The sequence below is a fragment of the Sturnus vulgaris genome, chromosome 21 (genome assembly GCF_052056855.1).
Source record: "Sturnus vulgaris isolate bStuVul1 chromosome 21, bStuVul1.hap1, whole genome shotgun sequence".
Lineage (NCBI taxonomy): Eukaryota > Metazoa > Chordata > Aves > Passeriformes > Sturnidae > Sturnus > Sturnus vulgaris.
The window spans coordinates 9808230-10046665 of record NC_142263.1 but is presented as its reverse complement, the minus strand read 5'-3'; the positions used below and the strand labels follow the sequence as shown (position 1 = coordinate 10046665).

Genomic DNA, 238436 nt, shown 5'->3' with positions numbered 1-238436 from the left:
GGATGGAGCAGCTCTGCTGGGAGGAAAGGCTGGGAGAGCTGGGATTGTTCAGCTGGAGAGGAGAAGCTTTGGGCTGAGCTCAGTGTGACCTTGCAGGACCTGAAGGAGCTGCAGGAAAGATGGAGAGAGACTTTGGACAAGGGATGGAGGGACAGGACACAGGGAATGGCTTCCACTGCCAGAGGGCAGGGATGGGTGGGATATTGGGCAGGAATTGTTCCTGTGAGGGTGGGCAGGCCCTGGCACAGGGTGCCCAGAGCAGCTGTGGCTGCCCCTGGATCCCTGGCAGTGCCCAAGGCCAGGCTGGACACTGGGGCTTGGAGCAGCCTGGGACAGTGGGAGGTGTCCCTGCCATGGCAGGGGTGGAATGGGATGAGCTTTAAGGTCCCTTCCACCCCAAACTTTTCTGGGACTCTGTGACCCTCAGGCTGCCTTTGTTTCTATGATCTCACCCACTCCATTCTGGCTCTTTCCTCATTAACATCTCTAGGAAGTATTTGCTAATGCAAATCCAGAGGCAGTAATTTATTTGGGCCAAGCCAGTTAATCCTGGCAAGGCTCTCCCTTGTAAGTATAGACCAATATCATCTTGTTTTAATTGCTTCTTTCAGTGTTCCTCAACAAATCAAAAACATTTTAATTAAAAAATTCACCAAGAGTATCTTCCAGATCTTTTCCCATTTGTTCTTCTTCCTACCAAAATTATCAGGACAATTGTGAAGTTCTAAAGAAAGTAATTACAGCAGATGTTGATCTCTGCTGTAGCACCAGGCTTGCTGAATGCTGCACATCAGTCCCCTGACTTCTACTTTTTTGCAGCTTTGTGAAACAGAAATTTCCATCCTTGCTCTTCCCTCAGAAATGAGGCTGTGTAGGAGCTGGGATGATTTCATTCCAGCTTTCAGCCAGCTGCTAAGGCTTGGGGAAATTTGGAGGGGAAAAGGGGGAAGAAAAGAGGAGATACAATTAAGGAACTGCCAGGGATACAGGGATTTGGGTAAGGGATGGCTGACAGGTATTTTATTTTACTCTAATATCATTCCTAGACAGAAAGGCCCTGCTCCACCATCACCTCCCCAAAAGGGAAGATGATAAATCCATTGGAAGTGGCAGTATCAGGCTGAGGATGCCAAGTGCCACACCTGGCACACTGCAATAAATCTCTTTTAACCCTAATTACTGCCTAAATTTTCCCTTGCCCATAATGACCTGTTTGGGATAAGCTGTCAGAAATAACTGCCCACACAATGACAGACAGCTGAGATGATCACAGAGTGTCACTGCAGACAGGAATTAAATGCAAGTGTCAGCATATGGCCCACAACCTGCAGCAGGATGCTGGTGGTCTAGGAAAGCCAATTTTCAGCATCCTCAGACTGCTCAGGGCTTCAGAAGGAGTGCGTTTCAATTGAAGGAGCAGTGTCCCCCACCCACAGGGCAAGAAAAAAATCATCCATTTGTTGGAGGCAAATGCCTCTAGGTCTGAGCTAAAATTATAAACACAAAGGGATAAAACTGGAAGTTTTCTGGGAGTTAAAGTTGTGCACAAGCTCCAGCTCTTCTTTCTCTATATCATGAGTTTCACAAAAAATTCAGGTCTATATCTCCAGCCCATCAGTTCTCAGCCTCTGTTGTGCTGAAGTCACCGAGCTGGACCTGCCAGGGAGGTCTCTGTGCACTGGAGACTTCGGGCACAACCCCAGCAGGTGCAGGAATGGGTCCAGACTGGTCTGCATTGGCAGGGACCTCAAAGCCCATCCAGTGCCACCCCTGCCATGGCAGGGACACCTCCCACTGTCCCAGGCTGCTCCAAGCCCCAGTGTCCAACCTGGCCTTGGGCACTGCCAGGGATCCAGGGGCAGCCACAGCTGCTCTGGGCACCCTGTGCCAGCCCTGCCCACGCTCACAGGGAACAATTCCTGCCCAATATCCCACCCATCCCTGCCCTCTGGCAGTGGAAGCCATTCCCTGTGTCCTGTCATCACAGCTGGGACAGCAGCAGCTGATCCCTGCAGGGCTGAATTTCACACACAAGGGTGTAGGGCAAGAGCAAAAATTGTGCAAATACCAGCACTGGGGGTGCTGCAAACACCCAGCACTGGGGTGTCTCTGCAGCTGGGGTCACGCCCCTGGAGTGAGGGGTGGCATGGACAAGGCTCCATTCATATCTCCACTCCTGGCACTGCTCCAGGGGCAGAGCAGAGATCCCAGGGGCACCTCAGCCCCAATGAGAACACAATGTCCCCGAGCCACCTCCAGATCCAACAAGTTCCAGCCCACAGAGTAAAGCACCAGAACCTCCTTGAAATGAAAGATGTCACCTGGAGGGCTGAGAGCATCCAGCCTGGTACGAGCAGTGCTGGTGTAAGAGGGGTAATCACTGCATGTGAGGCAGGAAAAATCTCAAGTGATTGCTGTTTGCAGAGGCTGATTAAACAGAAATTAAACTCATCTGCATGTTCAGTGAGAAATGTGAGTGGAATAGCAAAAGCATCCTTCCCACTGGCCTTTGGGATGCTCATCCCTGGCCTGGCATGGGCCTGGCCTGCAGGTGGCACACACATGGAGCTGTGGAGCTTCCAGGCTGGAAGTCTGGGTGTCCTGGGTTACAGTGTAAAGATGTGCCCAAAGTTTGTATTCTGTCCCCATGTATTAACCCAGCTGGGGCAGTGATCCTGATCTCTGTGCAGATATCCTCTGCTAATGGGCCATGTGTTAACCCAGCTGGGGCAGTGTTCTTTATCTTTCCACAGCCCATCCTCCCTCCAGGAGATCTCTCCTGTTCATGGCCATGCAGTCCCAGGGCAGGGCTGATCAAATTCCATCATCCCATTGGGAGATGCTCCAGCCAGGGGAGGAGCCAAACATTTCCTACCCAGATCAAAGGTGAGATTTGGAACAGCAGAGCAGCCTTTTCCCACTGGATCCCAGAGGACAAGAGCTCCCAGACCTTCCTACAGGATCACTGCTGCAACAAGAACACTTCACTGGACTGCTACCACCACCCTGATTAGAGGGGTGTCAGGTTGGATTCTGACTCTGGCAGTGCTTTTCTTTTATACTATTACGTGTATTTTATTTTTTTTTTTCCTATTAAATTGTATTTCTGACTTGGAGTCTTTCACTGGTTTTGCTTTCAAACCAGCACACACCAGCAGCTTTGGCATCTGCAGATTGTTGAAATTAAACTTCCAGAGAGGTGATTTCAGGTAGAGAATGAACAAGGAATTCATCAGCCTCAGGTTGCTCATGGGGAGGACATAGTTCCCTGTTTGCCACATTCCAGCACCTGCTGCTCATCTTCACTGCACTCAGCTTCCCCAAGCACTTCTCCAGCTTGGGATGGAACAGAACAGAACAGAACAGTTCTGTTTATTTCAGCTGAAATGACCTGCAATGATCATGATCAGTTCAGCTCTGAGCACTTCAGGGCTGACCAAAAGTTAAAGCAGGTTTTCAAGGGCAATTTCCAAATTCTTCCTAAACATTGACCAGCCTGGGGCACCGAGCACATGTCTGAGAAGATCAGGTGATCAGCCTGTCCCAGTGTCTGAGCACCCTTCTGGTACAGAAATGCTTCCTCAGGTTCCTGGCAATGCCCTGAAGTTATCAGCCAGACCACAACTATGAATTCTCCAAGCACCCTGGCTCTCATTAAGAAGAGATTTCTTCATCTTCTCCCCCCCCCACCCCCCATACGAGGGGACAGAGCCTCATTTCTAAATCTGAATTATCATCCAGAGCCCCCTGGGCTGGCACCATGTCCTGCCACCGTCTGTGCCTGGGAGCAGCAGGGACCTCCCTGGTGCAGGAGGGATGGGAGCAGCTCGGAGCATCCTGCACGTGGGAGGTGTCTGCAAAACCTGGGGGATTCTCCTGCCTTGCTCAGGTTGGGTCTGGTGGCCTAGGGCTGGAACCAAGCCCCAAGCTCTGGGGAGGGACAACTGGTTTCCTGAATTCAGTGGTCAGGAATGGCAATCACAGCACACCAGGTACTTCATTATCAGGATGCCAGGATACAGCACCATCACAGACCCAGGACACAGAATTTTTTCTCACCATTTCTGAGGAGCCTTTTTGAGCACAAGCAGGAGCCTGGAAGTGCTGTGAACAGACGGATGCAGGAAGATGCGTGAAGAACCCAGTGACCAAAGCCCTGGGATCTGAGGGAGAAGGGATGTTGTTTCCTACCACATTGTGTGAGCTCCCACTGTGCTGGTACCAATTTTAGTGTCTTCTCTCACTTTGAACCGGAGAGAACCTGAAAGCCTGAAAAATACTGCAAATGGGGATTGCTTCTTATGGTGAGAGAAATCTCCACGTACCAGGAACAGGCTCCAGCTTAGGACCTGTCAACACAGACCTGCCAAAATTAAATCTACTTGAAAGTGCATAACACATACTTTAATCCTGAAGATCTACAACATTCTGCTTGGAATATTTATTATTTCTTATACTCCATTTCAGAGAGGATTTTAAAAATCAATTAACTCCTGTCCTATTCACGTGGAAAGTGATCACAGAGTTCACTCCCTCTTGGAAAAATTAACCTTACAAGTATTTTAAAATTATTGTCCCCTATAAGGCAGAAAACCAAGCAGTTCAGGGGGGAACAGGGAAGAAATGAGAGGGACAAGACCGGGATAAAACAGGAAAAAATGTTGAGGACATGGATTTGCTTCTGCTGGTCTCCGTAATAGAAAGATGTGATACATCAGGGGTGCTACAAAGTATTGGCATTTCTTGGGAAAGCAGTTTCAGTGCTGCCATGATAAACTGCTCAAACTATTCAGGATATGTCAGGCAGGAAGCTGGAGTTCAGTTCATAATTGCAATTATTGCAGCATTTTCAAACGAATCAGAGCCAACATCCATGAATAAAGACTCCTTTATGGAGAAGCTGGAGAAGATAAAACCATTTCAGGCAATCAAGGAATGGGAAGGAGCCTCTAGTGAAACATCATCTCCTTTAACAGCCTTGCTGTACTACAGCACTTCTGAGAAGAGCAGCAGCAAAGGCAGAAGGCAAAGCTGAGGCACCTCCCCTGGCAGAACCAGGGTCCCAAAAATCCCCTCAGGCATCAGCACCTGGGGATTCTCTCCTAAGAGCTCCTGGTTGCCATCCAGGGGATTTCTCCAGAGAAGCTGGTGCCCAGCAGGAGCTCACGTGTGGGATGGCAGTGGGAGGATGTGAGGCTTGCTGAGCCCCAGAGGTCACTGTCCCCTCCACGGTGTGACACAGGGGCTGCTGGTGCTGTGCCAGGGCACATCCAAACCCCCCAAAGGGAGAGGTGCTCAAAGGGAGGGAGAACACGCCCTGTTCTCCTGTGAGACCAAGGGGCAGGGTTTGGCAAGGGGCAGGGGAACTCAGCAGGTCAGTGTGTGGCTGTGCAGGCAGTGCTGGAGGTTTGGGCTTCCAGCACCAGGGATCTGCCCTGGAGCAGCTGGATCTGCTGGGATTGATGGCATCCACCTGACCTCCTACCAGGGGCAAAACCAGGGCTGGTGTGGGACTCAGGAGGGGCAGGGAAATCCCTGCCCAGCAGCCTCTGACAGCAGCTCCAGTGGCCTCCTCCCTGGCACAGCAGCTGCTGGAACCCTGATGGCTGCAGAGGTGATTTTCCCTCTGCTTCCCTGCCTTGCCAGGCCATGCCAGGCATTCCTGAGGGGCTGTGGAAGCTCTGGCTGGGCAGGACCGAGCAAGAGGCACCTCAGGTGTGTGTCCCTGTGTCCACACAGACTCTGAGTGTTCTCCAGGGAATCTGTGAAGATTCTGCTTATCCCAGCCCCTGCCCAGGGCCTTGGCACCGCACACCTGGACACGCTGGGCACTCAGGGACAGTGCTCTGTTGTCACTGGGAGTTTGGCACACCTGGACACGCTGGGCACTCAGGGACAGTGCTCTGTTGTCACTGGGAGTTGACCACTAGGAAATCACCACCCCCACCTGCCCATCACTGCTGGGAAATGGCTCTTTGGAGTCAAGGTCCTCTCACACAGCAGCCAGTGATGTGCCCTGGCCCTTAACAGCTCTCTTCCCTCTCAGGTCACTCACACAGCTTCAGCTTCGAGGGGGGTTCACTGTCCCACCCCTCATGTCCTCCTGTGCTCCTGCAGGAAGAACCAGAGCTGGTTCCATGGCCTGTGCTTGGGCTTCCCTTCCCTCCACCTGGGCCAGCAGAGGAGCCATCTCCTGGTTCTGTGGCTGCTGCCTGGGAGGGATGAGGGAGTACCCAGAGCTTCTTCTCCATTTTGGAGCCAGGAGAATGCCATCTCTGTGGCTGGGGTGTCCATCTGTGGCTAACACAGGGCTACCAATGCAGGGGTGCTTTGAGCCACCCTCCTCCACGTGGCCATTGTGCCCTCACACCTCCCAGTCTTCCCAGAGCCTTTCAGTCCAGCCTGTCTCCCTGCACTGGTAGGGGGAAGAAGGGAGAGGCTGGGGGAAAAAAAAATGTGTTTTTAAGGGTTTCTCATTATCCTGCTCTGATTTTGCTAGTTATAAATTCACTTTGTATCTCTAAGTCAAGCCTGTTTTACCCTTGGAGGTTTTTTTCTCTGGGTCCTCATCTCCACTCATGAACCATTCAGTAAATTTTCTCTCCTCTATCCAGCTGTAGCACAGCAGGGGGAGTGAGTGGATGTCGTGGGTGACAGGCCAGGGTCAAACGGTGCCAGGAGCCTGGAACAGAGACTCACATTTCCCCTGGACACTGCCTGCCCTCCTTTCTGGGACACTCCCGGCCCTCTGGGAGCTGGACTCTGGGGGTGGTTCTGGGATAGTCCTGTGGATGGTTCTGGGATAGTTCTGTGGATAGTTTTCTCTATATTTCTGGGGATAATTCTGTTGATATTTTGTCTATAGTTCTGTGGATAGCTCTGTAGATAGTTTTGTCTATGATTCTGTGGATAGTTTTGTCTGTAGTTTTATCTGTAGTTTTGTCTGCAGTTTTGTCTGCAGTTTCCCTGCAGTGCTGCTTTTGAGTAACCACTGGCTTTGGAGGTGTCTGAGTTGGGGATAGGGCAGAGGCTCCTGGCTGCTCGACTGCCCTGGAGTTGGGGACATTTTGCACTGGAGCTGATGCTCTGCTGGGCTCTGGTTGCACTGCTCGTTTATCCAAGGCTCCCCTGCTGCTCCGTGCCCCTGCCTTGGGGCAGCTGCGGTCACTTGTCCCTCCCCAGAGCTGTGCTGAGCCCTGAGGATCCCAACTCCTCCTTGTCCCTCAGCTCTGGCAGGGCTGGGCCCTTGCTCAGACCCTGTCCTGCTCCTCGGGCTCTGCTGGCCCCTCTGGAGCAGGATTTGTCCGGATGGCAGCAGGGAAAGCTCCAGCAGGGACGTGGGGCTGGAGCGGGGAGTGCTGAGGGCAGCAGGAGGGAGGAAATGCAGAAGATCCCCGCGAGGACAGAGATCTGGACGTGGTTTCTGATGATTCACAGGAGATCTCCACGAGCACAGCATCCATGGGTGCTGCTCCTCGGTTCATTTTTCAGGGTTCAAGGGAGCCCCTGAGGGCCCTGTCCAGGCAGAAGGGTGGGGATGATGGCTTTTGCTTGGTGGGCTGGCTGTGCTCTGGTCCTTGTGCCAGCCTGGGCTCGTGTCCCCGTGGGGACAGCTCTGAAGGGCCCCAGCAGGTCCTGCTGTCCCTGCAGCCCATGCTGAGTGCTGGGGCAGGAACTCCACACCAGGGAGTAGCAGAAATCCCTTACAAACAGAAATAACTCTGTTTGTTATTGCTGCAATTCCACCACTGCCACCCTTCCAAAGGAGTATTAACTATTTTTAATCTTAGCTTAGGAGACACTGACATCCTGATGCCCTCACAATAACTGATAGAGACATCCTTCACACCCTGGCAGAGGGAGCTCAGTGCTGCTTGTACTCTTACCCCTTTCTCTGGGTTTGACTGGGAAGATTTGTGATGGAATTGTTGAGAATGCCCCCGGCTGAGCCGAGCTTCCAGCAGCAGGTAGAGCTAAAACCCAGTGTTAATAAAAATCAATGAAGCATCCTCACAAGGCAAACAGTTTCCCTTTATAGCTCACAGCCTCCTCACACTGATAGAAGATGACAATCCCCAGATGTGGCAACATCAGCTGAGGGCAGCTCCAAAAAGCTGCCAGTTCAACACATCCCTTTCCAGTTCCCACTAACTTATTTATACGTTTTTTAATGCTTTTGGGACACCTTATCTCACTGGCTACACAAATCCCCTTCTGTCTGCATCATATCTAAGTGTGAAATAATGCATTATTAAAGTCACTGTGACCCTGAGGACAGAGGAGCCCTTCCAGCCACAGTGACCTCATTAATGAAGATCCTTTGTATCAAAAGGGTCCAGCTTTGCAAAGATCTGGTTGTATGGCAAAGAAATCCTGGGATCACAGCATCCTCCTAGCATTCCAAACATGGCCTGCTCCAAGACATGATCTCACCACAAGGTTTTAGTGCCTCTGGCTGAGACAATGGTGCTCTCTGTATCCCAGGGAATCACTCCTTCCCTGGCATGCTGAGGTAGGCTCAGGAGCAGAGCTGGCTGCTCCCACTCTGTCCTAATCCAAACCAGGAGCACTCTGCTGCCTTCCCGAGCCACTGCTCAGCAGGAGGGGTCTGCCTGCCTGCTGCCTCTGGAAAAACAGATGAGGAATTGCTTTTCCTTGGCATTTGCAGCAGGAGAAGTGTCCAGCCACGAGCACCTGGCAGGCCACCACAGCCCCAGAGGTTGGTGGGCACAGAACTGACACAGTCCCTGATTTATTCCAACCACAGCACTAAATGTCTTTCCTTCCAGGTTTTATCCTAACCATGGTTACCCTGGAGCAGTCAGTGGTTTTTGACAGTGGCAGTGAGACACTGGCAGTGCTAATTAGCAACTTAATGAGCTGTTCATCCAGGCAGTGCCCTACACTCCCCTGATCCAGGATGACAAGCTCAGGTGGAGCATCCAAACTGCCCCCATCCCCTCCTCTCCACCTGAAGGAAAAAGTGCTTGGAAAACTTCATGATTCTTCCCAGCCTGTGTGAACCCGTGAGTGTCACAAACACCAGGAGAAACATCCCTGTTTAACCAACAGCTCAGTCCTCCCCACTCACCCTCATCCCTCTGGCAGAGTTGACATCCACCAGGAGATTCTGAGACCCCATTTTGGGGGGGATCTCCATTTATCTTCCACTATACCCAAACACTTTTTTTCCCCCAGAAATCTGAATCAGATTTCACAACCTGGTACAAGCCATGTTGAGCCAAGTTCTTATTTCCACAAGTCTTTCACTGGAGCAGAGGCAGAGCTGACCTAAGCATAAATAAAGAATTGCTGGTCACTCTGAGTCCCACAAACTCCTAGTATCATTTCCCTTTGCAAGAGTGAATGAGTGTAAACAGCACAGTCTCTGTCTCTTCTGGAGCAGGAGAACATCACATTCCTCTTATTTGGTTTGGTTTTCCTATTGCTCTCTGCATATAGAAGAGCTGCTTTAATTAATGTAAGCTTATTATGAAATTAGAGCACCGATATAATTAAAGCATTGATTAAAAGCCAATAAAACAAGCAGCTCAAGCTCTTTTGAAAGAGGAGCAGTATGAATCCTTCTTGATTAAATATTATAGCTCAGTCAATATTTAACCATTCCATTGTATTGACTTAATTTCTCCATCGAGCTGGGAATAAGCATCCCTTGGGACCTAATTATGGCAGGTTTGCTTCCCCTGTTGTTCTGAGTTTGTGGGCTTGTTTGGTTTATTTTGATATTTCTGAAACTCCTGACAGAGCAGATCTTCCATTCTGGGGAACCACACTCCATGGAGATAATTCATGGGTAATGAATAGTTCTGATAATTGTGTTTATCTTTGGAAATTAACTCCAAGAAATCCATTCCATCCATGAGAACTAGTCCTACCTCCTTCAGCTGGCTCCCAGAATGAGGTTGTTAATGGACTTGGCAGCCAGGTCAAGCCCTGCCCCACATCTCTTGAAGGTCCCTCTGGGGTTTAGTGGAGACATTTCCTTCCCTCCTTTCCACATCCATCCACAGAAACAATGGAGCAATAGCCAGAGCAACCTTCAGCTCCTCAATTCCTCCATCTCCCTCCATTTCAGAACTGACTCCCTAAAATGACATTTCCTTCTTCATTACCACTGCAAAACTAAAACCCCACACGTGGGGCCAGGCTGTGCCCAGAGCCCTGCCCCAAGCAGCCCCAGGGATGGGGGAGTGCAGGACAGCCCAGCCCCTGGAGCTGCTGCAGGATGCAGATCCCCCAGAGCACAGCTGGATTCCACCTGCCCTCTGCCACACCCAGGACACCTTGGGGACGTGGATTAGAGGTGGCTTTGGCAGGGCTGGGTTCACAGCTGGACTTGAGGGAGTCTGAGGTCTTTTCCAGCTTTACTGATTCCATGGTTTTATGAGGCAATGTCGGTGTGATCCAGCACTTTCTGTGCTCTCCCCACCTGAAGCAACATCTGGGAACACCAGAAATCCTGGAAAGTCCACAGCCCCAGACTCCCTGAAACTGTGTGGGGTGAAGAGAAACCTGTTCAGGCTGTCAGACATTCCTAAAGCTTCCCAGTGCTCTGGGATGCAGGATGGATATTCTGGAAGAACAAAGGTTCCATTTCAGATCTTTGCAGCCTGTTTGCTCTGAAGAAGCAGCACGACTTCATTTGCCTTTTCTTTTCCTCCTGTTATATTCCCCAGTTCTTTTTCCTTAGGGAAATAGAACAGTTCTGAGGAAGCACCACAGATGAAAGAGCAGGAGGAGGTTTTCTAGCCCTTGATTTTTTTTAGTTCAGCATTAGTCTTGGATCTGTAATTGGGCCTTCAGGAATGTCTGATCTCCCCAGGTGTGCAGGGCCAACCCCTCCCAAAGCAAAGCTCACCTCACATACAAATATGTGCTTTTCCATCAGGGACCTGGAGATCCCAGAGACAATCCAGGGTTCTGGCACCACCCAGATGCAGTCTTGTCTATCTGTTAGGCCTGACAGGGCTGCACAGCTCAGAGCAGGGCTTTTACAGTGCCTGTCCTCAAATTAACCCAGGGTGAAGTGTGGGAACTGATGATTTGTCCCACTTGGTCAGCACAGCTCCTCCAGCTCTGAAAAAGCTGGGACACTTAGAGAATCATGGAATAGTTGGATTGCAGGGACCTCAATACCCATCCAGTGCCACCCCTGCCATGGCAGGGACACCTCCCACTGTCCCAGGCTGCTCCAGCCCCAATGTCCAGCCTGGCCTTGGGCACTGCCAGGGATCCAGGGGCAGCCACAGCTGCTCTGGGCACCCTGTGCCAGGGCCTGCCCACCCTCACAGGAACAATTCCTGCCCAATATCCCACCCATCCCTGCCCTCTGGCAGTGGAAGCCATTCCCTGTGTCCTGTCCCTCCATCCCTTGTCCCCAGTCCCTCTCCTTGTCTCCTGGAGCCCCTCTATGCCCTGGAAGGGGCTCTGAGCTCTCCCTGGAGCCTTCTCCTCTCCAGGTGAGCACCCCCAACTCTCCCAGGCTGGCTCAGAGCAGAGGGGTTTGTTTGGCCACCTCCCAGTGCCCTGATAGGAATCACCACCCCTGGACACAAGGCAGCCTCTGGGAGGGTTGGGCAGAATTTGGTTTTACCTTCCCAGGCTCAGCACAGAGTGGACACACAACGAGCTCTGAGCTGGGCTTAACTGAGAAAAGCTAAACCTCACCATTTTTTTCTGCTCAGCAACAGAACAGGAATGTCACCACTTCAGTTTCAGGGAAGGTGCTGGAGCAGCTGAAAGTTAAAAATGCAAATCAAAGCCCAAAAGAGCTCTGAGCTTGCAGCAGACGTGCCACAGTGTGGCATTTGCAGCATGGCAGCAAGAATGTGCTGGCACGTGTGTGCGAGGTGGTAAAAAAAGAGTGAAGCTAGGCATGACTTAGAGGGAAAAAAATGCCCAAAATCCAAAAAACAGGAGTTTATTCAGGGATTATCAACGTGACTGCCTTCATCAAGTGATGGAGCAGCTGAAAGCACAGAAAGCAGGTTCTGGAAATGAGGAAAAAAAACCAGTTTATGACACCTAGTGGTAAGAGGAGATGCCCCCCTGTGTGGAGCTCTGGCTGTGCCAGTCATGGCCGATTCCAGAGCAGGTTCACTGCACTCCCCCTGCACTCCTGACAATAATCTGTGTGAAAAGTGTGAGCCTTTCTGGGCAGGTCTGTCAAAGGCAGGGCTTTACATGCAATGGCTGAGTGATTCCAATTCCAGGCTGGGCAGGGAGAGCAGCCCTTTGTGTGGGCTGATATCACACCAACAACAGTGCAGAGCTCCCAGCTTTTATCACAGCCCTCGGAGCTGCTCTCTCAGAAATGATCACTGCCTGCATCCTTTGCTGCTTTGGAAAATGGCCAAGACACGGAGAAAAAAGAGCCCCAGCATGTCAAGTGAGCAGGATCAATGAAAAAAAGGATGGGGGCACCTCCAGAGGCTCTGGGACATCCCAGAGCACACAATTCCTGCTGTGGCTGTGCTCTTCTCTGATTGCAGCACGAAGAGATGGCACCTTTGGCAAAAACATCCCTTTTGTACCCTTTATTCCCACCTTGTCCTCCAAATAGCCAATTCCTGAGATTCTTTCTGATCCCCTGGGACCATAGCAGGCTGTCAATGCAGGATGCAGGATAATCTCAGCTTTTTTGAGTCATGCAGTGCTGCTCTCCATGGAAGAGCTGCCTCAGCCCTGCAGGAGCCTGGGACCAGAAGAAATCCCATGGAGCTGGACAGGCTTTGTCCATAGGAAAGGGCTCTGCCCAGCAGGGCCTCATCCCCTGCCAGATTCCCTCAGAAGGGGCTGGCATGGAATTGAGGAATGGTTTGGGATGGAAGGGACCATAAGGATGATCCCATCCCATCCCATCCCATCCCACCCCATCCCATCCCATCCCATCCCACCCCTGCCATGGCAGGGACACCTCCCACTGTCCAGGCTGCTCCAACCCCAATGTCCAGCCTGGCCTTGGGCACTGCCAGGGATCCAGGGGCAGCCACAGCTGCTCTGGGCACCCTGTGCCAGCCCTGCCCACCCTCACAGGGAACAATTCCTGCCCAATATCCCACCTAACCCACACTCTGTAAATTTGAGGCCATTCCCTGTGTCCTGTCCCTTGTCCCCAGTCCCTCTCCAGCTCTCCTGGAGCTCCTTTATGCCCTGGAGTCAATGTGTGTTTTCCTTCAGGAATCCAGTCCAGTCTGGGCTCTTCTTTAACAACCACCACCTAAATCCAGCTTTGTCTCTGTCCCCTCCCTGCCCTCAGGCTGTCACCCCTCCCTGCCCCCAGGACCTTTGGAGGCTGAGCACTGCTTCCCACAGAATCCAGCAGGGACTGGCAGAGATCTGTGGGGTCTGAAAGTGAAAACCCCTCACCCAAAGGGGCTCCTGCCCCTCAGGAGCTGAGGGCAGAGTTTTTGGCTAATGATGGCCTCCATGCCCATGGAATCACCGTGCTGGGGTGGCCAGCACCTTCTCCAGCCCAGGAGACCCGGGCTGAATTCCCAGCTCAGTCTGCTCTTGCTGTGACTGACATTGAGAGAGCAAAGAGGGCAGGTGGCTCCATATCCTGGGCACCAGGGAGCCACGAAGCCAAGGAAAACCCAGAGAAGGGGGAGAGGTGAGGAAAAGGGGGAGGGAGATATTGCAGTGCACTCCTGGACCCCTGAGAGCACCATGGTGAGGTTAAAATGCCACTGCTGCCCCCAGTCCTCAGCACAAACCACACCACCCCCAGCTCTGAGTGTCCAGGTGGATTAATGAGGATCAGGCCAGGACAATATCAGTGTTTACCTGGACTTAACTCTGTCTCTCAAGGCCTCTGAAAGCAATTCTTTCAACTGCTCAAGTATTGATTGGAAAGGTCTGGAACGAATTCACTGCTACAAACCCTCTCTAAAGAGTTCCCAAACTCAAAGATCTGCAAAAATCCTGAGTTTCTGCTTCAGACTCACAAGCCAATATCTTTAGGAGCCAGGGGAGTGTGGAGATGCCAGGGAGAGGACAAGGTGACCCATCCACAGCCCTTGGCACAGAGGGATTTTCTCAATTGCCATTTGCACCAGGGCAGGTTGGGGCTGGATGTGAGGAAAAATTTCTTCAGTTTCTGGGGGAAAGAAAACAACAAGTGCCCCAGCACAGGAAAGACATGGGTGTGTTGGAATGGATCCAGAGAAGGCCATGGAGAAGCCCCAGGAGCTGGAGCCCCTCTGGAGCCAGGCTGGGAGAGCTGGGGGTGTTCAGGATAGAGATGAGAAGGTTTTGGAGGGACCCCAGAGCCCCTGCCGGGGCATAAAGGAGCTCCAGGAGAGCTGGAGAGGGACTGGGGACAAGGGATGGAGGGACAGGACACAGGGAATGGCTCCCACTGCCAGAGGGCAGGGATGGATGGGATATTGGGCAGGAATTGTTCCTGTGAGGGTGGGCAGGGCTGGCACAGGGTGCCCAGAGCAGCTGTGGCTGCCCCTGGATCCCTGGCAGTGCCCAAGGCCAGGCTGGACATTGGGGCTGGAGCAGCCTGGGACAGTGGAAGGTGTCCCTGCCATGGCAGGGGTGGGATGGGATGAGCTCTAAGGTCACTCCAACCCAAACCATCCCAGGATCCTGTGCTAACAGGAATGTCCTAATGGGGTTGTGGGCACACAATGAGCCCCCTTGGCTGGGAAAGGTGAAAAAGCTGAAATTTTGACATTTGATCCCAGCCACTGGAGACACCCCGACCTCACCACAGCTGCCTTGGTGCATCCCATTCCTTAAAAATTTGGTTTTCCCCAACTTTGGCTCTTCCCTTGAAGAGTTCCTAGACAGTGCTGGGAGCACCTCAGCTTTCCCACACCTGCTGGGAAAGTTGGGGATCTCAGCCCAAGGATCCAAACCCAGCAGCCAGGGATGTGCTGGGAGTCTCATCTGTGAGAGGACGGGACCTTTCCTCCCCAGCTCCAGCGTCGGTGCTTCCAGCCTTGCTCCTGGATGCATTTTCCAAGTGGATGTTTTCTCCTTCGGTTCCTGGGGACCTCTCGTGGTGGGAAGTAAAAACACATTTATTTGGGAAGGACAGGTGAGGTCCCAGCTGAATGAACGGCTCTAAAGAAACTTTGGGATCACAAACCAGGGGAGAAGATATTCCCAGACAGAGCAGCTGCCCCTGCCCTTGCAAAGCTGCAAACACCCACCTGTGCCAGGTGAGATCCCTGCAGGTTCCAGGGGATCCAGAGGATGACTCCTGGTTTTACAGCACAAATTCACAACCCTGGAAGCTGCAGGGGTGCCAGGCCAGCCGTGCCATGCTTGGAAGTCACCATGAAACCATTGGAATTGGATTCTGATGGTATTTCCTTGCAGGAGCCTCCCTGGAGGAGCAGAGTCTGTGGTTGTGCACAGCTGGAATTCTTTGTGCTCCTTGGTGGTGTTTCAACCCTCCAGTCCCATAAATCTGGCTCTGCTGGATGTTTAATTTGAGGCTTTTTTCAGTGAGGAAGACCTGAGCTGTCAGTGAGTGGGGGCTGTTCCACCACTCCTCCTGCAGTTCCTGAGGCTGGAATGTTGTTGGTGACATCAGCCCTGAGACCTCAGATAGGGCAGGTGCTTCCCACAGGCACCAGGAGGGCAGGCTGGACATTAGGAGGAATTTCTTCCTGGAAAGGGTGGTCAGCTCTGGAAGGGGCTGCTCATGGAAAGGTTCTTCCCCCAGAGGGTGCTGGCACTGCCCAGGCTCCCCAGGGAATGGGCACGGCCCCCAGGCCAGAGCTGCAGGAGCTGCCAGGGATGCCCAGGGTGGGATTGTTGGGGTGTCTGTGCAGGGCTGGGAGCTGGGCTGGGTGATCCCTGGGGGTCCCTTCCCACTCTGGTTATTCTGTGCTTCTGTGATCTACAAGGACTTTCTTACTATGAAAAAATTCCCATGTGATTTTTTTTTTTTTTTTAATGGACGCTCCTGCTCAGCACCTCCAGGAGCCCAGGATAGCTCAGGTTGGAGATTGCACTTCCCATGTCCCTGGAATTGTCCACCCTGGCCCCAAGGGGGTCCCAGCACTGGGAGGTGCTGCTGAAAGCAAAACCCCTCTGCAGCATCCCTGCAAATCCTTCAAGCTGCTCCAAGACCCCTCCCTGCCATTCAAAACTTTCAAAGTGAAGCTCCAAGACCCCTCCCCACCCCAGCCCCTCTCTCATTCCCAAGGGCTGGATAATTAACACACCATGGATTGCCTGCAGTGCCTCTCCCAGAGGCTTTGGGACCACCCTGCTCCTGGGAATCTGGCCTTTCCTTGGGAGAAGGCAGAGCCCAGCCCAGGACACCCCATCCTTCAGCCTGTCCCCCACACTGAGCAGGGATCTGGCATGAGCTGCACAGGAAATCCAGCTTTTCCTGGGGCTTGTGACAGGATCATCCCTCTGGGTGCTCCAGAGGTGTCTGGTTTGGGAATTCCAGGCCTTTTGCCCCAGGTACTCTTTCCAAAGGGCAGATTTACAATACCTCTCTTCTTGTTCTTCCTTCTGAGTTCCCTTTCTCACTTTTTGAAGCCCTCCCTGTCAATTGTGGTGTGCAGAGATGCCTCTAATAAAGGGTTGCCAAGTAGTTCAGGTGGAGCCCTGGAGGTTCACAGGATTTCCATGTTGGAAAACTCAGGAATTCCCAGTGCTGATGCTTTTGCTGCTCACACAGCCCTGGGTCGTGTCTGGCTGCCCCGGATTCCTGTTTTCTCCAGACACTTCCAGCCCTGGCTCTTGACCCTCCCCTGTCCCTCGTGTCCCCCCGCTGAGTTCTCCAGAGGTCAGGCTTTCCTCCTCCCCTGTTATTCCAGACTTTGATAGACAGGACATGGAGCTGTTGGAGCAAGTCCTGAGCAAGCCATGAGGATGCTCCAAGTGTGCTCTGGAGCCAGGCTGGGAGAGCTGGGGGTGCTCACCTGGGGAAGAGAAGGCTCCAGGGAGAGCTCAGAACCCCTGCCAGGGACTAAAGGGGGTTCATAAAAAAGAGAGAATGGGACTTTTTACATGGGCAGATACTGACAGGACAGAGGGGAACAGATCTAAACTAAAAAAGAAGAGATTTAAATTAGATATTGGGAAGGAATTGGGGCAGGGAAGGCCCTGGCACAGGTGCAGGAGCTGCACCCTGAGGGTGCCTGGGCACAGCCTCCACCTCTGTGCCCGTCTCCAGCTGGGTGAATAGAAAGCATTTTTAAATTTAAACGTTTAGGGAAGCCTGGGCTCAGCCTGCCCGGGAAAAGCTTCACCCGAAGCCACACTCTCAGGAGGGGCTGCTCTGGGGGGAGCCTTTCACAGCCTCATCCAAAAGCCGGTTTTGGCCCCATTTGGGATTTGCCAGCCCCATAGAGATGTCCTGGACTTTGCCACCCCCCTGTGACAGCCCTGCAGATCTGCCAGGCTGTTTGGTTTTCAGGCACAAGGTGGCACTGGGGGAGCAGCTTTCCTTTCCCTTTCCCTTTCCCTTTCCCTTTCCCTTTCCCTTTCCCTTTCCCTTTCCCTTCCCTGTGCCTCATCCCTGCCCAGCACAGCCCAGCCAGGGCAGGCCCCCGGTGCCTCCCATCCTTAAATCCCAAATCCCAGCCCACAGGTTCACCCTCCGTGCAGGGAATGGTTCCTGTCAGTCCCGTGGCCTTCAGACCCTGCTCTGGAGAGTGTCACCCCACAGACAAGGACATGTGTCCAGCCAGACATGTCCTGCCAGTGCCACCCTGGGTACTAAACCCATCCCTGCCAGTGCCACCCTGGGTACCAAACCCACCACACTGCTCCCCTGAGCTCTCCCAGGGCACTGGGCATGGGGCACTGATTTATTTTCTCCCTCCAAGGGAGATGGGAGTGCTCTGAGCACAGTCCTGGCACACGGGGACAAGGCCCTCCTTGGCTGGCACCAGAGTCCCCGGCCAAGGGGCATCAACACCTGCCCAGGGCCACCTGGGAGGGGAACCAGCTCTGGGGCACACAGGACAAGGGGCAGGGATGGGGACACTCCCGAGCCTCACTGCAGAGGGGACAGGGAGTGGCTTTGTGGTGACACCAGTGCCCTGTGGCACCTCCCAGGTGAGAGTTTGGCAGAGGTGAGGGCTGTCGTGGGAATATGAAGCACAGCAGGTATTTAGAGATCCCTGCGGCTCAAAGGCATCCAGAGCAAGGGGAAAAGCCCAAACCCAGCAGGGAATAAAGGGCCCAGCCTCCTCCCTGGCTGTCCGGGGGCTCCAGCAGGGGAAGGTGAACACACTGCACACACGCAGCTCCTTGGGGTCCAGGACCATTCCCAAACCATTCCCAGCCCCCACCCCTCCCCTCAGGTGCTGCAGCTCCATCACTCCCAGCCCAGGAGCAGCCGCCCAGCTCGGGGCACTCAGGGTCTGTCCTGATAAACACCCGGGGCTGGGGCAGGCAGGGAAGCTGGGAAACAACAGCCATGAACCATTTCAAACACTGCAGAGAGGAGCACGAGCCTCCCAGGCAGTTTTCCAGCCCAGTGGTTTCAACAAGCTCTTGGTGTGTTTACACACAAATAACAATAATTAAACCAAACCAAACAGAACCATGGGTGCTCCCACCACATCACAACCACGAAAATAAAACCCTCTGGAAAACAATCACACCTTTTCCGTGCTGTTCAGAGTCTCACACGAGTGCAGGCATTGAGTGAGACATTCCAGGATGTTTACACAGGTTACACATTACACAGGTTAAGATCCCACTTATCCAAGGAACAGGCTCCCCAGGGAATGGGCACTGCCAGAGCTGCAGGAGCTGCCAGGGATGCCCAGGGTGGGATTGTTGGGGTGTCTGTGCAGGGCCAGGGGCTGGGCTGGGTGATCCCTGGGGGTCCCTTCCAGGCTATTCCAGGAAAACTTCATCCCTCCTGCACAGGATGGGAGCAGGAGGAGTTTTGGCTCCAGAGCCCTGGGCATGGCTGGGTCTCCTCGAGGAACAGGAGCAGCATTTTTGACTGGATGTGTCCCAGTGCAGTTCCACAGCAAAATCACAGAGAAATGGGGGAGTGGATTACTTTCCATAATTTCCCACACAAACCTGAGGGGTAGGAGAAATCCCTTCTTAAAACATGAAAAGCTGGTTGATCACAAGGTTTTAAGGTTTAGGGGCTCAGGAAATAACTATGTTTCACCTCCTGCCTCTTCCTGGGGAGGTTTGGAGCACTATGGGACCCCCATTCCATAGGCTCTCAGATATTAAGGAACATTTTAAGCAGCATTTTCCCCTCCTCACCCTACAACTCCAACTGTTCTGTAATTCCTGCCGTACTGAGAAGTGAATCCCCCTTCTCTGCCTGCCACTGTGGCACCCCTGGAAAAGGTACTTGGTGCTGGTGGGGATCAGTGAGGGCTGGGAGAAGATTCCAGGCTGCATTCCCAGCTCGCAGGTGCTCCCTGGCAGGACTGGGAGCAGCCAGCTCCGCACGCAGCCCCCAGCACGCTCCTCACGCTCTGTTTTTGGAATGTGCATCTCAGGAAAATCATGTTTTGCCTCGGCCGCTGTTGTCAGCGCTCCTTCTGCTCCCAGAGAGCAGCTGATTAATCTGCGATCTCGGAGCTGTTAGATATCCATCAAAGGCCTGAGGAGAGGGCCCGCGCTATTGGAACAGTTTAACCACTGATGGCATTATAATTATCTCGCTATCAACTGCAACAAAGCAGCTCGGCAGGAGCGGCTCCGCTTCAACACAGGAGGTCAAGGGAATTATCCGAGCAGGGAAGTGAACGGAGAGCGTGACCTGGCGCCGTGGATTGCCCGTAATTAATGGCATTAATGATTTATAGCGGGGCCGAGCTCTTGTCAGGCCACTGGGTCACACACTCAGCTGGACGGGCCCTGCTGTCCCTTCCCAGAGGATTTGGGCTGGGGGAAGCCTCTGCACCAAACGTAGAGGGCTCCTGGCTCCAGGGGTCGTGGATTTATTTCACACTTGTTGGAATGAAATTCCTCCCTGTGAGGGCGGTGAGGGGATGGGATGGATTTCCCGGAGCAGCTGTGGCTGCCCCTGGATCCCTGGCAGTGCCCAAGGCCAGGCTGGACATTGGGACACTGGAAGTTGTCCCTGCCATGGCAGGGGTGGCACTGGATGGGATTTGAGGTCCCTTCCATCCCAAACCATTCTGGGATTCTGGGATTCCATGATGACCAGAGGGTTCTGCTGATTTGGGACTGGGAAACAGAGAACTGTGGCTTGATCTGTTCTGGATCAGAAGAAACAACACAGGAAATAAGAACAGAAGGAAAAAATCCATCCAGCCTCCCTGCCAGGTCTGGGGAAGGGAGAAAGGCTCGGGTTTGCCATTTCAGCAGGAAGATTCAGCCTGGACATTGTCCTGGTTTAGGACAAATTTGGGAGGAAATCTCTGAATGGGATCCCTCTAGGAAACACATTCAAGCAGTTCCTCCCCCAGCTGGTGCAGGAAAATATTTCCTTGGTGAAAAGTGGAAAAACCTGTTTATTTAACAGGCAGAGCAATTCCCAGCACAAAAATGAATGACACTAAACAGCAGAACCCCTCTCTGCTCCCAAGAGGTGACAAATTCAGCAGAGTCCCTTCCGTGGGTTCAGCCCAGCTCACTCAGGCTGTTCTCATCCCTCCAGAGCTGGGAAATGTCCCAGCCCAGGTGAGCCACAGGTGTGAGCTCCTGCTGCTCCTCTGGGGTTTCAAACAGTTCCAAGAAAAAGGAAAAAACACCAAAAACCACAGTCCAGGGAACTTCTCTGCCTCAGGTAACCAAAAACCAACCAAGAGCCAAGGAGAGCTGTGTGCTGCTGTGCACTGCAGACAGCACAGGCTGTGTGAAGGATGGGGGGAGCCAGGGCAGTCTGTGATAACAAACTCTGCACCTCTGCTCTCCCCCTTCACTCCTGGAACCAGTGTTAAAGCTGCAGAGCTCAATATCCAACACCAACAGAACAGACAACTGGGGATACAGGCATCACAAAGTCACCCCAGGACAGACACACAAACCCCGTTTTTGCCAGGGAGGACAGGGGTGCCTGAGGAAGCAGTTCAGGAGCAGATGGGATGAAAATCCCCCAGGAAGGGGCTGTGTTTGGCCACCCTGGGGACAGAGCAGCTGCCCAGCACCCCCCAGCTCAGCCCCAGTGCTGCTGGTGGCCATGGCTGGTGGCCCTTCCCAGTTCCCTGGGCTGGGGCAGGCACCTTCCTCTGGCCAAAGCCAGACCCATCCCAGCGGGAGCAGCCCAGGGATGAGCCCAGGGCTCCTCTCACCAAATCTGGCCCTGATGCCTTCATTTCCCTTTCTTGGCTCCCCTTTTCCTGCCCCACATCTCCTGGTTTTTCCCCTGGAAGTCCCACCACCCCAGGGCACCTGGGCAGACATTCAGACATTTCTTCTGCTCTCATTCAGCTCAACAAGGGCAGCACCAAGACCAGGAGAGGATTTTGGTGGGTTTTTTTGTTGGTGTTTTTTTTTTCCTTATTAGAAAAAGTTACAATCCTGGCCTGAAGCAAAGCCAGGTTCCTGAGATCCACTTTGTCCCATCTCATTCCTTTCCCCCCTGGATCTCCATGGGTGATCCAGACCCTCTCAGGCTCATCCCACCACCTCACAGAGACCTGTCCCAAACACCAGAGATTTCTGATGCTTGAAACCAGGATCCACCCACTGTCTTCTCCTAGGCATGGCAGGGAGGTCTTGGAACCTGGAAAATCCAAAATCCATGGCTTTGGCCATGGCATCCCCAACTTCCAGCCTGTGCCAAGGCACTGGAGCAGGATGGGCACCAGTTGCTGTCACAAGTTGTGCTGATGTCTCCTTCTTAGCAATAAAAAGAGAAAAAAATAAAGATTTGGATTTTAGGCACTTGGGTTAAAATTTAAGTAAGGAAACACAGGCTGGTTTCCCACCCGAAATGAGAACTCGGGGAGGAAAGAAGGAGGTGAGGATTCCAAACACAAAGACCAAAACCATCAGGAGAGAGAACCAGAATTAGGGGAAAACAAATCAAGAGGAAAAGAAGAAGAGAGATGAAACAGGAAGGAATAAGAGAGAGTGAAAAAAAAAAATCCAAAGTGAAAATAAGCAATCAAAAGGAATAACAAAGGAAAAAGAGCAAACAAAGGAAAACACAGAGAATAAAGGAGCAAGAGGGGACAGGGACGGAGCAAACTCCTGCAGAGAACAAAGAGGGGACGTGAGGCAGCTCAAGACACAAAACTGAGACAAGACAGCACTGAAGACAAAGGGAAAGAGGAACAAAAATAGCACCGAAGTGGAAACATGAAGGGAGTGAAGGTCCCTGGGAGCTGACACGGGGCAGGGGACAAAGCTGAGCTCGAGGCTGAGCCCAGAGCATCCACAGCTCCAGAGCTGCCTCGGCACCCCAGCACAGCCCCGGGCTGGGGAGGGCACGGGAGGGGACACAGGGGACAGCAGAGCCCGGCTGGGGCTGGACAGGGGACAGCTCTGCCCCAGCCACCCTCCGAGGGGGAGCAGCCTCAGGTGCAAGAAACGGCACAAGGAGCCCTGCATCCCATAATGATCCCTGCATCCCATAATGATCCCTGCATCCCATAACGATCCCTGCATCCCATAATGATCCCTGCATCCCATAATGATCCCTGCATCCCATAACGATCCCTGCATCCCACAGTGATCCCTTCTGAGAGCAATGCAGGATTTATCTTTCCAAACAAGCTGTGGATCTGCTGGTGGATAAAACCAGCACTGAGAGATAAAAGAAACAATGGGAAGGATTCCACTGATTGATGAATGGAAAAAGATATTTGCCTTTACAAACAAACTGTAAGTTTGCTGATCAATGAAATTGGATATTGAAAGATGAAAGAAGCAATGGGGGAAAAACCATGAATTCTATAAGAATTAAAAATTAAAAGGGAGGGTTGTACATTAGAGGGGAATCAGTGTATCAGGTGTTTGGGAAGTCTGTGCCTCACAAGTACCTCAGCCATGGGGAAAGAGAGAGGGAAATGTGGATGGGAAATTGGGATAAAAAGGGAGGCTGTGTCCTCCAAAAATTTGAGAAATCCTAGGGAAATGTCCCATGGCCTCTCTCTTTATTCGAATAAAGTAAAAGGTCTCCTCTGTCTCCTTTTTGGACATAAACCTCTGGTGTTTGTTTGATCAATTTTCCTAACACTCCTTTCCATAATGAGCCCTCCTTTCCATAACAATCCACAGTGATCCATCCCTCCCTTCCCTGAGCTGTGCTGTCCTGCCCCTCCTCCCTGTGGGCTCCCACTGTGAGTTTGGGGTCCAGCTGGCTCCAAAGCAGCTGTGCCAGGGCCAAGGGCAGCACTGGAGCTGCTGCCACCTCTGGGGTAGCACCTCCCAGAAAGGGAAAACATCGCTGTGGGAGCGACATGGGTGGGGGTGGGACCCAGCCCAGCAGTGATAAGGGCAGGGCAGGAGTTCCCCCAAGATCCCATGGAGCAGCTGGGCCCCTCAGCCCCTGGAGCTGCAGAGGGGAGTGGAGACCCCTGGCAGCCCCTGGAGAGCCCCTCTGGAGCACGGGGGGTGTCCCAGGGGAAGCTGCTCCCCCCTGGAGCTCCTTCAGGAGCTGTGGCCCATGGGGGGTCCACGCTGAAGGACTTTATCCTGTGAGAGGGACCCCAGGGTGGCTCAGGGGTGTGAGCAAGGATCCACAGGCAAAGTGTGATGGACCAGCCCCCATCCCACCCCATCCCATCCCATCCCATCCCACCCCACCCCACCCCACCCCACCCCACCCCACCCCACCCCATCCCATCCCATCCCATCCCATCCCATCCCATCCCATCCCATCCCATCCCATCCCATCCCATCCCATCCCATCCCATCCCATCCCATCCCATCCCATCCCCATCCCATCCCATCCCATCCCCATCCCATCCCATCCCATCCCATCCCATCCCATCCCATCCCATCCCATCCCATCCCCCTGCACTGCCTGGAATGACAGAGCTGGGAATGACTGAGTGAAGGTGAGCCTGGCCAACAAGGTTATTTGGGTTTGCCTCTTACTACCCACCCCATTTGTAATTGTGATTAATCAAATTATTGTTCCCCAAATCAGTATCCTGCCCATGATGGTGCCTGGTGAGTGCCCTCTCCCACTCCAGGAGCTTTGCCAGGTGGTTTTCTCCCCCTGCCATGCTATGGAGGGTGGCTGGGAGCAGCTGGGTGCCAAGGCCATGCCCACCACAGCTCTCCCAGCTCAGCCTCAGGAGCTCCTGCACTGCCAAGGATCCCTGGGCTCTGCCTTGCACCCCGAGCTGCATTCCTGGGCCAGTTTTCCAAGGATGAGGCTTCAGGCACTTCCTCCAGGGTGGGGAACCCTGCAGGAAACCACTCAGCTCCTTGTGGGAGCTTGGGAGGCTGGAAGGATCCTTGTGGTGGCTCTTCCTCTCAAAATTCCACCTGCTGCCACTGGATTGGTGCTGGGTGCAGTTGTGCAGCTCAGCCCAGCCCCGTGTTCTCCTCTGGATCATTTCCCCCAGGCTTGGATTTCCAAGAGCACAATCAGAAATTAATTCCTGCCTGAGCTCTTGCCCATAACAATAAAATCTGGAATTACAACAGTCAGGAAAGACATTTGGAGAGCCCTTACCCCTCATGCCTCCAAGCCACCAGATGGGGCTAAAATAAGAATTCCTCCTGTGGAAAGCTCCCAGGGTTATCCCATCTCTCTCCCTGTTCTGTGCCTTCTGTTGGAGGAACAACTCTTGGCCCAGAGGATCAGGGTGGCTGCTCCAGATAGTGAGGCCTGAATGGCTTCAAAAGGAATATTTGGCACTGCAGGAGCCCCTCAGCTTGTTCCTTTCCCACTGCCCTGAGCACAGCCAAGCTCAGCTCCAAGTGGGACCCAAAGCACCTGGGCCAAATTCCCAGCTGGGGTTTGCAGGAGTGACCCAAACCAGCAGGAAATGGCACTGACCCTGTTCCCTGCCATAAATGCCCACCTGAGCCCTTCCTGGGATGAGATGGGCAGTGTTGGCACACTCATCCCCTGGGGTGTGACAGGACCTGCCTGCTCCTGGCAGGATTCCCTGGGTGGCTGGAGGTTGCTGGGCTCTGAAACTCCTCATTTCTGCTGGATTTTATTTGGTTTGGTTTTGTTGCCATCAAAAGGCACAGGTGACATTCCCAAACCAGCAATGTCAACTTCCCTGAACTCCTGAGACAGCTCAAGAGCTCCCCTGGCTCCAGGGGATTCTGTGGCTCCTGTCTGCAGGAAAACTTAAAGCCATCATTAATTTTTTTGATTTATAAGAACAATGATTCCAGGAACTACCTGGCCCCAACACTCAGGATCAGCCACCCCACAAGGTCTTGGCCTTGCAGTAAAATGAGCTCAGCCTCCCACATTTCTCAGCTGGAAGAGTTAATTTCTGTCCCTAAAGTAGTGCAAAGTCTTTCTGATGTTTAAAGGATCATTTAAGTTGGCAGTGCCAGGGGAGAGGCCTCAATCCTTCATCCCAGTGTCCTTGGAAATCCAGCTGAGACTCCTAATGGCCACAGATGCTTTTCCCAGTCCCAAGCCAAGCAAGGATGGCTTCCCATGTGTGAAGAGGAGCTGCAGAGCTCCCAGTGCCTCGTTCCAGCCTGCAGTGCTCAGCTCCATGGCCATTAGCCCTGGATCAGTGCCCAGATTGCTCCGTGCCCAAGCAGAGGCTTTGCCATTGGGAGTCCATGGATTCAACTTTCAGCTCAGAAATGAGAGTTTAGTGTCATTTGAGGGTTTAGGGAGAACCTTCTGGAAGTTCTGCTCTCTGTCCTGGGCAGAGCAAGAGTCCCTGTGGCCTCCAGAGGGTCGTGGTCAATGGCTCAGAGTCCTGCTGGACATCAGTGACCAGTGGTGTCCTCAGGGTCACTTTGGGGCCACTGGTATTTAAATATCTTCATCAATGACACACGAAGGGACCAAGGGCACCCTCAGCAGGTGACACCAAGCTGGGAGTGCAGTGACACCCCTACAGGACAGGGCCAGCCAGAGGGACCTGGACAGCTCCAGAATTGGCCCTTGGGAATCTCAGGAGGTTTAACAAGGCCAAGTTCAAGTTGGAGCAGGCCCCAGGATCAATCCAGGCTGGGATGAGCAGCTGGAGCAGCTCTGGGAGAAGGCCCTGGGGTTGCTGTGGGTGACACTGGACATGGCCCAACCCAGGATCCCCAGCCCTGGGCTGATCCCAGGGTGGGCACAGGGGAGGGATTGGGATTCTGCCCCTGTGCTCAGGTGAGACCCCACCTGCAGAGCTGCCCCAGCCCTGGCCCAGCACAGCAAGGACCTGGAGCTGCTGGAGAGATGCAGAGGAGGCTCCAGGATGAGCAGAGGATGGAGCAGCTCTGCTGGGAGGAAAGGCTGGCAGAGCTGGGATTGTTCAGCTGGAGAGGAGAAGCTTTGGGCTGAGCTCAGTGTGACCTTGCAGGACCTGAAGGAGCTGCAGGAAAGATGGAGAGAGACTTTGGACAAGGGATGGAGGGACAGGACACAGGGAATGGCTCCCACTGCCAGAGGGCAGGGATGGATGGGATATTGGGCAGGAATTGTTCCTGTGAGGGTGGGCAGGCCCTGGCACAGGGTGCCCAGAGCAGCTGTGGCTGCCCCTGGATCCCTGGCAGTGCCCAAGGCCAGGCTGGACACTGGGGCTTGGAGCAGCCTGGGACAGTGGAAAGGCACTGGATGGGCTTTAAAGTCTCCCCAACCCAGGCTGTTCTGGGATTCCATGATTCTGTCTGCTCTGAAGCAGACTGAGCAGTTTTCCAACATGGATCTTGCCCCTGGGAAAGCCCTGAGGGTGTAAAATGCTCCCCACAAGGGCTCAGGTTTCCATCCTGTGCCATCCTGCAAGAGCCCTGTGGTTCCAAAGCCCAGCAGGGCTGGAGGTGCCCCCTGCCCAGGTGACCCTCACCTGGGTGTCCTCACCTGTGCCCCAGCTCAGGGAGGAGCTGCTGCTCCCTTTGGTTCCACGGGGCCCCCACAGAAACCCTTCCCTCCCACCCAGGAAAGCACCAGCCTGGTGTTCAGGAGAACACGGATGGAAGGATGGGTTCAAGGAGTGCCCCGAGCTCCAGGGGACGTTCAGGAACGTTTGGGGACACCCAGCCTGGGCTCAGGAATGCAAATGATGCTTCATTGACCACATGACATCTCTTTCCAGAGTGTAACTGTTATCCTGGGGAATGGCAGCAGCAGGGATGCAATGGGAGTTCTTCTGTGCCCACCATCTCTCTTGATCTTCATTTCCATTTCTTTTAAAAATGCAAGTTTCATTAAAACAGCAGCACTTTTCTATTAAATGAGTAAGGGAGAGGAATGACTGCCTCTGTATCTCAGCAGCAGAGAATCTTTTGAAAATCACTCAAGAGGCAAGGCTCAAATCAGATATTTAATAAGACTAACTTGGAGATCACTTCTTAAAGCAATTAACAGATGATTAGAGATAAGCGAGATGCAACAACGAGACCCAGATCTCAGACAGATTTCTCCGGGGTGGGGGTGCAGCCCCGGGGTCACCCTGCAGTCACAAACGGTGTCAGGACAGAATAGCAGAGGAAATTCCCACTTTTTTATTTCAGCCTGATTTTGCTCCTGACCGTTTCCAGTGGTTTGGAAGCTGCAGCTGGAGCAGGGAGAAGGGACCAACACCTCCCTGGGGATCTGCCCCAGCTGAGGGTCCTGGAGCCCAGGGTTCATCTCCACCTTCCTTGTGCTCAGTCAGGGGCTGCTGTTCCTTCTGGAGCACGAAGGAAAGGCAGGTCTGAGCCTGAACATTCCAAAGGGTCCCAGAGCTCAGCAGCAGCAGGATCCTCATGGCCCGGGTGTCCTGTGCCACTTGGCACGGGGACAGGGACAGGCAGGGACCGGGACAGAGCCAGCCCTCCTGGCCAGGGGCTCAGCACAGGCAGGATGGAGCCAGGGAGCAGCCACACAGCACATCCAGTCCTGCTGCAGGAGCACAGGAGCGCTGGGCCACCTCGCCCCACCACTGTGACATGTGACAAAAGCCATCTGCTGCCACCCTGGGCACTGGCAGGGCTCGAGCTGGGCTGAATGACAGCACAGGCGACATCCAGGGCCTGTCTGGCTGCTTATCCTGACCCACACAGGCTCCCCCCTCCAATGTCTGCTGTGTTTAAGGGCGTTTTACCAGCTGGACCAGAGCTGTGGGGTCTCAAAGCCCTCAGGGTTTCCTGGAGTCACCAGGAAATTGCTTCTCTTAGAAGGCAGCAACAAAGGCAAGGGGAGCTGGCTCATGCATCCACAGACTTGTGGTCATATCGGGTTTGGAAGTGCTCAAATTTATTACACAAGAGATGATGCAACAGCGAAAAAGAGAGCAAAATTCTACATTGACTCTCTACTCTGCAAGTCAGGACAACGAAGAGGTTTTACTTCATTAAGGAAGGCAGGGGAAAAATCAGAGACAGCCCCAGTGGTTGAGGGAGCCTTGTAAAGCCTAAATGAATAATCAGTCCTAGGTGATGCTCGTTGCTGTAGAAGGAACAATGAAATAGATCTGCTTCTGTTCAATAAATTACTAAAACATCAGTTATAAACCTGCTGCATGGCATTGGAAATTCAGCTCGTTCAACATCCAGGGAGCTTCATCCTGATGCAAATGGAAGACAGGCATGAGTGCTCTGCAGCAAAGGACTCTGTGCACATCCCAGCTTGGGAAACATATTTACACATACATCTCATATATTAATCTATTTTAGTGTACCCTAGCCAGAGGGCAGCCACAAAGAGGATTATTGTGGGAGAAGGACAGGAGATGGGCTGGTTTCTCCTCCCTGCTGAGCAGAGCCTGTGTCCATCCACGTGCAGCAATTCTGCAGGATCGTGTTTCCCTTTTCCAGGCAGCCACAAGTCAGGATCCTGAGCAGAGGTCTCCCAGGTGGATTTGGTAGCCAAGATTTGGTAGCCAGGATTACTGTGAGCCAAAAATAAATTAGCTGAGATCCCTCCACCAGCCTGAAGTGACTTCAGGGCCAAGAATCTCAGCCAAGCTGCCATTTGTTGGTGCCTTGGCCTCCCTCCCTCTCCTCCACAGCTCAGGAAGAGCTGCAGTGACTCTGGGGGGACCTTGGCCAGGCCTGACCAGGCAGGACAGGGGTGCTGAAACCTCAGAGAACATTCCTGCTGTCACCCAGAAGGGCAGGCAGACACCCCAGGTCATTCCCAAGGGGAACCCTTTGGGCTCTCCAGAGGGAGGTGCTGGTTTGGCCAGCAGTGTGTGGGTGATGGGGAGGGGGGCAAGGGGAGGTCAGGGGGTTTATTCCATTGCATTTTTTTGGGTAACTTCTGTGATTAAGGGTTAGAAAGATGCCTGGGAGCTGCTGGGCTGTTTTGCTTCTCCAAAACTCAGGGAAGGGGCTGCTGGATGCAGGGGCAGGAAAGGGAACAGGGAACAAGGACCCAGCAAAACACCATGTCCTTCAAACTCAGCTCCTTTGGGGCTTGGAAACCTTTTCCTCTCCCAAGCTGCCCAGTTTCCACACTTGCCAGGCAGGTCTGTGCAGGGTGGTGGTGCAAACCTCCCCAGCCCTTTGGGAGAGCTTGGAGTTGTGTGGGAAAGCAGAAATTCCCTGTCAGTAAAAGCTCCCAGACTGCCCCAGCTCATGACAGCCACTCCAGCAGGGAATGTGGCACCTCTTGGAGTGCTGGCCAGGGGGAAGAGCAGTTCTGAGCCAGCTCCACACAGCTGGGATCAGCTGGGGGAGACTCACAAATGGGAAAAGTAAAGCCACAAACGCCCATCTCCCCCAGGTCCTCTCCTAGGAACACGAATAAAGCTCTGGTTGATGTTCCATCCTTTCCAAAGGAGTCCACGTGGATCAGTCCTCGGCAGCCGTGGCTCAAGTCAGACTCCCCTGACTCTTTCAGCCTCTACTTGATGAAGTTTTTAATTGTCCACCTCTGCCCTGTGCAGCTGCGAAGGATGAGGTCAATGCCAGCCATGCCCCTGTTCTCCACCTCCAGGCACCGGCCTGTCCCCTTGTTCAGGATGGCTCCGTTCTGCAGGCACAGAAGATGGGAAAAGATGGAAAAATGAAAATATTAATTGCCTGGGAAGCAAACCAGGACCAGGAGGGCAGCCCTGGGCACTCAGCTGGGTGGGAATGCAATTCAAACAATAAAATAATTCCCCGAATAAATGGAATGAGCACCCCTTGTCCCTGACAGCACCCAAAGGACACCTGTAACCTTTAAATCCCACAGCTGCTGGGAAGTGGGACACTTCTGTAAAAGCTGTATTATTTATATTCTACTTTGGGACAAAAGATCAGACATAACCAGATCCACCTTTCTGCTACCAGAGAGGAAACCTTTGATTAGAAATTGTCCTGAAATGCTGCCCTGATCCCTCTTCACCTCCTCCCTCTGCCCCAGCACCTGGAATTTACTGTCCCATGGCACCGTCTCCCCTTTGTCCCACCCCACCCCACGGGCTGTGTCCCACGCAGGGTTTGGGAGGCAGAGGAGCCCCCCGGGGCAGCCCCAGACACACCTGGATGAAGTTCCAGCGTTTGTGGAGGCTGCTCTTGACCTTGTCACAGTCCAGCAGCTGCGGGAAGCGGCTCTTGCCCGTGTCCACCAGGCAGCGCGTGTCGGGCAGCAGCGTGGTGGTGCCCAGGGCCCCCAGGTGCAGGAAGCCCTCCTTGGTGTACCGGGCCAGCTGGGGACAGGGGGACAGCAGGGACACCTCAGAGCACTGGCACAGAGCGACAGAGGAAAGGACAACACAGAGCCCCCGGAAAAATTCTGTGGGGATGCAGCGGGGAAGCAGAGATGGAAGGGACAAATCCCAACTTTCTCCAGCCTTTTATCCCTATTTGGGTTTGTTTTTTTCAGATGCAGGTGAACAACTAAGACACAATATCTTAGGCTGCAATACAGGATGTGACAGCAGTTTGTATTCTGTCCCCATGTGTTAACCCAGCTGGGGCAGTGATCCTGATCTCTGTGCAGATATCCTCTGCTAATGGGCCATGTGTTAACCCAGCTGGGGCAGTGTTCTTTCCACAGCCCATCCTCCCTCCAGGAGATCTCTCCTGTTCATGGCCATGCAGTCCCAGGGCAGGGCTGATCAAATTCCATCATCCCATTGGGAGATGCTCCAGCCAGGGGCAGGAGCCAAACATTTCCTACCCAGATCAAAGCTGAGATTTGGAACAGCAGAGCAGCCTTTTCCCACTGGATCCCAGAGGACAAGAGCTCCCAGACCTTCCTACAGGATCACTGCTTCAACAAGAACACTTCACTGGACTGCTACCACCACCCTGATTAGAGAGGTGTCAGGTTGGATTCTGACTCTGGCAGTGCTTTTCTTTTCTCCTAATGCATGTAATTTTTTTTTCCTATTAAATTGTATTTCTGATGTGGAGTCTCTTACTGGTTTTGCTTTCAAACCAATACACACAGGAAGGAGTAGGAAGAATTCCAAGCCTTAAACCCCTCCTGGAGCAGACTCCTGCAGCCTCCTGGAATGCTGTGGGATGGGGCAATGGATGGTATTCCCTGCATTCCAGCTGGCTGGCTGGTCCTGCTGGCCCAGCTCCTGGCGTGCTGGGTGAGCCAGCCTTGGCTGGGCTGGTGCCCCTGCGTGCCTGGCACAGCCCCCAGGGCTCCAACCAGGCCCAGAACTGGAATGGGAGCCTGGATCTGCCCCACAGCTCAGCCCTTGGGAAAGGCTCAGGATTGCAGTTACCCCCCCATTCCCATGGGATCCAGCTGCCCACAGCTCCCAGGGACTGCCCAGAACTCCCAGGGGATGCAGGATTGATCCTCTGGGATGGAGCAGCAGGCAGGGATAATGCCCTTGGGGACATGGGCATACAAAGGACTCCTCCATTTCAAAGAATGCCACCAAAATCTTTCCCTAAACACATTTAAATTCTGGAGTGAGGAGAAAGGAATGCCAGTGTCCTGCCTTTCATAGTTCAAGGGAAAGATCTCCACAGCTGCTTATTTAAATTATGAATCAGGCCATTATCCAGCAGACAAATAAGGAGGATTCAGCACATTAATTAACTGAGCATATCTGTGACCCAGATGCCAGGGAAGAGGCAGTTAATCCCAGTGGGTGTTTGGGTTATCTGGGCTGTAATAATTAAACACTGGAAATCAAGTTAAAACAATGTAACAGAGTTGGACTGCAGCTCACAACCCCAGGTCCAGTCAGGGCCCGGCTCCCTTGGGCTGGGCCTGGCTCTGCTCCCAGGTAATGCTGGAGTTACCCCTGGAGTGAAAATGTGAAATCAAATCAGGCCCTGAGCTCCTCACAATTCCCTGATGTTCATTGGCCAGGTGTTCCCCACAGGAGGGGTCAGGAGCAGCTCAAACCTTGATCACAGAATCATGGAAAGGTTTGGGTTGGAAGGGACATTAAAGCCCATCCAGTGCCACCCCTGCCCTGGCAGGGACACCTTCCACTGTCCCAGGCTGCTCCAAGCCCCAGTGTCCAGCCTGGCCTTGGGCACTGCCAGGGATCCAGGGGCAGCCACAGCTGCTCTGGGGGTAAAGCTGCCCCATCATCATCCTCCCTGGGCAGGATGTGCCTTTCTGTCTCCAGAGGCTTTTGCAAGACAGAATCACAAAATCACAGAATCACAGAATATCCTGAGTGGGAAGGGACCCCCAGGGATCACCCAGCTCAGCTCCCAGCCCTGCACAGACACCCTAACAATCCCACCCTGGGCATCCCTGGCAGCTCCTGCAGCTCTGGCCTGGGGGCCGTGCCCATTCCCTGGGGAGCCTGGGCAGTGCCCAGCACCCTCTGGGGGAAGAACCTTTCCCTAAAATCCAGCCTGAGCCTGCCCTGGCCCAGCTCCAGCTGTCCCCTGGGTCCTGTCCCTGTCACACAGAGCAGAGATCAGAGCTGCCCCTCCTTTCCCATCATGAGGACGATGTACCCGTGATGAGTCTCGCCTCAGTCTCCTCCAGCTGAACATTCCAAGTGCCCTCAGCTGCTCCTCAAATGCTTCTCCTCAAGACCCTTCCCCATCCTGTGGCCTCCTCTGGATGTGTTGATGAGCCAAGCCTTGAGCCCCACCGTGCTCTCAGCCTGGCAGAGGGGTTCCAACCATGCAGCTCATCTGAACTGGCACCTGAGCACCAAACTGAGAGCAGAGGAAGGACATGGAGGACATGGAGGTGGTGGAGCCAGGTCAGAGGAGGAGCTTGAAGGTCAGGGATTGGAATCTATGGAGCCAGGCTGGGAAAGCTGGGCTTGTGCACTTGGACAAGAGGAGGTTGTGTGGAGACCTCAGAGCACCTTCCAGGCTCTGGGGGGGTTCCAGAGGAGCCAGAGAGGGACCCTGCATCTGGAACTGGAGTGACAGGGCAGGGGGAATGGGGTCAGACTGATGGAAAGCAGGTTTAAATGGGATCCTGTGAGGGTGGGCAGGCCCTGGCACAGGGTGCCCAGAGCAGCTGTGGCTGCCCCTGGATCCCTGGCAGTGCCCAAGGCCAGGCTGGACACTGGGGCTTGGAGCAACCTGGGACAGTGGAAGGTGACCCTGACATGGCAGGGGTGGCACTGGATGGGCTCTAAGGTCCCTCCAATCCAGACCATCCCATGATTCTCTGATGACACTTCTTGTCTTGCAGGAAGGAAAAGTTGCATAAAGGCAAAGACAAAACAGAGACAGACTAACCCTGGCTGTCACAGAGGCAGAAATGACCCAGATGTTCCAAATGGGCAGTGCCAGTGCCCTGCCATCCCCTGTCCCCTCTGGGAAGGAGCGTGCCAGACTCTCCCCGTTGAGATGGCTTTGGCAGCCTGTCCCCACACAGCTGGCCCAGTGGCCACAGGGCACCAGGATCTCTGCTCTGACATGTTATTGCCCAATGTGCTGGGAAAAGTAACTAGAGCACAAATACAATCCTTGTCTGGGAAGGGAGAGGGGCAGGGCTGTGGGGACGAGCTGCAAAACCAACAGGGATGTGAGGCAGGAAATGCATCTGGCAGAGTGAGATCTGTGCGGGAAACAGAGGGGAAAGGTTGGGCCAGCACAGAGCCTGAGCCCCTCACCAAACACAGCACGGCCTCAGCAGCAGCAACTGCAGCCCCCAGGCCAAATCTGAGGGGGATTATCCCCAAAAGATCCCATCTAACTCCTGAGTGCAAGTCCCAGCATGCTCCTAGGACATTAATGGGATTTTCTCCTTTCGGGATGTCTGTAGAGAATCACAGGATGGTTTGGCAGGAAAAGAGGCTTTAAGGATCATCTTATTCCACCCCCTCCCACTGTCCCAGGCTGCTCCAAGCCCTGCCCAGCCTGGCCTTGGGCACTGCCAGGGATCCAGGGGCAGCCACAGCTGCTCTGGGCACCCTGTGCCAGCCCTGCCCACCCTCACAGGAACAATTCCTGCCCAATATCCCACCCATCCCTGCCCTCTGGCAGTGGGAGCCATTCCCTGTGTCCTGTCCCTCCATCCCTTGTTCCCAGTCCCTCTCCAGCTCTCCTGGAGCCCCTTCAGGCTCTGGAAGTGGCTCTGAGCTCTCCCTGGAGCCTTTCCTTGCCCAGGTGAGCACCCCCAGCTCTCCCAGCCTCTCCTCACAGGAGAGGTTAATTCCAAGCTTTAATTCCTCTTTTGTTCTTTTGCTCCTCTCCAGAGGGAGCTGGGGCCCCAACCCAGCCTGGGACAGGACAAGAAACAATGGAAGGACCAAGACAAAGGACCAAAGGAAAATAGTCTAAAACTACTCCCAAGCCAAGCATTTCAAAGTGGTTCAAACTGATGAGGTTTTTAACCCCTTCATCAGGTTGAGTGGCCCAAAGCCACATCCCCTGCCAGAGGCACTGACTGACACCAGCCCCTGGAACATCCTTCCATAAAACCTCATCCAGGAAACTGCACCTGGCCATGCTCCCACCTTCAGCTGTCCCTGGGAGGAATCCCAGGATCTCTGGGGCTGGAAAATCCCTCCCAGACCATGGAGTCCAAGCTGTGCCTGATCCTCACCCTGTCCCCAGCCCAGAGGACTGAGTGCCACATCCAGCCCTTCCTTGGGCACCTCCAGGGGCGGAGATTCCCTTTCAGTGAGAAATTTCCTCCCATATCCAATCTAAGCCTCCCCTGGCCCAGCCTGAGGCCGTTCCCTCTCCTCCTGTCCCTGTTCCCTGGAGCACAGCCCGACCCCCCCGGCTGTCCCCTCCTGTCAGGGAGTTGTGCAGAGCCACAAGGGCCCCCCTGAGCCTCCTTTTCTCCAGGCTGAGCCCCTTCCCAGCTCCCTCAGCTGCCCGAGGGCTGGGGCTGATCCCCCCTGGCAAAGCTGCCCCTCCAATCCATCTCCTGTGACTGTGATTTCTGGCTGGCTGCATCTCAGGGATGGCAGAAAGTTAATTAGACATCCCAGCACCTGGGAAATAAAAGCCTTGATGACCTTCATTGACTCTATTGGAAAATAATTTCGGGTTGTTTAGCTTCCCTTCTGCTCTGAGCAGACCATCAATTAGCAGCCATCAGTAAAATGTTCAGAATTTGCCTTTTACCACGATTTAATCTGATTAAAGGGTGCTGTTTCGTCACCCCTGCTCCTTCCGTGTCCCCCATGAGCTCAGTATTGATGGCTTTGTCCTCAACTTCTGCTGCTTAAATGGGCAAAACATATTTTATCCTATAATTAAATGAAATGCTCTGCTGGGTGAACATTATCTTAAGTTTTATAGCATTATAGTGCTTTCTATCACCTTAATATATCACCATAGCTGTGTCACTGCAATGAGCTATCGCTGCATTATTAGTGTAATACATCATTACAGCAAGGTGCTTCCATGAGGGATTGCCTCAAAGATGAAGCCATCAAGCAGGAAAAAAAATCCATCAGCAGCCTCAACATAATTACAGGATAAAAGGATGATGATGGAATCTCATAATGATTTGACCTGGAAGTGAATGGAAGCAGGGAGAACAGAAGGCTGAAGGGAAAAGAAGAGAAAAATCTCCAAAATTTTACTCAGTGAGGGATGAGTGAGTAAAGGCAAGATGTCATCTGCATTCAGAGCCACCACCCTGAACTGCATCCAGGCTGAGCTTAAACCCACGGGCAGGCACAGGAGAGAGCAGAAACTGGGGACAGGACACGAGGCCCTGAATGGCACAAATCCCTCCTGGCAGATCCAGCACTGCCTCTCTCCCAGCTGGGCTGGGACCCACAGGCACAGGGACGGGTGGGACTGGATTCAGGAAGAGGAAGGGCTTCCAAGGAAATCCCACCAGCCCTGGTGTGGCAGGGAACAGGAGCCAGGGCCCCACTGTCCTGGGGATGTGACAGTGACAGTGCCAGCAGGAGCCCACACCTTCCCCTCCCTCATTCCTGCCAAGGCTGGCAGTGAAGTCATTTCTTTATTCTGAAACAAAGAATGTCTGGGATGTCAAAATGTCTGGGATGGGCCCCAGGATCAAGGAGAGAAAGGGGGATTTTAGGACACCACGTGTGCTCTGGGATGTGAGCAACTCAAAATGAGCTCAACAATTCCTTGTGGGGTTTCATACACATACAAATAAACAAAATTGTAATATATATATATATATACAAAGCAGAGTTTCCATTACTTCTAATTCCAGTCCCAGCCATAAATTACAACCTGCAGCCCAGTTAATTAAACAGTTGTAGGGAAAGTCCAATTTCCTTCATGGTGCCACAAAGGCCATTCCCAAGCTTCTGCACTCACTGATAGCTGCTTAAAACCAGCATTTTCCAGGAGTTTCACTAATTGGATGTATCATGAAACAAAGGAACAGCCAAGAACTGGCTCTCAGCTGAAGAGGGAAGGGACAATGTGGAGAGGGAAGATCAGGAAGGATGAAATGGGCAAGCTCCAGGCAGCCAGCAAAATCTGACTTCTGAACATCAGGTAGGGAAAGAAAACATTGTTAAGATGAATCCCAATAACACTGAGGAAAAAATAAATAAGCTGTTCTCAACCATCCATCCTAAAGCCCAGGGTCAGCAGCCAATGTCAGCCCAATCCAGTTTCTCACACAATAATGCACTTAAAGGCTCACATTTCCAGCCACAAAGTGCAAAAGGCACTTGGTGCCATTTAAGAGAAAAATGGGGTGTTTGAGCAAGGGCAGGTTCTGTTTAGCAGGGACTCCATCAGCCCCAGGGACTGATCTCTGTTTAAGGCAGGGGTAACCCAAAGTGGGATTTTCTCCACCCCACAGCTGGTTCCCAGCTCCCCAAGTTCCCCCTCGGGCTCAGATGAACTCTGGGATCAGTCCAGGGTGACTCTGGAGTGAGAACAGGATTTTTATGCTTTTCCATTCCTTGAACTGTACAATTCTTTTAGCTGAAAATGAACCTCCTTGAGCCTGCTGGGCCCCAGATGTTCCAAAACTTTTGGAGAGGCAAAATGAGTGCTGGAAAACAAATTCCAGCTAAGCTGAAATGGCTCATTACCACAGCACTAATTGTTTTCTTCTCCCCATTAGTCTGGGTTTATTCTGCTGGGTGGAAGAGAAGTAATCCCACAAGGGGCTGGGCTGGAAGGGACCTTAAAGATCACCTTACTCCAACCTTCCACTATCCCAGGTGCTCCAGCTCCCATCCAGCCTGGACTGGGGAAGGAAATACTCAGATTGTGTCCATGATTATTGTTATTTAACTTTGTCTGGAAAATTTTACTTTAAATTACAAATTTCAGGTTTGTTAGTTTTTTTGGTTTTTTTTTTTTTTTGGGTTTCAAATTGCAAAAATCTCAACTTTTCAACGTTTCCAAATTACAAATATTTCCAATTTCTTTCAAGGCTTTTCCTTGCAGCTCTGGCAGGATTCCGGGAATCCAGAGGAGGAGCAGCTGGGGAAACTCCCGAGGTGTTTTTAACCCTGGAGAGCGAAGGCACAGCCACAATGCACAGCCCCAGGCTGTCCCCTGTCCCCTGTGGTGGCACCTGGCCGTGGCAGTGCCAGCTCACCTGTGGGCCCCAGCCATGGCACGGGTACAGAATTGCTGTGTGGTTCTCCTGCGGGCCCTGGTCCAGGCACACGTCCTTGGCTTTGTTGTTCCGCAGCTGGCAGGGAAAAAATGGGCAGAGTTCAGGGACAGAAGGGGCAGAGTTACAGCAGAAAAAGGGCAGAGCTGTGGCACAAAAAATGGCAGAGTTGTGGCAGAAAAAGGGGCAGAATTATGGCACAAAATTAGCAGTGTTATAACACAAAAGGGGCAGAGTTACAGCAGAAAAAGGGCAGAGTTATGGCACAAAAAGGGGCAGAATTATGGTAGAAAAGTGGCAGAGTTAGGCACAAAATGGAGTGGAATTATGGCAGAAAAAAGGAAGAATTATGGCACAAAAGTAGAGTTATGGCATAAAAGGGCAGAGTTATGGGAGAAAAGGGGCAGAATTAAGGTATAATAGGGCAGAATTATGGCAGAAAAATAGAATTATGGCACAAAAGGGCAGAGTTATGGTAGAAAAAGGGCAGAGTTAAGGCACAAAGGGGGCAGAGTTAAGGTATAAAAGGGGCAGAGTTATGGCAGAAAAAGGGCAGAGTTATGGCACAAAAATAGAGTTAAAGCATAAAAGGGCAGAATTAAGGTATAAAAGGGCAGAATTATGGCAGAAAAATAGAATTATGGCATAAAAGGGCAGAGTTAAGGGACAAAAGGGGCACAGTTAAGGCACAAAAAGGGGCAGAGTTAAGGTATAAAAGGGGAAGAGTTAAGGTATGAAAGGGCAGAGTTAAGGCCCTCTCTTATCAGAGACAAGCACCAAACTGATGCTCAGTTTCCTCTCCACCCTCTCTACCTCTCAGTGCTGTAACATCAGGAATAATCAGGCAAAGAAAACTTTCAGAGCACTAAACCTTCCTTTAAACCCAGGGCTAATGATGAGTGGTTTTGTGTAATAATCCCCATTCCAAGGAGCAATGTCCCTGGCTGTGTTTGGTCATGGGTGCTGGGGATAAACCCAGGTTTAGGCTGCCAGAAGCCTCAAATCAATGCAGAACCCCTCAGATTTCAGTGAAAGCTCAAAGTGCTCAACAAGGCAGGGAGAAAAGCCCAACTCAAACAAGGATCACCTTGGAATCATCACATCCTTGGTCCAGCTGGGCTTTTTTCCAACCCAAACCATTCTGAAATTTCATTTTCTATGAAAATAGATTTTTTTTGGGAGGTTTTAGCTTGAAGTAACTTTCATAACAAATCTTTCCTAAAATGAATAACCCATCTGGAGTGCCCAGGCTTCAAGGAGCCTACTCCAAGTGCCTCTACTCCATCAATTCCATTGCAGCAGAGTATTTGTTATTAGTTCCCATAAATGACTCTTTCTATATCCCCAGAATGGTTTCAAAGCCAGCAGAGATTGAATTAAGTCCCCTTTTTTTATCTTGTCCTTAAGCTGTTGTGACAAGGCACTGAATCCTCCCGAGACCTTGTCAGGAATTAGGCTGAGTTTAAGTCACAGGGTTTTAGAAGATGCCTGTGTATTAAAAATACAAACACAGCTGCTTAATCCGTGGAATCAATGGGAAATATGGATAATTTCAGTCAATTCACTAAATGATGTATTAACATCTTTTACTTTATACAGTCTTCAACATCAGCAGAAAATCCCCAAACTGGTTTTTAGAAGAAACTGGGAGCAGATTTATACAAATGTAGATAATTACACAGGAAAAGGTCAGTTTTCATTCAGACTCCTCTCCTTTGAGGCTGTTTCTCATCAGGGATTATAAATATTAGCAGGCTGAGTTAAGGGACTAAATTACCTCTCCATAAGCAATGGTGTTGTTGTATCTCCTCATTTCTGGATAAACATGGTCCAGGTACCACTGGAAATTTTTACACTTCAGGCTTTTCCTCAAGGCTTTCCTTTCAGAAACATCCCCAATGTCAATTCCTGGATTCTGAAAAACAACAGGAGGACATCAGTGAATGGTCACACTTCCAAAAAAATGGTAAAATGAAAGTATTTCACTGAGCTTTGAGATCCTTTCCAAACTGCCTGGGAAGTGCCCATGGTTGAGTAGTTCCAGGAATTCTTGGATGTGTGTCCAGGGCTGAAATCATCAGAAGAAGATGCCATGGCAAGAGGGGGACACCAACTTCTCTGTCGGGTTTTGAGGGCCCCCTTCATGGGCTGATGCTGGACAGGCTTTGGTCCTCGGGGATAATTTAAAAAAGAGGAGCCAAAGGGAGAGGAAAAGATTTGGAGGAAAGTTGGGAAGTGCAGTGAAACAGTGGGGAGTCTTCTCTCAATTCCCTTGGGTTTGGATCCATCTGACAAAGATTGATCTGTATTTTTGAACAAGGTCTTTTTAAAAGATTTCTCCTCCTGCTTGGGTTCTGAGGCACAGGACCTCCAGGAGAATTTAACAGCAAGTGGATATCAGGATTTAAAAGATGGAAATGCAAACCCTGGCTGGGCACTGAGCACCAAAACCTTCCCTGACCTCACTGAGACACAACCCAGAGGAAGGGAGGGGCAAAAGGTGTAAAATAAATGAGAAAAGAATGAAGGAAAGAGAGAAAGGTTTAAGATTCAAATAACAGCAGAGGCAGACAGCTGAGAATAAAGGAAAAAAATTGCATGAGAAGAAAAGTTGAGGCTGAACCTCAGCAAAACCTCTTGGCAATTTGGGCAATTCCAGGGTGGAATGGTCTCCCTGGAGACAGGGCAGAACCCCACTGTTCCTGCAGACAAGAACCTGAGAAAACCCCTGCAGGAGCTGGGAGCAGGGCTGGAGAGCTGCCCCCCTTCATTCCACCATGGGATCTGGGGAGCTGATGCAGCAGGGAAGCCAAAGGCAGGCACACAGCAGCCCCTTTGCCTGCCTGTGCCTGGGCTCCCACTCTGCTTCAGATCCTGCTCTTGTCTTTCCCAGCAATCATTACACACAACTGGGAAAGCAATTTTCCATTACAGCGCTTGTAATGATCTCCTAATGAATTATTCACTCTGCTTGAGAAGAGACACCCGTTTCAGTGTGCCCCTGCTAGCTGAGAGGTAAAAAAAAAAAAAGGTCCAGTGGAGACAGGCTGAGATCTGAGTGGGTGAGGTGGGGCTCAGAGCAGTCAGGCAGCACCTGGGATGGGCAGGGCAGGGCTCTGCCTTGGCATCACAAAAGAATCCAGTAAAATCCATAAAACCTCCCCCATCCAACAAGGCTTCCCTCAAATTAAATCTTGACTTGATTGGGAAAAGACCTGCATAAAAAACTCAAATGGATTCTGGGGAAGCCAGACCTATTGGGAAGACCTACATAAAAATCTCAAGTTGATTTTGGGTCCCCCAGGCCTGTTCCCACCCCCAGTGCTGATCCATATGATGCTGCCTTTTCCAAGCTCGACAGGATGGATTTTAATCCTTTCTGCAATGCTCCAAAGCTGTTCCTGAGCAAGAGGGTGGTGCCTCACCTCTAAAAGAGAATCAGCCCAAGGATCAGGACTTCTGATCCCTGCCCATGAGCATTTGGATCTTGAAGTCTCGTTTTTAAGATCCCCCAAATTCCCTCTCCCAGCCCCTGGAGTGGTGCCTGTCACAGCCAGAGCCCTCCTGCAGCTCCCTGGGAAAGCAGCTTTTCCTTCCATCTCTATTCCTTTATTTCCTGGTATTTTTGTACCACCTGGCCCTGGATCCCCCCACGCCCAGGACCACAAACCTGCAGCTCCTGGCCCTTCCCAGGCTGTTCCCTAACTGAGCAAAAAGCTGTGACTGCCGTGGCTCCAAATGCCAGCAGCTCTCCCCAGATGTCACCTTTCCTCAGAAAGCTGCAGCAGCAGCAGCTCCGATTTTTGTGTTTTCCTGTTTTTCCAGAGGCCTGGAGCAGACATCAACTGGGGATGCTCCCTCAGCTGCACCAGGACTCAGTAGCTCTTTGAGCCTTAGCCAAGATGGAATATTTTGTGTTCATTTTTAGCACCCAGGGGTGGCTGGAAATAACTGCACCCAGGGGGGCTGGACACTTGTGTCACCAGTCTGACCTCTCAGTGAAACTGGGCAGCGCCCAGTGCTCCTTCACCTGCCCATCCCACCCATGGCCCAGGAGCACCAGTGTCCCCCCATGCCCACCCCCAGCTCTGCCCTGGCAGTGCCAGCAGCAGGAATGGGGTGTGGATCCTGCCAGGGCTGCGTTTGGAGCCAGGAACCAGGAGATGCTCTTGGCTTCTGAGATCAGACACAACCTGCAGGGAGGGCAGAGCTCCAGCCTTGGACCTTCAGAAATTCCTCCTGGAGCCGTGGAGCTTTCCCAGAAGTGCAGGGAGTGATGGCTTGCAGGATGTGTCCCTGCAAATGTCACCTGGACCTGCTGGTGGCACCTCCTGGTTTTCCAAAGATTCTCCAAGCTGTGACATGGCAGGATTTACACCACAATTAATGCTTCAGATCCAAGAAAACCTGACCATTTCTGGGCAGAAATCAAAGGAACCACCAACGCTCTTTAAGGAGGTTTCAGACGAAGGGGATCCTCTTCTATGAGCCACCAACCTCCAATCCTTTACCTTTAAACCTTCCAGCACTGGGAAAACAAACAGCCCCAACCCCTGGGCCACACATCCCTGGGAGTGTCCCTGAGCTGGGAGCCCGAGCTGGGCTGGATGTGACACAGGAAGAAACCCGAGGCACTAAGGACTGACATCAATAATCTTCAGCCAAGGAGCCTGCAGGCAGACTCCACCCGCAGAGCAGTGTCAGGACAGCCCCTCACGCTGGGGAAACACTCAGGGGGAAATAACACCCCAGCCCAGCTTTCACTTAGAGCCACTGACTGATCCCAGCCTGGATATTAGGGCTGGTGGCTCCACTGAACTCGGTGATTTTATGCAGAAACAAAATCTGACCCGATTGTTTGGGAATTAAAAAACTTTAATACTGGAAAATAACAAACTGCAATCCGAACAGTTTGTACTGAACAAACTGGGAAAGATGGTCCAGGGAGAGACTAGAGGGAAAAATGGCAAAAAGCAAGTGTTAGGGCATGGCAGGGGTATTTATAAACTTGGAGGAGGGGAGGAATTAGGGCAGAGTTTAGGGAGGGGATCCAATAGGGAAGGGCAATTAGGAATATTAAAATTATCGCAGCAAAAAGGAACCTATGATAACAAGGGAAGCAGAGAACTTTCTGGCAATGATCAACATGCTGGAACTGGAGGATTCTGGGGGTGATTTTTTACTCACCCCTATCGAAGGGATCTCCCACGGCCTTAAGCCATGATCCTCTACCCTTTTACTGGAGCTAACCCCAACAAACCACACTAAAAAAGGCTGTGGGAGCAGCAGGAACCCCTCCAAAGCCTGCAGCTTCTGGAGCCTCTCCCTCAAAGCTGCGGGAGCTCTGCGGGGGCAGCGAGCCTGGGGCTGAGGCTGTGCTTAGGGACACTGAGCGCTGCATAATTCGGGTTTTTAGCGGGCAGTGAGCACGGGGCGGGCTGTACCTCCAGGGGCAGGTTCCAGGCGATGTAGACGTGCCACTTGTAGTCGTCCATCCAGACCTCGGCCACGCGCAGCGCGTTGCGCTTGGTGTAGAAGCCGATGTTGTTGTTGTAGGGCTTCTTCTTGCGCTCGATGTGAGCCACCCTGGAGCACGGCAGCACCTCCATGCTGCCCCCACACAGCCACACCTGCGTTGTAAATGAGAGACAAAAGTCTCGATATTCAGCAAAATTTAGATTGCTTTATTTGATAGACAAAGAGCAAGCAGCGTGCTGGGGAACGTGAGGGGTCACCACCCACTCCACGCTCCACTCAACCTTGGTTTGCAGCCTCTTCTTATAGTGTGGTTCCTTGTTGTACACAAATTCACAAAGCCTTTGGGTGATAATCAGTCACAGCCATCCGGTCCTTGTAGAGAAGCACCAGAGAAGTTCTGGGAGTCTGGTTTTTGGGATAGGCAGCATTGATCAGACAAAGGCAGGAAGGGCTTTTTGGGAAATCCGATTTTGCAAGCTGGCAGCCGATACAACTTATTTGAAAAACATAACATATTATAATGTAACATAATACAACATAATGTAACATAACAAGGTGATTTTAAACAGAATTATTTAATCATATAATTTCCTTTATCTGGTGTCCATGCTTCACTTCAGAGCTTAGTATTCTGGTTTATGCAAACCCCAATGCTTTTGTGATTAACACGAATCTTTTATCAATTGTCACACCTGCAACACAGCACAGCTCCCTCAGCACGGCAGCCAGGGGCAGAGCCCAGACCTGGGCTGGCTCTTTAAAGGGATGCTTATTGTATGCAGATGATACAGCAATTTATTTATTATTTCAAATGCTCTTTATTGTATCCACGTGATGCAGAAATTTATTTATTATTTAAAATGCTGTTTATTGTATCCAAATACAGCAGTTCATGGGTCCTGGGTGACAGAGCCCAGCCCACAGCTTTTCCAGCATCAGCTGTGGGTTTGCCTGAAGTCACTCTAGTTCTGCTTACAATGCATTCTATACTTTTCATTGCAGAGCATCTTAAAACATGACAACCAATCGATACCTTCACTATTACTTACAGCCTATCATAAATACTAACATTACCATATTCATGTTACTATTCTCCAATCACAAAAGCTTAGTATGTTACAATTTAAGCTAGAAGTTGTTTTTCAGTTTTCTTACAGTGGAAAATTTTGAGACCTTTCTTTCTACTTGCAACATTGTCTTTCTTGTTTGCCTGTGACATATTTTTGCTTGGTAAGAACATCTTTTGTTTGAAGTGGATTCATCCTTTGCTCTGAATCATAAAAACCTCTTCCAACTCACTTTACCCTTGACTTCTTAGTTACCCAGTCAGACTGGCTCAGCAATTCTTTTCTTCTATATCAAAACTTGCTATTATTTCTATTCCTTCTTCAGATTCTACATTCAAAGATCTTTCTGTTACACACACACATCTGTGAGACCTTCCTGTCAAATCCTTCTCCTTCCCAACAGGACGGAGTTCTGAGGATCCCAGGTTATCCCAGCATTGTTTCTCCAACTGACACAGCCAGATGTGGCCTCTGCCCAGCACTGGGACACTCAGGGAGCATTTGTGGGCTTGGAACTGCAGGATTTTTATGTCCCTTCCAACCCAAACCCCTCCTGGATTAACCTGTGCCCAAAGCTTTAGAGGGATCAGGTCTGTTCCTCACGGGGTGAACAGTGCTGCATTTCCTCCCAAATAAAAAGCATTAATGACTGGAATAGTTCAAACTATTCCAAGATCCCCTCCTGCAGAAGGGATGAGTCAGTGAAGCATATGGCAGGGACAGATTTCTCCCACTTGAAAACATTTGTTCATTATTGTTCTTTCATGTGCTGCTTCAAATTCCCTTAAATCACAGTTTGCAAGTTAATAAAATCTTGCAAGATCCTCTTTAGATCTCACACACAGGGGATTTGCAGAAGACTTGCCATACCTGCCTTCTTCCCTGCCTGTTTGTCATCAGCAAGAAGTTATTTACCTTCCAGACAGGACTCCAGCCCTGGGCAATCCTTCCAAAGCCACACTCCAGAGCAGGCTGCTCTGCATTATCCTTTTGCACAGTTATTGTTATCCCAGCCTTTCTGGGATCCCTTCCAGGCTCACCACCTTTCCTCCCACCTGTGGGCCCGAATTTTTATGGACTCTGCTCGATTCCAGCAGCACCAGGAGTCCCTGCGTGCGTGGAGCAGTGCCTGGTGTCACCTCCCAGGGGTGGCTTTGGCCCCTCCAGGGTGGGGCACATGCCCAGGGGACAGCAGAGAGGGGACAGAGGGGACAGAGGGGACAGAGGGGACAGAGGGGACACCTTCCCTCACGACTCCTCACACTGCTCCCACCTGGATTGCTGCACAACATCACAAACACTGAGCTGTTGCAGCAGCTGCTGCATAAACATGCAGGAAAATCCCACTGCACTCCTGCTCTGCCATCTGACCTTTCAGAACACTTGAAAGACAATTTCCTGCTCCCAGAGGGGATTCAGGGCTGGTGTCCCAGAGAGGGACCTGCCTGTCCCTGCCTGTCCCTCCCCTCCTCTTCCCACCCCAGGTCACTCAAGGTCTGCCACAGGTCACAGGCAAAGCAAATCAGAGCTGAACTGAGCAACCCCAGAGAAAAACAGAGATATTTTTAAAGGAATATTCCTAAGGCAGAATATGTGTTTCTTTCCTGCTCAGTTCTTTAATTTCTCAACATCTTGGTGCAATAGAGGAATGAGCTCTGCCCTTAGGTGCTCCCAAGGCTGCTGGGTTCAGCCACTACAGTGAATACATCTTCCAGTCCAGAGTGATCCCCAGCATCTCCTGGTTTTGTACTTTTGGAGATTTGTTAGGTTTCGTCCTGATTTAAAATCAGAATAATTATTTTGAAAGTACTAAAACCATAATTAACATGATTTTCCAGCAGCCTGCCCCGAGTTACACTATTGCACTGTTACCTTTCTGTGCTCCAGTTAAATAATTCATGTCAGCTTCCTTCAATTTCAGGAATATCTGTACAACCACCTGGGAATCCCCACACTGGAATAACCTGGGTGTGGCAGAGAGCTGGGCACTGCCTGGGTGCACATCCACAGCCTGGTCCAGAGAGATCAATACAAACTTAATTCAGGAATTAGCCAAGGAAAGACCATACATCTTCCTCCTAAACAGAGCCTGAACTGTCATTATAAATTTTTAAAACTCTTGTTTTTATAACGTATTTGTAAATATTTCTTCTGGGAACAACAGAGCAAAGAGAGCCATGACCCAGGAATGGCCAAGTCCCACTGGAATCTCTGTCCCAGGAAGGAGTTGCTTGTTCCTACGTGGCCCCACAAGGAATTTGTGCCCCTCCTGCACCCAAAATGCAGGTGAGGAGGTGCACAGGGAGCTGCAACCCACGTGAATCCCCCCCAGCTGTGGAGCTGTGCCTGCCCCACAAGCTCAGAGTGAGCCCCCAGCCCTGACCACGGCTCAAGGGCACAGAATTCCTTCTCCTGGTGCCCACAGGACACAGCCAGAGGAGCCCAGTGGATCCCAACCCTCCCAGTACAAGGGCAGGCACCTGCCCTTATGTCCCAGCCCTGACTTCACCCCATGGCACCCAGCCTGGAGGGCAGGAGGGTCCTTGGGAACCTTTTGTGTCCCAGCTGAGCAGCCACTGATCCCAGCAAAGCCCTTGAACACACAGAGCACCTTCCTGCTAAGGAATCCTATTGGATTTTTCATGGACTCACAGAATACCAGAATGGTTTGGGTTGGAAAGGACCTCAAAGCCCATCCAGTGCCACCCCTGCCATGGCAGGGACACCTCCCACTGTCCCAGGCTGCTCCAGCCCCAATGTCCAACCTGGCCTTGGGCACTGCCAGGGATCCAGGGGCAGCCACAGCTGCTCTGGGCACCCTGTGCCAGCCCTGCCCACCCTCACAGGAACAATTCCTGCCCAATATCCCATCCATCCCTGCCCTCTGGCAGTGGGAGCCATTCCCTGTGTCCTGTCCCTCCATCCCTCGGAAATTGTCCCTCTCACACAAAGCCATGCTCAGAGGCTCAGGGTACAGTAACTCAGCAGGTTAAATATGATCAGCAAGTCTCCAGTTTTCCCTGTTTTCTGACATTCCCATTCCCACACAACAATTAAATTGCCACTCATTTACCCATGAAGTGATACAGAACTAAAAATAGACCCACTCCCATCAGAAAATGAGGGTGAGTCAATAACATCTCCATCAATCCACACACAGGAGGAATCAAACCCATGGGAAATGCTGGGGTTTATAAATAACCAGTTAACATCAAACTCTAGTGAAGGAATCCCAGAGAAACAAACAGAAAACAAATCCATCACCCAGAGACCTTTGATGTGTTTTGCAGAAAGCTGCTGGGGAATAGACTTATAATTCTTTTCCAAGGAAAATGTGACTGTCCTAAGGATTGAGCCTGGAAAAGCAGTGACTTGTCTTGGGGAATGAAATGTCCAAGCACAGCCAACACTGCACTGCTAAATCTGCTTTGCAGGAGCTTTGGCACATGAGAGGAGGAGGGAAGGGAGACCTTCTGTCTTAGGCTGCAATACAGGATGTGCCCAAAGTTTGTATTCTGTCCCCATGTGTTAACCCAGCTGGGGCAGTGATCCTGATCTCTGTGCAGATATCCTCTGCTAATGGGCCATGTGTTAACCCAGCTGGGGCAGTGTTCTTTATCTTTCCACAGCCCATCCTCCCTCCAGGAGATCTCTCCTGTTCATGGCCATGCAGTCCCAGGGCAGGGCTGATCAAATTCCATCATCCCATTGGGAGATGCTCCAGCCAGGGGCAGGAACCAAACATTTCCTACCCAGATCAAAGGTGAGATTTGGAACAGCAGAGCAGCCTTTTCCCACTGGATCCCAGAGGAAAACCAGAGCCTTGCACATCATCCCTGGAGCTTTGGAGGAAAACTGCACCTTGTGCAGGAGCCCTGCTCCAGCAGAACCACATCTGTCACTGCAGGAGGATGCAGCCACCATGGAATGGCACTGCACCAACCCTGACTGACTGACGGGGGCAGCTTGGATTCTGACTCTGGCAGTGTTTTGGGTTTGTTCTCTGTAATACTGGATTTCTATTTTAATTTTCCTAGTAAAGAACTGTTATTCCTATTCCCATATCTTTGCCTGAGAGCCCCTTAACTTCAGAATTATAATAATTTGGAGGGAGGGGGTTTACATTTTCCATTTCAAAGAGAGGCTCCTGCCTTTCTTGGCAGACACCTGTCTGTCAAACCAGGACACCTTCTTATTTTCTACCTGAAAGGAGTTTGCAGACAGGTGGGGGTTGGTCTCTTCTCCCAGCTGACAAGGGACAGGACAAGAAGGAAAGGCTGCAGCTTGTGCCAGGGGAGGCTTAGGGTGGATATTGGGAACATTTCTTCCCTGAAAGGGTTGTCAGCTATTGGAACAGGCTGCCCAGGGCAGGGTTGCAATCACCATCCCTGAAGTCAGTGTCCTTGAAAATGTTCAAAAACCACATGGATGTGGCACCTGGGGACAGGCTTAGTGGTGGCCTTGGCAGTGCTGGGGACTCAGCACTCAGAGGCCTTCTCCAAATTCCTGTTTCCCTGTGGGAGACAGACTTTGGTTATCACGAGGTCTCTTGTGACAGGCTGTGCTCCAGGGATGGGATGAGCCAGCTCTGGTTCCCCATCACCCTTTGGAAGCACAGCCAGAGGAGCTGTGGGTGTGTGAGAGCCTTGGTGGCACCTCAGAGCCTACCCAGAGCCAGCCCAGGCTGGCACAGGGCTGAGCTCAGGCAGACACAGGGCTCAGCTCAGGCTGGCACAGGGCTGAGCTCAGGCAGGCACAGGGCTGAGCTCAGGCAGGCACAGGGCACAGCCCAGGCTGGCACAGGGCTCAGCCCAGGCTGGCACAGGGCTGAGCTCAGGCAGACACAGGGCTCAGCTCAGGCTGGCACAGGGCTGAGCTCAGGCAGGCACAGGGCTGAGCTCAGGCAGGCACAGGGCACAGCCCAGGCTGGCACAGGGCTCAGCCCAGGCTGGCACAGGGCTGAGCTCAGGCTGGCACAGGGCTCAGCCCAGGCTGGCACAGGGCACAGCCCAGGCTGGCACAGGGCTCAGCAGTGCTGCTGTGGGGCAGCAGAGCCCAGGGGAGGCTCCCTGGGCACGGGGAGCTCTCAACAGCAGCTCCTGTGCCAGCACACCCCAGGCTCGGCTGCAAGGGGAAATGGCTTTTCCAGTGCTCTAGCAGAGCTGGGGGGGCTCACCTGGAGAGGAGAAGGCTCTGGAGAGACCTTAAAGCTCCTCCCAGGGCCTGAAGGACTCCAGGAGGACTGGAGAGGGACAAGGGATGGAGGGGCTGGACGCAGGGAATGGCTTAAAAATGACAGAGGGCAGGGCTGGATGGGATCTGGAGAAGGAATTCCTGGCTGTGAAGGTGGGGACAGTGGCACAGGGTGCCCAGAGAACAGTGGGGACAGTGCCCATCCTGGGTCCTGGCTGCAGCATGGTGTGACATCCATGACGAGCACTGACAGCTCCCATGAAACCCTGAGCCTGTATTTGCTCAGAGCTTGGCTGAATTTTACCTACTCAGACTGAAATCTATCCTGGACGAGCTGGAGCTCTGCAGTTAATGCAAAGAGACAACATCTAATGGTGTCAGGACGTGTCTGCAGGGGAAACTTTGAATCTCTCAATGCATTGTGACAGAAGGAAATGGGGGAAAACCCTTCCCCAACTTTCATTCCACCCACTCCAGGCTTTTCAGCTGATAACTTCATTTCTAAGGTGATTAGCAGCCCCCTGCCTTAATTAGCCATAGATTTCCCATTTAGCAGCTTTGCCTTATCTTTGCTCCCGTTCTCCTTTGAAAAGTAACTTCCAAAGTTAAGGGGAAAACACAATTACCAGGGCAGCTGAAATAATTCAGAATCTACCAGAACAAAGGGCTAAAATAATCAAACTGAGAAACAGCAGAAAAGGCAAAGAAAGAAGAATTCGTCCTGTAAAGTTCTGAGAGACTTTATCTCTCCAAATCACTGCTTTTGTGGGAACAAACAACATGCACAGCCTCATTCCCAGCATTCCCATCCTTCCTGCTCCCACCTGGGCCCTGCCCCATCCCACTCCCCACAGGACACCAGGGGAGCAGGTCCCCAAGCCAAGCTCGTGCTGCCAGGAATGGGATGGAGAAGTTGCTCCCCCAAACCTCTGTGCTCCCTGGGTTTCCCTGGCACAAGGCTTGTGGAGACCCCCCTATCCCAGCCAGCCTGGCCAAGCCCAGCTTTGGGAGATAAACACCTCCCCATCACCAGCTGGTGGCCCTTTATGGGTGACAATCCCATTCCAGAACCCTCACACCCAGCAGGCTGGCTGTGCCTGGATGTATTTATATAGAGATTTCACAGCTATATAGATACTTTATATATATAATTATATTATAGAATTATGTTACATAATATCTACATTATAGATAGATGCCATATAGATATTTTCATGGATGTATTTATATAGCTAAAATATTTATATAGGGTGTTGGATTCTAAACCTTCACTGGAGTGCTCCTGCAGGCTCTGGAGTGCCACTGTCTCCCGTCACCATCCCAGCAGAAGCTCAGCAGTGGAATCACACGAAGGGGAGCTGAGAAATCACCCACAGAGGGGAACAAAGGGAGGGAAATCAGCTGCCTTTGGGAACTCTGGAACTCTTGATCTCTGCAGGTGGATGAGCACTCTGGGAAGAGGAAGATCTGGATTTCCACAGATCACATCAGGCCTGGGGGAGTGATCCAAAGCAGTGACTGTGCCACCTCTGGGGCTCAGCAAGATCACACCCAGCCCCACATCCAGGCCAGGGGATGCAAAAGCATTTCCAGGCACAAGGACCAAACCCTGTGGCACAGCCCTGGCAGAGGGGCAGCCCTGGATGGACCCACCCCAGCATCCTGCTGGGAATCCCTGCACAGCTCCACCCTGAACAACTGAGGAATTATCCTGGAGACCTGCAGGGAGAAGTCAAGGAGTCCACGTCCTGCAGTTGGAACAGGACAAGGAATTTCTCTGCTGCACCTGTAGATTTCCTTCCTCTGTCCTGAGGCCCCAGAAGACCTTTCTGGGAGGATCAGAAGCAGCCAGATCAGCCCCAGTATCCATGGGCCATCTCCCTAAAATGGGATTTTCCAAAAGACCTGCCCTTCCCAGCCCACTTCCATTCCAGCAGAGAATCGAAGTTGGAGAGGAGGGGGGTTAGAACCCATTTAAAAAACTTAATTCTTTTTCTTCTTTGGCTCTCCTTTTCTCCTGTTTTGTTTTTATCATGGATCATACAGATGATACACTTTGGACAGGTTCCTGTCTATCTTGTGCCAGACCAGTAACAGAAATGTCCAAATTGTCCAGTGTCCCAAAGTCCAACCTTTCCTAAATTAATTCCTTTTGTAATGGCAACTAAAAATGCCAAAGGAGAGTGGAATCAGAGGCACTCCACAACCCCTAACCAGCAGCAGAAATAGGTAATAACCACTTTCCATCCTTAAGCAACATAAACAGTTGAATATCTGACATATTGAGAGGTCAGAATAAAGCAAGATTCCATGCAGAGCAGGGATTCTCCAGCAGAAGCATTCCCACACAGTGCAGTGGAGTTTGCTCAGACTGGAGCCTTTTCCAAGGAAAAATCTGTGCTGTGCTTCTCCAACAAATGCAACCCAACCTGCTCTAAGCAGAGCATCACTGCTGGCTGCAAAAGGGATTGATCTGACCTTATCACCCAATAGGATCCATCAGAATCTTGGTGGGAAGCTGCATTTCAAAGATTCCAGTCCCAAAGCACAGCATGGGGAGGATGCCCAATGTCCACATGCCCTTGGCTTGGGAAAGCTGCTGCAAAACTGCATTTCACTTCCCAGTGCATCAGGAGTGATTCCTGAACTTCTGCAACATGAAACCACAGCACCCACAGCCACTGCAGCTTTGTCATTTTGGTGCTCCAAAAGTTTGGGGTTTTTTTTTAAAAAAAGAGGAGAAGAATATTTTTAAATCCCATCTTGGAGAGACACTCTGCTCTCCCAGCTGAGCTGCCAGGCTGGGCTGGAGCTGGAGCCCAGCTCTGCCTCCTGAGCCCCCATCTGGCTGAGAGCACATCCCTGCTGAGCACTGAGCTCCAGAGAGGTTGGGAACTATCGTGGAACAAATCTGGGTCTTCCTAATGAGTTTAGAGCTGAAATTCCTCAGTGCTCTGATGTTATCTGCTCAGCCTTGGCAGCATGACAAGGACCTGATTATGTTGTAATAGCATAATGCAAAGATTATTATAGACTCATAAAAGACAAGTGCCTCAAAACCAGCATCCACAATACCTGGAGGCCCTGCACAAGGAGCTGAACATGCTGGGCTTTGTGCACTCCTAGCACAGAAATTACCTGCAGGATCTGACCCTGATCTGCTTGGAGGTTGCTCTTTTTTTATTATTTTATTGCCAGTAATGTACCAAAAGCATCTTGATCTCATTTTCCTATTACCATTTCTGTCAGAGCTGTAAAAATAAACCAGCATAAATAGCTCCCCAGGATTTTGATCTATTTTTTATGCACAAAAAGCCTTTGGAGGAGATGATCCACAGCCCGTTCTTCAGCCTAACAGGATTCCATGTGGGGAGTGGCAGGAGGAGGGGGGAAGGTGCCAGGGAACATTGGAACCACGAGAGGTGGCTCTGAAACAGAATTATTGATGCAATAATAGAGAGAGGCAGGTGAGGGATGGAGCAGCTCCTGAGCTGACAGCACCCAGCTCCATGGAGCTGCTTCCAGAGTCCAGCACATCCCCAGTGCTCTGTGATCTGTAATTACAGATATTCCCAGCATTCCTGATGGGAAGGTGCTGGGAGGGAGCCAAGCTCCTCCATGGATGTTCCTGCATGGGTCTGACTGGCTGTGACTCTGCCCATCCTGCTGGAAAACTGCTCCAGGGATTTGTCAACAGAGCAGCTCCTGAGTTTAGAGCAGGAAAATGCAGAGGGAGGGAGAGAGGCACGGTCTGGGTGTGGGGATTGAGTGATGTGATGTGAGCAGGGACACACAGGGACACACAGGAGGTATTTTACTCCCTGTCTGTGCTCAAAGCCACATTCATGATGTTTCCTAAGCTTGTCCCACTCCTGCCATGGCAGGGACACCTTCCACTGTCCCAGGCTGCTCCAGCCCCAATGTCCAGCCTGGCCTTGGGCACTGCCAGGGATCCAGGGGCAGCCACAGCTGCTCTGGGCACCCTGTGCCAGGGCCTGCCCACCCTCACAGGAACAATTCCTGCCCAATATCCCATCCATCCCTGCCCTCTGGCAGTGGGAGCCATTCCCTGTGTCCTGTCCCTCCATCCCTTGTCCAAAGTCTCTCTCCATCTTTCCTGCAGCTCCTTCAGGTCCTGCAAGGTCACACTGAGCTCAGCCCAAAGCTTCTCCTCTCCAGCTGAACAATCCCAGCTCTGCCAGCCTTTCCTCCCAGCAGAGCTGCTCCATCCTCTGCTCATCCTGGAGCCTTCTCTGCATCTCTCCAGCAGCTCCAGGTCCTGCCTGTGCTGGGAACCCTGGATTTGGACATTGTGAATCCCATTGCTGCATTTCAGCTGCTCGTGGGTCAAACAGGAGGGGATGCCCAGAGCTGATGCTCAGGGGAGTCAGAGGGAGGCAGCACCAAACCTGCTTTTGTGTCTTGCCAAGCCCAGGGACACTGCAGTGCCACCAGCTGTCCCTGCAGTGATGCCCAGGCAAGGCCAGCAGGATTTGGGAACCCTCACTAGAGAGGGGCACCAGGATGTGCCCATTTCTGCAGGACAGATCCTGCCAGGGCTGTTCTGCCACTGCCCAGCTGCAGCATGGAAATGTCCAGCCAAGCTCCAAACCAGATGGTTGGAGATCAGGAGCTCTGCCACAATTTTGCCACTCTCTCCACCATCTGCTCGTTTTCCCTGGCAGAGTTAAAATCCCCTCTCCAGTAGAGCCATCATGTCCTCGGAAATAATGAACACTTTGCAAGCAGGGAAGTTTAGAGTATGGAAATTTAAAGCCTGAGTTATCTCTGTGGCTCTGGATGTCCCATCAGCAAACTCCCTGATAAGTGACTGTCACAGAGCTCCCAAAAAGGGAAAATTCCTGTAAATCCCCGGAAAAGCCCTGAGGTTAATGACCTCCTGACTGCTGCTCCTCCCATCCTGGTGGCACCAGCAGCTCCTTCAAGTGTGGCCAGCTCCTGAAACATCTCCCACCAGGACACAGCAGCCTCTGAGATGGAGTTCTGATGGGAAATTTGGGGGCAGCACTCAGGGTGATGATGTCCTTGGAATACTGCAAGACCTTGGTGGCCATCTGGACTTTCATCCCCAGGTGTTCCCAGAGCGAATGCCCAGGGCCTGTGTTCACTGTGAGATGTTGGTTTAACAAAACCCACAGCATTTCCTTGCTGGAGACAAACTTTAGGCAAGTGGCCACTGATTCCTGAGCCCCTGAACTTCTCACAGCATCCAAAAATGCAACTTTTGCACCAGCACAGCCAGGGAACAGTCCAGAGACAGATTTGGAAAGGCTGGAAGCAAGAATGTATCTGATTCAAAATGATTTTTTTTCCTCCTGTTCTGCACAGAACTGATCAAAACCATAGGTGAGTCCTATTTGTATTACTAATGGTGTTAACACTCAATCTAATCTGGGTCTAAGCCTTGTTTGCATGTTAATTCCAGCATCACAACTCCCAGTGTCTTTCCCAGCGTTCCAGCCTCTCTTGTCTAAGCAGAGCAGGCACAGCTTTGTGCTGACCCCAGAAAGGGCCTGGGGGGCTGTGGTGGATCCCCAGCACGTTCAGGTGTTACCTCCCCCACTTCAATGTGTGCTGGTGGCATGAAAATGCAAATGGATCTTGGTCAATTCGTCCCCTTCTTGATCTGCAGTGAGTTTATGTGTTTGCATTATTTATCACAATTCAAGAATCACAGACCTTAAGAAAACAAGCCCAGATTTTCTGGCAGAGCAGCTCATGGGCCCTCCCTGAGCAAAACCCCCACCCCAGCCAAGGCAGGCAGAACACATTTGAAATTGCAGTTTGGGATGACCCAACCGGGGGACAAGAGCACCTTTGGTCCCAGCTCCATGAGGACATCAGAGGTGACAGCAGAGCCACCCCTGCACAGCCACAGCCACCTCTGTCACCTCTGCCACCTCTGTTACCTCTGCCACCCCCCTGCACAGCCACAGCCACCTCTGCCACCTCTCTCACCCCCCTGCACAGCCACAGCCACCTCTGCCACCTCTCTCACCTCCCTGCACAGCCACCACTGCCACCTCTGCCACCTCTCTCACCCCCCTGCACAGCCACCTCTGCCACCTCTGCCACCTCTGTCACCTGCAGCTGGCCCAGTCCCACTCACGTGTCCCCAGCTGACAGGGAAGGGCTGGCTGAGCTGATCCTGGCACAGCTGAGCCAGTGCTGGGGCTTGGCCAGCCTTGAGCTGGAAGGGGACCCCAGACCTCCCTTCCAGCCTGAATTATCCCAAAATTCCTGTAAAGAGCTGCCTGACACGGATGTGTGGAGGTCCCAGTGAGGACACTGCTGGGTCTGGGGAGGGAAGGTGTGAAATCCTGTCTTGGTTCCTCCCCTGAGCAGGTGACAAGTTCTTTCTGTGCTGTTTAACTTTGTCCCCTCCTCTTCCAGCCCCTGACTGAGGCAGTCAGGAGCACAGAGCTGGCACAGCACGGGGCTGGCTCCTGCTGCATCCCAGTCTCAAGGTACTGCAAGAGCAGGAATTTTTCTTTTAGGGTCATTTTAAACTTCAATGCCTATTGCAGAGTTTTCCAGATGTTCTCATCTCCATCTCCACCTCCTGTGAATTATCCCAGTTGAGCAGATGCCACCAGGGGATTACTGTGCACATGTAAGAACTCTTTAATTTCCCTCTTCCCAAACACTGTGAAGTAACTCCTGGACAGTCAGTGCCCACAGGTGTGGAGTGAAAACCTGGTCTGGGATGTTTTCCATGTTCCTTAGGGCACGGAGGAGATGGGATCACCCATTGGGTGATGCTGAGATGGATCAGGAGACAAATTTCTTTTGGTCACGTAGCAAACAGCACACAAGGACCTGAACTGTGCCTGGGGTCTTGAAGAACAAAGGTTGGTGACAAGCTGGAGGCTTTTAAAGCTCAACCTCTACTTTTCTCAATCAAAGACTTCCAATAAAGTTCTACCAGAGGAGCTGAATCAGGAGAGCTGAGCAGCACAGGCACTCTGCCAAGTGTGGAGGGATAAACCTTAAGGAATCCTGACAGGCAATAAAAGCCCTGTTTTCCTGAGCAGTCGAATCCCTGGAGTGAATTAAACTGTGCTGGATATTGGTGCAAACAGTCATTTCTGCACGGGCTGCATCCCGAGGCTTTGGATCAAAGCAAACCAAACCACCTCTGCAGGGGTCATGGCCTTGGCTCATTGATTTATTTACAACATTTAGGACCTGAGATTACTTATTTTGTGTGAAACGTACAGAACAGGGACTGTGGGAAAGGCAGACAGGAAAACTTTCCTGCATTTATCTGACAGGATTCTGTTTACTCCTTGGATACTGCTGGGCATTCCCTCACTCTGTTCTGCATTAAAGTCTCCCTAAATATCAAATAAATTTTAAGAATTTCAGTTCAAAGTCCACATCTTCATAGTCATTATTTAAGGTCACCCAACATCCATTTGTTTCTATTTCCATAATACAATTTTTAAAAATAATTAATGTATCCCTCAACAAATAATAATAAACAAATATAAATTAATATAAATAATAAATAAACACCCCTCTGCAGAATAACAATGCCCTGACTCCCTGGAAAGGCCCTGCCAGCCCAGTTAGCAGCACTGGGTAATTTCAAAATTACATTTTAATAACAGCAGCCCAGTCCTTATCTTTTCCCTGCTTCCTCTTGTCCTTGATCTCCTAATTAGGGATAAGAGCAGTGGAAGTGATCCAGCCCCACCATGCAGCCAGATTTTACCCAAATTGTTATTACAGGGCCATAAAAGAGCTCCTATGGAATTCTTTTTCCCAAGGGAGCCTGTTGATAAAAACAGTGACTGTGTCCATTGATTTCTCTGTGTGCATTCACAGGAGCTCACACACTCAGAGATTTGATTCTAACAGAAGGAAACCTTTGCCATTCCCTGGAGAAGAGCCTCAGCCCCTCCCAGCAAGAAGAGGAAAATGATTATTCTGTAATCAGACATTTCCAGGAAGATCATTCTTAGAGCTTGTCACACATCCTGCCGTGCACTCCGTGTCCTGGGGAAAGCCAATTCCTCCAGCCCTTCCCTTCCCTTCCCTTCCCTTCCCTTCCCTTCCCTTCCCTTCCCTTCCCTTCCCTTCCCTTCCCTTCCCTTCCCTTCCCTTCCCTTCCCTTCCCTTCCCTTCCCTTCCCTTCCCTTCCCTTCCCTTCCCTTCCCTTCCCTTCCCTTCCCTTCCCTTCCCTTCCCTTCCCTTCCCTTTCCCCAGTTCCAGCACTGGGGAGGGCAGAGGGGCAGGAGGGAAGGAAGTCGGGCTGCTGAGGAGGAGAATTGCTCTCCCTTCCTTCAATCTGAGCCAGAGAACAGCGGGTCCAGGGAAAAACATGGATTCCTCACCAGGGATTCCTCACCAGGGATTCCTCACCAGGGATTCCTCACCCAGGGGATTCAAGGCAGGCTGGACGGGGTTTGGAGCACCCTGGGATAGTGGAAGTGTCCCTGCCCATGGCAGCAGGTGGAACAAGGCGATTTTCAGGTCCCTCTCAACCCAAACCAGCCTGGGATTCTGAGATTCTCCCCCATCAGCAGCTCTCTGTGCCCAGCAGTCCTGGAGAGCCGCTGAGGGGTGGGCAGTGAGCTGCCTGGGAAGAGAGATTCCAGAGGAAGAACTAATGGGGAAAAATGGACAAGCAGAAGCCCCCTGGGTGTGGGTGGAGCTGTACAGCACCCCTGGCACAGCATCCCTGTACAGCACCCCTGGCACAGCACCCCTGGCACAGAACCCCTGGTACAGAACTCCTGGTACAGAACTCCTGGTACAGAACTCCTGGTACAGCATCCCTGCACAGAACCCCTGGTACAGAACCCCTGGAACAGAACCCCTGGAACAGCACCCCTGGCACAGAACCCCTGGCACAGAACCCCTGGTACCCCAGCCCTGGCACAGCCCCCAGGGCTCCTGGGCTGTCTGGGCAGGCTCTGCCTCCCCACTGAACTCACACAAGGAGTCCCCAGCCCATCTGCAGGACTTTGGTGACACCAACGCCCAGAGGCAACAAGTGCTGGGTTCTGGACCGGGACACAAAGCCAGCAGGGCACTGCTGCTCCCCCAGGGCTCCTGGCATCTCCAGCGAGGGGACCTGGGACAGCCTTCCAGGGACAGCAGCCAGGACTGATTGTCCCAGCCCTGGGGACAGAGTGGCTTTGCCAGCAGATGTGATGTCATCTGAAAGCAGCGATTCTAAAGCCCTTTGTGGTGTCACCCACCCACCTGGCCAAGCTCCTGGAGCAAACCTGTTCAGAGTTTTCTCCATGTGAGCCCCATGGAGGGGACATTCCTGCCTGGACTCACATTTTGGAAGTCACCTGGTACCTGCTGGGGATGGGTAGGCTGGGTGGGGATCTCTGATGGGCTTTTGTGAGGCACCGAGGGAGGACAAGATCAAGGCCCAGAAGAGCCTCCAGCCCCGGGGGATGGGTGGGTGGGTGCTCTGCACACCCCAGCCTATTCCAGCTCTGCACCAGCAGAAAGGCTGTGGGAAAAGGAGAATACCAGGGCCAGACTGTGCCCTGTTATTTTGGTCTGAGACGCTGGAAGAGGTGGGAACTCCTGATGTCCCTGTCCCCAGTTTAATTGATTCTGCCATGTTGGTCAGCTGTATATCTTGGATATCTTGTGTATTGGAAATCCCTTCCAATATAAATGGCTTGGGATTCCCTAAGGAATAACGAAATGAAAAATGAAGCCTCAGGTCCTTCCAAACAGGAGGATGGTGGTCACCCATCCCCTTCCAGATTCTGCTCATCTCAGGGAGAATTTCATCCTGCTCTGAGCCCCCCCCCAAGCTTTGCTCCTGTCTCTCCCAAGCACTCCCAGTCACTCACACGTCTGGAGGTGACTTTCATTAAATTGAGATTAAAAAGACTTTCTTCACAGAAAAAGTCATAAATGGAAAATGTCTCATTTCAGCTTTTTCCTCCAAATCCAAGCCTTGCCATTCAAGGGCACCCAGCATTAATAACTTCCCTGCTGAAGCAGCTCCTTCTGTTTGAGGCCCCAAAACCCAGAGGGTGGCACAGGACACAGATTTGCAGCCACGTGTGCTCAGACCCCAGGGAAGGGCTGGAGCTGGGCCAGGGCAGGGTCAGGCTGGATTTTAGGGAAAGGTTCTTCCCCCAGAGGGTGCTGGCACTGCCCAGGCTCCCCAGGGAATGGGCACGGCCCCGAGGCTGCCAGAGCTGCAGGAGCTGCCAGGGATGCCCAGGGTGGGATTGTTGGGGTGTCTGGGCTGGATCCATCATCCCTGGGGGTCCCTTCCCACTCAGGAGATTCCATGATCCTATGACTTGATCTGTGAGACCCCACTGCACCCTGAAAACAAAGGACATGAACATCTCTGCTCATCTCACACTTTTCCCTGCCAGGGATTTGCTGTGAATTCAGTCTGCCCGTGTCTGAAAAACAGAGATGAGTCAAAAGCATCTAAAAACTTTATCTTTAAAAATCTGGACTGTGGTGATTCCAGGGAAATTCTGCCAAAAAAGAAATGGAGCATTTCAGTAGAACGGATGGAGCCTCATTTAGAGCTCATCAGAATGGAGTGTGTCTGCATTTCTGGGTTTGCATGAAGTTCAAAACTCTCAATAATTGATAATAAAAGTGAAATGGAGCAAAATTTTGGATTTAGTGCAACCAAACATCCTCATCAACTCTACATTTCTGAACTTCAGCTTTGGAAACTTTTCAGGGTTTTTTTTTGAAATGCATTTGCAAACCCAAATAGAAATGATGAGTTTTGGAAAGCAGAATGTAGGAAGTGAACAAGGCAGAAGAAAAGGGACAATGAGCAGTGCTGTGGCCTCAGGTCACACCAAAATTATGACTCATTGCTTGCTCATTTGTTTAGATTTCAACACTAATTGTTATTAGTCTCTAATTCATCAGCATCCCTGGACTTGGCACGAGTGTAAAGTAACAAATATAGAAATTTCCTGTGAACACACAAAACCAAAAGAGAAGGAAACAAAGCAGAAAATCAGAAGATCCCACTTTGATTGCTCTCAGATTTATCCCTAAATTTTTGGAGAAAGTGCTCATTGCTGCAGCCTCGGGGATGATTTTGGTGCATCCTTTTGCTCCTGCAAAGTCACACAGGAAAACAACTTCTCCAACACTGCTCACATTTTGCAAGTCATGCCAGCATGTTAAGGTTATTTTATTTTATTTATTTGATTTTATTTTCCCTGTGAGTCACAAGGCAGCCTTAAAGTCACTGCAGGACTTAAAGCAATGAAAAGCCTTCAACCAAATTCCCTTTAAAACGAGACCTGGGCCACGTTCTGGCTCCACTTCAAATTACACTTGGAAAGTGTGAGCCAAGCCCCTGAAGGCAAATGGAAACACTTCCATGCACTCCAAAGGCCTGGGCACAATCCCAGCCCCTGGACTCAGCAGTGCCAATGCCATCACAGCCCCCACCAGGGCTGGCACTCCTGGCACACAGCGCTGGCAAAACTTTTTGTTCCATTAAAAAGCTGCAGTCAAGTGCAAAAGGAGCTGCTCCTCCAAGGCTCCAGAGCTGGAAACCCCTCTCAGCTTTTCACTGGTTTAACTGGAAGCTGTTCATTGCCCTCCCCTGGAAAGCAGCTCTGCCAAGCACAGTTATCCACACCCTGCAGGTGCAGGGATAAATCCTATCTGGAACTCACATCTTCCTCACTGCCACACACAGCTCAGGCAGGGCCAGCATGGGGTTCTCCTGCTCCTCCCTGGAATTTCGGGGTGTTCCAAGCCTTCTGAGGGTACAGACTCCTTCCCACCACCCAATGGCTCCCCTGAGATTTTAATGAAGGGTTTCTTGTGAAAGCTCCAGGACAGAGGTTTCCCTGCTGTGGAGCAGAGGGATGGGCACAGCTGGAGCTGAGCCAGGGGAGCTGAATTTGTGTTTCCAGCCCAGCTTAGAGCCCACAGAGCTGCTGGAAAAGAAAGGCTCAGGTGTGGTGTCCCCAGAGCTCCCCACCCCAGGGGAGCAGGGCACAGGTACAACACACACAGCTCCTGGATCAGTGTTCAGTGATAATGGGGCTTTGTGTGTGCTCAGCAGGCATTTAATAACTCACCTTGTTCTCATTTGCTCAGCGCTGTCTGTCATGGTTTGGGTGCTTTTAAACATTTTCAGAGCTATTTAGAATTACTCATCCTTCTGCAGCATGAAATGAGAATCTGAGCTCCAACTGCTGGGACAGAGCTTGTCACTGATGGGTTTCATCTCCTCTAATTACTGCTGAGACAGATGTCTCCAGCACAGAGCCGTGACTCAGCTTCCCAGGGACCCACACTCCCCGTGCTCCAGAAAAAAACAGCAAGAAAAACTTCTCCTTGTGCTTCTCACTGCCAGAGGGCAGGGATGGGTGGGATATTTGACAGGAATTGTTCCCTGTGAGGGTGGGCAGGCCCTGGCACAGGGTGCCCAGAGCAGCTGTGGCTGCCCCTGGATCCCTGGCAGTGCCCAAGGCCAGGTTGGACACTGGGGCTTGGAGCAGCCTGGGACAGTGGGAGGTGTCCCTGCCATGGATGGGCTTTGAGGTCCTTTCAGCCCAAAGGAATTCAGGATTCCTTGAGGATGTTTGGGGCTGATCTTCTGCCTAAACCCCAGCCTTGTCCTGGGCTTTATGCTGGCCAGGAGTCCAAGCCCAGCCCAGCCAACCCACCAGGTACCAGGAACTCCATTTCCATGAAAATACAATCTGGAAATTCCTTTTCATCCTCTCCAGTCCCAGATAAGGCACCAGAGCAGAACAGAGGCACAGGCACTGCTCTCCTGGAGCTTGTCCAGTCTGCCACTGCAGTGATTTGCTGCAGTGAACCACACCAGCAATGAACCCTCCATGGTGGCAGTCAGCCTCACACCAGCTGATTTAACTTCTCCCCAGCTCCACACATGCAGGACAGAGCCAGGACTCCACTCCACCTGCCTTAAAACCAGACTTTGCTGGGTCCCACACGTGCTGTGCAAAGCACAGCAATCCTTGGTGCTGCCAATGGCATCGTGTGATGGTGGCACAGGGACTTGGACTTAGTCCCAGACCTGTAAAATCCCGTAAAATGAACTAATAGCAGCTGTTAAACAAATGTGGGATTCAAAGGCAGGCATTAATTTCTGTATTGTCAGAGGTCACAGCCCACACCATCTGCAATCCACAATTAAGGGGTGTTCAACTCCCTCCAAAAGGCAGCAACAATTACTCAGGACAATGGAACTGTGGTTGCTGTTTTTCTCAAAGTGCTTTGCTTTGCCCAAACCCCATTGTTGTATTTCATTTTCACACTCGTAGTGTTTCCCTTTTCTGCGTTTCCTAAATGAAAACCAAACCTCAGAGTTTTCACACCCCAAAAAAGGAAAAGAAAGCTGAAAACCATTATTTTTCTCATTTTCCCTTCCTGCTTTGGAGAGAAACTTTAGCAGCCAGAGGGCAGGGATGGGTGGGATATTGGGCAGGAATTGTTCCTGTGAGGGTGGGCAGGCCCTGGCACAGGGTGCCCAGAGCAGCTGTGGCTGCCCCTGGATCCCTGGCAGTGCCCAAGGCCAGGCTGGACACTGGGGCTGGGAGCAGCCTGGGACAGTGGGAGGTGTCCCTGCCATGGCAGGGGTGGCACTGGGTGAGCTCTAAAGTCCCTCCAACCCAAACCTGTCTCTCCACTTGTACCCCTCCCACCCCACAGACAGCCCAGCTGTGGGGCCAGACACAGAGAGATTCCCAGAGATGAACACATCCACACATGGGATTGTTTAGGAAGGATTTAGGTTTGGTCCCCCCCACTCCTGGATGGCTGGAGACACTCCTGGGAGTGACTGGTGGAAGCAGCATTTTTTAAGCCTAAGGCAATGCCTATCAAAATCAATACAAAATTCCTACAAACCTCACCAGACACTGAATAAGGACTAAAATATTCAGTCACCACCAAGAAGCTCAAGCTGCACTTAAGTCCTTATTAAGCAGAATAAACAGATTAACAAAAAAAAAAAATTAAAATGAAAAGCTTTTGTCTTTGCTGTCTGGACACATGCACAGAGTGAGTGAAGATGTGAGACCTGTCCTGTGCAGGACCATCCTGGGAGGGGGGAGGGAGCAGGAGAGGCAAACTCCTCCAAAGCAGGGATTTGTTGGAACAGGTTTTAAGCCAGGCTCACCTGGTTTGCCTTGGCTGTGCACAGGGAAGGCCCCTGGTCCCTGCTGGTCTCCCTGCTGTGGAGCTGAGCCCAGGGGAGCACCCAGCTCCCTCCTGCTCTAATTAGGTCAATTAGGACTAAACAGCTAATTTCTACACAACTCTGTTTCAACAGATGCCACAGCAGAGACTCTGCCTGCCATAAACACAGAGAACTGAGCTGTGAATGCAGGCCCAGGGCTGTCCTGCCCTGCTGGGACCTGCAGGAACAACCCCAGACTGCACAGACACAGTGACTGTGACAACCAGTGACAGTCACAGTGACAGCCACAGTGACAATCACAGACACAGTGACAGTGACAATCAGTGACAGTCACAGTGACAGCCATGGTGACAGCCACAGTGACAATCACAATGACAGTCACAGTGACAGCCACACTGACAATCACAGACAGTGACAGTAACAATCACAGACACAGTCACAGTGACAATCAGTGACAATCACAGTGACAATCAGTGACAATCACAGTAACAATCACAGACACAGTCACAGTGACAGCCACAGTGACAGCCACAGTGACAATCACATTGACAGTCACAGTAACAGTGACAGTGACAATCACAGTGACAATCACAGTCACAGTCACAGTGACAGCCACACTGCCACAGCCACTGCTGGCCGAACAATTCCAGCTTTCTGAGCTCATCTACACCATAACATCAAATCAAACCCATCAAACAGCAGGAAACCTGCAGGGAAACAGGAAGAAAACATCTTTGGAAAGTCAGCTGGTGACTCACTGGAGGAGTGCAAGGACTGGTGAGAACTGGGACGCTGAGATTTAAAAAGCAGAATAATGAGTCCCAAATCTCAGAGGCTGAGCTGGGAATCCATGATTCACATGACTGGGGGGTTCCCTCAGGCAGCACCCACTGACACCCCTGAGAAGGGCAGGTCCAGGGACCACTGGGCACATCCTGAGACTTTCCATGACAAGAGCCATCAAAATGGAGGAGGAATCAAAAATCCAGAGCTGGGCAGATCAAATCCTGCAGTCTCTGATCAGCCTCATGTGATTTCACTCTGACTCTTAAATCTGTTAGCTTCAACCCACGGTAAAAAGACACATTCCAAGGAAAGGCACATTCTTACAGGGCTCTGCTCTGCCATCTGCAAATCATTATTCCTCCTTCATAAAAATAACTAAGTGCAAAGGGCTACAAGAGGAGAAAGAAATTCCTCAGCTCTTTCCAACAAGAATTTTTACCAGCAGCCAAAAAGGAGGAGGAAAGACCTGGGTGCAGTGTGTGCACTTCTAAAGCTGAGGGAAAAGGGGAGCAGAAAAGGAGCAGAAAAGTCTGCATGAGTACAACACTCATGGAGTGGAGTGGATCAGAGAAATCACAGAAATGGGGAGAAAGCCTTCCCTGTGAGGGTGGGCAGGGCTGGCACAGGGTGCCCAGAGCAGCTGTGGCTGCCCCTGGATCCCTGGCAGTGCCCAAGGCCAGGCTGGAGCAGCCTGGGACAGTGGAAGGTGTCCCTGCCCAAACAAGGTGGATTTTAAAATCCTTTCCAATCCAAACCATTCTGGGGTGCCGCTGACACAGCTCCAACCACAGCAGAAGGAAAGAGCCAGCAGAGCCAACTCGAGGGGTGTCTGCCCCCCACCCCGTGCCCAGGCTGGCAGGACCATTCGTGTCTTTGGCTTCATCCTGTCCTGGGAATGAGGGGGAGAAGCCTGGCCCAAAGCAAGCAGCTGTTCAGCTGCTATCTCATGATCTTTTAGATGAATATTTTTTCCTTTCCAATGTGAGTCATGAGACTGGAACGAGTGAGATTGTAAAATTTAAAAAGTTATCAGCTCTCCATCACTGGAAACATAAAACTCCTTTTCTCTCCAGTGACAATTAACAAGGAGCAACAGCAGATAAACTGGAGCTGGCTGCTTCCATCCTCACCTAATCTTCAAATAACTTAACCCCCCCAGAACTGCTGCTCCTTATCTGCAGCACAGTCCTTGCAGATGAGGCTGTCTCCACAAGAAGGATAAGGATGTACAGGTAAAAAGCAGATAAAGAGATGGGGGAGAAATGCTTGGCAGGCTAAAAAATAGGCCAAAATCTACAGAGCTATTGGTGAGAAGCAGCACAGGAGGAGAGATGAGAGGGAACAGAGGAACTCCTGGAGCTGGGATTATGAAGGTGCCATGAACAGCCTGAGTTCCTGGGAGTCCTGTGGGAATATGGAATTAGCAGCTACAGCAGAGAGGGTTTGCAGGTCAAATCTCAGCTCCATGTAGATGTCCAGCCCTCTGGGAATCTGGGCTTCTCCAGCAGCAGCCCCATGCTTTCCCTGCTCTTCCTCCACCTCAGACTGACCCACTGCAGGTTTTGTTGTTGCCCTCCAGGTCTTCCACCAGATTCAGGTCCAGGTGGGCTTTGGTTTTCCCAGTCCCACCCTCACACACCTGGATCGTGTCTGGATTCTCCCTGAGGGATCTGACTCTGCTTTCACCTTTGGAATGTTTGGGGTTTTTTATATGCCAGGAGCTCTTTTCTTCACCCACACAGACTCCTGCCACCTCTCCCTGACTTCCTGCATGTTCCAATGAGCTACGGGCAGATGATCCTGGAAAATGGAAAATCAGCCCATCCACCTGGACCTCGCTTCAGTTTGTGTTCTTTATTTCAAAGAAAAGTCAATATAAAGTAACTCAGAGCTTGTCCCAGTCCTTTTGGATCTCCTTCCTGAGCTGAGAAGTCCCAGCAAGCTCTACCAAAGCTGCACTTAGATATCACACTGCTAAACTACTAGAGATGAGACATCACAGAGAGATGATTTGGGCTTTGTTTTTCTTGAGCAAAAAAGTGCTGGAAGCAATTTTACCTCCCTTTTATCCAAACCTGAAACATATTATTGAGCTCTCTAGATTCCATTAAGGCATCAAAGCTGTGTTCCACACCATGGTTCTTTCAAAAAAAAAAAAATTCCAAACTCCGAAGTCTGCTTTCAGCTTGAACTGTCAAAATATTTTCCAGATGCAGCGCAGGTACACACTGAGAGCTGCCAGTCATCCCCAATGTCTTCCCTGGAAAGGACAATTTTACCTTCCTGCTTGCTAAGTTTTTAATTCCTTTTGTGGGCACACTTCATGCTAAGTTTCTGTGAAAGGTAAGTAAACAAGCTGGGATTTGCACAGGACACCCACGGACGTGTGTGAGAGACACCAGAGCAGACACAGCACTGCTGCTCCCAGGGACAGCCAGGACAGCAACAAACCCCAGCACGGCTGGGGGTTCTCAGCAGGGACCAGGACAGCGTTAAAATCTTTGCTGGTACCCCTCAGTGCCAAAAAAAATCTGGTTTAATTGGATTTAATGGTCACCACGAGCCTCTCCTGTTTGCACTGGCTGCTGTGTTTCCCTTTCCAGTGTCAGTCTCTGCTCTGATCCCACTTTCTGCTTCCAGCTTTCCCCTGCTCCTGGCTGCTCCCACATGGGGCTCTTTCCTGCCACTGTGCCCCAAACAGCCCCAGATGAACAGACCACAGCAATCAGAAAAGTGTTTGATAATCCAGCCCAGCTCTGCTGAACTGCTGGCAATTCCACATCCTCCAAGAGCTTCTTCTGCCTTTTGGATGGGGATTCTGAGTCAGACTGAGACCACTTCTGAACAATTCCATCCCTTTGACAGCTTTTATATGAAAAAAACAGGGAATTGTGACATCCCCCTCAAGATCCACCTGAAGCCAGGAAACCTGAGCCCAACTCAGTGACAAAATTTCAGGATTATTAAAGCTGTTGAAGAGAGGAGCTGTTCCCACCAGGATCAGCCACGTTCACCAGGCTGGCAGCAGATTCATGGAATCAGAGAAACTTCGAGTGCTGTGGGATGGAAGGGACCTTACAGCTCATCCAGTTCCAGCAGGGACACCTCCCAGTAGGGATGGAAAGGTGGATGATGGACATCAGGGACCCAGGCCAGAAGGGACTGTGTCACCTTGAAGAGAAGCATTTCCTCTCTGCTGCAGTGAAAAGTGACATTTGCTCAGGATGGTGGTGCTGGGTACCCCATTCCCACCCCGCTGGCTCCAGGCACATCCCTGGATCTGCTCCAGATCTGAGGGCACAGTGGGATCACAACAGGATCACAATGGGATCACAACAGGATCACAATGGGATCACAATGGGATCACAACAGGATCACAATGGGATCACAATGAGATAACAATAGGATCACAATGGGATCACAACAGGATCATAAAAGGATCACAATGAGATCACAATGGGATCATGAAGGGGTCACAATAGGATCACAATGGGGTCACAATGGGATCATGAAAGGATCACAATAGGATCAGAATGGGATCACAAAAGGATAACAATGAGATAACAATGGGATCACAATGGGATGACAATGGGATCACAACAGGATCATAAAGGGATCACAATGGGATCACAATGGGATCACAACACTTGGCTGCCCCAACCCAAACACTGCACTGTGCTCTCCAAACAAAGGCCCTGCAGCCAATTCCCGATGCCTCTTTTACAAACTGATTAATTAGCTTAATGAGGAGTTAGTGCATAATGAATGGGCAGCCCATGAAGCAGCCCCGGGCTGTGCCTGGCCCAGCACAGGCTCCAGCCACCCCAGCCCCCTGCAAACTCACACAGCCAAAACCTCCAGGCTTTCACCTCTGGGGGATTGACTTTTGTTTCTTGCCCTGCCGAGGCTTCCCAGCTATTTGAACAGCAGCTCAAGCCTATTTTGTCACATTTAAAACTTTTCTTGTTCAAAAGTGTAGGACTTTGTGATGTGGTTCCATGGTTCAGGTTGGACTTAAACATTGGAGGTCTTTTCCAACCTTAATGATTCCGTGATTCCCTTTAACATCAGTTTGATAACAACATGAATATTTACCAGTAAATGGCAAACAGGCAAGAATACCCCCAGAGCTGCTCCCACCATGGCACAGCCAGGGCTGTGATGGCTTTTGGTGCAGCACTGGCTACTGAGTCCTTCAAAAAACCCTCATTTTCAACAAAGCTCAAAGCTCAGACCCATGAAAATACACCCAAGGTCCTTATGAATTATAAGCTGTTTCTTTATCCCTTAAACTCACCAAATCAGGATATTCTGAGATTCCATTCAGGGTAACACTGATTTTTATTCTTGGAATTAGTGGCCATTCACTGGGAGCTGGAATTGCAGAGCATTGTGGCCAAATATATTCTCTGCTGCACAAAAAGGCACAAAAAAAGATTCCTTATTCTCATTTTAAAGATGAGGAATCAAAGTATAAAATAGTTGTTCAGAGTTCCAGAAGGAACCTGGAACAGCCAGGCCACAACTCCAGTGCTGGTTTGTGCAAAGGACTGACCTTTCCAGTGCCCAGGAAATAGGTGAAATATTACATTTGCTGCAGAATAAGTAAGGATGGGAGGAATTCGGGAGGGGGGGGAAAAGAAAAAAAATTTTTGCTTATTTTATTTTGCTCTTTGCTTATTTATAGCCCCAGTCTGTGCTGCTGAAGACTCAGTGCCTGCTCACACCCAGGAGACTGCACAGAACCACGGCCAGATGGGCAAATTCCCCACAAAAGGCTCAGAAGGGACGTGGAAATGGATCTTTTTTCCCAATCAGGAAGCTCAAACTGACAACATTCACTTTGCAGAAAAGTAATTTTGCAGCTTTGAGCCCTGCTTTGCAGCAAAGATGGTGAAATTCATGAAATCCCTGGAATGAATGCAAGCCTGGACCTGGCCAGGATGTTAAACCTGAATCTCATCAGGCAGGAGAAAAGGCTGGGGTTCAATTCAGCCTCTGAATTTATCACAGCTCTGAACAGGAGGGAATCAGGAAACAATACATTATGCTGCTTCAGCATTTCTGGCTTCAGCCTCCCAAATTTCAGCCTTTTCAGCTGCTGTAAGGCTTGGTCCATGGAATCTTCATCCTCAAAGAAATTCCTGCTATTTAAATCAGTCGCTAATGCTGCCACCATTTCTCTCTCCCAAAAACCAATCAGCCCTGACTTTTACAAGGAAGTTAATATATATATAATAATATCTGTGATAATATTTATACCCAATATACAAGCACTGATGTATAATCCTGCTGCTGCAGGGCTGCCCAACCCCTCCTGTGTGATACCATCAGCCTCTGCTCCCCAGCATCCCCATGGTCCCCTGCACGCAGGAATTCAATTAAAGCACTGAAAGGCAGCTTCTCCCAGCACTGTGCCCAGACAGGCACAGCAATTCCTGCCACAATTAACCAGGCTGAGAAAACAAAATGAAATCTGAGAGCAGCCCTCATTCTCTATTGACTAAAATTCATACTCTGCTTTCAGATAAAGGCCACTGTCAATCTCCTCGTGTCAGAGCCACTGGGAGGGAACCAAGGGTAGGAAATGCTGGAGCTGCTTTTCAAACCAGGGGAAGCTTCAAAGTGACAGGAGAGAGGAACAGAGAGGCTGTGGGAAGCAGAGTGATGGGAGGTTACAGGGGCCCTGAGGAAAAATGGGATTATCTCAACAACCTTGAGGACAAACCCCTTCATTGTGATGGGGGGAGATGCCTGCAATTTTTTTCCTTTTGCTTTTGAAACCCCTGCTCTTCAGCCATTTAAATCCTCTTTCCTGTCTTGCTTGTCATGTTGTCCTCTTCTCCAGCCATTCTGACTTCAGTACAGACTCGGGACACACATTCCTGATTTCAGTGGGAGCACTGTGGTCCCCCACTGCCACTGCTGGGACAAACCCTGTCCTGTCCTCTCCTATTCGAGCTGCCAGCACTTAAAATTCACCAACTGTGATATTAAGAGAAAAGGTAAAGCAGAGACAGGGCTTATTTATTAATCCTGCTGCTTCACTTATGAGACATCACCAGAGCCAAGGCTGCCCATCAGAATGTCCTTTATTGCAGTGGCTTTTTTATAATGTGAAATGTTGATCATAATCACATTTATAATGTGAAATTTTTATTATAATCACATTTCTAATGTGAGATGTTAAGTTAAACATTTCACCCAGATCACAAAACTGATTGTATTTGGTGTTTCTAAGCATTGTTAAAGTCTGGTGAGCCCCTTCTCCCTTTTCTCTGCCTTGCTGATACTGAGATGCTAAACTCTGAAGCATCCACAGTGTCCCAAGCTAAAACTTTAAACATGTAAAATCCACTGCCACATGGAATTTCATTCAAATTTATGAAACTGCCTGGAAATAGAGATCTTGAAATGGCTGTTCCCAGAAAACCCCAGCTCGGACAGGAGCTCTTCCTCTGCACTGGGGCAGTCACTGACAAGGCCCCACATCTCACATATGCCATATTTATCATATGGGGTGTATGGATTTGCACAGCCTCCTCTCTCCTGCCATGCTCCACAGGGATTCCTCCAGGCTCCTTCCATGGCCTCAGCACACCAAGGACTGACTCAGCCTTGTCTCTTGGCCACGTGCCAGGGCAAGTTTGCCTTGAAAGAGCTGCACCAGGGGTAGAAGTTCAGTCCCAGAGATGTGATGAAACAGCTGTGATATCACCCAGCCAACAGCTGTCCTTTCTGAACAGCCGTCCCAGGACTTTTCTTGGGCAAAGAGCAGACCACAAGATGTTGAGGGCACCCTTAGAAAGGAACACTGAATGCTGAAGGTGACAAAAGCCTGGGGAAGTCCTCAGAGTCTGTAGAAGAGCCACATTTAGCAAAAATGATAAAATATGATGCAACATTTCCCCTCCCTGTCATCCTGAAAACAGAGCTGATAAAGGATGTTGGATACAGATGTGATTTCATCCAACAGGACAAACCCTTAGGACAAGTTGGCTGGAGGGAGACAAGGGCAGTGTGAGGCCAAAGCCCTGAGCCAGTTTTTCTTTACTCTTTCTAAGGAACAAAATGTGAGCCCTGTGGGCTCAGCCCTGCTCTGGTCTGCTGTGCAGGAGGGAGGGAAGGAGAGGAAGAAGAAGAGGAAGAAAAAGATGAAGAAGATGGTGAAGAAGAGGGTGAATGAGGCACTTTCTGAACAAAAGGCAGGCCAGGAAAGCAGAGGAGCAGCAGCACAGCCAGAGCTGGAGCAGCACTCCTGCACTCATGGGAAGAGCAAACTCAGGCACAGTCACCAACCCCACCAGGGATGTGGCTGGATCCCTGGCAGTGCCCAAGGCCAGGCTGGACATTGGGGCTGGAGCAGCCTGGGACAGTGGGAGGTGTCCCTGCCCATGGCAGGGGTGGCACTGGATGAGCTTTAAGGTCCCTCCCAACCCAAACGAGTCTGTGATCACAAACTACTGAAGCAGCAAACCCAACCCCAGCCCTGCAAGGAGAGCTCACCCACATGTGGCTTCAGGGACATTGGACAGCTGGGACTTGAATCACCAAAACCTGAGCTGGGTCACCTAAACCCCTTCCTTGGTCACCCCTCCAGGACCCTCCTGCCACTTCAGACATGATCCCAGAATCCCAGGACCACTGGGGCTGGCAAAGCCCTTCAGCCCATCCAGTCCAAGCTGTGCCTGATCCCCACCTTGTCCCCAGCCCAGAGCACTGAGTGCCACATCCAGGTGACACCTCCAGGGATGGGCACCCCAAACCTCCCTGGGCAGTTCCAATCCCTGACCCCCCTTCCCATGGGGAAATTCCTGCTGGTGTCCACCCTGACCTCCCCTGGCCCAGCCTGAGGCCGTTCCCTCTCCTCCTGTCCCTGTTCCCTGGAGCACAGCCCGACCCCCCCGGCTGTCCCCTCCTGTCAGGGAGTTGTGCAGAGCCACAAGGGCCCCTCTGAGCCTCCTTTTCTCCAGGCTGAGCCCCTTCCCAGCTCCCTCAGGTGCTCCCCAGAGTCAGCACTGAATGATGGGAGCTCAGTGGGCTACAGAAGGTCAGGCTGGGGGGGTCCCACATCTCCAGGCCCTCCTGAAGGGTCCCCCACGAGCCCCAGTGACCACAGCCAGCCATGGCCCTGCTGATGGTTTGTACCTCACCATGGCTGTGGTGGGCTGGAAGATTTTTATTCCATGCCAAACCCAAGGATTTCCACCACAAAACCAGAGCTGGCTGCGTCTCCTCTGCAGCAGCTTCCAGCCATCCAAGAGCCCCCAGTTTAGGCCACATCTTTCCTTTGCTCCTCTGCACTCTGCACAAGCTCAGTGGTCCAACAGGATGTGCCTGTTCTCCTGGCAAAAACAAGCCTGGGAGTCAACAGGAGTTCAGATCCATAACAACAAAATTATGGAAAAAATTGGAATAGAAAGAGCCAGAAGATTTCTCCTTGGCTGCTGCTTGGGAAGGAATATATTCTCATAGCCAGCTCAGAGTCACAAGTCAATAATTTTCTGTACTGGTTTAAACTCCATAAAGATCACGAGCAGCAATTGCACGGCACAAACATTTCAGCTCTTCCCGTGGATTCTTTTACATGAGGAAAAATAGAAAATAATTGCTTCAATAAAAGTCTTTAAGGAAAACTAACTTGGAAAAACTGGGCAGTAGCAGGCAGTTAATGGCACCTTTTGTGTGTGCTGGGCAGGCTGCCCAAAATTCCCTTTCCTTTCCCTGATCAAGCAGGCAGCCATTCAAGTGTCCCCAAAGCCCAGCCACAGGGGTTGGGAAGTGATTAATCCTGCACCAGCTGCCCCCCTGCCATCCTTCATGTGTTTTTCCAGATAAAATTAGAAAACACTTCATTCCCCCTTTAATTTGCAGGATATTCACCTGCATTCCCAGCACTTATTACCACGTTCATGTCGGAATAACTTGGCTCCAGAGCCGAGGTGAAATTGAGTTTCCTTTCCCAGGCCATGCATTATATTTTAATTAATTCTGCTCATAGCTATTAGCACGGTGTCAGGCTGAGGCTTGGATGTAAACAGGAAACTCCAGGAAAGCCATTTCTGCAGGGCTATTCTCACAGGGAAACATTATCCCAGGTCCTGGGTTTGTGTGGAATTTGGGGACAGTGGGACTTGTCCAGGGTGGCTGATTGAGAAGCCAAAGCCACCAAAGCTGAAGGAAAACGTGGGGAAGGCTCTCCCAACTTTGCATTTGTGGCTTTTGCAGAGGAAATGAGAGCACAGAGCTGGGTGACACCTTCAGTTCATAATGGAAATTCCTCATCCTGCTGGAGCCAGGTATTCTATATCCATGAGGGCTTTTGGGGGCTGTTACATGGAAAAAGGAAATTTCATTACACTTGGAGCTGCTGGAAACTCTTTGGGAGGGAAGGGCAGGTGGATCCAGCCCCCTCTGCTCTGGTGGTGGGAAGCAGGGAAGGAGCACCAATAATTCCCTGCATCCTGAGCTGTGGAATCATTGGAATCATTACAAGGCATTCAAACAAGAGTTCCTAAAACACTCTTCTACATTTTCTTTCGAGGCAAGTAATTTATCAGCAGCACAGTTTTCCATCAGCTGTGTGAAACCAGTGAAAACATTCCCACAAGGAGAAAGTTCCAGGCTTTTTTTTCCCCAAGGAATTTTGCAGCCAATTCAGGGCAACACACAGAACCTGCACCACAACAGCTCTGCCTCCCTGTGCCTTCCTTCTCCTGAAACAGGAAAAACCCTTCATTTTCTAAACGTGGTTTCCATTTCATAGTCAGGAAAATAATATTCCAAGTGTCCTCTCTCCAGGGTAAAACCGTTTCACATAATTCCTGCAGCATCTGGTTTTGTTTCAGGAATTTTCTGTCTGGCAAATGTCACAATTGAGATGCAGGATGAGAACTAAAATGGGGATAAGAATTTGCAGTAGGTTAATTCTGACTTCTGGAAAGCTGCAGTAAGGTCCAGATGATCCTTTTGGACAGGGAATGTGACTTCTGCTGCCAGTGGTTTCCCCCTGAATTCAGCCCAAAGACACAAATACCTGGAAAAACTAAGAGCTTTAGAGTCCCTTTTTTCTACTGAGCCTTAAATAATTCTGCATTTCTATGCATGGCACAATCTATATTTGAACAAGACAAGTGGGAAAGCATATGAAATCCAGTGATTTGTAACCAAGGACTGAGAAAAAACAGATATTTTATGTGAGGTTTTAGTTTTTTACTGTCAAGGTGGCAGGGGGAGGGAATGCAAGTGAATTTATAACATGATCTTCCTTTAAATCCTTTCAAAAGAACCTAGATATAATCAGGGCTGAGCAAAATTTGGATAAGCAGCTTCCCAGCAGGGAAATAATATTTTTTGTGATAATGTTGGCCAGGAGAAAGTGGCTGTTTACTAGGACCTGGAGTTCTAGGAATACTGAGATTCTGGAATACTAGGACCTGGAATTCTTTCTAGGAGGATCTGGTCACAAAACTTCATCCAAAGTTGCAACAGCCTGAAGTTCTCCATCACTTCCACCCCAAATTTCCGGGATAACACATTCAGGGCCACAGAGGATTTGGTCACCAGAGATGAGGTTTTCCCTGATTTTCTGGACTCTGCAGCACCAGACTCCTGGAGCTTTGTCTGGGGAAGAGGATGCTCAATGCCAGCTTCTCTAAGGTTGGAAAAGCTCTCTAAGATCATCGAGTCCAGCCATTCCCAGCACTGCCAATGCCATCCCTGCCCCATGTCCCCAAGTGCCACATCCACAGGGCTGTTAAACCCCTCCAGGGATGGGGACTCCCTAAAATCCACCCTGACCTCCCCTGGCCCAGCCTGAGGCCGTTCCCTCTCCTCCTGTCCCTGTTCCCTGGAGCACAGCCCGACCCCCCCGGCTGTCCCCTCCTGTCAGGGAGTTGTGCAGAGCCACAAGGGCCCCCCTGAGCCTCCTTTTCTCCAGGCTGAGCCCCTTCCCAGCTCCCTCAGCCTCTCCTGGGGCTCCAGACCCTTCCCAGCTCTGTTCCCTTCCCTCCAGCCCCTCAGGGTCTGTCCTGTCCTGAGGGGCCCAGGACTGACCTCAGTGTCCACACGAATGCCCAGCAGAGGGGACAATCCCTGCCCTGCTCCTGCTGCCACCCTACAAAAGGCAGCCCCCTGTCAGGAGGTTTCTCTAGCTTCCTAATTTCCCCATCTGTTAATTAATTAAAATCGCAGGATGAATAATCCCTGGCTGCCTGAGCAGCGTTTGTCACCTCACTCCACGTGTGTCAGATCGCTGTGACTCTGGCAAAGGCCAGGATTGGGAATAATTCTGGGTGCCCTCCATGGAGCAGAGCCAGGCTGCTGCAGCTCGGGGGGGCTTACACTGCTTTAGTGTGAATCCAGAGCTTTAAACACAGCCACTTTTGATCTCCAATCAGAGGCAGAATAATAAAATAATCCACTAAAGATGGGAGCTCAGGAAGATGCAGGCACTAAAAGCATCCTTTGTTGGGAGGCTCAGCTGGCTCTGGACCAGAGAGCTCTGCCTGGAGATGGAGAAAGCAGTTAATTTGTTCTGCTGCTAAAACACAGATTAAAGTACAAGGCTAAAGCACAGTAAATAACATCATGTTCCTTATCAAAGCCAACTGAATGCTTGTATAAAACAAACAGAAACATTTTATAATTCAAGTGGAAAAGGGAAGGAGGTTAGGTTAGATTTGCACAGACAGACCCAGGCACAAGCTTTCTCAAAGGAATTTTCTCTCAGGAGAGGAGCAGTCCTGATGTGCCTTCACTCAGGACACACTCAGCTGTGGACATAATCCATCACCTGGAGCTCTTTTTTTTCCTTCAAGTAATTATTTGGAGTTTGCAGTGCATTAATTGAATGGGAGATCTCATCTGCACAGCATGCTGAAAGCTCACATTCCATCAGAAAACAGCAGCAGCTCTCCCGGGCTCTGGGATTTGCCTGACCCTGGCAGTGCTGGGGAAGGACAAGGGGTTGGTGTTTGTGGGCAGCCAGGGCAAGGCACCCACACCCCAGGAACTCCTTGAAGGTCCCTCCAAGCCCAACCACTCCAGAATTCTCTGGTAATAATGTAAGGATGTCATAGAAGCCAGGAGTGATCTGGGGATAAACCCAAGTGTGAATGACAGCATCCCTTAGTACTCGTGAATGCTTCACATCCCTTTCCAAGGCACTTCTCCCTAAGGAATGCTCCTCTTTCCTCCCAGACTGATGCAGACCCAAAGCCACCACTTTGCTTTTCATTCCAATCACCAGAGACACTTCGGGAGGTAACAAACTGAAAGGATTCTTGCCCTATGTATTTCCACAACAATAATTTCCTTTGCTCAATGCAAAAGCCTGTCATGAATATGTATTCCAGCAGCAGCCCTAAATCAGAGCTGAGGGTGAACACACAGCATATGCAGCTCCTCAATTAGAAATCTTCCCCGTGGAGATAAGGCAAACAGGAAAACACCAGGAGCCACCTTGTCCAGAGGAGCCAGGGGTTCAGGAAAGCCCTGTCCTGCCCATTTCCCAGTGCTAGGATCATTATACTTCCCTCTTGGAATTATTTTATAACGTACAGTGTTTGCCAGACCACGCAGTTCCAGCCATTCCCAGGTCACAGAGGTCACTGAGGCTCCTCCCCAGCAAAGCCCTCATTTGAGGTGGTTTGGTGATGCTCTCCTGGCACCTGGGTTAACAGAGTGATGTACAAAGGCACCAAAGGCTCTGTTCTCCTTCAAACTTTTCCAGGTTGGAGCAGTGCCAGAGAGGGAGATGATTTTTTCATGTCACTTTAAAATCAAGAGGCAATATTCATTATTGCAGCATATTTGATCTGGTGATAGGACTGATGAACTGGTGCAAACCACGTTCAGCCAGGGGGGATTTGACCCTGGTTTAACCTGCTGCAGCAGAGCTCTGGTTAGGGGTAGAAATGAGCCAAGACACTGACTCTTGTTTAATAACATGGAAAGGGTCCCAGTTTATTCTTCTTACAGATTAGCCATCCTAGTCACAAACTTTGACTGCAGTAAACTCCCACAGCAGACTTCCTTTGCACACTCTGACTGCACAGCCCCACTCAGGGTCTAACTGCAGCCCCAGCCTGACCTCACAGCAGCAAGCCTCTCCCATTTGGTCACTCCTCTTAAGTGCTTCTGCTTCCTCAGGGCTCCTCTACCTCCTCCAGGGCCTCTGCCTCCAAGATCCCCTGAGCAGCCACCCCACCCCTTTTATCACACTCATCAGTCTCAGCTGGGACCCATTAAAGGCAAGGCTATTCTTTGGTAATTAGTACAACTGGGACTTATCAGGGGTGAGGCCACCTAAAATCTCTTCTTCTACACCTACATAACCCACCCCTCACACCTGCTACAGACTGGGCAAACCCTGCCTGAAGGTCCAGCCTCACACACAGCTCTGGGAATTAAATCTCCTGTCACTGACACAACTCTCTCACCTGCAGCTCTCTGGCCTTTTCCCTCTCATTTCAGAGCACCTGCCCAAGCTGTGATTCTGAGCAGGGAGAGAAGGAGGCCAGGGGAGCCCCAGCATGGGGGTGGGGTGTCTGTACTGCAGGCAGCTGTGGGGACATGCATTAATTCCTTCACAAACCCATCCCAGCAGCCTCAAGAGCCTCACTGTCTTCTGGCCATCCCCAAAGCACCAGAAGCTCCAGGGACACAGTGAGAATGGAAAGCAGGCCCAGATCCTGGGAAATACAAACCTGGGAGGATAGATCCCAGGAAAACCTTGTAAACCACCAGGAGACCTCAGCAGGTGCCAAACCTGAGCTCAATCCCTGCTTGTGTTCAGATCACAGGTTTGGAAGGGACTCTGCTGTGAGTGGCAGCAGTGCCCAGTGTGATTGCTGTCACCAGCATCAATCCCACAGCCACGAGGAAGATCCAGCTCCACTGGGACTGCTGGTTTCCCTCCCACACCCACTCACTCCAAAGCAGATTACACAAAGTGATGGCACACTCAGGGAAAACACATCTCCAAATCCTCCACTAAACCCCCTCAGCCACGGGCAGCATTTGCTGCTTTGTGAGGGGCAGAGCCCCACATCTCCCAAAATCCTCGGGAGCAGATGGCCCTGGGTTACAATGCCCAAAGTTTGTATTCTGTCCCCATGTATTAACCCAGCTGGGGCAGTGATCCTGATCTCTGTGCAGATATCCTCTGCTAATGGGCCATGTGTTAACCCAGCTGGGGCAGTGTTCTTTATCTTTCCACAGCCCATCCTCCCTCCAGGAGATCTCTCCTGTTCATGGCCATGCAGTCCCAGGGCAGGGCTGATCAAATTCCATCATCCCATTGGGAGATGCTCCAGCCAGGGGCAGGAGCCAAACATTTCCTACCCAGATCAAAGCTGAGATTTGGAACAGCAGAGCAGCCTTTTCCCACTGGATCCCAGAGGATAAGAGCTCCCAGACCTTCCTACAGGATCACTGCTGCAACAAGAACACTTCACTGGACTGCTACCATCCCCTGATTAGAGGGGTGTCAGGTTGGATTCTGACTCTGTCAGTGGTTTTCTCTTGTACTACTGCATGTAATTTCTTTTTCTCTTTTTTTCCTATTAAATTGTATTTCTGACATGGAGTCTCTTACTGGTTTTGCTTTCAAACCAGCACAGAGAGCAAGGATCATTCACACAATTCTACTTACTGGAACATGGATACCATAAACAAGCAGAGTACCAGAACTCCCACAAGGATGAGCCCACTGGATCATACAGGACAGCCATGTGCCTGCCCCTCATTCTGCTGCCTGTTGAATCACACAGAGAGGGGAACAGCAGAGCAAAAAACCAAGAGGCTGGTGCTGGATGCCCTGGAAGTGATGCCCATTAACATGTCTGGATGCTCCTAGGATTTCCCATGCTTAGGGATAAGCTGTGCTCATCATCACTTCATCACCACTTATTTCACCATCAAACAGAAATAAACTTGGGTTCCTTGGTTCCTTAAATTCAGGAATATTCTACTCTGAGGATGTGCCAATAATACCAAAAATAACAATAATAATATATATCTTTAAATCCCAATGAAGATCCCAGGGCTCCATTTACCACATCCAGTTCCAAGGGAAAATTTCTACCTCTTGTGATGGTAACTAAGAGAAACAGGAAAATGCCAGACTAAAGACTGCCTTTTGATGCTTGCAACACTCATAAATCCAGGTGAGTTTACTCTATTTCATGTTTAAAGATTTCCTCTTAGCCAACACCAAGGAGTTGCCACTTTCTGCCTCCAAGGGAGTTCGTTATGGATCGATTCAAAGAGCAGGGGAGCAGAAAAATGGGCATTTTCTGGTAACTGTGCTGTTACCTGCTGCCCTGCACATGTTCATGGGGAAATAATAACATCTGCTTTAAGGTATGATCATGTAACTGCCAGGACTGCACCAGCAGCTCCCATGCAACGAGCAGGAAACACAAGGTGAAACATGGGGAGATGTGTTTGATATTTGTACATGCTCAGGAGAACATTTGCTGCCTTTAAATAGCAGTGCCTTCCAAAGGAACTGAGATAGAGCAGGGAAAGCAGATAGTGGATGGCAGTCTGGGAATGAGACCTTGGCAGGACAATCCCCAAGAGCTCAGAGCCAGAGCCCCTTCCCTGAACAGCTGAGGCCCCACAGAATATCCTGAGGTGGAAGGAAGCCCAAGGATCAATCCAGCTCCTGGTTCTGCACAGGCCAACTCAGGAATCACCCACCCAGGCTGGTGGGGCTTCAGAAAGCCAGAGTGTGAAATGACAACGCAGGGGTGTTCTGGGTGGCTCTGCCCGTGTTTAGGGGTGCTGCAGAGCACCCATGGCCACGTCTGGCTGCAGGGCAGAGCTGTCCCCCACTGCTGGCTCCAGCTCTGGTGACATCTCTGCTGCTCCAGAGGTTTCATGTGTCCCTGCTCAGGCTGTGCAGTTGTGTCTGTGCTGACCCCAACCCTGGGACAGGGACACAGCAGCTGCTCCACTGTGCCTCAAGCATCCTCAGTGCTTTTTCTTTCTCATTTTTAAAAGCAGCATTTCAATCACTCTTAGAAGAGAAACATCTTTTCTGAGGTGGGAAGTCAAAGCTGCTTTTCTTGGCAGTATAAATGTGTCCTGCAGTCACTTTTTTTATCTGAGCTCTGCTGTTGCATCGATTTTGTTCGTCTCCTTTCTAACCTGCTGTTCATGTGAAAGAACAAATCCTGGCAATAACAGCAGTGCCAGAAAAGCATTTTATAGAATCACAGAGTACCCTGAGCTGGAAGAGCCCCACAAGGACCATCCAGTCCAAGTGCTGACCCTACTCAGGACAGAGATTTGAGCTCTGCTCTGTCAGCTGCATGTCCCTGGCTCATCCAGCTGAAGAGCACATCCCTGCTGCCTCGGGGTCCCTGCCTCAGCTCTCAGCCCAGCCCAGGCTTTTATGGCCCAGCTAAACCTCCCTGAAGTGACTCAGTGGAAGTGCTGATGCACCAGCCTGGCTGCAAACACAGCACCCACAAAGGGAAACATCCCATCTCCCAGCACCTCTGTGAGAGAGCCACAAAGGAAGGGTCGAATGAGGAGCAACAGCAGGAAAAAAAATCAAATAGAAAAATCTGTAGCATCTGTCAATCCTGCCTTTTAACTGGCTCAGCTGGGCTGGCAGGGATGGCAGCCAGGAGCTGGAAGTCAGGCCCACTAATCTGATTAAGGGGTGATTAAAGGGCAGAGACTTGGAAAGGAAGGGGCTAAAGGGTTAACAAATCCCACACTCCTCACTGCAGAAGAGAGAACACTGTCTGCCTTGATGATGAAATGAGTGCAGTTTTGACAGATCTGGGGCTGCTGTGCTTAACCTCTCCTGCAAGGAGATTTTGAGCTGATTTGCTCTGTCAGAAGAAATCCTTCCCACTGCCAAGCACTTCTTCCATCTGAGGATTTAGCTGGCAGCAGGGAGCACAAACAACTTGGAAATCACTCGCTGTAAACTTGTGTGCATCTTCTGTGCTCTCTGGCCTTGCAGGAGCTGTCCTGTAACACACCAGAGCTGTGAAGTGAGGGGCAGGCAGAGGGAAAACAAGGACTGAGATCCATCTCTCCCAGGACTGAGATCCATCTCTCCTCACTATCCCCAGTGCTGGATCAGCCTCAGGCCTTGATCCAAATTCCCAGAGCGGGAGAGAGACTTCAGCAGGATGAATCGCTCTGTGTCCAACTTTCTTCTCCTGACAAAGCACGGGAATTGTCCAGGACTTTCCCGTGAGATTTGGGGGAGACCCTTCAGTAAGAGCACAGCCAGCACACTGCTGAGTGCTCAGCAGAACGAGGGTCAATCTGGGGTGGAAAAGAGAGAGCAGAGGCAAAATCCAGGAGTTCTCTCTTTGCTTTCAGCCAGATCCAAGCCTGCGTTTTTGAGAGGGAAGTGGAGCTGGATGTAGCCAACAGCTGGTGCCAGGTGAAAAGGAGGAACACCCAGTCCTGACATCCCAGAGCTCACTCCAGCCTTGGGCAGAGATGGGGCTGACATTCCGAGGCAGAGGCGACCTCCTCTAAATTTGATAGCTTTGAGTGGGCTTTTCATTAACCCAGGAACTTGTTGAACACATGAACTTTTAGGAGCAGCCAAGTACCCACACGCAGAGTAAAGCAGCATCTTCAGCCTTTCCAAACCTCTCCGTGCTTCCAGTGCAGGGCCAGGGAAAAGCCTTTCTCTGCTTGACCTGTCACTTCTGATTTGGAGCCTTCCACATCCTCCTCCTCCCTCCAGGCTGCAGCCCGTCCCTGCTGAGCACTCCCCTTCGTGCCCTTCTCTGACCCATTTCCAGCTGGGAATGGCTCCTGAGCCGGCAGTCCCGGAGCAGGCAGGGTGTGGGCAGCCACAGCAATTTCTTGTCAGCTCCTTTGCTGATAAATCCCCGTGGTTCTGCTGGCACTGGCTCAGGGCTGCTGTCGGCAGGAGTTTCCTAAGGCACAGCAGGGAAATCTGTGGGGCTTGCAGGACCCTGCATCAAACGTGGCTCAACCATCACAAAACTTCCATCTCTGGAGCAATTCTAACAGAGAAACTGCTCAGCTCTGAGAGCCACAGCCCTTCCAGGTGATCACCATTGTACAATGGCTTTTCTTGCCTTTCAGCTGCCAGGATCAGATACTCTTCAGCCTGCTCTATTTACATGATTTGCCAGGAGCTAAATGCTTTCCCTGACAATTGAGCTGCTTCTTTAGAACACAGCTTTCCTTTGTGATGCTTTCCAGCAATGAAAGCAGCCGGCCTGACGCCCCAGGACTTGCTCTTAACTGGAAAGGAAATATGGGAACCCAGGAAAAGAAATCTTATTTGCACTTCCTGAAGATGTGCCGAGAAAAGCTCAGCAGGAGCAACATCATCCCCTGAGATCTGCAGCCCTGGGTCACGTTTCCTTGTACCTATAAAGAATATTGCTCTTCTCCTTCCATAAACCCCGGGATTTACACCAGCAGGGTGGGAACTACCTGAGCATAACCTCCAGCAGATAGAACTCCTCATTTATCTACAGCTCAGATATTGGACCTGAGGGCGTAGATCAGCCTGGGGAGCATGCACTGTGCACTACCTTAAATGTTGCTATAAAATAAGGAGGTTTATGAATTCCTGTTGTTTAGTTAATCATCGATTTATTTCAGAACCCTGCAAACTGCAAGGCAGCTCAACTTGAGGGGAAAAGGGAAAAGAGATACAATTTTATGGGAAGATAAAAAAAGAGGTTTATTATATATAACCATTAGAGTTCCTCCTTCAGATGTTTCAATGTCTAATGAAATTTAAAGCTCTCTCTGTGTTTTCCTCCCTCCTCTACAGTGATGATTGCCTTTAGATATACACCCCAGTTACAGTAACATAACCAGAAATTATTGCATGCCATAGGTATTTTATTATGCATTCAGTTTTTTAGGGCTCAGATTCCATCTGCACCACTGAAACCTGGTCAGTAAAACTGCCAGAACTTCTGCAAAGACAGCAAAACTGACAATTCCCTATTTCATATCACATTTTCAAACATATCTCCCTCTTAAATGTTACAGGTCTTCTAAATTTGATGCCAATAAACACATTTTTCCCTTTAAATGTGTCCCAGAAAGCCAAGCAAATCCATTAAACACAGCAAGTGCTACCCCTGGAGCACATGAAACCAGGCAGCCCAGGCTCACATTCCCCTGGCTGCTCATTTTTGGGAAGATACTTCTCAATTTTATTGGACATAAAGGTGTGGGAATGGGGGAGGAGGTTTCAGTGTCTACGTATTCCTCGCAAAAAATGAAAATACAGCTGCTGTAAATGTCTTTACATTTAAATATAACAGATTTTAAAAGGAAGAGGCACTTTGAAGTAGGACATAGGGCCAAGATCCCTGGCCTGGGGTGCAAATTTCCACCAGAGGGTTTTGGAAGCAGGGATGACACAAACCCCACACCTCCTGCCCCTTTTCCCTCCCAGGGGAGTTGGTTCTTGCCCAGGTGGTTCCCAGCAGGATCCTCACCTCCCCCAGGGCACATCCCCTGGCACCAGCTCCTCTAACCAAGCAGCCAGCAGAGCAGCACAACCTGCTCCAGACACTCCAAAATCACTGAATCCAGACCTGTCCCCAGCCCCTCACCTCACCTGGGGACCCATCCACACTGCAAGCAACTTCAACACCTGAGCTCACACAGGACACAGATCTGCTTGCTGACACCTCCACCTGAGGTAACCACCCTGCTCCTGAATGCTCTCCTTGGATCATCCCAATGCTAATCCCTGAACAACTGCTTGCTCCTAATTTAATCTAAATAATAATTCAGTAATTTCATCTAAATAGACAACAGAACTCTTGTAAAAATGAGACAAAAGACACGGCCAGACACACTTCTGTGTGCCTGACCAAGGCAGCAAATGATGGAAGTGAACAGCTCTGAAGGGTTTTTAAAATGGTTCACTTGGCTGATTTTGGGCTGTCACCAAAAATTACCAGGGAGGTGCCCTGCCAGAAAGGGTCTGTCTGCTGCTGCCATCCACAGACCCGAGCCACAGGGACCTGGCTCTGCTCTCTGAACCATTTGAAGCTGAATTTGGAAGCTTTTGCTCCATGGCCTTAGAAGCAGGTGGAGCAGCAGCTGCAGGCAGGAGGAGCAGCCCAGGTGAGATGGACTCAGGGAGGAGCCTGGGAGAGCCTTCAGCAAAGCAAACCATGGGAGGGTGATCCCCCTGCTCTGATGGGAAGGAGCCACAGGGGCTTTGTCAGGGCAGCTCGGGGCAGGAGCTGCTGGCAACATCAGAAAACTGCATTTTTTTTTTCAACTCTGCTTTTTTTCAAGTGTGGAATGAATACATCTGTGCTGGCCATTAAAGCAGGAACCTCTGAGCCACAGCCTGTGGCTTCTCCTGGGACTCCCCACCTCTGAGCACCCTCTGGAACAAGCACAGATAAGGAGAAAACAATTCCTGCCAAAATCTGAGTTCACCAGGCTGTGAGAGGTTACAAGATCTGGAACTGGCTGAGCACAAACCAAAGCCACAGGAATGCTGGGTTTTAATGTTCACAGCCAAAGGCCAGGTTCCTGATCCTGGAATAATCCAACAAGGAACATGAGCTTGTTGCAGACCCACAGAGCTTCAAAATGGCCAAAGCCAAAATGCTAAATAGAAGCCAGATGTAATTCTGTACATTTAGATGGATTTAAACCCAAAATCCCAGGAAGGAGAGGAGAAGCACTGAACTTCCAGATGCAAACTTTGTGTTTGTTTGCAGCTCTACAGCTTCAGAGTCGACCAAACCCAGCCTAATGGGGGGTGACAGCTGAGCCCCAGGTGTGGTTTTGGCTCACTCTGCTGGAGCTCACACCAATTGGAGGGGACTGGAAAGAGGAAAATGTGTCCTGACAGCACAGAAATTCACAGAGGGATGGTTCAGCCTTGGGATTTGCCTCAATTCCCTCTGTCCAGATCTCCAGGAACAAAATGGGCGGGCACAGGGGGAACCCAGAGCAGCTGGGGTTCACAGTGGGAACCTTCCTGTGCCACCTGAAAGGTGAAAACCAACAGCTGCCTCCTTTGGTGGGGGATCAACAGCTCAGGATGGAAAGGACCAAAGAGCAAGAACTTTATTCATCATTCACAATGTCTTTGCCAGCTTTTCTTAAACATTAAAGGCTCCAGCCCCTTCCCCCAGTCCTGGCTCATCAGTTAATATCCAATATTTCCTTTGGGAAGGAAACACAAAGCATCCTACTAAACAATTCCAGAGCCACTGCTGTGCCCTGAGCTCAATCCATGCTAGAATGATGCCAAAGGTACAAAGAGATAAAGGAGATGCTGGATGCTCAGCCCTGAGCCTGCTCACTGCCAAAGCTCCTCCTGCACACAGGATCCCCCTGCCCTGGCCTGGCAGATGTGCAGGACAGGGATGGGCAAAGTGCTGGGCACAGACCCGAGGGATTTCCAAGCTGAGGTGCCAGGAGCATCCCCAGGGCCTCTGGCAGTGGCACCAGGGAACAGGGAAGGGACACACCCCGAGGATCCCTTCTGAGCATTGTCACTGTCCTGCAGAGCCTGGGGGTCCTGCTGGCACCCTGTGCCTTGGTAAAGCAGAGCTTTACCAAGCTGAGTCTCAGTCTGCAGACTCAGAACTCCCCTTTCCCATCCTAAGTTTGATATATTTAGTCCAAATGTGAATTTATGCCTAATTGTCTCTCTTGGTTTAACTCTGCTGCTTTGACAGAATGAAACACCTCTGAGGAAAATAAACTGGGTTTCTCTGTGCCTGAGGCACATCCAGACAGTTCTGTCCTCCCTGGGATTACACAGGAATTCTTCATTATCAGCTGCATCATTTCCAGTGGGTTCTGCAGTGCTGGGAGATTCTGAGGCTCTTTGCAGGCTGAGCTTCAAGGCACAGATCTGATATTAAGGAACTGCAGTCAGCACAAAGCTGTATTTCTTTATAAAGGAAAAACTAAAAAAAAAAAAAAAGCTGAACCTGGTCTGATTGATTCCACTTCATTTGCATATGCCCACTAGCAGCACTTTGGTTAATTAACACATATTTTGTGTCTGTAGATGAATATGAAATAATGGGTTTGGTACTGAGGCTTTGGGTATAAATTCAAGCACTGAACAGGTTCACTTCCCTCCTTCTGTATTTTCTGTGTAAATAAGACATAATAACTCCCGAGAAGGCGGTGACACATGACAAAAGCCAAGAAGGATGTACTTGTATTTTAAAGCCAGATGAGTTAATTAGCTCATCAAATGGAAGCACTATTTGGATGGGCAGGGATGAAGAACAACACTTTCTTCCAGGGAAAAATTTAATTCTGGAAATATTAACCCTTATGGCTCAGGTTCAGCTCCAGAGGCCTCAATCCAGAGCTGCACTTAAGCAGGTGAAATGTGAAATAGTGCTACCAAAATTAAAAAGGCTGCCCAGGTGGCTGCAAGTTAAGTGCTCTGCTGGATCTCAGCCTGGGCAGTCAGAGGTGGAATTTAATTTCATTTTCTGACCTTCCTGCACCAGCAGCTTCCAACAAGCTCAGGGAGAGGCAGGAAATGCTGCTCCAATCCTAGAGCAGGAAAACCCCAAGAGATCCTTCAGTCCCACGGCATGCAGTGCCTTGGGGGCAGAGGTTTTGGCCAAAGCCAAGGAAGGCTGAGTCACCCACGGAATCCTCATGGATTTGAGGCACGATAGGGCTGGAGCTGAGCTCCTGCAGGAGGAGGCTGCTGAGGAGGTCGAGCAGCAGCATCTTCCCTGCTGAGGGACTCCTGAGGAAACCCTGGAGTCAGGAGAGGGATAAAAGAGGTTGAACACATCTCAGGCCTCAGGCAGAGGTGCACCAGAGCCATCAGCTCCGAGCCAACAGCCTGGCTGTGAATAACAAATCAGCTCAGAGAGGGCAGAGATCACTGCTGGGAGGGAATTCCCTTCCCAGGGAGCTGTGACTGGGAAAGCTGCTCAGAAGGAGCCCCACAGAGCCCCTTCCTGTGGGGATCACAAGGACACTGCAGACATAGAGAAATGCACAGGGAAATGTAAATCCTGTCCTGGTGCTCCCACTGTTATCCCAGGGATGCTCAGGGCAAGGCTCAGTGGTGGCACATCGAGGGACTCAGTGCCAGGATCCTCCTGCTCCTGGAAGGAAAGGGGAGATTTTCCAGGATGGCTGGTGGAAAGAAATGATGAGTTCCCACTGAATTTGGCTGGGAATTTTCTCCTCCTTGTTGCACTGAAGCAGCTCCTCAGGTCTGCCAGTACTGGGAAAGCTGTGGGAGAAAGGAGCCAGTGAACCTGAGAGGACCAAATGAGAGATCCTGGCAGATCCCAGGGATGCCAACACCTTCCCTACACCCAGGAGGTGCTGCAATTCCCAGCCCAGCCGAGCTCCAGGCACACAAAACCCACCTGAACATGGCACAGCAGGCACAGTGAGCTCAAGGATTCGTCTGGATCAGAACAAGGCAGGGGCTGAACATGGCACAAACCCACAGGGATCTCCCAGAGCCTTCCCCAGAGCCCTGGAGCCAGGCAGGATCCTGAGCTGTCATCCTTGCTCTGTACTGCACACGTGGAGCTGGGGACAGACACTGGGGACACACCCAGCCACAGCACAGGCAAAGGAGCAGGGACTGGACACAAACTGGGATTTGGGGACTGGGAATGGCACCATCCATCCATCGGGCTGACACCAAACACAGGGCTCCCCAGTGACCCCAAATACAAGGACTGGGGTATGATGCCTGGAAAAGCTGAGCTGGAACAGAGACTGGACAAGACAAAAGGGATAAAATAGGGATTTATTGAAAGGATAAAAGAGGGATTTATTGAAAGGATTCACCTTGGGCAGTGCAAGAGCCCGGCCGTGGCTATACCCAAATCAAATCCAAGATGGATCCTGGTCACAAGTCTTTACACTTTTATAAGTTTTGGTTCATCTACACATTGGAGTCAATGATCCACCCACAGCCCCAGGCTATGAAGTCTCAGCCCCCTGGCTTGCCCCCTTTCCCTCGCTGTTATTTCTGCTTTTTGGGTACTGGTTGTCCTCAATTCTCCAGCTAAAAAGGAATTGTTTTGTCTGACTCCCCTGTGAAGAGAACTTACTTACATTTAATATGAAGAGTTACACACTAAGAGCAGAGATTCTGAAAAATATAAAAGCTAAAACCCAAGGCATCATTTCCAAGGGATTTGGGTGTCCAGGGGGGATCCAGGAGGAGATGCTGGGTCCTGCAGCCACATGGGATGGGGCAGGTGACAGGGACAGGGGAGAGGGACAGGAGGCAGGGATAGGGGACAGGAGGCAGGGATAGGGGGCAGGGATAGGGGGCAGGCGACAGGACAAGGGACAGGACAGGGGACAGGGCAGAAAGCTCTCCCTGAAGCTGGGAGTGCAGCTGCCTCCTCCAGGGCTGGGACAATGCTCGGTCACAAACTCGGTTATTGTCACTACAGTTTCCTGCTGACTCTGCAGGCTGGATGGATGTGGGCAGGGAAATGCTGTCAGTCTGTTCCCTGCCATCCCATCAGGCTGTCAGCTGCACTCTCTGTCCAGGAGGAGTTCAGATGAGAAGGAAATGCAGCTTAACCAGCTCTGAGAGCCTCGACTGCAGCCAGGGCTCGTGGAAAACAGGGGGTGGTTTGTAAAAATGAACAGGTTTGACCTCAAAGTCCTTGAGAGAGGACAACAGCACAGCCTCACAGAGACCACAAACACACTAAAACTGCTTGGGAATTTTTAACTCCGAGGTTTTGGGTTGGAAATCACAGGAGTGCAACAGCATTGATTACATCTTACCAGGAATAATCCTTGAGCTTAGAGGAAATCTGTAGTCAATGAAGAGAGAGTCTGATCCCTGGAAAAAGCCAACACCCAGTGAGACAGGGCTGCTCCTGAGTCAGGAGCACCAGAAGAGAGATAAAATCAACTTTGTGGCTCTGGCTGAGGTGGGAAGGGATCTGTGTGTCCCACAGCCCCAGCAGGTGCATCACAAGTGAGTCTGCTCATAAGAAAGGACAAAAAAAAAAGGCAAAAAAACCCCTCACTTCGCAGTCATAACAAGCAGGGAGCTTTCCAAAGGCTTTAGGAATATAATGGGATGAAAAAACTCCTCATTCTTCACCTCAGTTCATTATGAGCCTCATTTCTTCGTGCCACATTTTCCTTGGCATTTCCCAAGAGTGTTTTTTTGTGAGAAGACAAAGTTCAGTTTTGCTGCTGGGAGTTGGATTTTAGGGAGAGACAAGGCTGTTTTTTCTGGTTTATGGGGTAATTTATATCCCAGACACTGCAGCACATGCACAGAGCAAATGTGCTGATGCTCCCCTTGCACAGGGAAGAGTGAGGGCAGATTTCAGTGCCTGTTCCAGGCACCCAGGAATACTTTGGAAGACAGTTGTCCTCCAGGGAGAGCTGCTATAAAACAGCTTCCAGAGGGCCTAACTTTGCTGCAGCTCAGCAATTCCTGACCAAATTGCAGCCTCCAGGCACTGGGGGAGCCAGGGCTGCTCCAGCTCATGCATCATCCCCACAGTAATGAGATCCCAGGGCTGGGAACGTGGCCATGGCCCAGGCAATGGGGACAGAAGGGCTGGCCCTGGACCCCGGGGGCCAATAAAGAAGGGGAGCAGTGTGCCTTGCAGGATGCTGGCAAGATGGAATTTATTTATTTCCCTGCTGGCACCCCCATGCCAGCTCCTGCTGCAGAGAAGTCCCTGAATCCTCCCCACAGCAGCAAGGAATGGCTGGGGACAAGTCCTGATGGGGCAGCACTGGGTGTTCCCTGGGGATGCAGCCCAGTCACTGCCACGGAGCCTCTGCTCCCAGGGAACAAGGGACACGGCCTCAAGCTGCACCAGGGGGGCTCAGCCTGCACATCAGGGGGAATTTCTTCCTGGAAAGGGCTGTGAGGCCCTGGAAGTGCCCAGGGAGGTTTGGAGTCCCCAGGCACTCAGTGAAAGGGGGAAAGTGCAGACTCAGCTGCCTCCTTTTCCCCACAGAGGATGGGGAGCTGGAAGCCCAGGAGAAGTTAAAGTGATGGAAGTCATGCCCAAGAAAAACAGCGTGGGATGGAAAACCAGAAACCAGCAGCAAGGGACACTGGGGGTGTGTTTGGTTGGGTGTGGGAGCCCCTGGAGCAGCCTCAGTGGGCAGACAGTGAGAGCCAAATCCTACAGCAGGGGAAAGCCAAACCTCACCAAAATGCAGTGGAATGAGCAACAGCAGCTGTAGGTGTAGAAGAAGAGATTACAGATAAACTCACCCCTGGTAAATCCCAGTTGTGCTAATTAGCAAAGAACAGCCTGGCCCTCATGGGGCTGAGACTGATAGAGATCAGTGTGATAAACGGGGTGGGGTGGCTGCTCCAGGAGATTCCTGGAGGAACAGGACCTGGAGGAGGGAGAGGAGCCCTGAGGAAGAAGGAATGATCCAGAGAGAACGAAACAAGGAGGAGTTGCTGCAGTAGAAGATGTGCTGTGAGGTTAGCCTGGGCCTGATGGAGCCAGAGCTGCTGCTGTACCCTGCAGTCACAGCTGAGCTAGGTGACAGCTGTGCTCAGGGTTGTGGACACACACATTTAGAGAGCTGGGGAATTACAGCTTGGAAATTCTTTTCAGGCCTGGATTTCTCCTGACTCTCAGCTCCATTCCCAGGCTGACAAGCTGACTGCAGCTTCAGTTAGGGAGGAGTCTCCCAGGGTGATAACATGGTGACAAACAGAGTGGAATTCATCACCAACATTAACCCCTGGTGTCTTTCCCGTGGGACACATCCTGAGGTGCTGTCCCAAGGATGTTTTTCCCAATTGTCCAATGAGCTCCTGTCCTGTCCTGGCTGCACTAACACACTTTAAATCCGGGCTGTCTGTACAATAAATTGGCCTTTTTTTCCCCACAGAGCTCCGTGTGTGTTGCTGTCCTTTCTCTCTCTTTGCAGCACAGTAACCCCACACAGTCTGCAAACCAACAGTCACAGTCTAGCAGGAATAGCCAGCAGTCAGAGCTGCAGCAGGACCCTACAGGAGGAGCTTGCTGTAGCAGAGTCAGGATGGCTAAGCTGTAAAAAAGAATAAACCAGGACCCTTTTCACGTTGTTGAATGAGAATTTGTGTCTTGGCTCATTTCTACTCCTACCAAGAGCTGTGCTGCAGCAATAGCTGAGTCCTGTCGAGGAGGAGGAGCAGAGTCAGAGCAAAGCTGAGCATGGCAGGAGCTCCCTCAGGGTTTCTGAAAGCCACTGGTGAAGGGCACACAGAAAACAAACTTTGCCAAACCCGTGAACCTGCCCAGCCCCTTGTCCTTGTTCCCCAGAGCCCAGCAGCCACAGGGATGCTGTTCCTGCTCTCCACATCTGGATTTCACCATCCAGGCCCCTGGACAGGCTCTGACCATGGCCCAGTTAAACCAACCTCTGACAAATCCCAACCACTGCCTGCCAGAGACACCAATCCTGTGAAAACCACTGAAAAGCTGACACCTGCCAGAGTTTTAAGTGCCATCAAGGCATGGCTGAGCCCTGAAATAGATTTTTTCACCCACCAGTGACTCTCACATGGTTATTGCACCGCCAGAGCCGTCACATTTCCCAGCAAAGATCATCAGAGTCTTCCCAGCATAAAAATCAACTTGTCAGGGACAACAGGAGAATCAGCTGGGGTGAAAATATCAGTCTTTTCTCCCTGCTCTCCCTGTCCCATCTGCCAGCACGTAACAGGGATGACAAATCCTCTGCTCTCAGGAGGGAAGTGAGTTGGGAGCCTCCTGTCCCTTCCCAAGGAGGGACAGGCACACCCCAGCACCTCCTGCTCAGAAACAATCCAGACTCTGCTCCACGTCCCTGCAGAAGGCTGGGATGAAAAGCATTTTACCAGTTTAGAAAAGGAGAGCAGAGCTTCAGCTGAAGCACCCTCAAGCACCCACGGTAAATCCTGAGCTGACAGCTCAAATGCCAAACCTCAGAGCTGAACTCACACTTGTGCCCATTCCTGCTCTTAAAATAAATGCAGGCACTGATTGGATATTGTTCAGGAGGGGAAATATTTCTTCCAACCACACCACAATCACTCTGAAGAGCAAAATCTCCTCTAACAGGGCTACAGGTACAAATAAACAGATGGAGGTTGTGTATTCCTGGTGTATCAGTATTTCTAAGAGCTTTTCCAAGGTCAGTCCTACCCTACTCTTATTTCCCTCCAAATTAACTTGAATTTTATTTGGAAACATCCTTAAGTCCCAATTTCTAACTGGATGTTGGTGTATGACAGGTAAAATATTTATAAAATACTGATCCTAAGTTTATATCTCTAGCAAGTTTGAGTTGTGGGGTTTTTTGTTTGATTGTTTCAACCTCTTTTGATGTTTTGTTGTTTTTTTTTTAATGTTTGCTGAACTGCAGGAGTCTCCAAGGTCCTGCAAGGCATCAGCAGGCCTGGGGTAGCTGCTCCATGCTCCTTGTGCCTGGAGATGAGGAGAGAGAGCTGATCCATCCTCACTCAGCCCCATCCCACTGATCAGTGCCAGATGCAACTCCCATGGCTGATAAATAACATTTCTCCAGGTTTTTGTGGTTTAAAAATTTGTCCAGGTTTCTGTGGTTTACCTGTTGCTTTTTCCACATCTTGCTCTAACTCCAACATTTCTTTCCCTGATAGGTGAGCACAGAGTTTCATTCCCTGCTGGAGGGAGTGCAGCTCTGGGGTCCCAGCACAGCAAGGACATGGAGCAGGTCCTGAGGAAGCCACAGAGCTGCTCCCAGGGCTGGGACACCTCTGGAGCCAGGCTGGGAGAGCTGGGGGGGCTCACCTGGAGAGGAGAAGGCTCCAGGGAGAGCTCAGAGCCCCTGGCAGGGACTAAAGGGGCTCCAGGAAAGCTGGAGAGGGACTGGGGACAAGGGATGGAGGGACAGGACACAGGGAATGGCTCCCACTGCCAGAGGGCAGGGATGGATGGGATATTGGGCAGGAATTGTTCCTGTGAGGGTGGGCAGGCCCTGGCACAGGGTGCCCAGAGCAGCTGTGGCTGCCCCTGGATCCCTGGCAGTGCCCAAGGCCAGGCTGGACATTGGGGCTTGGAGCAGCCTGGGACAGTGGAAGGTGTCCCTGCCATGGCAGGGGTGGGATGGGATGATCCTTAAGGTCCCTTCCAACCCAAACCATTCCATGGTTCTGTGATTCCCCCCTGCCAACAGCCCCACTTGAGCATCCCCTCCACTGGCTCTGCTTCATCTCCATCTCACTCATTTGGGGAAGGTCTCAGCTCCTCAGCAATGTCAGAGTGGCTGTTTGAACAGGACACAGTCCTCAGAGAATGAAATCCCTGGAAATTCTATCCCAAAGCTTTCAGCTCACCCAGGGCATATTTCCCCCCCTCCCTGCAGCCACCCACAAACAGACCTGGGAGGCACCTGCAGGAAACTCTGTGCTGCTCCAGGGCCATCCCTGATATCTGAGCTGATTTGTTCCCACACTTCCCACAAAAGCCCTTCCCTGCAGCACGACTCATCCCATGGCTAATTCAGCGTTTTCTCCTTGTGGGGAAAAAGCCCACAAGGACCTGGATTCATCCCTGACTTCTATGAGCCCTGAAAGCCTAATAAATTTATCAGGAAAAAAATTACAGAATTTTCAGCCTCCTGGTGCCCAAATAATACATCACCCCCAGCTCCTGGATGCCCCACATTCCACATCCTCCATCCCTGGCCGTGCCAGGTGAGCTGGCAGCCCCAGAACATTCACACCAGGCACTGGTGGGATTTAGGGTGCAGGCTGTTGTCAGCTCCCTCTGCCTGCTCCCAGACTGTAATTCATTGACCAGAAACACCAAGAGGGACACAGAGACATTGGAGGGTGATCAAAATCCCAGCAAACCCCATTTCCACAGACACATGGCCAAGGCAAAATGTGACATTATAAACACAAATTCCACCCTAACCTGGGATGCTTTTTCCATTTTGGTAGCAGGCACTAATTATTTTTTAGATGTAAATTCCATGCAAGCACAAACCCAGCAAAACCTCCATCCTACAATGAAATCTGAGTGTCCCCTGTCTGAGGTTACAGCACAGGATGTGACAGCAGTTTGTATTCTGTCCCCATGTGTTAACCCAGCTGGGGCAGTGATCCTGATCTCTGTGCAGATATCCTCTGCTCATGGGCCATGTGTTAACCCAGCTGGGGCAGTGTTCTTTATCTTTCCACAGCCCATCCTCCCTCCAGGAGATCTCTCCTGTTCATGGCCATGCAGTCCCAGGGCAGGGCTGATCAAATTCCATCATCCCATTGGGAGATGCTCCAGCCAGGGGCAGGAGCCAAACATTTCCTACCCAGATCAAAGGTGAGATTTGGAACAGCAGAGCAGCCTTTTCCCACTGGATCCCAGAGGACAAGAGCTCCCAGACCTTTCTACAGGATCACTGCTGCAACAAGAACACTTCACTGGACTGCTACCACCACCCTGACTAGAGGGGTGTCAGGTTGGATTCTGACTCTGTCAGTGTATTATTTTTTGTAATACTGGATTTCTATTTTAATTTTCCTAGTAAAGAATTGTTATTCCTATTCCCATAGCTTTGCCTGAGAACCCCTTATTTTTAAAATTACAATAATTTAGAGGGAGGGGGTTTACATTCCCCATTTTAAAGAGAGGCTCCTGCTTTCTTGGCAGACACCTGTCTGTCAAACCAAACTACCCCCATTACACTCCCACCCACCACCCTCCATGACAATTCCAGGTAAAGCTACATGGACTCTGCTCCCAGTGAGGCTGGAAAGGACAATCTGTGTTTGCTGTGTATTTACTTTTATAAAAACAGAGGACAAAAAAAAAAAATCAAAGCATTATTCTCCCATCTGGCAGCTCTGCCATCCTCCCTCTGCTCCCACCCACGGGGAATCCTCTGCTCCCAGGGGATCCAGCCCTCACCTCAGGCCCCACAGATGCTTGCTCTGAACATCCTCACTTTTTGTTTCTGAACAGAAAGATACAACATCTTTTTATGGAAAATGCATGCAGGAAGAGAAGGATTTGATTCTCTGGATGCAGAGTCAGGCTCCTGTGTGGAACTTAAACACATCTCTGACAGTTTTCCTTGTATTCTTTTGCCTGACCCTTTCAATATTTCAGCACGTGAATAATCACAGTCATAGCAACAGAACAGGCTGGAGATGTGTGCCATTGAAATGTCACTGAATCTCTTCTGAGGGTTTCTGAAATTGAGGGGACAGAGCTGGGGTACCCCCAGGAGGATCAATGTCCCTGCCAGGGCAGGGGGTCACTTTTGTCCTGAACAGCTGCAGGAGGAGGCTCTGATTGCTAAAATCCCCTCTAACAACAACATGGCCTGGTTTTACCCTTTTATTTTCAAAGCTCCACATGGAGCACTCAGGAAAGGCTGAGAAAATTGGGATTGTTCAGCCTGGAGAAGCTTTGGAGTGACCTCACTGTGGCTTTACAGGACCTGAGGAGCTGCAGGAAAGATGGAGAGAGACTTTGGACAAGAGAGGGAGGGACAGGATAAGGGGAATGGCTCCCACTGCCAGAGGGCAGGGATGGATGGGATATTGGGCAGGAATTGTTCCTGTGAGGGTGGGCAGGCCCTGGCACAGGGTGCCCAGAGCAGCTGTGGCTGCCCCTGGATCCCTGGCAGTGCCCAAGGCCAGGCTGGACACTGGGGCTTGGAGAGCCTGGGACAGTGGGAGGTGTCCCTGCCATGGCAGGGGTGGGATCAGATGGGTTTTAACATCTCTCCCAACCCAACCCAACCATTCCATGATTCCCATGCCATGGGAATGCCACTCCATGTGCTTCATGCACAAAAATCCTCTGGCTTGGCAGCACCAGTGATCTGCCTTGTTGGATTCAGAGGACAAATCTGGGGGAAAAAAAGTCTGGGATATTAAGAGGAGATGCCATGCTTTTCTTCTGGAAATATTTTTAAGGCCCCAAGCCGACCCTCAGCTGAATTAGCAGCAGCAGTAAAAGCAGCTCGAGTCAGTGCTTAAACCTCCAAGGGATCCCTGAATTGTGCTTGACTTAATGAATCCAATAATCAATTCCTACTGCACAAATAAGGTGTGGGATGGACCAGCTAATAAGCATTCTCTGTTAATTGCTTTCTTCAAGTGACAATTTGTACAAATGATACCATCAAAGTAGTAATAATATCCCTATTGATTAAATTAATCTCGAAAAGACAACTCAAATAACTTTAATTAGCAATGCATGACACAAGCAGAAAACACTCTGAAAACAACCTTGCAGCCCATCCCAGACTTCGAAAGCGTGGCAGCAGCCATGGCACAGACTTTGGCATCTTTATTCCAACACATACACAGAATTTTCTGGAGCATCTGTAAGGAATGGCTGTGACTAACCATGAAAAGCCATTAAAGCCTCCCTGCAGAGCACAGGCCAGGCACAGAGCACAGGCAGCCTCCCTACTTAGTCACACTCCCTGAAACCCAGGGCCACAAACAGCTCCAAAAGAAATGAAAACTTTCCAGCAGGAGGAGCAGGGATGGGGAACAAAGTCTCTGTGCCAAAATTCCCACTTGGAGCTGCTAGGGACCTGCAGCAGCATTTTCAAGCCATGAGAATTGGGCAGCAGGCTGATGAAATCAGAGCAGGATCTCCTCCAGAACAGGAAAGGATTGGAGAGCTGGCCCAAAGCTTGTTCAGAGAGAGCAGGAGCTGAGCTGGAGGAGGAGACACAGGAGAAAGAGCCACATCTCCAGGATGGGAGCCCTGAGCCATGGAATTGTGGAATCCCAGAGTGCACACACAGGGGCCCAGAGCCACCCTGAGAATGGCACCAACAGGGCTGGATTTTTAGGGGCTTTTGGGGGGGGGGGTTAAGAAACTCCTGCAGGACTTTTCTCATTTTGCTCCCTGAACTCAGCAGCTGAAAGAAACATAAGGCCCAGATATTTCCCCACATCAGGCACAGTACAGCTGATTTTACAGCACTTACAAAATCATGAAGTTCCTTAGGCTGCAAAGTTTCTCTGAGATCTCTGAGTTCAGCCATGCCCCTGGCACTGCCAAGGTCACCAGTGCCACCAGCACCCTGTCCCCAAGTGCCACATCCCCACTGTTAAACCCCTCAGGAATGGGGACTCCCCCACCCTGAAGCACATTAATAAAACAGCAAAGGCTTTGGCCTTTACGGGTTAGTCCAGCCCAACTTTCTCAAGTCTTTGTTTCAATTTGTTATTCAGATTCCTTGATTTAATTTCCCATAACAGGTTGAGTTTGTGCTTTTCCTGAAACACTGCAAATTCTCCATGTCCTTACTGTAGCCTCCATGGATTTATGGATTTATTATTTCATTTTTGCTATTTGGGCAGTTCTGGCTTTAGATTTTTCAGATATTTTGGTGCCAAAACTGCTGCCAGGATTTGAGGTGAGGCTGTACCAGTGCAGAGCAGAGGGGGACAATCACATCCATACAACATTTAAAAGTGTCCCAGGATTCTCAAAACGATGATGGAATTTGCACCATCATCAAAAAGAAACACTTTCTGCATTATTTACATCGAGGAATCACTGAAAACACCGAGAAACCCCCAGGTTACTTTTGGGGCTCCAAACGGCTCCTTCTCAGGCAAAACAGCAAAACACCCCCAAAAGATTTTTGGAGCTCAAGAATCTTTAAAATTCTATTTTCTATGCAGTCTTACAAGGCAGATTTCTAAGTATTTTGACTCTCACAACCACGAATAATTTAAAAGCCTTGACCAGAACACACAGCATCAGTGTGAAAATGTTTGGCTTAGAAACTCAAGCTTGGGAAAGTTGCTTAGGGAAGAGAAAGGTTTTTTGGTTTTTTAGGTTTTTTTTCCCAAAGGGATGATTATTGGCCTTTCTAAAAAGATCAGCACATGAAAAAGAAGAGCTCACCTCTTTCTCTGAGACATCCCTCTGATATTTCCAGTTAAGAAGCCAATCTTCAATGACATCCCCCCAAACCAGACAAATGAGCAAAATAATTGTGAGAAGAGCAGGTCCACAATGAGACCAAAAATCCCAAATCCAAACAGACCAGGAGAGCCAGGAGAGAAGCTGGGTTTGGAGAAGGATCTCTGCAGCCCCACTGCAGCATGAGCAGTAATTACTTCACAAGGAGAGGAGCTCTGTGGCACATTGAAAGCCTTTAATTTCCACTCCCTTGTTTAAGTGAGATTATTGCTCCCCATAGCCAACAACAATAGATTTCCTAAATTTCCTGTGCCTTGCCAGCAAAGCAAATATCCTCTGGTAAATCTCTGAGCTGAAGAATGATTTTTCATTTTTACAACAGCACAATCAATGCAATTTTCCAGTTAGAAGTCTCCAGCCTCCCCCCATCAGCTCGTTAATGTACAAGTGTTGTACTCCCAACCATGCCTGGGAGAATCTCCACAGCCTCTGCCATCCCAGCTTACCCTGAACATGGAATTCATCACTTATGAATCACTTCAGAGTGTGTAAACACTTGAATCACTAAGCCAGATCTTATATTGTACACAGTAATCAAGGGATGCAGTCAGGGGGGAGGCAGCTCTGAAATCCTGGCTCATAGAGTTCCACTGCTCAAAGCAGGTTTTGTGCTTGTGAACACCTTGCATTTGCAAATGCTAAATGCCTGGGAAATATTTGCAGGAGCTGTGTCTTCTTGAGACACTCACAGGAGTCCCAGCACCCCCAAACACTGTTCACCCAACTTTGCTTCTCCTGGTCTTTAAGATCCCTCTAACTTCCAGCAACAACACAACCAGGTTCAAGCTGGAAATGCTTTTTCATTTCAGCAGCTTTTGCATCAGATCACACAGATTGGAATCCAAGGAAAAAAAATTAAACTCATCCCTAAAACCAAATCATTTTTCTCCCTTAAAGTGAAATTAAAATGCTGTGAATGCCATCACCTCCCAGCTCCCCTGCAGGATTTCAGTAATTCAGGCCAACTCAGTGGAAGCTCTGGGCTCCTGAGAACACTGAGGTGACATTTTACTGCCCAGGTGGCACAAACCTTGATGCCCAACTCGATGTTCTCCCCTCCATACACATCCATGCCGGGGTCCAGCAGCCCAATCTCCCCAAAGAATTTCCTGTTGACCACGAAGGAGCAGCCAATCATGGCAGGGGTCCTGCAAGGGAGAGATCACAGGAATCACATTTAGGGACAGGCAGAAACCCACAGGAATCACACTTATGGACAGGCAGATTTTTTTTTTTATCACTACAATAAATTGTCCAAAATCCCAGCTCATTTCAGCCTGTACAGACTGGAGAAAGGTTTTCCTGGAGTTAAATTAAGGAGGAGTTCTCAGGCTGTGCTTTTCTGGAAATACCTCAGGGTGTCTGTGGGCAAGGGCACAACCTCTGCCCAGAAATGAAGGAAATCCAATAATGGCTTTCTCTTCTCTTGGTTCCAGCATGGAACAGTGCAGACTTTAGGATGGGTATTTTTAGGGAATTCCAGAAAAGAGCGTTTCCAGTTGGAATCACAAAGGAGCCATCACCACCAGCAACAAGCTCACTGCAAATTTGTAGAAGCAAATCCTTTAAAAACTGTTTGCAGAAGCATCTGTGGGGTCATTTCCCAGTTCCCCCGGTACCAGCAGGGCTCTGGGTTAGGGATCAAGTTGTCACATCCATCCTGCACCTCCAGCTCAGAGCTCTCAGCTCACACTGAGGAGCAGCCAGGAACAGGGGCTGGGCAGGGAAATAACACACAAAGCTGGGAGCATCAGTGGAATAGCACAAGGAGGGAGGGAAAACACAGTGCCAGGGGTTAATTTGTCATAACTGTGCAATTTTAAGGACATTATAGATGGTTGTGTTTACTAATGACCCTCATTACTTGTAAAGCTCTGGACCAGCTCTCCAGCTGCTCCAGCTGCCCTGAGATGAGGATGCAGTTCTCATTCACACACTCTGAGATCATATTTCAGGGGATTTTTTGAGTGCTTAGCCCTTCTGACCCTGTCCATAAAACTGCACTTTGCCCAGAGCCCAGCACTGAACAATCCTGAGTGGTGCTGCTTGGGGACACTCTCAGCTGCTGCTGCCATGGTGTGTGCAGAGTTTGCCCCTGGGATATTCCCTGTGCTGAAATAGAAATAGAAAAAGCATTCTCCCATTTGACTGCTGCTCTTTGAATCCATGCTGTAAAGAAAAATACCAGGGATCCACTCAGTCCAGCAGGGAGGTGCCAGTGAATTTTCCATTTTTCTGGCTTTTTGGGAGCTCCAGGACTCCCCTGCCCACCCCAGCTCTGAGCTCTGAACAGGGGGATGGGATGGCCATCACCATTGTGAGCCCATGGAAATCCCACAGCCCCTGGGAATGCCTGTTCTCCAGAGGGAAGGTGCTCTCCAGGTAGGAATGGGGCAATGGGATCCTGTGCTATAAGAGCAGTCCCCAAATCGTGGCTCAAAGCCCATTCCAGCCCTGCCCACGCCATGGAGCAGGTCCAAGGCTGGACTGAGCAGGTCTGGCCTGCAGAGGTGGAGAACAGCCCTGAATTTCCCCAGACCTGGCTCACATCAAGGCTCAGGCTCCAGCTCTCCATCCACACCTCACACAGTGCCCAAATCTGCCAGAGGAGCTCCTGGGTCCCAGGGCAGCTCAGGAATTCCAAGGATTTCACAGCTCAGCTCCACCAACAGCCACCAAACTCATCCTGATGAAAACCATGAGTTCATTGGATGAAAGCTTCTGCCCACTTTAATATTATTATTTATAGACACGTTAATATTTCTAATAGAAAATAGGAGAGCTGCATGCTGCTTCCATGTTAAATTAGTTCCAATTGGAATCCATCAGAGAGTTTTTCCAATAGATTTCTTCCCTGACAGCTGGCTCAGCCTTCCTTCCACGGAGCAGGATAATGTTTCATGGTTTGCTGCCATTCTGGTACTTAAGATTTCAATTCTCTTGCTTTATTTGTAGCAAGTTAACTGCCATTAACGGAAACAATTCCTTCTGAAATGATAAGCACCTTACAGATGCCAAATCTAATAGTTCCATTATCCTAGATTACCTCCTGGAATTTAAGAGAAGGGAAAATTGCTCTGGTTTTATCCAGAGTACGAACAACCCAGTTCATTTCCTCCACTGGGAATAGGTGTGGAAACCTCTGACTTCTCCTGTCAAAAACTGTTAGAGGCACTCAGAGAAGAGGTAAAAACCAGAAAAGGAATCCAGGAGAAAGTTTCAGACAAAGGAAACTGCATTTTGAACCCAATAATGTGGATCAGTGGGAACTCACAAGCAGGAAAACGAGGTTTCCTGGACTGGAAAGAGCTCAGGAGCCATGAACAGGAGCTGTACCCTGAGAGCTCCTTCCATTCTTATTTACAAATCACGGAATGGGTTGGGTTGGAAGGGACCTCAAAGCCCATCCAGAGCCACCCCTGCCATGGCAGGGACACCTCCCACTGTCCCAGGCTGCTCCAAGCCCCAATGTCCAGCCTGGCCTTGGGCACTGCCAGGGATCCAGGGGCAGCCACAGCTGCTCTGGGCACCCTGTGCCAGGGCCTGCCCACCCTCACAGCCAGGAATTCTTTCCTGAGACTTCACAACATGACTTCACTTTATAAAGCACAGAACCATCAATCCTTCCCAAAATTCTCTTGGAAGCAGCTTAACTGGGATTTAGCAACTTCACCTTCAAGCTTCCCCTTCCCACTGTGCTGCACATCCCATTCCAGCCCAGGACACCAGGAAGCTCCCAAGGCACCGCTCCTGGTCCCTCAAGCAATCCAAATTAAGTGCTTCATTCTCCTCTGTAACAATACCTCCACATTACATAAATGAGGAATCAAGCAGCGCTCAACAATTTAAATAAAAACACCATTTGATTTGGGAGTAAATCCCTCAAAAAGGTGGCTGCTGACAATAATGGATTGCTCATCCCCAACGAAATAATGGCCTGCAGACAAAGAGCTGATAAAGCCTCTTGTTCCTCTGCCCCTTAATTAAAAGCATTAACACAGCTTGTTTTTAAAAATCACCCAGCTCAGCCAAATGCATTTTTATTTGTCCTGATAGCTATTCTCCCTTTAATGAGAAAGGAAAAGCAGAATTTGGCAGGAAGGAAGAGCAGAGATGTTGAGCAGAATTGCTGGGTTTGTATCCAGAACTCCATAGTGTTACTTCTTTGCCATTCTTTTGGTTGGTTCTTCTATAGAACAAGTGAAGAAAGGTCAAGAAAAGCAGCTTTTATGAAAAATCCTCCTCATGGATCTCTAAATAAAGATGAAGGAGATACAGGGAAAAACGTTTATCCTGCTCTATTAAGTTACTTTAATGGTCTTCCTTCTTCAGCTCACAGTTATCATCTCATGATTAAAAAGTCTCAAGGAGATTACTCCTTCAATTCAAGGAAATTAATTTCCCCCCACAATTGGATTTGGCTTCCAATTTTACACTAAAGAGCAGGTTATAAAATATGTAGAAAAAAGATATTAAAAAAATAATTAGTGGATCGACTAATCAACTTCAAGAGGCTGAGAACAGACTGGAAGAACTTCCAGAGTGTCCAATTCCTGTTAAATTGCTGCTGGTTCTAATAAACTTGGATCATGGAGTTGCTCACCTGCCACACCACAAGGCACTGGCCCACACTTGGAGCTTTGGGACAGTCCTGAACCTGCCCAGAAGGAAATTCTTTGTCCCTCCCCAGCCTTGGCACTCCTAATTCAACACACTGAACTCACACATCTTACAATCATGGAATCATGAGTGAGGTTGGAAAGACCTTAAAACTCATCCAGTTCCACCCAGCAGGGACAACTTCCACTATCCCAGATTGCTGCAAGCCCCATCCAGCCTGGCCTTGGGCACTGCCAGGGATGGGGAATCCATGCAATAACCTGTGCCAGGTTAATTGTTGGATCTCAGAAATCTGGAGTTTTGGAGCTTTCTGTGCTTCCAGGAAATGTGAATAATGAGTTAGAAATCACAAATGTGTGGTGGGTTAGGTGTGTGGGTGATGGGTTTTAAATTTGAGGCTTTTACAGTACAGGGGTGGGTATGGGACAAGATGGAGAATTTGGGGTGGTGTCTTTTTCTTTGTTCATCTTCTTCCTCACAGAACTCAGGAGTGACCTTTGGTTGGTCAGTCAATGTCACTCTAAGGGTCATGGGAATCCATGATTGGGTCAAAAGGATCAATAATGGAGGTGTTAAACTTTTATTGGTTTGTTTGGCTTTAAAAGGCCTTGGAGCAGGCTCAGCTGGAGCCATTTTCCCACTTCTAGCAAGGAGCTGGAGGTGCTGTCACACTTCCTGTAAATTTTGATAAGATATAATAAACATCCAAGCCCAAACACGAGAATTGCCTCAATTGCCTTTCTATCAATCCTGGCCCTGAAAGAAAACAAACAAAACTGATGACAAAGCACTACTGAGAGGTGCAAAGCCCAGCCCACCCCCAGTGAACCTCCCAGGAACAATTCCTTCCCAATATCCCACCCACCCTGCCCTCTGCACTCTGACCCCATTCCCCAGCCTGTCCCTCTCTGGCTGCCCCATGGCCCCCTCAGACCCTGGGCAGTTGTGAATTCTTAAAAGTGAATTCCCCATGAGTTGAACATGGCCCACAAGCACAGCTTCTGGGAAGGCTGTGAAAATTAGAGTTTTCAAATTGAAAATTCCCGGGTGGCTGCTGTTCCTAAAAAGTAAAACCACAAGAAAACTGGTTTTTTTCCTTCTTGTGGAAAAGTTCCTATAGACTAAAAAGGGGAGACTCCTCTCCCTAAAGTGAACTTTAAAAAAAAAATTTAAGTTGAAAACTAACTGTGTTTCTGTATGTTGTTAAAAAGAAGAAAAAGGTGTGGGAGAGGGGAAAAGGAGGGGTCTGAAGATTTTATTCTGAATTTATTATTTCTTTATATTGTTAATAAAATTTTATTTATACCCTTTAAGTTTTAAACCTGCCTTACTTTTACTCCTAATCCTATCTCACAGAAAAAATTAAGTATATTAAAATTTAAAAAATCTAAACCACTACACTAAATTAGTGTTTCTGCCCAGTTGTAAACTAAAACCAAAACAGGAGTGCTGTGAGCTCTCCACACAGCCTCCTCTTCCCCAGGCTGAACAATCCCAAATTCCCCAGCCTGTCCCCAGTCCCTTTATCATTCACAGCCTCCTCTGGCCTTGTCCCAACAGCTCCATGCTGGGGACCCCAGAACTGTGCAGGGCTCCAGGTGGGGGTTCAGGGGAACAATCCCATTTTCCACTTTGGGATTTCCCACTCCTGCTGCCTCCCTGCACCTCCACGAGCCAGCTGGGGCTCACTGTGGGATCCAGCATCTCAGCAGGAAACTCTGGGAGCCTCTGAGCTCCAGGGCTGAAATTCAACCAACTCACAATATGCAGAAAATGTCAGGTAAATTATCAAATTAAGGCCTGTGGCTTTAATTAGTGGCCTATCAATGATTTCCCTGATGACAGCAGGGAAGGGAAGAACACAATCTTTATTTTCATGTGGCACTCTGATAAGACCCTGGATTTTTTCTTGGCCAGAGGCAATATTTAGGACCTGCCTGCAAAAGAAACAACTTAGTGCTGTCCCCTCTGTGCTCAGAGAGTAAATAAATATTAAAGTCTGGGATGAGTAGCACAGGTTTAGACAAGGGAATGTTTGTGTGGAAATTTAATGCAAGGATGGGGCATTAAGGACGAGCCCTCTGATCATCAAACAGGGCCAGGCAGAGCCTGGCCCAGGGCAGAATCCAAACCCTCTGCTCCACTGGCAGCCGTGGAATTCCCTGGCAATCAGGGATGCCAGCATGGAGCCTCCAGCTCTCACTGCCCCCAGCCCAGCCCAGCCCAGCCCATGCAGCACCACCTGGCCCCGTGGGAGCTCAGCAGGACAGCCCTGCGGTGGCTGAGGGGCAGCATCCCTGCTCAGTGTCCCCAGGCCACCCCCAGGTGACATCCCTGTTCTCAGGGCTCCTGCAGCCATCCCTTGTGCAAAGCCACGGAGGAAACCTCTGCTCCCTCAGAGAAAGGGAGGAGCAGGGGAAGAGGAGGAATGAAGAAGTCACAGAAAGCTGCAGCTGTGGCTGCTGGGGCAGGCACTGCCCTGCAGAGCCTGACCTGGCCCTGGAGGGACAGGCTGGGATGGGACAGCTCAGGCAGAGCCCGGGGCTGCAGCGAGCCTGTCCCTGGAACGGGACTGCAGTGCCACCACAGAAATCCCTGTGCAGGGAAATGGGCTCAGGCAGAGCAAACCAGACACCCGGAGCCAGAGCTGGCCCTGCCCGTTGTCTTCCTCAGCTTCATCCCAGTCCCTGTGCCCGGACAGGGCTGGGCCACACCCAGGAGGCAGCAGAGAGGTGAGGGTGAGGCAGAACCTCCTGCCTGGCCCTGGCCCCCTCAGCCTTCTCCCCATGGGCTCCTAAGCCACGACCCCAAACACGTGGTGCCTCCATCCCACCCCTTCCTTACCCCATCCCAGCTCTTCCCAACCCCAAACACGTGGTGCCTCCATCCCACCCCTTCCTTACCCCATCCCAGCTTTTCCCAACCCCAAACATGTGGTGCCCCCACCTCAGCCCCATCCCAGCTCCTCCCAGCCCCAAGCAGCCCAGGCAGGCAGGATTCATTCCGAGCAGGGTTTATTCTGGAAGTGAGCCCAGCCAGGGATTTCTGCAGGAAGGGAAGGGCAGGGGCAGGGCAGCCAGGGGAGGTGGCTGCTGGCACTGCCCAGGCAGGAGCCTGGTGGCAAAAGCCCGAAATCCAGTGTCACACACAAAGCACATCTCCAAAGGGGAATCACACATCCCTGTGGGACCCCTCCTGGGGACAGCCAGGCTCCCCTTCACTGCCAGGGGAACACAGAAGGCTGGATGGCTTCCCCAGGAATGCAACCAAATGTCCATGAAGGAATGGAATCTTAGTCCCCAGCAGCATCCCTTCCTTAAGCTCATCCCCAGGGCAGCATCTCCAAGAGCTATTCCTTGAGCAATTCTGGTTTTCCTGCCCCAGTGCCCTTGGTTAATTGTCTGTTTCCAATGGGTTTGTTTCCCTGCTGTTGCTAAGTACCACAGAACCTGTGAAACAAATTAAAAATAAGAGATACTACATAAAAGAGATGCTGGATTGAATGGCTTTGCTGAATTTACTGGCGATTAATACCACTTAAACTTTTATGGCAAGGAGGCTGTGAAAACTGGATTTTTAAAAATACCTCTTACATCTACCCATGCCTGTGACCTTGCTGAACACACATTTGACTTTGTCACTGTTGTCTGCCTCCTCTGGGACTTCAGGTAAAGCATTTAACTCCTTTGTAACTCTGTTTCCTCCTCTGTCAGGTGAGTTTAACATCTGGATGCTCTTGAGAAAAACCATCTATAAATTAGTTCAGTGCTTTCCCCATTGGGGCTGCTGCATTCACTGCTGATATTGCTGCAGTGCCAGACCCCTCAGTCCCTGGTGAGAAAAGCACTGTGGGTAACAACCTGAGCAAGGCTTTGCTGCTTCCCAGCCCTGCTGCCAACCCCCTGCTAGAGCAGCATCACAAGCTGGTGCCCACCCTGTGCCCAGCCTGGGAACCACTGCTGCTTTCGATTTCCTTGTCCAAGCTCAACGACAAAACTCCCCCTCCAGGATGACACTTCTGCCTCAGCCACTGCCTAAAAGCCTTTTCCTTCCTGGTGTGTTCTCAAACCCCAAGGATGTCCCAGCACTGACTATCCCTGGATGCTTGGACACCTCCTTCATGCCCCGGGCACTTTGTACAGCACTCCCCAGATGGATGTGCTGCTCTAGGCTGCCAAAATGCTCATGTGCAGGGAGCAACTGTCCCCAGCTCCCTGTGTTTTGTCACCTGCTGTAAAACTCCAGCCCAAGGACTGGGGCTGATTCCATTCCCACAGCAGGAGCCCTCCTGCTCCCACGCAGCTCCCAAAAGGCACCAACCTGGAAAACCCTTCCAGGCCAAGAGCCCTGAGCTGGGGTGAGCCTTGCTCAGGGCCATGAGAACGTGCAGAAGGTGTTTGGGGCTGTTCTCCATCACTGGAAATAGCTCCAGGTGACATCTCCAATGGCCCTGGTGCTCCTGGGCTCTGTGCCACAGCAGGGGCAGTGTTTGGGGGCTGCACTCTGAGTCCCAGAGTACAAACCCCAGAGGAGCCACTTTGGCCAAAGTTAATTTGATAATTACCTAAAAATGAGCCTTGGTGCTGTAGGGAACAGAGGGAATAGTTGCCATGGCAGGATTCTCCCTTGGGGTGGACTTGGAAGAGGATTCCTCATTTAAGCCCAGTTTTGGTGCTTGCAGAGCTGCTGGGGGCACTCAGGGATGTCCCCTCCCTCACACCTGGGGGCCCCTCTGGCACACAGGGACTGTCCCCAGAGCTCAGGGGGCTGAGACTCCTTCCCACAGCCCCTACAGCACATCTGCAAACATCTGCATGCCAGGGGTTTGACCCTTAATCCATTGATCCACAAAGGCAGAATTGGGGAATAATTATGATCACTCACTGGGATTTATTAGGGGCACTCCCACAGAAGAGGACACACAGAGTCTCAGGCTTGGGGCTGAGATAAAGCAGAGCAAGATTTTCATATATGCACTGGCTCATACTGGAAGCCACTGAAAAGTGCATAGAAGATGAAATAAAAACATTTTCCCTGCTTGGAAAGAAACTGCAAATCAAGGCAGGACAAAAGAGAGCCCAGATCAGCAGAGATGAGGAGTCAGGAAGGCTCAGGATCTGGTTAACCTGCTTTCATTTTCTCTCTGGGGCTGGTCCCTAAAGGTGTGGCTCTCAGAGCAGATCTGGAAATGCTCCAGCACATCCCCAGGAGCTGAGGCCAGGCTGGGCTCCAGCAGGGACAGGGGTGTTTGCTGCTGTCTCAGCCATTAAAGCGTGGTCACCACCAGCAAATACAGCTCTGAGAAAAGCAAGCAGTTTGAAATTTGAATCTGAGCTGGGAGGTGAGGAAATCCAAGAGTCCCCAGCTGTGGATCCCTGCTCAGGAAAGCTGCTGCTCTGGAATGGGGCAGGGAAGGAGAGCACACACCTTTATCAACCCTTTTATTCCCTTTATTAACCCCCAACAGGGACCATCAGCCACCTCAGCCCAGCCTCAAGCACCTCCTCAGAGCTCCTTGGGGACTTCAATCCCACGGGAATCTCCATTAAACTGGCAGTGTTTGCCTATGCAAATCTGACCTATTTATTCCACAGCAGGGATGCACAACTCCCCAGGGCAAAGTCAGCCAGTGGCTGCAAAGTTCCCCAGAAGTCGTTTAAAAGCTCATTTGTGTAATTGGCAGCCACTGAAATCCAGCTCACAGCACCTTCAAACCAGTCCTCAGCTCCTCGAGAGGACAATAAAGTCTGATTATAAACCTCAGATTTAAGGATTTGAGTTTGCACTACTTCAAAACCCCCAGTGACAGCACATGGATGCTGAGCTTTCACTTCTGTGAAGAAGAAAGATTTTGTGGCCTTTTATTTCAGAGTACGATTTGGGTTGGAACCTTGCAGACCATCTTATTTCAACCCCTCCACCCCAAACCCTAAAGATCAGGTGGAATAAAGAGGAAATAGATATTTGTATTGAATAGAAAAATATTCAAAGAGGAATAACACTGATTTCTTTAACACTTGGCACTTACAATCTGACTGACAACAAAATAAAGTGCAGGAAGAAGCAAAGAAAAAAGGGGCCAAACATTTCTCCTTAGAAACCCCTCAGATGGTGACCAGAGTTTGGGTGGCCAAGACTGCATGTGCTCATCTAATCCCAGATCTAATCCTAAATCCACTCCCACTGCCCTGCAGGGGGGAGCACCTCATTCCCTGTGGCCAAAGCAAAGGGAGCCCTGCATGTTCTGGGTCCCTGCTGCCCTGGGGGCTTTGGCTCCTGCTGCTGCTCACATTCCCTGAAGGGCCCTTCCAGGAATTCCTCAGCAGGAACAGACCCTTCAGCAAGAACTGCACTGTTACTCCATCTCCTTCCACTGTTGCCAGAGTGTTAATTAAATGATAATTACTCTGGGATGTAGTATGTATAACTATCAGGCACTTAACAGGGATGTGTTATTTACTCTGCTGTTTTTAACATGAATATATTTTTTCTCAAGGGCAGCCAAGCGACTGATTTTGAGTCGTGTTCTTCCTTTCCACTGAGCAGAAAAATCACAATGAGCAAATTTCACAGGTAAACAAAGTTCTCTTTGTCTCAGGTACAACAACAACCACGCCCTGGTTAAAGCACCGAGCTGGGGCTGAAGGATCAGGATTAACAGCCTGAGCCTGAGCTTGGTACCCAAACTGGGATTTGGGCATTGATTTCTGACCTATCTTCCACCAAAATGCTCCTCCAGCTCCTACACTTGCTCCAAGTGACATCAGATGAAAGAAACTACAATACATTGATTTTTGAAGGTGAAGATGGGCTCAGGTGAGCATCTCTGCAGAACAAACCTGCCCTGCTTACAACTGAAACACCATTTTTCATCTTTGAACACTCAAGCCAAACTGCAGGAATCAGGAGAGAAATCTCCCTGAGCAAATCATTGCCTGGAACAAAGATGCTGCAAGCCCGAGCTGTGCATCTGGGGACAAACACACAAAGGGAACTGTGGCCTGCCACAAGGCTGAGTTGAGAATTCCCTTGACAGGTAGAACAGAGCTCAGGTCCCTGTCAGCTCCCAGGAAACAGCAGGAACAGCAGAGCAGGGAAAGGCTGAGGCCATGGTAAGGTCAGGCTGAGCTGGGGGAGCAGCCCCAGAGCCTCTCTGCTACCACAGGGTGACTTTGGGGTGACTTTGGGGTGATTTTGCACAGTCACATTCACACCTCCAGTACAAGCACAGCTCACCCACTGTCCCCAGTTCCCTTGAAACCCTCAGCCCCTGAACCCCAATCCCTGCTCAGCTCTACGTTCCAGGCACTGCTGGGGGTTTGCACGGCCCCTGGTGCTCTCTGACAGATCCCTGCAATGGCTGAGACAGATCCAGGAGCCTCAAGCCCTTGGGAATCCCAGGGAAATTCCTGCAGACAGAGTTTAGGTGAGTGATTTCCGTCCCCATCATGGGGTGTGAGGAATGGTTATTGACAGCTCCACTCCCTGGGAAATGAGGGAGCAGTGAAAGCACCTGGAGGAGCTGAGTAATGCATTTATTGTGACACCTCCTCGATAGCAGCTCTTGGTGGGGAGGGAGCTCCCAGTTTTATCTCCCCCTTCACGCATCCCTGGCACAGCAGCACAGTTCCTGGGAAACACAGCAGATCCATCCTGTGCCTCCAGCCTTTATCAGCAAATGTCACTCTCATTGCTCAGTACTGGGGCTTGTTTTGTTTAAAACACCGAGTGAAGCTGATGGAAAAGAAAAATGAAAATGGGGAAAACTGCAGTGAAATGTAAATGCAAGCTTGGTAAAGATGATTGCCAGGTAAGGGAACTCAGGGGTGGAGAGGATGGTTTGGACTCACCTCCACCTGGATTAATGCAGATCCACCCAACCACAAAAAACAGAGGCTGATGTCTGCAGAGAGATTTATCTCAACTGCTTGTTTAAGGGTCAGGCAACTCAGAGCTAACAGCTCCCAAAGCTGAAATCCCATCCCAGGACACTGATCACACCCATGGAAATCTGGGTTTCCTCCCACAGCTGCACGAGCTGGGAAGCACAAAGTGATGCAAGAGCTTTTGGAAAAGGCAGAGTGGAGCAATGCTGGGCACAGGGCAACCAGAAAAGTGCTGGGGATCAGCTCCTGACTTCAAACCCTGAGCACCAGCACAGCCTTGACTGACTTCTGCTGGGCTGGGGCTCACTCACCATGAGCCCCCTCTGGGACAGCTGCTTGTGGTTTCTACATTCCTTTTTTGAATGGGGAGGGTGCTGATGTTGCTTTTTTAGTTTGCTTTGGCTTGTTATTTGTGGGGGTTTTAAATCACCAAATGCAAAACGCATTGATTTTTCTTAAATCACAGAATCCCAGAATGGTTTGGTTTTAAAGAGACTTTAGAGATCACCCCCTTCCCCCCTGCTATGGCAGGGACACCTCCCACTGTCCCAGGCTGCTCCAAGCCCCAATGTCCAGCCTGGCCTTGGGCACTGCCAGGGATCCAGGGGCAGCCACAGCTGCTCTGGGCACCCTGTGCCAGGGCCTGCCCACCCTCACAGGAACAATTCCTGCCCAATATCCCACCCATCCCTGCCCTCTGGCAGTGGGAGCCATTCCCTGTGTCCTGTCCCTCCATCCCTTGTCCCTAGTCCCTCTCCAGCTCTCCTGGAGCCCCTTTAGGCTCTGGAAGGGCTCTGAGGTCTCTCCAAAACCTCATCTCTATCCTGAGCACCCCCAGCTTTCCCAGCCTGGCTCCAGAGCAGAGGAGTTCCAGCCCTCTGGAGCCTCCTCTCCCAGTGGAGACTTGGATTCAAAGTCATTAGCAAAACCCTCAGCAAGCTCCTGGGTCCAGGCAAGAGTTCACCTTCCTGTATGAACTGTGTAAGGAAAAACTTTAAAAAATGTGTTTGGCTCACAGGCTGAGCAGCCAGGGGCCATCCCCAGGCAGCTCCTGCCCTCTGTCACCTGGCAATGAGGTGACAAGTTGGGATGAAAGGGCTCAGCCGGGTGTCCAGGTGGCATCAGCCCAAGAAGAACTGGACCTGGAGAGCGAGGATTTAATTCTACACTGCACGAGGGGAGCTTGTTTGATGTCAGCGTTCAGGAAGCAAAAGGAATGCAGGAAACAGGGCCCTGTCCCCTGCAGTGTCACCCCAAGGAGCAGAACCCATTCCCTGCTGCACACCAAGCACTCAGGAATGGACACTCCTGTGTCTGCACAGCTTTCCTGCAGCTCACAACCCACCAGCAACAAAACTCCAGGACTGAGAGGGAGGGGGACAAAGGAATTCTGCTTCCCCAATCCCAGGGCTGGCACAGGCACAGGAGGGACCTGCCTGTCACCTAGCCAGTCCTCCCAGCTCTGCAGGCTGGGTTTGTATCGTGATGGATAAAAATGCAGCTGGGAGCAGAGGGAGCTGCTCCCAAGTCCTAGGGCAAGGTGCCCCCCTGGCACAGGGAATCCCAAGGGCTCCACCAGTCCCGTTTGGCTCAGCAGGGATCTGTCTCACACTCCAGGAGCTCTGTGGCCAAGGGGCTGAGCCCTCCTTGTGTTTTGTCTCGAAGTGGAGCAGTGTCAGATTCCAGGGGAAAGGATCTGCAGTGTGCCCTGGCACAGCTCCAGCAGGCTGCAGCCTCTAACAAATGCAGACTGATGGAATCCACAGGCTGAGAAGGACTGGAGGAAGGGGGACTTCAGTGCCTTCAGAAGCCCTAAAAAGAAGTTGGCTCAGCAGGGAACCTTTGCCAGGGGATCATCTGCAGAGCCCTGCACATGAAGAGGCTGGGGAACCAAACCAGGAGCTGCCATGAGCTCATTCCCTCAGGACATGCTCCAAGAATTCCAATCCAACTGCCCTCTGATTCTTGGACAAACCTGAGCTGCATTTATGCTGTGTCTTTGCAGAGGTTTCCTGCTTGTGGAAAATCAGCAGTGGGAAGGAAAGACAAAAGAATCCAGTCCTGTGCCCGGACCTGCTGCTGGTTTTACTCCAGGGAGGAACAACTCTGCCCTGGGTGCCCTTTTCCTACAAAGCACCACGTGCCAGAAGAGCCAGGAGCACTTTCACTCCACTTCAGCTTTAATCAGGAATTTTAATCAGAAAAAAGGTGCTGATAAACAGCCTGAGGCAGAGCAGGGAAGAGCCAAGGAGAAGCTGCAACATCTGGGCGCCAGATGCAGGGGCAGGAGGTGGAAATGTTAAGGAGGGGATTGAAGACAGCCCCAAACCTTCCTTGAGCTGTGGGATAAACGTGTGCATAACCTCCATGGGACAAGGCTGCCAGGGAAAGGTTCCTAATCCCCACCTGAAACACATCTGAGCACTTCAGTGCTGCTGCTGAGCTGCACAACCTGCTCACCCCACAGCTGCTCTGAGAGCTGACACTGACATTGCCACAGTGACACCAAATTGTGGCTGGCAGGCTCTCACTGAGGAATTCACTGGGAATTAAGAGAACCATCCAACCCCAAACTGAGGGCTTGTGATGCATTTTAGAGATTATTACCCGGCAGTTTTAAAAAATCCAAGAGTTCTGTCCTACAAAACGCTGCCCAGATTCATATGCCCAGAAATTGTTGCTCCCTTCCTGCAGCTGGGCAGCACTAAAAGGCAGCAAAGGCACTGAAATAATCTATCCTGGGGCAAAATCTCCCAGCCTGGGGATTAACCAAACCAAAACTTTGTCCTCATCAAAAACCCTGAACCTCTACAGAGTCCCAGACTGGTTTGGGGTAGGAGGACCTCAAAACTCATCCAGTGCTGGGATCCCAGAGCTCTCTGTCCCTCAGCATTTAGAAACAGTTTGGCCAATTTTGGCCCTAATCCTGCAAACAGCACCTAATGCAATGTTTGCAGTTAGAAGATGTGAAAGAATCCCAAAATCTGTATTTTCCATAGGATCAGTGCTTACTCCTGACCTTCTCTTCAACTCAGCAAAATCCTAAACACATCCTTGGTGTTGAACTCCCACAGCTTCACATCCCTGATTTTATAAAACCCAGAGCTGGTTCCACTGAGGCCAAACCAGCTCATTGTAATCAACACTGCCAAACAAAACTGCTGCCTTCTACCTGCAGCGTTGGGAACTCCTCCCACCCTCCAACAGCTTTTGGGAGACAAAGGAAATTCATGCCCAGAGCACCAATGATGCACCCTGACCATGAGATTGCAGCCCTTCATCTGGAGCATTCCTGGAAACCCAGGGGAAAGGAAAGGGAAAGGAAAGGAAAGGAAAGGAAAGGAAAGGAAAGGAAAGGAAAGGAAAGGAAAGGAAAGGAAAGGAAAGGAAAGGAAAGGAAAGGAAAGGAAAGGAAAGGAAAGGAAAGGAAAGGAAAGGAAAGGAAAGGAAAGGAAAGGAAAGGAAAGGAAAGGAAAGGAAAGGAAAGGAAAGGAAAGGAAAGGAAAGGAAAGGAAAGGAAAGGAAAGGGAAAGGGTCTGAGGTGCCCACAAAAAGCCAAATCAAAGCCATTTACAGAAGGACAATCTGGGTTCTTAGACATGATTAAAGCCACAAATTCATTTCATGTCCCCTCAGCTCGTGGTCCTCGGCAGTGCAATGAGCAGAGGGTAAAAGCAGTTGGCTGGTGCCCTGCTCTGCCTGCTGCACCCTCTCCCTTCCTTATTCCCTGCACAAACCTGGGATCTGCACCCACAGGTTCTGCCCTTGGGTGGCTGCACAAGCTCACCCCAGTGCATTTGTGACTGGGGCCGCTAGATCTGGAGCTGCTCTCCAGGCCCTGTGCTGGCTGCAAAGAAGGAAATGACTTTGAGTGATGTTAGAAACATCAAACTGCCCCAAGAGAGTCACATCTCCAAAGCACGGGGCTCTGGACTGGGCTTCCATCCCTGCCCCTCCCAGGTGCTTTGCTGGGAGCTGCAGCTGGGGGAGGCACCTCCCTCACACTCCCAGAAGCTTCCCAGTTCTTTTTTTATACAATTATTTTAGCAGAAAGGCTCATCTGGCCAATGCAGGCATTGGAAAACCCCTGTGCACTGATTTCCCACAGGACACATGCACACACCCCCGAATTCCAGATTCCACAGCTCACCTTTCCGAGCTGGCTGAAAAATTCAGCTCTTCCTTTAAACACAAAAATTGCTGCTCTTTTGCCTTTTCTGAGTGCCCCAAGTGCCTCCAGAGTTGCTTTTGAACCACACTGAGAGTGAGATGCAAGAGCCAAAACTGCAGTTCCAGCCTGGGATTTGGAGCATCTGTGTGGTTGTTTTTTCTCCCCATTAATTTAATTTGACAGAAACGAGCAGGAAAGCTTCTGGCTCCCGTGTGGGCAAAGTGGATAAACAGCAGGAATTTTAAGGGAAGCTGAAACTAAACTGAAGAGAAAGAGGCTGGTGTCCTGGCTAACAGCCTTGTGTACTTCCTCTTCCCATCTCAGGCTCCGTGCCCTGCATGCTATAATGAGACTGTTTTCCTGCTCACCACTTGTTCCAAACTATCCTCTGCATTTGATTTGGACCATTTTGACTGGAAAAACAACACATCCTCTCCCAGGATGGATCCCAGGATGCAGGAGGAGAGGCAGTGACCCATCTCTGCCTGGCTGTCCCCAAATCCACCAGATTTGGACTCCAGAGCAGCAAATTTTCATCCTACTGCTCTAAAAAAACCTGCAAGAGTGAGTAATTCCTTAATGGGAAAACGTTTGTGTAGCTCTGTAGTGAGAACTGCATGAATTTAACATCCCAATTATTCCTGCAGAGTTAAAACCTTGTTTGCTTTTATGATTTCCCCGTTTTCCAGCGTGGGCAGCACTTGGCCCTTCCACCCTGCCCCTCCTCCTGGGTCCAGCAGGACACCTTGGAGGGATGGCTGTGGTCCAGCCTTGGAGGTGATAGCACAGGGTTAAAATGTTTCTAACATCATGGGAACTGCATACAATAGATTCAGGGGAGTGGAAAGGAAGATTGGGTCTGGTAGGGCTGGGAAAGAGAACTGGGCCCTGGGAATTAATACTGAGCTTTGTTTTTTTTCTAGAGCATGTGAAGCTACACCTGCATAATCATCATATGATAAATGATCTGATTGTTAAATGTAACAATTGTTTGGTAATTGAATATGATTATTGGTTAATCGTAACAAGAATCATGAGAAAGAATATTTGGGGGGGCCTAATGAAAATTACAAGAATACATGCTTGGATAAGATCAATGTATGTATAGTATACAAGAGAACAATAGGGATTTAATAATTAATACATTGTTATATAATGAAAAGGGTATAAAAACATGTTCATCTGGGATCCATGTCAGAGTCAGATTTGGGTCTGCACCCCTGATTCCCAGAGCTCTTCAATAAAGCACCTGCCTATAATCATCCTGGGATTATGTGTTTTCAACACTATCAGAGGGATGGCTGCTGGTCCAGCATTGCAGGGATGGCTGCTGGTCTAACATTGCAGGGATGGCTGCTTGTCTAATATTGCAGGGATGGCTGCTGGCTCCAGCTGATTCCCAGCCTGTGGAGCAGCCCTGGATTGATCCAAAGGGGAACATCTCTGACCTCTCTGACACAAGCTTTCCCAAGCTGCAGCACTCCTGGATTTCCTCACAGACTCAAACACAGCCAGGCCTGAAGGAGGCTGGGGGACTCCACTGCTGGTGGGAAGCTCTGCTGCCAGGGGAAGGGACAGGGTGACTCTGTGTGCTGCTTGAAGGTGTGCAGGAGCTGGAACTCAGAGATGGGCAAAGGCAAACAGGCCAAGTGTCTTGGCGTGACTTTGTGATGCCTGTATCCCCAGTTGTCTGTTCTGTTGGTGTTGGATATTGAGCTCTGCAGCTTTAACACTGCTTCCAGGAGTGAAGGGGGAGAGCAGAGGTGCAGAGTTTGTTATCACAGACTGCCCTGGCTCCCCCCATCCTTCACACAGCCTGTGCTGTCTGCAGTGCACAGCAGCACACAGCTCTCCTTGGCTCTTGGTTGGTTTTTGGTTACCTGAGGCAGAGAAGTTCCCTGGACTGTGGTTTTTGGTCTTTTTTCCTTTTTCATGGAACTGTTTGAAACCCCAGAGGAGCAGCAGGAGCTCACACCTGTGGCTCACCTGGGCTGGGACATTTCCCAGCTCTGGAGGGATGAGAACAGCCTGAGTGAGCTGGGCTGAACCCACGGAAGGGACTCTGCTGAATTTGTCACCTCTTGGGAGCAGAGAGAGGTTCTGCTGTTTAGTGTCATTCATTTTTGTGCTGGGAATTGCTCTGCCTGTTAAATAAACAGGTTTTTCCACTTTTCACCAAGGAAATATTTTCCTGCACCAGCTGGGGGAGGGACTGCTTGAATGTGTTTCCTAGAGGGATCCCATTCAGAGGTTTCCTCCCAAATTTGCCCTAAACCAGGACAAATAAATTAATTGGAACCTAACATGTGGCTCAAGAAAGTGATAAAAACCTGATTGCATTTTGGTTGTAATTACTCTATGTTGGGACAAAGCAGTCAGTAATCATGTTGTTTGAATTCGTAATCTCTTGGGGTGGAGGCCTTCATGTGTCTCTGGTCCCTAGGCTTTTTTGAGGTTTTAATTCCTTTCTGGTCCCTGGGTTTGTTTTCTTATCCAGAGATAGTTCCAGTAGCGTCCCTAACACGCAGCCAAGCTGAGAGCAGAGCTCACAACAATCACCCAGCCAGCCTAAACCTGCCCCATCCCTCTGCCATCAATGGCAAACCTGGGCTCAAGAGGAAAAAGGGGTTTGGCCCAGCCAGGCCCTCCAGGGACAGCCACAGCTTCTCTGTGCCAGGGCCTCCCCTCCCTCACAGGGAACAATTCCTTCCCTACATTTGAATTTAGGTATCTGACCTAAATTCCCCTCTGTCAGTCTGACCCCATTCCCTGTGTCCTGTCCCTCCAGTCCCTGATGCAGGCTCCCTCTCTGCCTTCCCTGTGTCCCCTCCAGGCCTGGCAGTGCTGGCAGCTCTCTGCACACCCTCCCTTCCCCAGGCTCAGCCCCAGCATTCAGCACCAGCTGCTCTGGGATTTCCCACAGCCACTCCTCTGGACAAGGGACACAGTTAAACTGCCCTGAGAGGGGCTAATGGTTTAGAGCTGAGAGAGAAAAAGCCACTACAAGCCTCTCTGTCAGGAGGGACAAACTCCATTGAGAGTCCAAGAAGGGGACAGGACACACAAGGCTGTGCTTGTGCCATGATCTCTGGTGGCTCAGTGCATCCAGAGACATCACAAACCCCTTCTCAGCTCTTTATCAACCAGTTTGGTTTTATTTTACCCACTGCAAGACACCAAAACCTTGCCTGTTTCTCCTGCAGCCTTCTTAACCATTTTCTCTTAACGATTTCCTTAACTGTTTTGGAAACTTTGATTAGATTAACCCCCCCAAAAACCCCCAAAGTGACATTTTTGTTTCAGGTGACATCAATGCCTGATTTCCATTCAGCTTCACAAAGCCACGGACATGCCCTTCCCACCAAATAACGATGGAAACAAAAATCCCTGACAGAAATCACTGAGAACTGAACAGCTGGCTCAGAAAGTGATGCAGGCATCAAAATTGCCATTTCAGGAGGTGCCAGCAGCACTTCTGCCCACAGCAATCCAGGGAAACTAAAGTGCACTTGCCCAAAGCAGGGAGTGCTGTCCCCAAGGTCACCCCCAGCACCAGGTACCTGCCTGGGGCTCTCTCATGTTAATGGCTCAGCACAAATTAAGTAGAAAGTAGGGTTGGAGGGCACTGCCTTTGAGGCTGGGTTATTTTTAATCCCAGTGCAGAGAATAATTCATTATGGGCATGATCAACACACAGGGATCAGCTTCACAAAACAACCAGACAGCTTCAATTTAATTTTTAAAAGAAGGTTATTTTCATTTGTACAAACATGGAAAGCACTTTAGTGCAGTACTTCAGAAAAATTAAACTGGTGCTGTCAGAGCTGTTTCCATCAACCAAAGAGGATAAAAAAGGCAATACAATTTCTAATACCTCTATTAATAAAATTTATACAGGTTTGAGACAGTGAGAATGGCTCTTGTGAACAATAACCCCCTGCAGAAGCTGAGTGTTCACTGCTCCACATCTGCACTGTGTCTCCCAGGCCCAGGAAAGGAATTTAAAATCTTTGGAATCCTTTATGGAACGTGAGAACTGCCAGCAAATTCCACTGTCTCACTTCTGTATTCCCAAGCAACCAAGAAAAGATGGAAAAATAGCAGGAAATATAAAGGGTGCTAGGGAAGCACTGTCACAGAACACAGGTTATTCTTATAAAACTTCATAATTTAGGTAACTAATTTTCTGATTTATTTTCATATTAAATGTTTCATGCAGTGCTCTGGATGCCCTGACAATCAAAAAATTCAACATCACAGCTGAGAGACAGATCCAGTGTATTTTCCAGTACTGTTCTCTTGGAAAGGACCTTGCCTTCATTCTGCCTGAAATACATTTCAGGAAAACCCAGCAGGCAGATTGTGCCTTCTGACATTCCCAGCCCCCACGAGAGGCCTGTGCTGCTCCACCTGGGACTGAACAGAACCAGGAACTGGGGATCAGCACAAGGAAATTGGGATATTGGGCAGGAATTGTTCCTGTGAGGGTGGTGATTCCCTGGCACAGGGTGCCCAGAGCAGCTGTGGCTGCCCCTGGATCCCTGGCAGTGCCCAAGGCCAGGCTGGAGCAGCCTGGGACAGTGGAAGGTGTCCCTGCCCATGGAATAAATGAGCTTTAAGGTCCCTTCCACCCAAACCATTCCATCATTCTGTGAAATTCAGCTCCAGAGATGACATTAATGCCAGAGGTGATGCCATCCCCATCACACCTCAGCTCTGCTTTCCTCTGACACCACTCCCTGTGCAGCAGCACAGCAGCAACAGTTCTCCTCTGCTGCTTTAAAGTGATACAAATTCAAGACCTCGAGAGTAAAGAGGCAAAATTTTTAAAGTAATTTATCTTCACCTCCAAGCCCCATTCCAGTCAGGCTGGATCCAGCCAATAAATTCACTGCATCTCCAGAAAACAGCTCCTGTTCCCTTAGCACAGGATCACGTTGAGGCAAAGCAGATTCCTGCCCCAGCACTAACCCAGATCAGTCACCAGGACCGAGGAAAGCTGCTCACTCCACTCAACCTGAAATCCCATCAGCCTTCCCAAGGAATGCACAGAGCCCTCTGCTGTGTGTGCCCACATCTCTGTGTGTGCCCATCTCTGTGTGTGTGCCCACACCTCTGTGTGTGTGCCCAAATCTCTGTGTGTGCCCATCTCTGTGTGTGTGCCCACATCTCTGTGTGTGTGCTCACATCTCTGTGTGTGCCCAAATCTGTGTGTGCCCACATCTCTGTGTGTGCCCATCTCTGTGTGTGCCCATCTCTGTGTGTGTGCCCACATCTCTGTGTGTGTGCCCACATCTGTGTGCCCACATCTCTGTGTGTGTGCCCACATCTCTGTGTGTGTGCCCACATCTCTGTGTGTGCCCACATCTCTGTGTGTGTGCCCATATCTGTGTGTGCCCACATCTCTGTGTGTGTGCCCACATCTCTGTGTGTGCCCAAATCTGTGTGTGTGCCCACATCTCTGTGTGTGCCCACATCTCCTGTGTGCCCACATCTCTGTGTGCCCACACCTCCTGTGTGCCCACATCTCTGTGTGTGCCCACATCTCCTGTGTGTGTGCCCACGTCTCCTGTGTGCCCACACCTGTGTGTGCCCACATCTCTGTGTGTGCCCATATCTGTGTGTGTGCCCACATCTCTGTGTGTGTGCCCACATCTCCTGTGTGTGTGCCCACATCTCCTGTGTGCCCACATCTCTGTGTGCCCACACCTCCTGTGTGCCCACATCTCTGTGTGTGCCCACATCTCTGTGTGTGTGCCCACATCTCCTGTGTGCCCACATCTCTGTGTGTGTGCCCATATCTGTGTGTGCCCACATCTCTGTGTGTGCCCACATCTCCTGTGTGTGTGCCCATATCTGTGTGTGCCCACATCTCTGTGTGTGCCCACCCATCTCCAGCTTGGCACAGCCCTGGGGCACACAGGGCACTCACTGGGCCCCGATGGGGCTGCCCTGGCTGCAGGGAGGAGTCTCAGGAGTGAGCAGATCTCAGATCTGATGTCCTTTGGAGCTCTCAGGTTCAGGGCAGTGCCCACTGGAGACTGAGATGAACTCTGAGGAGCTGCTCTTAGGCCTTGCTGACAAAGCTCTGCACGGAGGATGAGCTGCAGGGGCTGACAGAGCAGGGCAGGGCCCAGGGCACTGAGGAGACAGAGCTGGGCTCATCCTTGGGACAGAGCTGGGCTCATCCTTGGGACAGAGCTGGGCTCATCCTGGGGACAGAGCTGGGCTCATCCTTGGGACAGAGCTGGGCTCATCCTCAGGTCAGAGCTGGGCTCATCCTGGGGACAGAGCTGGGCTCATCCTGGGAACAGAGCTGGGCTCATCCTCAGGTCAGAGCTGGGCTCATCCTGGGGACAGAGCTGGGCTCATCCTGGGGACAGAGCTGGGCTCATCCTTGGGACAGAGCTGGGCTCATCCTCAGGTCAGAGCTGGGCTCATCCTGGGGACAGAGCTGGGCTCATCCCTGGGTCCCTGCAGGGAGGCTGTGGATGCCTCAGCCCCGCACTGCTCTCAGTCCCTGAACACCCCACACACCCCACAGCCCCCACACACCCCACAGCCCCCACACACCCCACACACCCCACACCCCCCACACACTCCACACCCCCCACACACCCCACACACCCCACAGCCCCCACACACCCCACAGCCCCCACACACCTCACACACCCCACAGCCCCCACACACCCCACAGCCCCCACACAGCCCACACACCTCACACACCCCACAGCCCCCACACACCCCACAGCCCCCACACACCCCACACACCTCACACACCCCACAGCCCCCACACACCCCACAGACCCCACTGCACGCCTCTGCCTGCCCATCCCAGCCTGGGTAACACCAAGCTGGCTTCTCCAGGAGCAGCAGTCGCCCTCCAGAGGGATTGGGATGGGAGGGAGGGCCCAGCCCAGGGCAGTGGGGTCAGCTCATAGCCCTGGCAGGCTGTGGGAGCAGGGCATGGCCTCAGGGACACACAGCTGCCAACACCCCCCACAGCCGCATGGACACAGCCAGGCTCTGCCCTCCCTCTCCCAAAGGCAGATCAAAGTTACCCTGATTTAATACTCAACTCCTCAAAGAGCTTCATGCAGCCCCTGCTCACCATCGCAGCAGGACATGCTACAGACACATCCCTTTGTCATTTCTTGGTGGAACCCCCTTGCCTTGCAGTGGCCCTCATCTTTTCATGTTTCTAATTTCACTGCTACGGTTTTTGGAGCATCAAATATTCCCTGACCTTCCCTGAGCACCAAATAACCCTGAGTGAGGGTTTTAATATAGGGAAAATTCTGTGTGCCATATGTGAGGGGGAGCAGAACATGCTGAGTGCACGAGGGGGTGGAAAAGTCTGGGGGGAGTTGCAGAGTTGCAGCAGAAGGAAGGGAAGACTCTGCATTAAATTTTGGTGTTTCAAAGCTGCTGAGCAAAGGAGGAAGGCTGGGACAGCCAGGCCTGAGATCCTCCCCTGCTCCATCACTCCAGTCCCCAGCAGCAAGGCAGAGAGTGCAGAGCCTGATGCCTGAAGGGAACATATGGTGAGGAATTCCAAACTCATCCATCTTCCTGCTGAAAACTCAGCAGATAAACATGCCAGTATTTGTCTGATCCTTTTTCCTGCACAAAGGGACAAATCCTGCAAGGTGCTGAGCACCAGCAAGTTTTGTGAGACAGATGCCAGAGCTGCATCCTGTGGGTGATGAGGATGCTCAGCACCTCGTGTCCAGCTCAGCTATGGCAGAGCTCAGCTCTCCTCATCCTTATCCTGCATGTGCAACCCCCCTGCCTCACTTCTGCCCCCCTCTCTGCCTTCAGAGGCTGAATATTGAGCAGGGTGATGTTGGGTGAGAACATATTGATCTCACTAAGAAACACAAGGGATCCTGCTGGAACTTTGGGCCAGGAGCAGCTGTCCAGCGAGAAGTTCATTTCCTCTAAATGTTTCCATTGACAGTGAGTGACACTTCCAGGAGTTTGTGAAGTTTTGGCTCATAAGGATGAGTAATTGCACCCCAAAACCTCAACTCTTCACTGCAGCAAATCACCCAGCAGTGCCTAGAGGTCCTCAGAACCAAAATCCAATCTCCAAAGGTGACCTGGATACCCACAATGCTGAACCTTTGGGCTTGGGGCAGGTCCCTCCTTTCTCCAACTCTTCTGAGGAAAATGGCTCTGAAATCCATCCTATTTGCTTCCCAAATACTGCAGGGGAAGCTCAACATTAACGAGGTGTTATCACTTCAAATTCCCTCTGATTGTCACCTGCTGTTGTGGGTGTCCCAAAATTCACCTCAAAATTCATCCAAATTCACCAATTCACCTCAAAATTATCCCAAAATTATCCCCCAAAATGGCCAAAATTCATCTCAAAATTCACTCAAATTCACCTCAAATTTATCCCAAAATTATCTCCCAAAAAGGCCAAAATTCACCCAAAGTTCACTTCAGAATTCACCAAATTCACCAATTCACCTCAAAATTGTCCCAAAATTATCCCCCAAAATGGCCAAAATTCACTTCAAAAATCCACCCTAAAATTCACCCAAATTCATGTCAAAGTTATCCCAAAATTATCTCCAAAATAACATCCAACATCCAACACCAATACCCAACATCCAACACCAACACCCAACATCCAACACCAACACCCAACATCCAACACCCAACACCCAACATCCAACACCCAGCATCCAACACCCAACATGCAACATCCAACACCCAACACCCAGCATCCAGCACCCAACATCCAACATGCAACATGCAACATCCAACACCCAACACCCAACACCCAACATCCAACACCCAACATCCAGCATCCCTGGGGGCCCTGCAGGAGCAGCCACAGCTCCCTTCAGAGCCCTGTCTCACCTGGGACATTTGCAGCTTCTCTTTAGCAGCAGCCAGAGCTGTGCTAAGCCCCTGAGGGCTCCCTGCAGCTGCCTGGTGACACTCAGCCCCAGGGACCTCGCTCTGCAGTGACAGGGCTGTCACAAAGCCAGCCAGCCTCATGGATTAAACATCAGAGTCCTCCCTGCTGCTGGCAGCCCTGCCAGAGCCAGCAGAGTCCTGCTGTGTCACCAGGGCACCCCTCCCTGCAGGGTGAGGGCTCCTGGGCCCTCCTGCATCACTGCCCGGGGTGCTTCAGCTTTTAGGACACTGAAGGTGCTGCTCTGGGGGTTTGTGGGTGACACCTCTACCCATGGGAGTTTTTCCAGGGGATCTCAGGTAACACAGCAGGCTTTTCCCAGTGGGATCATTCATTTTCTGTTCCTCACTGTGGCAGACTGAGAGCTCAGCCCAGGCCTCACACGAGCTGAGCCTAAAGGAGGCAGGGACAGCAAAGAAACTGAGAGAGGCTGGGGATGATGCTTGGCTCCCAGGGCACAGCCTAGCTGCAGCCCTGCCCTCCCAGCAGCATGGGTGGTCTTAGGTGGCCTCTGACACCTCACTCCACCTGGGAACACCTTTCTCCAGCTATTCCCACTCTTTTCACCATGGAGTGCTCCTGTGTGGATTCCACACAGGCTGCTCAATCTTTGGGACCTTGGTGAGAAGTCTCCCATGATAAAAAGAAACACAAAACATCCCCCATGGTATCAACGGGGCAAGGAGGGAATGTGTTCATGCTGAACACCCTCCTTCCTCCCAGGGCAAAAAAGCAAAAGAAGGAGGATGAGCAGATGGATCTTGTGGACCAAAAGGATCCTCCCTTGGCCAAGCTGATAACAAAGGGCTGCCATTGGCACCAATAAATAAACTGGTTATTTCTAGAGCTGCCACCATGTTTTATTAACCACCTGCTCCTGGCTTCCCTTGGCTGCTGGCTGGAACTGATGTTTGCAGCTGGCAAACTTTCATTTTCACACAGTTCCTCACTGCTATGAATTTATCTGAGCCTGGTGGCTCCCAGTGCTGGTAGAGGATTTCCTGGTAGCAGGACACTCCTCCAAGACAGAGGAGACCCAGCCATCCCTGGCATCCTTCTGCCCTATCCCAGTCCCACCTTGTTCCCTGCCACATCTACAGGCAGCAAAAGGCTTTTCTCAGCTGCTGGTTAAAGCCCAGATCCTGTGGTGGGAAACCCCAAAGGCCCCTTCCAGGAGTTCACCCTTTCCATGAGTTCTGAAAGCATTTGCAAGCAATTAATACTCCTTTGCCTTTTTTCTCTCCCACACAGCACCAGGCAAAAAAAAAAAAAATCTCTCCTTCAGAAAGCACAGGACACAAACCACGCAGGGCATTTAGGCATTTAATGGCCCTCTGTACTGATACACAGGGAAGATTCCCCTTTTCAGGGAGCATCCTTGATGGGATGCTAATGAGAGACAACCTTTCAGAGCAAGAGAGCTCCTCAGAGATTTTAAATATCCATTTCTCAGGATTTCAGAACTTGAGTCAATATTTCACATCTACAAGGGATGAAAGGAAAGCTCACGGGGACTTTGCAAGCTGACTTCCAGCTTCCTGCTCCTGTGCCCTGCCTTCTTAGAAACATTTCTGTGAGGCAAACCCCAGTGGCAGCATGCAGGGGGTTCATAATTCAGGATATAAATTCTCTACCATCCATTATCATTGTCCAGAGTCTCAGAGCACTCCCAAAGATTGTCCTTTGCTGCACCTTCTGTGTAGCATCCTTCACCTGCACCACCTGGGCAAGGAAGAATCCAATGGCCACTCCATTTTTAGGCTGTGGGATGAGGATGTGGATCACCCTCATCCCACCTCTCACATATTAAAGACAACAGAAAAGAGCTGAAAAGTTCATGGTGCAGAAGCCCTGAAGAGGCCAGTCAGTAATGTTGATATTCCTCAATGAGCTGCTCATCCAGCAGATCTTTGGAATGAGTTCTTTAAGTTTACTCAGAAGAACAAGACCAGGGAATATTTTATAATTTCTCCCCTGTGTTTGCAGGGAGCAGAGGCAGAGCTGTTACAGATCTCAACAGGCAGGCGTGGGGAAGGGGAGCTGAAAGAGTTTAACAGGGACACCCAGCACTGCTGCAACTCAGGAGGTTTTTTGGCACTAGGTAGTGCTGGTAGGCAAGGTCGGATAAAATCATGGAGTTCTTTGGGTTGTAAAAGGTTATTGAGTCCAACTGTTCCATCAGCACTGCCATGGCCACCACTGAGCCATGTCCCCAAGTGCCACATGCACAGGGATGCTGGATGCCTCCAGGGGTGGGGACTCCACTCCTGCCCTGAACAGCTCTGCCAGGAACTGAACATCCCCTCCTTCAGTGAAGGAATTTCCCAATATCCACCCTGAGGCCGTTCCCTCTCCTTCTGTCCCTGTTCCCTGGCAAGAGATCTCAAATCCCCCCCGGCTGTCCCCTCCTGTCAGGGAGTTGTGCAGAGCCACAAGGGCCCCCCTGAGCCTCCTTTTCTCCAGGCTGAGCCCCTTCCCAGCTCCCTCAGCCTCTCCTGGGGCTCCAGACCCTTCCCAGCTCCGTTGCTCTTTTTACACTCAGCAATTCTCCCACTCCAATTCAGTTCCTGATGAATCCCCAGTTCAGCTCTGCCCTGCTCCAGCCCCAGCCCAGAACTCTGGATCCGACACTCAGCCACCCCCTCTGGGCTCTCTCCAGAGTCTGTGTCCCTTCAGAGCAGCCCAGGCTGAGGATGTGCTGCAGCTCCAGGTGCCCCTGAGCACACGGGAGGTTCACACTCAATCATGTGCTTGGTCTGCTCTAATCTCTGCTTTTAAACTCACCCCCAGAGAAGCAGAAGGGTGACAAAAGAGCTCCTACCACACAAGGTGGGAAGGTTCTGCTCTGTCACTGCTCACCCCAGCCCTGAGCTCAAGTCCCCGCAGGGCTTTAGGCTGGCTCTGAGCAGGACAAGAGCAGGAAAGAGCTCTGCCCTCCATCCCAGCCCGACTGTGGGACAGCCCTTCCCTAAAAATCCACACTGCACCCTCAGCCAAGAGGGTCTGGCAAACCAAAGGACTCCAGTGAACTGATGGAGGAGAGCCCTTCTCTTCTGAGGCTGCTCATGGAATCAGATTATCCTGGGCTGGAAAAGCCCCACAAGGATCATCCAGAGCAACTCCTGGCCCTGCACAGACACCCCAACAATCACCCTCTGTACATCCCTTAGAGCCTTGCCCAAACACTCCCTGAACCATGGCAGAGCTGCTCCTCACCAAGCCCTGAACTCTGCTTTATTCCAAGCCCCAACTCACAGAGTTTGCTCTGAGGAAAATAAAGAAACAAATAAATAAAATTCCCTTTGCTTGTACACAGCAAGAAAGATAATGCCGGTTTGCTGTGGAATAAAAATGCCACCAGTTATTTATCCAGGTGAAGAATTTGGTACTGCACAAGCTGGGAAAGCTCAATGAGAGAGTAAATCCTTAGGATGGAGCACACAGGGAAAAAAAAGATTAATTGATTTGTGACTACAAGGAGGTTTATTCAGAACCGTATTTATCACTACAGTGTGTTTGAATTCGGCAGGAACTCCACTCAATTTTCTTCTGCAGCCTTTCTTTGCTGTTCAAGGAAATATATCAGCAAGAAGAGAGAAATGACACTTAATTTTAAGGAGCATCACCTTGCTTTAGAGAATAAACTCTCCTTGGAGCTGCAGCTCTGGGAACACCTGCCCAGCTCACAGCCAGGTGGGATCTGGCAGCGTTCCTCAGCTGACAGAACTCAGAGCTTTGCTGCCACAGTGAAGGGACATTCACTGTGAGATTCACATCCCAATTTGAGCCACTTTTCACCTCAGGGTGCTGAAGGTGACGAGTGGAGGATGGGGAGAGGAAAGGGAAGATGGAGGAAGAGGGAGGATGTGCATTTTCCCCTCTGTGCCACCCTTTGCCTCCCTGCCCTTGGGCAGCACGAGCTCCCCTGGGCCGTGCCAGGGGTGCCAGGGAGCCTCTGGCTGTGCAGTTCGTCTGTGAAATGCTCGGTGGAGGCCTGTGAGAGCTCAGTCCCATTGCAATCTAAGAGCCCAGAGTCTCCTCCCAGCCCTCTGTGCACAGCAGCACCACTGCCTTCAGCACCAGGGAACAGCTGCCCAGCTCCCCTGAAATGGCTCTGCTCTTTAAGGAACGCCCAGATCCCACCTCCAAACTCACCTCCAACACACCTGAACCCTGGGCTGTTCCACCCTGCCACAGGGAAACACCAGAAACAGAGAGAACTGAACCTGGCAGGAGCTGGGCAAGTCCTGAGCTGGGAATTCTCCTGGATTCTGGTTCCCCGATCCTCCTGTCATTCCTCTATTGCCTGTTCAAACACTCATTTGCTCCTATTTACCCACTACAGCTTTAAAATACACAGAGATTTCAATACTCTAAAGACAGGTTAATCATTTATTTATTGTTTGCTTCTTATTTCAGAGGCCTGAATTACACCATCATTACTTGGAGAGAGGCTCTAACAACCCAAGCTGTTTGTCTAGCAGCCTCGTTTATTTTTGCATGGCAAAACCATTATTCCCCCCCAAAATCAAAACAAAATAAGAAAAATACCCTTGAGCACTTCATCCAATTTTAAAGTCAGAGCTGTGTTAGTCCCCACAAGAGCCAGCAACTGAATTCCCAATTACAGGACAGACCAAGCAATAACTCTGGATCATCTGGCACAGCTCAGACAACTTGGAATGGAGCAGGCAGCTGCAGGAATTGGGCTGCCAAAGGCTTGGAAGCAGCAAAGTGAGGGAAAGCTGTGCCCTGGGGGGAGGCAGGGGAAGCCCAGGCAGCCCAGGGTGTTCCAGCTGTGCTGCCCCAGCAGGAGGAAGGAGAAGGGCTCAGGCAGCCCAGGAATGCTGCAGAGCCCTGGCCCAGCTGTGCTCTGGGCTCCCTCGTCCCCACAAACACTCAGCACTCCCCACATTTGTCCCTGCACAGTCCCAGCCCTCCCTTGCTGCAAATATTTAAAGATGTTTTCCCTTAATTCCCAGTTTTCCCCGCTTCTTCTGGAAAATGAGCCATGACACATGAGCCATTTGCAAGGCTGCAAGTGTGACACTGGCTGTATTTCCATTATTTCCATGGCAACTCTCCCCTCTCCATGGCCAGCCTCTGGATGTGCATTCCTGGCAGACTCGGGCTGCAGGCACACATCATTATATTTAATCTGAACAAGTGTGTACCTGAGTTGACTTTATTTCATGAAACTGCATAAGAAATTAAATTTCTCTCACTATTTCCTGCTCTCCCATCCCGGTGTCATTACTTGCAGGGCTCTGCCGTTACTTGTTGGCATTTTGCATCAGTACATAATGATACAATATCAGATAATGTTAAGATGCTGAAACCACTCCAAACACCAGACAGCAATTTTCTGCTCAGTTTCCCAATTTGACCTGAATTGATACTACACTGCAAGTCTGCATGAGGTTCTCTAATTAGAGCAGCATCTTGGGCAGCAGCACTCACTTGCATCCTGCCTGTTTGGTCCCAGCCTTGATAGGGCAATTAAGAGGCAGAAGAGAATTCCTCTCCCAGATTTGTCCTCATGAACAGAACCAGGTCCTCCCATTACAGCTCATCTTGTGATCCTCCACCCAGCACAGCTCTCAGCCCTCATGGAATTCATCATGTTTTATAAATCCCACTTCAAATTGACAAGTTCAACTTCCCCTGCCCTGGAAAATGCAGTGGGATTGTGAGCACACCTCGTGGGGCACAACTCCTGCAGCGAGGCCAGGGCAGCTCAGGAGTTAAAAAGTGCCCAGCAGTGGCACCAGGAAGAACTGAGCCCAGCAATTGCCCCTGCACAGGAGGCAGAACTTCTGCCCTGGGCAGTGCCCAACCTGAACAGGCTGCCCAGGGAGGGGCTGGAGTGTCCCTCAGCGGGGATATTCCAGAGCCACATGGACACAATCCTGTGCCCTGTGCTCTGGGATGGCCCTGCCTGAGCAGGGAGGTGCCACCAGTGACCCTCTGTGCTCCCTTCCAGCCTGGCCCAGCCTGTGGCTCCCCACCTCTCCTAACCACTGGCACAGAAGAATCTCGTGGTGACTCAGGTCTGGTCCTTTCCACCCCAGAGGCCACCAAAGAGGTCACACGTGATGACAACAGCAAATGCAGGAACACAACCAAGGATGGTTTTTCCCTGCTGCCAGTCCAAGGAACCCATGGGAGCAGTGCCGAGCCTCAGGAACCCCCCTGGCTCCATGAGCAGGCAGAGGGACCCTGCCCACACCTGGGGGATGGCAGCAGGTACTGAACCCACAGGGACTGAGGGAGGAGCTGCTCCAGGATAAATCCTTCTTCCACAGGGATCCATCCCTAAGAGCTCCACCTGATGAGGAGCAGAGAGGCTGTGAAATACCCTCTGGAGTCTTCATTAACCCTTCTCCCCACCAAACAGAGCATGAGCTCAGAAAACAGCACAGTTTGGACAGGGCTCTCAGATGTGGGTGGGATTCTTGGGGCTGTCCAGTGCAGCTGGACTTTGATGATCCTTGTGACTCCCTCCCAGCTCAGGATATTCTGTCCAGTGACTTTTATGGTGCTATGGAGAGGACCCACATCCCTGTGGGGGAACACAAACACAGCCCCACTGCATCCATGGGGCTGGATCCCAACCCAGGGCATTCCATGAACACCTCCATGGGGTGTGATAAAAACCAGTGGGTAGAAAATGCCTGAAGGACATCTGACAGCATTTTCCTCTTGGAAAGCCACTGGCAGGAGCTGCCTTCTGTGCAGCTCCAAGGGTAAATGCAGGAGGAAAGCATTCCCCTGGCACGTGGAAAGGCAGCAGAATGTTCACACCAGGGACTGAGCCTTGGTGCTGCCTTCATCTGAACTCAGCTGGGGGAACTCCTGCAGCCCCAGAAACTCCTTTTAGCTGATGCCTGTGGATAGAAATCCCTGCATTTTAGTGAAGCCTATGAGGATAGAGGAAATGAACCCATCACTCTCAGTTCTGACTGCCCCATCTTGCAGAAACAGAACCTAAATGAGGCAAAGCCAGGATAAGATGAAAACTAAATAAAGCCAGGATTTGCTAGTTTAAGCTATCAGAGATGCACCTTGCATCTCTCCTCAGGAACACTTCTCCATGTTCACAAAGATGCTCCATGAGGAAACCATGGAAGTTTAGATGGATATATTCAAACCAAAGCCACAACAGTGTTTTGTCACATATTTGGTGTGTTTACCTCTCATGCCGTGGTTTGAGTGTCACCTGCACAGACACCAGCTTGTGTTATGTCATTTATCAGATATGGGGCAATCTGAGAGTCTGAATCAGAAATGGCCTCATCACAGGTGTAAAAAAGTGGCAAATCCCAGCAGGAACCAGAAGACACATTTGGAATTTAAGCCACCACCTCCCACTTCACAGAAGTGTCACCACACCCTCTGTGACACCAATGGATGGTGAAGAAACAAAACTTTTCCAAAAAGAATCAAAAAGGAGGATTTCAGCATTTGTTTCACTCTGACTGGATGTAAGGTTTATTGGTTTTTCTGCTAGGGAAGGGGGAAAGGTGAGATCACAGAGTCATTAAGGCTGGAAAAGCTGTCCAAGACCATGGAGTTCCAGCTGTGCCTGATGCCCACCTTGTCCCCAGCCCAGAGCACTGAGTGCCACAGCCAGGAATTCCTTGGGCACCTCCAGGGATGGGCACTCCAGACCTCCCTGGGCAGTTCCAGTGCCTGGCCACCCTTTCCATGGGGAAATTCCTGCTGCTGTCCACCCTGACCTCCCCTGGCCCAGCCTGAGGCCGTTCCCTCAATGGCCCTTTCCACAGGACAGCACAGCCCAGAGCAAACACGAGGAGTGTCCTGTGCAGGACCTGTCCAGGATCTTGTGCAGGACCTGTCCAGGACATCAGGGCTGGGAAGCAGCAGCTGAATCCAGAGCATCCCTGTGCACCCTCACACACTGACTGTGACTGCATCTTGTTTCCAACCCCTTCCCACCTTTGATGAATCCCACAGATTAGAAGAGATCCAAACAAAGGCCTGGAAGCAAATCCCAAAATTCAGAACACAGGCCCGGGACTGCCAAAGCTTTGGTTTCCCATTCCTCTCCCTGCTCTGACCTGAACCTGCAGGCTGAGAGGTTTCACACCTCTCCCAAAACCCAAACCCAGAGGCCCTGGGCAAGCTTGGCTGCAACTCTGAGGCACCACTGAAACCTCATTTTGGAAAGAAATGGCAAAAAGAAGGAACTGGACCCAAGACTTTCCCACCTGCACTCCAGAGGGGCCTCTCAGGTCCCACCACTCTGGCTGAGAGTGGGGGCAACACCAGCTCCAAACTGGGGCCCCAGACTTGGCTTCCAACTTTAACCCTCTGTTGTTCCACCTCCCCAATAATAAATCATAAATAATAAATCATAAATAATAAATCATAAATAATAAATCATTTCCCTCTAAAAGGAGCTGCTCCAGTGCAATGTTCACTCATGCACAGGACATTAGGACATGTTACAAAACTGATTTATGTGCCCTGCTGGCCACAGAGCCTCCCTGGACACAAACTGGAGAAGCATTTCCACAGGTTTGATCTGAGTTTTTCTAAACAGTGTTAGAAACAGCTGGAAAGATCTAAACTTTGTTTTTCCAAATGAAAAGCTTCATCAAAATGGGCATTTACACACGGCTGGGGCAGGGCAGGGGAGGTACCATCAAATTTTCCATTCCTGAAAAATCTTCCAACTATTTTATTTTTTAATACTGAGGGTGCAAATCAGCCCAATTTCCTTTCATTAAGACTTGTTATGTTGTTCTTGCTTTCTCTAAAAAATTTTACAGGAGAAAAAGAATTCCCAACAAGCTTTAATTTTAATTGATTCCTATTCAACCCAATGAGGTCATGCATGTTTAATTATCATCATCCCTATTACAGACAGAAAATCAACTTCCTCTGATGTTGCTATGCTAATTATCATCTCATTTGTTTAGCAATGGCATCACACAACCGATGGAGATTACAAAAAACAAAGAGCAAAAAGACCTGTACAGAACATTGCAAACAGTGGCCAGGACTCAGCAAAGTCCTGCATGGATCACATGGATCACATCCAGCACCATTGAGAGATTCCTTTTTGCTCTCCAAAGCAGGAATATGCTCAAGGACTTTGCCACGCTGAACTTTCAGTAAAATAAAGAGGAAAACGAGGATGGAAATATCATCCCATTCCTGGAAGTGCTGGGAGTGGAGGGGAAGAGGAATTAAAAACGAGGTTTGAAAGGGACAAAGAGTTTGTGAAATTCAAGGCTCCTCCAAACACCAGCTCAGGTCTCTCAGACTGGGAATGAAACATGGAATCTCAGAATGGTTTGGGTTGGGAGGGACATTAAAATTATCAATTCACCCCTGCCATGGCAGGGACACCTTCCACTGTCCCAGGCTGCTCCAACCCCATCCAGCCTTGCCTTGGGCACTGCCAGGGATCCAGGGGCAGCCACAGCTGCTCTCTGCCAGCCCCTCCCCGCCCTCCCCTGCTCTGGGCTCATTTCTGTAAATCCCTGGCAGCACCAGCCCCTCCATCCCTTTGCCAGTCCGTCCTGGGAAGTTCCCAGCTGCCTGGCAGTGATGGTCCCTTTTCCTCCTGATGATGCTGCTGCTCCAAGACTCTTCAAAAGTGAGCTGGGGTCAGGTCTGAGAGTAAACAAAACCAACCCAAGACCTGCAGTGGACTGGAAATGCTCCTTTTCCTCCCAGGGAGGGTAGGTAAACTTGATGCTAATCTCTGCTCCAAGCAAGTGTAATCCTACTGCATCCCAATAAATTGTGGCATCCACAAGTACAGCTCCAGCACATCAGTGCAGTGATGTGTGTGACCCAAAATAAGAACATGAGGACCAGGAGACTGCTCTCCAAAGCAGCTGGGTGTGCAGAGCTCTGCAATGCTTATTAGGTTCGTGTAAGTACCAAATTAAGCAAAGAGTGGGAGGAAAGACTGATGAAACCATAATCTGATCTCCTGCTCCAAGTTTAACCTTAGCTTGGCAGCTCTGTCTGCTTCTATGCTTATTTTTAATTTAGTAACGCTCTGATGATTTATTTCTAGATTAAAGCCCATTTCACAAAAGCTGAAAGAGAAACGGCTGCAGGAGAAGCAAATTCTCCCTCCCAACTGAAACGAAGCCACTTCTGCAGGCACACAGGGAATTTGGGCTGATTTATGGCCAGCTTGGCCAAGGGAAGCACTGCTCCCTGGAAAGAAGCACCAAACTACATTTTTCTCCCTGCTAAAATGGAACACGTGGCTCTGCTGTGAGCCCTGAGCACTGCTGGGGCTGCACAGCCCTTGGTTTGTGTCCCTGCAAATCCTGGACAGCACTGAGAGCCCCTTTGGATGGCACATGTGGAGGGACAGCAGCCTGATGCCACAGCCCACAAAAACTGCTAATCCTGTAGTATCCCTGTTCCCATGAATTCCCAAGTGATTTTTCCTGGAAATAACTGCAAGTCCCCATCCCCAGATTAGATGGAACAATCCAGCAAAGCAGCCATCTGCCTTCCCCCTCTCCTCATTCCTGTTCCAAAAGGAACTGCAAGCTCTCCCCTCCTTCCTTCCCACTTTATTTTTAGAGCATCTTCAGCCAGAGCTCAGCTCCCCATCCTTAGCACTGCATCTTGTGTGCTTCTGTCTCCTTCCAAACACATTTTCTTCCAGCAGCAATATTCCAGTAGACACCAGACATTTGTTGACCAGTGGACAGAAAGCTTTGCAACACAATGAAAACAAAATATCTTGTGGATTAGACAGACCTAAAAGCTGAAAATGACTCTGAGGAAGGGAGAAAGATATTCAGCAGACTTTTTCATCTAAAAAACCCCAGATTTTTCATTTTGTTCCCTCTCAGCAAAGTGACAAAGCCATGACTGCCCACATACAAGTGCAGCTGCCTACGGACGGAGAGAAAATGCAGAACTCAGAGCTCCTGGAGTTTGTTTATTTTCTGTTTTGGAGATGATACCCACACAGCTGTCAACTGAAGCAGAGAGATAAGCCTGAATTCGGGGCAGATCCAGCTCTCAGGAAATGTTCCCATCCCTTTCCTTTGCCAAGAAGGAGCAGGAAATGCACTGAGACATCCAAATTCCCTGGGAAGGAGAGGGAGGGTCGGGGGAGCTGCTGTGAGGTTACTGGGAGGGCTGGAGCACCTCCCCATGGACACAGGCTGGGAAATTTGGGATTGTTCAGCCTGGGGAACAGGAGGTTGTTGGAGACCTCCCAGCACCTCCCAGGGTCTGAAGGAAGCCAGAGAGGGACCCTGCATCAGGAACTGGAGGGACAGGACTGGGGGAATGGGTACAAACTGCCAGAGGAGAAATTCAGGTTAAAGATAGGGAATAAATCCCATGGTGAGGCCCTGGCACAGGGTGCCCAGAGAAGCTGGGGCTGCCCCTGGATCCCTGGCAGTGCCCAAGGCCACGTTGGACAGGGCTTGGAGCAGCCTGGGACAGTGGAAGAACCAACAATTTGTTCCCTCTGGGAAATGCCAACACATGCAAGGAAGAGCAGTTTTTAACACTCCCATTTTCCTGCACCAACTACTCCATCCCAATCTGCCTTACTGTCCCTTCCAGAGCACACAGCCCTACAAGGAGCTTCCCAATTCCTCCAAACCTGGAGCAAAATACATCAGGCTGCATCCCCAAATTCTTTCTCAGTGCCAGCCTTTGCTTCTGCCTCTGTTTTGGCAGCAAATGTTCTTGACACATTTAATGGTTCAACTGCAGTCTCACTCAGGACTGCCACAGTTTCAAAATCTGATGTGGCACCTCCCCTGGAGCCTGCAGTTCTCCAAGTTTTTAGTTCTGCCTGCATGGAGTTTGTACCATGAGGAATTCACAGTTCCTTGGCACCCTGCCTTAGCTGACTTCCCACACCTAGAGAAAAAGTTTCTATCATTGCAGTAGGAAAAGACAGAACTTTCCCCTAAAAAAGAAGCCAGAACTGTGGGATCACATGGCCATTAAATCCCATTTGTGGAGAATGTGGGGAAGCTGTCAGCTGCTCCTTCCTCCCAGGGCCTGACAGGAGCAGCAGGTTAACCAGGGAGCCCAGGAAGGCAAGCAGGGGTGCACATCAGGCTGTGACTGATGCTCTCTAACTGCCAGGAGAACAGAGCTGTGCTGCCAGTGGCAGGGCTGGGGACAGCAGGGACCAGTGGCCCTGCAGGCATCAAACCCTGCTCAGCAGAGGGAAGAGCTCGTTCCAAACATCCCAGCAGCGACTTTGGGAAGGACTGACAGAGCAAGCCTGAGCCTCCCTCCCTGCAGGCACTGAGCAATCTCTGTGGAGGCTGCTCTGGATGTGGGGCCCACCCTGTGTCACCTTTTCCCAATCACCAAACCTTCCTCCTAAGCCCAGGGCTTCCATTCACACCTGTTTGCTGCAGCTACACAACTCGGAGGTCTTATGGCAGCACACAGAAACCCTGACAGATGTTCACCTGAATATTTCATGTCTTTTTCTTCTCCCCTCCCAAAGTACTTTTTCCTGAAGGGAAAGCACAGAGAATGCAGAAAGGAAGGGGAAGGACACACCAGGCTGGTGTCCAGCAGGGATGTGACCCTGCCAGCCAGAGCTGTGGGCTGTGCTGGGGTCATGCCATGCCACACCAGTACTAATGCCCAAGCACCTGCACATTTAAACCAGGCCTAAAGAAGGGAGGGGATGGGCTGCAGGGTTCTGCAGGGCTGCTCTCCCCAGGCACATGAGCCTGGAGCAGAGCCAGCCCCTCACAGACACCCAATTCCTCTGCTCCCTGTGGCAGCCCCGTGTCCCCAGCAGAGCTGAGTGTGCCCAGGCATTAATGGGAGCAAATCCAGCTCGAGTCAGACCCAGCTCAGAGCAGCCCAAGCCTTGCTCATTAGCAAGGAGCTGTTCATGTTCTGAGCAGCAGAACAGCTACAAGGCACCAGGGATGTGAGCACGGTGTTCATTTAGCACCACAGGACCCACACAGGACACAGAGCTGTCACAGCCCAGCCCTGGCCAGAGCTGCTCCCAGAGCTGCTCCCAGGGCTGCTCCAGCCTCCCACCCCCCTGGAACAGAATTTCCCTGTGCCCAGGTCCTCTCAGACTGCAAGCACAGAGGGTTTCTGATTTGGAGAGCCCAGAAATCATGAGCTATGAGAATTTCCCCCACCTCATGGCTCTCGAGTAGGGTTCAGACTCTTGAGGCAAAACTGAGGGGCTCATGAAGGGGAGGGGGAATGATCCAGCACCTCACCAAGGGTGAGCAGGGCTGATGCTCCCCTGTAAATGGGGAAAAATTCCTAAAAATGGGCTTCTGTAGTAGGCAGCCCAGATCCAGCCCCAGGTACATAATTTCCAGGCATTGACAGGATCTGGAGCCTCAAAAAACAGCAAATAAAATCTGTTCCTGAGTGACCTCACTTCCATATGAATGCCAAAATCCCCTGGCAGCAGGGCAGTCCACCAGTGCTCAGGCTGAGTTTGGCAGGAGCCCAGCAGGAGCTCCCCCAAGGGCAGAAGCAGCAAATCCTGACTTTGGAGTGGTTCATCCCCAGAGGTGAGGAGGGGAAAGGGTGGGTGCACCCACAGGTGTCATGGAATCCCAGAATGGTTTGGGTTGGGAGGAACCTTAAAGATCATTTCATTCCAGACACCTCCCACTGTCCCAGGCTGCTCCAAGCCCCAGTGTCCAGCCTGGCCTTGGGCACTGCCAGGGATCCAGGGGCAGCCACAGCTGCTCTGGGCACCCTGTGCCAGGGCCTCAGCTCCCACACAGCCAGAAATTCATTCCCAAAATCCCATCTAAAGCCAGGCTCAGTTTAATGCCACCTGCCTTGTCCTGTCACTCCATGTCATTGTCCTGTCCCTCCATCCCTTGTCCCCAGTCTCTCTCCATCTTTCCTGCAGCTCCTTCAGGTCCTGCAAGGTCACACTGAGCTCAGCCCAAAGCTTCTCCTCTCCAGCTGAACAATCCCAGCTCTGCCAGCCTTTCCTCCCAGCAGAGCTGCTCCATCCTCTGCTCATCCTGGAGCCTCCTCTGCATCTCTCCAGCAGCTCCAGGTCCTGCCTGTGCTGGGCCAGGGCTGGGGCAGCTCTGCAGGTGGGGTCTCAGGGGCCATCAGGACCCTGCCACTGCTCTCCCCCAGATTCCCCATGTGCAGATTCCCAAAGCCATGCTGGCAAGCCGGGGTGAGGGAGGCTGTGATGATGAGGATGAGGGATGAGGCTGTGGCTGGCTGGGTTTGCTCACAGCCCTGGGCAGACACTCAGGACAGCATTCCAAGGTGGAACCTCAGGAGGGTTTGGTTCAGGCTCTCCAGGACAAAGCAGCAGCTCTGGGCTCTGGAGTGGGAGTTTATAAAACCTCCAAGGCAAAGCTGGGAGCTCCCAGGGCATCCAGCACTGATTGCTGCAGCCCATGAGCATGAGAGCAAGGATCCATTTTTCCTTTAATTCAATCTAGGCCTAGTTATGCACCACTGACTGCAAAGGACAGTGAATTAAAGTGCACATGAAAGGAAATCATCGCCCTCAGCGCTGGCTCTCAAACACTCTGTAAAGTCTGTTTGATGAAGGGCTGCTCTGCTGTGTCACACGGCACCATCGGCTCCATTAACACTTCTTTGTTTTCAATCCCCACCTCCAAAGTCATTAAATACTTGCTTTCTAATGAAAATTGATTGGCATTGGCCAATAAATCACTTAAAAGCCATCTGCCAATGAAAAAAAAAAATTCAAAGAGCCGAATTCCCCCAATTCCTCCTCGCATATTTTTCCCCTCTGCTTTGGATTTAGAGGGAAAATATGTTTGGATAATCCATCAACAGCAGCTTTCTCCTGGGAAGTGTGAACAGACCACAGAAAAGGCTCAGCTTGGCTTTGGCTTCCAAAATCACTTCATGGACCACTCGGAAACAATTCAGGCAGCAGGGTATGAGCTCTGAATATTGCTGCTGCCCCAGATTGTTTTGTTTTCATTAATAAGATTATTGCAGTGAAAACAGGCTCTCTGAAGTTTAATTTTCCTAGCAATTGTTAAATAATTCAATACTCATCTTTTCTGTCTCTTTAATGCCTCTGAAAAATCAAAACCCTTCACAAATTAAAGGCCAAATCCTGTTTACTCTTTCCATTTCTAAAGCAACTCTGACATCAATAAAAGCTGTTTTTGTGACTTGGGATCAGATTAAAGTTCTGTCAGTACGAGTATTTTTTATTTTTTCAACCAGGAGCATAATTTTTTTTTCTTTTTAATCAAAATAATTCTCTTATGCAAAGCTCTACAAATACAAAAGCAAACACTTCCAGTATGGCCAGCGTGGTTTTCTTCATAAAAATGGATTACATGAACATTTTCTACCAATAAACCACGGCTCCCTTCAGGAAGGAGAATTTGCTCCCTTGCCTGTAACTCTGTTCTCCTGAAGGGATGAGCCAGGGGCTCAATGTCCCTGCCCAGGTTTTCAAGGCACTTCAGGGAGAAGCTTCAGGGGCTTGACTGGTGCTTGAAGGAGGATGTTAAGTTTTACTTTAAGCAATAACACTTTTGATTTGGCCAAGAATGATGGTTTTGTAGAATCCCAGAATGGGATTCTAAGGGACCCACAGGATCATCGACCCAACTCCTGGCCCTGCACAGACACCCCAACAACCCCTCCAGGCCCTTCCCATCTCCCTGTGCCTCCTTTGGATGGTCTCCAGTAACTCTGGATCTGTCTTACCCTGCCCCAAGCTGCCCCTGGTGCAGAGCAGAGTGGGACAATCCCACCCACGAAACCTTCAAAAAGTGTCCCATGGTTCCCAGAATGGTGCTGACATTTGCACCATCATCAAAAAGCAAAGAAAGATTGCCTCCATTTATTTTCATCCAGGAATCTCTGGAACAGCCAAGGAATTCCCAAATTGCTTTCCTGACTGCAGACAGCCCAGGCAAAGCAGGGCAATGTTTTGGTGACAAGTGCCACCAAGGCTGGGCAGGGCTCCAGGGGTTCCAGGCCCCCAGGGATGGATGTCCCCCATTCCAGGAAAGGCACAGCCTCCCCTGGGGCAGGTATTTAATACTGACCCCAAATCCCACCCCATGCCCCAAATGTCCCACCCAAAGAGGGCCCCAACTCTGCTTTCTCAAGGTCACTTCTCCAAAGCAGCCAGGCAGAGCCCACCCAGGTCCCTCTGCTGTGTCCCTGTGACAACACCGTGGTGGCTCTGATGACAGCTCTGCCCCTGACACTGGGAAGCTGCACAAACACAGATCCTCCACTCCAAAAGCTTTTCTCTAATTCACAGAAGGATTCCACAGCTTTGAGCCCCTTCCCAAACCCTGGGGCTTGGTGGGGACCCTGCCAGGTTTCAGCAAGGTTTGAATCTTCTGCTCTGGATGCAGCCAATCCTGAGGAGAGTCTTCCAAGAACACAGAGATGTGAGATGAGAGCCAGCACTGCCATCCACGGAGAGCTTGCTCATCCAGGGGCTGCTGCCAGCCAGCTCCAGCTGCACAAACCTCAGGTGCACCCTCAGCAGAGGCTCTCCAGGCAGTGACATCAATCTGCTCATCTTGTAAAACCTGACACCATCACAAATTATTACAGAGCCTTCTTTTACACTTGGCACTAAATTAGGTGACATTAAAAACCAGCAGATGAAGAATTCCTCATAAAGAGACCCAACAGCAGCAACCTGAGTTCCAGCATGTCCATGGCAGCTTTCTCACACCACAGGGAATCTCTGGGAAGTTTAAGAGCTTCAAATTAGCACACCAGGGAGTGAAAGTCACTTTGTGCAGCCAGTTGAGGATCACTCCACCCAGAACCGTTAACATAAAAATCGAGAAAGTCAATTAAAATTTTTACTATGTGGCCTCAAATCATCCCCAAAAAACTCAGCACTAAAAGGAAAACCCAAACTGAGAACACTGAAAAGGTTCTTGCTGGAGTACTTTAGAAGCTGATAAAGCACTTGATGGTTTTAATTTAATCTGGAGCTGGATGACAAAGTTATTGAGGTCGTGATTCTGACCTAAATCTTCTCTCTCCTACATTCCGAGCCCAAACACGACTGACACTAATTAAACAAAAAAAATCCCTCAATTTCTTCTCTACAAAGCCAGGTTGGACACAGGCTGGAGCAGCCTGGGATGGTCAAGGTGTCCATGGCAGGGGGTGGAATGAGATGAGCTTTAAGGTCTCTTCCAACCCAAAATATTCTGTGATTCTGAGATTCTTCTGTTATTTGTTTTCAAGTTTTCAGAAACCTTCATTATCCATGCCAGCCAGGAGGGATCAAACCTCAGGTTTCAGCTTCACATCCTTGGAAGCACAAGCCTCCAGGAGCTAAGGATGGCTGGGTCTGATTTGCTGAGGTGTTTGCAGAACAAGATGTTTGCAGCAGCTCTTTCCAGAAGCACCAACCAAACCCTGCCTGGGGAAGAGTCACAGAATCCCAGAAGGATTTGAACTGGGAGGGACCTCAATACCCATCCAGTGCCACCCCTGCCATGGCAGGGACACCTCCCACTGTCCCAGGCTGCTCCAGGCCCTGCCCAGCCTGGCCTGCCACAAATCCATGTTGTTCCCAAGGTCTGGCCCAAAGTCCTTTGGGGCTCCAGGGATTTTGCTGGAAATGATGCTGAGCCCTGACATGGAACTGCAGCCAGTGCAGGGATGGAGGAGAACCAGACTTCAAGGGAGATAAAAGCATCTGGGTGCCCAGCACAGAGCTTTGGCCTGCTTGACCTGCTCAAGGAGAGCAGCTTCAGAGCCTGGGGAGGATCAGCAGTGCCAGCATTTTATCTTCCTGTTTAATTTAAATTTTATCTGTTTAAGTTTTATATGTAGCCTTTGAAGAGCTCCACGAGCCTTCTGCATCCCATCCCATCCCATCCCATCCCATCCCATCCCATCCATTATCCCATCCCATCCCATCCATTATCCCATCCCATTATCCCATCCCATCCCATTATCCCATCCCATCATCTCATCCCATCCCATCCCATCCCATCCCTCTGAGCAAACACCTGACACCAGCATCTTCTCACACATTCCAGGTGAGGTTTCCAAAAACAAATTCTCATTTCACTACCCCATATCTGGCTCCTATAGAAATCTTCCCCTCAACTTCCAAACGCCAGAAGAGAGAGAACATTTTAAACCATCTTCACACAGAATCATGAATCTTCCTGCAGTTTGGAGATGTTAAAGCCAGAAAGAACTAATTTTAAAAATATTCAGCATTTTGGACAAATGCCTCAAGATTTTTTCAAAACAAACCAACAGAAACCCAGGAAATATCCTGAAAATTCTGCCTTTTCTTCACACCCATGTCCAACCCATGTTTGCACCATCCCTGAGTTGCCTTCTGCCACCTTGAGCACTCCAGTGGTGGTGGAATTATTTATAAGCAAACCTGTCTAGATCTGTTATTGAGGGTGTGATGTACACCTTGCTAACCCTGCAGGGGTGGGGATGTGCTACAGGAATGCCTTGTCCCATGCCTGGAGATCCTCTTCCACCATTTTATGGCAGCAGAGGTTATTCCCTAGAGCTCTATTCCTCTGGCTATTTCACAGTTTGTGCAAATTTGTGTGCACAGAAGTTTCAGGTTGTTACAATGGCCTGAAAGAAATCTTAGAGGTTGAACTAAAAGAGGAAAGAAACTACATTTATTTAATTAAAATAAAGAAAGCATTGAGTCTTTGCACTTTTAGACACCATCATGGGATGATGGCTGCAAGAAGCCCCTCAGAAGAATCAAGAGTTAGTGTTTTCTGGAATGAATAAATAAATATAAAAATGATCCCACAACAAATCCCTAATGTCCTACCCCAAATGAAAGCCCAGCACCAGAGAGGGACAGCTCAGCACCACCTGAGCTCTGTGGCTGAGGAACACTTTAATTAAACACAAATATCTTGTTAAGCAGCAGAACCTTCTCTCCACTCCTGGGCCATATTCAATAACCTAAGACCCCTCTGTTTTTCCCATCTCGACCCCATTCCCCCACCTGGGATGAAGTTTGTTCTTTCCTAGGTAAGCTGTAAGAACGAATTCATTAACCTTTGTGAGCTTGAGACAGCAGGTAATTGGGTGGGTTAATTAACATTATTTTCATCTTTATAAAAACCCCCAAATCTATCAGCCCTTCAATTCTTTCACAATCCATAACTCTTAAACCTCGTTTCTTGCTCAATGAATGATCTTAATTCTAATTAAATGAGCTTTGGTCTTCCAGCACCAGTAGAGATGAAGTGCCACATAAAACATCTGCAGTGTAGCTGTGTCCAAAGTCCAGTTTAACCTAAAAGCTGGCTCCCAGCTGCATCCATGCCTGTCAGGCTTGGGAGAGGCTTCTTGTCATCCCTGGAGCCACCTGAGGGCTTCTCCAGCCCCAGCACCTTATGGGGGGTGCTCACTAAGGGAGTCCCTCAGCCTCTGCCTCCACTGCTCTGCACAGCCAGAACAGGAAAATGCAGAGATGAAGTCAGGAAATTCATTCTGTTGTAAATAATCCAATCTATCCAGGCTGGTGGGGGAGTCACCACCCCTGAAGTGCTCAAAGAAGGAGGAGATTGGCATCTCACAATGTGGTTTGCTGGGTCAGGGGCTGGACCAGAGGGGCTTGGAGAGCTCTTCCAGCCCCAATGGCTCTGTGATTTCAGTGACAGCAGGAGCCAGGCAGCAAAGCTCCAGGTTTCACTACCCCTGCCAGCAGAAGAGTGTGTCCAGCCCCATTTCCCTGCTCAGCTGAGTGTCCCTCAGCCCCAGGGCTGCTCAATATTCACTCATGTGGCTCCTGGGTGAGACCCAGGGGCAGGAGAACATTTCATTGTTTTCCTGAAGCCATCAGTACCTCACACCTGTAGTTACAAATCCTGGGGCTGCCCCTGAAGCACCATCAGCACATGGAACCATCAATCTCCCTGATTTCAGCAGCTTTTTGACCAAAGCTGATGTGACACAACCAAACCAGGTCAGGCAGGAGGAGCTGCTGGCTCTGGGTTCACACCAGTGAAACACTGAGGCTTCAGCCCTCAATGAACCCCAAAGCAGCTCATGTTCTTTCAGTGGGAAATAAATCATCCCTGAAGATGCTAAAACGCTGGATCCCACCATGGGGTACCCCAAGACCAGCCCATCCATCTGCTGTTTCACAGCATCTCCAAAGATCTCACTTGGATTTCCCACAGGACCCTGAAAACATCACCTTTCTTCCATTTTTCATGGCCTCACAGGTTTTCTGGACCCTCAACAAACTCTGATCAATGCCTGTCATTAATAACTGCATAAATCCTGGCTACATCTGCACAGCAAAGCCCATGCAGGCATGGACTGCAGACACAGATCCCCTCCTAACACACCAGCACCAGGAAATCCCACCAGCTCTGCAGGAGCTCGCTCTGGTGGAGACCAGCACCTCTGTGATGACCATTTCAAATGGCATTTTCTGTCTGTCTCTTCTGGGAGAGCTAATTCAGACATGATCCATTACCCTGTAATCACAAGTTTATCTCCTGCACAGAGGTTTGCAGAGTCTGGCAAGGAAAGCCCGGCTGTGAAACCAGGCCCAGCTAATGCTGAGACTGGGGGGATCTTTGGTGTATCAGCATTTTAAATGCTAAGGTGACAAAAATACAACAGCAGATGTATTGCAGACCCCAGGTATTACAGCAGATTGCTCCCAGGGATTAAGGGAGGCTATTTCTTGCAGGATATTACTGGATAAAGCAGGAGCCTGGAGCCAGTTTGAGACTGGGCCATATTTTAGATGAATTTCATTTCAAAGCGGCCATCAGCTCTCTGCTTGGATAATCATATCTGGGAATTAGCCATGAGAGAAAATTGCCCCAAAACATTCCCATATTCTGTCTCCAGTCGCCCCTGAATGTATTTGGTCACTTGTGGGCTCACAGGGCTGGAGCAGCTCTGGTGGGCAGGGAATTCCTCCTGGGGCTGCCACAGTCCCCATGCACCAAGAGTAAACCCAAGAATAGGGAATAAACTGCTTTACTTCACTCCCACCTTTTTATCCTAAAATATCTCTTAAAAGCTAATGTACCTCTGTATGCTATAATTTCCAAATTTCCTCTAATCCCATGCATAATTACACGGAGCACTGCACTGCTACCCCTTCCATGCAAACATTGCTACAAAGTGCAGGATTTTCAGAGCATTATGTGACAAAGAAATAACTGCAGTCATTATTTCTGGTCTGTGTGTGGGTACACAATGGGACAGCACGTGTCATTAGCTTCCTGTTGGGGACACTGCCCATTTATCTTCCTCCTAATCCTCCCTCAGTGCCTGCTAACAATGTTATTGCAGTGGTTTAATATTAAACATGGCTGGGAGGTCCCTGGCTCTCAGGGCTGTGTCCTTCTCCTCAGCAGCAGAATCCACATTTCAGATGCCTTTAACAGAGTCCAGGTGTTTCCAGAACCCTGCTCTGATCTCTTTTTCATGTTCCTTCCACTCAGCAGTGCTCAGATCCCTGGGATTCCCTGGCTGTGGATGCCAAGGGGGCAATGGGGCATCCCCTGCTCCCAGGCTGTCTCCAGAAGGGATGTAAGGGGTGCACAAAGGTTATAGGAAGCTCAAATAAAAACCTCTCCCAGCTCCTCCTGCCAGTAACTGCAATCAGCTGAAATGCAGAATGTGATGCTCAATGTCCTGCCCAGATTTTAGCACCATCCCTACATTTTTTAAAGATAAAATAAGTACCAGAACAACCTAACAGGACCTGCTGGCCAGCAGAAGCCAACTCCCAGAGCAAACACTTCATTTCTACAGCTGCAGATCAGCAGCAGATCCACCCCAGGCAGCACCTCTGGCTCTCAGCACCAAAGCAAGGAAAAGAAATGTGCTGAGATGTGGAGCTGTGTGGAAATGTCCAACATCCCTGTGAGCCCATTTACTCCTGGCTCAATGGGAACCCCTAAACTGGTTCATACTGGGGAGCCTTGGGAAAGACATCCCAAAGAACCAAGATCCTCCAGGTGTAGGTCCTGAGCTCCCCACTCCATCTCTTCATGATCACCCAACCCTCCAGCCCCCCACAGGAGTTTTCTCAGCTCAGAAACTCCTCAGCTCACCACTCTCTGCCTTCTCCTCTCCCCTGCCATCAAACACCTTCCAAAAACCAGCCAAACCTCATCTCCCCTGCCATCAAACACCTTCCAAAAACCAGCCAAACCTCATCTCCCCTGCCATCAAACACTTTCTCCAAACCAAAGCTGTCTCTCCCCACGTGGCTCTGCCCCAGCTTGTCCTTAACCACCCCCAAGAGCTCTGACACAGCCTCAAACCCGATTCTGTGAGCACAACAGAGCAGAAGGTGTTGCCACATCTTTAAATGTCATACTGGGGGCTCCAGTTTCCTCAATCACCTCAAGTGCCAGGTTTTGAAGCCCAGCAAGCTCCCAGGGTGGTGTCACAACCACAAGGGACACTCTGTGCCAAAGCTTTCCTGTACCTCCCAACTGCACCACTTTAATAACAGAGCTTGCTCTTTCTTGACTTTTATATTTACTGACTGAGAAAGGTTTATCCCAGCAGTGTTGATCCACTTTTATCACCCTCCAGAGGCTCCAGCAGGAGCTGCTCACACCCCACCTGTAAGGGCTTCTGGATTCCTCAGCTTTGCCTTCTGCAAAAGGAGGCCCAGCCCTCCTTTAACAAGGCCAGCAGCCTGAATTTGGTTAAAATAACTGTTTATTTGTCAAAGCTCTGACTCCTGTCCAGAATAAACTGACTCCAAACTAAACTAATTCCTCCACTGAGGGCTGAATGTGCTGCCTGGGACAAGGCAGCCAAAGGAATAACAAGAAGTCTCTGTGTGAATGGGAATAGACCTAATTTCAGCTTGCAGGGATTATGTCAGTGACCAAAGCAGAGCTGTTTGGGTTCAGGATTCCCAGCAGGCAGGGCTCTGTGCCTGAGGACAAGGCTGCTCCAAACAAAGCACATCAGGATCCAGGTGGATCCAACCCACCTGGCCAGATACTATTCCTATCAGAGCAGCACTTGGGATATTTGGGGGCTGTGAAGGGAAAACCTCTGAGCTGTGCACACAGAGCAGCCCCAGCTCCCACCCACAGCCAGCTCTTCCCTCTCCTCCTGCTCTTGTTTTGGGCTCATCCCACCTCTGAAGCCTGGCAGGGCTGGAGCACATTTCAGAGCTGCCAACCCTTCAGCTGGAGTGTTACAACAGCCTGAGACACATTTTTCCAAAGCTTGCCCTGGGAGGAGAGGGACTTTTCATTCAGGAAAACACAGTGCTGTGTTTCATGGATCCACACTCAATCCATCACATGGCAATAACATCCTCATTCCTCATGGTTTGCACAAACTGAACACTGGAACTAAGGCAAAGCCACTTTGTCACCTGCACTTCAACACAAGCCTGGACAAATCTGCACAGCTTTTGCACCTCCCCAGGGGGTTTGATACCAACACCCTTTTCCAAATCCCTGCACCCTTCCAAACCCTCCCTGGCTCATGTCACACAGCTGGTGAGGGTTATGACATTGTCCCTACCTCTCCAAGGTGGCTTCCTCACTTCATCTTCCTGCATTTTCATAGAACCATGGAATGGCTTGGGTGGGAAGGGACCTCAAATCCCATCCAGTGCCACCCCTGCCATGGGCAGGGACACCTTCCACTGTCCCAGGCTGCTCCAAGCCCCAATGTCCAGCCTGGCCTTGGGCACTGCCAGGGATCCAGGGGCAGCCACAGCTGCTCTGAGCACCCTGTGCCAGCCCTGCCCACCCTCACAGGAACAATTCCTGCCCAATATCAAACTGCTCTGTCTGAAGCCATTCCCCTTTCCCCTGTCACTGCAGGGTGCTTGTGTCACTCCCCAGCTCTCCCACAGGTCCCCACAGCAGCTGGATGTGTCCCCAGCTCTGGTCACTGTGCCCCAGCCTGGCCGTACCTGATGGGCAGGGAGGGGTCCCCAGCGTCCCACCAGTCCTTGGGGGGGCTGATGTACATGCACCACAGCTCCCAGCTGTAGCCATGAGCTGAGTTCTCGTAGCGTTGCACCTCGAAGTTGTCCTGCTTGATGTTGTCGATGGAGGGCAGGATCACCCTCTTCCTGTTCTCCTGGATCCGGGACAGCACCGGCTCTGCCCTGGGGGAAAGCAGAGGGGGTCAGTTCACCGCAGCTTCATTCCATCCCTCCCAATATCCCACCCAGCACTGGGAGCCATTCCCTGTGTCCTGTCCCTCCATCCCTCGTCCCCAGTCCCTCTCAGCTCTCCTGGGGGCTCCCTTTGCTACTGGAGTTCACTCAGAGCCTTGTCCTCTCCAGCTGAACAACTCCAACTCTCTCAGCCTGTCCTCAGAGCAGAGGTGCCCCAGCTCTTTGTGTTCCTCCTCTGGACCCACTCCAACAGGTCCATGTTTTCCTTGTGTTCGATAAAAACCTGGCCCACAGGCTGGAAACATTCCCTTCTGTAAAGCAAGGCCAGGAAGGGTGTGCGTGGTTCAAATCACTCTTGAAGCAGCCCAGACTTCCTCCACATCCCAAAACAAGATACATTCTTGAAAGCAGGACCCTTTGAAGGGTCTTTTTTCCCTTGGGATGCAGTTTGATGACTTTATAGCTAAAAAATTCATCTGTGGGACATGTTCAGAGCACGGGGTGTGCTCAGCCTCACCTCTGCAGCTCCAGAGCCACCGAGTGCCCTGGGGTCAGTCTGCCCACACCAGGGGGAATTTGGGGGAACTGGTACTCCCAGTGCCCCCAGTAACAGCAGCAGGTGGGAAAGAGGGAGAGTCAAGCTCACACTGCAGAAATGCCTCCTCTCTATCCCTAAAAAAGAGCTTCTAGAGTTCAGTCAATGGCAGCACCTCAGTGAATCAGGTGTGAGAATTTAGTGACCAGAGAGAGAAATGTTCAGCTGGGAATACAGATCCCAACATAACAAACAGCTCCTAAAATACCCCCTTCAGCTGCATTAAAAATTCAGCTGTCATTAAAAAAGATTCAATAGCTGTGAAGAACTCTGCCTTTAACAGCTGCAAATTGGAGTTTTTTGGTGGTTGTTACTGTGTTCAAGTTCAACACAAGTTTAGCTTCCTTCACCTCCATTTTTCTACACATGGACCATTTACCTTTTACACTTGGTTAAAGGAAAAAAAAGTCCCTTTCAGGCTCCTGTCACGACATAGATTCAAAGTTAAGCCACTTGAGCTCAAATGTTTTGAATCTCTCTGAAAAAAATCCTTATTAAACACCTTTTGCTGCTTCTGCACCTCTGCTCTTATTCCCAGCAGCTGAGGAAACAAATCAATCCAAAGCATCTTCCCCTCTGGGATCCAGAAAAGGGCACAGAAGTGGGAAACACTTTCTGCTTCATTCCCTTGCTGCCTGGGCTTTTTTTTTAAACTTGCAGGAATTACTTAAGACTAAGGGAATGGGAAATCATCCTGAAAAATATAAACAGGGAGCAGGGAAAGTGCATGCACACAGGGAAGGAATAGAGAAGGATTACAAGGGACAAGGGCAAGGAAAAGTTTTCCATCATGCCATTCAATGCAGAAGGAATCCAGGAGGAATCCTGGAGAAGGACTAACAAGCCAGAGGACTTGTGTGTCGTTCTGTAGGGATGGACATTCCCCTGTCAGTGCCCCCCTGTGTGTGGACACACACATTTAGAGAGCTGGGGAATTACAGCTTGGAAATTCTTTTCAGGCCTGGATTTCTCCTGACTCTCAGCTCCATTCCCAGGCTGACAAGCTGACTGCAGCTTCAGTTAGGGAGGAGTCTCCCAGGGTGAGAACATGGTGACAAACAGAGTGGAATTCATCATCAACATTAATCCCTGGTGTCTTTCCCGTGGGACACATCCTGAGGTGCTGTCCCAAGGATGTTTTTCCCAATTGTCCAATGAGCTCCTGTCCTGTCCTGGCTGCACTAACACACTTTAAATCCGGGCTGTCTGTACAATAAATTGGCCTTTTTTCCCCACAGAGCTCCGTGTGTGTTGCTGTCCTTTCTCTCTCTTTGCAGGGCAGTGACCACACCAGTGACCCAGTCCCTGCACTTACCAGCCAGCAGTGAACTCCACGTGGGCATCAAAGAACCCGGTGACCTGGCCCGTGGCCGCCTTCCAGCCCTCGATGCGGGCCCGGATCAGCCCTTCCCTCTTCTGGTTCCTCACCACCTTCACCAGCCCCGGGTAGCGTTTGTTGACGTACTCCTCCAGCGGCGCCTTCAGCTCCTCTGGGGACAAGGACACAGAGTGGGACAGGGACACAGCTCCCACCTGACACAAACTGTCTGAGGTTACAGCACAGGATGTGACAGCAGTTTGTATTCTGTCCCCATGTGTTAACCCAGCTGGGGCAGTGATCCTGATCTCTGTGCAGATATCCTCTGCTAATGGGCCATGTGTTAACCCAGCTGGGGCAGTCTTCTTTATCTTTCCACAGCCCATCCTCCCTCCAGGAGATCTCTCCTGTTCATGGCCATGCAGTCCCAGGGCAGGGCTGATCAAATTCCATCATCCCATTGGGAGATGCTCCAGCCAGGAGGAGGAGCCAAACATTTCCTACCCAGATCAAAGGTGAGATTTGGAACAGCAGAGCAGCCTTTTCCCACTGGATCCCAGAGGAAAACCAGAGCCTTCCACATCATCCCTGGAGCTTTGGAGGAAAACTGCTCCTTGTGCAGGAGCCCTGCTCCAGCAGAACCACATCTGTCACTGCAGGAGTATGCAGCCACCATGGAATGGCACTGCACCAACCCCTGACTGACTGACAGGGGCAGCTTGGATTCTGACTCTGGCAGTGTTTTGGGTTTGTTCTCTGTAATACTGGATTTCTATTTTAATTTTCCTAGTAAAGAACTGTTATTCCTATTCCCATATCTTTGCCTGAGAGCCCCTTAACTTCAGAATTATAATAATTTGGAGGGAGGGGGTTTACATTCTCCATTTCAAGAGAGGCTCCTGCCTTTCTTGGCAGACACCTGTCTGTCAAACCAGGACACAAACCCACCCTGGGCAGGGACTGCAGCAGGATCATTGGGGCCAACAGCCCTACACCCATTGGAAGGGACACAACCACCAGGAGGGTCCATCAAGGGACCCAGCACAGCCCACACAGAAGAGGTTCAGGGTGGCCCAGGACGCTGCTGTTGGACCAGTGAGGAGCCCAGAGGCCACCTCAGAGGCCAAGGGCAGGGAGGGGCACTTACACCCCTCTGCACTAAAGGAAACAGAGCTGAAACACAAAGACAGATGTAACCATGGACAGCAAACAGCAACACTCTGAACTCCTGATGGAGGTGTGAGCTGAATGCACTGCTAGAAATGCTGCAAAACCCACCCAAAGTGACCCAAACTACATCAAAACCATGTCTGAGCTTCACTGCCCTCTTCATTCAGCCTCACCACTACAGCCTTGGCACTTGCTGTTTGTTGTGCCACCAGAAAAGGAGAAATTCCCCTTGCTTTTGTGAGGGGATGAAAGGGATTCTGGCTTTGTTCAGAAGATGCTCCCACCACGTATCTCGTGTTCAGTGCAGCTCATTTCCCTCTGTGTGTGCAGTGCCTGAGACCCTCAGGGACCTGCAGCCCTCAGCCACCCCCAGCACACAATCCCTCCAGAGTACAAGACCTGAGCATAAAGGACACAGAGGGCTTTGAAGGTGGAAACAGATGGAAGGTTACAACAAAGGATAAACACAAGTGTGTTCTTCCAGCCCTTTGGAAAAGTGCCAGCTCTCTGCCAGAGAAACCTTGGTCCTCTCAGTGCCTCTTGCACCAGCTCCATGCACAAAGGTGTGCTGGAGAGAGGAGCTCTAAAAGCTCAGCAAAGTCACTGGGCACCAACACAAACTCTCAACACCATGAAAGCAGTTCCTTAAAGTATCTTTCATCCCTATGAGACTTCAGACAGCAGAAAATTAATATATGATCTGTGACCTCAAATTGTAGTCTACTACCCTTCACTGTACTCTCTCTCTCTCTCTCTCTCCAGGACAGAAAATAAAGAGGGGAAAAAAAGTCACCATTAATCATCCACGATAAAATCCTCGAGACACACGAGCACACGTGAGGTCCCACATGAAGAAAACACACAATGGAGAGCAAAGGAGTAAACAGCAAGTCTCATCTGCTTTGAAATCTTCAAAGGAAAAGGATTATCTGTTCCCTTCCCTGCCACGCCTCCTTCCAGGCACAGCAAATGTGCTTTCTCCACACTGCCTTTCTGGGATGCTTCCCCTCACATCTCCATTTCCCCAAAGTCTCCTTTCTCTTTTATGCTGAAATGGGAATAAAAAGAATAAAGCAAATGAGCCCCTTCCTCAATTCAAAGCATCTGCATCACACACATCCATAACTCAGCAACTTCCATTTCATGCTGAGCCACTCAGAGCAAAACCAGGGTTTTATGGAGACAACAACTCTCCCAAATGGTTTTAAGGAGACAAAGACACCGATTTTTTCGACAGATGAAGCCCCACAAGCACAGCACTTGGCATCTCACGTGGCTTTGGCAGCAGGTAAGTCATTAATGCAGCAGACCACTGCACCATGGAGTGATTAAAACAACTTTCACACTGGAGATGGAATCTCAGCAGAAGGAAAACGTGAGAACTCCCCTGGGGAATTGTCTGAGCAGCGGAAAGCAGAGCAAAGCCCCAGTGAAACAGAAGAGCTGCAATGTCCCAGCTCACAGCAGCACAGGGAGAGACCCCTGAGCCCACCCTGCTGTGTGACAGCAGCTCCCCAGAATGTCCCCAGGCAGCCACAGCCACTCCTGTCCTGTGCCCTGGGTGCCACAGGTGCACAGGGACCTGCTGGCAGCACGGGGCCAGAGCAGCACCAGGGGATGGCACAGGGGGTGTGGAAGGTGCCATGGCTGGCACCACTCTGACCCTGGTCACTGGCAGAGCAGGGCCCTGTCCTGCCCACAGTGTGGGACACAGCTGTCCCCATGGGGCTGCTGCCCACCTGGAGCAACACCCCAAAGACACAGGCCCTGGCCAGCAGTGGGGAATGCAGTTCCAGGCCCTCTCTGCACTAAGGGATTCCTGCACAGCCTCACACAGGTTGCCAGGTTTGCTCCCTGCCTCTGCTCCGTTCTGGCTCAGCACACAGCACGCAGCTTCTGGGGAGAACTGACATTCCTTCCATGCCTAATGGAGCAGCCCTAATGGAGAGGATGGCACTGAGCTGGGCCAGCCTCACCCTTCTGAGCTGTCCTGCAGCTCTGGGAGGAGACAGCACAGAGCACAGCACTGCTCTGATACCATGACACACATCCCTGGCACTCAGCAGGGGTGGGCTCTGTATTTCATACATCCAGAAGTGCACAAGTGGAAAATCCAGGGTTGGGTAACAAAGTGAAATGCCAGTCTCCAGGAATCTCAGGATGGTTTGGGATAAAGCTCATCTCATTCCACCCCTTGCCATGAGCAAGGACACCCTCCATAACCCAGAGTGCTCCAAGCCCTGTCCAACCTGGCCTTGGACAATGAAATTCTCTGGGAAACTCCTATTCAAGGATCCCATGAGCCCTGGCCCAGGTCTCCCCTTGCAATGAGCACGGCTGATGTGGCTGTGTGGAAAAGCATCAGTGGAACCCCAGTGTCTGCACAGCTGCACTGGCACAGCTCCTCTGCTCCTGGGGATGCTGATCCCGTGGGACCAGATGTGCTCAAACCTCTGGAAACGATCACTGATTCACCAATCTCATCCCAATCCCCGTCAGGTGAAGTTATCCCTGATTTTACCCCACGTTTCCCTCAGTGAGCAGTTGCTGAGTGCCCTGCACTGTCAGAACAGCCAGCTCCAGCCTCAGGAGCTGCAGAGCTGCTGCTGACCTTGAAGCTGCTCCCCTGTCCTGTCAGCTCAGGAAATGTTTCCTCCCCAGCTGAGGCACCTTCACAGCAGGTCCCAGCTCCACCTGCAAGGTTGGGAGGCCTGGAATAGAATGCCAGGGATTTGTGACTTGCACTGAGGGACAGCAGCACAGGGCAGCTGTCACACCAAGGGGCAGCCTGGCCCTTGGATCTGCTCCCCACAAACCACAGCAGGGACAAAGCATCTCCAGCTCAGGGATCTCGCTGCCATTGCCAGCTCTGCCTGGCACAGGGCTGGCAGTGAGAGCACCCACGAGATCCTGAGCCAGGATAACCAGCCTGGTGCTCAGAAACTGGGACTCAGATGTAAAGGAGGTCAGGAGCCAGGATGGGAGCAGAGCAGTGGCCCCAGCTCCCTTCATCCTCCCTAACCACAGGAGCATTCCTTCAGGTTTGCACTCCTGAGGATTCCAGTGGTGGATCCACAGGGGCTGCACAACCAGGAATTCACTCCAATCCAACACTGCTCCATTGCTCTCATCCCACACACACTCAAGGCAGCTGGAGCCCCTCTCAGAGCACACCCCCAGCATCCCTGCTCATTCAGGATGCAGTCTGGGAGGGTTTAATCTCTGCTGTTTCATGAGCTGCTTCCTGGTAAGATTTGCAGAGAGAAACGCTCCTGAAAATACCAAAAGGTTCCATTTCAATCCTGCCTTTTGTTCTCCATCTGTCCCTATTGATCTTCTCTGAAGGGCAAGTCCAAGGAACTTGAATTCAGTGGACCTGGTGCTCCATTAAAAATCCCAGCTGCAATGACTTATGTTACCTATTATAAACTATTTTGTCACCTACACGAGCTGGGAAATGGGACTGCCAGGGAAATGGAACCATCTGATGCCAAGGAAAGTAACCCCACCACAGACATCAGCCCAACTGCAAGCACAGAAACATCCACTGCTCCATCCCCACCCCAAATCCTGCCCAAACCTCTCCACATCCCGTGGTAGCCCCCAGAACTAAAGGTGGGAGCTGGCTGTAGCCACACAGAGAAAGGAGCAAAGAGCAGCAGCACCAGAGAAATGGAAGGAATCACCAAGAGCAGGGAATTCTTTGTGCAGCACTGGCCAGGTGGTCCCTGGGAAAGGACCACACCTCTTCCACACCCCTAAGGAAAACATCCTTGTGTGTGCCAGGCTCAGATGGGTGGGAAAAGCCTACAGAGACCAAGGTGATATCAGAAACACTGCAGGGGTCAGGGCTGGCAGTGCTCCAGTGCCATGGGAGACCCCAGCCATCCTTGTCCCACATTCTCACCTGCCTGAAACTCCAAAGTCACCAGGGCTGGAATTTCTGTGAGAAATCATTAAAACAGCTCCTTCAACAGGCAGTAAAGAAATGTGAACATTTTTCAGGGAGACTCGGAGCCAGGGGAGTCTCTGAAGCTTCTGACCTGCAGCTGGACAAGAGGAAACTGTGACATGGGGAGCAGGGGGTGAATCAGCTCTCACAGGAAAAGCTGGTCCCAGTCAGGGCATGCAGCTCAAGCCTCTGGTCATCTGGTTCAGCAAAAGCAAGAGAATCACAGAACACCCTGAGCTGGAAGGGCCAGGAAAATTAATCCACAAACACCAGAGATTTATGTCAGAGAGGAGAGGAGTCCTTTTACTTTATTTGAATAAAGGGAGAGGCCATGGGACATTCCCCTGGGATCTCTCAAATTTTTGGAGGACACAGCCTCCCTTTTTATCCCAATTTCCCATCCACATTTCCCTCTCTCTTTCCCCGTGGGCTGAGGTACTTGTGAGGCACAGACTTCCCAGAACACCTGATACCTGAAATTCCCCTCTAATGTACAACCCTCCCTTTTAATTTTTAATTCTTATGGAATTCGTGTTTTTTTCCCCAATGCTTCTTTCATCTTTCAATATCCAATTTCATTTATCAGCAAACCTACAGTTTGTTTGTAAAGGCAAATATCTTTTTCCATTCATCAATCAGTGGAATCCTTCCCATTGTTTCTTTTATCTCTCAGTGCTGGTTTTATCTACCAGCAGATCCACAGCTTGTTTGTAAAGATAAATCCTGCATTGCTCTCAGAAGGGACCCACAAGGATCCTGGATCCCAACTCCTGTCCTGCACAGATGTCCCAACAAGCTCACCCTGTGCTGCTTTTCCCCACAGAGCCCCAAAAGCCTCGGAGTTGAGCGCCAGTGGGACAGCCCAGCTCCAATTAAACACCCACCCATCCTCAGGCTGGAATATTCAGCACTGGGAAAGGCTGGGATGTGGCTCAGCTCCTTGCAATTCCCCTCTGAGCACAAACACCCAGCCAGCTCCCAGGAGAGCGAGGCACGGGCACTGCTGCTGCTGGAATGAGCAAAACAAGCAGGGGATCCCTCGAGTCCCGGGAATTTGCAACGCCGAGGCAAATTACAACCCTGAGCATGTCTGCCCCGGTGTAGCCAGCTCCTTTATGCAGCCTTTTATCCAAAGGGTTTCCTTTATTCCGAGAGGTTTGCTTTTCAAAGAGATGTTATCCCAGATTAAAAACGCTAAAAGCCACAACAACAACTAAAAAGAATAAAAGCAGGTGATGATTAAGCAACAGGCTGAGACAAAGTGTGCAGCTGAGATAACACAGCATCGCAGGGGCACGTGGCTGCATCCTGCAGCAGCCTGGGAACCTCGTTATCACTCCCGAACACAACCTGCACACTGCCTTTGCAATGACAGCCCTGCAACAAGCACAAACAAAAGCAGCCTCCAAAAGAGTCTTTATGAAGTGTAATGTGCAGCTCAAGGGAGAAGGGGGTTCAAACTACAACTCCCCAAGCTTTCTCCTTCAAGGAGGGATTTTTTTTCCCGTTACAATACATTGGCATCTTTTATCTATTTACAGCTCAGACATAAAGCATCAGAATGCCGGTGTTCATTAACTTTAATCTCTCACTGCACACTTTTGTCTTGTGCCGTGCTGTTGTACAACAAAGCTGAGAGCGGGGAGCGTCTAATGAGGTTTCAGAAGCTCTTTGTTCCAGCCTGAAAACCTCACACCAGCACCAGGCTCTGCTCCTGGCTGCCACAGCTCTACCTGGAGGGCACAGAGCCAGCTGGGCAGGGCAGGTGGCTCTTGCCTCTACCCCTGGGGCAAATCTTAAAACTTGATTTGAAAATCTGTTAATATTTGGTGCTTTATTCTTCAGTTACCCAGATTTGCTGTGGTTCCTCTTCCCTCCTGACAAAACTCACCCAAAATCCAGCCAGGGACTGTCCCGAGCCTTCAGCACCTTCCCCAAAACTGCTCCTGGTAACCCAGGGGACAGCTCTGGGCTCGGGCACTGCTCCCTGCAGTCAGCCTTCTCTCGGGTGACACAGCTGAGCCCCCAAAGGCTTTTCCTGGGCTACAGCCACATCCCCACAGAAATTGTCCCTCACTCCCACAGAGGCTGAAGAAATTCCTTCTTGTTCAATCACAGCCTCCAAAGTCACACCCACACAGCCCCATCCTCTGCTTGATCCTCCAGGATTCATCTCTAAATCTGAGAGCTCATGAGGAACTATTTTCCTGTAATTATTTTCCTGTAGAAGCCAAATCTATTTATTATGATGACTTTGTTTGTAATATCCAAAGCATCAACTCTGTGATGTTGCTATTGCTGCTCTAAATTATTGCCTACCATTAGTGGGAACTGTGTGACAATGTTATTGCCATTAATAATTCCTGGCTGTCACTGCAGCTCCTCGAGGATGCTGAGAGGGAGCACATGGTCCCAGAGATGCGTTCTGGCTTGTATCATTTCTTTTACATGAGAAAAGTAGATTATTACACGCTTGGGAGGAGCTCTTCATAAACATCTGCCAAGTTACCTCATTATCTTCCTTCAAATCCCTCCTTAAAAATCTCATTTGTTATGAGGCCTGCAAAGCCTCAGCAGCAGAACACTGGCATTAACAACTCACCTTCCCAGCTGATGGAATCACCTCAGTCCTCACCCCACTCTCCTTGTGTACCTCCATCCCAATGTTTCTGAGGACACAACTCAGGGATGTTCAACCCTCAGCACAGCCCTGGGCCACCATGAGGGACTCTGGACACTCCTGATTCCAAGCAAAGCACCCTCGGGGTGGGATGGGTTTGGGTTCATCTCCCTGCCTCTCCCTCCCTGATGCTGTACAACACTCCAACACAACCCTGGCAGTGTCCCAGGCCAGGCTGGACAGGGCTTGGAGCAGCCTGGGACAGTGGAAGGTGTCCCTGCCCATGGCACTGGATGGGCTTTGAGATCCCTTCCAGCCCAAACCTTTCTGGGGTTCTGTGAAACCCCAGAGCTGGAAGTGCTTGAACACAGTCCAAGCTTTGGGCACCCCTCTGGCTGCCCTGCCATCCCCCAGCCCAGCAGGGGCAAACCCCAGTGGTGCCCTGCAATCCCACGGTGGGTACAGGGATTCCATCCTCACCCTCACTGCCAGGTGCAGCCCTGGCCTGTGCAAGAGGCAGATGCTTTGGGAAGGATTTGTTTCACTGTCCTGTGCCTTTCCAGTGTCTCCAGAGCACCTGGCTCAGCACCAGCCTCACACTGAATGGGGAAGAGGCTGTTCAGAAACACATCCTTTGTGCACAGCAACGAGGCGAGAAGCTCAGTGATTATCACCAGTGGCTTCTCTTTGAAAGAGTTCTTCTCTTTGCCCCATTAATAGGATAAAATTTGGAGAAGGAGCCTCTCATGCTGGTATTTCAAGTCCTCCAAATCCTGGGCACTGTGAGATGCCCCAGCAGAAGCTCACCTGCACTTCCCTTTCACCAGCCAAGTGGCTCCAGCTCTGAATTCCCACAGCTTCACCGTGGACACCATCCAAGCTGGAGCTGCTGTGATTCCCACCAGCTGAGGAGCTGCCCTCTGATTCTTTTACTGGCAATTAGAAGTCATCATCTTTCTGTGGTGCTCATTACTGTGTTGTTTGAGTGCCTATTTTTACAGTCTGAACAGCTCTGTGCACCAGCTCCTCTCCTCACAGACAGAGAACCTCTCAGCTCCCTCTGGAAATGAGCTCTCCACATCCTGCACCCTGCCCTGCTCTTCCCTCCAATCACAGCATCCACGGCACTCCTTGATTAATTTTTTTCAAATAACATTGAAAGGATGAAAACGCAGCACAACTGAAGAAGGCAATAAACAAAGTCACTTAACTCTTTGCTGTCCTTCACGAGGATTTTAACTGCCCTGATTACATTGTCCAAGTGGATATTGGGAGAAAAAAAGACCTTGGAAGAAGTTGAGTCTGAAAATGCTTCCTGCAGTTCTGTGTTATCAAAAGCCAGAAGAGAAGGAATGACAACAGTGACTGAGAGCAGGTGGAACCAAAGGACACTCATGTGTAATGTGAGAAACCAAACATCCCCTCCAGGTTGTGGCAGGGCCTGACCTGGACAGGTAGGCTGGGATTATTTCCTCTTCTTCCTTTTTCCTGTTCTAAAACCAGAACTCCAGAAACAAAGGTCTCTGCAGAGCAGCAGCCATCTATAAGGCCTGGGATGGTATTTTACAACAGGGAAACCAAGGCACACACAGAGGAAACATCTCAGTTAACACCCCTGGGAGGTGCCAGAACAGAAACCCCTCCGGGCTCCAGGCTCTTATCCTGGCAAATACTGAGAAGTGCATCTCTGCAACAACTGAAGTGTTATTATCAGAAACAAGGATACCCTGAAACCAGAGCTCCTGGATGGTACCGAAGGGAGAGGTCAGATGGCTCTCTGCTTTCCTTCCAGCTCTCAGCTACATTTTCAAACAACTCTCTCAGCTGTAACTGTGGTTTGATCCTGCTCCTCACCAGAGAAGCTGCAGAGAACTCTGTGCCAGCAGCACACCCACCCCCTTACCCCACGTACCCCTGCCCCAAGACCCCTCCAGGAGATTCCCAGCAATCCAGCCCCTCCTGCTGGAGCTGGGGCTGCCAGTGCTGCTCACCCTCGTCGCTGTTGTCATCCACCAGGATGATCTCCTTGAGCAGGGGGGCAGGGGTGTGGTTCACAGCGCTGTGCACCGAGCGCAGGATCACCGACAGCGCCTCGTTCACAAAGATGAAGATGATGGAGATCTGGGGCAGGTCCTTCCCGTATTTCAGCTCTTTGCACCTGCAACACCAAGGGCAGAGAGAGACTGAGGTCAGCAGAGCTCTCGGGGCAGCACATCCAGCCACACACATGGAAAATCCACAGGGCTGTCACCTCTCAGCTGTGCACTGCCTGCAAATCCATCCTTGAATCGCTGCTGCTGGGAAGAGAAAACAGCAAAGCAGAGCAACCCCGGGCTCAGAGAGCACACCCAGAGCTCACCTCACCCTGTGGTGCCTCACTCTGTGTGGCAGATGAGCAAGAGTGGCCTCCAGAACACAGCAAATGCCTCTAGCAGTTCAAGGGAAACTCCTCAGTCCCACTGGCCAAGATTTACAGGTGCTCAGAAATGAGCCTTGTTCTTAAACAGCACTTGGGAATTTTCTTCCCATTTGCTTTGGAAAGAAATGAACATAAAATGAGCCTTGGTTAAATAGTCTCAATAAATGTTTTTGCTCTCTCAGCAGATACTTCTGAGCAATCCCTGCCTCTGAAGCAGTGTTATGACCCGGTGTCTCTGCACTCCACAGCCAGGATGGTTAAACCCAAACCCTTGTGACCACCCCCCTGGTTTCAGGGATCATTCCTTAGCTCGGGCAGGGTTTGGGGCCGGGTCTCTGCTCACACAGACTTCAGAGCAGGACAAAAGCAGGAGCTCCCAGGTTCCCAGCCCTGGCAAGCAGCAGGTCCATGTTCCATGGACACTCCAGAGCTGGAGAGAGGGGACAGCCATGGAGCAGGGCTGGGGCAGCTCTGAGGGAAGGGGTGTTCCAGGTGACCCCAGCTGTCCAGGGACACAGATGTTGTTTCCCTGCAATGTTTCATCTCAACTCTTAACAGAGCAACTGTGGAAAGCAAACAGGAGATCTTAAATCACTTCCAACAGTTTAATTCAACTCTCCAGCTTCCCCCCCCAACATGTGGGGTAAGGATGGCAGGAGCCCCCCCTCCCACATCCATGACAGATCAGCCACAGAACACGAGCAGAGTTCCCAGAATTACAATGAATGTGCACAGAGCAAACCCTGCCAGACAAGCAGAGAAAGACCAAAGGCAGTGACATCCCAGAGCTCCTCGACTCCCCAGCAATGCCTCTGCATTTCATTGTCCTGGGTGTTTCTCAGGCAACAGAAGCGTTCCTCAGACTCCAGATGAGACTTGGAAGACAAAGATTTCCACAGAAATAGTTTTCTTTATGAATCTTCTTTAGTTAAACAAGTTTGCTGGGTGAAAACATGGTTGTGTTTCTTGATTTAATTATTGTCTACCCTACAGCAAGCCAAGAGCTCGACAGAAGGGACACTGAAAAGGATCTTCCAAGGGGAAAATCTTTCTCTAAAATGAATGAAAGAATGGTCATGATGGGGCAAAGTGACAAGTGACCCTGAAATCCTGCCAGGAAAGCCAAACTAAACTGGCTCAGACATTAAAAACAGCTTTTGGTAGATGTTGATACCTGCTCCAATGAAGTCAAGCTTGTCACAGGAGCAGGAGAGTTTCCTTTTAATCATTGTTCACCTCTGGGCAGCCTTCCCCCAGGAATGCTGCAGGGGATAAAGAGCTCGGCTTGTGATCAAAGAGCTTTGGAGGCAAATCCAAACCCAGCTCTTTGAGGTTCATCTCCTGCTCATTGGCATTCTCCCTGCACCAAGGCTCTCCCTCCCCAGCCTCCGAGGACAGGCAGACAAAGACCCAGGGAGAGGAGATGAGCCTGGGAGCCAGGAGTGGGAAAGGCCAAGCCACATTGCTGGGGCACAAAGCTGCACAGGCAGGAGAGGCTTTGCACAAACACCCTGCTCTGCTGCCTTTGGCCTCCACACAGGGCTGCAGGGCAGCAATTTTAAACCAAATCAACATCGAGTTTGTTGTGATCCTCACACAGGGTCACTTCAGTGCTGGTGCCAAAAGCTGTGGGTGAGCAAAGCTCTGCCACAGCCTGCAGCTCCATGAGGCTTCTTCCAGTGGACAAACCAGCAAATATCCCTGCAAGTGTGCAGGAAAACACCTGGAACAGCTGGGCTGTCCTGGGGCAGGGAGGGGAAAAGGGGAGAGCAACACTTGAGCTCAAACGTCACTGCAAAGGCCAGGGAGAAGCTGCAGGAAACAGCAGGAATGGTGAGAGTGGGGAGTGGTGGGGTTTGTGTTGTTGGGTGGTTTGGGTTTTTTCTTTCCAACATTTTTCATAGAAAAAAGGCCGATCTGGATGCTCTATCCTTCAGCCCATGTGCAGGCAGAGGCACAGGTGTCACTGCTTTGTTCTGGGAACACTCAGAGCAGGGAGTCAGCAGCTCAGCAGCCCAACCCTGCAGCCCCCACACCTCCCTCCTCACCTGCACCCTCCTGCACCCCCAGCAACACCCTGGCCACCTGAGAAGCTGCCTTTTCTGCAATGGTGGGTAGGTACCAGATGGGAAATCCCAGCTGCCTTCAGAACTTCAATGACAACCCTGAGGAACAGCACAGAGAATCCAGCACCGAGCCCTGGCCCCAGCAGGAGCTCCAGGGGCTCAGGGAGGGTCCCAAGCAATGAACCTCACCTGAGGCTCCTGACACCCACAGTTATCCCCCTCAGCCCTTGGTGGGCTGCCAGCCAAGGCCTTTGGAATTCAGATCCCAGGCCAAAATACTTCAAAATTCAGTGAGACATTAGAGCCCCTTCCAGTGCCTAAAAGGGGCCTATGGGAAAGCTGGAGAGGGAATTTCTGCAAGGACAAGCAGTGATAGGATAAGGGGAAATAGTTTTTAAGCTCAAAGAGAGTCATAATGGGCAGGAATCGTTCCTGTGAGGGTGGGCAGGCCCTGGCACAGGGTGCCCAGAGCAGCTGTGGCTGCCCCTGGATCCCTGGCAGTGCCCAAGGCCAGGTTGGACATTGGGGTTGGAGCAGCCTGGGACAGTGGAAGGTGTCCCTGCCATGGGACAAGATGGGCTTTAAGGTCCCTGCAACCCAAAGCACTTGGGATTCTGTGAATCTCAGGTTTTATTTCTAACACCCAGCTCATGCTTGTATCTGGCCAGCCCAAAGCAAGTCTTGTTCTGGGACACCGAATGCTCAGGGGAACACTCCCTACACTTGAAAACTTCTACATTTAAATTACAAACAAGGGTTTGTATTTAGACCACGATACATTGCAGTGCCAGTGATTAGCTACCCAGCCAAAGGCCATCATTTGATGTTGAATTTAGGCACATTCATCATTCCATCAGTACCAAAAGCTGTCTCACAAAGCTCTCCCTGCCCGTGGAGCAGCTCCTCTTCAGCCTCATGCACATCTGCAGGTGGCCCCAAGGCAATGTCCTGTCACATCTGCAGGACAGAGGCACTGGGCCAGTTTGCAACAGGGCCTGACTGGAGAAACCTGAGGGAGGCTGCAGGGGGTCCCTCCCCACCCCTGCCCTGCCAGGTGGGAAACACCTCCCTGGCCCAGCACAGAGCACCTGCCAACATCTGGAAACAAATTAGTGCAGGTTACACAATTACATTTTGCCCCACTAAATCCTGCTCTCTCCAATTAAGCCTAGGCTGGCACCTGCTTGTAGGATTTATATCAAAATATCATGAATCAGTAGTGCAAAGAAAGAGCCACCTTACAGTTTTGTCTCTCCTTTAGATCAATGGGATATCAAAGAGGCATTTTATGTCCCATTAAATCATGCTTGAATATGTTCCATTAAATCACGCTCACAAAACTCTCCAAGTCTGAGAAGGCTTTGGAAAAACTCCCCATGTTCAGCACTGGGCTTAATTTAAGGACCTTGTTGAGGTCTCATTGAGAAATGTTCTTGGCCTTCAACAGGGGGAAAAAAAGGGGTTTCCTCTGTCCTTGGTCCAGGGCTCAGGCATGAAGGGAGAGGTTTAGGTGGAGATCAGGAAAGGTTCTTCCCCCAGAGGGTGCTGGCACTGCCCAGGCTCCCCAGGGAATGGGCACGGCCCCGAGGCTGCCAGAGCTGCAGGAGCTGCCAGGGATGCCCAGGGTGGGATTGTTGGGGGGTCTGTGCAGGGCTGGGAGCTGGGCTGGGTGATCCTTGGGGGTCTCTTCTAGCTCAGGACATCTTTTCTTACTTCAGAACAGACTGAGGAGCTGATGACTGACACCAGTCTCTGCATAAAACAACTCCCAACATCCTCCAGGGTGCAGAGGTGACACAACTCCTCCACTGTGACCACCACCACCTTTATTGGGCCCCAGATCTTTATTCTGCATAAAGCCCAAGTCTGCAAACATGAGAACCTGCAAAGGAAACCCACAAAACAAATGCATTTACAGAGAACATCTTTTCACCTGAATCTTTGCAGTTCCTGGTTTATGTAAGAAACTCCCAAAACAAAGGAAGGCTGAGAAGGGGAGCAGGGCTGAGTTTCTGCTGAACAGCGTGGCACACATCAGGCTGGATTAATCAAGTCAGCCAAATTCAAAAGACAAAAAGCATAAAAGCCCAGCTCTGCTCCAGCACATGTTTGCCTGCTGCAGAGCCTGCTTTGAATCCTCTGGTCGTTTGTTTTCTGCTCAGCACACAGCTGTAAATCCACTCTTCAGAGCAGCCAGTGAGATTAGGATGTTTATTGTCTGTCTCAGTAACAGAAAAGGGATATCCCAGCATTTACTGCCTCGCGATCCCTCAGCAGAAAAATCACCTGGAATCACAGCAAACACTCCTGGAGCACGGGAGAGAGGCCACAAAGTGGCAGCTAACACTTACAAACCACCTCTTCCTGCCCAGTGATTTAACAAGATCCACTCTATCACTCAATTAACACCTCTCACCTGTTCTTTGGGGCACAAAGCCATTTCCATCAACCACCTGCAACTGCCCTGCCTGGCATCAGCCAAACCCCAATGGTTTCTACACCTTCCTTTCCCAATATAACCCACTGATCAACACCAATAAATGCAGTTTATGGACAGCCTGGAGTGTGGACTGTTCCAAGATAACAGAGGCACTCCCTAGGCTTCAGATCAGGCCAGGTTTGCACAGAGCTGCCAGGGATGTCTGTGCTGTGGGTGGGACCTTTCAGAAAGAAAACAATTTCATGAAGGGCCAATAATACATTCAATTCTTTCAGGAGAGCTTTAGGCTGGAGATCAGGAAAGGTTCTTCCCCCAGAGGGTGCTGGCACTGCCCAGGCTCCCCAGGGAATGGGCACGGCCCCGAGGCTGCCAGAGCTGCAGGAGCTGCCAGGGATGCCCAGGGTGGGATTGTTGGGGGGTCTGTGCAGGGCTGGGAGCTGGGCTGGGTGATTCCTGGGGGTCCCTTCAAACCCAGGGTATTTTATGAATCTGTGATGCCCTGAACAGCTCAGAGCTCAGGGAGCAGCTGGGCACTATTGCTGCAGCTTGCTTTGCCCCCCAGATCACTGAGCAGAAATCCTGCTAATCCTGAGAGATCTGCAATCCTTAATCCCAGAGGCTGCATCAAAGATTATATCCACCCTTGGGCACAGGAATTATCTTCCACCTTCCATGCTGTGCCATGACGTGTTATCCACTCCTGACAGCTCCCACATCTACTCTGCACACATCTCAAAATTTCTAGACTGCCACAGTTCCTTAATTTGTGCCTTTTGCATGGCCCCTTCCCCCACTGCCAATATGAAATGCTCACCAAAGTTTTAAGTGGAGATGAAATCCCATTAAGTGTAGCTGTCCCCATTCCCAGGGAAGAAGCAGCACTCCATTCCTCTGGTCAGAGTTCCCTGGATTTCAAATATGTCCAAAGTTTTAAAGGGAATACTTGGATTCAGACAAAAACCAGGCTGCAACAGGCCATCTGAAATTATCCAGCAGTAATTTGATTTTCCTAATGATGCTCTTCTACTGAATCCAGCCTGGAGCCCTCTGGAGCCAACAGGGGGCACAGGCAGAGCTTGTCAAGATCCAGAGAGGCACAGACTGGGAGGAGTAAAGAGGTGAAGAAGTAAAGAGATATTAGAAGAACCCCACTGAAGGAAAAGTGGCTGCTGCTCAGACTCAGAACATTGATGGTGGTTTATAATCACAGTTCTAATAAGCAAGTAGAGAAAAATCCAGCCTCACCCTCACTGGGTGCAGCAGTCCCACCCTCTGGCTGGGGATGCATTTTTGCATTTTATGGACCCACCACAGAGACACAACCTTTTGCCCTGAGCTGTTTTGCTCCAGGCTGTGGAACAGCAGAGGTTCTGTGTGGAGATTTGGCCATGGCCAAACAAGCAGCCAGGCCAGGGCAGGGCCCCAGCTCAGCCCCAGCACCCAGTCCCTGCTTCAGGGACACTGCCAGCTCAGCCCCAGCACCCAGTCCCAGTGCAGGGACACTGCCAGCTCAGCCCCAGTCCCAGTGCAGGGCCCCAGCTCAGCCCCAGTCCCAGTGCAGGGACACTGCCAGCTCAGCCCCAGTCCCAGTGCAGGGACACTGCCAGCTCCACTTGGGCTTGGCCAAGGCAAAGGCAAGGGAGGCCAAATGGAAAGTGAAGAAATGCCAGTGGAACACAGAACCCTCTAATACAGGGAAGGGCTCAAACCTCCCCTACAGTCCGAGGGAAGAGGTCACACACAGGGTCCTGGGCTTCCTGTCCTTCCTTGGGCATAAACCATGGAATCACTGAGGCTGGAAAAGCCCTCTAAGGCCAGCACTACTCCAGCACCACCCCATTCACCACTCAATGCCACATTCACAGTGGGGACTCCCCCACTGCCCTGGGCAGCCCCTTCCAATGCCCAGCCACCCTTCCAGTGAGAAATTTCCCCCAATATCCAATCTAAAGCTCCCCTGGCCCAGCCTGAGGCCGTTCCCTCTCCTCCTGTCCCTGTTCCCTGGGAGCAGGGCCCGACCCTCCCTGGCTGTCCCCTCCTGTCAGGTTCAAGCCATGACAATTGTCCATCCCTCAGACCCAGGACACAAAGGACACACAAAGGACACCCTGTGCAGTGCCCACCTTGCACACAGGCTGGAACAGAAGCCACTCAGGATGGGCAGGCCCTGCTCTGCTTTGGACAGATGTCAGGTCTGGAAAACACAGCCAGGAGAAAAGGTCAATAAAATAAGAGCAGGAAAACAGCAGCCTGCTCTGTGCAGCCACTGGAACACACAGTGCCTTGGCCTGACTGGTGCCTGGCACAGGTAAGGATGGCAGCACCCTGGAGGATGACTTTGGAGCACTCAGGACTGTGCTGTGCTCTTAGGGAACACACTCATGGCCAGTGCAGGAGTGGGACCTGCCCACAGGGAGGGTGTGAGGAGCAGAGTCTGCCCACACTGAATGGTTTCAGTGCCTATTTCATAACTGCAGCACCATCAGCTCTAATGCTGCACATCTCTCATCTTCCCAGGGATGCCCCTCAAGACATCATTGTGTTCAGGACACAAATGACCCCCAAAGCATGAAGGGGACACCTCTACCTGTTCTTCTGAAATGCCACCAGCAGCAACCACCATGGAGAGGGCTGAACACCCTGGGTCTGCAGAACACCCATGGCTTTGGGGCTCTGTGCTGCTCCCTCACCCTCTGGAGTTATTCCTACAGCTCCCAGTGGGGTCCTACTGCACCTCTCTCCAACTGTGTGGGCTCAGCCACCACAGACACTCAGCACACAGGAAGAGTCAGACACAAAAATCTGTGCCAGCTGCCACAAAATAGACCCAGATCACAGAATCATTGAGTGGGGTTTCGTTGGAAGGGACCTTAAAGATCATCTGAGCCCATCCAGATCCTGTGTACCTGTGGATGAGCACAGGGCAGACAAAGAATGTGGTGATTCTGATTATGGACAGCACTCCTCTTTATAAAAGCAGATCCTAATGATATGTTCTCCCAGATTTTCTCCTCTCCTCCATATCAGAGTCTCCCTTCCTCCTGCCTGCCCACACCCCCCACCCTTTATTTTTAATTCTGAGCACCCAGGATCTCCCCAGTCTGGATCCTGACTTATTAATGATTTCTCTTTTGGCCATCACACTAAATAAATCCAGCTAACGTGCTTATCAGGAGCTTATCCCTTCCTGACATTTCAGTCTTGTAGCAGGCTCAAGGGTTTGAATATTTAAACAGGCAAATATTCTTTTGATCAGTAGAATAAATGACTTGTTATTTCCTGTCCTTAAAAACACCATGAACATCATAGAAGTGTTTGGCTACGTTGGCACATCTTCCACAGGGCTGTGGAGCTGTTCCTGTAAAACATGGCTCAGGAGCAGAGAAGGAGTTCCACACACATATTTAAATGCCTTTTCTACCATGAACTATGGAACTGCCATGTTAAAGCCAAGGGTGTGTGAGAGACAGAATTAGTGCTCAGGAAGTGGAATTCTCCCCCAGATTCCTATCCCAGAGATTGCTGCTTCAGGAAAACATCAGCTTGCAAAGAAAAGAGTCACCACTGCATCTCTCAGTGCTGAGGTTCTCAAAACTGAGAGCACTGCTCAAATAGGAAGTAGCAGCAATTTTACCCCATTACAGAGATCAGGACTCCTCCCATGCTGTGGCACAGGAGCCACAGCCAGTGTGTCCCTGGCACTTTTCAGGACAGCACAAGGAATGACATCCTCTGTACCCAGTTCTTGCACAGAGCCTCTGGCTTCTCATCAGTCCCAGCAGCACAAGGCAGGGCTGGCCACAACCTCTGCCCTGCAAGCTCCAAGGTCTCCTCGTGGCCACATCTGGCCATCCACAGCACAGCTGGAAGCTCCCAGTTTGGCAAGTCCCCAGGAGAAGGAGGCTGCTGCCTCCTTAACCAAGGCATCGGGGATCTAAAGAACCCAAGATGTCAAAGTTGTGATGCCCAGGGATGAAGTGGTCAGCCCCGAGGGGACAGGAGGTCAGCAGGGCTCAGGAGCAAAGCCTGCAGGTCCTGCTGCCTGCCTGGTGGCCTTTCCCTCCTCCCAGGCAAGGAAGATTGGGCAGGAGGAAAGTTAAGAGCATTTTTTTCTCTATTTGTTTTAAAACAGTGCCCTGCAAACACAGCTGAACTCGGAATGATGTCCAAACAAGCATGGACTGAAGGAGCAGGCTTTGAAAAGGCTGTCAGCAGCATTTTACATGATCACAACAGAGGCAGCAGCACCCTGCCCTCCCCTGCCACCAGGATCCCAAGCTGTGAGCCCAGGTCAGCTCTGACTCCATCACCACGTGCTGAGCAGCCCCTGTGCTTCCAGCAGGGAAGGGCAGGCAGGGAACCCTGACTGCTCCACAGGGACAACACCACATCCTGGCCACTGGCAAGGGCTGAGCACTCACAGATGAAAGGCAGTAATGTAAAACTGTAAATTAACAGTAAAGTGTAAATTAACAATAAATTGTAAATTAACAATAAGTTGTAAATTAACAGTTCATGTTCTGACATCCTCTGTAGCTGCTCATGTAGGCACAGTCCTGGACAAGGTAATTCACAGACAGCTCATCTAAGGCAGAGCTCCCTTCAAGGTCAATGAAGTGACACTGCTACTGCCAAAGGACAATTTATTCCAGCCCTCCATCCAAGGTACATTTCTGTCAGGTAAAACACACTAAAGCTGTTTTCTGGAAAGGTGAAAACACCTTTTTTCCTCCCCTGATCAGAGGCTGCCCAGGCTGAACGTTCAGACACACATCAGTGAGGGAAGGGAGCCCTTGGTGTCCCAGCCAGGGATTGCAGGGTGACAATCCCACCAGCAAACATCACAGCTCTGCTCAGGCAGCCTGGGATAAAACTGGCACTGCTGGGAACCTTCCCTCTCAAACTGAAAATGAAACCCTCGGTACAGAGCCTGAGGTAGGAGTGTTTTACATGAATAGATCTCACGGGAACCCAGGATTTTGACATCCCCAGGACAGACTTGGGGCAATGAAGAAGAAAAGTGGCCACCATGTCTGCTGCCTGGAACAAGGTGGAATGATGCCACTGCTGGAAGAGCTGGCATAAAAATGATGAACTTAAAAGGCACAATGGACTTTTAGAGACAGCTCTGCTTCTTTGTGATCACAGAGCCTTGCTGCTGACAGCTTTATGAACTGGAAGATGAAGAGGTTTTTAAACCTTTCCTGTTACATACAGAAATCACTGGATAAGTTTGTTTAACCTCTGCCACAATTGGATCAGCCTCAGCAGAGGGGTGTCACTGAGCCCTGTGTGCCAAATTCCTGCATGGGGAATGTCACACAGGGAGGGCTCTGCCATCCCAGCAAATGTCACACAGGGAGGGCTCTGCCATCCCAGCAAATGTCACACAGGGAGGGCTCTGCCATCCCAGCAAATGTCACACGGGGAGGGCTCTGCCATCCCAGCATGCCAGAGCTGGCACCAGGGAGAGCTCAGCCACCCACAACTGGCTCCAAGGAGAGTCTGCCATCCCAAAATCCTGGAGATGGCACCAGGGAGAGCTCTGCCATCCCAAAATCCTGGAACTGGCTCCAAGGAGAGCTCTGCCATCCCCAAATCCTGGAGCTGGCACTACCACAGCCCACCCCAGCACAGACTGCTCACCAGGGCACGCTGGTGAGACACTTGTACTCTGTGGGTGGAAAAGGAGAAAAACGAGTCCCAAGCACAATCAAAAGGGTCAAAACCAGCAGATGGGGCAGATTCAGATCTGCTCTTCCCCTCATACTGCAGTGTCAGGTACCAGTTGACTGAATGCAATTAACTGCCCAGAAATAGTGGTGCCCCTCCATGTAGGGGACACTCAGGATGGAGAGTTAACAAAGCAAAGACCACACACAAGTGTTCACTGCAAAGTGCCACAAGTTTGCCTTGATTCCACAGAGGGAGCTCCACACCACCCCTGCTATTCTGGGCAGAGATTTGCTCCTGTGTGTCACAGGTGACATCTTCCACCTCTGCCAAAACAAAATACTCAACAGACAGAACTGGGAGACAAAGGTGACCAGCTCAGAGCCCGAGCACACAAAGGCACCCAGTTTAACCCAGTGCAAAACTGCAATACTGTGAAATACCCCCCAGCAGGTAGGGAGGGATCCAACCCAACATAGCCAGTCAAACGAAAGCTGAATTACCACAAGGTTAAGAAAAAAAACCCCACAAATAAAAATACTCCAACTTCTCCCTGTCTTCTCATAAAACCCCAAACCAAAACACAATGAACTTTTAGTGACAGGCTGCAGATGTCCCACAGGGGGGTTTCACATCCTTCTTGTTGTTCCTGCCTCGACCTGCAGAGATCCAAAGGACAGCGGCCACAGCTCCCTCCCACAGGCACTTCAGGGAGCCCTTCAGGGCTGCCCCATCCCAGAGCCCAGGATTTGAGGAGATTTGTTTGCTGCCACACCAGAGATGCTGCCAGGAGCATCTAAAGCCTGACACAGTGACACAGCTCCTCTGTCACCCTGCCAGCAGCCCAGCCCCAAGGGAGCCAGAGGTGGCAGTGAGCACACACTGCCTGCCTGGCTGTGTCTGGAGGAGCACTGGCCATGGTTGTGGCACTTGGGAACACGGTGGTGGCCTTGGCTGTGCTGGGCTGGACTCGATGGTCTTGGAAGGTTTCTCCAACCTAAATTATTCCATAATACACTTGACAAAACACAGCAAACCCATATCAAAATATGTGCAGAGATACACAATAGATCTGAAAGGCTTAAACGTGATTTCTGATGAGTGTAACTCTGCAGCTTCCCAACACATCCTCATCACCTCCACACACCAGAGGTTTGGATGCACACCTGAAAAGTGGAGAATTCTGGACTCTTCTCTCTCATCCTCACCTTACCAAGGCCACTGGACTTTTACCAGCTTTTCACAAGCCTTAACACCAAATCTTCCCCCACCTACACAGCCAAACACATCCAGACACACCCAAGGCTTGGCTTTGCTGCCTGCAGCTTCTCAGGTTCCCTCTGGCCCACAGGAACCCACAGGAATTTATCAGCTGAAGGCCTGGGAGGTAAATCCTGATCCATCCATGGAGCACTGATAAGATTGAATGATTTCCCCATGGCTGGGCTGCAAAGCACCGTGGCTGAAGGACAAAATGTTGTAAATCCCACTGCAAGGTTCTGCTGTGCCAGCACAGGCAGGTTCAAGCTCCCTGGATACTTTAATCCACAGGCACTGCTTCCCAGCTCTTCCCTACACATCTGTGCTGCCTGAAAATCCCAATGGCAGAGGAAAAACCTTCTGGCTTTGCCCTTCTAGTGACAAATAACTCCACAAATGAAACCCCCTGGTACCAAACAAGCTTCATTTATGCTGCCCTCTGAAATAAAGCTTCACCAGGAAATGAATTGATCTCCATTTGTCCTTTGTAAAGATTATGAACAGGCTTAAAAGCAAGCAAATGCTCAGCCTGCTATTCATCCTGCCACTTCCTCATCATGCTCCATTCATTAATTGCTTATTCTAGTTTGGATTTTGCTGATTCAGTGCACATGTCTGCTTGCAAAAGGGACTGCCAACATTAAATCTATTGTGTCTATCCTATGATGTACATTTTTTTGTGACTCAAGCATCTTAATACACCTAATGCTGTCTGGTACAGTTCACTGTACACAGATCCAGGTTCTCAAACTATTTCTGACCACAAAGCCCTGAAACTTCCTCACATTTCCCCAGAAAACCCGATTTTAAAGCACCTACTTTATTCCCAGTAATTCTTCTTCAGAAACGTTCAGCTCTATTTTAGAATTAGGCTCTCAAAAATAGGCATTACAATTTAGGGACATACAGACATTTCTAAAGGCACATTACTTGGCGAATCCTAAGAAGAAATCATCTGCAAAGTTGTAAAAACAAAATGTAGAGAATGGGATTTACTCTGGTGAGAGGCTTTGTAATAAAGTTATTAGGCTCAGACAGATCTAAGGGAGATAAAAACCAGAGCAATTCCCAGTGTCACATCCACTTACCCAGCTCTGCCCATGCCCAGCTCTTTCACACACACACCATAAGTCATTGAGACCTCCTTGCTCTTGGATTTTCCTGCTGGAAAACTGCACAAATGGCTGCAGGACCAAGGCTGTCAAAGCAGCAGAGCTTGACTCCCCCTCTGCCTGGTCTGGCTGGGCATGTGCTGGTTTGGAACAGAAAAGCTCAGGGCAGTCCAGGGGAGCAGGCTGGTGGCACAAACAAACACACAAGCCCTGATTTCCTTGGAAGCCAACTGGAGAGAAGTGTATCCAAAGCTTAAACTGGTTCATTTATTCTCATAAGCACAGTTTAGCCAGAAGTATTTATGATAATACAGGTATTTTTCAGCAGAGGAGTTCAGAGGAGCACAAAAGCAAGTTGTTAAATTACACTAATCCCATCCTCTGCCAAAGTGATCATTTAATACTTCTGTTTACATTAGGAACTGTTCCACAGCACACTCCTGCCACAGAAGTCTTCCCTGAAGCACCATGTTCCCAACTTACAAGAACAGGTAATAACTTTGCAGCCAGGAAGGGAAAATTGACAATTAGTGGAATGTATGACATAAAGAACCCTGAGGTGCTGTGCTATAAATCCATGGTCACAGTGTTTGCAGGTGACACTGAGCAGCACAATGGAAATAAGAGACTCTCTAACAGCCACTAAGCAAACTCCAGTTGCTTTCCCCAAAGCACTTTCTTCCCAACTGGGTTTAAAGAAGATATTGGGACTTCAAGCACCAAAGGCTTCTGACACTCCTGACCCCACACAAGCTGCCAAAGTGTGCTCCAGTGACCTCTGCTTCAAAAGGGAAAGAAAGAAAGGAAAAGCTGTCCTGTGTCCCCACCTAAACCCACGACAGAAACACAGCACAAACCCCTAAACTGACTCTGGGGGCACTTCTCAGCTCCCTGGAGCCAGCCCCAGCTGCCTGTCCAAGGAGCCAGAACTGCTCCTGCAGGTCACAGGAGCAGGCTAAAATAACAATCAACAAATGTAAAGCACGGCAGGAGAAGTGTGCCTTTAGGGTCTTTACTTGCCCAGTTTTCAAGGAAAAGCATTGCTGGAAGTCAGGAGCAGCATGTCCAAACACACTGAGGAATAAAGATCAATACTGGTATTTATTCAACAGCCTGCTGGTTTGTGTTAGTGTATTATTTGTATTAGGAAAGCAATGGAGCAGCAGAGAGGCTTTTTCCTCTCTGCAAATCATCCCAAAGGCAGCAGAAGTTGCAGCCCCATCCCTGGAGGGCAGGAGGGGCAAAGGGCACCAGCAGCCCCTGCACACACAGAGCAGCAGCAGCAGCTCCTCAGAGCTCAGGGAGAAATAAAAAACCTGAGTTTGTCTGGAGCTGGGTTTGGAACAATCTTCTGCTCCTGTGACCTTCAGAGCAGGGGGGACAGCCTGGGCACAGCCTCCAGTGACACCACCAGGACCTCACTGGGCTGCAGCTCTGATCCCTGCTCTGGGACAGGGGCAGGGACAGCTGGGGCTGTGCCAGGGCAGGGTCAGGCTGGATTTTAGGGAAAGGTTCTTCCCCAGAGGGTGCTGGCACTGCCCAGGCTCCCCAGGGAATGGGCACGGCCCCGAGGCTGCCAGAGCTGCAGGAGCTGCCAGGGATGCCCAGGGTGGGATTGTTGGGGGGTCTGTGCAGGGCTGGGAGCTGGGCTGGGTGATTTTGCTCCTCACTTAAAGACAGACCCTGAGGGGCTGGAGCGTGTCCAGGGAAGGGAACAGAGCTGGGAAGGGTCTGGAGCCCCAGGAGAGGCTGAGGGAGCTGGGAAGGGGCTCAGCCTGGAGAAAAGGAGGCTCAGGGGGGCCCTTGTGGCTCTGCACAACTCCCTGACAGGAGGGGACAGCCGGGGGGGTCGGGCTGTGCTCCAGGGAACAGGGACAGGAGGAGAGGGAACGGCCTCAGGCTGGGCCAGGGGAGGTCAGGGTGGACACCAGCAGGAATTTCCCCATGGGGAGGGTGGTCAGGGATTGGCAGGGGCTGCCCAGGGACGTTTGGAGTGCCCATCCCTGGAGGTGCCCAAGGAAGGGCTGGACATGGCACTCAGTGCTCTGGGCTGGGGACAAAGTGAGGATCAGGCACAGCTTGGACTGGATGGCTTGGAGGGATTTTCCAACCCCAGTGATCCTGGGATTCTCCTGAGCTGGGTCCCTTCCAGCTCAGGAGGTTTCCATGACTTTGTGCAACCTGGCAGAATAAAACTGCCTGGAGCCACACAGAGATAGGATAGATTGGGCAGGACAGAACACATGGACAGAAAATATCCAACAATCCATCCCTGAGCTGCCAATCTGCTCTGGCTTTGGAGAGCCCTGTTCTGAGGCACAGCTCCTGCATGCCAGAGCTGTGACACTGATACTCACTGCTTGATTTCTCTACTTGCTCTCCCAGAAAATTTCCAAGTGGCACCTTTCCAAGTACTGGAAAATATTACTTTGCCTTTTTTTATGGCTGAAGCTATAAAAAGCCAAGGGCAGGAGTGTTTTTCATACAATGCTGGATCAAACCCACAACCATTAGGAGAGAAGGTACACAACTACTCCTGGCTTTTTCCTAGAGCTGTAAGGATCTTTTAATACACTCCTTCATGCAATTCACAAAGGGAATTTTACATCTGAAAAAGACATTTTTTTTTTACTCTTCCACTGTCTTGACTCCTATCTGGCTTTCCCTATAGTTATTTGATGAAGAAAAAGCCCTACATCTTTCCTCTCTTTTCCTAGCTTTTGTTTGGTTGTAGGACTGAAACCCATCAAAGCACTCTTTGCAGAAGGTAAAATAATGGATTGTAGTAGCACATTGTGCATGCAAGAGAGAAGGAGCTCTTCTGACCTCCTTTGTTTGCAATAAGCAGCAATCACAACAAATAAACAGGCATGAAACTCCATTTCCCAGCAAATACCATTCTCATAATTCAAGTAGTTTGTTTTGCCTTCTTAAACACTGTCCTTCTCCTCAGACTCACTTCATCAAGCCTGGCTGAACAGCCCAGGGCAGGACATGAGTGACTGGCACATCACCACAAATGTGTGCTCAGGAATGTCCCAGATCCTCCAGGAAACCATCACTGAGCTCTCCCACTGGCTGCAGTAATATCTGCACATCTCAGACACTTCTACCACAGCCAGCACGGTCCTGTGGGCAGAGGGAAAGGAAAAAAAGCATCTTGTTTCATTCAAGGAGGTTGTGCAACCTCAATTTCAGGGAGGAAATGAGATGAGATGCATGGAGCAGTGACAGGGGCATCTCCTGCCCAAGCTGTGGCAGGTGTAGAGAAAAGATCTCATTTCGTGCCTTGGTACCAGAGAAATCTGAGACAAAGGCACCTGCAAAGCCAGGGAGTTCAGTTACTCCCAAAGTGGAAGAGATTTCTGTACTTTCACAGGAAAATAAGTATGGTGGCACATGAAAGTTTCCCATCAGAGCCAAGCAGAAGGCACAGGCTGAGCTCCCTGCCACAAACCATGGCCAGTATGGGCTCTGCAGGAACATCTGGGATCCAGCACAAGAGATGGGAGGGCAGCAGTGGCTTCATGGGCAGGAGATTCAATCACAGCCTCCAGGTGCATCCTCCTGATGGGTCTCAGTCACAGCCACATTCATCACTTGCCAAATATGCATTCTGTTGGGATTAGAAAACCAAAATGGAATTCTTAAGCCCTGCAACATTCCATAAGTCTGAGGGAGGCTGAGGCCCCAAGGCAGCCCCATGGCAGAGGGCAGGAGACTCTCCAGGGATGGGGAGAGGCCCCGAGGGGACCAGGGCCTCCCTCCACCCCACAATGTGCTCTAGCACCCAGCAGGTACACACTGAGAGAGGCCACATACAAATCACTTGAAAGAAAAATTAATCAGAACTTGATTTAGTTTCTTTAAGTTGTCCAACAACAACCCAAAGCCTACCTAGAAGCCAAAACTCTCCATCTTCTGCACTATATCCCAAAGAAAAGCTCTCAGTTTGCTGTTCATGAGGTCCCTGGTAATAAAGCAGCTAAAGGCAGATGGTGCTGAAAAGCCCAATTGCTGGCAGGCTCCCATGGCAGCAGTCTGGAAATTCGTGGGTGATTCAGGCAGTGGGATGGCTCTGACTCACCCCCACACACCACGGGGACAGTCACAGCGAGCAGGATGTGACACTGCTCCCTCTTCAGCTGCAGGGGATGGGGAGGCTCTGCCCAGGGCACCTCTCCACGGGGTCCCATGGCAAATACAGACCCGGTGCTGTGAGAACACAGCAGCAGACCAGGCTTCCAACACCTCCAGACATTTTCCATCAGAGGATCCCAGAATGGTTTGGGTTGGAAGAGACCTTAAAGCTCATCCAGCCCCACCCCTGCCATGGGCAGGGACACCTTCCACTGTCCCAGGCTGCTCCAAGACTCGTCCAACCTGGTCTTGGATGCTCCCAGGGATGGGGCAACCTCCCTGGGTAAGCTGGTCCTGCATCTCCCCACTCTCTCAGGCAGGAATTACCTCAATATTCCATCTAACCGTGTCCTCGGGCATTTTTAAGCCATCCCCCCTCATCCTATCACTACACAGTCCCTTTCCATGCATTTCCATGTGCAGGACCCCAAGGCAGGCAGGAGAAGGGGTTGTGTGTGCAGGCTGGGAAGCCCTCAAAACATGTGAAAAATCAAACTGTGGGAGTTGCTTATCTCTTACACCATCCTTGCTCTTCACTTTAATAGCTCGAGGCTCCCCTCCCGAGAACAGCTGTCAAGAGATTTGCAGCAGCAGGAATGTGTCATCTGCACCCAATGATCCAATAGTCCTAACAATTGTGGGTATTATTTCTCTTAAATCTACCCCTTAATCCTATAATGCCATAAAATACCACTGAATCAGAGCTTAGCAGGATTCCAGAAAGGAACAGACTTTTAAAGAGATAATGAGAACTCCACATTTATATTGGATAGGATTGAAAGGAGAGAATGGGGGAGGTAGAACATACCAGATGGGCAGATTATTTCATAGTTTCCCTTAATATGATTTCTTCAACCTGAAGCATCTGGTAATTCCACTATCAGAGATTAGATACTGGATAAGATGGACAGGCAGGCTGATCTAACAAAGCAATTTTATTTTCTGGCTACACATAGGAGAGGTTCCCATTAAATCCTGTATCACAGGATAAAACAGAGGTGCATAAAATGTTGTATCCATGCAGGTAATGGCTGCAGGCCCTGGGACCCCATGTAAATATGTGTCACTTTTGATATAGAAAACAACACATCTCCCAAAGCCCCCATCCTCGCCAGGCAGGCGAGTGCTGAGAATGGATAAACAATAAAACTCACACAGCAGCCTTGTCCTTCAGAGGCTTTTGCAGAAAATTGAAGAAAATCTCTCCAGCTCATTTTTGTGGAGATTTGTGTAGAAGTCCTGCAGGCTGCAGGCAGCACCTTGGGTACTTCCAATCTGGAAGCAGAGATTGTTTTCCAGAACATGCAGGAATCTCATCTTAAAGCCAAAAAACCCAATCAAGCATGATAGAAATGTGTTCCCAGTGCCCTTCTCATTATGGCACTGTTTGGCAGCAAGTTCTGGAATAACTCACCCCAAAACACCAGTCCTGCCTGATTCAGCACAAGGAAGAGCTTTCCCAGCCATCCCAACTGGAAAATCTCGTGCACAGCCAGCACAACCTCTCCTGCTCAGCAGAGGGTGGGGATCAGCACCTGTCCAGGTGTGACAGGCACAGCTCCCCTTTGGAATCAGCCCCACACAGCTCATCCCACACCACTGGCACCACTCCTCTGGGAATCAGCCCAGGGCAACCCCCAAGCCCCCAGTGGGGAACAGCAGGGAGGAGTTTCCACCTCCCAGGCCAGGTGAGCAGCCCCAGCAGGGATGGGGAAAGAGGAGAGGGGGAAAAGGGAACAGGAAAGGGGAATGGGGAGAAGGGAAAGCAGAAAAGTGGAACAGAGAAAGGGGAAAGAGGAGAGGGGGAAAGGGAAGGGAAAGGGAAAGGGAAAGGGAAAGGGAAAGGGAAAGGGAAAGGGAAAGGAAAGGAAAGGAAAGGAGAAAGAGGATGAGGAAAGGGGAAGGGAAAGAGGGAAGGGAAGGGAAGAGAAGGGAAGGGAAGGGAAGGGAAGGGAAGGGAAGGGAAGGGAAGGGAAGGGAAGGGAAGAAGGAGAGAGGGGAAGGCATAAGGGAAGTGGAATAGAAAAGGGGAGAGGGGAAAAATGAAAAGGGAAAGGGGAAGAGGAAAAGGGGAGAAGAGAAAGAGGAAGGTGAAAAGGGAAGGGATAAGGGAAGGGGAAAAGAGAAAGGGAAATGAAATTGCTGAACTAAAGCAAAGATGATAATCCAAACTATCAGAAAGTGACATCACAATTCCCCAAATCAGGGGAAACAAGGTATTCTGCCATAGCTCCTGGTGCCGGGAAAGACCTCACCTTCTCCTGAACAACATCCTCACACCTCTGGGACCATCTTCCCAGGGAAACTCCCTCCTTTCTCTGCCTCTGGGCAGGACTGAGAGGCCCTGAGCTGTGAGCTGGGCTGGCTCCTCCTCACCAACAACACCTGAAACCCCTCAGAGCAGGGATATGTGAGTCCCTGAACCCTCAGTGATGCTGCTCGAGGTGCAGGGAGCCCGGAGATGCAAAAATACACACAAAATGTGCCAAACTTCCCCTAAACTCCCCTTGCTCCACTTCCCTCTGGCCACAGGCTCAAAAAAGGAGCAGGAAAAGGCTCAGAGCTCTGATGCAGCATTGCTCAGCACTCAGGGCAGTGACACTTGACCACATAAATCTTTCCTTAAAAACAAGGCAAACTGAGAGGAAAGGCTGGGGAGTGCCAGCCTGTGCCAGGACCAGTCCCAGTCCATTGGCATTCCAGACACTCTGCAGCCTTTAGCTGAACCACACAGGCTTCACTATTATATTTAAAACTACTACATGCTTTGTAATGCTTATCAGCTGGAGGGTTTTCAACAGTTTTTCCCTACTAATGCTGCAATTTCAAAGCCATTTAGGGTAATTTCCCTTGACTTGAATCTATTTTAATCAGAAACCAGGATACTTGACTTAAATGGTTTGTGTTCAACCCTTCATAAAATCAGCCATAAAACTTGATGCACTAAATAGCAAGGGAACATTGAAGCCAGAGGTAGGAAGAGGTGAAACTTTCCAAACTCTTCAGCAAACTTCAGCCTATTACACATCAGACCAACTGTTCTCTTACAATATCAAGACAATTGATCCCAAAAACAAAAAGAAAACCAATAAACAAAACTCACTCCTGAAGTTCTTCAATAGATAAAAGGCACTCAGTTGTGCAGCTGCACTCAGTACCCACAAATTCTCTCCCAAGTCTCAGCCCAGCTCCAAACTGAAGCATTTTTAATGCAGGGCTGTGCTCTGTCCTCTCCCCCTCTCTCTCTTGGAATGATGGATCGCGGAACTGAGGAAAAATACAACGCAAGCCCGAAAATGTCAGAATTAATCCTTTCCTTCCCCCCAAATCTGAAAAGAAACATTACTTCTCAAATTAATTCTCGCCAAGTAATGCTGGCTCTGCTGGAAGTCAGAGCTGTGGATGAGAAATGGAAATCAGCAGCTCAGCCTCAGGTAAGAGCTGGAGAAGGTCTCGCTCCAAGGATCCTGCATTGTGCTGGGATTTGCATATCACAGAGGCAAAGGTGAATTTGTACCTGCAACTCAGCCTGGCTGGAGGAGCTGCAGCAGCAGAATGCAGGCTGGGCCTGCAATCCTTTGGAAACTCAGCCAGGGATTTCTGCTGTCAGTGCTTGACAGCCATGGGGCTGCTCAGAATTCAGGCAGAGCCCAGAGAGGTGAAGGAACAAGAGCTGTCCCTGCTCCACAGCCTGGACAATCTGGAGCACCCAGGGACAGGGGGAACAAGAGCTGTCCCTGCTCCACAGCCTGGACAATCTGGAGCACCCAGGGACAGGGGGAACAAGAGCTGTCCCTGCCCCACAGCCTGGACAATCTGGAGCACCCAGGGACACATGGAGCTCCATATTCTTGGCTGCATGGTTTTCAGTGCACTGCAGATGCCAGGCAACAAGTTTGTCACTCCCCCATTGACACAGGCATTGGACACAAATCTTTCACAATTGAAACCTCTCTCAGCTCATTTTTTTAATCAGGGATTTCACTCCAGGCCTGGACATACTGACACTTCCCTATTTTGAGGAACACTCTGGCAGCCATATCTAAAATTAACCTTCACAAAGATAAACCTGCAGCATGTCTTTCCTCATCCTCTTAACAAAATGATGTGTCACCTCTTTTAAAGGCTGTTCTCCTGTGCTGCTTGGCAGGTAAACATCACCAGCACCTTAAAAGCTCAATCAAAAAAAGGAGAGGAAGGATATTACATGTATAGAAACTCCCTTTAAAGGCCCAGATGTCCAACGGGAGATCCCAGAGTGTCCCTGCAGGATCCCTGTGCTGGGAGGAGCCTGAGGGCAGCCCAAGGGCCCTGGAGGTCCTGCAGGATGTGAAGGAGCTGACAAAGAGAGAAGGAGGAGCAATCTCTGCACGCTTTTACAGGGTATTAAACACCAAAAGCTCAGAAGCTCAGTGAAAGCAAAGCTGAGCTTCTGATGGCATCACTTCCACCCAAAATCATGGACTGCTTTAGGAAAACAGAGACAGACTGGGAAGAAATTCACTTCTTTCCCCTGATAAATCATCTTGATGAACTCTCTCCAGCTACCTGGAACAGGGTGGGGCCAGGTGGGGATCAGTTTCTCCTGCCAGGTACCAACTGACAGGACAAGTGGAAACAGCTTCAGGTTGTGTCAGGGGAGGTTCAGGCTGGATATTAGGAAGTATTTCTTCATGGAAGAGTGGTCAGGCCCCGACAGCTGCCCAGGGCAGTGCATCCCCATCCCTGTAGAGGTTTAACAGCTGTGGCACATGGGGACACAGGTCAGTGGTGGCCTTGGCAGTGCTGGGGAATGGCTGGACTCAGCCTTGATGATCCTGTGACTCCAAGAGCTCATTCCAGCCCAACCACCCCAGTTCCTCATCACTCAGCAGGGCCCTGTGAATGATGAGGGAAGAGCCAAGAGCACCAAACTGGGAAAGCCAGCAGCACCCCAGGCTCTGGGGTGACACCTCAACACAAACATTCCCTCCTGGAGCAGCTGGCACGTACTTGGTTGGGCGATAATCCGGGATGGAACGATCCAGGGAAATCTTCTCACTGAGGTAGGAGTTGTAGCCATACTTCTCATGGGGTCCCTTGGCTTTCTCCTCCTCCTCAGGGGACAGGGTGGCTGGGAGGCCACCCTTGCCACGGCCACCATAGCCCTCAATGAGACCAAGGGACTTGGACAGACCTGGGGAGAAACAGAAACAACATCGCTGGTAAAGACATCCTTGGTAAAACTCATCATTGGTAAAACCCAGCCCTGGTAAAATCCATAATTGGTAAAATCCATCACTGGTAAAACTCATCATTGGTAAAACCCAGCCTTGGTAAAGCCCATACTTGGTAAAACCATCCTTGGTAAAACCCAGCCTTGGTAAAACCCAGCCCTGGTAAAACTCATCATTGGTAAAACCCAGCCCTGGTAAAACCCAGCCCTGCTAAAACCCATCCTTGGTAAAACCCACTGCTGTTATTTCCATCTCCTAAAGAAAAAAAGTCCTCCAACAATCCTGGCTCTTTTGGGATCCTGGCTGTTTTGGGCTGGTTTTCTGCAAACATTCCATGTGCTCTTTCTTTGGCCCAATGCTGGAATAGAAATGCCTCAAGTCTTGCAATTCCTCACGGCTCAGGCACACTGCTCCTGCCAGCCCTGCCCTGGTGTGCAGCTGATAACCTGTCCCAGGATCTGTGCATTTATTCAGTTGGTGGGAGGTTATTCAGGCCTCCTTCCCACTCTGAGAGAGGTAATTACATGGAAGGTTAGATGTCCCCAGGAGAAGGATAGGTTGAACACAGAGCAGGAATAAAACAGGGCTGGTTAAGTGCCAGCTGAATGAATTTTTGCTCTGTGTGAACAGTGAACAGCATACAAATGGTAGGGATTTAAAAACAATTTCCCCTCAATGCTTTCTTATCTTGTAAAGCACAGTGTTCCCAGACCCTTATCAAGGGGAATTATTTATTTATATCTGCATAGCTGAAGGAAATAGGCAAAGTTCAAAATGAGCTGCATATAGAGAGCTCCATGGATGATTTGGTGGTGGCTGTAGGAAGCCAAGTCTGTGCTCATGTTATTATTTGTTAGACAGGACACCTGGAATTTGAATTTTTTTCATTAGCAGAATTCACTCTCTTTTGGTCAGAAACATAAAAATTATGATGGATTTTGGGTTGCTTTTTGTCTCTTTGTTTTTTTTATATTGCAAGACACCAGGGTATATTCCCATTGATTCAATGGCAGAGCCCTGACAGAACAGGACAGATTTTGTCACCTCTGAAGCTTTTGAAAGGACAATAACCTTGAGGTTGGTCCTACTCCCAAACCTACCACTGACTTCCACTGTCCTGGACAAAACATTCCTGCCTCCCCACAGATTTAAATATTTTTTTCCTCGAAAACTAGCATTGAGAGACAGGAAAAAATTGGTGTTGGGAATGTAAATCACAGTTGGAAGCACACTTTGAAGAATTATTATCATTATTATTACTACTAGTATTATTATTATTGTTGTTGTTGTTGTTTTTATTCCTTCTGACAAGGAAGTTTTCAACATCCTTCCCTGCTCCATCAAAGCCCCTCTGACCACACTGGCGTTGATTAGGTTTTATCTGAGGGCAGTAACAACAAAACGAGCTGCCAGGAGCCCCAGGCTGTGGTGACACATGCAGGCTGCCTTTCCCAGCTGCAGGCTGAGCAGGAGCCAGGGGTCACTCAGGAAGTTGGGAAAGGTGGCACTTGGTGGCCTGCAGAAGCTCAGCAGGTCTCTCTGTGAACTTCCCAAACCCAAGTGGTTCCACTCTGGGAACCCTCAGCATCTCCCAGTTTGCTTTTAAAGCTTAATTTTACTTTTCTTGATTGATTTGAACACATTTCTCCCTGCCCAAGTGCTTTTGCTTTTTGTCCTTTGAAGCCACACACCTGTACAGAGGGAAATGGGGACCTCCTGAGGGGCTCCATGGATGGGGGACACTCAGTGGGATGTGGGAGCCATGGACATCCCAGCACCCGGCTCTGGGAGAAGCAGGCTTTAAAATCACAAGCTCAGGTTATTACCAAGAGCTAATAACAGATAATTAACTCAGGCACCAAGGCACTGCTTGTCCCAGAGCTGCACACTTGAAGCCAGCAGGGAAGGATGATCCCTCCAGGGTGAATCCATCCCCCACAAGATCCCAGACATTTCCAGGGGTTCTTATCTCTGGCTCAGGTAAGGGAACTGTGCTGCCAAGCACAGCACCTCAGTGAAGGACCTGGAATTCGAGGTGAGGAATGTCCCTGAGTGCTCAAACACCACCAACCACCCAGGCCACTGCAGCCTGGGGGACAGAACCCAGCACACATTTCTCTCTGCTCACCCAGTTTATTTCTGCAGATTCTGTCTTTCTACTGCTTTGAGTTGGTAAATGCTGATAAACCAACATCATTTAACCAAAGAAATCAATCAAATGGATCCATTTGTGTTGGGCAGGGCATCACCATGAGCCCACCACCCTCCCTTTGCAGGAGAGCAGCAGGAGCAGGGAGGGTCATGGAGATGAACATGGCCAGGTGGGATGTGCCAGGATCCCCTGTCTGTGTCTGGGCTGGTTCAACATTTCCTCTCCAGCCCAGGCACTCAGGAGGGTTCAGCAATGTCACTTTTGGTGCTTGGCACTCAAAGCAAGAGTCAAGAACGTTTGGCAAGGAAGGTAATTCATGTCCAAACAGAGGAGGAAGGAATTTGTTTCCAGCTGGCTGAAAAGGTGCCTCAGGAGCAGCAGAACTGAAAACAAATGGTGACAGCACATCCTCAGCCAGTGAATCCATTCATTGGCATGCATTCACCACATTTCTGGGCACATTTCTGTGAACTTGAGGTACCTTTGCTGTGACTTCAGGAATTACCCTGAGCCCAGCCCATGTGGCTGCTCAGGGTATTCTGGGATTCCATGGAACCTGCTTGGAATTGGCCTGGAAGGGCCAGAAGTGACACAGAGACAGCACGAGCAAAAAAGGGCAAGAGCATGGTGCCATGAGCTCGTTTCCTCAAAGAACAGGGCTGAAAGCAAAGAGTCAGGACTGTTCCCACACCACGGAGCAAATCCTTTATCATTCTGGGCAGGCACAAAGCAGAAGTGCTGAACCTCTGCCTGAAAAATCTCTCCTGATGCCTGCTCCAGCCTACCTGTAGTGATAAACAGCATTAATCCCCACAAAAAATCTTGATCTTTGTAGTGAATTCAGCCCCTAGGGAATTCTGCAGCTCATGAGATGGGAATGGGCTGCATGGAGATGAGCTGTAGGTGCAGATCAGAGCCCTGAGCAGCCACATGCTTCACTCATCCCAAAGCCACACTCACCCAAGGCTAAAACAGGATTTTTTTCAGAATATCCTAAAAATTCTGAACTTTGGAACGAATGGAATATATTGCTATTGTACTGCAGGACTAGAAGGCAAAAGAAAAAGCAAGACACCACTTGGAGCTGCCAAGATCTGAGCCTCTCCTGCTGGAACAGCCAGACAGAGGATCCCTGGGGACTGGCAGGAGTTGGTTTTCTTCAAGATGATATAAAAATTTAATCTCTACAGCAAAATTATTCCTAGACTGAGCACAGTTAGAGTAAATATATTAGTCTCTTCTTAAGCTGAGTGTATTTCAGGAGGAGGCAGGAGTTTTCTAGGACAGAGAAAATCTTTAGTGAATACAATCAAATGTGATTCGCAGCCTTCATTTCCAAAGTCTCCTTGGGAGCTGGAGGGGGGGAAAAGCTTTTTGCTCCATGTCAGCTTGGATGAAGGAAAACATTAACCCTCCCATACAACTCCCAGCTGAGGAAATTTGTGATGAGAGGGCTGGGGAAGAAAAAAGAGCCCTGAAATGAAAAGACATTTCTGAGAAAGGGGTGCTGAGCTTAACGCTGGGGGTGAGGAGGGAAAACATCAACCTTGCAGTGCCTAAAGGGGTCACAGGGGGCTGGAGAGGGACTGGGGACAAGGGATGGAGGGACAGCATACAGGGAATGGCTCCCACTGCCAGAGGGCAGGGATAGATGGGATATTGGGCAGGAATTGTTCCTGTGAGGGTGGGCAGGGCTGGCACAGGGTGCCCAGAGCAGCTGTGGCTGCCCCTGGATCCCTGGCAGTGCCCAAGGCCAGGCTGGACATTGGGGCTTGGAGCAGCCTGGGACAGTGGGAGGGGTCCCTGCCATGGCAGGGGTGGGATGGGATGACATTCAAAGTCCCTTCCAACCTAAACCATTCTGCGATTATAATACAGGAAAGATTTCTGGGAAAGCGAAAGTTTTAGCTGCATCTTTCCACATGTGTATCTCCTGCAGGACAAGGGACAGAACACACAGAGCTCAGGGTGGAAGCCACATTCCAATAGGGACAAGGAACTTGAAGCCCCACTTCTCCAGAAGGAATCAGTAACACTGGAAAACACGGGAATCATAAAATGAAATTCAAGGAGATGTCTCTGCAAAGCACAGCTCTCACTCAGTGAAGCACAGTGGATTTTTCAGCCCCAAGAGCTCTCACAGGGATATTTGTTCCTGGCCTGAGTCAGCCAGAGAGCTGAAGGCCAACAAGGAATCTCTGACCTGGGGGAAAAGCCAAACCGAGGGGGTGAATGGCCCAGTGTGTGACCTGCAGGGGAGTCAGAGACAGGGGACACAGCAGAGAGGCTCTCAGGGCATCGTGTGAGAAACCAGAACTGCTACAGAGGCCAGAATGTCCCAGGAATACTGGAAATGATGGGAACTGCTGAAGGTTTTAGTGCTGTCCTGCTGATCACTGCAAACACAGACTATTAAAGGGAGGGCTCATTAACAATAAGGGGGATTGGCAGAAGAACAGGCACCAATTTTCCTTTGCAGCCTTGGTGGAACCTGGGGCATGGGATTTTCTGTTCTTGCAGCAGTTTTTACACAGTTTTAGCCAGACTTGCTCAGACTTGTTATTATTAGAGTGAATAACCCCCATTCCTCTGGCTGTAGGTCACACCTGTGTAAGGTGGAACCCTGGGCTACCCCAGGGCTGTGGGAACTGTGCAGGGAATACAAACACAACCCTGTCAGCTTGCATTGCTCTCACTGCCTCCCAAAGCATCCTCACACTCCTGCAGGGGAACTAAAAGTAGCTGTAAAGGATCACAATATGAGAGTTTGCTTTCTCCTGGGGGAAAAAATATTTAAAGTTTAAAAAAGAGCTTAAATACTAGACCCCAGTGAAAAAACAGTATTCCCCTGAACCCTTTACAATTCTATTCACTGTACATGCTAAATTTATTTCTCTCAGGGCTGACCACTTATCAAAAGTTTATCCCCCAAATCAGATGCTGTAGCTAAAGGGTCAGGGCTTCCCCTTCCACTGGACAGTCCTTTCCCAGGAGCTGGATTTTAGCATATCAGGACATCTCCCCCAGTGCAGGATTGTACAGAGCTGCCTGGTGTCCTTCACCATGCAAATGAAGTGTTGGTTTACTGCAGAGATTACCATGAGCATGGTGACTTTCACAAGTGGGGGGATCACAAAAACTCCCAGCCTCTGCTTTCAGCTGAATGACAAATGGGAACTCAGACAAAGCAGCAGAAGAATGGGCCCAGGCTTGGCAAGCAGGGATTTTAGGAGATACAAACTGAAAACAGAGCATATTTCACCTGTACTCCAACATATTGCATCTCTGAAAAAGCTCCTGCCTATGAAAAATTATGTGAATAATTCTGGCTGAAATGAATTTGTCCAACAGAGCATTAAGATTTCACTTAAACAATTGTGACAGGTAGGGGTAAGGGAATTGAACACATTTTCTTGCAGCCCAGCCAGGCAAGGACCAAAACCAGGATGGACACAGCTAATTTTAAAATATATTTCATAATATAACATTTTTAATGCCAGTCTGGATGGGGCTTGGAGCACCCTGGTCTGGTGGAAGGTGTCCCTGGCCATGGCAGGGGGGAATGAGATGAGCTTTAAGGTCCCTTCCAACACAACCACTCTGGGATTCTCTGCTTTAAGCTCAGACTAGATGATGACCTGTAGAAGAATGCTTTAAGCTCAGCTGTGCTTACACCATTATGGGAAGAGTCAGATAATGCCCAGCACTCCCTGGAAAGGATGGAGAAGGGAGCACAGTCACTGCACAGGTCTGAAGTCTCATTTGAAATGTTTAAACACAAATCTACATTTACATGTCCATACACACAGGGATTCAAAAATGAAGTTTTCTTATCAATATAGAAATGGAAACAGAGGGAAATGACTTTCAGAGCCAGAGGGAGGATCAGCACCCAGAGCAAGGACAAGACAGTGATCAGGACAATGTCAAAGCCTATTTAGCCTATTGCACTACAAGTTCTGCTTCCAGATGATAATTCCCCAATCCAGATTTGCCCCTGGCACAAAACAACAGAAATCCTTCCCCAGGCCAAGGCTGTTTAGTTCTGAGGAATGATTTATTTGGTTCCAACACCTGGGACTGGTGAAAGAGCTTGGACATGGCTCTATCCTCCTGAAAAACCCAAAAATAGTTATTTTATTTATAATGCAGAGTGGCATTTCCCACTCTGCTCGCATTGATAAAATAACTTGTTGAGAAAGGCAGAACTTGGCAGCAGAGCTGGTGCAGAGCAGAAATCCATAGGCTAAAGAAAGCTCTTTGCAGCTCAGCAGGGAAAACAGGCACTGCTGTCAGGGGAGTGTCAGGCACAGAGACCTTGTTCAGACACAAAAGACAAGACTGGAGGTGATTCAGCCTGGACACATGTGAGCACTCCTGGCAATTTAACAATGAGAGCAATGCCTTTCCCTGTAGGTGCAGCCACCCCCACCCCAGGAGCTGCTCTGCTGCTGGACTGCCCCTCTCAAAGGGGAAATTCCACCCAGGAACCCAACCCCTTACAGCTCTTACAGCTTTGTCCCAAAATCACCAGTTACACCCCACTGGCCTTCATGTTTGTTCACATTCACAGCACCAGCAGCTGCCTGGGAATTCTGGCTAACAGCCTGGGATCTGGGAGCAGGGAAGGATGAAGGGGATTTGCAGAAAAGGTAAAGAAAAGAGTTTGTTGCAGACAAGCCTTTGCAGAAGAAATGTCACCTGCATGTTATGACACAAATACAGATTTATACCTCTGACTAACATAGGGGACTGCCCCATTCTGGAAATATTGGAGAAAAGAGAGGAAAAAGAGGCAAAAAGGAGTAGATCACAGTGTGTAACAAAAAGGAAAATCAGGGACAAAACCATCACTAAGATCATTTAGTGAGAGAGCTGACTCCAGCTACACCACACTGTGTTCAGGATGTCAGAGAACTGCAGAGATCTGGCTTTAGTAAGCCCTGCCTAAGGGCTGCTTTCAAGGATTCCTGGGATTCAGTCACAAGCATTTCCCCACCAACACACAGCAAGGTTTGCATGAGCTGGTCACAACAGTCCAGAGCAACCTTCCCAGCAGCTGCTCCCTGTCTGTTCCAGTGCACAGATCTCCACAGAGCACAGCATGGCCAGGCAGCAGTGAGGAAGCACAGGAGACCCTCAGAGAGGGGAGGGGACTCGGTGAAGAGCACCCAGCATAGAATTCCCGACTGGTTTAGGTTGGAAAGGACATTAAAGTTCATGTCATCCCCACCTCTGCCATGGGTAGGGACAATTTCTACTATCCCAAGGTGCTCCAAGCCATGTCCAGCCTGGCTTTGGGAACTGCCAGGGGTCCAGGGGCAGCCACAGCTGCTCTGTGCCAGGGCCTGCCCAGCACAGCCAGGTACCAGTGAGGAGACTCAAGCAGGGAGAGAGCAGATGGCCAGCAGAGCAGAGCAGGTCCCCCAGCACAGCACAGCAGGACAGCAGCTCCATCCAGGGCACCACAGCCAGATGTGCATGGCTGGAACCCCCCTTGGTGAGACACTGCCATCAGCAGCCTGGGCTCAGTTTAATTCCAGGACCTTCATCCCCATCACTCTGCAGACAAAAAGCTCCAAGTGCTGCCAGGCTCCCTCCAGGCCTGCTGGGCCATGTCCCCCTGACAGACCCCAGCCCTGCCAGGAGAGCAGGGAGCCTGCAGTCACCTGCTGAGGCTGCAGGACCACAGGGGCTCTGGGCATGTGGCTGCTCCATGAGAGGAGGATGGATGAGCCTCTCCTCACCCTGACAGCAGTCTGGGGAAAGAGCCACACTGGAAGCTTTGCCCAGCCATCCACCTGCTGGGAGGGAACTCACTGAGAGCTAAATCCTGCTGAAGTGTCATGAGAGGAGTCTGTGTTCCAGCTGCCAAGGCCACAGAGCAGAACCCACAGCAGGACGTGGCATTACAGCTCTGACACTTGCCAGTCCCTTCAAAGATCAGTCTGGGGCTGTCACCATCCCCAAGACAGACAAGGTCCCTGGTCCATGCACCCAATGGGTATTGACTCTCCACACAGCCCACTGCCAGCTCTGCACTTGGGCTTTGCTGGGCTTTGCCCTCACTGCTCCCAGACACGCCTGGCTCAGTGCCTGTGGGACAGCTCAGGACACTGGAGCTCAAGGGAGCAAGGCCAAGGGCAAAAGCAACCTTGCATATTTACACTGCTCAGCCAAGGGCCCATTTGGGTGATGAATTAAACAATTACCTGCAGCTTTATTTTTAGGAGACAGGCTGCAATTCAAGCAAGAGAGAACTTAGCTGCTCTCCTCTCTGAGCTGCCAGGACATTGCTCTGGCAGGACACACTCTGATGTGCCAGGCTGCTCAGGGATCCTGGCAGGAGCAGCTCTTTGCTCAGAAAAATCACACCTATCCCATTACTGGGAGTCTTCAAGGGCAGGCTGGATGGGCCTTTGAGTGATTATTGGAACAAGATGATCTTTAAATGTCCTTTTCAACCCAAACCATTTTCCTGCTGAGGATGGAAGAGTCTGGAAATGTCTCTAGTACAGGCATTTTAAGAAATTCCCAAACTCTTCCATCCTCGGCAGCAAAACATCAGCCCTCACATTTGTGCTCAAGCAGTGATTTCTGAGGCCAAACTGCAAACTGCTCATCCCCAGGCAGTCACTCCCACCACCACTCCAGGCTCAGGAAAACCTTTTGTTGAGCTTTCATTGCTGTTCTTATCCTACAGTGCAAAAATTTCAGTTCTTTGGGTAACACAGTCCATTCCCACCTCCATCACAACCAGTTTGTTTCCAGGCAGAGCTGTTGCTTGGGCACAGAGATGTCAAACTTCAGTGCCAGCCTAAAACCACACAGCAAAGGTGGGAAAATAAGGATTTCTTAAATCCATCTTGTCCCAGAGAAGCTGTGACTGGAGCAGCACCTGCAGTGTGATGGGACCACCCCAGCGAGAGGAGCAGAACCACGGGAACGAGTATGGAAGCAGGAAAAGAACAGAACCCACAAAAACACAAACGAACAGTTTTTGAACCCCATTCAAAGGTTATAAATATTATTCAGCGTTTTTATTTTCACAAGGAATCTGTTATCTCTATAGCAAGCTGTTACTGTTTGTGGTTTCCTCTAATGCATGATCCTGTTTTCCTTCTGAAAACATTTCCTCTCTGTATAGATTGGCCTGTTGGAGAGGGGAAAACTGCTGCCATTTGGCAAGATAAGAAATGAAGAAGCACCACAGTGTAAGAGCAGACATCATCAATACAAAAGTGGCTGCTCAGGTTTTGGGCTGAGTTGTGTGGGTGTGTGGGAGGTTACAGAACTGTGTGAGCCCCGTGCACAGGGCACCTCCTCACAGAGCCCTGGGGGAGGCAGAAACTGCAGATGGTCACCACAACACCTGCCTAGAGGTGTTAGAAGGTTATAAAACCTTACAGAGGCTCCCTGTTTGCCACTCCTGAAGTGTGGGGAAGGGAGGAACACGAGGGTGGTGTTTGTAACCCAAGGCCCAAGCAGAGTTCCAGGGCACTGAGACAGGCTGGGCACCTGTGACAAAAAGGGTCCATGGGACTGTACCCTGAGAAGCACCACACTGCACAGAATGCTTCCAAATTCCAAAGGGGCCCCTTGATCTGAGTAACCCCTCCCTGGGCTACCTCCAATGTGCTCAACCTGTAAAGACTAACAGATTAGAGAAGGGATGTCATTGCCCAAAACTGGCTCTCCCACAAAAAGGATGTAATTGTGATGTGAAAATGGTTGCAGAGAGACAAACTGTGGATTTACAGGTGCATCCTTGCAAGTATGTACAAGCCTCATCCCAACTAACTGCATTTTACTGAGCTGTGAACTCACTAATTCCTTTTTAAGGTCAAGAAAGTCCATTTGGCAGAGGTTTGCTTGGTGCATTTAACTTCAGTGCTCTGACACTGTCCTTGCTCAGTGCCCAAGCCCATTTCCTGCTGCTTGTGGGGTGTGTTCTCAGACACACAGGGCACCCCAGAGAGTGCTTGTGCTCTTCAAACTCCTTCCATCTGTTTGTGCTCTGCCAATGGGCCATAGGGGTGACACAGCCAAAGCCAGAAATAAAGGAGCTAATTTGGTCATCGGAGAGAAATAATCTCCACTGCAATGCCTTTATTCCACACATCTGCATTCTCCTGACAAACACAGCAGCTTTATGGAATGCATGCATTGTTGGAATGAGCACAGGATCACAACAGACACCTCTTGGACAAAAACCTGGGATTGTCCCAGTGTGACTCAGTCTCTGTGTGGGGAGGAAGAGTTTTGTGTGCCTTCAAGGACTCTGCTACCAAGCCCAGCTCGCTGAAACCACTCGGGTGCTCAAGGAAAGCATGAACTGAACTGCTTTGCCTCAAGGAGTGAGCCTGGAGCTCACTCTCCACCATCCATGCACATCTGTGAATGGTTACACTGCTCAGCATTGGGAACAGCTCCTGAGAGGCCCCAGATCTGTGACTGTTTAACTCTGTGTTTCTATAGAGAGCTTCTGATGATAGGCACTAAGTGCTTTAAAAACATAATTAACGCTCAAAGCACTCCTGAGAGGCAGCTAAATATAGGGCTGGGAGTTTCAGGTACCTGGAGTAGGACTGTCCTTGATCCTTTTGTAGAACACTTGGTACAACAGGGTACACGGTACAATAGGGTCTCGGGCCCATTGTGCCTGGGGCTCCCAGAGAACTCAGGAGGAAACACACCTCACTCCTTATCCACATGTCAAACACAGAAAATACCTTATCCAAGGGGGCTTAGCTGAGGATTGGTGTTTACAGACACAACCTGATTTCTTAGGCAATTAGAGAACCTGCCATGGCAGGGGGGTTTCCTCCAGAGGCCCCTCCCTCTGGAGTGACCACACCAGTGACAGGTGACACCTGAGCACTGACACTGTGCTTTGAGCCAAGCCCTGGCTCCACGGCTGACCTGGAAGGACCAGGTGAATCCAGAGGGCCTCAGCCACTGCAGCACTTCACAGGATCCCATTTTCAGACAAAGAGAAGTGTCTGGGCCATTTTTTAAGAGCGAGGTGCTCAGTGAGAAGAAGCCCCAGAGGCAGATCACACGTGCCCAGGTGTGTGGTGTCCCCATGGGCCTCCCTCAGCCTCCTGTGCTGTGGAAGAGATCCCCACACGTCCTGGGCAGTGCCACCAGGGTCAGGACAGTCACACTTGCATTGCATGTTTCCTTGCCCAGAAAGCCAAGAGGACTCACCAACCGTGGCCTTTGCCAAAGCTCTGGTCTGGAGGAGCTGCCCTGTGTTTGCCAGCCAGCACTGTGACTTCCCAGGCCAGCACAATCTTCACTTCCATTCTCCTCCCACCCCCAGCTCTCCAGCACACACTTCCTTCCTTCTTCTGTCCTTCCATCCTGCCTCCATCTGATTTCCAGCCCTTTGAATTCCAGTCTCCTTCCACACCACATCCCCTGAACGCTTCAGTCCTTGCTGCCCCCAGTGCCCCCCTGCCCCAGCACTGCCCATCCTCTGACCTGCCCTGGGGCAGCCAAGATCAGGCCCAAGACTCCTCCTAGATTCCCATGAATATTAATTAATTCTCCCCTAAAAACTGTGCTAATGAGTAATCCTGCAGCTCCCCAGCTCACAGGCAGTGACTGCTCTTTTTGTGTTAAAAAAAAACCCTCTAAATGCCTTCCCATTGCTTGTCCTCGACAGGCAGGGAGAAATACAAATTGTTAAGTCCATATTTAAATTAATTCCCAAACTGATCATCTTAAACAATTTGGGAAATATCTTGCAACAGCTCTAAGTGAGTTATATCCTCTCCTCCCTTTTCCACCTTCCTGAGGAGCACAATTAGCACCCACCTGCCAAAGCTGGCCCTCCTTCAGTAAATTGAAGGGGTTAAGAGGGGAACAAAAAATGTTGTACAGAACTCAGGGTCAGCAACCTCATTTAGCAGCTCCCTGCCTTTGCAGGTCAGGTTTAGCAGGGAATCTGCTGCTCTCTGGAAAATGCAGCCTCAGTGGACATGGAGCTGCCAACCTTGAGCCCCAACCCCTCCCTGCTCGAGCACACCCTGCAGCTGCTGTGGAAAAGGTGCCCTAAGAAGAGGAAAGTCATGCTTAAAATCCCCAGGATGAGAACAAATCCAAGCAGAGAACGAAAATCTGACCTCACTGGGAGCTCAGGACAGACAACAGGAGCTGAGGACCTGAACTGGGGACACCCTCTATGGGGACAGGGTCACACTCTCCCCTGACTCACTCGAGGCTTGAAGGAGATAATTTCTTTTCTCCCACTCTTTCCCAAGGACATCTTTCCAGGATCTGCCACTTTTTTCTTCCCTCTTGCCATGGCCAAGCCTTCCACACCCCCCAGTCTGCAGAGACTGCCTTGTCCTTGGGGAAATTGTTCACTTCTGAGCAAAACAGCTCCTGCTTCAGATGGTGGTCAAGAGAAAAACCACAAGCATCACATCCACTTCTCCATATTTAGGGATTAAGGATATCCCATCTTTGGACAACACCTGAGAGCAACTTGGACCTGTAATTCAAAGAGAATTACAAATGTTGAGCAGGAAGTGAGGAAAGGCAATTTTTGCATTAAATCTTTTAAATCTTGAGTTTCCAGTAGACACTTTCACAGTGGAATGTGACTGCGGGATTGCACTTGCTCTCCAGTGCTGCTTTTTCAGTGTAAATCTTCCTATCACACCAGAAATTCACATCCTGCTTCCCCTTTTCCACAGTCACTGCTATGATAACCCTGTGCTCACAGCCCTGCTGCATCTCCACAGGCAAGTGGTTTCCAGTCCATCTCCATCCCCAAATCCTGCCCTGTTTCCCATAGCCAGCCCACTCCCTTTTCCTTCCTTTTCCTTCCTTTTCCTTCCTTTTCCTTCCTTTCCCTTCCCTTCCCTTCCCTTCCCTTCCCTTCCCTTCCCTTCCCTTCCCTTCCCTTCCCTTCCCTTCCCTTCCCTTCCCTTCCCTTCCCTTCCCTTCCCTTCCCTTCCCTTCCCTTCCCTTCCCTTCCCCTTTCTGTACCACAATCCACCCCTCCTGCCTGACCCTCTCACCCCTGCATGTGCTCGAGGGGATCAGGAATATCCTCCAGTGCTACCAACCTGCTCGAGTGCCTTTTTCCTCTCAGAGAGGGAATATTGGTGTTTCTGGCTACTGCAGCATCTAATGGCAGCATTCATCCCCCTTTTCCTCAAAACTGACCCTTCTCACTTCAGCCTAGCAGCAGACAGCTCTGGCTACCAGAACCCTTTAATTCTATGGATCCATGGTTAAGTGGAATGCCAGGATGCTCTGGATTTATTCTTCTGGATACACTTGTCCTCAGTTTTCAAATTATTGATGGAAACATTACCATGAGAAACCCAGAATCCAAACCACCAAGCTGAACGTGCTCGGGGCTGGTGCTGATTTAGCATCAACCACAATTCAGGCTTGAAAAAAAGACTGCAGGACTAGGAAATTTGAAATTTGGAGTTTCACTTTTTAAATCTGTGAGAGGCTTCCCTGGAGGAAAGGCAGGAAGAACAGAGACCCTGATGCACTGTATGCACTGCAGGAACTTCAAAGTGAGTAGTTTAGTTCAATTTAGTTAATTTGCATGGGTGAAAAAGTAAGTTCTGAGCCTCAGAACCCACAGCTGGGGGCTCTGGGTGGTGGGGACAGCACCTGAAGGCACTGCAAGCCTTGGCAATTACTCTCCACACTTTCTTCTAGGGATTAAAACAAGCACTGAACTCCTGAACCCGAGGTGCTAAAACGGCATTTGAGCAGTCTGACCTTCCCCTCACCGCAGGGGCCTTAGGACAAATCCCTTTTATCTAAAACTGACCAGTTTGCTGCAGGTCAGGGCTTTTGGAGGGGAGCATTTACTGAATCTCATTTCTGACCCAGGGCAAGTTTTTTCTCTGTGGCACATCACCTCCATTACCCACTTGTGTCCCTCATCACTTCCCTAATTTCAGTACCAGGCAGATAAGGAGCAGATGGAACCGGGTTTTTTCTTCTGTTTTGTAGGGGGAAGGACAGGGCAAATAGAACACACAAAAATACAGCACCGAAGTAATACATGCATTGTGCTGCTCAAGGTTTCAGCTCCAAACTGCGGCTGGCAGCAGTTTGTGGTACTGGAAATTATCTTGCTTAAAAAAAACAAACCAACAACAAAACATCCTTTCTAAAGGTCAGAGTCTCAGGAGGATACATTTAGAAGGACAGTACCACATCCTCTAGGCCAAATAATTTGTCATATTTTCAATACGTGCTTGGAAGGGATGTGCAGCTCATTTCAACTAGACCAGCCTCAAAGACCAATTGTTTCCAGACCAAGGCTTGTGAAACAGCCCATGTGCTACACCCCAAACCCCCCAAAACTCCCACTCTGTTTGCCAGCCCAGGCAGAGACTCTGCCAGCACAAGGAAAGTCCTGGGAGGGGAGGGGACACTGGAAAATATTCTGCATAGATTAGGGCTAAATGGGCATTTTTGGCTGTGCTTTGATGTCCCAGCATGGCTGTTCTTCCGTAAGGCAGAGCAGAGATAAAAACTTCAGGATGAGAATATCTCACAGAAAAAAGGACAATATATGTTTACTAATTTTTCCAAAGGTCCCAGGGCTAATTCCCCAATTTTGCACAGATTAATTAGAGTAATTAGTTAAGTCATTAACTGTAAGGTCTGTGAAGCACCGTGTTATTTTATTGTTCATTTGTACTCAATGAGATCTTGATACATGACTGGGTTTCCTAAACACCACCTAGGTACAAATAACTAATGACAACAGCAATAAATGAATATATTTAAGGTGACTGCAAGACTCTGGGACAAGACTCTGTTAATCAGCACAACTTTATCACCCTCAGCAAGGAGGTGAACCTGGCCTGAGGGCTCTGTGTGCCCCTGCCAAAGCAAAGCAAAGGAGCCCCAAATTCCCTCGTGTTTGAGACTGGGATTATTGCATGGCAGAGACTGCAGGGACTGAACAGAATTTTACCAAATCTGCTTTTATCTTTTGCAATGTCAAAACTCTGATCTGCAGCCAATGCTGGCTGCTGTTCTGCTGACTTATTTTTAAACACTTGCCAGCGTGTTATAAAATGAACATCCCTCCCTTCCCCTCCCCAGGCTGGGGAGAGGAGCTGCTCCTCCTCCAGGAGCAAATCCCATCTGCTGCCTGCTCCTGGCACTCAGCACGTGGGGACAAGGCAGGAGCTGCTGCATCCCACTGCACCAGGCACTCGGGGCTCAGCCAAAGCTCCAGCTGATCTTGGAGCCTTTTCCAACCTGGATAATTCTGTGAATCACCAGCAGCACTTTCAGGAGCACCCGAGGGGCAGCACGTGCCCATTCCTTGGTATCACTCATGGAACATCCTCGTGTGAGCTGACTGGAGTTTGTGCTGTAAATAAAATTTCCTCTTATTGTCCACCTTAATGCCCACACCCCCAGCATTTCCATCAACCTCTTACAGAGGCAATGAAACCCCAAACACTGGGGCTGTGTGTGAGCTCAGCACCACAGTGTTCGTGCTGCACAGGAATGTCTGTCCACAGAGCAGCAGGAAAAATGCTTCCCATATGGACTCTGAAATAAATATAGGACCACTGTGGCCCTCATCCCATAATTCCCCATATGTTACATGCCTGTAATTGTCTGCAGAAAGTAACTTGCTCTTTATGTTAAAAAAAAAAATAAACAACAAAACACCAAAAACCTGCTGTGCATATTTCTGGCATTTCTTCAGCTTGGTTTTGAATTCTGGATTAGGCCATGCATTAGCCAAATGAAACAATAAACAGCTGAAAATAATTCCACGAGGTCTAATCCTATCTTAGGGATAAGTTTATATCTTAGACTTAGTTATCAAGTACTGAGTCCTATTTTCTGCTATTAATTAACAGAAGAAAAAAAAAAGTTATGCTGGTAAAAGTTTTCAGGAAATCACAATTAATGGCCAGGAAAAAAAAAAATCAGTGGTTTTCTTCTCATCCCCTACTCAGAATAATGTGGCCACTGCTGCCCTGCCTAAAATAAGCACATCATGTTTTCATTCACATGATTCCCTATTCTGTGAAATTTAAACAAAATCCATGTGTTGGCAGCAGCTACCAAATACCTCATGGCCCAAACCACCAGCAGCAGCTCCAGTTCTTCCCTCCCTCCAGCACACCACCCTTCCAGGCCATGTGCTCTGCAAAGCCCCACTGGAGTACCAGCACATGGCTGCAACGACCAGAGCAAGGGGGGAAATCAATCCCCAAGGATGCTGTGCCCTGGGTTTGGTGCAAAAGCTGACATTTGGGTGCAGCCAGCTGAGCTGGAAACCCCAGAGCTCTTTGGAATCAAATGGATTTAAACTCTCAGAGTTCTGAGCTCAGTATTACCCAGCACATGGGGCAGGCTGAGGAGTCTGGTGGGCCCTTCCTTCCCATCAGGGCTGGATGACACCTCTGGGTGGATAATTCTGAATCCCACCCAACAGCCTGGGATCCTTCATTTCCTTGGGCTGAGGTTATTTTTAATCCCCAACTGTTTAAGCTAAATGTAGAGCAGGAATTCCCCCTGCACCACCACCAAAATTAGAGGCAAGTGATCCATGACCCTTCACAAATCCTTTGTATCACACATGCTGCAGAAATATGGAGAAATCAGTGATTTCATAGGATGAGTTTTCCCCTGGAAGTTCTGCTCATTTTCTAACATCTCAATCCATCTGTGCCACCCTTTTAAAAATCCAGCCATCCAACAGATCCAGCCAGGGCAATGCTATCACAAGCACTAAATAAAAGCCCAATAATATTAGAGCAGTGCCTTTCACAGGCAGCAAGACGTGATTAAGATAAGAAAGGTGAAGAATGCCCAGAGATTCAGGGAAGAGCAGCCACAGGGATGTTTGCTGGAGCAGATCCAGCAGCACCACACAGCCCAGCTATCTCCCATGTCATCACCCATCAGATTGCTGGAGCACATCACAGCCTGTCACACACTCCCAGCACAGCCCCCACGTCTCTCCAGCAGCACATTTGTCATCCTGGGAGCTCTTCACTCATCTCTGCTCCATCTTATGCCTGTGCATGATGCTCACACGTGCCACAGCAACCTGCAGACACTTAAGTCCTCGAAGCAACAGATTTTCCTTCCCACTGAGGCAGCACAAATGAGTTTGTTACGTTGACTGGAGCTCAGTGCAAACAGCAAAGAGCCTGGCTGCATACAAAACACAGAGCCAGAGCCAGCTGGGGCTCAGGGGCTCTCTCTTACTGACCATCTCTGCATGTTTCCAGTCTTATAAAGAAAGACATTAAAAAGGTTTCCCACCCTCAGGCCAAATGAGAGCTCTGCTTTAGGCATATTACACACTATTAACATATGGAGTGAGAATTTCCAGCCAAGAACCTGCAGCCAGGTGTTTAAGGGTATTTAGACTCCAGTTTCCACCAATTTCACTGTAAGTTAAATCATATTTTACTTAAATCACAAGTACTCTAGAGTTCAGTAAGTGTTTGGACAGCTCTCTCAGGCACAGCGTGGGATTCCTGGGGTGTCTGTGCAGGGCCAGGAGTTGGACTTGGATGATCTTTGTGAGTCCCTCCCAGCTCAGGAGATTCTCTGATTCTATAATTGAAATGAGAAGTGATCTATGAGGATCTCTTGCCTGGGGCCACAGGAGACAACTGGAAAGAGCAGAACTCCAGTTTGTCCCACAGCAAACTTAACTGGTGACAGTCTTTCCTCCTGGTACATGTGGGACCTTGGAGGCCCAAAAGGAGATGTTTCAGACACCATCTGTGTGCCATTGCCAGGGGATCCCATCTGCACCTGACCCCCACAGCTCTGCATGCTTCTCCCATCCTGATTTGGGCTGAGAGGGACATCAAAGCCCACCCCATTCCAGCCCCTGCCATGGCAGGGACACCTTCCACTATCCCAGGGTGCTCCAAGCCCTGGCCTTAAACACCCAAATCTATTTCATACAAGCTGTACCCATCCTGCCCAGCCTGTTTTGGTCGTTGCCTGGCTGGGCCATTTTCCTGTACCAAGTGACAGAATCCCAGGGTGGGCCAGGCTGGAAGGGGGCACAGAGGGTCACTGGTGCCACCTCCCTGCTCAGGCAGGGCCATCCCAGAGCACAGGGCACAGGATTGTGTCCATGTGGCTCTGGAATATCCCCGCTGAGGGACACTCCAGCCCCTCCCTGGGCAGCCTGTTCAGGTTGGGCACTGCCCAGGGCAGAAGTTCTGCCTCCTGTGCAGGGGCAATTGCTGGGCTCAGTCCCTGCCCGTTCCTCTGGTGCCACTGCTGGGCCCTGGAGCAGAGCCTGGGCCCTGGAGCAGAGCCTGGGCCCTGCTCTGGCCCTCCCTGCACACAGGGACACCCAGGGCTGAGGGTCCCTCTCAGCTGGGGCTCCTCTCCAGCCTGAACAGCCCCAGCTCCCTCAGCCTTTTCTCGTTAGAGAGATGCCCTCATTACTGAATTTAACACTGAAGATGTGATTAAATAGGTCTGAGTCTTAAACCACTTCTATGGACCAATGAAATGAACAGTGGGACACCTGTACAGGCAAGAAAGGAAACCCAATGCCTGGCTAAAAGAGAGGCCCCTGGATTGGTACCTGCTGCCAGTTTTACCTGGAAAAGACACCCCCACGTTTCCTTTCAGTAAGGGCTGACAGTTTTTCCAGGGGAGAACACCATCCATTCCAGCCCTGCTTCCTGCTCACACCAAATGTACCTGCACACAGAACATTGCCTGGCACTGGGGGAAACTTCCTGTGCTTAGCATCCTCACAAATCAAGACCAGGATCTGAGTGCTGGCAGGGAAACACCTGCAGCTCCGTGATCCATGGTGTCAGGCTGGAAATAGCTCATCCACTCCATTCATGTACTGAAGAGATGGATGCTGGAGGGGTTTAACTGTGCCCTTGATCTCCCAGCCTGTAATGAGTTTTTGAAGTGACTGTAAGTCTGAGGGAAGGCACAGCAATGACACTCTTGGAAACCTGGATGCTGACAAGCATTGTCCCAGGAGCCAGGGACTTTCAGGGTTGAAACCTGCACTTTGAAGGCAGCTGGATAATTCAGGAATTGGGGAGCAAAGCAATGGACAGGAGAGATGGGATGTGTTTACCCCAAATGACAAAATGCTCACTTGTGTGGAAGGGCTTCACTGCATCTGCACTTTCTCCTGCTCTGGTCAAAGGGTGGAAAGGGAAAAGCAGGGGAAAATAGAAAATGAGAGGAAAAGGGAAAAGCAGGGGGTGGGGAAAGAAATTGGGAAAAAAGGGAGAGGTGAGGAGCTAAAACCCAGGAGCAGTGGTAAATCCTTTGATGTTTGCAGTCTAAAAGGAGCCAAGATTTCATGTGAGCTTCAGGGCCAAGGACACACTGGGCTCCATAATGATCCAAAGTGTCACCACTGATTGTCTCTCCTTGCTTTTCCTCTCTAATTTAACTAAAACTACCTTTGCCCACACCTTGGACTCCAGCCCTGCCTGTCGTGGTGGATTCCACAAGTCCCCCAGACTTCTGTGCTGACACTGAAGTCAGTGTCCAGAGATCCTCTGCAGGACCAGAACCAGAAGCACTGGTCCAGCAGCTGCTTTTGGCTACATATTTTTGTTTCATTTCAAAAACATGAGTATTCCCATGGCATTCAACACAGCATCTGCCCCTGGACTTCAACTGCAAACAAAGAATCAAAGTCCCTAAAAGCCACCTGTGTGTTCAAGGTGATACAGATACCTTGTACAAAAGGCATGAAGCACTTGTTTAACCTCAAACACATCCCTAGGAGCAGGATTAACACCAAAGAAAGAAACAAGAAAAAACCTCAAACTGTAACAGGGTCAAATGGAACAGCAAGTGCTGCTGTAATGGGAAGGGCAGCAAATGAAAATATGTGGCCTTTAACAAGGTACCATGGGTAAGACAGAAGGACAAAATAAAGGCACCAGCATCACTGACTGCTGCTGGAAAATTGCCTTTCTGCTTCAGTGCTGTGTACAAATCACACTATCTGTCCCAGGGCCGCAGACGTAATTTGGTACAAAAGCAGACATGAATATGCTTAAATAATTCAGGGCAAAAATCTAAAGAATATGGGCTGCCTTGGGTACTTCCTGACATTCATCTTCAAGACACGAAAGAGGCCAAACAACTGGTGACTGGTGTAGTTGGCCTCATCAGCTCTGTCTCTGCCCTCACACAGATGAACGTCACAGCAGATCCAGCGTGCCGTGTGTTATCCTGGGGGTGGCTGTCACATCCCTGCTCAAATCCACATCTGCCAGCTCAATAAATGAACTGCTCTGGGGCAAGCCTGCCACACCAGCTTCTGCCTCGGAGCAACTCTATTAAATATCCTTCTGAGGTAGGAAAGAGTAATAGGAGAGAAAGCTCTGGTACTATTTTTATTACTAATTATAATTACTATAACCTTTAGATGGGAGGGAGAGAAGGGCAGAGAAGAAATGTCTGAAGTTCAGCAAAGTTCAAATGCAGGTTGTGCACCTGGGGAGGAACAATCCCAGGCACTGGCACAGGTTGTGGGGGAGCAGCTGGAAAAGCTCTGGGGAGAAGGAGCTGGGAGTTCATGGTGGACTGTGAGCTGTCCCTGAGGGTCCTGGGGACAAGAGGACAAGTGTCCAGCTCTGGATCCTCAGCACAGCAGGGACAGGGAGCTCCTGGAGCGGGGCCAGCACAGGCTGTGAGGATGAGGAGGGCCTGGAGCATCTCGGTGCCCAGGAAAGGCTGAGGGAGCTGGGGCTGTTCAGGCTGGAGAGGAGCCCCAGCTGAGAGGGACCCTCAGCCCTGGGTGTCCCTGTGTGCAGGGAGGGCCAGAGCAGGGCCCAGGCTCTGCTCCAGGGCCCAGCAGTGGCACCAGAGGAACGGGCAGGGACTGAGCCCAGCAATTGCCCCTGCACAGGAGGCAGAACTTCTGCCCTGGGCAGTGCCCAACCTGAACAGGCTGCCCAGGGAGGGGCTGGAGTGTCCCTCAGCGGGGATATTCCAGAGCCACATGGACACAATCCTGTGCCCTGTGCTCTGGGATGGCCCTGCCTGAGCAGGGAGGTGGCACCAGTGACCCTCTGTGCCCCCTTCCAGCCTGGCCCACCCTGGGATTCCATGACTCCCATGGGAGTGTCACTCCCATGGGTACAGTGAGGTGTCCCTGCTTTCTGCAGGAAAAGGAAGCCTCAGGCACAGAGGCTGGGAATTTTAGTACTGGATCCCTAAAACTGGGCTCTTAGAGCTATGGTGTGAGAACAGAGATTTCCAAAGACACCTGAGAATGTTAAATGCTTTGATTTTTCCAAAGGTTACAAGAATTGTAATTCTGCAGGAACTTGGGGATCTCTTTATCTCAATACACTGCCAAGCAGCTCTACTGATGAACTTCATTTAAGCTAATGCAACTAAGCCTACCTTCTGTAAAACAGTAAGTCTCACTGATTTCTCATAAAATCTGGCCTTCAGTCCACACAGATTCTTTGGAAAACATTGCCTTTGATTCCTCTTGATGTCATCGAATGTTCTGCCCTTGAAAATCTCTTCCTTACATTGTCCAAACCAAGCACTTCCAAATCCTGCTTTCTGTGTATCTGAAAGACTGACACTGTTCTTCCTCCAGCATGAGTTATGTTATTCTTATCAGCTGCACTTGCAAGATCTGTATTTTGTTAAATAGGAGTATTAGTGAAAATTAAAAGGTGTGTTACGAAAAACTACCAACGTGCAGATTCAAGACAGGATAAGGAAAGTGATTTTTCCCTTGCAGTGACTTTAATATAAATATTTTGTTTATGTTAATGTAATTATGTTAATGTAAACAGTGGAACATCAGCCTTGACAAGAGCAGAACAAATCAGGAGGGGTGCCACAGCCCCTGTGGGGCACAAGGAGCTTTATGGGGCCCAAGTTGTTGAGCATGAATCAACTCCCAGGCACAGGGGGTCCCAAATGACCCCAGGGTGTGCAGCACAGTCCATGTGTGGCCATAAACAATCCCTTGTCCAGTGTTCCTCAACATCAGGCAGCCCAGGCAGAATTTAAATTATGAGCCAAACAATTGAATCCAGCTCCAGCCCCATTTGGCAGAGCACAAGCCATGCTCTGTGCTCAACTTCTGCTCCCCAAGCTTTAGAAAGTGTTAATGCACGACCTGGAAGTGTCCAAGGCCAGGCTGGACAGGGCTTGGAGCCATCTGGGATAGTGGAAGGGGTCCCTGCCCATGGCAGGGGCCTGGAACAAGCTGAGCTTTAAGGTCCCTTCTAACACCAAGCAGGCTGAGGTTGGATGATTCTGTGAAATTCAGCTCCAGAGAGGAGCTCACACCCCCACTGTCCTTACTCAGGGTCACCTCTCCAGCACTTCCCCCTGCCTGAAGGCACCTGCAGGCACAGAGGGTCACCAGAGGAAAGCTGAAAGGGTTCACAGGGTACAGAGGGGCCAGAGCAGAGATGCCCACGGCTGGAGCATTGAAAAGAGCACTGGTGTGGCCAGCAGGAACCAAAGTGTTGGGATCCAACACCAAAACAATTGTTCCACTCATCAGCTTCTGTGGTGGAGAGACCCTCTCCTCCTTGCCAGGATAAAGATGTGAGGCCATCACCCAGAGAGGAGCTGAGCTCTGGCTGAGCTCTGGGAGGTCAGCATGCAGGTTAAGGTGAGCATGTGGAGCTGCCTGGCCCTGCCTGCCCCTCCTCTCCCTCCCAGCCAGGGAGGAAGGCAGTTCGGATGCTGTGCTCCAGGAACGCAGCTGATCAGCACACGTTTCCCTCCTGAAAACAGAGACAAAACCAATTCCTAACAGCCCCCAATGTCCTGGGCATATAATATAGAGTCAGCCAAGGTTCAGCTAGTGGCAGAGGGTGATATAAATCAGGATTGAGCCTCTCCCATGGGACTGCTGGCTCATCTTACCACCACACCTGCCTGGAACACCCTGCTGAACCACCCTCATTAACCATCCCCTTTGTGCAGCGCTGCATTCATCCACGAGCTGTTAAATGGAAAGGAAATGCATTGATCTTCAGGATTTACAATTACAGCCCAGCACAAAGCTGGGTTTATTAGGTGAACCAAGCCTGCACACGTACAAAAAACGACTGTCTGTGAGCTACACTTATAAAAGACATCCATTTCCTTGGGAGGCCCGGGCAGTTACAGACCACACAACACTCCTGTGCATTAGTTAAAGAGCCTGCAAGCCTCCAGCAGCATCAGTTTGCCCTGATGGAGATGTTCCTACCCAGTGTCACCAAATGAGGTTTACTGAATCATTCTGCAGAACTCAGCAGAGCCACGTCCCCTCCTCAGTTCAAACCCACACAGAAAGGCTCCCAGCCCCAGCAATCTCTGCAGGCTCCCAGACATGGTGGTTTCAACCACAACATTATTGCATTTCTCTGTGAACACTGCTGGATTACCACAGTTAAGTTCTGTGGTTGGATTTTTAAAGCAGATCATTAATTTTTCTATAAAACACACATCTAAAACCTTTACACTGTGACAAAAAGTCTCAACCAAAGACCCAGCTAAACCATTTTCATAAACATAAGCATGTAAGAGCTGGGTCCTGCACTGGGGTCACAACAACCCCATGGAACAACAACCCCACAGGTTGGGACAGAGGGGCTGGAAAATGCCCAGTGGGAAAGGATCTGGGGGTGCTGGTGGCAGGCTGAACATGACCCCAGGTGTGCCCAGGTGACCAAAAAGGCCAATGGCCCCTGGGCTGTGCCACAGGACCAGGGCAGTGACCATCCCCCTGTGCTGGCACTGCTGAAGCACCTTGAATGCTGTGCTCAGTTTTGGACTCCTCATGACAAAAAAAACACATTGAGGGGCTGGAGCGTGTCCAGGGAAGGGAACAGAGCTGGGAAGGGTCTGGAGCCCCAGGAGAGGCTGAGGGAGCTGGGAAGGGGCTCAGCCTGGAGAAAAGGAGGCTCAGGGGGGCCCTTGTGGCTCTGCACAACTCCCTGACAGGAGGGGACAGCCGGGGGGGTCGGGCTGTGCTCCAGGGAACAGGGACAGGAGGAGAGGGAACGGCCTCAGGCTGGGCCAGGGGAGGTCAGGGTGGACACCAACAGGAATTTCCCCATGGGAAGGGGGGTCAGGGATTGGCAGGGGCTGCCCAGGGAGGTTTGGAGTGCCCATCCCTGGAGGTACCCAGGGAAGGGCTGGATGTGGCATCAGTGCTCTGGGCTGGGGACAAGGTGGGGATTGGACACAGGTTGAACTTGATCTTGGGATTTTCCAGCCTTAATGATTCCATTAATGTTCATGATTCCATGAACAATTCTGCTGCAGAGTGCCCTGGGGACAACCATAGCACTCCTGAAGATGCTCTTCTGTCTTGGTTTGAAAGACAGGTGTTTGCTAGGGAAGGCAGGATCTTTTTTTGGAATGAAGAATGTAAACACTTCCTTTCTGAATTATTATAATTTTGAAATTAAGGGGCTCTCAGGTAACGATATGAGGATAGGAATAGCAGTTCTTTACTAGTACGTGTAACAAGGCAAACAAACAACAACAATGGAATTAATACCAAAGAGCCCCAGGGAGCCCGTGGAGCCCCGAGGGACAGGAGGGAGGAGAGGCTTTGCCTCACCCAGCCCTGGGGTCGGTCCCGGGGCCCTGCAGGACCCTGAGCAGCACCGAGCTGGAAGGGCAGGAATGAGCAGAAATCCCGGGCTGGGCCAGGAGATGGATCAGAAACTCGGGACACGACCTGAACTGCGGGTCCTGGCAGGGCAGGGGCTGTGGGGCTGCAGAGCAGAGAGAGAAAGCCAGAGAGAGAAATCCAGAGAGAGAAACCCAGAGAGAGAAACCCAGAGAGAGAAACAAACCCAGAGAGAGAAACCCAGAGAGAGAAACCCAGAGCAGAGAGACCCAGAGAGAGAAACAAACCCAGAGAGAGAAACCCAGAGAGAGAAACAAACCCAGAGAGAGAAACCAACCCAGAGCAGAGAAACCCAGAGCAGAGAGACAGAGCAGAGAAACAGAGAGAGAGAAACACAGAGCAGAGAAACCCAGAGAAGAGAGACACAGAGCAGGGCGGAGGAGCAGCGGGGCTGGGGCAGCCCAGCCCGAGCAGGGCAGGGATGGGATCAGGACAGGGATGGGATCAGGGCAGGGATGGGGGATCAGGGCAGGGATAGGATCAGAGCAGGGATGGGATCAGGGCAGGGATGGGATCAGGGCAGGGATGGGGGATCAGGGCAGGGATAGGATCAGAGCAGGGATGGGATCAGGGCAGGGATGGGATCAGAGCAGGGATGGGGGATCAGGGCAGGGATGGGATCGGGGCAGGGATGGGATCAGGGCAGGGATGGGATCAGGACAGGGATGGGATCAGGGCAGGGATGGGGGATCAGGGCAGGGATGGGGGATCAGGACAGGGATGGGGGATCAGGGCAGGGATAGGATCAGGGCAGGGATGGGGGATCAGGGCAGGGATGGGGGATCAGGGCAGGGATAGGATCAGGGCAGGGATGGGGGATCAGGGCAGGGATGGGATCAAGACAGGGATGGGGCTCAGGGTTCCCTGAACATGAGCACATGGGGACAGGGCCCTCCTGTAGTGAGGAAGGGGTTAATAAGGTCCGGGTCTGTGGCTGCTCTCCCAGCACAGGCTCCCCCCACAGAAGCAGCCTCAGCTCCGGGCTGGGTTATGGTGAATTCCTTTCCCCAGGCAGCAGCAGCCCCTGAGTGTCCCCTGGAGCTGCAGAGAGCCCCAGCAGCTGCCCCTGCCCTGCTTTTACCTGGGCCCAGCCAAACCTGTGTTTCCTCAAGTACCTATAAGTACCAGCAGTCAGCATTTTGCATCAACTCATGGGAAAATTTCTATAGGTAAGAAGCAATAAAAGAAAATAAACCTAACTCCAACACCCTTGTAGAGGCAGTAGCTGATGTGCTGGTGAAAGCTCTGCAGGGGCAACTGATTAAGGTTTAAAGTGGATTTCACTCAAGAGGAGCAAAACAGGCATTCAAGCACAGAAAAAGCAGCTGGAGGAGAAGCAAGATTTTAACATGCAAAGGCAGAAAAATCATCACTGAAGCACAGAATGGGTTAGAAAGGACCTTAAAGATCGTCTCATTCCACACCCTGCCGTGGGCAGGGACACCTTCTACTAAAATGACAAGGCTGAAACGGCAGCACAAAAATCTGAAGAGCAGCACTTGCCCCACAGAGAGCAAACCCCCTCCAGAAGAACCTGCATGGACAGACACACTCCCAGTGTTTTTAAGACATGAGAGCCACTCTTGAAGCTCTGAAGCAGTCCCTGGTTGAAGGTGAGATGCCAGGAAGATCCAAGGTAAACAGTTTTCAGAGCCTGCAGGAAGCCCCCAGATGAATGCTCGGTACAGCAATTTTCTCATCAGAAAGATCCTATAGAACTGTGATTCAAAATGTGAAAGAACTCCCCACAAGGACTCCAGGTACCCCTGCTGCCCTTGTCTCCCATGACCAGCCACGTTCTGCAGTCACTGACACAGCTCTTCCAGATGACCAAACATGCTGAAATCACAGCAAAGCCAAAGGGATTGCCCTTTGTGCTGCAAAAAACCCACTTTTTCTCCACGTGTCACCACCTCTACATTAGATTTATTTGTCCCTGGTAGAGACTTAGTGAGGGTGACACTTGAGGAGCTGGTGGCACAAAACAACATCTTATTTCCCCACACCTCACAAGAAACCAGGGCCAAAACCACAGGTCAGGGTGTCTGCAGGAACTCAGCCATGCTCATCCATATCCAAAGTTCTGATGCAGGAAAGCCCTGTTTCGAGGGCTTCTGATACAGACTGAGGCACTCTAAGGGTTAATGTCACCCGTCTGTCACACAACAATGCTGAACAGGGGAAAGGGTTCATCTCAAATACCATGGGGGGAAGAAGGGCCCACTGGGAGCAGCAAGGAGAGGCACAGTTAGTGCTGAGCTGATAACTCATCCAGCCCGGCTTAAATTGATGATGTATTTTGTGAGTTCCAGGCACTCTCCCAGGAACACTGATGCAGCTCCTTGGTATGAATCCAAGGGAGTTATCTCTCAGTCATTCTGCCTCCTTGTTAAAGGTAGGAAGAAAAATGACCTTTATTATCAATTCCAAATTGTTCTCCAACTGAATTACCTGCAAGGAGGTGAGGTTATTTTAGGAAATACACGGAGTCCTGTATTTTTAGCTCTGTGAACCTGCCCTGTAAGAATCTCAAGACTGTTGCTGATGTTTTCCAGTGTGAGGAGTTCGTGCCTTTTGGCTGATCCATCCACCCAAGGCTCTCCTGTGGGGATAAGGGAGGCGGGGGGGGCCCGAGGAAGGACAGCAAGTCATTGAACAGACTGAACCTCAGCCTTGGGCTTTATCCACACGTGGCAATGAAATCAGGAAGCTGCACAACTTCCCAAGTCTCACTGGAGCACTGACTGCATGTAACACCTGCCAGCTTCAGGGTGTCCAGCTCGGCTGGCTGGGGAAGGAGCAAGGCAGGATTCCACAGAAGGAAGTTTTATCTAAGGGCTTTAATAAGGGACTCTGAAGGAACAAAACCTTCCTCCCAAGCTGAGGCGCATCCCCTCTTGGCTACAAACTTCCAGGGAAACAGCCTCCTCCTGTGCACACAGAGTGCTCTCCACACTGGGCATGGACATCTCTGCCTGTAATGATCACTCAAGACTTGTGAGTGCACCAGGAAAAAACATTAAACTAAACCTGCTGGAAGGTGTTTTACAAGAAGAGTCATGTTGGACACTTCAGGGATTTTTTTGGCTGCCTCTGAGCTGAAGGTTTTGGAGCCCCGGCTGTGCCTGCACACACGGAGCAGAGATTTCTCATTTCATACATCATTTACTCCTGCAGTGATTCCACAAAGTCACAACACGTCCCTAATACACAGAAGGGGAGAAATCCATTCTTCTCATGATAATGGCTCAGGTTGGAGATCCTGAGCAGAGATTTCTCAGCACAGCAATGCCTCTCACTCCAGGATAATCACATGTCCTTAATAGAGAAATACAAGGCCAACCCAGGAAAGCACCAACCCCTCACAGTCAGAGGATCCTGCTTTCAACAGGAGCTTTCCCTCAGCCCTAAGTGGAGCCTGATTCTCACTGGAATCAATCAGAGAAGGAAAGATGCCTGGGGAGGGTACCATGAAGCATCCAGACCCCTTTCCATAACCTGGGGTACCAGCAGCAGTTAAACCAATCTAAAGAGTTATGACACATTTGCAAGCTCAGGTTTGGTTTAAGAGTCCCCCAGTCAGGACTGAGCTGTTTTTGACTGCTCTGCCATCCCATTGCTCCCTTCCCTGCTCCCTGCCAGCCCTGCAGGCAGAGTGGAGCTCTGCAGGGTGGGAACTCCTGGCCCTTGGCTGAAGTTTCAGCCATACTGAGATAAAGCACAACTCCAACAGGGACTGTAACAACAGGGATAAAAAAATAATATATATAAAATTTTAAAAATAGCAAGTGAGAGCAAAAGAACTAGGAAGGAAAAGGAGGATGACACGAGGAGTGAAGCTGTCAAGGGGAACACTGCAGTTTAAAGCTGCAGGGTATGACCAGGAGAGCTGCCAGGCTGGCTGAGCCCTGTGCTGGAAATCCACTGAAGCTGGAGCTCCTGGGGAACAGCAGAGACAAGGGGCAAGCTCAGCTTAATGCCTTACCACCCCAACAACGACTGCAAGGAGTCCCAGGGCTGTAGCAAGTTGTAAAACCTCACCAGGTAAAGCCCCCAGGGGAAATTAAACAAAAAAATGGGTCCAGGACAGCCATCATAAAAAAAAAACAACAGAGATTGCAGGGAATCTTACACCCCAGAAGGCAGCACAGCCAAAGGAATGAGCTGGTTCCTCTGCTGCAAGTCTCACTAGAGATGCCCTGGTGAGAGCTGGCAGGAAGGTAGCAAAGCAAAATAATTCAATGCAGTGGTAAATGAAGTTCACTGACTTGTAATAGAAATTCGTGTCCATCTTCAGAAAAAAGTCACAATTTTCTTCGGAGGATGTGGGGGGAAAGAAAACAAACTTTAATCAGATGCCTAATGTTCCATCCCAAATCCATTTGGCAAAGTCTGGCAAAGGAAGTACACTTTAAAATGTTACCAAAGGGAAGGGACCAGCAGTAGGACAGAGCATGTTAAAGTGAAAAATTAAATTAAAGGCTCGAGGGAGAAGTTATTAAAAACCTAATAGCGTGAGATTTTTCATGCCTCTGTTTGGTCTCCAAAACACCGATTTTTTTAGAGATCAACAAAGATGGGAAAGGATATATGAAAGAATATACTGACTAATACATGTATCTTCTATAATTTATACAAAATCTATCTGCCTCGTGTCCTGAGAGCCTGGGATCCTTCTATGCTGCTTCAGCAAACAAACAAGACCCCAATTAACTCCACCAGACACAAAGCACAACACAACTCCTGCTCCTTGGCTCACACACACACTGGATAAACACAGACACAATCTGCCTCTGCAGGCTTCCCTGACCCTCAGAAATGAGGAGAAAATGTTTGATGCCCAGCAACAGGTGAATTATCCCAAGGCTATGAGGGGCCCTGGGGAATCTCTGCCTTCCTGCCCTAGACCTGCTACCATGAGCCAAGTGATTGCTCTGGAATCTCCCTGGTGGCTGTGGGGGACAGCACCAGCCCTGCATGGGTGCTCCTTCTGTGTGACCTGAACATTCCCCATCCAGTGTTCCAGGCTGGGGCAGAGTGGCTGGAAATGGATCTGGTGGGAGGAGCTGAACAGCAGCTGAACGTGCCCAGGTGGCCAAAAGGGCCAATGGCACCTGGGCTGTGCCAGGAGCAGGACAGGGCTGTCCCCTGTGCTGGCACTGGTGGCTCACCCTGAATCCTGGGGTCAGTCCTGGGGCAGGACAGACCCTGAGGGGCTGGAGCGTGTCCAGGGAAGGGAACAGAGCTGGGAAGGGTCTGGAGCCCCAGGAGAGGCTGAGGGAGCTGGGAAGGGGCTCAGCCTGGAGAAAAGGAGGCTCAGGGGGGCCCTTGTGGCTCTGCACAACTCCCTGACAGGAGGGGACAGCCGGGGGGATTTGGGATCTGTTCCCAGGGAACAGGGACAGGAGGAGAGGGAACGGCCTCGGGCTGGGCCAGGGGAGGTCAGGGTGGATATTGGGGAAATTCCTTCACTGAAGGAGCTGTAAAGCATTGAAAGGGGCTGCCCATGGAAATGGCAGAGTCTCCTTCCCTGGCAGTGCTCCAAAAACCACGTGGATGTGGCACTTGAGGACGCTGTTCACGGGGAACATGGAAGTGCTCTGGGCTGATGCCTGGACTTGACCTTCAGGCCGTTTTCCAACCTGAGCAGTTCTGTGATTCCGAAGCATTTGAGGGCAAAATCTCCCATGTGTGCTACAAAAGAGCATCCCTTAGTTAAGCTCCTAGAAACAGCTCCTTGTACTTTGTAATACACAACACCTTTCCACACATATTTGCTGTCTCCAGCTGGGACTGGAGCTGGATCCAAACTGAGCCTCTGATCCATCTTTATTTGGGTCCTGTGGCATTCCTGGGATTCCATGGAAGGGCAAACACGGGGCTCAGGCAGCACCAGCTGATCCAACACAAGGAGCTCACACTGTGTGAAGCCCTCTGCCACATCACCCTGCAGAGGCTCTGAACCAGCACCTCCAGGCTCTGCCCTTCCAAAAGGCTCCCAACAAACTCATTACAAATTCACAGCTGCAGCTGACCCCCATTAGGAAGTGGTTTATTAAATTAAAACATCAATCTCAGAAAGAGATGTTTGCTTAACAGACGTAAACGATTTGGAGACCTCGTGCTGCAGGGCATGAAATAAAATCAAAGTGTGGCAAAGCCCAGGGAATTAAGCCATAAAGGAAAGCAGTGGGAGGGATGCAGAGACCTCTTGCCAAAGGGAAGCTGCTTATCATAGCCTTGGTACAGAAAGATCCCAGAAATGCCACATGTAGACAACAAAAAGCTCAGCAATTACCAAGGCATGCTTGGACAACAGGTACTAATGACATTTGAAAGTGTAAAAAGCCTGATTTTACATCACCTAAATGGAAATCTGCTGTCTGACAGTCTTCCCGTTTGCTTCTGTACACAACTGGGTACATCGTTTACCATTAGAAATTAGCAGGTTTTTTAAACAAGGAGATTGTGGTTTTTTAAACAAGGAGGTTCCAAGATGTGGAAGTCAAATCCTCCCCCTGCTGAGCACCACTGCTGACTCCCTCTAGCACTGCTGGACACTGAGCTACAGGCCAACAAAATCAGGCAAAAACCCAAAAACTAAAAAAATCAAACTGCACCCTAAATAATCAACATGCTCCTTATCACCTCACCCCCAAACCCAAAGAAGATTTTGGACACTGCTGCATCCCAGATCCTTCATTCAGTTCCTCTTGGAGGTCTGCATGTTCCAGCTCTCAGTTTTTACACTTCAGGAAGGCTCAGCTGCCTTTGGCCCTTTCCTTGCCCAGGAGGCACTGAGCTGGTGTCAGTCCCCTGCTGGCTCTGGGACCTCCTGGAAACACCAGTCCCACTGTGTCTTTGGAAGGTCACATCAGCAAGGTCCCATCCAACACCACCAAGTGCAGTTCAGACCATTTAAAGGACAGAAACACCACACAAGTATTTCTTCTCAAAATGCAAACCTGCTCCCCCTCTTGCCCCTAAGAGAGATGTTTTCTGACTCTAGCTCCTCTTCTAAGTTCTCTCTGACTCCAGTTTCTTCCAGATTGAAGCCTTTAAAACTGCCCTCCCTTCTTCCAGAGGTCCAGGTGAAACACCCTGCCCAGCAGCCCCAGCCTGCACAGCTCAGGGACATGCCAGTGGCTCTGATCCTTTGGAAGCGGCTGCATCCAAACTTTCTTCTCACCAAGATAAGGTGTCTGCATCATTTTGTGTCTCTTTATCTATTCCACGGCTTCAGAAGGCTGTGAAGTCTCATTAACATGTACCCAAGGAAAGGGCTGAGTGCTCTGGGAGGCAGCAATGCTCCCAGCCCAGGGGAATTGCAGGAGCTTTACAGGAGGAAGAGGGAGGGAATCCAAAGGTTCAGCGATGCAGAAGCTCCATATGCAACAGCACAAATTGTCAGTCCACACGTATTAGGAAAAACATCTAGTTAATTAATTTCCTCAAGAAAAGATGATTTCCAGGGCTTTTCAGGGCCTGGCACTCTCGGAGCTCCACTCCCACAACAGACGGGCACGATCCACGCTGGGTTTGCACACAAGGACCCATCTGTTCATCTCCCACAGCTGCAGCCAAGAGCTCCACGGGCTGGATCTGCACTGCCACCCCCACGGGAATGTCTTTATCCTATGGCACAGATGAGCATGTCTCAAAAAGGACACTGGCATCATCACTGCTCTACTGTTTGTGCATTTTCCCTCCCCGTGGCTGGAGCCCTGCCAGCTCCCCAGCCCTGAGGACAGGAACTCTGGGCATTCAGCAGCAGCTTCATTTTTCCAGTGCCATCCACATGGAGCAACTGATAACAGTAATGCTTCAGGTTTCAAAGCCCAGGCTTAATCCTTGTATTTCATAATCTCATCACAGAGCAGAACAATGGAACTGAGAGCAAAGGATCTGCTGATCCCCAGCAAAGGTTCAGATGTGGGGATTCTTCATCCAGATGTGTATCACGCCCTAGGAGAAACCTCACCAGTGCCTCAGAGTCCAACTGTGACATGGAAGCAGCTCCAGTGTCCCAGAGAGCCCTGGGTACCTTTGATCCCAGATTGCTGTGCTGGCACTGCTGGCTGAGGGTCACAAACACTTGGCAAAGTGTCCCAGCCACCCAAAGCCATCACCCACAGCAAACTGCCTTCAGCTCCAGGCAAGAGGCTGCAATCCTAAAATCTAAGCTCTCATTCACCACCTATTTGAAGACAGCTGTATAACACCAAAGGATAAACCAGCTTTCAGTTTTGATTCTCTTTGTAGGTACTCCCCAGTCTGTACCAATCCAAATCCTGTTTTCAGGACAGCCTTTCCCAGAGTTAATCCTGACATGGGCCAGAGTCACTTCTCCCCTCCCTCTTCTTAAGGGGTTTTCTGGTGACTGGAAAACATCCTGTTTTAAGAACTGCCAAACTTTGGATATTTGGGCAATATCCTGCCTTTCCCAACCTCTCCTTTTCCTCACTGCCAGTGAACCTGAGCAGCTTTTTGGACCCTTCTCTGGGCAGGACAGACACTGCCAGTGTAACAATATTTTGCCTGCAGATGTTTTCAACCCGGTGCAAGCTCATTGCATCCCACCAGGACACTCCTGAATACACAGAGCTGGAGAGCTCCCCTGCAGGAATTACTGCCTCCCACTCCATCTTCCTGCAGGCTCTGACAGCCCTGGCAGGTTAACACCAGACTGATGAACAGACAAAAGCTCCACCCTGGGAGCAGCAGGGGTTATCTCTGCATCCTGCAGCATCAATCCTCTGCAGCTCGGGCTGGGGCTGCCTCATGCAGAGGCTCTGCTGCCCCGAGAGGAGCTCAGGGTGACAACCTGGCCCTGAGCATCAGCTGACAGCAGAGAGACTGGGGCCAGCACTGAGGGCACAGAGACCCTGAAACTCCAGTCATGGACATCAAACACTCCCCTGCACTTTACACCCCTCCAAGAGACCACCCAGGGCTATGCCTGAACGACTTCATTGGTATTTCTTAATTATATAATTCTCTAAGTGCTCTACAAAAATTAGATTTTTAATAGAACTTACTTGTTTTACTGTTCAATCAAATGACAAAATGTCTAGGGAAGGCATTGTCTTGTTTGCTCTCCAACAGTTGAGCAGATTAAAGTGAGCTTTTAAAAATATTATATCAAAATAAATCTTTCTGAAAGGAATCATTACATTCCTCCCATAGACAGCAGTTGTTTTAATGCCACAGAAGGAGGCTGTGAAAGGTTTTCCATTTCTGTTTGGGTTGTTTACACTCTCCAGCGTCAGGACACGCAGATCTGAAGTGCATCCTATTGACACACACATTAAATACAACTGCTCCCAAAAATAAATCACAGCTTTGCTGCTGTCTGCCATCAGCAACAGAGTCCAGCACGTGGGACTGGAAAAGCTGCAAGGATCACTGAGCAAGAGGAAGAGCTGGGGATGGAGACTGGCACGAGGGCAGACCTTCAAAATTCTGCCCAGAGAGAGCTTCCAAACTTCCACAAGGTGCACATTCAGAGAAAAGGGGAGAAATCCCTCTGCAACCCCAGTGACCACAGATAAGACACATCCTTGGGGGTGCAGGGTCACATCAGCTCCTAAGAACCCCAGAAACCCTGATGGTGACAGCATTAATGGCCTAGAGTTCCATAATGGCTCAAGTTTGTGTCATTCTGGGCTCGGGTTTCAGACTTTACTTTGATTTTCTGAGACACTGAGGCTCTACAGACCCTGTAAAGCAGCAGAAAGACTTGGAACATCTTCCAGCCTTTCTTTCTGGACAGGAAAAAGGGTAGGACAAGGAGGCCTTGGAAGCACTGGAGCCATTCAGGTTCATTTCTGTGAGGCACTGTCATGTCCATCTGAGCCCTGGACCACCTTAGGAGCAGGAATTAACAATAATTCCCACCCAGACCACTGGGTGCAGCTCTGGGAAGCTCCAGATAAAAAAAAAAAAAAAAAAAAAAAAAAAAAAAAAAAAAAAAAAAAAAAACCACCAAAAAACAGAGAAAAAAAATGTCACAACTCAAAGTAAAAGGACAGCAAAGATTTTAAAAATGTGGTTTTATAGATGAGAAAATAAACTGGGACTCTCCACCCTGGGAAAAAGGTAGGTGAGCTCGAGGACAGGTGAACTCTGCAATGCTGAATAGAAAAAAAACTCCACCAAGATCCTCACTGCACCTCCCCAGAAGTTCCCACATTTTCACAGAAGCCCAGAATAGCTGGGGTTGGAAGGGACCTCTGGAGACCACTCAGAGCAGGTGACACAGGGACACATGCAGGTAGGTTTGGAATGTCTCCAAAGACTCCACAACTTTCCTGAGCAGCTGTTCCAGGGCTCTGCTACCCTCCATGGAAAGAAGTTCTTCATCCTATTGAGGTTTCCTCTCTGCATTGAGTCAATAAACTTATATTTTTATAAATGTTACTTAAAGCAGGTCACAGATTTCCTCCAGACTTCACAGATTTGCTGTTCCTAGTGAAGGATGGAAGTTTAGAGGAGCTGAGTTTTGACTCAGAAAAACAGAAATGTTATTAAAAAGCAACAGGGGACAGTAATTGCACAGAACAAAGTTGTTAGAGGAGCACTAATGCCCCGAGGTGGCTGTGAACAGGCTTTTTTCACCTGCTCATCAGTGCTTGATTTTTAACTTAGTTCCCAGATCCTGCCGAATTCCTGATGGGCTTTGTTAACTCAGCAGATGGCTCCAGAGAAACCCAGCTACCCACAGGGCAAAGACAACCAGACACACGTTGTTCTTACTAAATATTTGTCCCTCTGCAGGGTAGGCAAAGAAAACTTTTAAGTGGCTTCACTGCCTAAATGAAAATCTTCATCTCTACACAAAGACAATCACCTCAGACCAGACTGTCCCAGCAAGCAGCTCCAGCCAACAGCCTGGGCACTCAGGACATCACCCTGGAAATGCAGGAGTGTCCATCTAATTAATCTAAAAATAAAAAAAATCACAAAACCAAAACCAAAACCAAACTAATATCCATCCATTCTGGGCCTGTGAAAGCTCAGATCATCACAGTTTCATGCAATACCCGAGCTGCACCAACTCTAGATTTAGAAATTCTTTTGCAGGTGATGCAAGTGGAGCCAAGACACAAGGCCAGGAAGCAGCACTGGCAGGGCCCTCAGCACCTGAGTGAGGGGAGCTCACAAACCCCCTGGGACAGGAACATCAGCTCTTAGGGTACAAAGGATGCATTTCCATGGCTGGTGTGACCATGGTCACTCTGATCCAGATGCACATCAGCCAACCCAGCCCAGTGGAAGGTGTCCCTGCCCACGGCAGGGGGATCCCAGGGTTAAGGGGCTTTAAGTCCCTTTGTCCCCAAATTATTGTGTGATGATTCTGTGACACAATGACTTCACCCCAGGAGCAATGACCAGGGCCAGCACTGGCCCTGCAGACACTGCTCTGAAGAGTTAGGTCACCCCCTAGGGTGGCATCTGACCCTCATCAGACACGGTTATCACTAAGAGAGCCCATTTTAAAGAGAACAGGACACAAAGCTCACACCCACCCAGGCAGTGTCCATTCAATGGCACACAGGTGACTCCATGTGTCACCTGGCTGCCAAACCACGAGTGTGCAAAACCAGGAGCAAACACACCTCAGCACCACCTGCTGCTCCTGGGGCATCCCTGGATCTCCAGAGCCCTTTGGCAATTCCCCACAGGGGCGTTCCTGTGCTCTGAACATGGCACTCCAGACCCCAAAGCGAGGTGCCTGCTCCCCCTCATTGAAGTGAGGCAGCCTGGCAGATTTTCCCCAATGTGAAGCCAAGATGAACATTTCCAAAAGCCCTGTGGGAATGATGGCACCTCCCCAGAGCCCCCAAGGCCAGGCTGGTCAGGCACAGCAGATCCTTGCAGGACAAACAAGGATTGCTCAGCTCTGCGTTCTCTGGCACTGTCAGGTGAGTGTCAGGAGAGGGCTCAGCCAGGCCAGCTGACACAGACTCTTCGAGATTATATAAATAAATAAAGAGCCCATTCCCAGCCCTGCTCACTCCCCCTCTCCCTTTAAGTAGGTCACTCTGCCTGCTATGGAAATCAGCTCATCTTCAAAGCAGGTTTGTTAGTCTCCTTATCTCCTGAAAGTAAGGAAAGTGCAGAGCATTGTCAGAGCAAAGGGTGGTTTCAGACTAATTTGATTTACTTCTGTCACAAGTATAAATATGAAAATGTCCATACTTGTCAGAAAAACCAACTTGAGCCACAGAAACAAAGGACAGCTGGGAGGTGTCTGCCCTCCAGGTAGTTCTGAATGTGGCCCACAGCTACAAGCCCATCTCCCTGACAGGTAACACAATGCAAATGGAATACAAAGGCTCTTCATGACCTAGCAAGGGGAAGAAAGAAGAAGAAAAAAAATCTCTTGAATTAGACTGAAAAAGCTCAAGGGACTCACATGAGACAAACCCAGCTTACATCAATTTCAGCCTGAAAATTAGGCCCTACCCTTTTATTACGTTAGCCTAGCACAGAGCATTCCAATTCGTCCTGGCAATTAATAAAGCTCAGGAGCAAAGCTTGATCCTAACCCCACTAAAATCCCTGCAAAGAGCAGAGCTTACACCTGCAGTGATGGAACCAGAATTCCTTGGGTTTTCCCAGCCTCCCCACGTGAAGGGATGCAGCAGGGCCAACTCCTCAGAAAAACACCCAGGTTTGGCTGCAGGTTTTTAAACCCTGCCAGTGGTTTCACAGAATCCTGGAATGGGTTGGGATGGAAGGGACCTTAAAGCTCATCCAGTGCCACCCCTGCCATGGCAGGGACACCTCCCACTGTCCCAGGCTGCTCCCAGCCCCATCCAGCCTGGCCTTGGGCACTGCCAGGGATCCAGGGGCAGCCACAGCTGCTCTGGGCACCCTGTGCCAGGGCCTGCCCACCCTCACAGGAACAATTCCTGCCCAATATCCCATCCAACCCTGCCCTCTGGCAGTGGGAGCCATTCCCTGTGTCCTGTCCCTCCATCCCTTGTCCCCAGTCCCTCTCCTTGTCTCCTGGAGCCCCTCTATGCCCTGGAAGGGGCTCTGAGCTCTCCCTGGAGCCTTCTCCTCTCCAGGTGAGCACCCCCAACTCTCCCAGCCTGGCTCCACAGAACAGGCAATATTCAAGGAAGAAGGAAAATCCTGAGCTGTGCCCATGGACTCACAGAACACGTTCCTGCTGCTCCCAGCTGCAGCCCTGGTCACTGAACAGGTGACAAGGGACGCCTGGGGAGCCAAGCTCTGCTCCAAGGCTGGGCACCCCCGGCTGCTCCCACCCAGCTCCTTTTGGGAAGCTCTAGGGGCCTGGCAGGATTGAGTGTGAGAGTGCAGGGAATGCAACCAAGGGCAGGAAAAGGAATCCCGGTGCTCACAGGAGGCAAACACTGGAAAGGTTTTATGTAGTAACATCTGAAAAACGAGTCAAAAAAAATGAACCACAAAAATTTCATTATTACTTGAATGCCCCTATCAGCAATTTTGTTTTAAAAAATAAACTAAAAATCAGCATTTTAAAACTCAAGTAAAAAGGAAGTTCCTTAGACTGGAAAAGCTTTTGCCTTATGCACCTCTGAAGATAATCGCCTGTACAAGCTCCTGACACAGCACATGAGCAAACTTCTCCTGACTCCCAATTGTGCAACTTCAGCCTGTTCTTTTGCTCCATTGATCCAGGCAGAAGATTCCTGGATCAGCTTTTTTTCCCCCTCCCCAACTTCTTGAGTTTCAACTCTTAAGGCTTTAATCCAAGGCTCAGTGTGCAGGTGTCAGAAATGCCAAGGAAGGAGCAGGCAAGAAAGGTAAAATCTCTCCTCCTGTTTTAATACTTTTGGCAAGGGGGGTGCTTCAGGTCAGATTCTGCCTCCAAGAGCAGCAGCATTTTGCCCTCTAGACTGCAGAGAGGGAGCCTGGAGCTGAAAGCAGCAGGAAATGAGCTCAGTTGAAGGCACCCACAGCAGGTGTGTGCAGGATCACACCCAATGCTCAGCACCAGCAGCACATCCCAGCCCTGGCACCACAGCCCCTTCTGCCGAGTCAAGGAATTATTTCACAGGATGTCAAGTGCAGAGAGTGTATTCCAAGTTTTCACTCACACTCAAGCTTCCTTAAGAGTTTGAGGTTTTAGTTCAAGACTTGAGTCCACCCGATCCCAAAGCTCATGAGTCGTGTTACTGCCTGTGCACACCTGCCAAAAACTAAATAAATTTAAAAAAACATAATTGAAATAGGCCTGAAGGCCTCTGAATTTGGAAAAAGCATGATTAATATTAATATGTATGATTTCATAGTAGGCAGAAATACAGAAAATAGACAGCAGTATGCCTTAAGCCCCAGAATCAACTGGGATTTTGGCAGCACATGCTGGAGAAGACAGTAGCAGCTGTCACGTCACAGCTGGAGTTGCCTCTGGCGAAGGTGATTGAGAAATGGGATTAAGAAAAAAACCAACACAAGTAAAATACAAGGTAAAATAACAAGCAAATGGAACAGACAGCTGAGCTAACAGGCTTGCCTTGCTTGCAGAGCATCCCAATAGTTCTGAGTAGCTTATTTCCTTTTTCCTTCAAGTACAGCCCCAGCCTAACTCACTCTTTATGAGTGGGGCTTTTTTACCACTTCTATTGCATTCTGAGCTCTGCTGTGCAGGGAGGTCACCCACACAATAAGGCTGTGGTGACGTGACCCTGGCTCTGTCACTGCCCTGCTCAGCTGCCCAGGGGACACAGGACACAGGGAAAGGCTCTGGGTGGGATAAGGACAGGGAGGGATCCCTCACCAGGGGCTGCCCTGGGCAAACAGACTCAACTGGGGGAAATCACTTTAGTTTATTACCCATCAAATCAGAGTAGGAAACTGAGAAACAAACCCAAAGCTTAAAACACCTTCTCCAAACCCCTCCCTTCTTCCCAAGCTCAACTTCACTCCTGATTTGTGTTTCCTCCTCCCCAGAGGCTCAGGGGGATGGGAATGGGGCTGTGGTCAGTCCATCCCACGTTGTCCCTGCTGCTCCTTCCTCCAGAGGGCTTGGACTCCTCACACTGCCCCTGCTCCAGCCTGGGGTCCCTCCAGGGGAGAGTTCTCCAGGAACTGCTCCAGTGTGGATCCCTTTATCCATGGGATCAATCCCTCAGGAACTGCTCCAGGGGTCCCTTTATCCATGGGCTCAGTCCTTCAGGAACTGCTCCAGGGGTCCCTTTATCCATGGGCTCAGTCCTTCCATGGGCTCAGTCCTTCAGGAACTGCCCCAGTGAGGTCTCTCCCATGGGGTCATGAGTCCTCCCAGCAAACCTGTTCCAGGTGGGCTCCTCCCTGCACAGGTCACAGTTCCTGCCAGGACCCTGCTCCAGCAGGGGCTTCCCGGGGGGTCAGAGCCTCTTCAGACCCCCCAGCTCTGCCCTGGGCTCCTCCTGGGGCTGCAGGGGATCTCTGCTCCCCATGGATCTCCCTGGGAGCCGTGCAGCCGGCTGGCTTGGCTGCCTTGGACATGGGGGAAGCTTCCAGCAGCTCCCCACAGAAGCCACCCCTGCAGCCCCCCTGCTACCCAAACCTTGCCCTGAAAACCCCATACAATACCTGTGGGGCCATAAATGAGGTCACCTGTCCCATCCCACTGCTCCTTGGAGCAGCAGAATGAGCCATGAACAAACCACTGATCTTTTCATTCCCACAGTCTCCTTGTGAAGCTGCTGCCCAGGCTGTGACCTCTCAAACAGACACATTTCCTCTATTATAAAACTGCTGGAAAATCCCAAGGGTCTAAAAAACCAAACAAACAGAGCAGCGCATCCCAAATCACAAATGCCCCACAGCAGCCACCCCTGGGCACACCCTCGCTGACTCACAGGAGCTTATACCACAAAACACTGATCACAGAAAGCTTCTGTGTTCTTCAGCTCCTCTGCCTCATCTATTTCTGCTTCCACTGAAGGCCTGGATATCAAAAACCTCCTAATAAAGAACAGTCTGAGGTGAGCTCTTCCTGCTAGCCTCCAAAAATCCCCAATAATACGCAATACTTCTTAAAAAAAAAGTCACCAGCAGTTAGCCTGGAACTAAAACAGCTGCAGCATTTAAAACATCTACTGCAAATGCAAACTACTTCGGAACATCATAATTAGTAAATGGCAAATATTAGGAGTTATGGGAAAAGGGATCATTAAACCAGACTTTAATAGCCCAGCATCTCTTCCATTCCACGTGAAAGCCCAGTCAGCACACACTCACAGCATTAAACCTACATTAAGAAACAAACTGCTTCATTTCTGGAGTTGTAAAAACAAAGGTTAAATATCTGCTTCAGCACAAACCCTGTAATTTTTCCACAGCAACTGTATTGTTTTGCTTTGTACAGCTAATAATACCTGCCCTGCTTTGCACCCACTCATCTCCTGAGCGAGGCTCACACTGGAATCACCAAACCAGAACAAACTTCCAAGGACTACATTTGCCATTAAGGCTTCTGGAAGTACCTCTCCTTTTAGTTATACTTCATTTATATCGAGTAGTGAGTTGAAAAGACACTTGTTTTGCAGAGAGCCGTTTTTCCACGACTTGTAACAAAAGAAGCACCTGCACAACGTTCAAATATTCCTGAAGCAAACCAGAGATGCCTCCAGGACTGCTGCTCCTTGCCTGGACACCCTGTCCCATCCTGTGCCCCATCCCTCCCTCTCAATTCCAAAGGTCCCCACCCATCTCAGCCTCCTCATCTCCCCCCTTCTCTGCTCCCATGATTTCTCAGCCCCATTTTTTCGAACTCCTGGTTCAACCACCCCACTCATTTTCCCTTTATAGCCCCCTTTCTCCCTCCATGGGGACAATGGGCCCTGTTCTGGGTACATGGAACAGGGAATGGTCCCAGCCCCGAGGCTGCCAGAGCTCCAGGAGCCTTTGGACACTGCTCCAGGGATGCCCAGGGTGGGATTGTTGGGATGTCTGTGCAGGGCCAGGGGTTGGACTGGATGGTCCTTGAGGATCCCTTCCAGCTCAGGACATTCTGTGATTCTTCTCACACATCTTCCCAGAAACATCTGGACCAGTTTGATGGCATTAAAGATAAACATGATCTTGACAGTATCTGACCATCTCAGTCTAAGTGGAAAAAGTATAAAACAAATTAAAGCAGTTTTTTATGCCGGAAAAGTCTGGGCAGCCTCAGAATAAAATGATAGCAGAGATGTCTCCACCCAGGTCTGTAGCTTTGGAGTGAATATGGATATCCAAATCAACTTTCTTTGAATTTCTGGAATTGGAGCTGAGTGTTTCTGGATATGCAAAGCTGGACATTCAAGGGAATTCCAGGATTTTCCCAACAGCTGCACAAAGAGCATAAATTATGCTGAAGGTCTCCAATGGGGATGTGATGTCTGAGTTTTAGTCCTTCCCATTCTCTGTCCCCACTGCAGCCTGGCAGGCAGCTCTAATTTGCCAGGCCTGGAGCTGCACTCAGATCAAACAGACAGCATCAGTAGGAAGGAAGATTCATGGAAGGAACACAGCAATAAGTATTTGGAAGTTGAGCAACTTACTAGGAAAAGACTGATAAAAGACTGATAAAGTGTAAAATCTCATTTTACTGCCTAGCCCCTTTCATGCCTGTCAGGGCAGAGATTAAACTCCCCCAAAAGTCAGTATTGATTCAGTGCTTGATCCAAAGGCAGCTCCAGTCAATATGACCTGACCCCACAACTCCTCCCATGTCAGACACTGCAACAGGCAGGAGCTACCTCCAGACACTCCTGACAGGAGTTTTCAGGGGTGTCTGCACCTCCATAAATCACCTGCATGATGGATGCACCTCCCTCACTGTCCCCTCCTAACACAGCACTGAGCAAACAGCCCCACATGTGAACCATTCCCCTTCGTGCCAGAGAGAGCAGCTCCCTCATCCCACAGGGTGAATCAAGCATTTACTGCAGCTCCCTCATCCCACAGGGTGAATCAAGCATTTATTTCTCCAGAGACTGAAGGTCTGCTCCTGAGCTCCACCTGAGGGGCCTGAAAACCAGACTGGCAGCTCCTCCCTGTCACTTCATCCAAAGAGCCCCTGTCCCAGCAGCAGCTCCTGCTCCTCCAAACTGAAACTTCTGCTTCCTCCAGCTTCAATCAGGGGGAAGCTCTGTGTGTCTGTTTAATAATTGCTTTATTAATTGTTGGGATGTCCTGTGCAGGGCCATGGGTTGGGCTGGATGATCCTTGTGGGCCCCTTCCAGCTCAGACTATTCTATGATTCTATTATTTCATTTTCCAATGTATTTTCCCTTCACCCTAATCATCATGCAATTAATATAGATTTAAACCAAGAAGAGTTTGAAATCCAAAAGTGACAGGGAATTAATACAACTTTAGGTTTAATTCTCCCTCCCCCCAGTCTTCTGCCCCATTCTGCATGATTTATATTAAGTGGTTTGGGAACCTGTTTCTCACTGGTTTATAGCACCAAATATCAGGGACAAGAACCAGTCAGAGCCACTGGGCAAGGTCACAGCCTAAGGGAGGGGAAATCATCCAGGCTCCATCCCAGCCCTTGGAATGGATGCTCAGCAATTGCCCCTGCACAGGAGGCAGAACTTCTGCCCTGGGCAGTGCCCAACCTGAACAGGCTGCCCAGGGAGGGGCTGGAGTGTCCCTCAGCGGGGATATTCCAGAGCCACATGGACACAATCCTGTGCCCTGTGCTCTGGGATGGCCCTGCCTGAGCAGGGAGGTGCCACCAGTGACCCTCTGTGCCCCCTTCCAGCCTGGCCCAGCCTGGGATTCCCTAAGGAGGAAGAAGCATGGCCAGCATCTCTCCTGCCTCACTTCTTCTCTTCCCACCTCTTTGATGCCAGTTTCAAGTATCTTCAAATAACCAAAACTCGTCTGCAAGGTTTTCTTTGTTCTCCTATCATTCCCCACATAAAAACCTCATGTCTTCTTGTCCTTGAGACATCCCTTCAGTACTACATAAGGAAACATAAATCCCTAACTTACATATTTTTTCTAATATTATTCTGTGTGACTGATGGAGCATCACACAAACATCAGAGTTAAAACTGAGCCCCAAGCTTTCCCTGCTGGATCCTGCTGCCCTCAGTGGTGACACCAGTCCCTCCTGATGACAAGAGCAACAACTTCCAGCAAACTGAAATCCCACATTTCTGTGTTTGGGCTACACTTAGCAAAGGGCAAGGCATGACGTGGTCTACACCAGGATAATGGTTATTACTGTTATTGTCTTGTCAGTGAAAGAGGAAATACTGCAATAAAATCCAGCAGAACGGGGGGGTTATGTTCCCAGCTATTTAAAGCATTCAATGTTCCACCCCACCTCTCTGAAGGCAGCAAATACTAAAAATACACAAAGGTCAACAAAAATTTAAAATCCAATAATGAAATATAAGCAAGCTTTAAAATTCATTAAATGGCTTTTCACTTTTTTATTCTCCTCCTCTGCTTTGTGTTTGTAAAGTGTGATCAAGCAACTACTCTGGAAGAATTAGCAGTAATTTGGTGTAAACGTGAGTGCCCTCATGATTTCATTTAAAGTGTAATATAGGCAAAGACCCAGAAAGAGATTCTAATTGTTATTTTAAAATTAACCTTCTCCCTTTATGCTCTGAGAACAGGCACAACCACGGTGGGCCATTACCCTGCCCAAAATACTGCATGAGCTAATGGAGATTAAAACTAAGGTTAAGTAAATTCTGACAACCAGCAGGTAAGAAACCTTGCTCAAGGAAACACCCAGAATGATTCAGCTGGGCTCTGCTGGTGTCTGTTAATCCACTGCTGATTTCTCTCTTGTAATGGCTCTCTAATTTCTGTGTCAGCACTTAGACACCAAGGAACAGCAACCTGGATTTCCAGGGCCCACCACCACAGAAAGGCTCTGCTGTTCCAAAGAGAGATGGGAGCAAAGAAGTCCTGTATCCCTTTTGGGTGCTGGGGAATGCAGTCAGAGGGATCAAGGATGCTCAGAGGTAGCACATGGCAGAGCCCAGCTCTTCCCAGCCTGAGCCTTCCCCTTCCAGAGCCAGGGAGGTGCTGGGGGCACTCACACCTCAAACCACGGGAAGAGACACAAGACCAAAGGGCTTTAAACTCACAAAGGGCAGGGTTCCATGGGACATTGGGAAGGAATTCTTCACTCTCACACTGGCACAGGGTGCCCAGAGCAGCTGTGGCTGCCCCTGGATCCCTGGCAGTGCCCAAGGCCAGGTTGGACACTGGGGCTTGGAGCAGCCTGGGACAGTGGAAGGTGTCCCTGCCATGGCAGGGGTGGCACTGGATGGGCTTTGAGGTCCTCTCCAACTCAACTTAGTCTGTGATTCTGAGTAATTTCTACTTGCACATAATAAGGGTACTGAAGGGGAGAGGGATCAAGGATTTCCCTTCCCTTCTTCCTTCCTGAGCATCCCATGCTGACACATCACACTGGTTTTACAGCTCTGGAATGAAATCTCCATGTTCACCATGGCAGAGCAGCTGCGAGGGAAGATGTGCTGATTGACTGTGTGTGACACAGCCCCAGAGCTCCAGAGACCTCTCATTTTCCCTGTCAGCAGGAAGAATGGTGCTCCTGCACACCAGCCTGGGTCGCAGAGCCCAGGGAGATCCCTATTTTTAACAAATCCATTAAAGCAGAGTTCTCAGATTACTCCCACAGTAGAGACCTGGTGATGCTGTCAGTGTTTGCTGTTCCAAGGCAGAACAAGTGCTGGGACATGGCAGACAGCCCTTGGCATCACTCTCTGGGGTATGAGGGATCAGAGTGACTCCCAGGCAGGAATCCCTGCGAGGACAGGCTCACAGGAGCTGGGATTCATTACACAGCGAGCCTCATGCCAGCGCCGAGTATCAGATTGTAAAAAGGAAAACGAAAACTCTGATTTTTATCCAACTCACCAGGAATTTTCCTCCTTTTTCAGACAACTTTGCATCCCCCCCAAGGACCAGAGCAGCAGAGCCCTGAGCTGCACCCGGAGCTCAGCACAGCCCTCTCCTCACAGTTTTATGTCTCATTGCATCATTCCTGCATTATTTTTAGATAACCGTCAGGGGATGTCAGAATGTGGGTCGATAGCTATTAGATTTATAGGCAGAAATAGCAAGGCTTGTAGCTATAAGGTGTAAAGCATTCAACAATTTCTAGAACAAATCTGACCGTGGGGACTGGGGGCTGGAAAATACACTTGCTTGTAGTCCCAGAACTGTTTAGGAAAAATAATCTCCGTGCTGCTCGGGTACATTTCTGGAGTTGAATCACTGCTGTTGACTCACACGAGGGTCAATACTGTGAGTATTCAGCTTGAACAGCCCTTTGCAGACTTTGCTAAGGACATCTTACCAAAAATAAGCCTCCCTTTTAAATGTAATCTATCAGCATGCAGAATGCCCTCAGCTACACCCCACGGCTCAGGCACATCTGAGGAGCTGAGAACTGGCAGCCTGCCAGCAACATCTGGAGCAGATGTTCCATTTTAGGCAAAGATTAGTGGTGTGAATCACAAAATCAGTAAAACCTCCTTGGTTACCTGAGCAGGCTCATTTCCCTTTGCTGTGCCCTGCTAACAGGTGGGTTTCTCACAGGCTGCATTTTCTGATCAGCAACACTTGTGCTCTCTGCCAGGAGAGGATAAGGAGGAAGGATGGTCTGGAATGGACCAGAAGATTTCCCAAAATCCAAGCACATGGACAGCACGTGCCTAAAGCCACCTTCATCCAGCAGTCCTGCCTGGTCAAGAGGGGAGATCTCCAGGACAGCAAGCACAGAACTGCTCCTCAGCAATTCCTGCTGCCATGCCAAAGGGCTTGGGGTGTCCAGGACGCTTTGGGGAGAACACCATGGGCAGAGTCCTGCCCTCTGGAGTGGCAGCTGGAAGTCTCCAAGCACTGAAACACCTCTAGATGCCCATGCTTCTCCAAATAAATCCAACTCCAAGTGTCTCTCCCTGGAGATACAATAGGACACTCCTGATCCAGGCTGAGGCTCACAAGCAGGACTGTTATTCACAGAATTACTGCACCTTCCTGGGTGTTTTGTATCCCTGGGGAGATATTCCTCACAGCTGCACAACTAAATAGGCAGTGTAAATCTAACATACCTCTGTGAATTCTACCAGCCAGGAAAGGTTCTGTTTCTCCATTCAGAGAGGCCTGAATTAATATGCAAAACTAAACCACCACTGTTGTCAGTGTATTCTGGTCACTGCTGTTGCATCCCATGAATCCTGCGTTGTCTCTGCACGACAAATGTGTTTCTGCCTTATGACTCATTCATTGTGAGTGTCAGGGAATATTTGGATCATGATGCCAAACAACCATCAAACCCCAAAATTATCTATCAGTTCCTTGTCAGATGGGTTGCAAACTAAATGTCACATTAATGTCTGAGCTTCCAGATGCTTCTGAATGTCTATCTTAAGCTTCACCTTTTAACTCTATTATTTCTCTAAGAAGTATTTCCTTTATTCATTCCTTGATCAGTATCAAACCCAATTCTCAGGAACCTGCTAAGAATAATTTACAGGCAGCAGCTCTCAGGTACCTTGAGCCTGTGCAGACCTCTCTCCTGCTGTGAGGAAGTCTAGGCTGAGAACTTCTAAAAGCAGGTACTGAATGCATAATTTTCATTATTCCGAATGAAGAATATGGCAACCAAATCTGCTGGGTATATCCTAAATGTTAAAGTGGCAATTTTCATCAAGTTGCTATATAATATATAAAGGCTGTCCTACATAATACAGTTATTTTCTACTTCAGAAACATCCTGGCAGTGGGATAGACAGGCAAGCAGCATCCCAGCTGCTGTGTGACAACCATCAGTTAACACAGCAGCCACATCCCCATTGTGTATCTCTTATCTCCACATCATCATTTCTTATATCAAAGGATTTCACCCACCAAGGCTCTGCTTGTATAAAGAACTATTTTAGCTCAATAACATCATTAAAGTTTGGGCCCTTCTGCCTACAAACAGGTTTTCCCTGCTCTCAGTTATTTACACTTAGTTATTTATCTTAATCAGGGAATTTCTTAGCATTTAAGTTAATATATTACCTACCCATTAAAACCTTAATATTACCAGTCTGTGGGTGTAGTGCTATTACATTCTCCCAAATGCTGATAAAACCACTTTTAATCTGCCTTATTTACATATATAATTTCTATACTCAGTGGTTAGCTAAGTTTGTAATGTGTTTGGAGGATGATAAGTGTTAGAGAAGATAAGCATTATCTTTTCCTTATGGGAGCAAATCCACGTATCTCCAAAGTGTTTTAAGTTAATTAAGTGCCACTTTACAAGGATAGCAACACCGTGCAGAGGGTTGTGGTTCAGTGTTGGCCTCCATGTCCATATGCAACACTCCCAAAGTTAATTTCCTAATTGGATAAGCAGATGAGAGCACAGCCAGAACACAGGAGGCTGCTAGCATGCACTTGGCCATACCTCAGCATGTTCACATTATTCCATGTGCAAAAGCACAGATGCAGGCTGCTTTAAAAAATGAACACAGGCTTATTTCACCCCCAAGGAATGTAAAGTTCCTTTTCAACATTAACATTTGGTAAAAGCAGCAGTATGATCTGTGCATTTCTTTAGCACAGGGGAAGAAGCCCTCTGTGTTCACCCCTCTTCTGGCCAGCTTCACTTCAGCACTCCTTCATCACTGCTCTCTCTTTTACAACAATTTGCAAATGGCTTTAGTTCTCCCTGATCTTATACATCATGTTGGATGGAGCTTGTAGCACCCTGGGATAGTGGGAGGTGTCCCTGCCCATGGCAGAGGGCTGGAACTGTGTGGTCTTTAGGGTCCCTTCCAACCCAAACCATTCAGTCATTCTACAATGTGCTGAGAGACCACAAAATAAAATTTAACAGAAGAGCTCTGGATGAGTCAGCAATGCCCTTCTGTTCTTTGTCTTACCAGTATTTAGCTTGAAGTTCAGACTTTCTGTGCTATTTTTCCACAGTGCTCAGGTAGATGCCACATCATCCCTGTGACGTTGGCTTCCTGACAGCTGAGCACTTACTGGAACCAGCTGCTGCTGTGAATCCACCATATCCAAGCACCAGAGAGGGAGTTTCCAGCCTTCATGCTGCTTGGAGGCTTTAATCCATGAGCCAGACCTCAGCTGGATACAGAGCCTGGCAGGTGGCTGCCTGGGAGGTTCCTCAGGTCCCCAGTGAGCAGCACAGGTGACCTGCTCACATCTTTTGCAGATGCTTAGACGTGGCAGGTACAGGGGATGGCTCCCCACACCCAAACCCAGGCTTTATTGAGAGTTCTCTCCCTCCTGCAATCCCTATTTTCCAATGGCAGCATCATTTACTGACCCATCCTGAGAGGGTCTCACAGTACCTTTAGACACTGGACACAAACACCAGCTTTCCTCATGTCACTCACCCTCCAGCCACTGGGATGTTAAAAGTTAAAAGCTTGGCCCACCTTTGCTGTCTCTGGGTCCTATAAATACCCAATTTCTCAAATTCCTCATAATCATTAATGGGCTCCTATATTAGCCCCAGAGGAATGGGATGGGTTAATGGGAAGATTTTGTTCAGTACTTCCCAGGAAGCAGCACACGGATCCTGAAAATGCTGAATGCTCCTTTGTCAGTCTCTGCTCCCCTCAGCTCCTCACCTGGTCACACAGCACAGAAACTCCCTCTTTGTAATCACAAAGTTTACAAAGTTAATTTGTGCAAATCTTCATAAAATTGCAAGTAATCTGGATCACAATTTGTACTTATGTAAACGTCAGCACACAAAAGAAACAAGCTTGGATCAAAAAGACAAGTTCTACTTATCACCCAGAGTAAAATACACACGTTCCTTTCTGACCTTCCTTAGCTTTTTCTGGACATCTGCTAGACAAGAGAATTCCATCCATGAAAGGGACTGCAGAAATTAAAAATCTGAATTCCCAGATCAGTGCCTGCACATACAAAGCCCTCCATTCCAAAGGGCACCCTCGGACTTCTGTGTGTGGGAGGCATCAATTAGAGATCAGCAAAGAGCAAACCCCACAACCTGTGCAATAAGTTAAAGAGCAATAATCAACTTTTAGAAAGAACAAAGCAAATGTACAGATTGGGCATCTTTGGGACAGCTCCTCTTGCCCAGAGAGGAGTAAGAGGGAGCCTGGTGTTATTTTCAGAATGGCATGGCAGAGAAGCACCATTCAGACAGAAGGATTGTGTCAAATTCCTCCTTTCCCAGAGCCAAAGCAGTGATGTTTGTGATGTTTAGCTTGTTTTTATGGCCAACCTTTACAGAGATAAATAAATACACACATATAAAACATGAGGGCTGCTGTACCACTGAGAGCTGTTATTTCCAATATGCTTTATACTACATGACTCACAAACCAAACCCACTGCAATGGTATGATCAGATTGCTCATTTCATCTGTACAGAATGGAGCTTTTGAAGACATTCATGTTTTTAAAGATAGCTTCAACTCCACTGAAATCCAGCCAAGTCCTGTAATGCAGAAGTCCATAGCTGGCTGCACTGAGACTGGGTTGCAGCTTCTCTCTTTGGCCAAACACGTCCCAGTGCTCTGTGAGGTGCAGGCTTTCCACTTGCCACCCCTTGGACACTTTATTCCATGATTTTGTAGCTGCTAAACCACAGGTCAGATTTCAAATGAAACATGACCTTTTAGAACCAAAAGAGAAATTTCAAGCTCAGTGGGTCGTTGTGCAGGGAGCTTAGCCCAGAGCTGAGGCAGGGTTTGTGAGGCACCAGCACAAAACTATCAGCACAAAACTCAAAGAGAAGTGGTGAGCTCCTGTTTGCAGGAGATTTCAGGCGTTCCTCAAGTGCCCAGGATGAACGCTGATCCACGCACAGAAAATTCCTGGCGGGAAAGCCAATCCAGCTGCTCCTGATCCTCAGTCCCAGAGGCTGTCCCAGTGCCCCTGGCCGTCTCCTTTCAGTGCTGGTGGGTGGGGATGGGGCTCACCTGGCCCCCACATGTTTCTGTAAACCCCAGCCCTGCTGAAGCACAGCCCACAGTCACCCCTCAGAGCACTGAGCTTCTCTCAAAACCACACGTACCAAGTATACACTTGACCCAAAGTTACATAAGTGCTGTGCCAGAGCTATTTTTCAGCTAGACTGATCAGTGCTGCTATAAATCACCCCAGGATGCAGAGGCCAGACAAGATGTCACATTTATGTGCTCAGCTTTCTGCCTGCCCTGAGAAAACGTTTGTGATATGCCAACGTTTCTATTCCCTCTCTGCCTCCCCCGGTGTGTAGGTGCATGACTGCTGCTCAGCACTGAGCAGGCTCCAGACAGCGCTGCCCGTGCCCAGAGCAGCCCGGGGACAGCACCGAGCTCTCCCTGCCCCTGCAGCTCCTCTCACCAGCCCCAGCCACCGCCAAGAGCAGCCCCTGGGGCGGGGCAGGGTGGGGAGTCCCACCTTAACCTCCACAGAAGGGCAGTGAGTGATAACCCCAGCTCACCCTGTGGCTGCAGGGATGGCAGACTGCTGCATGATCACTTGTCCTATCCTAGTCCAGCATCCTAGAATAAGGCTCTTATTTTGAGCTGCAGTTATTGCCCAAGTAACTGCCTAAATCCTCCCGGAAACTTCTGCCCTAGCAAGATCCAGAAGCATGCAATTTCATACTTTGATTGCAAATAACATTCAACTTTCCACCTTATTCTTCGTTATTGTCACACTTCTCTGTTTATTGCTCACCAGTGCCACTTCAGCATCTCGTGGTGCCAGGCACAGGCAGGACATGTTTCTCATGCAAGTGTATAAAGTGGGAATATCAGTAACACTTTCCTCCTCAGCTGAGTTCTCCAGTGCTGTCCCCAAAGCCACTGCCCGAGACAAATGCTCCGGGAAAGCCACGCTGCATCTCTGCACCTGCCTCTCCTCCTGGGTGCAAAGTGACACCAGCTACAGCTCAGGCTCAGCACAGACACTCAGCACAGACCAGCTCTCGCTTCAGCACAGCAGAGCATGGGGCATGAGCTCCATATTCCAAACTCAGAGAGAGAATCACTCTGACACTGCCAGAGACACCAACTCTGCTCATTCCGACACACAGAAACTTGCAGGGATTAAAGCTACAGAGATTGGAAGCAATAAACAAGACCTTTGATTGAAATTACACCCCCAGTTGTGAATCTGTGGGGAACAACTTTAAAAAAATCAGCTTCCACAGTGAGTATTTTAATTAGATACCTCACTTAAGATTTCTTTTATCTTTACAATGTGTTTCTCTATCCTGCACAGCATCTTTAAAACTCCCTTTCTACATCTCTGAACTACTGAACCTGGTGAGATTTTAATAGAAATCCCTTTTCTGGGCTATAAAGAGAAGAATTACTTGAGATTTTAATTAGCAGTTGTCAGTGCTAAGCCATAGGAAATACTGAATAGTTTGCTTAACTTCTTAGAGAAAGTGCCTTTTGCTTTCTGACCTTCTGCACTCAAATGATGCAACACACTTGAGCCATTTGAAAACTCCTCTCCAAACCCAGCTCTGTGGGAGTAAAAGCCATTCCCTCGATCAATACACCCTGTGCTGCTCCAACCCGTGTTCACCCACTGCACACCCGGCTCGTTTGATGCAGAAATCGCGCCGCTCATTTTTTGACGCCGCTATAAATCTGAAAGGCAGCATTCTGTTATTACCATTTCCTTCCATCCTATGCAAGGTACCCCGAGCTTTAGACACACGCGGAACCTGGAAATGAGATGCTAAATCGATTCAGTCTATTGAGACTCCGTTTGCACTACAACAGAGGGGAGAGCAGGGGTCCGTCATGCAAACTTCAGGCAAGGCGGGCACCTGCTCCGAGCTCGGTTCACCATCACCCACTGTACCCCGAAGGCATTAAAGAGCGGGAGAACTGTTCCTACCATTCAGCTGCCTGTAGACGATGTCTTCTAGGAGAGAGAGCCTCTTCAGCACCGCATCCTGGATGGAGCTGATGCCGTGGGCTGTCAAGTTGGCCACTTCTGCCCTGGGATGGATGTCATGGAAGGAGTCGCCGCTCTTGGTCGTGATGGGTCTGCACTTGGCCAGGAAGAGGACGAAGCCAGCCACGGCGATCAGGTTTAACACCAGCAGCACTTTGACTCTCCTCAAAGAAGCCATCAAACTTCCCGATGGGCCCCGCCAGCCGCCGCGCTGCCGGCAGGGCTATGGGAGCGGGCCGGCGGCCGCCCGCCGCTGCGCGCACATCGCGGGGAGCGCGCCCCGGCCGGCCGCGCTGGCCGCAGACCGCGGCGGCGAGCGGAGCGGGAGGGCTGGCGAGCAGCGGCACCGCTCAGCCGGGCGCGGCGAGCCCGCCCCGGACTATGGCCCCGCAGAGGAGGCGCGGCCGGGGCCGCCCGCCCCGCTCCGCCCGCCGCGCTGCCGCCGCAACTTCATGCCCCGCGCAGGGCGGCCGCGCCGGGGCTGCGGGGCGGCCGCGGGGCCGAGGAGCCCTGCGGCAGCAGCGGCGGCAGCGCCGGCATCAACGCCGGCATCAACGCCCGGCCCCCGCCCGCCTCCCGCCTCCGCCGGCCCGCGGGGGGAGCGGGGCCGCTGCTGCGCGGCGCGGGCCGGGCCGGCGCTCCCTGCGCGGGCGGAGCGGGAGCGGGGCCGGGGCCGGGCGGGGGCGCGGGGCGCCCGCCCCTCACGGAGCCCGGGCAGGGGCGGCACGGCGGCCGCGGCGGAGCCCCCGCCCCGCGCAGGGCCGGCGGCTGCGGCAGAGCCCCCGCGCAGCGCCCGCGCCTGCGGAGAGCGGCCCGGCCGCCGCCACAGCCCGGCGTGGAGGCCCGAGAGCGGTGCGGGGGCTGCGGCGGGGCCGAGCGGGCAGCGCGGCCGGGTATGGCCCCCGCCGGGCCTGAGGGATGGGGAGCGCCGGGGCCGGGCGGGGGTGCGGAGTGCCGGGGTGCCCGGGCCGTGAGGGGGATGCGAGTGCGGAGTGCCGGAGCCGTGCGGAGTGCCGAGATGCCCGTGCCGGGCAGGGATGGGCAGCGCACAGTGCCCGGGGCTGTGAGGGGATGGGCAGCGCATGGTGCGGGAATGGGCAGCGCACGATGCCCGGGGCCGTGAGGGGATGGGCAGCGCACGGTGCCCGGGCCGTGCCGGTCGCGGTAACGCGCTCGGGCTGCTCGGTGTCACAGAAAGTTTGAGAGCCCCCGGGCCGGTGCGTGGCTCTCTCCTGGATTGTGCTCCCCGCTTTCCCGGATGGAAGCTTTGTCCTCTCCCTCGGAACCCTGGCTTCCCTGCCCCGGCACGGAATGACAAAGGAAGCATCCTGCTTCCCCAGGCTCCCCACAGCCTCCGTGCCGGAGCCAGGGAATGACTCCCGAACTGTCATGGGTGTCCTTAGCAAGGATCGCCTGTACCTCAGACCCTGACGTGAGGTAAAGTGATAAACATCATAAACTACAATTCACATCCAAGATTTTAATGCCTGAATGCTGAATCTTCTCATAAGGGCACAGCCACTACTGAACAACCCCAGTAACTCCCGTTTCCCGAGCTTTATCCATGTGCCACGGTTAACCCTGCTTTTCAGAAAGATGGCACCAACAGGCATTAGAAATTCAAACAACCTGGAGTCATTGTATCCTACAAGGCAACTTTTCAAAAGGTAAGAATAACCCCTCTCACCTTCAATCCATAATTAAAACGAAAAGAAAAAAAAACAACAAAGAAATCAATGCCATGGAAACAAACCTAAAATTGCCTTGGAAGATTTGGAGTTTTAATTCAGTCCTAGCTGTACATGAAGTCTTTTATGGTTTGTATGTTCAGACCTAGGATCCTGCTACAAACCTGGAGAAGGGGTAGGCACATAACTCATAGTCAGACCCTAAAACACTGTGGTCAGTCCATCATCCACACTCAGGTTCATTATAAGAGGGTGAAAATGTGAATGATTTGAGTGAAGCTAAAAATACCTCACAAATTGCTGAAAACCAGCTTTTGGCAGGCGCTGAGGGGAAGCTGGTTTGGGGGTTCTATAAGGGTGTTTTGGCACAGATAAAGAGAAGGTTTGTTTCCAAAGCTGACAACTGAGATTTTTCTTCTCTATAAATAAAAGCACTTTATATTAAACAAATAAACAAACACCACCCCAACTTGGCAGGGTAGTTTACCAAAACGGGAAACTACATGGCCTTAACCGTCAGGAGCAGAAATATTTGTGCAAACAGAAAAGTACCTGCTGCTTATTCTGAAGCAGCCTAGGATAAAGACCCATTCCCGTTGTTCTTCATTACCACTGCTCCCACTGAAGTCAGGCTGGTGCATTACACAGAAGCAGCAAGATCTATTTTAATTATAAACCAGTTTGGAAAAAGCTGGATTTAAAGGCTTTTGGCACATGGCTGTTACAGATGATCCCAATTAAAAAAAAAATAAATCTTAGCATCTTAAAAAAGAATGCAAGAATTTGAAGCAGCTCCTTGCTGAAGGACAAGGCAAGCGGTTTTTTTGCCACCACTTCCCTTAAGAAAAGAGCAGAATTAAGTCTCCAAAAAACAGGAGGGAGGGAGAAAGCCATAAGTCCCCTTAGGGTGACAGATGGCTACAGGGCACCTGGCACCCGTGATTGTGTGGTCCTGGGGAGGACAGCACAGCAGGAGAATAAAGATGTCCCAAAAAATGCAAGGAAAAAAACCTCTGTGTGGGAAATAACATAAGAGCTAAAAAGTCAGAATACACATGTGCCAAGAGCCCCCCTGCCCTGTTCAGGGGGATTAACTCCTAAAAGCTCCCCAGGTTTCTGTTGCTGCTGTTCTTTTATTGTGGGGAGAGGCAAGCAGCAGACTCTGAAGTTGTGCTGGCTGACAGTGATCCCATCACCTGGGACTGTCCCCAGCCCAGCTGCACCTGCCTCAGGACAGCTGGCCCTGCTGCTGGCCTCGGGGGCAGCTGGGCAGTGCTTTCCTTTGCACAACTAAGGGAAGCAGTCTGAGAAAAAGCTGATCTCCCTTTCTGAACTGGTTTGCAGCATTCCATGTTCCACAGGCCCCTTCTGCTGTGCTGCTCTCAGCAACAGCAACAACTTTCCCTTCATTTCTTTCACTTGGGAGAAGTTATTTCAGTTTTGTTCAGTGGTACTCCAGTGACTTCTGGCCTGAGGAGACCAAAGAAACCCCAGAGTATTCACACCAAGCATCCCATTCCCTTCAGTGTGTCCTGAGTCAGCACATTCTGAACAAGGCTCAGCTCTCTGGGGCTGCCAAGGAGCCCAGTGCCACCTGTGTGAACAGAACTGCAGAATTATCCACGGACACACCCACTAACACATCCCTCTGTACCTCCCCTACAGCAACCAGGGAGAGCAGAATGCTTCAGACAACAACAAACATCAGAGTCCACTGAATCACAGAA

At 50.4% G+C, this 238436-nt stretch overlaps 1 protein-coding gene across 1 annotated transcript; it reads right to left on the bottom strand.

Moving 5' to 3' along the window:
- Positions 1 to 27349: 27349 nt before the first annotated feature.
- Positions 27350 to 235397, bottom strand: GALNT17 (polypeptide N-acetylgalactosaminyltransferase 17). Its single transcript, XM_014881477.2, has 11 exons — positions 234962 to 235397; positions 182053 to 182236; positions 159942 to 160108; positions 150206 to 150380; positions 148086 to 148283; positions 99602 to 99719; positions 43369 to 43554; positions 39702 to 39839; positions 37907 to 38002; positions 30489 to 30656; positions 27350 to 29995 (listed from the first exon to the last, which is right to left on the bottom strand). Exons 1-11 carry the CDS (start codon positions 235197 to 235199, stop codon positions 29867 to 29869), a joined length of 1797 nt encoding a protein of 598 aa, XP_014736963.1. The 5' UTR covers positions 235200 to 235397; the 3' UTR covers positions 27350 to 29866.
- Between the last annotated feature and the right edge of the window lie 3039 nt (positions 235398 to 238436).

What these genes read in the sequence shown, in the direction of transcription:
- GALNT17 (XM_014881477.2), bottom strand. Translation starts at nt 235,199, where the DNA reads ATGGCTTCTTTGAGGAGAGTCAAAGTGCTGCTGGTGTTAAACCTGATC. An exon ending in GTGGAGTTCACTGCTGGCTG is followed by an intron (nt 148,284 to 150,205) that starts GTAAGTGCAGGG and finishes GCTTTCCCCCAG; the next exon opens with GGCAGAGCCGGTGCTGTCCC. An exon ending in GACCCCTCCCTGCCCATCAG is followed by an intron (nt 99,720 to 148,085) that starts GTACGGCCAGGC and finishes TCTCCCTTGCAG; the next exon opens with GACCCCTGCCATGATTGGCT.